The sequence below is a fragment of the Bufo bufo genome, chromosome 1 (genome assembly GCF_905171765.1).
Source record: "Bufo bufo chromosome 1, aBufBuf1.1, whole genome shotgun sequence".
NCBI lineage: Eukaryota > Metazoa > Chordata > Amphibia > Anura > Bufonidae > Bufo > Bufo bufo.
The window spans coordinates 251155798-251440081 of record NC_053389.1 but is presented as its reverse complement, the minus strand read 5'-3'; the positions used below and the strand labels follow the sequence as shown (position 1 = coordinate 251440081).

At 46.5% G+C, this 284284-nt stretch overlaps 2 protein-coding genes, 3 long non-coding RNA genes and 1 pseudogene across 6 annotated transcripts; 4 read left to right on the top strand and 2 right to left on the bottom strand.

Annotated features, from left to right (window-relative positions):
• The first annotated feature begins 52599 nt into the window (after nt 1-52599).
• LOC121005702 lies at nt 52600-79550 on the top strand. The gene is made up of 4 exons (XR_005779957.1): nt 52600-53035; nt 57674-57677; nt 72439-72445; nt 79539-79550. It is a non-coding gene; the product is annotated as an uncharacterized LOC121005702 (long non-coding RNA).
• LOC121005665 (E3 ubiquitin-protein ligase TRIM11-like) lies at nt 70607-159140 on the top strand. 2 transcript variants are annotated; one of them, XM_040438443.1, is made up of 3 exons: nt 70607-73003; nt 98572-98576; nt 159049-159140. In XM_040438443.1, the coding sequence occupies exon 1, from the start codon at nt 70735-70737 to the stop codon at nt 72301-72303; it is 1569 nt and encodes a 522-aa protein (XP_040294377.1). In that variant the 5' UTR covers nt 70607-70734; the 3' UTR covers nt 72304-73003; nt 98572-98576; nt 159049-159140. The 2 variants fall into 2 exon arrangements, with proteins under 2 accessions (XP_040294377.1, XP_040294385.1); XM_040438451.1 differs by lacking the exons at nt 98572-98576; nt 159049-159140 and adding an exon at nt 77596-77606.
• On the bottom strand, nt 76445-77607 carry LOC121005716. Its single transcript, XR_005779959.1, has 3 exons — nt 77577-77607; nt 77370-77454; nt 76445-76668 (listed from the first exon to the last, which is right to left on the bottom strand). It is a non-coding gene; the product is annotated as an uncharacterized LOC121005716 (long non-coding RNA).
• LOC121005709 lies at nt 78359-83826 on the bottom strand. Its single transcript, XR_005779958.1, has 3 exons — nt 83733-83826; nt 78528-78572; nt 78359-78418 (listed from the first exon to the last, which is right to left on the bottom strand). It is a non-coding gene; the product is annotated as an uncharacterized LOC121005709 (long non-coding RNA).
• Nucleotides 102043-103777, top strand: LOC121002595 (annotated as a pseudogene).
• On the top strand, nt 156692-196113 carry LOC121002524. The gene is made up of 4 exons (XM_040433987.1): nt 156692-158472; nt 159510-159687; nt 194296-195346; nt 195470-196113. The coding sequence occupies exons 1-4, from the start codon at nt 156905-156907 to the stop codon at nt 196111-196113; spliced, it is 3441 nt and encodes a 1146-aa protein (XP_040289921.1). The 5' UTR covers nt 156692-156904.
• Nucleotides 196114-284284: the final 88171 nt, after the last annotated feature.

Sequence of the window (284284 nt, the reverse complement as noted above, 5' to 3'; positions counted from 1 at the left end):
TGGATAGCCCCCGGCCCTATCTTATATGAAGGATGGCCTTATGCCTATCCCATGCATGCTTAAACTCCTCCACTGTATTTGCAGCTACCACTTCTGCAGGAAGGCTATTCCATGCATCCACTACTCTCTCAGTAAATTAATACTTCCTGATATTACTTTTAAACCTTTGCCCCTCTATGTTAAAGATAATACAACCGGATCCGTTCATAACGGATGCAGATGGTTGTATTATCAGTAACGGAAGCGTTTTTGCTGAACCCTGCCAGATCCAGCAAAAACACTAGTGTGAAAGTAGCCTAAGGTGGCATTCCAGAAGGGGTCATAGTGAAAAAAAAACACTTTAAGCTAAGTTGTTATTGATCTCTCAACGACCCATGATCTATTTTGGCTTTGGTCTTGATACATAAGATGGAGTGGTCATCTTGCACATGGCACTAAGAGGGGGTGAGAAGACATTTCTGTTCCTTGCTTTATTTTATGCTTTTTTTTTGGTATAATAATTTTTTATAAAAATTTTAAAAACTCAATAAAAAAAAGTAGCAGCATATAAAATAATGTCTTATCGCATTATGTAATTGGTGAGGGGAAATGTGCCCTATGTGCAAATACAAATTGATGAAATCTTAAAGGGCTTTTCCAGGCTCCTAATACTGATGAATGAGTATCCGATTCGTGAAGGCCTGACTGCACACACTTCCACTGATCAGCTGTTTCCTGCAGCCTCTGGCACTAGAAGTAGCACTTTGAATGGAACGGGAAGCACAGGTCTGTTCAGAGTGTAGTTACCCTACTGGGTTACTTTAGCTCAGCTCCCATACAGCTGTATTTTTCCGTCAGAAAGCTGACTTTCATGCCAGAAACCCAATGCATTCCATTATAGTGAATGGGGGTCCAGCTATGTTGGATTTGTTAATTCTGATAGTTTGCATAAAAAGAGTGCCGGATTTACTGAACACAGATGTGAACCTAGCCTAAGTTGACTAAAAATAAAGTGCACCCTACCATTAAGGCTTTTGAATTCTATATATGGCGATTCTGTATAAGAGAGACTCCAACCTACGCCAGCCAATGGCACCCAGTCTTTTGCGAACCTCTGAACTAAAGGGAGTCTGTCAACAGTTTTAAGCATGCTAAACTGCTGACAGCACTAAGTAGTGACTGGAGAGACCAACCGAGGCATACTATTTGTGGAGGTTTTATTATCAGGACTTGTGTGAATATGAAGTTTTATTCTGCAAGATTCTGCTTCTACAAGTGCACTAAAAGCAGTCTTTCACTGTGCTCTCTGCATTGTGCTTCTTTAGAGCCCCTACTGCTGTCACCCATGCAAAGAGCACCGCGCAGTGCATTTAAGGAGCAGAATCCGACAGAATTAAAAATCATATTCAGATTGTGATACAAGCTCTGCAAAATGTATGTTTTGACCTGCTCGCCTCAGCTCCTACCTAGTGCAGTTAGCAGTTTAGTGTGGTCAAAACTGCTGACAGATTCTGGTTAAAGGAACAAAGAAGAAGAAAGCGCTCAGTGTTTTCCAGCAGGCCTTTACACGTTTTCCAGGGACAACCCTTTTCTCTGAGTTACTGCACTTTAGGTTGTTCCTCACATGCAGCTTCCAAAGCCAGGTCCAAAAAACTTCAAGATCTTAAACCATAAGAATGCAGTGTAATCTGCAGACAGCATGGTATACAACAGGAGAAGCCAAGCAGAATATTGTATAGACTATACTTGTATTTTATTTAAAGAGGACCTTTCACCTGGAAAAAACATTGTGAACTAAGTATCCTGACATATATACAGCGGCGCCCAGGGATCTCACTGCACTTACTATTATCCCTGGGCGCCGCTCCGTTCTCCCGTTATGTCCTCCGGTATCTTCGCTCAGTAAGTTATAGTAGGCGGAGACTGCCCTTGTTCTGCTGGGCGTCTCCTCCTCCTAGGCTGTAGCGCTGGCCAATCGCAGTGCAGAGCTCACAGCCTGGGAGAAAAAAACGTCCCAGGCTGGGAGCTCTGCGCTGCGATTGGCCAGCGTTACAGCCTAGGAGGAGGAGGAGACGCCCAGCAGAACAATGGCAGACTCCGCCTACTATAACTTACTGAGTGAAGATACCGGAGGACATAACGGGAGAACGGAGCAGCGCCCAGGGATAATAGTAAGTGCAGTGAGATCCCTGGGCGCCGCTGTATATATGTCAGGATACTTAGTTCACAATGTTTTTCCAGGTGAAAGATCCTCTTTAAAAGGGGTATTATCATCTTAATGATCACTGTTAAATCTGTTAATGATTTAACAGTGATCATTTTTCTAAATATATTTAATTAACAAATTCCCACCCCATAGAAGAAAATAAACCTATACTTACCTGACTGTTGTCTTCAGTCTCCCCTGGTTACGGCCACCACTCTTCTCAGGAATCGCGGTGGCCGCGTGTGCGCAGACCACTTCTTATCTTCTCCCGGCCGGCCGCGCGCTGTACTGAACGCGCACGCCGAGACCGTGCATGCGCTATGGTGATTTCTTCCTGGCCAATATAGTATACTTGCCAGGAGGAAGTCACCAGGGCGCATACACGGTCTTGGCGTGCACGTTCAGTACAGCGCGCGGCCCGGCCAGGAGAAGACATCAATCAAGATGGAGCCCGCCGAGTGACGAAACCAGGAAATGGACAGCGCGCCGGGAGCAGGTAAGTATTAAACGGCGTGTTGAGAATACCCCTTTAAGTGTCTGCTCTTTCTGTGTTTTGGAGTAATGTCAGTGGTGCTACTTACTAATAGACAGCTATCTCTGTATGCACACCAAAACATAGAAGGCTGTTAATCATTTAAGAGGACCACCCACATGACTCATAAGCACAGAAAGAGCAGAGATTTAAGTGAAAAAAATATGGAATTCAAAAGCTGGAAACCAATCTCCTGATCCCAACCTGGGCAATCGTTGAGCACCAGGGGACTCTGAAAATGAATTGACAGAAACATTTTGTCAAGGAGTTTTCTTGTCACAGTCCTGATCTTTTCTTCCACATTTCCAGTCCCCAATCGCAACTACGGTAGAATAAGATGGACGTTGCTGATGTAGTGTGCGAAGATCCCATACTTGCCCTCCGGTCCCCTACTCCTGGAAGAAAGGCTGAGACGCTCCCATACAGCAAAATACCCATAGAGAAGCCCTCTCTTTTCAGAGGTTGATCTTAATTTTTTTTTTTTTTAATCACTAAGAATAAATACCACAGGGTTGACCATATCCAACCTACTCCTAGTCTTCCCCTAGTATGGTAAATAACCTCTCTCTTTATTAGGTTCAGTCTATTCCTCTATAACAGTTGGAAGATCAGACTGTAGACCCAAGTCCAGAGATGTTCAGGTTAACTTCATACTTACCAACTTTTAGGTTGATAAAATCGGGGCATCCAAAACCCTGCCACTGGGAATGCCCCGACTCAGCTGAAAATCCAGGACATTCCCTGCAAATTCGGGGCAGTTGGCAACTATGTAACTGAGCACCTCATATCTCACTCATATAGTACTGTAGATGGCTACAACCCCCAGTACCTCACACAGTGACCCCCCCCTCCCAAAATAATTGTGCCCCCACAGTAATAGTGCTCCCAAAAGTCCCACCAGTAGTAATCATTCTCTGCCAGGGTGTATTTAGTGTTAACAGGAGCCCCACTAATAATAATGCCCCCATTGTGCCTCAGAAGCAATCATGGTCTCCATAGTGCCCATAGTAGTAAGTCCCCCAGTACTAGGTCCTCCAGTAGTAATAAAGCCCACCATAATGCCCCCCAGTATTAATAATTCTCATGTGCCAGTGCAAAAAAATAGCCGCTTTTTTATGTGCTTTTGACTACGTGCATTCAAAAATGAGCCATGTAAACATACCCTGACTGATCTGCACACTGGTAATGCTCCTATATCTGCATTTCTTTATTTACTAAAACAATCCTGTTGCTTATAAGAATCTTTACTACAAGTAACAACCCGTGACCACTATGTAGACCTTAAGGGTACTTACACACTTGCGGCAGGACGGATCTGACAGGCTATTCACCATGTCGGATCCGTCCTTCCGCTATTTCGCCGTGCCGCCGCTTCGTCCCCATTGACTATAATGGGGGCGGAGCTCCGGCGGTGCACGGCGAAAGGCCGCCGGACTAAAAGTCCTGTATGTCTGACTTTTTAGTCCGGTGGCTCTCGCCGTGCACGGCGAAATAGCGGAAGGACGGATCCGACATGGTGAACAGCCTGTCAGATCCGTCCTGCCGCAAGTGTGAAAGTAGCCTAAATGTATGGCACATAAAATATATCATTATGACATGTGTCCATTAACAGGTTAATAGTGACTGATCTTGTGCTGCTCAGCCCTATCCCGTGCACACAAGTATAAACCCGCCCTGTGGATTTTGAACCTCAGCAGACGTCATGGCTGTTCTCTGAGTTCTCACTATTGGTAAAGAGATCCTGCAGCAGCTCTCTGGGTCCAGCATTGCCGGACACTACCTGAATGTCCTCAGGTCCTAGCAACTATAATGGGGACAGGCCGAGATCTGGCTGAAACCCAGCAATTATGCCGAGAATCGGCTGGACAAATACCGCTGCACGGAACATCCTGCTGGATCTCTTTCCCGCTAGTGTGAAACTATCCTTGGAAAAAAAAAATCTTAAAAGTGGTATTTCAACTGCTGTGGCCCACATCTCACTTCTTAAGCCCCCTGCTCCACATCTTAACCACAGAGATCTGGAGGTGGCCATCTATTGATGGCCACCACAGAGGGGCAGCTTTTGGGGCAATATATTGTGCTACACTGTGGTATATGGTTCTGATGGGACTGTATTTTACGTTATGGTATTGCTGACCTATTTGAGTTGCCCCACCTCCTGTCAATTTGGACACCCCTACAACATGGGGCCACGTTTAGGATTTTTTTCCAGGCCTGCATTGAGTTCCCAGTCTGCCTAAGGATAGTTTCACCTGTATATGTACGGTGGAAATCGTCACTTTATATATGGTGCCTGTTAGCAAGTGCAGTGTGCGTCATAGCTTCCGGGTTTCTGCTGTTTCAAACAGCAGAGGCCTGGGGCTAATGACTGCAATCGGCATTAACACAGATTGCAGACATTTAACCCCTCAGATGCCATGGTTAAATGTGATGACAGAAGCTAAGTGTTGAAAAAGCAGAAGCCATGCGCTCCCAAGCCGTTCTTACTCAAGCTATTTTACAGAGTATTTCTGTAAAAATATATGTATCTTTATTGATTGTTTTATTTGCACATTTTTGGTGTTTATATGTATTTGGCCGGTTCCTCTGTGATGGAATCAATGTGCTCCGCACAGATGAAGCAGCGCATAAAGGTGACGTAATCACGTCAGAACGTTAGTGGCCTGAGGAAGCGCTAAGGTGCGAAACAGCCGTCGCCACAAGCTACTTGGCTGCACTGTTTGTTTGTCCGCCCCATGCCTGTATCGGTGAATGTTTATGGCATCTGGAATAAAGAACATCCACTTTTTGGTGAGTGCCGCCTAGTTGTTTCTTCTTTGTTGCACATTTGAAAGACTTAGAGGCAGAAGCACCGCCACGAGTGGTAGAGAGGACCCAGTCTTGGAGATCCAGTTTTTTTTTGAAGAAAGGAGTGCCATCCCTTCTGTGTTCTGGAACTTTTTCATGATTTGGTGGACTATGCTAATGTCTTGGATATTGGGGTAGAGCACACTGTAAATGATCCCGAAATGGATTCAAATATGGATATGGCATCAGAAGAGACCAGACCGGGTCTGATAGAGGGCAGAGAATGGGCAGGAAGGATACTTTACGCAGTGCAATCAGAAAGATATATTACAGACTGAGTACGAAAGCCCTGGAAATGAGGATATCAAAGCTGGCGGAGAAAGAGTTCTGTCTGTTTTGGCCAGTCAGCTCCCTGAGATCCTATATGGAAAGTAATCGGGTCCCTAGAGGACTACGGATATACTACAATACCAGGAGGATGCCAAGTGGCAACATTTGCACTCAGAGTTCTCGACCTGAATCCTGGAGTTAGTATTAAAGAGGAATGAAAAGGAGTATGGGGAAATAAAAGGAATTATTGAAAGCGAGAACAGAGTTACAAACACGATTTACGGAAAATCCAATTGCAAACCTTTAATAAAAGAATGGATAAGAAGTTAACAGTGATTCAAGCAGAAATAAAAGAGAGGAAAAAAGATGAGTTGGGTAGAATATTTGATTGGAACAAAGGAGGAGGAGACGCCATCCCAGACGTACCAAGAGTGATTACTGGACTACCGACTCTGACTCTAGCATATCAGATGACTCCTCCACTTATCACCCTACGGATGTCCCTGAAATAGGGAATGAAAAAGCCCCTTTAGGAGAAGCATTAGGAGGGGCCAAGGAAAAAGGAAAAATAAACACAAAGCAGGGTTACAAGAGTAAACAGGTTTCCTGGAGACAATAGTAGAAGAAGATGAGTGATGTAGAACAGAATATAGTGATGAACCTGACTGGATGCGAACTGTCACCGGACTGTGTAAAAGTCCTCAATCAGGGTCTGAACTACAGTCTGGTGGAACAGTTTGATCCTGTTACTTTTGAGATAGACCTATAAAAATAAAAGTGACGCACAAGAGTAACTACAGCCACAAGAGGTGCACTGAGTTGGGTGGACTCACCCTGTCCACTCCCAGAAGTAATAAATATAGAATAAAATTAACTGGGCACTCAGGATATTTGCACCAATTGAAATGTATTAGCATATATTACAATAGCACTAAACAACAGTATGTATTGGCGGTAATAAACAGTATATAACAATATATAAATAAACACACAACATGCAGTAATATGTAAAACAACTGGAAAATAAAGATCTAAAATGTGATAAAATCGATGAATAAAATTGGAATACTCGATAGTAAAATGATCGTATAAATACTCAGTCGAATATTTATATGGAAAAGTCACCTCGGATACTGGTCGCAATAAACAGTGTCCTCTAATATTGTCCTATTCGATTGAATGACAGGGGTATCCAAAACTACAGTCCCAATACGTGGTCCACTGAACCAACTTTAAGCGGCGTCCCGCTTATCACATCCACCAGCAGCGTCTCACTGGACTAAGAGTCATAAGAAAAAGTGCTGGATAAAATCGCTGGATAAAATCAAACTGTCTTACCGTCTCCCTTGATAGTTCAACAAAGGTAATAGTATGGTCCTCTGAGTCTGTAGACCAATAGTTCGTCAATAGATTTGCACACTGGCAATTGTTTGGCACATGTGTTCAGGCCTCCCACATGGACTTAGGCCTTACAGGTTGTATTCCAAGTGAGCCATTCGTGTGACAGACTATTCCTTCTTAGGCCTCTTTCACACTTGCGTTGTTGGGATCCGGCATGCACTTGCGTTTTTCCGGATCCGGCAGGCACCTCCGGCAACGGAAGTGTACTGAAAGCATTTGAAGACGGAACCGTCTTCCAAATGCTTTCAGTGTTACTATGGCACCCAGGACGCTATTAAAGTCCTGGTTGCCATAGTAGCAGCGGGGAGCGGGGGAGCGGTATACTTACAGTCCGTGCGGCTCCCGGGGCGCTCCAGAATGACGTCAGAGCGCCCCATGCGCATGGATGACGTGATCCATGCGCTTGGGGCGCCCTGACGTCACTCTGGAGCGCCCGGGGAGCCGCACGGTCGGTAAGTACACTGCTCCCCCGCTCCCCGCTACACTTACCATGGCTGTCAGGACTTTAGCGTCCCGGCAGCCATGGTAACCACTCTGAAAAAGCTAAATGTCGGCTCCGGCAATGCGCCGAAACGACGTTTAGCTTAAGGCCGGATCCGGATCAATGCCTTCCAATGGGCATTAATTCCGGATCCGGCCTTGCGGCAAGTGTTCCGGATTTTTGGCCGGAGCAAAAAGCGCAGCATGCTGCGGTATTTTCTCCGGCCAACAAACGTTCCGTACCGGAACTGAAGACATCCTGATGCATCCTGAACGGATTACTTTCCATTCAGAATGCATTAGGATAATCCTGATCAGGATTCTTCCGGCATAGAGCCCCGACGACGGAACTCTATGCCGGAAGACAATAACGCAGGTGTGAAAGAGCCCTTAGCAGATATCCAGTAGATTCCAGATTCCCAAGTGGTCCAAGTTTCTGGGGTACTGTCTAGGCTAGATGCATTTCGGGGTATCACATTACCCCTTCCTTGATAGCTACTGAGGAAGGGGTAATGTGATACCCCGAAAAAAATGCTAAGAAGGAGTCGTCTGTCACACGAATGGCTCACTTGGAATACAACCTGTAAGGCCTGAGTCCATGTGGAAGGCCTGAACACATGTGCCAAACAATTGCCAGTGTGCAAATCTATTGACAAACTATTGGTCTACAGACTCAGAGGACCATACTATTACCTTCGTTGAACTATCAAGGGAGACGGTAAGACCGTTTGATTTTATCCAGCACTTTTTCTTATGACTCTTAGTCCAGTGAGACGCTGCTGGTGGATATGATAAGCGGGACGCCGCTTAAAGTTGGTTCAGTGGACCACGTATTGGGACTGTAGTTTTGGATACCCCTGTCATTCAATCGAATAGGACAATATTAGAGGACACTGTTTATTGCGACCAGTATCCGAGGTGACTTTTCCATATAAATATTAGACTGAGTATTTATACGATCATTTTACTATCGAGTAATCCAATTTTATTCCTCGATTTTATCACATTTTAGATCTCTATTTTCCAGTTGTTTTACATATTACTGCATGTTGTGTGTTTATTTATATATTATTATATAGTGTTTATTACCGCCAATACATACTGTTGTTTAGTGCTATTGTAATATATGCTAATAAATTTCAATTGGTGCAGATATCCTGAGAGTGCCCAGTTAATTTTATTCTATATAGACCTATTTTAGGCTGTAAGGAAACTCAATTTGAATAGGTTGTTTAAGAAAATTCCTGAAGCAAAAAATGAGATAAGAGAAGAAGTACCAGCGAGTATAGGACCCTTTGATTACAGTACGGTGGCAAATTTTAACCAAACAGAGGTATCATGTTTAGAATGGATGACAGGTTTAAATCTGAATGAGTCGTCGAAAGACCCTCTCACAAAGGATTTTGTGGGGGGAGTCAGCTCTACGTTTTGCCCCCTTCCTCGTGCCTGCCGGGAGTAGTATTGATATATTCAATCACAAGGTATTAGAGGGTGTAAAAGCATTGATTTACCCCAGGGTACATAGGAATATCGATTATAGGGGAAGAAAAAGCCCTCAAATGGTTACAATCACAAAATGATAGTTATAAAACCGGAGGACAGGGGGGGAGGGGGGGAACGTGGTGCTGATGATGAGAGAATATTATGTGGCAGAGGCAGGGAGGCAATTAGGGGACAGTAATGTTTATGAGACATTGAAGGTAGATCCCACTGTGAGGATACAGAACCAATTGAGGGGTCTTTTACATAAATATGTGGAATGTAATGTATTGTCCAAAAGAAAAGCAGAAAAACTGTTACCGTTGTCTCCGTCTAAACCATCTTGGTACTTCTTACCGAAGATACACAAGTCACTGACCCACCCCCCTGGGAGACCTATAGTCTTGGGGGTTGGATCAGTGACTGAACCTCTGTCTAAATACCTGGACTGGCTGCTCAGACCTCTGCTTCGGCAGGTACCATCTTACCTTAGAGACACGGGGGACCTCTTACTGGCACTGAAGTCTTTTCAGTGGCAGGGGGGGGGTTCTAACTGGACTCTTTAGATGTAGAAAGTTTGTATACCCGTATCCCACAAGATGAAGGCATTGAAGCAGTGTCTGAAGTATTGAGTGGCGCTGACAAAAGTGAGATTTTTGTAGATTTTATAAGAGAAGCTTTAAGCTTGATTTTGAAGAACAATGCCTTCAGGTTTGGGGAGAAGTGGTACAAACAGAAATTTGGAACGGCCATGGGCACGCCAGTTGCATGTACGTTTGCAAATATTTATCTTGCAAGGATCGAAGATAAATATGTGTATTGGGCGGAGAACCCCTTTGTGTCCTATATACAGGCCCCTTGAAGAAGCGGAGCGAAACGTGCGTCGGGGTGCGCTCCCAGCTGACTAGAGGTCCGATCCCCGTACTGGACTATTAGCCAGGTATCTCTACAATTTTTTTTCCCCTCTCTAGTTGCCTGTTATTTGTACATCCACAGTTGGATTTCCCTACAGGGCCCCATGTGGATGTGTACACATCAGGCATCTGGGTGTATGGTATAGTTTCCTAGGAGGTAATTGGTATTTTTGTTATTGCTCTTTTGAGACACTTTGTGGGGATCTTATACCTAGTTGGTTAAAAGGTTGAATCGGACACTTCGAGAGTATGAGGAAACGTATACATTTATTGTGTTATAAAAACATCATATACCTAGATACAATACATCTAAATAAATGAAATAAAAAAAACGGAATTAGTCTTACCGGTAATTCTGTTTCCATGAGATCATCACGACGGCATACAAGGAGATTGACCCCTGACCTCTGTAGGGGCAGGAACAGAGAAAGGTTAAATACCCTCCTCCCACCACCAACACCAGTGTTTCCAAAATCACACAGAGCAACCCGGTGGTGGAAAATAGTAAAAAAAAAGCTATTACTTCATACCTTCTAGAGACCTACTAGGTCAAAAACGATTTAAATAATAGGGAGGGAATAACTTGCCGTCGTGATGATCTCATGGAAACAGAATTACCGGTAAGACTAATTCCGGTTTTTCCATAGCATCATCACGACGGCATACAAGGAGATATAAAAAATATATCAGTTAAGGGGGGGCTACAGCCTGGAGGACTTCCGCCCGAAGGACAGATCAGAAGATCTGGAAAGATCCAGGCGATAGTGTTTTATAAATGTATGAATGCTGGACCAAGTGGCAGCACGACAGATTTCCTCCAGAGAAGCCCCAGCTCTCTCCGCCTGAGAGGAAGACATGGCCCGAGTGGAATGGGCCCTAATGTTGACTGGACATGTAAGGTTTTGTATTTGGTAACAAAGACTAATGGCTTCTTTGAGCCATCTAGCTATAGAGGACCGGGAGGCTTTTTGGCCCTTAAATCTTCCTCCAAAAAGGACTAGTAGATTGTCAGATTTCCTAAACTTCCTCGTCACCGTGATATAGTTTAGGACTGCCCGTCTAACGTCCAGAGAGTGAAACGCCGATTCTTTGTCATTAGAGGGGTGCTGGCAAAAAGAAGGTAGGGTAACTTCCTGGCTCCGATGAAAATTGGATACGACTTTGGGGAGAAATCCAGGATCCAGACGGAGAATAATTCTATCATCTAGAATACGGAGGTAGGGTTCCCTGATTGATAGGGCTTGTAATTCCCCTACTCTGCGGGCCGAAGTTATCGCAATTAAGAAGGCCGTTTTCAAGGACCATAATTTTATTGGACAGTCAGACATGGGTTCAAAGGGTGGTAAAGTAAGGCCTGTAAGAACGACGTTCAGATCCCAGGAAGGGACACGGGCGGTGATCGTTGGGCGGAGCCTCGTCGCTGCCTTAATGAATCTTTTGATCCAACGATGGCCGGCTATATCTTGGTCAAAGAAACAACCTAGGGCTGAGATTTGGACCTTCAAGGTAGAGGGTCTAAGTCCCAGGTCCAGACCTTGCTGTAGGAAATCCAGTATTCTTTGGATGTTGGGTTTACGCAAATGTGGCGATTCGTCCCCACTCCAGGAACAAAAACGTTTCCAGATCTTAAGGTAAATTGCTGACGTTACCTTCTTTCTGGAGGCTTTCAAGGTAGCAATAACTTCGTCTGACAGGCCCTGAAGCTTCAGGGTTTGGGACTCAGGATCCAAGCCGCCAATTTCAGAAACTGCGGGTTTGGGTGTAGAACTGGACCCTGCTGGAGTAGATCCCCCCCGCACAGGAAGGAGCCATGGATCTTGTAGGGAAAATTTTTGGAGGGATGAGAACCAGCTTCTCTTTGGCCATAGGGGAGCGATCACAATCACCGTGGCCTTGTCTTGGAGAATTTTTTGTACCACCTTCGGAATTAGAGGAAGTGGAGGGAAGGCATAGCACAGATTCCAATGCCAACGAATGGCGAAGGCGTCTAAGGCATGAGGTCTGTCCCTGGGGTTTAGGGAACAGAATGTTTCCACCTTTGAATTTGCCCTGGTGGCAAACAGATCCACGTCGGGCATCCCCCATTTCCTTACTACTAGCCCGAATATTTCTGGACTTAGAGACCATTCTGTATGGTCGATTCTGTGACGACTGAGAAAATCCGCTTCCTGATTTAGTATTCCCTTCAGATGAACTGCCGATATAGAGGCCACATTCTGTTCTGCCCAAGCAAAGATTTTTGTTGACAGTGCTTGTAGGGTTACGGACCGTGTTCCCCCTTGATGGGAGAGGTAGGCAATGGCCGTAGTGTTGTCCGACAGCACTTTTATGTGATGATGACACAACATTTCCTCTGCTACCTTTAACACCTCCCAGACTGCTCTCAGTTCCCTGAAGTTCGATGACTGGGATCTGATCGAATCTGGCCAAGTGCCCTGGAACATACGATCCCCCACCTTTGCACCCCAGCCGGACAGACTTGCGTCTGTTATTACCTGGACCTGGGGAGTCTTCTGCCACAGATTTCCCCGTGATAAGTTTCCGTGGTCTTTCCACCAATTTAGGGACTGCAGAATCCGAGTTGGTGGACTTACTTGATGATCTAGAGAGGATTGGCACTTGTTCCAGACACTCAGGATCCAGGACTGTAGGGGTCTGAAGTGTATTTGACACCAGGGAACTGCCGGAATACAAGATGTTAGCAGGCCCAGCAAACTCATCGCCTCTCTGATAGAGCAAGATCTTCTTTTCTGAAAGGACCTGATCTTTTGTCTCGAGGTAGGAATACCGCTTGCTTTCGGGAGTCTAGGATTATCCCTAAGAAACGAACTTCCCTTGAGGGGGTGAGGACGGACTTTCCTTTGTTTACGATCCACCCCAGATCGTCTAGGATGGAGAGAAAAAGCCTCAGGTTCGAACTGATTTGGCTGAGACTTTCGCTGACTAGAAGGAAATCGTCCAAATAAGGGATAATCATAAGTCCCTGTCTTCGGGCAAAGGCGACCATTTCTACCACTACTTTGGTAAATATTCTTGGCGCAGATGAAATCCCGAAGGGAAGGGCCCTGAACTGGTAGTGATGGACGTTCCCTGATATATCCTGGATTGCAAACCGGAGAAACTTCTGTGAGTCGGTGTGAATGGGAATGTGGTAATAAGCGTCTTGTAGGTCTATTGTGCACATGAAGACGTCTTTGCTTAGCAGAGGGATTGTAGATGCTAGGGTCTCCATCCTGAATTTCTGATAACGGATGAACCTGTTTAGTGGTTTTAGGTTTATGATAGTCCGAAAAGTGCCTTCTTTCTTCCTGATTAGAAATAGGGTTGAATAGAAACACCTGCCTCTTTCTGGAGGCGGGACCGGTGAGATTACATTCATTAAGTGAAGTTTCTGGACTCCTTGCCAAAGGTTCATTTGGAACCCTGTCAGTGAAAATTTGTTTGGGGGTCTTGAAGACCACTCTATTTGGTAGCCTGCCCCGACTACCTTGGAAATCCAGGGGTTCTGGGAGATGGATTCCCATGACCCCAGGAATCTTGAGAGTCTTCCCCCCCACCCCGACGTCATTGCTTATCGGAGGATTTTGGGTGGGAGAAGGATTGGCCTCTTCCTCTTCCTCCTTTTGGATAGCTCCAACGTCCTGATTTCCCTTTCCCCCTGTAGCTTTTTTCTTGACCCGAGGAGGGGCGAAAAGGATACCGGCGTCTGGAGGGGCGATCTTCCGGAAACCCCTTCTTTCTGTCCGCGGCCTTCTCTAGAATCTTATCTAGCACCGGGCCAAACACATATTCTCCAGAAAAGGGTATGGAACAAAGCTTAAATTTAGACGTCTTGTCCCCCGACCAGCACTTCATCCAGAGGGCTCTTCTGGCTGCATTGGAAAGTGCCGCGTCTCTGGCAGAGAATCGGACTGATTCAGCAGAGGCATCCGCCAGGAAGGCCGTGGCGGATTTTAAAAGAGGGCGAGAACTAAGAATTTGTTCCCTTGATGTTCTATCTTTAATATGAGTTTCCAATTCTCCCAACCAAAGATACATGGATCGGGCGACTGAGGTAGCCGCAATATTGGTTTTAATATTGAACATGGACGCCTCCCAGGATTTCCTGAGAAGACTGTCCGCTTTACGATCCATTGAATCTTTAAGTTGGGAGGTATCTTCAAATGGGAGAGATGTTTTCTTGTTCACTTTGGCCACCTGTACATCGATCTTGGGAATTTCATTGAAAATTTTAGATTCCTCTGGATCAAAAAGCAACCTATTTTTGAACGCAGCCGGGACTCCCAGACGTCTTTCTGGATCTGCCCACTCATCAAGGACCATATCCCTAATACTGTCGTTAATGGGGAACACACGAGTTTTCTTGACTCTTAGGCCCCCAAACATTTCTTCTTGTACTGAATGGGTACGTTGCACTTCCTCCACGCCCATGGTCGACCTTACTGCCTTTAATAGGTCGGACATTTCTTCTGTAGAAAAGTAATATCTACGACCGTCATCCACTGAGTCTGTATCAGAGACTCTCTCCCCCTCTTCCCATGACCTAACGGAGTGGGCACTTTCATCCGCCATAACTTCTAGGTCCGAAAGGGATGGAGACCTAGCCCGCTTCCTCCTAGGTTGTGGCAAGTCGGGGGGATTAGTGGACAGGTGGGCCAGGGATGAACGGATTTCTTCCTGAATCATGGTTTTCAATTCCTCTTTTAAGGAGGGTGCTTCATCCCGTACAATATTAGAAATACAAGACTTGCACAACTTTTTAGGGTAGTAGTCAGGAAGTCTGCAATTGCAGGAGATACATTTGAGTGTTTTTTTGATTTTTTCGGGGCTTCTTTAGCCTAAAAGAGAGGAGAAGGCAGGGCATCAGGGTATGACCACTAGAGGGAGAGAGAGAGAGCAAGAGGGGGTCAGCAGAAGCGAGCTAGCTGCCCCTGGAAATAACTTTCTCTCTCTCTTTTTTCCCCTTCCCCCTATTACAGCAGGAGAGGGGGATCAACAGACTCCCTGACCTGCACATACAATACCCCCGAAGGGGACTCACAGTTGGTAGCAGCGCCGGTGGCTCAGCTCTAGGGGATCGCTCAGATGCAGACATCGTCCTCTCTGCAGGCAAGGGTTCCGCACCAGTGGGGACCGATCCTGGGAGCGTTTTGACACGGGCGGTAACCAGCGTTCATGCCTCGGTTTTAAACTGGGCTCCACGCTGCCGCCGCGATGTCACTTCCGGGTCGCCGGCCGTGACGTCATAAACATGCGCTCCATGCGCCGGCGCGCACCCAGCTATCGCCCGAGTAGGCTAGGAGGGAGTCTGCGCCAGGGAACAGGCCCCGGAATAACCAGGACGAGATAGGCCCTGAACCCCCTGCCCAGCGTTAGTACTTGGACCGCGGGAGGGCAGGGGGACGCCATGCTGGATGCCGGCGTTTTTCCAAAGGTAACGGAAAAATAAAAAATAAACAGGTTCCATTTCCTTAGCTTCATCTCCCTGCATACAGGGAGACCTTTCTCTGCCCTGTCCTCTGTAGGGACAGGAAACACTGGTGTTGGTGGTGGGAGGAGGGTATTTAACCTTTCTCTGTTCCTGCCCCTACAGAGGTCAGGGGTCAATCTCCTTGTATGCCGTCGTGATGATGCTATGGAAATAGTAAAAGTAATAAAATATAAACAAATTCATCAATTAATCTCACTATTCTTCCAACCCGCTTAAACTGAGAGAAAGGCAAGGATTTCTTGACAGAAGGTGAGTGATTGCTGGAATAATGTAACAGGCTATTCTTATCTGTTTTTTTGATGTACAGGTCAGTCTGTATACATGTATAAACAATTTTTGTTAGTTTACGTTTGATGTCAAAAACTGGATCCCTATTGAAAGGGTAATACGTGTCACTATCGGAAAGTTGTGTCAAAATTTCTGAAACATAATATTCTCTGTCTAACATGACCAATGAGCCCCCCTTATCTGCTGGCTTGAAAATAACAGATTTATCATCTAATATAGTGCGTAACGCTTGTCTTGTCTCCTTGGATAAATTGTGTGTTAAAGCTAAACCCTCATGCTGTATATCTGACAGGATAACATTGAAATCTCTCTGTACCAAGGATATGTACGTTTCTGCCGGATGGTGTATTTTCGGAAGCTGAAAATTACTTTTTAGACTTAAACCAAATTGGCCTAATGTCAAACCATTATGTTCAGATAAATTAGATACAGAAGCTGACATATCCTTGGTTGCAAAATGAAACTTCAAGCGCACACTTCTGAAAAAACGCCGACAATCCATATCAAACTGAAAACTGTCAAAGGATTCAGTTGGGCTAAAGGATAAACCTTTCTGCAACAATTGTATCTGAATAGGAGTTACATTTTTGGACGATATATTATACAACAGAGTCTCATTTATACCTGGGACCTTGTTGCCATTGGTACTTGTACCTCCCCTGTAATGACGTCCTGCTCTCCTTGTATTTTTGCTTTGCGGCGTCTTTGTCCTAAAAAAGGCGCAGGAGGGCGTGTGTTGATGATGTAATCGCTCCCAGATCCTGACGACTGAGAGCCTGTTCGGCGTGTAAAGCGCCTTGTTAAGGGAGTAGCCGTGCCCAATGAATCTTGCCATTTATATATCTTATTGTTCTGATAGTCCTCCAAATCCCTTGAATATTTCTTTCGTTTGGTGGCTTCAATGTCCTTTTTCAAATCACTGCAATTTTTTTCAATTTTATGTTTCAGAGTCTCAAGATCCTCAGATGTTAAAGCGTCCTTCAGCTGTTGCTCAATTGATAAAATCTGAGCTTTGGTGTCAGCGATCGATGTATTTAAGTGTTCAATGGTAAGTATCATCAAGAAATAAGAACATTTGTTCAGTATATTTGCGAACTGAGTACAATACTGTAGATCGTCACAGAAAAAAGTTACCCTTAAACCACGCGGGATTCTGTGATGTCTGCAATATTCCGCTAGCGTGGCTGCATGTAGCTCCCACGCTACCAGCTTCCTCGATTCCCTCTCCCAGTCGTGGCTGCGTGATTCAGCAGGCGGGGTCTTCAGGAATTCTGTGCTGGTGGTGACTTCAGACACGATCTCTCGCGCTCTATCCTCGCTGTATGCGAATGACATGGTATGTAAAAATCTTCATATGAGGGTGCTCGCACCGTAAAACAACTGGATACAACGAAGATTCAAACAGTCGGCACTCCTCTCTAAGATCGTTGTGCTCGCGTCCAGGGTAAGAAGACCCACTTTATAAGCCAAAGGAAGGACCGGCACGGGAAAGTTTTTGAATTCACACTTTGCAAACCCTGGAACCCAGAGGTCTTAATCGGGAGTATGAACTGAGTGCATTTCTGTAGATAATAGACAATAAATGTCAATATATTTTTATATATGTTTTTGTATTCATCTAGTCGCAGAAAAAAAATGACAAGATTGGAGGTCCTTAACCCATGTGTAGCCTGTATGATATTTAATTCTCAGGGTAATTATTTGATATCAGTGAATGTTGTTCTATGCATCTCATGCTGCAGGCTTACCTCTATTTCTTTTCCTTACAGCCCATTTATTTTTGATATTGAGCAGCTTCAAGACAAATTAAGATGTCTACTAGTACTATGATCATGTTGCCACAATGTCGGTAATTGTTGCGTTTGATGTTTTGTGTACATATGTTTCCTTGGTGATGTGACGTCAGCACGTTTGACGTCAGTGATGGCGCACTATTTAAATGTGTTTGTCTATGTATGTCATGCTTGAAAAGGCTCGAGTTCGAGCCGAAACACGTGTCGCTGGACGCTTTGTCTCCTTTATGCACGAAAAAACTACTTTGAACAAGAGTGAAGTGCCGGTCCTTCCTTTGGCTTATGAAGTGGGTCTTCTTACCCTGGACGCGAGCACCACGACCTCAGAGAGGAGTGCCGACTGTTTGAATCTTCGTCTCATCAGTATTACAGTCATTGGTTGAATTGGCAAATGGATACACATGTGAGCAGTAACGCCACGTCAAGGCTCCAACCCTTGTTACTGACCAGTCACACACACCATGCTTTTCATTCATACGCATTTGGTATTCCAGATGTTTTGGACTACACCTCCCATAATGCTTTGCCAGAATGATGGGAGATGTAATTCACAGCATGTGGACGGCCTATGGTTGCCGACCTCTGAACTCGCGGTGATCACAGTACACAATGCTGAAGTACCTGTGCAAACAGGAGCAGCTTGTCACGTGTCAGATGCCCCTTCACTGCTCCAGCCGGGGGCGCGGGCCTCAAACATGGGCTTCTTCATTCCACTTCAGGTACTTCGTGTTCCATAGGAGAACATGCTGGTCAGAGTTGGGACACAAAAAACAAAAAATTAAAATGGTTAGAGTAAATGGCAGAACAGACGCAGTGCAGCAGACGGACGGTCCACATATATACAGCAGACAGACACACAGATTGTGGAGACACAGAGACGGAGATGACAGAATCCAGTGAGCGACGGATTTGGTGGCAGATGTGGGGCAGTCCCTCTGGCTGGGGGGCAGCTTCTCATCCTTCTCCGACTGACTAGACGGCTGCAGTTTCGTAGCAAAAAGCATGCCATGGCATAGGAGAAAATATTTTTTTGTGAAACTAGGGTTGTACACATCTTACACACAGGCCACACGTACTGCACAGCTCCCCAAATATAATACACTGCCCCCCCCCACATGTAACGCACAGTCCCGCCATCTAATACACTGCCCCCAAACATCTAACGCAGACACCCCCCCCATTCTACTGCGCAGACACCCCCCCCAATCTACTGCACAGACACCCCCCCCCCCAATCTACTGCACAGACACCCCCCCCCCAATCTATTGCGGACAGCCCCCCATATAATGAACAGACCCCCCAATATACTGTGCGCAGGCAGCCCCCCATATACTGCGCAGACCCCACATGTCTGAGAGTGTTGGGAGCAGGGAGAGATTGATCTGATAGAAGTCAGGATACTCCAGATGATCAGACCCCGCGCATGCGCTGTGAGAGGTAGGGAGATTTTAAAGAACATTTTCGGTATGCGAGATCTCCCTGTCCGCCGCGCTTGCGCACTGCCCCATAATTTTTGCCCTCCCTGTAACGCTGCTGAGGCTCCCGGCGCATGCGCGGTGGGCCATAAATCTAACCTACCTCGGCGTGTTCACATGCACTGGCAGTGAAATTTTGCTACCCTAGTTGGTTCTGCGCAGGCGCCAACACACCTTTTCAGCCACTGAGGTGGTGAGGTCAGCGACACACCTCCTTCTGAGCCTTCCTATGCTGCTACGTCACTATCGGAAGTGACGAGGGCAGCAGATTTTCACAGATTTTAACATCTGGGAGCGTGCACCTTATAGTGTGGTGATTTCAGGTATGTTTATGGATACATGTGGGAGCGTTCCCCTTACAGTGTGACTGTGTCCTGTATGTTTATGTCTGCATGTGGGAGGATGCCACTTACAGTGTGATGCTGAGAGGTATGTTTATGGATACATGTGGGAGCGTGCCCCTTATAGTGTGACGGTGTCCGACATGTTTATGGATACATCTGGGAGCGTGCACCTAATAGTGTGGCGATTTCAGGTATGTTTATGGATACATGTGGGAGTGTTCCCCTTACAGTGTGACGTTGTCCGGGATGTTTATGTATGCATGTGGGAGCGTGCCCCTTACAGTGTGATGCCGTCAGGTATGTTTATGGATACATGTAGGAGCGTGCCCCATAGTGTGGTGATTTCAGGAATGTTATTGATACATGTGGGAGCTTGTACCTTACAGTGTGACAGTGTACGATATATTCATGGATACATGTGGGAGTGTGCCCCTTACAGTGTGATGATGTCAGGTATGTTTATGGAAACATGTGGGAGCGGGCCCCTTACAGTGTGATGCCGTCAGGTATGTTTATGGATACATGTAGGAGCGTGCCACTTAGTGTGGTGATTTCAGTTATGTTTATGGATACATGTGGGAGTGTGCCCCTTATAGTGTGATGATTTCAACTATAATAAATATAAGGTAATTTCGCACTAGAATGGGGTGGAGATCCAGCAGAGGTGCTCCCACTAACAGACAACACCCAGTCTGATAGAAATAAATAGAATAAAAATATATGGAAGTGGGGCACTCTATAAGTAAAGGGATCTTTTATTAAGCATAATACACAATTAAATTGACAATAAGTATCACAGTAAAAATCAACAATATTATAAAATTGTAAAAGTCGGCAGAGGATGAATGGTAATGAAAAATTCAGCAATAGACTAAAATCTGAAACAATAAAATCAACATAGATATAGATCCCTAATATACGAATATTAAAAGCAATATATTCGAAAAAAAGATGATCATAAGAATATTCTACACTGATGAGTCAATGCGTTTTTCCAATGCGAATTAATAATGTAGATAATCGATTGTTTCCGAATATAGTAGTTGAATTATGGCCAGTTCTTTACCATACAAATGATTTTGCAATGCGAAATATTGATGATATAGTCGCTTGTTGCTGAATATAATAGTCGACTTATAGCCAGTCCTTTAACACATATGGATAGTAATAGCCAAAGTTCCAGGTATATGCAGCCTTGGATAGTTTATATAAACAGGGTTAACAATGTTTCAGCTGCTTGTGCGCACAGCGGCGTCCTGCTGTATTTGTATATAAGGCGATCGCTAAAGTGGGATATGCGCAATCTTACCAGAAGGTCTTTGTACTGGACGATAAGCCCTCGACTCGGCGTGCTTTCTTTTCAAATTCCGGTCTCAAGGGCTGTTTGTTCAAACTCGAATTTGGCACCAATGGAATTGTTAGCTGCACGTGGTCTTCATACATAGTGGTTTCTTCCTTTGGCAATTCGTTGTTCTTATAATAATGTCCAGACCTCCTGAGTTTGGCAGTATCCTTTTTCTTGGTGGGGGGGGGGATTAATACCAGACGCGTTTCGGGGATTTAAGACAATGACCCCTTCCTCAGTGGTTGACATCCCCTTGCTTATGCTCCACTTTTATAGTGGGTAAGGAGTGTGTAAAGAACTGGTCTGGAATACAAACTTTTTGGAGATTGGGATCTTTAGGTGTTATTTCTAACTTAAAACATATATTAATGTTATTATTCTTGCATGCATTAGTCATCTTATACCTCTAGAATAGAATGCTACATAAATAGATAAAAGATGTATAAACAATTATATAAAAATGTTAAAGTGATGATAGCAATTAGTTACGTGAAAAATCTTTCATACAGCTATTAAGTACCTTCTTTGGGATCACATGGTATAGAAAACGCACCAGTATCGCATGCGATTTCAATGCGGTTCCGGTGCGTTTTTTTCTGGAAATGTGATATTACTCAAAGATTCTTCAAGGGAATTCATTTTTAGGTCCCATCTGCCCAACAATAGTTTACAAAAATAGGAACATTACATTTTTCCAAAAAGGGGGCAACTTCTCATTATGTGGGTATTTCTTTATGGTATACTATACACTAATTAGTGTATAGTATACCATAAAGAAATACCCACATAATGAGAAGTTGCCCCCTTTTTGGAAAAATGTAATGTTCCTATTTTTGTAAACTATTGGTCTCACAGTGGTTCTCAACATGCGTTCCACGCTGGAACGCACGCCGACCCCGCCGACTCGGACTGCAGTAGTGAAAGCAAGTTTTTGTTTTTTTTTTAAAGGAGACCAGTCTGAGTGAATATGAACCAGGATTAAAGAAGACCAAAAAAAATAAAAAATTCTCCCTGAGGTGAACAGAAAAATAGGCCTATGGAATGTAACAGACCACCGAGGAAAGGAATGCAAGCCTGAAAAGAACGCAGTTATGTTTGTCGGGAGAGAGGTACCAGAGCGGTGGGTGCAGACTGCCCCGGTGAGATTGAGTTAAACCATGACGTAGCAATGAACAGGAGAATGTAGCTTTGAGTGGAAGCAGAGTACAACACATGATGTAACAACAAATGGGGCTTTGGATGCGAGTGGTACCTAAAAAACATGGTATGGGCGCAGCTCTGAGTATGGGAATGGAGTATAGGACAAGATGTAAAAGCAGACATGCGGACGCAGCTTTGGATGTGAACGGAATATTAACTTGATGTGACAGCAGACATGGAAAGAACCTGTAGTAGCATAGGATGTGTGAGCGCAGCTCTGGGTGCAAGTAGAGTAAACCTGATATATCGATAGATGGATGAATGCAACTCTGGTCGAGGGTGGAGTGCAAAAATGATTTGACAGCGTAGTGTGAATGCACCTCTGGGTGTGGCAGAGAATGAAATTGGTAGAACAGAAGCTCTAAATGTGAGTGGAGCATAAACATGATGTAACAGTGAAAGTGAATACAGCTCTGAAACAAGCCTAGTATGAACATGTTGTGACAGCGGACATGTAAACACAGCTCTCACAGTGAGCAGAGCAAACATGGTATATCAGTTGACACATGAACGCAGCTCTGGTTGTGAGTGGAGCAAGGTGTGAACACCAGGGTGGTGCATCCCGAGAAAAAATGGAGTAACAGTAGCAGCTGTAAGCCGAGTACACAACATGTAATACGGATCCAGCTGTCGGCTGGGTATGGAATGAGATGTAACAGCCAACAGGTGACCGCAGCTTGAATGTGAGACCAATCTGAGTGAATACGAACCAAGAGTAGGAAAGTGCTGGACAGTAAGGACGTGCGGATGCAGCATAAGACATGAAATAAAAGCCAGGAGTGTAAACGCCGCTCAGGATAACAGTGCGGCAGGGTTTTTAAGTACATGGAGCAGTGAAATACGTGAAGTCTAAGGATGGTGGTAGCGGGGGGAGGGGGAGACACGTGGCAAGGAACAGCTACAGCAAGAGGCCTAAACAATAAACGCTGCGTCCGATCTCCAAACATGACGTCACGTGCGGCCCGGGTAACTCTTTCTATACAGCAAACCGGCTGAAGTAACTTTTCATACGAGATGAACAAAGCGAAGTAAAACTTGTAAGATTTACAGGAACTAACTCCTATTACCAACAAACAAAGTTGAAAAGAAATAGAAGTATTTAGCCCCAACGAGCAAACCTGAGGTAGCAGATTCTGAGGCGAAGCCTCCCATTTGCTAGCAAAGTCGGTTCCGACCGGCCAGGAGAGACGGCCCAACCTACTTACATAGTATGGCGCGTGCATGCTACGGTAGCAGAGAGCAAAATAACAAGCTCCATGCTGCAAAGACAGACTCCTACCACCAGAGAAGCTAGTTTGCTAATGACACCCAGCGGCAGCTGTGCACCTGAGAACCCACGCCTGAGAGTGAGGCTGTGGCTCGTATATGAAGAGCCTCCGCCCCTCCCACAAATGCAGGCTGACTAATCAGCCTTACCAACTTGTATGGTAAAGAACTGGCCATAATTCGACTACTATATTCGGAAACAAGCGATTATCTACATTATTAATAATTCGCATTGGAAAAACGCATTGACTTAGTGTAGAATATTCTTATGATCATCTTTTTTTCGAATATATTGCTTTTAACCGCCTCCGGACCGCCTAACGCAGGATTGCGTTCCGGAGGCGGCAGCCCTGCGCACAGTCACGCATATACGCGTCATCTCGCGAGACTTCCTGTGAAGGCGCGCGCGTTCACAGGATCGGAAGGTAAGCGAGTGGATCTCCAGCCTGCCAGTGGCGATCGTTCGCTGGCAGGCTGGAGATCTGATTTTTTTTAACCCCTAACAGGTATATTAGACGCCGTTTTGATAACAGCGTCTAATATACCTGCTACCTGGTCCTCTGGTGGTCCCTTTTGTTTGGATCGACCACCAGAGGACACAGGTAGCTCAGTAAAGTAGCACCAAACACCACTACACTACACTACACCCCCCCGTCCCTGTCACTTATTAACCCCTTATGAACCACTGATCACCCCATATAGACTCCCTGATCACCCCCCTGTCATTGATCACCCCCCTGTCATTGATCACCCCCCTGTAAGGCTGCATTCAGATGTCCGTATGTTTTTTACGGATCCACGGATACATGGATCGGATCCGCAAAACACATACGGACATCTGAATGGAGCCTTATAGGGGGGTGATCAATGACAGGGGGGTGATCACCCCATATAGACTCCCTGATCACCCCCCTGTCATTTTTCACCCCCCTGTCATTGATCACCCCCTTGTAAGGCTGCATTCAGATGTCCGTATGTTTTTTACGGATCCACGGATACATGGATTGGATCCGCAAAACACATACGGACATCTGAATGGAGCCTTACAGGGGGGTGATCAATGACAGGGGGGTGATCACCCCATATAGACTCCCTGATCACCCCCCTGTCATTGATCACCCCCCTGTAAGGCTGCATTAAGATGTATCCGTGGATCCGTAAAAAACATACGGACATCTGAATGCAGCCTGACAGGGGGTGATCAGGGAGTCTATATGGGGTGATCACCACCCTGTCATTGATCACCCCCCTGTAAGGCTGCATTCAGATGTCCGTATGTTTTTTACGGATCCACGGATCGGATCCGCAAAACAAATACGGATATCTGAATGGAGCCTTATAGGGGGGTGATCAATGACAGGGGGGTGATCACCCCATATAGACTCCCTGATCACCCCCCTGTCAGGCTCCATTCAGACATTTTTTTGGCCCAAGTTAGCGGAAATTATATATTTTTTTCTTACAAAGTCTCATATTCCACTAACTTGTGTCAAAAAATAAAATCTCACATGAACTCACCATACCCCTCACGGAATCCAAATGCGTAAAATTTTTTAGACATTTATATTCCAGACTTCTTCTCACGCTTTAGGGCCCCTAGAATGCCAGGGCAGTATAAATACCCCACATGTGACCCCATTTTGGAAAGAAGACACCCCAAGGTATTCCGTGAGGGGCATATTGAGTCCATGAAAAATTGAAATTTTTTTCCCAAGTTAGCGGAAAGGGAGACTTTGTGAGAAAAAAAAAAAAAAAAAAAATCAATTTCCGCTAACTTGTGCCAAAAAAAAAAAAAATATGAACTCGCCATGCCCCTCATTGAATACCTTGGGGTGTCTTCTTTCCAAAATAGGGTCACATGTGGGGTATTTATACTGCCCTGGCATTTTAGGGGTCCTAAAGCGTGGGAAGAAGTCTGGGATCCAAATGTCTAAAAATGCCCTCATAAAAGGAATGTGGGCCCCTTTGCGCATCTAGGCTGCAAAAAAGTGTCACACATCTGGTATCGCCGTACTCAGGAGAAGTTGGGAAATGTGTTTTGGGGTGTCATTTTACATATACCCATGCTGGGTGAGATAAATATCTTGGTCAAATGCCAACTTTGTATAAAAAATTGGAAAAGTTGTCTTTTGCCGAGATATTTCTCTCACCCAGCATGAGTATATGTAAAAAGACACCCTAACACATTGCCCAACTTCTCCTGAGTACGGCGATACCACATGTGTGGCACTTTTTTGCAGCCTAGGTGGGCAAAGGGGCCCACATTCTAAAGAGCACCTTTAGGATTTCACAGGTCATTTACCTACTTACCACACATTAGGGCCCCTAAAATGCCAGGGCAGTATAACTACCCCACAAGTGACCCCATTTTGGAAAGAAGACACCCCAAGGTATTTTGTGATGGGCATAGTGAGTTCATGGAAGTTTTTATTTTTTGTCACAAGTTAGTGGAATATGAGACTTTGTAAGAAAAAAAATCATCATCATTTTCCGCTAACTTGTGACAAAAAATAAGAAGTTCTATGAACTCACTATGCCCATCAGCGAATACCTTAGGGTGTCTACTTTCCGAAATGGGGTCATTTGTGGGGTGTTTGTACTGTCTGGCCATTGTAAAACCTCAGGAAACATGACAGGTGCTCAGAAAGTCAGAGCTGCTTCAAAAAGTGGAAATTCACATTTTTGTACCATAGTTTGTAAACGCTATAACTTTTACCCAAACCATTTTTTTTTTTTGCCCAAACATTTTTTTTTTATTTAAGACATGTAGAACAATAAATTTAGAGAAAAATTTATATATGGATGTCGTTTTTTTTGCAAAATTTTACAACTGAAAGCGAGTCATTTTTTTGCAAAAAAATCTTTAAATTTTGATTAATAACAAAAAAAGTAAAAATGTCAGCAGCAATGAAATACCACCAAATTAAAGCTCTATTAGTGAGAAGAAAAGGAGGTAAAATTCATTTGGGTGGTAAGTTGTATGACCGAGCAATAAACGGTCAAAGTAGTGTAGTGCAGAATTGTAAAAAAGGGCCTGGTCATTAAGGGTGATTAAGCTAGGGGGGCTGAGGTGGTTAATATTCGTATATTAGGGATCTATATCCATGTTGATTTTATTGTTTTATTGTTTCAGATTTTAGTCTATTGCTGAATTTTTCATTACCATTCATCCTCTGCCGACTTTTACAATTTTATAATATTGTTGATTTTTACTGTGATACTTAGTCAATTTAATTGTGTATTATGTTTAATAAAAGATCCCTTTACTTATAGAGTGCCCCACTTCCATATATTTTTAGGATTTCAACTATGTTTATGGATACATCTGGGAGCGTGCACCTAATAGTGGGGTGATTTCAGGTATGTTTATGGATACATGTAGGAGTGTTCCCCTTACAGTGTGACGTTGTTCGGGATGTTTATGTATGCATATGGGAGCGTGCCCTTTACAGTGTGATGCAGTCAGGTATGTTTATGGATACATGTGGGAGCGTGCCCCTTAGGCCTCATGCACACGACCGTTGTGTGCATCCGTAGTTCCGTTTTCCGTGATTTTCTGCGGACCCATTGACTTTCAATAGGTCCGTTGAAAACTCGGAAAATGCACCGTTGTTCAACCGCGTCCGTGATCCGCGTTTCCTGTCCGTTAAAAAAATATGACCTGTCCTATTTTTTGGACGTACAACGGTTCACGGACCCATTCAAGTCAATGGGTCCGTGAAAAAACACGGAGGCAAACAAGATTGCCATCCGCGTCCGTGGGCTACTTTCGCACAGACGGATCCGCAGATCCGTCTGCAGAGAGCTTTTTCAGATATGAGTTTTCACATCGTGAAAACTCAGATCCGACAGTATATTCTAACACAGAGGTGTTCCCATGGTGATGGGGACGCTTCAAGTTAGAATATACTAAGAACTGGTACATGACTGCCCCCTGCTGCCTGGCAGCACCCGTTCTCTTACAGGGGGCTGTGATACGCACAATTAACCCCTCAGGTGCCGCACCTGAGGGGTTAATTGTGCGTATCATAGCCCCCTGTAAGAGATCGGGTGCTGCCAGGCAGCATGGGGCAGACCCCCTCCCTCCCCTGCATTTAATTAATTGGTGGCCAGTGCAGCCTCCCCTCCCCCCCCCTAATTAAAACCCCCCCACCCCCACTCCTCCATAATTGGTGGCAGCGGAGAATTCCGATCGGAGTCCCAGTTTAATCGCTGGGGCTCCGATTGGTTAGCATGGAAACCAGGACGCTACTGCAGTATTGGCTGCCATGGTTACTTAGCATTTTTAGAAACATTATACTTACCTGCACTGTCTGACCGGCCAGGCGCTCCTCCTACTGGTAAGTGACAGGTCTGTGCTATAGGCAATGCGCCGCACAGACCTGTCACTTACCAGTAGGAGGAGCGCCCGGCCGGTCACAGACAGCGCAGGTAAGTATATTGCTTCTAAAATTGCTAAGTAACCATGGCAGCAAGGACTGCAGTAGTGTCCTGGTTTCCATGGTAACCAATCTGAGCCCCAGCTATTAAACTGGGACTCCGATCGCAACTCTCCGCTGCCACCAATGATGGGGGGGTATTTTAATTAGGGGGGGGAGGGGAGGCCGCACTGGCCACCAATGAGTTTAAAACTGGGGAGGGAGGGGGGTCTGCCCCCTCCTGCCTGGCAGCACCCGATCTCTTACAGGGGGCTACGATACACACAATTAACCCCTCAGGTGCGGCACCTGAGGGGTTAATTGTGCGGATCACAGCCCACTGTAAGAGATCGGGTGCTGCCAGGCAGCAGGGGGCAGTCATGTACACAGTTCTTAGTATATTCTAATTTGAAGCGTCCCCATCACCATGGGAACGCCTCTGTGTTAGAATATACTGTGGAATCTGAGTTTCACAATATAACTCAAATCCGATGGTATATTTTAACATCGAGGCGTTCCAGTGGTGAGGGGGACGCTTCAAGTTAAAATATACCATCGGATTGGAAAAAAACTCTGATCCGATGGTATAATAGGGACTCCTGACTTTACATTGAAAGTCAATGGGGGACGGATCCGTTTGCAATTGCACCATATTGTGTCAACGTCAAACGGATCTGTCCCCATTGACTTGCATTGTAAGTCAGGACAGATCCGTTTGGCTCTGCACGGCCAGGCAGACACCAAAACGACTTTTTCCTTCATGTCCGTGGATCCTTCAAAAATCAAGGAAGACCCACGGAATAAAAAACTGACACGGATCACGGAACGCGTTTTTGCGGACCGCAAAAAAAAACGGTCGTGTGCATGAGGCCTTACAGTGTGATGGTGTCAGGTATGTTTATGGATACATGTGGGAGTGTGCCCCTTATAGTGTAGCGATTTCAGGTATGTTTATGGATACATGTGGGAACGTGCCCTTTATATTGTGACGCTGTCCGGTATTTTTATGGATACATGGGGGAATCGTGCCCCTTATAGTGGGACAGTGTCCTGTATGTTTATGGATACATGTGGGAGTGTGCCCCTTATAGTGTGATTATGTCAGGTATGTTTATGGATACATGTGGGAGCGTGCCCCTTATAGTGTGATGATTTCAGGTATGTTTACGGATTGATGTGGTAGCGTGTCCCTTATAGTGTGATGTCAGGTATGTTTATGGATAACATGTGGTAGCGTGCCCCTTACAGTGTGACGGAGTCTGGAATGTTTATGGATACATGTAAGAGCGTGCCCCTTATAGTGTGACGGTGTCCGGTATGTTTATGGACACGTGGGAGCGTCCCCTTGTAGTGTGACGCTGTCCTTTATGTTTATGGATACATGTGGGAGGGTGCCCTTTATAGTGTGACAGTGTCCGGTACGTTTATGGATACATGTGGGAGCGTGCCCCTTAGTGTGACGGTGTCAGGTATGTTTATGGATAGAAAACCACAGAAATAGGATAATAATGCACTTAGTAAAGTAGATGCAAGCATTATATATGGACAAAGTCCTCACTCTGATATAATAATATCTGAGACACTTAGTCAATATATTTTGATCAAAACACCTCTAAGCCCGCCTACCAAGCGCCAAGGTGGTCTCAGGTCAGGCGGGTCCTACGCTAAACCTACCTAAGCCATTGGGCTTCTATGTTCAGGAGCGCGGACGCCGCACATATGGTGTGCTGCTCCTAGTCACCTCCATGTGCATCAAGCAACCAATGGGAGGAGGAGCCAGCACACCCATATGTACCACCTATTGGATAGGAAAGGCAAAAGTGCAGAGGAATGCTACTCCCAAGTGTGAATGCGCACCTATTTTATCTTGGGAGTAGCATTCCTCTGCACTTTTGCCCTTCCTATCCAATAGAGTGCCTTGATTAGGTGGTACATATGGGTGTGCTGGCTCCTCCTCCCATTGGTTGCTTGATGCACATGGAGGTGACTAGGAGCAGCACACCATATGTGCGGCGTCCGCGCTCCTGAACATAGAAGCCCAATGGCTTAGGTAGGTTTAGCGTAGGACCCGCCTGACCTGAGACCACCTTGGCGCTTGGTAGGCGGGCTTAGATGTGTTTTGATCAAAATATATTGACTAAGTGTCTCAGATATTATCATATCAGAGTGAGGACGTTGTCCATGTATAATGTTTGCATCTACTTTACTAAGTGCATTATTATCTTATTTCTGTGGTTTTCTTCAATAATATGGCCAGGGACATCCGCACATTTGTATATCATATCGTGCAGGATGTTTTTATCTTAGTTTTTTCTGTGGATTTTTTTTGTCTATGTTTATAGATACATGAGGTAGCGTGACGTTGTCTGGTATGTTTATTGATACAAGTGGGAGCGTGCCCCTTACAGTGTGGTGATTTCAGTTATGTTTATGGATACATGTGGGAGTCTGCCCATTATAGTGTGATGATTTCAACTATGTTTATGGATACAACTGGGAGCGTGCACCTAATAGTGTGGTAATTTCAGGTATGTTTATGGATACATGTGGGGGCGCTTCCCTTACAGTGTGATGGTGTTCGGGATGTTTATGTATGCATGTGGGAGCATGCCCTTTACAGTGTGATGCCGTCAGGTATGTTTATGGATACATGTGGGAGCGTGCCCCTTAGGCCTCATGCACACGACCGTTGTGTGCATCCGTGTCCGTTGTTCCGTTTTCCGTGATTTTCTGCAGACCCATTGACTTTCAATGGGTCCGTTGAAAACTCGGAAAATGCACCGTTGTTCATCCGCGTCCGTGATCCGTGTTTCCTGTCAGTCAAAAAAATATGACCTGTCCTATTTTTTTGACGGACAACGGTTCACGGACCTATTCAAGTCAATGGGTCAGTGAAAAAACAAGGAGGCAAACAAGATTGCCATCCGCGTCCGTGATCCGTGTCCATAGGCTACTTTCGCACAGATGGATCCGCAGATCCATCTGCAGAGAGCTTTTTCAGATAAGAGTTTTCACATCGTGAAAACTCAGATCCGACAGTATATTCTAACACAGAGGCGTACCCATGGTGATGGGGACGCTTCAAGTTAGAATATACCAAGAACTGTGTACATGACTGCCCCCTGCTGCCTGGCAGCACCCGATCTCTTACAGGGGGCTGTGATCCGCACAATTAACCCCTCAGGTGCCGCACCTGAGGGGTTAATTGTGCGTATCATAGCCCCCTGTAAGAGATCGGGTGCTGCCAGGCAGCAGGGGGGAGACCCCCTCCCTCCCTCTCCTGTATTTAAATTCATTGGTGGCCAGTGCGGCCCACCCTCCCCCCCCCCCTAATTAAAACTCCCCCCCCCACCCCCCCATAATTGTTGGCAGCGGAGGGGTTAATTGTGCAGATCAAAGCCCACTGTAAGAGATCGGGTGCTACCAGGCAGTAGGGGCAGTCATGTACACAGTTCTTAGTATATTCTAATTTGAAGCGTCCCCATCACCATGGGAACGCCTCTGTTAGAATATACTGTCGGATCTGAGTTTTTACAATATAACTCAAATCCGATGGTATATTTTAACATAGAGGCGTTCCCATGGTGAGAGGGACGCTTCAAGTTAAAATATACCATCGGATTGAAGAAAACTCCGATCCGATAGTATAATAGGGACTCCTGACTTTACATTGAAAGTCAATGGGGGACGAATCCGTTTGCAATTGCACCATATTGTGTCAACGTCAAACGGATCCGTCCCCATTGACTTGCATTGTAAGTCGGGACAGATCCGTTTGGCTCCACACGGCCAGGCGGACACCAAAACGACTTTTTCCTTCATGTCCGTGGATCCTCCAAAAATCAAGGAAGACCCACGGAAGAAAAAACGGACACGGATCACGGAACTACGGAACCCGTTTTTGTGCATGAGGCCTTACAGTGTGGTGATTTCAGGTATGTTTATGGATACATGTGGGAGCGTGCCCCTTAGGCCTCATGCACACGACGTTTTTTTTGCGGTCCGCAAAAACGGGTTTCGTTTTTCTGTGATCCGTTTTTTTGTCCGTGGGTCTTCCTTGATTTTTGGAGGATCCACGGACATGAAAAAAGTAGTTTTGGTGTCCGCCTGGCTGTGCGGAGCTAAACGGATCCGTCCTGACTTACAATGCAAGTCAAAGTGGACGGATCCGTTTGACATTGCCACAAAATGGTGCAATTGCAAACAGATCCGTCCCCCATTGACTTGCAATGTAAAGTCAGGAGTTAATATACCATAGGATCTGAGTTTTCTCCAATCCGATGGTATATTTTAACTTGAAGCGTCCCCATCACCATGGGAACGCCTCTATGTTAGAATATACCATCGGATTTGAGTTACATCGTGAAACTCAGATACGACAGTATATTCTAACACAGAGGGGTTCCCTCTACACTTACACTTCTAGTTAGAATATACTACGAACTGTGTACATGACTGCCCCCTGCTGTCTGGCAGCACCCGTTCTCTTACAGGGGGCTGTGATCCGCACAATTAACCCTTCAGGTGCCACACCTGAAGGGGTTAATTGTGAGTATCATAGCCCCCTGTAAGAGATCAGGGGCTGCCAGGCAGCAGGGGGCAGACCCCCCTCCCTCCCCAGTTTGAATATCATTGGTGGCCAGTGTGCGGCCCCCCCCTCCCTCCATTGTAATATCATTGGTGGCCAGTGTGCGGCCTCCCCCGGCCCCCCCTCCCTCCCTTGTTATATCATTGGTGGCCAGTGTGCGGCCTCCCCTCTCCCCCTCCCCTGCCCGATCATTGGTGGCAGCGGAGAGTTCCGACCGGAGTCCCAGTTTAATCGCTGGGGCTCCGATCGGTAACCATGGCAACCAGGACGCTACTGCAGTCCTGGTTGCCATGGTTACTTAGCAATATTACAATATTAGAAGCATCATACTTACCTGCTGCGCTGTCTGTGACCGGCCAGGAGCTCCTCCTACTGGTAAGTGACAGGTCTGTGCGGCGCATTGCTTATTGATCTGTCACTTACCAGTAGGAGGAGCTCCCTGCCGGTCACAGACAGCGCAGCAGCTAAGTATGATGCTTCTAATATTGTAATATTGCTAAGTAACCATGGCAACCAGGCCTGCAGTAGCGTCCTGGTTGCCATGGTTACCGATCGGAGCCCCAGCGATTAAACTGGGACTCCGGTCGGAACTCTCCGCTGCCACCAATGATCGGGGGGGGGGGAGAGGGGAGGCCGCACACTGGCCACCAATGATAATACAATACAGGGAGGGGGGGCTGCCCCCTGCTGCCTGGCAGCCCCTGATCTCTTACAGGGGCTATGATATGCACAATTAACCCCTCAGGTGCAGCACCTGAGGGGTTAATTGTGCGGATCACAGCCCCCTGTAAGAGATCGGGTGCTGCCAGGCAGCAGGGGGCAGTCATGTACACAGTTCGTAGTATATTCTAACTAGAAGTGTCCCCATCATTATGGGAACGCCTCTGTGTTAGAATATACTGTCGGATATGAGTTTTCATGAAGTGAAAACTCATCTCTGAAAAAGCTTTTATGCAGACGGATCTTCGGGTCCGCGAAAAAAAAATGGAAAACAGCACAACGGCCACGGATGCACACAACGGTCGTGTGCATGAGGCCTTACAGTGTGACGCTGTCCGGTATGTTTATGGATACATGTGGGAGTGTGCCCCTTACAGTTTGATGCCGTCAGGTATGTTTATGGATTAATGTGGGAGCGTGCCCCTTACAGTGTGATGCCATCAGGTATGTTTTTGGATACATGTTGGAGCGTGCCCCTTATAGTGTGATGTCAGGTATGTTTATGGATATATGTGGGAGCGTGCCCCTTACAGTGTGACACTGTCTGGATACTTGTGGTCGGATCGGCTATCAACAAGGTGAACCTAACCTATCTAACCCTATCTACAACAAGCAGTAGAGTTATGCCATAACTGCTGTGGAAGGGCAGCCTAAAGGGGCCAAAAAGAGCAGACCTTTCTTTAGAGTAAATATATACATACCGTTACGACACCCAATTTTGAACAGAAAAGACCTTTCACGATGAAGGTGCGGAATATACCGTATATATCACAGTGACTACCATCTACCTTACCTCTTTGTCTTGTGCACCGCCACATCGTTCTTGGAGATGGTTAATGCTGATGCGATTGAAAGAGTGGCCGGTAACCAGAAATGATTTACTCCTATGTACACTAACATGACCATACAACGAGAAGGTCTGAATCCTGAGAGCTGCAGACTGAAACAAACAATGGTGAATCTGTTGGAAGGGCCTAAATGAACTCCAACCATCCAAGGGCCCTGATCAGGCACCGACTGTTACTGGTGGCAAAATACTTCACCTCTACTTATTCCCCAGGCTACATTTATTTTTTTTATTAAGGACCCAAAAGTTAGCACATGGCGTATGCCGTTTTACTGTAATAGTAGATTAAGTGAAATGTGTAAACTCACCAGGCCTGGGGAACCATCCACAGGAATACATGGCTATTTCGATTAACGAGCTAATGTTGCCTGTAATAAGGACAGAACGTACACATAATACCTGCAGTTGTGACAGAAAATGCTTAAGGTTGTGATAAACTATGTATGCTGCGCCTGTAGTCGTGATAGGACTTGTCGTGTCAGAAGACATGACAGACTTCGTAAACTGTGCCTTATTACTGTACCTACTGGAAGATGGACCGATATCCAGGACTTAGGCCGGACACAGACACCCTCAGCCCGAGTTTGTAGATGAAGTAAGCATGCCTGGGAGAAGATGATGTCTGCCAAGGCAGGCTTGGGATGACTGCTTATAAAGAAAACAATGAAGACCCAACAACCTAGAAAATAAGTCAGAAAACAATAACGTGAGTGAGACTCTAATGGCACAAGCCACGCGTGCGATCCACCACGAGAAAATTGTATTGCGAGCCACAGATGACTGAGCCATGCGAGCGGGTCTGAAGGCAGAAAAGACATGGAACCTACTTATTGTGGGACCACGCAGCCGGCCTCAAATGGCGGAGTTGTGTGTAAAATTTAAACAGAGAAGCCATGCGTGAGAGACTCTAATGGCGGAGCCATGCGTGAGACTAATGGCGGAGTCATATGTATAAAACTAAAAAGGAGGAGCCATGCGTGAGAGACTAATGGCAGTTTTTTTTTTTTCTACAACGATGGTCACCACAGCACCACCTCATATTGGCCTAAGAAAGACATAACATGGTTGAACATAAACCCTGATGCAACGTCAACTGATAGACATATAGTGCACCTATAAACATAGCACGGAACCGCTGACACATGCGTGCCCATAAAATAATGTTCATAGATTAAACACACTTACATACAAGAACATCGGAACTCAATTACAGATGCCTTGACCAAATCTGCTTGTGCCCCCATACACAGACCACTGATACACATTTACCGACACCTTGCATGTCCGGCGCTAACTGCGGACGTGCGCCCCACATGTAAAACAGGTGACAGTTAAACATGCAACTTTTTTATATTTTTTTTCCCCGCTCATTCCTGCCTAATTTTAGGCATCTATCATACCAATACCTATATATACCGTATATACCCCCCCCCCCCCAAGCCCCGAAACGGCCGGGCAACTATCCTAGCCACCAACATCCGACTATTTGCGCCCCACCCCCCTTCATCCCAGAACACTGCAAATCGCAGTGGCACCATTTGCCTGGCACCTTTTGCTGTTTACCCAGGCGTGAAAAATAATATAAATAATATTAATAATATTAATAATATTAATTTTATTTATCGCGTCTGTAGTCATGACAGACTAATGCCTGCAGTCGTGGCAGGGCTTTATAACGAGTCTGTAGACGTGACAGACCTGGCAGTACCTGCCTACAAAACCCCCCCAGTGGCCACGACAGTAGGCGCCACCACGCGGAACTAGCAAAATTGGGGCTGCATGCCCGTATGCCCAGGACGGTGGCCTCAACCACCCCTGCCAACCCCAAGAAGCACAAAAAGGTAGCCCATACGTGAGAATCGCGCCTAACTCATCTGGCGGCCATGTCAGCAACCTACCCCGGCAGTGTCACAGCAGAGTAGCTGGCCGAACTGAAACCTAAACAAGTAATAACAAATAGGTGACCAAACGTATCCCTGCTGCGGCACCCCTACCCTAACCTAATAGCGCTCCTCACAACCCCTGCCGACGCTGCATGACGAAAGTAACCCACTGAACCACGCGTGTGTAAGCACCGACTGACGCCAACGCTAAGTGGCTCGTCTCAACACCCCCGATACTACAGTACACGGAGGCTGCACTCACCAACCAAAGCCTGCTACCCAAGTATAAGTATGGCTAAACGCTGTGGTTTTTTTATTTGTTTTTTTAAACATATGTCAATGCATTTTTTTTTTCCTGCTGGACAACTACCTCCCCCAAACACCCTACCACCCCAGCAACCCTAAACTGGATTTTCCTTTCTTTTACAACGTGAGCCAGTCCTAAAGGAAAATGCATAGACATTAGTGATCCGAACCACGTGCATAAACGAAACATTAAACCAACCGCGAAATTGAAACAGATGGGAGAAAAACAAGAGCCAGAGGCATTGCAGTTCGCCAAGAGAAGACCCCCGTCGTGACAAACAAACGAACTATTGCGAAAACATAGTAGGAACTTACTCCTATTGGCCCACTGACCGCTAGGGAGCTATCTGGCTAACTGGGGCAGGGGACCAATCCGAGTGAACGCGAACCAGAAGCAAAGGAGACCAGTCTAAGTGAATGCATAGCAGGAATAAAGAACACCACAAATTTTTTTATATTTTTTTCCTTTCTCTCCTTTTCGAAGTGAACAGTAAAGTAGACCTATGGAATGCAACAAACCACCGAGGAAAGAAACGCAAGCCCGAAAAGAAAGCAGCCATGCCTATAGGAAGAGCAGCACCAGAGCGGTGTGCTGGTTGCCCTAGTAAGAATACTGAGTAATCATAATGTAGCAATGAAAAGAAATGCAGCTTTAAGTGGAAGCAGAGTACAACACATAATGCAAGAACAAGTGGGTGCATGCAGCTCTGGATGCGAGTGGCGCCCAAAAACATGGCATGGGCACAGCTCTGAGTATGAGAATGAAGAGCATGGTATAAAGCAGATCACCTGCATGGACTAACTAACACCCTGTGCCTAAATAACCCCCTTGGAAACCTTATGTATGGCCGGCAGAAGGAAGCCAGCCACCGCCTATGATCTGCTCCCCCTGACCGAGCCTAGTACTCCTTCCCCTGATCCCTGCCTAACTAACGGCACGGCGGCCCGTGCCAGACTTTATTGAAGATGAGGAGCGGAGACACGGTGTCCCCTGCACCTTCACACACAGCCGCGTGGGGAGCTCACGCTGCTCCCTGGCAGAGTGCACCAGTGCGGGGGTGCCCCCCCCCTCACCTCGGGGGCCACCCCCCGCCGGCCGGACTCTAATACTGCATGCTGCGGAGAAGCAGTTTCTTACCCTTGCCGACCCCAGGATCTCAAACTCTGCTTCATCCCAGAGCGCTACATGTCGCTGACCACAGCGTGGGTCCCGTGCAAACAACTCCAATCCTACAATGAATACCAGCGCTCTCCTGAGACATTCTGCCGTCGCCCAGCCATAAGGAGCCTCCACACCATGCTGCTTTATCCTAGGGCTGACCCAGAGGTAGTGAAATCAGCTGAATCGGCATCAGCCTGGGCCCACAGGTGCCTATAAATAGCCTAGTAATCAGCCAGCCTGGGCCCACAGGTACGTATGAATAGCCTTGTGATCATCCTCCCCTCCCACAAATGCAGCAATTTCTTGCTTATACATGTGGGAGTGTGCCCCTTACAGTTTGATGCCGTCAGGTATGTTTATGGATTAATGTGCCAGCGTGCCCCTTATAGTGTAGTGATTTCAGGTATGTTTATGGATACATGTGGGAGCGTGCCCCTTACAGTGTGACGGTGTACGGTATGTTTATGGATACATGTGGGAGCGTGTCCCTTACAGTGTGACGCTGTCCGGCATGTTTATAGATACATGTGGGAGCGTGCCCCTAATAGTGTGGTGATTTCAGGTATGTTTATGGATTGATTTGGTAGCGTGCCCTTTAAAGTGTGACGGTGTCCGGTATGTTTATGGATACATGTGGGAGCATGCCCCTTATAGTGTGACGGTGTCCGGTATGTTTATGGATACATGTGGGAGCATGCCCCTTGCAGTGTGATGCCGACAGGTATGTTTAAGGATACATGTGGGAGCGTGCCCCTTATAGTGTGACGCTGTCCAGTATGTTTATGGATATATGTGGGACCGTGCCCCTTATAGTGTATTGATTTCAGGTATGTTTATGGATACATGTGGAAGCGTGCCCCTTATAGTGTGATGATGTCAACTATGTTTATGGAAACCTGTGGGAGCGTGCCCCTTACAGTGTGACGGTGTCTGGGATGTTTATGTATGCATGTGGGAGCGTGCCCCTTACAGTGTGATGCCGTCAGGTATATTTATGGTTATGTGGGAGCGTGCCCCTTACAGTGTGATGATGTCAGGTATGTTTTTTGATACATGTGGGAGCGTGCCCCTTATAGTGTGATGATGTCAGGTATGTTTATTGATACATGTTGAAGCGTGCCCCTTACAGTGTGACGCTGTCCGGAATGTTTATGGATACATGTGGGAGCGTGCCCATTATAGTGTGACGGTGTCCGGTATGTTTACGGATACATGTGGGAGCGTGCCCCTTATAGTGTGATGCTGTCAGGTATGTTTATGGATTCATGTGGGAGCGTGTCCCTTACAGTGTGACGGTGTTCAGTATGTTTATGGATACATGTGGGAGCGTGTCCCTTACAGTGTGATGCCATCAGGTATGTTTTTGGATACATGTTGGAGCGTGCCCCTTATAGTGTGATGATTTCATGTATGTTTACGGATACATGTGGGAGCGTGCCCCTTACAGTGTAATGATGACCAGTATGTTTATGGATATATGTGGGAGCGTGCCCCTTACAGTGTGACGGTGTCCGGCATGTTTATGGATACATGTGGGAGCGTGCCCCTTATAGTGTGGTGATGTCAGGTGTGTTTATCAATACATGTGGGAGCGTGCCCCTTACAGTGTGACGCTGTCCGGTATGTTTATGGATACATGTGGGAGTGTGCCCCTTACAGTTTGATGCCGTCAGGTATGTTTATGGATTATTGTGGTTGCGTGCCCCTTATAGTGTAGTGATTTCAGGTATGTTTATGGATACATGTGGGAGCGTGCCCCTTATAGTGTGGTGATGTCAGGTGTGTTTATCAATACATGTGGGAGCGTGCCCCTTACAGTGTGACGCTGTCCGGTATGTTTATGGATACATGTGGGAGCGTGCCCCTTATAGTGTGACGGTGTCCGGTATGTTTATGGATACATGTGGGAGCGTGCCCCTTATAGTGTGATGCTGTCAGGTATGTTTATGGATACATGTGGGAGTGTGCCCCTTACAGTGTGATGCCATCAGGTATGTTTTTGGATACATGTTGGAGCGTGCCCCTTATAGTGTGATGATTTCAGGTATGTTTATGGATACATGTGGGAGCGTGCCCCTTACAGTGTGATGCCATCAGGTATGTTTTTGGATACATGTTGGAGCGTGCCCCTTATAGAGTGATGATTTCAGGTATGTTTATGGATACATGTGGGAGTGTGCCCCTTACAGTTTGATGCCGTCAGGTATGTTTATGGATTAATGTGGTTGCGTGCCCCTTATAGTGTAGTGATTTCAGGTATGTTTATGGATACATGTGGGAGCGTGCCCCTCATAGTGTGACGGTGTCCGGTATGTTTATGGATACATGTGGGAGCGTGCCCCTTACAGTGTGACGCTGTCCGGTATGTTTATGGATACATGTGGGAGCGTGCCCCTTATAGTGTGACGGTGTCCGGTATGTTTATTGATACATGAGGGAGCGTGCCCCTTATAGTGTGAAGATGTCAGGTATGTTTATTGATACATGTGGGAGCGTGCCCATTACAGTGTGACGCTGTCCTGTATGTTTATGGACACATGTAGGAGCGTGCCCCTTATAATGTGACTGTGTCCGGTATGTTTATGGATACATGTGGAAGCGTGCCCCTTATAGTGTGATGCCGCCAGGTATGTTTATGGATACATGTGGGAGCGTGTCCCTTACAGTGTGACGGTGTTCAGTTTGTTTATGGATACATGTGGGAGCGTGCCCCTTACAGTGTGATGCCATCAGGTATGTTTTTGGATACATGTGGGAGCAAGCCCCTTATAGTGTGACGGTGTCCTGTATGTTTATGGATACATGTGGGAGCGTGCCCCTTACAGTGTGATGCCATCAGGTATGTTTATGGATACATGTGGGAGCGTGCCCCTTATAGTGTGATGATGTCAGGTATGTTTATGGATACATGTGGGAGCGTGCCCCTTATAGTGTGACGCTGTCCAGTATGTTTATGGATACATGTGGGAGCGTGCCCCTTATAGTGTGGTGATGTTAGGTGTGTTTATTGATACATGTGGGAGCGTGCCCCTTACAGTGTGACGCTGTCCGGTATGTTTATGGATACATGTGGGAGTGTGCCCCTTATTGTAAGGCAATATAGACTCTTTGCCTAATGTGTCCCTGACACATGATTTCGGTGATCAGCTTGAATTAAATCTTATCCGGTACCAGGAGAATGAATAAGATAACACTGAACACGTGTCTAGTTCTAATCCATTCTGGTTTGTGGCGAAACCAACCTCGCCACTGGGTTTTGGAGAGGCCTGTTTACCAGCCTCTTGCCTCAGGATTATGGCCCATACTAACTTTAAAGGAGAAGACAGACCGGCCGCACAGCTTAAATCTGTCTTTGGAATTGTATTTTGTTATGTGAGGGTACCCAGATAGCTACTTTTATTGTATTCGTGTAGTCTGAGTGCCATTCACCGAATGATATGCACTCAGACTTGAGCTATCTGGGGATATGTTAAATGTCTGTGTTTTCTGTGGGGGTGTGACATTGAGTGTTTGGGTGGTGATTTCTGTCCTGTTGTCTCCACATGTGTATTGACGATTTCCCTTTGTCCGGAGAGATAATTGAATTGCTCCTCAGGTGTCTCCAGGGCAGAGAGGAGGAAACCATGATCCATTGTGGGGATGTGTTGTGTCTGTGTATCCTGAGTTGCTACGTATCTGTCCTGTGTCACAGTCTTCCTTCTGGTCCCCTAGGGGCGTGTCCACCAGATGGGGACCTGCATAAATACGGGCGGATAGCCCTCAATAAAGTGTTCCTGTTTTATCCTTCATCATGTTGAGGCTGGTGTTTGGGTAACTGATCAACACTGGGGGATTGCTATACGCTGAAGATTTGCTATACTCCCCTGGCTTTACTACTAGCTCTTGTAAGAGCTGTTCCTGCTCTCTGGTTTTAGGAGAGGTTCACCCACTGGAGCCTGGAGCCTTGTCATAGGTCCAGGGTGGGTAGGAGACGGTGAGACCTCAACCAAGCTTTGGCGGTTCGTGGGGTCTGCAGTGCGTACGGTGTCAAGGGGAGTGCTTGGAGTCCTCGAAAAGCACTAGGAGCATCTATCGACGGAGGTACCCGGTCGGTGTGCTAGGAGATCCGTTACATTTGGTGGCAAGCAGTGGGATGGCGTCCTAGTGTGAGGAGAAGCAGCTCGGAGACACCGTTCGTGGAGTATATTGAGGGCAACGCTAGTATCCGTACTGCGCCCCTGGCTACAGCAGGATGGAATCGGCTAGTCTTCGGACAGCGTTCTATGATGAAGAGGAGGAGGCAGCCGCAGACTACAGGGATGCAGACAGAAAGGAAGTCTAGTATGATGCCCTGGAAAATGCCTAGCGGCGGCGAGGTGAGAGTCTCCCCAGTTATGAGCAGCAGCTAAAGAAGCGTGTGGCGATGCGGATGGGTCTCTTGGGAGAGCAGCCCCTGGATGACTGGGTAACAGAGCTCCAGAGCCTGGTATGTAAGGAGCTTTGGCTAGAGGACGCTTACCAGGCCCTAAGGTGGCATGTCATTCAACATTCCCCCTGGGCAGCTGAGCATGACAAGCCAGAGGGAGTCCTTTGCAGAGCCTGACTTCGGGAGCCCTGCACAGTCCAGAATTCAGAATATTTTCTACGGGAGGGTGGCTAGGCTGGATTGGGATGACCCCCATGAGGTAGAGAAAGACCTGGCTCACCTAGCAACCCTGGAGTGGGAACTGGAGCAGGACTACCGAGATCTCTTCCACTCCATTGAGAGGGCTCAGCGAGAGAGCAGAGTGTCAGACCCATGTCCAGAGCCTTTCAGCTGGAAGGATATTGTGGAGGTGTACTGGGAAGACCCGACTGAAGTATCCCCTGCTTCAGTATCAGCTACAGAGGTAGGAGACCTCATAGACTGGTCCTGGGGGGAAACCCATATGGCAGGTGGAGATGGGACCGAGATCTCTCCACCAGCCCTACAGGGATGCTGGGCAGTCGGCCCAGATCCCCAACGGCAGCCGGAGTTTCAGGGAGTAGGGCCATTTGGTCCTGCTCCCCAGCGGCAGTATGTTTTGCAGGGAGAGGAGAGCATCGTCTCCATGCCCCAGCGACAGTGTACTTTGAAGGGAGAGGAGACAACCGGTCTCTCTCCCCAACCACAGGGGGACAGCACCACTAACTCCAATGGTGCAGATGGGACCGCAGTCTCTGCACCAGGCCTACCGGGATACTGGACGGCCGGTACAGATCCCCCACCAACCCCGCAGGAATGCCAGGAGGAGGAGGTAAGCGATTCCTCCTCTCCACAGCCGATCTGCAACAAGGTCCTGGGGATAGGATTCCATGACCACATCCCAGCGGAAGAGCTGGCATCTGGGCAGAGCGCAGTCGGCCTCTGCCCTCCTCTATCCTCCTCTCCAGAGGCTGAGTCCACACCGGCTTCCCCAGCGGAAGAGCTGGCATCTGGGCAGAGCGCAGTCGGCCTCTGCCCTCCCCTATCCTCTTCTCCAGAGGCTGAATTTCCACAGGCTACCCCAGCGGAAGAGCTGGCATCTGGGCAGAGCGCAGTCGGCCTCTGCCCTCCCCTATCCTCTTCTCCAGAGGCTGACTTTCCACAGGCTACCCCAGCGGCAGAGCTGGCATCTGGGCAGAGCGCAGTCGGCCTCTGCCCTCCCCTATCCTCTTCTCCAGAGGCTGACTTTCCACAGGCTACCCCAGTGGAAGAGCTGGCATCGGGGCAGAGCGCAGTCGGCCTCTGCCCACCAAGTACCTACAGCTCCAAGCTAGAGAGCAACAAGGAAGCAAGGAGTAGCAGATGCCCACTCAACAGCTGGGGACATACAGAACAGAGCCAGGCCCCAAGATTCAACAGGTCCAGTATTGGGTTGTGGTTGGACTGCCAGACTAACTCAGGTATCTGGTTAGTCTTCCCTGGGAGGGGGAGTTGTGTGGCGAAACCAACCTCGCCACTGGGTTTTTGGAAAGGCCTGTTTACCAGCCTCTTGCCTCAGGATTATTGCCCATACTAACTTTAAAGGAGCAGACAGACCGGCCGTACAGCTTAAATCTGTCTTTGGAATTATATTTTGTTATGTGAGGGTACCCAGATAGCTAATTTTATTGTATTCGTGTATTCTGAGTGCCATTCACCTAATGATATGCACTCAGACTTGAGGTATCTGGGGATATGTTAAATGTCTGTGTTTGCTGTGGGGGTGTGACATTGTGTGTTTGGGTGGTGATTTCTGTCCTGTTGTCTCCACATGTGTATTGGCGATTTCCCTTTGTCCGGAGAGATAATTGAATTGCTCCTCGGGTGTCTCCAGGGCAGAGAGGAGGAAACCATGATGCATTGTGGGGATGTGTTGTGTCTGTGTATCCTGAGTTGCTACGTATCTGTCCTGTGTCACAGTCTTCCTTCTGGTCCCCTAGGGGCGTGTCCACCAGATGGGGACCTTTAAATATGGGCGGGTAGCCCTCAATAAAGTGTTCCTGTTTTATCCTTCATCATGTTGAGGCTGGTGTTTGGGTAACTGATCAACACTGGGGGATTGCTATACGCTAAAGATTTGCTATACTCCCCTGGCTTTACTACTAGCTCTTGTAAGAGCTGTTCCTGCTCTCTGTTTTTAGGAGAGGTTCCCCCACTGGAGCCTTGTCGTAGGTCCAGGGTGTGTAGGAGATGGTGAAACCTCAACCAAGCTTTGGCGGTTCGTGGGGTCTGCAGTGCGTACGGTGTCAAGTGGAGTGCTTGGAGTCCTCGGAAAGCACTAGGAGCAGCTATCGACAGAGGTACCCGGTCGGGGTGCTAGGAAATCCGTTACATGGTTTATTCACAGTTGGCAAACAGTTATAATAGAGGGGGTTGAGCTTTCTTGACATCCAATCATATGTTAGCATTTGTTTGACCTATATCATTAATACACATGAGCTCTGCATTAACATACTAGATGACTCATAGTAACAGCATTTGACCAATCAGGTATACACACATAGGCCAGTGTGCATTTGAGCCAAGATGACCCTATAAGGTAAGAACTAAGGAATGTATGGGTATCTTGAAACCGCACAGGAAGTTTCTCACATTCCAAAGGGGGAAGGGGGATTTTGGAAGTGCACTGGCCAAAATATAATCGTAATACACGTTGCTGAAAGGACAAAATGGAGTTACTTATACCCCATCAATCCCCTCTTTAGAACCTTATATATATACCTTATACTATATGGTTCTTTCACTGTTCTTCCTTGGTTTGCTTGTAAGCCTTTAGGTATTCCATATACCCTTCAGGAGTATAATCCTCAGGCTTTGTTGGGGTTGTGTTTACCTCTTCTACCTCTACCGGAGTATAGAGGAATGTTGAGTGTACCCCTCTTTCGGCCACATTTTTACATATGGCAAGAAGGGAGGGCACACACTGTAGACAACATCAGAGGGCACACTATTGCAGCGATCGTGACGAGTACCACTCCTAAAACATATCTTATTTGACCAAAGTCAGGTATTCAGCCAAAAAGCCAGTCCCACCAACCTTGGTCAACATCTTGTTTTATATGTTTTATCATTTCTTCTAGTTGGCCTATTTTATCTTTTATTCCACGGGAGTGATCTGATAAATTGAAACAACACATCCCTGCGAATGCTGAGCATCCTATACCATGTTGGAGCAATAAATAGTCAATAGTTGCCCTATTCTGCAAGATAGCCTTTGTATATGATTGTATATCCAGCAGCATATCTTGCAGAACTCACTAGTGACATTTATCTGTTTTACCATAAAACAGGCAAGTTTTGATATTGTCCTGTAGTTATATATGGCCAACCCTGGTACTCCTATCAAAGACATCCCTAAACTTATGTATTCTGATCTAGAGAGGAGATTCACAATATAATCACAATTTTCTGGTAACTGTAGAGAAGTGTCTCTCGTGTGTCGTGTCTGCATTGCTGGGAATAGCGGTATCATTGCTAATGTCAACCTAGCTATTGTACAGGGCCCCTCTGTAATATTGGCCGGTATGTATGTGTAACTAGTATTCCCACAGGCCAATACCTATCCTGTTGGTAGAGGTACATGTTTGTCTAGGGATGGTACTGTTTTTGTAATATTACATTGCATATTTTTTCCTGATACTATCTTTTTACAACTACCTAAATCTCTATCACAAATATTTGGTTCAGTCTTATTCTGCATTTTTGCTTGTATGCAGAGAGGCAATAGTTTCTCATCGCAGGAGAACTTGTAACATATTTCTATGGCTGTAACAAGACCTGTAATTATTTCTATTATATTACTTTGCAGAGTCTCATATGTAGGACAGTTATAACAAGCATGATAAGGATTTACATATCCATATTTAACATCATGATCCTCCAAATCTGTGTCATTCCATTGGGAACGTAGGAGCCCCGTCCATACATCTACTGGGGTGGGGACTGCTACCAGACATGTCTCCAAAATGTTAGATGCAGATATAGTGGTTCGGAGACAAAAGTCAGTTAAGTTCAGAGTTTTGGCCAGGTACAGCCATAAGTTCTCCTTTGTCTTCCACAGATTGTCTTCCCCTCTGCATTCTGTTTTCAGGTATGTCTGTCTGTTCCACAGCCATGGGACAATGAATAGGAGACACAAAACTGCAATTATCAAGGCACTATATTTCAGCCATCTCGAGGAATTTCCCGACTGCGTCATCTCGTTGGGGGTCAAGGCTGTCTGCCTCCGTTAGTACCCCTTCTGTATCTTCTTTGAGGTCAAGGCTGTCTGCCTCCGTTAGTACCTCTGGGCCTCGTTGGAGGTCAGGGCTGTCTGCCCCCGTTAGTACCTCTTTTCTTCACCAACTTAATCCTTGTGGCATGGATCCACGTGGGCGACTGTTCAGTGAGGACTACTGTTCTGGTGATCGCGACTACCTCGGTGGGTGGTCCGTAGGTGAAGCTTCCTGGTTCCTTTCCCTTCTTTAAGATCTTGATCATCACCTGGTCGCCTACCCGGAATGGATGGGTTGGTTCCTGTGAAAGAGAAGGAGACTTACAAGCAACTTTTTCTTCAGTTTTACTGAGGACCTTGATCAGATTATTACTCCTCTCTGATCAGGTCCAATTCCCCTTCCTGCACTACCAGGGGCGTCTTGCTCATGGTGTGGGGAAAGGCCTACCCATGAGTATCTCAATGCTGTTTATGTCCTACTCCATGGAAATGTGCTATTAAGATGGAAGCACTGTGTTGGGGAATGCATAGCTTCCCCTCTTCGCAGAATAATCCTGTCTTAGGATTTTTCTGCAATACTGGATAACACCAGTCTTACTGTTCCTGTTCAGTGTCATTCCACTGAAGATCAGTAAGCATTTGCAACATCTCAGGGGTTGGAGGTGCCAGACATGGCATCTCCCAATGGTTACACAAACCTGTGAGGTTGCATTTGGCCACTCATTTCGCTACCTTATCTGCCAGCTCATTGCCCTGTAAGACATGATCCTTACCATCTGCTGCCGTGAATCCTCTCCTCTGCCAAATCATACCATGGTCCCACACTACCCCATGTGTGTACCTACTATCAGTATAGATGATGACAGGTCTATCAGTATGTAGAATACATGCCCTAGTGAGTGCAATGAGCTCAGCTGCCTGCTGTGTTGAGTGTGGATGTCCTTGAGTAGGCCTACAACATCATGAGTGGTGTGCAAAATGGTGTAATGTCACATTGTGAAAGAATTTGTCAACTCTACCATCATAGCACAGGCTGCAAGAGAACACAGACATGCCGGCCTCCCTTGAACAAGGGTGGGCATTACCTTTGAGAAAAACACACAAGGACGCAACTTGCCTCCGTTTTCTTGTGTCAGTACACCCGCCATGGTTTTACAATTTTGGCGTGCAAACATGTGGAAGGGCATATTATAGTAAGGGAGGCCCAGCCCTGGACTCGACATGAGTGAACATTTAAGATAATCAAATGCATTGTAGATTTTCAGAAGACCATTTAATCAAATCTGGATTTTCTTCCAGAGTGGCTTGCCTCAAAACATTGTCATGAAGCAGGCATTGGCTATTCGTTCAGTCCTATAAGCCTACCCATCCCATAACCTCCACCCCTCACCTAACCCATATAAATAAACACACCACACCACTGCTTGGATTTAATCGGCCACAGCAGCCGTTTATTAAATAAATACAACATAAATATAACATGAGTTAACCCCTGACGAGGGAGGTCCTAGAAGCCCCAATAACTTTATAAACACTGGAACACCTGCGTCTCCATCTTGCCCCCAGCCGTTGAACCCAGCTTGGAGGCAGCAACTGATGGACGCGTAATTAGTTCCTACCAGCTCCTCAATGAGAGTCCAGCCCCTCCCGCGGGGCCCTCCCATCCTCAGGTACCACCATATTTCACCACTTCAAGGACCTCCCCCGCCTCCACGACTGCCGCGACATATAACAACACCAACCCTCACAACTTCCACTTTCAATAGGGTCGGGCGGGTGGGCGATTCAGTCTCCTGGCCAGCACTGCTTTCACTTCCGCCTTCTTCCTCCTTCTCACCTCTGGCCATGCCCCCCGTCGCCCTAGCAACTCCCGCCTCACCTCCGCTCCCGCCCCCACTCACCACTGACCCTTTCCTCACCAGTCCTGCCCTGCCAAGCCTCTTCATGAACGTCCTCCCCCACCGCTGCGCTCCTTGTCCGGACTGACTTGAAGCAGGCATTGGCTATTCGTTCAGTCCTATAAGCCTACCCATCCCATAACCTCCACCCCTCACCTAACCCATATAAATAAACACACCACACCACTGCTTGGATTTAATCGGCCACAGCAGCCGTTTATTAAATAAATACAACATAAATATAACATGAGTTAACCCCTGACGAGGGAGGTCCTAGAAGCCCCAATAACTTTATAAACACTGGAACACCTGCGTCTCCATCTTGCCCCCAGCCGTTGAACCCAGCTCGGAGGCAGCAACTGATGGACGCGTAATTAGTTCCTACCAGCTCCTCAATGAGAGTCCAGCCCCTCCCGCGGGGCCCTCCCATCCTCAGGTACCACCATATTTCACCACTTCAAGGACCTCCCCCGCCTCCAAGAACGCGCAGCTTGACTACCTCAACCCTGCGTGTCCCTCCACATCCACAAAGCTATCTCCACTCCACTCTGGAGCCCCAGAGCCCACAAATCCGTACCTACCGCATTCAGGTGCACTCCATCTGCTCTCCAAAACGCACCCTCACCCTTCTCCAATACCTCATGCCGCACCACCACACCACCATTCCTTGCCATAAAACGGCCCACCGCTCTGTTTACCTTTATCCTAGCCTTATAAGGCTCTCCACTGACCTCGCACCTCTCCACGCCTTCCGCGGCACAATGTCAGACCAGACAATGATCACCCCCGGAAACAACGCCCAAATCCTGAGTAAGTCAAACTTGACATCCCGAACCAATTCCCTAAACGGACGCTTTCCTAAATCATTCCCCCCCACATGCAAAACCAACACATCAGGAGGACGATCTAAACGAACGAAATGATGCACCTCCCGCAACACTCCGCCCCACAACATACCTCTGACGCCTAACCACCTGACCGTAGCCAACTCCGGACTCACACCCAACTGCCGCCCACTCGGCCTCACATCTGCTCTGATCGCACCCCAGAACACATAGGAGTGCCCCAAAATCCACACCAACGCCGCCATCATTCGACCTGTGAACACAAAAGAACAAAATCAACATCACCTACCTACATCCTTACTCTACAACAATGCAGGCCGCACATACGATTTAAAACGAACCGATTCCTAATGCCCAATCCTCCTAATCACCTCCTCACTGGCGCCCAACCTGGCTGCCTCTGTTGCCGCACCAATTCTGAATGAATGCCCAGAATAATCTTTGACCGGCACCCCCAAAACCTTTAAACATTTTTTAAAGACCGCCAGAAACTGAAACCTAGACAAAAAGGAACCGTCCTCATGCCTCAAAAACGGGACCTCGTTCCTCTGCAGACTCGCGCCATACGATCCCGCACACCTCACCGGGCACATACTACACCCCGGCACTGCAAACAACGTAAAACGCTGCCCCCTACCCTCCTGATCCGTCTTTGACCTGCGAATCCGGACATGCAACCTATCCCCCACCCACTCAATATCCTCACTCCTAAGGCCCCCCGCTCTCCTAACACTATCACACACCAACTCCCCCAAGCGGAAAGCCCCAAAAAACGCCAAAGCAAACGCAGCCTTAAACAGCCCCAGCTCCCACCCAGAACTACAAACACCACTCAACTTATCACCCATTTGCACCAACAACTCAAAAGACACCGGCCTCCGACAGTCCGGCACCCTGCCTGCACCCCTACGCCAACCCTTCAAAACCTGTCGCACCAAAAAACTCTTAGTCAAATCAGGTAACCCCCGCCACTTAAAACCAAACGCTATACCTGAAATAAGATGATTCACCTTTGACACCGACCACCCCTCGCTCTTCAACTGCCCCAACAACATCAACAACCGCACATCACCATCCACTCCACCAGCACCCCAAGTCCCATTCCACGCCTCCCAGGTCGTCCACGCCTTACCATACTCCCTCCAAGTACCCGGACTCAACGAATCCCTCAACAACCCCATCACTTCTCCTCCAGGATCGCCCACGGCCACGACGGACACTCCAGACCCTCCACCTCCGCTTCTGGCGCAAGAAGCCGGAACCGCTCCCACTGTAAACGAGAAAGAGAATCCGCCACTGAATTAGCCACTCCAGCCACATGTTCCGCAACCAACCACACGTTAATCGACAAACATCGCAATACCAAAAACTGTAACAGCCTAACCACCGGCGGGGAAGATGCGGACAAACTGTTGATAGCCTGAACCACCCCCAAATTGTCACAATGAAAGCGCACCTTCCTGTTTTCCAATTTCTCGCCCCACAACACCACCGCCATTACAATGGGAAAAAGTTCTAACAAGGCCATGTTTTTTACCCACCCACGACTTACCCACGACTCTGGCCACACGCCTGCACACCATTGTCCCTGGCAATAGGCCCCAAAACCCACCCCCCCTGACGCGTCTGTATATAACTCAAAATCCACGCTATCACACAACTCCGCCATCACCAAAGACCTACCATTGTACTGACCCAAAAACTCCGCCCACACCCTCAGATCCCCTTTTAACTCTTTACGTAACCTGATAAAATGATACGGCACCGATACCCCAGCCGTAGCCGCGGCCAATCTTCTACAAAAAATTCTACCCATAGGCATAATTTGACACGCAAAATTCAATTTACCTAACAATGACTGCAACTCCCGCAACCTAATCTTCTCCCTCCCAATGGCCCCATCAATCTCCTGACGCAAATCCACCAACTTATCCTGGGGAAGCCTACACTCCATCAGTTCCGTATCTATAACAATCCCCAAAAAACACAATTCCGTCACCGGACCCAACGTCTTCTCCTGCGCCAACGGTACCCCAAAGCGCGCAAAAAACGACTGCACTGTATGCAGCAACAAAGAACAAACCCGTGAATTCGCCGGCCCTAAACATAAAAAATCGTCTAAATAATGGATAACGGATGAACAACCTGAAACTTCCACCACTACCCATTCCAAAAATGAGCTAAAGGTCTCAAAATACGCACACGAAAGAGAGCAGCCCATCGGCAAGCACCTATCCACAAAATATTCCCCATCCCAAAAACAACCCAACAATCCCATGCTCTCTACGTGTACCGGAAACAAGCGAAAAGCCGCCTCCACATCAACCTTAGCCATCAATGCCCCCCGCCCCAACCGCCTCACCCATTTTACAGCCGCATCAAATGAAGTGTAGACCACCGAACAAAGTTCAGGATCTATACCATCATTGACCGACGCACCTTTCGGGTAAGACAAGTGATGAATGAGCCGAAACTTGTTCGGCTCGCTCTTCGGCACTACCCCCAGCGGAGACTCCCTCAACCCCCCAATCGGCGACTCCTTGAATGGACCCGCCATCCGCCCCAACTCCACTTCCTTCCTCAACTTCTCCGTCACTACTTCCGCGTGAACAAGCGCAGACCTAAGATTCTTATGAACCATAGGCCCCGCCGTAACAACCGATGGAATCCGAAAACCAAACCTAAAACCATCCCCCAACAAACCAGCCGCAACCCGATCCGGGTATCTATCTAGGAACACCTGCATCTCTTCCACCCGCATCGGCGTCCGTCCCTTTTCCAGAACCATCACCCCCCTTATTCCTTCCCCCTTTGAAACAACGGTTAGCTCCATGAGCTCCCCCACACCCCGTGCACTCGTGCTTAAATTTGCACTTGGCCCCAAATCTGCAATTTCCTTCGTTGAAAAGGAAACACAACCCTTTTGCCGATGCCGCTGCCAACGCCCCCGGGGATGATCCCCCGGACTCCCCCCGAAAGGACTGCCCAGCCCTAGGAGGCGCCGTCACCCTCAACCACAACCCAATATCCTTATGATCCCACCGGATATCAGGCCTCACCGCCTTACGCTGCCGGAACTGCTCATCGTACCTGAGCCAGCCCACCCCCCCATAAACCCTATAAGCCTCCCCAATAGCGTCCTGGTAGCAAAAAAGCGCCGAACAACATTCCGGAGCCCTTTCCCCAATGACACTTGCTAATATGGCAAACGCCTGAAGCCAATTAGCAAAAGTACGTGGGATCAAACGGTGCCGCCGCTTCTCCTCCTCCTCCTTTTTTCCCTCGTCCTTCTTACCCCTATCCAAATTAAACCTTTCTAATGGGAGCAGCGAGAATATCTCCACGTACTCACCTTTCCAAATCTTTTCCCTCACCTCTTGCTTCAAATGAGCCCCCAGCGGCCCATCAAAGCACACATACACCTCCCCACGAGCCCCATCATCTAACCTCTGCCCCTCCCCTTCTCCACCAGCCTGCGTCTCCACTGACACTGACCCCAACCCCGCCGCAACCCCTTGCGCACCAGCCCCTGACCCCGGCACCACTCCCCACCCAGGCAACGGAGACCCCCCGCCAGCTCCCATACCTGACAACCATCCCGCCAATCCCCCCAAAAACTGCCCCAAACCCTTACTAAAATCCCCCATGGTCCCCCCCCCCCCACCAACCGGGAGACCCTGCGCTAACATGGAGCCCCAAGCAATCTCACCAGGCACCACGGGCGCTGTGACTCCCGCTGCCGTAGATCCTGACTCCTGCCGCACGGACACTGCCCCATCATAGCTCCTGGACGTCGACGGTTGCTCCTCCTGGACCACTTGCACGACCCTCTGCACCACACTGGCCGGACACCGGGACGAGACCGCTGCCTCCACCACTGCAAGGGGACCTTCTTCCACGCTGCTCAAATCTTCTCTGGACCTGCGCTGGTATTCGTGCTCCACCAGCGCAGTCCGAGGAACCCGGACATCATCAAACAGCCGAGTGGACCGCCCGCTAAAGGAGGGACTGGGCCGGTCCACCGTACCTGGTCCCGAATCCAGCTGCACAGCCGCAGGGAGCGGGGGAAGGGGCGTCCCACTCCTCACAGGGCCCCGCCGCGTATCGGGATTCCTCCCACGGCGAGAGCGGCTCGCAGAAGGCTGAGCGGCCGCTCTCCGCCGCCGAGGGTCCACAGGGGGGCTCCCTACTCGGCGCCGGGTCCGGGGTGTGACTTCAGGGCTTAGGCGCGCCGGTGGAATACTCCGCCGCGGCCGGGCAGCCCGAACATTAGGGGTAGCCACAGGAGCAGGTGAAACTATGCATGCACCAACCTGCTCCTGCAGCCAGCCAGGCCCCCGCACCTCCGCTTCTCTCCTCAACCTCTCCAACATCTCCTCCACTGTCATCACAGGCGCCGACATGCTGCAGTCAGTCCGATTCAGTCTCCTGGCCAGCACTGCTTTCACTTCCGCCTTCTTCCTCCTTCTCACCTCTGGCCACGCCCCCCATCGCCCTAGCAACTCTCGCCTCACCTCCGCTCCCGCCCCTACTCACCACTGACCCTTTCCTCACCAGTCCTGCCCTGCCAAGCCTCTTCATGAACGTCCTCCCCCACCGCTGCGCTCCTTGTCCGGACTGACTTAATAGGTGCAATCAGGAATCCATTGTCTACAGTAGTTTATCATACCAAGGAAAGAAATAATTTCTTTCTTGGTGTGCGGAGTGACCAAACCCGCAATAGACTGGACTCTTTCTGCGCTGATTCTCCTTCCACCTTTTGTGAGGACAAAGCCCAAGTATTCAACCTGCATTTTACACCATTGCGTTTTCTTAAGTGTAACTTTGTGACCATATCCTGACAATCATTATAACAGTGATAAACCATCCTGAATGCTGGCCTCCGCTGACATGCTACACAGTAACAAATCATCGACATATTGCAGCAGCACAGAACCTTGGGTGGGGTACCATGGTTTTAACATTGCTTGGAGGACTATGCTGCACACTACAGGTGAATCAGCATATCCCTGGGGAATTCTGCACCAGGTCAGTTGACGTCTGTCAAAGGAAAAAGCAAAAAGTAGTCTGGTTATCTTATCAACTGGGATAGAAAAGAATGCATTTTTCAGATCTATCACACTGAACCAAACAGCGTCTACTGGAATGGCAGATAATAATTGAGTGACATCAGGTACAACAGAGGCTATAGGCACAATGATGTTGTTAATGGCCCCTAAATCCTGTACAAAGCGGGCAGTACCATCTGCCTTTGTCACTGTATTCACGGGCGTGCTATAGGGTGAAATCACCTCTGCCAGGATTCCCTTTTGTAGGAATTCCTCTATCATTTGTCTAAGTCCATCAAGTTTCTCTTTTAACAACGGGTATTGTTTCTGGAACACTGAGATGCCACCTGGTTTCACAGTAGCTGTGTAAAGTGTGCAATCTATGAATCCTGTGTCATATTCATTTGAAGACCATAATGCAGGGTTAATGTTATTAAGTTCTGGGTGGTCCTGTATGTTTGCAAGAATCAGTGGCACTGGTGTAGAGATTGGAATGAGATCTGAGTGTACTCTTATGTCCTGATTCTTTGCTGATACCTGCAAGTCAAGCTTAATGAACAAATCTCTCCCTAACAGGCTGACTGGGCAATCTACAGTCGTGGCCAAAAGTTTTGAGAATTAGATAAATATTGGAAATTGGAAAAGTTGCTGCTTAAGTTTTTATAATAGCATTTTGCATATACTCCAGAATGTTATGAAAAGTGATCAGATGAATTGCATAGTCCTTCTTTGCCATGAAAATTAACTTAATCCCAAAAAAACCTTTCCACTGCATTTCATTGCTGTCATTAACCACCTCAGCCCCCAGTGCTTAAACACCCTGAAAGACCAGGCCACTTTTTACACTTCTGACCTACACTACTTTCACCGTTTATTGCTCGGTCATGCAACTTACCACCCAAATGAATTTTACCTCCTTTTCTTCTCACTAATAGAGCTTTCATTTGGTGGTATTTCATTGCTGCTGACATTTTTACTTTTTTTGTTATTAATCGAAATTTAACGATTTTTTTGCAAAAAAATGACATTTTTCACTTTCAGTTGTAAAATTTAGCAAAAAAAACGAGATCCATATATAAATTTTGCTCTAAATTTATTGTTCTACATGTCTTTGATAAAAAAAAAATGTTTGGGTAAAAAAAAAATGGTTTGGGTAAAAGTTATAGCGTTTACAAACTATGGTACAAAAATGTGAATTTCCGCTTTTTGAAGCAGCTCTGACTTTCTGAGCACCTGTCATGTTTCCTGAGGTTCTACAATGGCCAGACAGTACAAACACCCCACAAATGACCCCATTTCGGAAAGTACACACCCTAAGGTATTCGCTGATGGGCATAGTGAGTTCATAGAACTTTTTATTTTTTGTCACAAGTTAGCGGAAAATTATGATTTTTTTTTTTTTTCTTACAAAGTCTCATATTCCACTAACTTGTGACAAAAAATAAAAAGTTCTATGAACTCACTATGCCCATCAGCGAATACCTTGGGGTCTCTTCTTTCCAAAATGGGGTCACTTGTGGGGTAGTTATACTGCCCTGGCATTTTAGGGGCCCAAATGTGTGGTAAGGAGTTTAAAATCAAATTCAGTAAAAAATGACCTGTGAAATCCGAAAGGTGCTCTTTGGAATATGGGCCCCTTTGCCCACCTAGGCTGCAAAAAAGTGTCACACATCTGGTATCTCTGTATTCAGGAGAAGTTGAGGAATGTGTTTTGGGGTGTCTTTTTACATATACCCATGCTGGGTGAGATAAATATCTTGGTCAAATGCCAACTTTGTATAAAAAAATGTGAAAAGTTGTCTTTTGCCAAGATATTTCTCTCACCCAGCATGGGTATATATAAAATGACACCCCAAAACACATTCCCCACCTTCTCCTGAGTACGGAGATACCAGATGTGTGACACTTTTTTGCAGCCTAGGTGGGCAAAGGGGCCCATATTCCAAAGAGCACCTTTCGGATTTCACAGGTCATTTTTTACAGAATTTGATTTCAAACTCCTTACCACACATTTGGGCCCCTAGAATGCCAGGGCAGTATAACTACCCCAAAAGTGACCCCATTTTGGAAAGAAGACACCCCAAGGTAGTCCGTGAGGGGCATGGCGAGTTCCTAGAATTTTTTATTTTGTCACAAGTTAGTGGAATATGAGACTTTGTATGAAAAAAAAAAAAAAAAAATCATCATTTTCCACTAACTTGTGACAAAAAATAAAAAATTCTAGGAACTTGCCATGCCCCTCACAGAATACCTTGGGGTGTCTTCTTTCCAAAATGGGGTCACTTGTGGGGTAGTTATACTGCCCTGGCATTTTCCAGGGGCCCTAATGTGTGGTAAGTAGGTAAATGACCTGTGAAATCCGAAAGGTGCTCTTTGGAATGTGGGCCCCTTTGCCCACCTAGGCTGCAAAAAAGTGTCACACATCTGGTATCTCCGTACTCAGGAGAAGGTGGGGAATGTGTTTTGTGGTGTCATTTTACATATACCCATGCTGGGTGAGAGAAATATCTTGGCAAAAGACAACTTTTCCCATTTTTTTATACAAAGTTGGCATTTGACCAAGATATTTATCTCACCCAGCATGGGTATATGTAAAAAGACACCCCAAAACACATTCCTCAACTTCTCCTGAATACAGAGATACCAGATGTGTGACACTTTTTTGCAGCCTAGGTGGGCAAAGGGGCCCAAATTCCTTTTAGGAGGGCATTTTTAGACATTTGGATACCAGACTTCTTCTCACGCTTTGGGGCCCCTAAAATGCCAGGGCAGTATAAATACCCCACATGTGACCCCATTTTGGAAAGAAGACACCCCAAGGTATTCAATGAGGGGCATGGCGAGTTCATTGAAAAAAAAAAATTTTGGCACAAGTTAGCGGAAATTGATTTTTTTGATTTTGTTCTCACAAAGTCTCCCTTTCCGCTAACTTGGGACAAAAATTTCAATCTTTCATGGACTCAATATGCCCCTCAGCGAATACCTTGGGGTGTCTTCTTTCCAAAATGGTGTTATTTGTGGGGTGTTTGTACTGCCCTGGCATTTGAGGGTCTCCGCAATCATTACATGTATGCCCAGCATTAGGAGTTTCTGATATTCTCCTTATATTGAGCATACGGGTAATGAGATTTTTTTTTTTTCCGTTCAGCCTCTGGGCTGAAAGAAAAAAATGAACGGCACAGATTTCTTCATTCGCATCAATCAATGTGGATGAAAAAATCTCTGCCAAAAAAAGAAAAAGGAGGGGAAAGGCGTCTGCCAGGACATAGGAGCTCCGCCCAACATCCATACCCACTTCAGCTCGTATGCCCTGGCAAACCAGATTTCTCCATTCACATCAATCGATGTGGATGAATAAATCATTGCCGGGATTTTTTTTTTTATATATACAAAGTGTTTGCCAAAGTATATGAACACCGCCACCTCCTCAGCTCATATGCCTCGGCAAACATATCTTTTACTGCAGAGGAGAAATCTCGTCTTGCAGCGCCGCATACACCGACTTGCGTGTAATCTGACAGCAGCGCAATGCTTCTGTCCGAATGCACATCAGTGCTGCAGCTGGTCGATCGGTTGGTCCACCTGGAAGGTAAAAAAAACAAAACAAAAAAGAAAAAACCAGGCCGCAAAGCAATAACTTTATTAACTTTAGAACAGAACATATTAACTTTTTTTAACTTTTTTTTAACTTTTTTACTTACCGGTAATTTTTTTTTTGTTTAGTTTTTTTTACCTTTATAGAACAAACCTCTCCTTCCCCATGGGACAATGTGCAAAGCGCAAATCGCCCAAAGATGTGGCGAAGTACGTTATGCACTTTATCCCAGGTGAAAGGAGAGGTTTGCAGCAGCTGAGAGTAAAAGGGCCCTAATAGCCCTGTGTGCCTGTCCTGTGAGATGCAATCCCTATGCTAGGTGTACCTGTGTGTGGTACTTCCGGAAACACTCACCAAAGCATAGGGCAGGGTGGTCAGGACAGTCAGGACAGAAATAGCGGGTGTCACGCCTTATTCCACTCCTGCTACAGACACGACATCTTTTTCGGGGTGACGGTTGGGTTGAGGTACCAGGAACGACACTGGGGAAATGTCGCTCGTGTAGACGGCTAACTACACTGGTGGATGGGGCCACGGAACCTCCTGGGTAAAGGAGGTTCTCGATGATCTCTTCCTGGAATTTGAGGAAAGATCGTGTTCTCCCAGCCTTACTGTAGAGAACAAAACTATTGTACAGCGCCAATTGAATTAAATATACAGACACCTTCTTATACCAGCGTCTGGTTCTGCGGGAAACTAAATACGGAGACAACATCTGGTCATTGAAGTCCACCCCTCCCATGAGCGCATTATAGTCGTGGACACAGAGGGGCTTTTCAATGACACGGGTTGCTCGCTCAATTTGGATTGTCGTGTCTGCGTGAATGGAGGAGAGCATGTAAACGTCACGCTTGTCTCTCCATTTCACCGCGAGCAGTTCTTCGTTACACAAGGCAGCCCTCTCCCCCCTTGCAAGACGGGTGGTTACAAGCCGTTGGGGGAAGCCCACGCGACTAGTTCGCGCGGTGCCACAGGCGCAAATCCGTTCTAGAAACAAATGCCTAAAGAGGGCCACACTTGTGTAAAAATTGTCCACATAAAGATGGTACCCCTTGCCGAATAAGGGTGACACCAAGTCCCAGACTGTCTTCCCACTGCTCCCCAGGTAGTCAGGGCAACCGACCGGCTCCAGGGTCTGATCTTTTCCCTCATAGATCCGAAATTTGTGGGTATAGCCTGTGGCCCTTTCACAGAGCTTATACAATTTGACCCCATACCGGGCACGCTTGCTTGGGATGTACTGTTTGAAGCCAAGGCGCCCGGTAAAATGTATTAGGGACTCGTCTACGCAGATGTTTTGCTCGGGGGTATACAAATCTGCAAATTTCTGGTTGAAATGGTCTATGAGGGGCCGAATTTTGTGGAGCCGGTCAAAAGCTGGGTGGCCTCTGGGACGGGAGGTGGTGTTGTCGCTAAAATGCAGGAAACGGAGGATGGCCTCAAATCGTGCCCTGGACATAGCAGCAGAGAACATGGGCATGTGATGAATCGGGTGCGTTGACCAATATGACCGCAATTCATGCTTTTTTGTCAGGCCCATGTTGAGGAGAAGGCCCAAAAAAATTTTAAGTTCGGAAACTTGGACTGGTTTCCACCGGAAAGGCTGGGCATAAAAGCTTCCCGGGTTGGCGGATATAAATTGTGTGGCATACTGGTTGGTCTCTGCCACGACTAAGTCCAAGAGCTCCGCAGTCAAGAACAGCTCAAAAAATCCCAGGGCCGAACCGATTTGAGCCGTCTCAACCCGAACTCCAGACTGGGCGGTGAAAGGGGGAACTACAGGTGCGGCTGAAGTTGGTGACTGCCAATCAGGGTTTGCCAGCACCTCAGGGATTCTAGGGGCTCTACGGGCCTGTCTGTGCGGTGGCTGCGACGGGGTAACTAGTGCTGGCAGGCTGGTGACGAACTTCTTCTTTGAATTTTGCCGGCCCGCGATGCGCATGCGCGGGCCGGCTTGGAGCGAAATCTCGCGTCTCGCGAGATGACGCGTATATGCGTGATTGTGCGCAGCGCTGCCACCTCCGGAACGCGAATCTGCGTACAGCGGTCCGGAGGTGGTTAAAGGACCTGCTGAGATAATTTCAGTAATCGTCTTGTTAACTCAGGTGAGAATGTTGACGAGCACAAGGCTGGAGATCATTATGTCAGGCTGATTGGGTTAAAATGGCAGACTTGACATGTTAAAAGGAGGGTGATGCTTGAAATCATTGTTCTTCCATTGTTAACCATGGTGACCTGCAAAGAAACGCGTGCAGCCATCATTGCGTTGCATAAAAATGGCTTCATAGGCAAGGATATTGTGGCTACTAAGATTGCACCTCAATCAACAATTTATAGGATCATCAAGAACTTCAAGGAAAGAGGTTCAATTCTTGTTAAGAAGGCTTCAGGGCATCCAAGAAAGTCCAGCAAGCGCCAGGATCGTCTCCTAAAGAGGATTCAGCTGCGGGATCGGAGTGCCACCAGTGCAGAGCTTGCTCAGGAATGGCAGCAGGCAGGTGTGAGCGCATCTGCACACACAGTGAGGCGAAGACTTTTGGAAGATGGCCTGGTGTCAAGAAGGCCAGCAAAGAAGCCACTTCTCTCCAAAAAAAACATCAGGGACAGATTGATCTTCTGCAGAAAGTATGGTGAATGGACTGCTGAGGACTGGGGCAAAGTCATATTCTCCTATGAAGCCTCTTTCCGATTGTTTGGGGCATCTGGAAAAAGGCTTGTCTGGAGAAGAAAAGGTGAGCGCTACCATCAGTCCTGTGTCATGCCAACAGTAAAGCATCCTGAAACCATTCATGTGTGGGGTTGCTTCTCATCCAAGGGAGTGGGCTCACTCACAATTTTGCCCAAAAACACAGCCATGAATAAAGAATGGTACCAAAACACCCTTCAACAGCAACTTCTTCCAACAATCCAACAACAGTTTGGTGAAGAACAATGCATTTTCCAGCACGATGGAGCACCGTGCCATAAGGCAAAAGTAATAACTAAGTGGCTCGGGGACCAAAACGTTGACATTTTGGGTCCATGGCCTGGAAATTCCCCAGATCTTAATCCCATTGAGAACTTGTGGTCAATCCTCAAGAGGCGGGTGGACAAACAAAATCCCACTAATTCTGACAAACTCCAAGAAGTGATTATGAAAGAATGGGTTGCTATCAGTCAGGAATTGGCCCAGAAGTTGATTGAGAGCATGCCCAGTCGAATTGCAGAGGTCCTAAAAAAGAAGGGCCAACACTGCAAATACTGACTCTTTGCATAAATGTCATGTAATTGTCGATAAAAGCCTTTGAAACGTATGAAGTGCATGTAATTATATTTCACTACATCACAGAAACAACTGAAACAAAGATCTAAAAGCAGTTTAGCAGCAAACTTTGTGAAAACTAATATTTGTGTCATTCTCAAAACTTTTGGCCACGACTGTAGTATAATGCTAAATACATGATCTGTGATGTATTCCCTGTCCATGATCTCGAGTGGTAGTGAGTCAGTTTTGAAAGGTTTTGTCAAAACCCCATTAATTCACATAGAAGGCTCACACTTCCTTCCTCCCACTCTGTCATCTAAGTCCACCCCTTTTAGTCGGACGCTGTGGTCCTCCTTCTGTCTGTCATTAGTGTCCCAGCTGCCCATAAGAACAGAGCTCAGATGTTAAGCACAACACTTAACATGTAACACGTAACTGCAAACATTGAAACAAACAGATCTGACAATACAGACATGAACACACAAACGGCCCATAAAAACTTTTCATTGACTTCAATAAATAAAAAATGTACAGCTTGATCAATGCTGTTGGCACCTTGCTGGCGTCTGAGTCGGACTGGAGCTCTCTGCCCTTTACCAATCCAGCCACGGGCCCATCCATCTGGCCCATCAAGACTCACTCTCATTTCATCAGTCCATAAAACCTTAGAAAAATCAGTCTTGAGATATTTCTTGGCCCAGTCTTGACGTTTCAGCTTGTGTGTCTTGTTCAGTGGTGGTCGTCTTTCAGCCTTTCTTACCTTGGCCATGTCTCTGAGTATTGCACACCTTGTGCTTTTGGGCACTCCAGTGATGTTGCAGCTCTGAAATATGGCCAAACTGGTGGCAAGTGGCATCTTGGCAGCTGCACGCTTGACTTTTCTCAGTTCATGGGCAGTTATTTTGCGCCTTGGTTTTTCCACACGCTTCTTGCGACCCTGTTGACTATTTTGAATGAAACGCTTGATTGTTCGATGATCACGCTTCAGAAGCTTTGCAATTTTAAGAGTGCTGCATCCCTCTGCAAGATATCTCACTATTTTTGACTTTTCTGAGCCTGTCAAGTCCTTCTTTTGACTCATTTTGCCAAAGGAAAGGAAGTTGCCTAATAATTATGCACACCTGATATAGGGTGTTGATGTCATTAGACCACACCCCTTCTCATTACAGAGATGCACATCACCTAATATGCTTAATTGGTAGTAGGCTTTCGAGCCTATACAGCTTGGAGTAAGACAACATGCATAAAGAGGATGATGTGGTCAAAATACTCATTTGCCTAATAATTCTGCACTCCCTGTATAAGGTAAGAACTAAGGAATGTATGGGTATCTTGAAACCGCACAGGAAGTTTCTCACATTCCAAAGGGGAAAGGGGGATTTTGGAAGTGCACTGGCCAAAATATAATCGTAATACACGTTGCTGAAAGGACAAAATGGAGTTACTTATACCCCATCACTTATAGTGTAGTGATTTCAGGTATGTTTATGGATACATGTGGTAGCGTTCCCCATATAGTGTGACGCTGTCCGGCATGTTTATGGATAAATGTGGGAGCGTGCCCCTAATAGTGTGGTGATTTCAGGTATGTTTATGGATTGATTTGGTAGCGTGCCCTTTAAAGTGTGACGGTGTCCGGTATGTTTATGGATACATGTGGGAGCGTGCCCCTTATAGTGTGATGCCGTCAGGTATGTTTATGGATACATGTGGGAGCGTGTCCCTTACAGTGTGATGGTGTTCAGTATGTTTATTGATACATGTGGGAGCGTGCCCCTTAGTGTGATGCCGTCAGGTATGTTTATGGATATATGTGGGAGCGTGTCCCTTACAGTGTGATGGTGTTCAGTATGTTTATTGATACATGTGGGAGCGTGCCCCTTATAGTGTGATGTCAGGTATGTTTATTGATACATGTGGGAGCGTGCCCCTTATAGTGTGACGGTGTCCGGTATGTTTATGGATACATGTGGGAGCGTGCCCCTTAGTGTGGTGATTTCAGGTATGTTTATGGATACATGTGGGAGTGTGTCCCTTATAGTGTGATGATGTCAACTATGTTTATGGATACATGTGGGAGCGTGCCCCTAAGGCTACTTTCACACTTGTGTTTGGAGAGGATCAGTCTGGTGTCTGCACAGACGGATCCGCTCCTATAATGCAAACGCTTGCATCCGTTCAGAACGGATCCGTCTGCATAACTGGTTTTTACAGATCTGATTTTTCACTTCGTGAAAACTCAGATCCGACAGTATATTCTAACACAGAGGCGTTCCCATGGTGATAGGGACGCTTCAAGTTAGAATATACTAAAAGAACTGTGTACATGACTGCCCCCTGCTGCCTGTCAGCACCCGTTCTCTTACAGGGGGCTGTGATTTGCACAATTATTGTGCGAATCATAGCCCCCTGTAAGAGATCAGGTGCTGCCAGGCAGGAGGGGGCAGACCCCCTCCCTCCCCTGTATTAAATGTGACCACTGTGGCCCCCCTCCCTCTATATTCATTGGTGGCCAGTGCGGCCCCCCCTCCCTCCCCAGTATTAAATGTGACCAGTGCGGCCCCCCTCCCTCTATATTTATTGGTGGCCAGTGGGGCCCCCCTCCCTCCCTCCCCAGTATTAAATGTGACCAGTGCGGCCCCCCTCCCTCTATATTCATTGGTGGCCAGTGCGGATTCCCAGTATTAAATGTGACCAGTGCGGCCTCCCCTCTTCCCCCCCCCCTAATTAAAATCACCCCCCCCCCATCATTGGTGGCAGCGGAGAGTTCCGATTGGAGTCCCAGTTTAATCGCTGGGGCTCCGATCGGTTACCATGGCAGCCAAGACGCTATTGCAGTCTTGGCTGCCATGGTTACTTAGCAATAAATAGAAGCATTATACTTACCTGCGAGCTGCGATGTCTTTGACCGGCCGGGCGCTCCTCCTACTGGTAAGTGACAGGTCTGTGCTATAGGCAATGCGCCGCACAGATCTTTCACTTACCAGTAGGAGGAGCTCCCGCCCGATCACACACATCGCAGCTCGCAGGTAAGTATAATGCTTCTATTTATTGCTAAGTAACCATGGCAGCCAAGACTGCAGTAGCGTCTTGGCTGCCATGGTAACCGATCGGAGCCCCAGCGATTAAACTGGGACTCCGATCGGAACTCTCCGCTGCCACCAATGATGGGGGGGGGGGGGTGATTTAATTGGGGGGGGGGAAGGGGAGGCCGCACTGGTCACATTTAATACTGGGAATCCGCACTGGCCACCAATGAATATAGAGGGAGGGGGGCCGCACTGGTCACATTTAATACTGGGGAGGGAGGGAGGGGGGGGCCGCACTGACCACCAATGAATATAGAGGGAGGGGGGCCGCACTGGTCACATTTAATACTGGGGAGGGACGGAGGGGGGGCCGCACTGGCCACCAATAAATATAAAGGGAGGGGGGCCGCACTGGTCACATTTAATACTGGGGAGGGAGGGAGGGAGGGGGGGCCGCACTGGCCACCAATGAGTTAAATACAGGGGGGGGGAGGGGGTCTGCCCCCTGCTGCCTGGCAGCACCTGCCAGGCAGCAGGGGGCAGTCATGTACACAGTTCTCAGTATATTCTAACTTGAAGCGTCCCCATCACCATGGGAACGCCTCTGTGTTAGAATATACTGTCGGATCTGAGTTTTACGATCTAACTCAAATCCGATGGTATATTCTAACATAGAGGCGTTCCCATGGTGATGGGGACGCTTCAAGTTAACTCTGATCCTATGGTATATTAACTCCTGACTTTACATTGAAAGTCAATGGGGGACGGATCCGTTTGAAATTGCACCATATTTTGTCAACGTCAAACGGATCCGTCCCCATTGACTTGCATTGTAAGTCTGGACGGATCCGTTTGGCTCCGCACGGCCAGGCGGACACAAAAGCGCTGCAAGCGAAACGGTGCCAAACTGATGCATTCTGAGCGGATCCGCATCCACTCAGAATGCATTGGGGCAGTACGGATCCGTTCGGGGCCGCTTGTGAGAGCCTTCAAACGGAGCTCACAAGCGGAACCCCGAACGCAAGTGTGAAAGTAGCCTAATAGTGTGGTGATTTCAGGTATGTTTATGGATACATGTGGGAGCGTCCCCCTTACAGTGTTATGGTGTCCGGTATGTTTATGGATACATGTGGGAGCGTGCCCCTTATAGTGTGATGCCGTCAGGTATGTTTATGGATACATGTGGGAGCGTGCCCCTTACAGTGTGACGGTGTCTTGTATGTTTATGGATACATGTGGGAGCGTGCCCCTTACAGTGTGACGGTGTCCGGAATGTTTATGGATACATGTGGGAGCGTCCCCTTTACAGTGTTATGGTGTCCGGTATGTTTATGGATACATGTGGGAGCGTGCCCCTTATAGTGTGGTGATGTCAGGTGTGTTCATCGATAAATGTGGGAGCGTGCCCCTTACAGTGTGACGCTGTCCGGTATATTTATGGATACATGTGGGATTGTGCCCCTTACAGTTTGATGCCGTTAGGTATGTTTATGGATTATTGTGGGAGCGTGCACCTTATAGTGTGACGGTGTCCGGTATGTTTATGGATACATGTGGGAGCGTGCCCCTTATAGTGTGACGGTGTCCGGTATGTTTATGGATGCATGTGGGAGCGTGCCCCTTATAGTGTGACGGTGTCCGGTATGTTTATGGATGCATGTGGGAGCGTGCCCCTTATAGTGTGACGGTGTCTGGTATGTTTATGGATACATGTGGGAGCGAGCCCCTTATAGTGTGACGGTGTCCGGTATGTTTATGGATACATGTGGGAGCGTGCCCCTTATAGTGTGATGCCGTCAGGTATGTTTATGGATCAGTGGCGGATTACAATAGGGACGTTCGGGTCGGCAGCCCCGGGCCCAGCACCGCTGGGGGGCCCAACGCTGACCCGAACGCCCACATACTGCGGCGGGGCACGGGAGCGCATAGCTCCCTGTCCCGTCGCCGATCACCGCCATAGGCTTCAGGCCTTGTAGGCCTGAGGCCTATGCGGTAGTGAAATCCCGGCGCAGGCGTGCGTGATGACGTCATCGCGCGCCTGTGCCGGGACACAGGACTGTGACGCGCCTGACTCATCCCGCCTTCCTCTGCGAGCAAGCGCCTGCTCGTGGACATAGGTGAGTATTCATCTTTTCATTTTTTGTTCATTTTTTATTTTTTTATTTCATGTACCTACTTTGGGGGGGACACACAGGAAGACATATTAGGGAAGATAAATCGAGTACAGGGGGGGGGGAATGTGGGAGCTGTATGGGGACAAATAATTATGAGAGGGACTACTATGTGGGGGCAAATTGCTATGTGGGGGCAGTGTGGGGGCAAATTGCTATGTGGGGGCAAATTATTATGGGAGGGAATACTATGTGGGGACAAATTACTATGTGGGGACAAATTACTATGTGGGGACTAGGGCTGCACGATAAATCGAAAAAATTATCGAATCGCGATAATCGGCAAATGCGATATGGCGATTTGGCCGACCCGAAAATGCTGCGATTATATATGAAGGGGCCCCTCGCACATAACTGGCTTTGCGTGTAAAGTATTTTACTAGTGTGTGAAACAATCTCTCTCCTTTTGATAACAGGTCCAGCCTCTGTACTCACTTTCACGATGAATGCAATGCACTGCAGCTAACGGCAGCGGGTGGGCCGGCCGGCGCGTGACTGACGTCACTTAGTAACGCTCCTGCTTCCTAACGCTCCTGCTTCCTCGCTACCGCTCGCTGTAGTGCATTCATAGTGACAGTGAATAACAGAGGCTGGACCTGTTATCAATAGGAGAGAGATTGTTTCACACACTAGTAAAATACTTTACACACAAAGCCAGTTATGTGCGCAGTTTAGGACACATGAGGGGACACATAGGGCCATGAGGGGGACCAGCATAAGATGCTATATGTCTTATGCTGCCCCCCCCCTCATGGCTCTATGTGTCATAGCACACATCCCCCTATAACAGCGTCCTCCACAGATCCACCCCATAACAGTGCCATCCACAGGTCCCCATAAGTGTCCTCCACAGATCCCCCATAACACTGTCCTCCACAGATCCCCCACATAACAGCGTCCTCCACAGATACCCCATAACAGCGTCCTCCACAGATCCCCCATAACATCGCCCTCCACAGATCCCCCATAACAGCGTCCTCCACAGATCCCCCATAACAGCGTCCTCCACAGATCCCCCATAACAGCGTCCTCCACAAATCCCCCATAACAGCGTCCTCCACAGATCCACCACATAACAGCGTCATACACAGATCCCCCACATAACAGCGTCATCCACAGATCCCCCACATAACAGCGTCATCCACAGATCCCCCACATAACAGCGTCATCCACAGATCCCCCACATAACAGCGTCATCCACAGATCCCCCACATAACCGCGTCCTCCACAGATCCCCCACAACACAGCATCATCCACAGATCTCCCACAACACAGCGTCATCCACAGATCCCCCATAACTATGTCATAACCAGCCGCGTCAGCGGCTCATATGGGAAAATCCAAGCAAATAGATCTCTAGCACAATTCCCTTAAAATATCGCATCGCACATCGTTATCGCAATTTTTAGGGCCCTAATCGCAATCGCACAAAATTCCCATATCGTGCAGCCCTAGTGGGGACAAATTATTATGAGAGGGACTACTATGTGGGGGCAAATTACTACAAACCGGATTCCAAAAAAGTTGGGACACTATACAAATCGTGAATAAAAACTGAATGCAATGATGTGGAGGTGCCAACTTCTAATATTTTATTCAGAATAGAACATAAATCATGAAACAAAAGTTTAAACTGAGAAAATGTACCATTTTAAGGGAAAAATATGTTGAATCAGAATTTCATGGTGTCAACAAATCCCCAAAAAGTTGGGACAAGGCCATTTTCACCACTGTGTGGCATGTCCCCTTCTTACAACACTCAACAGACGTCTGGAGACCGAGGAGACCAGTTTCTCAAGTTTAGAAATAGGAATGCTCTCCCATTGTTGTCTAATACAGGCCTCTAACTGTTCAATCGTCTTGGGCCTTCTTTGTTGCACCTTCCTCTTTATGATGCGCCAAATGTTCTCTATAGGTGAAAGATCTGGACTGCAGACTGGCCATTTCAGTACCCGGATCCTTCTCCTACGCAGCCATGATGTTGTGATTGATGCAGAATGTGGTCGGCATTATCTTGTTGAAAAATGCAGGGTCTTCCCTGAAAGAGATGACGTCTGGATGGGAGCATATGTTGTTCTAGAACCTGAATATATTTTTCTGCATTGATGGTGCCTTTCCAGACATGCAAGCTGCCCATGCCACACGCACTCATGCAACCCCATACCATCAGAGATGCAGGCTTCTGAACTGAGCGTTGATAACAACTTGGGTTGTCCTTGTCCTCTTTGGTCCGGATGACATGGCGTCCCAGATTTCCAAAAAGAACTTCGAATCGTGACTCGTCTGACCACAGAACAGTCTTCCATTTTGCCACACGCCATTTTAAATGATCCCTGGCCCAGTGAAAACGCCTGAGCTTGTGGATCTTGCTTAGAAATGGCTTCTTCTTTGCACTGTAGAGTATCAGCTGGCAACGGCGGATGGCACGGTGGATTGTGTTCACTGACAATGGTTTCTGGAAGTATTCCTGAGTCCATTCTGTGATTTCCTTTACAGTAGCATTCCTGTTTGTGCTGCAGTGTCGTTTAAGGGCCCGGAGATCACGGGCATCCAGTATGGTTTTACAGCCTTGACCCTTACGCACAGAGATTGTTCCAGATTCTCTGAATCTTCGGATGATGTTATGCACAGTTGATGATGATAGATGCAAAGTCTTTGCAATTTTTCGCTGGGTAACACCTTTCTGATATTGCTCCACTATCTTTCTGCGCAACATTGTGGGAATTGGTGATCCTCTACCCATCTTGGCTTCTGAGAGACACTGCCACTCTGAGAAGCTCTTTATACCCAATCATGTTGCCAATTGACCTAATTAGTGTTAATTGGTCTTCCAGCTCTTCGTTATGCTCAAATTAACTTTTTCCAGCCTCTTATTGCTACTTGTCCCAACTTTTTGGGGATTTGTTGACACCGTGAATTTTTGAATCAACTTATTTTTCCTTTAAAATGATACATTTACTCGGATTAAACGTTTGATCTGTCATCTACGTTCTATTACAAATAAAATATTGACATTTGCCATCTCCATATCATTGCATTCAGTTTTTATTCACAATTTGTTTAGTGTCCCAACTTTTTTGGAATCCGGTTTGTAGATGCGGCTGTGTGGGGGCAAATTGCTATGTGGGGGCAGTGTGGGGGCAAATTGATATGTGGGGCAGTGTGGGGGCAAATTGATATGTGGGGCAGTGTGGGGGCAAATTGCTTTGTGGGGGCAGTGTGGGGGCAAATTGCTTTGTGGGGGCAGTGTGGGGGCAAATTGATATGGGAGGGACTACTATGTGGGGGCAAATTACTATGTGGGGACAAATAATTATGAGAGGGACTACTATGTGGGGGCAAATTACTAGATGGGGCTGTGTGGGGGCAAATTGCTATGTGGGGGCAAATTCCTATGAGAGGGACTACTATGTGGGGGCAAATTACTAGATGGGGCAGTGTGGGGGCAAATTGCTGTGTGGGGGCAAATTATTATGGGAGGGACTACTATGTGGGGGCAAATTTCTATATGGGGCAGTGTGGGGGAAACTATTGTGTGGGGGCAGTGTGGGGGAAATTGCCATGTGGGGACAGTGTGGGGTAATTTCTATGTGGGGACAGTGTGGGGAAATTACTATGTGGGGACAGTGTGGGGAAATTACTATGTGGGGACAGTGTGGGGAAATTACTATGTGGGGACAGTGTGGGGAAATTACTATGTGGGGACAGTGTGGGGAAATTACTATGTGGGGACAGTGTGGGGAAATTACTATGTGGGGACAGTGTGGGGAAATTGCTATGTGGGGGCAGTGTGGGGGCAAATTACTATGTGGGGGCAGTGTGGTGGAAATTACTATGTGGGGGCAGTGTGGGGCAAATTACTGTGTGGGGGCAAACTACTATATGGGGGCAGTTTGGGGGAAATTACTGTGTGGGGGCAAAATACTATGGGGGGATTACTATGTGGGGGCAGTGTGGTGGAAATCACTATATGGGGGTGTTGCTATTGGGGAGTCACTGTAGGGGCAATTCTATTATTTCTGGGGACACTATACATGGATTTTTACCTGGAGCACAATATAGGGTGTTATTATTACTCGGGGCACTCTAGGGGACATTATAGCTGCTGTGGACACTATAGGAACATTTGGGGTAATTTATCAAACTGGTGTAACGCAGAACTGGCTTAGTTGCCCATAGCAGCCAATCAGATTCCACCTTTCATATTTGTCAGCTCTTTTGGAAATCCAGTTCTACTTTACACCAGTTTGATAAATTACCCCAATTATGTCTATTAGGGTCACTATTTTTTCAGCAGTATAGTTCCTGGGGCATTGGGAAGCACAACGGGCACAGTATTAGGGGTGGCAGGATGACACTGTGGGGACACCAGGATGAGGAGGTTGATGGAAAAATTTAGAAATCTAACGTGTCTGTGTTACAAACTGTAGAGACGAGATGCGGCTAAAAGAATTTGCCATGGTGGTTTGGGTCAAATGGAGGAGAAGAGGAAAGAGAAGGTCTACATGACAGGAGATGTCACTGGATGTAAGAGGTATGTGGTGCTGTATTCTCCTCCATGTCTTTTTTATTACAATTATATGTATTTTAAATTTGGCGACCAAATTTTTCAGTTTAGGACCCAATTTGAGGTATTTTTTTTTAGTCTGAAGATGTAATATGGCCTAAGAAGAGACTGTGGCGCTCATGAAGCACCGCAGCCTCTTCATACAAAAAAAATAAATAAACTAAAATGGAGGAGGGGGGGGGGGCCCAAGTTGGGTAGACAGCCCCGGGCCTATCATGCACTTAATCCGCCCCTGCTATGGATACATGTGGGAGCATGCCCCTCATAGTGTGACGGTGTCCGGTATGTTTATGGATACATGACAACCCCTTTATTAGTGACTGATCTTGTGCTATTCAGCTGCACCCTGTGCACACAAGTTTAAACTCGCGCTCTGGATTTTGAACCTCAGAGAACTGAAGTTTCGTTTCTCTCTTCCTCTATTAGCCATGGCGTCTGCTGATCTGAGAGCTGAGCTGGACTGCTCCATCTGTCTGCAGACCTATACAGATCCTGTAATGCTGAGATGTGGACACAACTTCTGCCGGGTCTGTATTGATTGTGCACTGGATACACAGGACGAGTCTGGGGTTTATACCTGTCCTGAATGCAGAGAAGAGTTTCAGGAGCGGCCTGCACTGATGAGGAACTTCGCTCTGCGTAACATTATGGCGAATTTATTGGTTACTCAACATAAAGAGACGGAAACCGGGATTTTGTGCACTTACTGTGTGGACTCTCCTGTACCTGCTGTTAAATCCTGTCTACACTGTGAGGCTTCTCTGTGTAAGAAACACCTGAGAGTTCACAGCAAGTCATCAGAACACGTCTTATCTGACCCCAGCACTTCCCTGGAGAAGAGGAAATGTTCCGTCCATAAGGAGATCCTGGAGTATTACTGCACCGAGGACTATGTTTGTATCTGTGTGTACTGCAGTTTGGTTGGAGAACATCAGGGACACCAGGTGGTGGTGCTGGATGAGGCCTCTGAGAAGAAGAAAGGGAAACTGAGAAATATTTTCCAGAAACTGACCACAAAGCGACAGAAGACTGAGAAAAGAGTCCAGAATCTGGAGGAACGCTGGAGAAAAGCACAAGAAAAGGCATCTGGAGAAACAGAGAGAGTCACTGCCCTGTTTACAGACATCAGGAGACGACTGGACGACCTGGAGAAGAGGGTCCTGAACGAGATCTCCAGGCAGGAAATGGAAGAATCACTCTCATTCTCTTCTCTGATCCAGAAGCTGGAAATAAAGAAGGACGAGCTGTCCCGGAAGATGGGACACATTAAGGAGCTGTCTAACATGACTGATCCACTGACTGTCTTACAGGAACCAGATACAGGAGACTTGTGTGATCCTGAGGAGGAAGGAGGTGATGACATGAATAGATGTCTCCATGATGTAGATGATCTGGATGTGGCTGTGATCTCAGACAAATTACACACGTTATGTGACATAATAAGAGATATAAGGAGAGGGATCTATATGGAGGGTCCTGGAGACATATTACTGGATGTAAACACAGCTGGTAATAATGTCCTTATATCAGACGACCTGAAAACTGCAACCTGGACACAAAATAATCAGAATCGTCCAGAAAGAGCAGAGAGATTCCAGAATAATCAGGTGATGAGCAGCAGGAGATTTACCTCAGGGCGACATTACTGGGATGTGGAGAGCAGTAGATCAGTGGGTTGGAGTGTGGGGATGTGTTATCCCAGTATAGACAGGAGGGGGCGTCAGTCATTCATTGGGGATAATAACAAGTCCTGGAGTTTGAGGAGGTGTTATAATCAGTATTCAGTGAGACATGACGGTAAAGAGATCCGGTTACCTGACGAGATCTCCAGTGATAGAGTCAGGATATGTCTGGACTATGAGGCCGGGCAGCTGTCCTTTTATGAGCTGTGTGACCCCATCAGACACTTACACACCTTCACTGCCACCTTTACCGAGCCCCTTCATGCTGCATTATTTGCATGGAGCGGTTCTATAAAGATCTATGGTGGGAGGTGAAACCTGCCAAAAATAAAATGATAACGAAAAACATGAAATTCTAATTCAAATCCCAATTTGACATTTCATTTTCAACCCATGTCTGCCAAAATGAAAAGTATAATGCATTTCTTCCCTTTGAATTTTCATTCCCAGCTCCAGTGTGGGTAATATGTGGCAAAAATAAATGTAAAATTAAATAGCCTTTTGGCTTTTTAAATTTCAACTTTGTCAATGAATTATCATGTCCCCATAGTGCTATTTTCCAATCAAAATTATAAATCAAATGAAAAACCTAAAATACAACTTAAAAAAGGTAATTTGAGATTTCAGTTTCATCTCTTGTAGACATTTTCACTGCCAAAATTCAAATCAAAATGAAAAATGCCACTTGCCATATAACATTTTCATTTTAATATTGTCCAAAATTCAGATTCATACAACTGAGCAGTAGTGGGCCTGGGTTAATATGCGAAATGAGACTGAACAGACAGTGACTGTCCAAAAGAGGGCGCTCTGCTTCTACACAATTCTAATAGGTCGCACACCGCTACAGATCAGAACGCGTTTAGAATTCCAATAGATGGCGCTGAGAGGAAAATGATGCTAGTGTGCAGAGTGAATGGCATAAGACTATGAATCCAATAGATGGCGCTGAGAGGAAAATGATGCTAGTGTGCAGAATGAATGGCATAAGACTATGAATCCAATAGATGGCGCTGTGACACAAAGGGATACAATACATTGAATAACACTATGCTATGGCCAGCTTCTTGACAGTTAGCCTATTTGGCATCCAAGTGAAAAGCAAGGGTTCAAGGCCTTAGGTTGCTTTTTCTTTTTGTCCCACTTCAAAAAATTTTTTTTCTTTTTAACCTCTTCCCGCATTTGGGTGTAACTGTACATCCAGATTACCTGTAATTTAACGTAATCAGGCGTACAGTTACATTCAAAATGTTAACTGGGGCTTTGACACTATAAAGAGCAAAGACACCGGAGAAGCTGGCAAGGAACCAATCTGAGTGGTCCCTTGCTCCGCAGACTAACCAATCGGAGCACGGCAGTGTAAAAATGCCTGTTTCAACCTCTGATCTCCAATTTGGAGCTCAGAACCTAAAATCAGGCATGGTCCCCTTTGTGTCCCCGATGCCAGATGTGCCCCTGATGCCCCCCCCCTCGATTCGTCCCTGCAGCCCTTCGTAGCGATCCCCCTGGTATTGTATGTGATGGTGGTGGCTCCGGGACAGTGCTGCCGCCATCAGCAGCGAGTGTCAGCTGTAACATACAGCTCGACACTGCTGCAATGGTAACATTAGTGCTGGCTGCGATCCCATCCATTTAACCCCTTAAATGCAGCGGTCAGTAGCCACCCATGGCATCCATGGAGTTAACAGTAGTGATGACCCAAGACAGTTCGCGAATGTGCGTTCGCGAACCATGTTTTCGCAGCGTGCCCCTTTGACTTTAATGGCAGGCGAACCTGAAAAACCTTCAGGTCATATTTGCAGCCACCAAATACTTAGTAGAAGCGCACAAATAGTCCCACAACATGGACAGTGACATACCAGAGGGGGATCATTGGCAAATATTCCCACAAAAAATCTGTATTTTAATCAGGGACCATTTTATGCGTCCTAAAAGGAAACTCTCAAAAATGTGCCCTGCTGGAGCCTAGGGAATTTTTATTTTAGGCCATGGGAGTACAGGCCCCAAAAATTATGCATTCACCTGACAGAAAAGAACTTGTGATTATGTGGCTGGAGGTACATTAGGTGGTCACTGGATAAAACTTTTACTGTAGGCTAGGGTTGTTTCGGGAATTGAATTTTCGATACCCAATCGATACTTTTTCCTGGTAACGACCTCGATACCAGGATTTGCTTTTTTTCGATTCTAGGCTTCACTATTGCGCAGTCTAGTATCAGAGAACAATGAGCGTGCTGCTCTCAGTGCGCTCCGTGTTTTCCTAAGCAGCACAGGGGAGAAAGAAGCAGTTTCTCCCCCCCCCCCCCCTGTGCCGCTGCCACCAATAAGGAGAGAGGCGGGCGCACTGCACCACCAATGAAAGTAAATGTTTAAAGAGGACCTTTCATCTGGCAAAAAATTCTGAACTAAGTATTATGATATATACAGCGGCGCCCAAGGATCTCACTGCACTTACTATTATCCCTGGGCGCCGCTCCATTCTCCCGCTATGTCCCAGGTTTTTTTCTCCCAGGCTATGAGCTCTACGCTGCGATTGGCCAGCGCCTGGGAGAAAGAGACACAGAGGAGAACAAGGGCAATCTCCGCCCAGTATAACCAAGTCCCCAAAGATACCGGAAGACATAGCAGGAGAATAGAGCGGCGCCCAGGGATAATAATAAGTGCAGTGAGATCCCTGGGCGCCGCTGTACGTATCATGATACTTAGTTCAGATGAAAGGTCCTCTTTAATACAAATCCCGGAGGCGGGTGCTGGCGGGGAGCTGCACCGCCTCCTGTATTAAATGTTAATTAAATTATCATTGGTAGTGCAGTGCGCCCCCCCCCAAACCCCCCGAGTATTAAAATCATTTGTGGCAGTGGCCACAGGGTCCCCTCACCTCCTCCTCATTGGTGGCAGTTCTGATCAGAGCCCCAGCAGTGAAATCCTGGGGCTCCGATCGGTTACCATGGCAGCCAGGACACTACTGAAGCCCTGGCTGCCATAGTCAGCTCCCTGCTGCTGTGTGTACTATGCACAGGGCAGCAGGGAGAGTGTGAAGTCCTATTCACCCTGATAGATCCCAGGATCTAACCCCTAAGGGGGAAATGGTTATTAAATAAAAAGTAAAAAAAACAAACATCAAAATATTAAGTATAAATCACCCCCTTTCCCAATTTTACATATAAAATATATAAAAATAAATAAAAATAAACATATTACATATTGCCATGTCTGAAAAGTCCAAACTATTAAAATAAAAAATAAAAATAGCAAATATTCAGGCTGTCTAGAGGAATACTTGTTAAAACCTACCCCCTCTCCTCCCTCCACATCCCTTTCCTACCTTCCTTCATCCCGCCCCATGTTTACCCTCCCTTTCCCTCGTACCCCTTCCTTCCTTCATAACCCTCCAAATCAACCCCCTCACCCTCTGAATACTAGCCGTCTTTGATTGTGGTCTTGATAACCTGAGTATACCCTCAATTTCGCTTAAATTGCATGACTATACTGATTCACTATGCGGTTTACGCTTTAAAGAACATGTAGGTTATGAATTATGTAGGATAATCGGGATACTCATGATATACTATTCAGCTGTTAACCTATTTAATGGTACGACAATTGATGTGTTACATTTAATTGTATTCTTTTCACACAAGACCTCTTCTGACTTAAATAAATCAATAAAAAGAATTTTGAAAAGAAAAAAAATGTCCTATGCGGTGAGAGCCGTAACAGAAAAAAAATAAAAACTGCGTGATTAACAATTTTTTTTGTCACCTTGTCTCCCCAAAAAATAGGATCGGACTGTTCTATTATGGGCCGGATGTTCCATAAAATGCGGAATGCAGGCAGCTTTTTTTGGTGTTTTATTTTTTTTCCGCATGGTATCGAGTATCGCAATACTTTTTTATGGTATCGAAACCGAATCAAAATTTTGGTATCAAAACAACCCTACTGTAGGCCAGTGCAGGCCCCAAAAATTAGGCATTAACCTGACAGAAAAGAACCTGTGATTATGTGGCTGGAGGTACATTAGGCGGTCACTGGATAAAATTTTTACTGTAGGCCACTGGAGTAAAGGCCCCAAAAATTAGGCATTCACCTGACAGAAAAGAACTTGTGATTATGTGGCTGGAGGCAGGGGTGTAACTAGAAGTGACTGGGCCCCACAGCAAATTTTTGTAAGGGCCCCCCCAGCGCGCTTCGCACCTACCTCCTCCTGTGTAAACCCCACTCCTTTGGCAAGTCACGATCTAGACCAGACCAGGCTGCCACGCCATCCTTTTCCTATATAATTTGTATATATATATATTATATACACACACACACAGTCTGTCATGTAGTGTCATTGTATAATACTGTTGTGGGGCCCCTGTCAAAATCTTAACCCTCCTCCCATGTAGCCCCCACACTCCTGTGATTAGTCAAGATCACCCCCATCCCCCCCCCCCCCTCCTCACACATCCCTTATAGCCCCCATACATGTGGGAGGTAAAAAAAGATTCAAAGGCTGAAATACTTAGAACTAATACTAAAAACTCTTTATTGACAGGAACAAAACATTTGAACTTTCCAAGACTATGTTACACTTTTTTACAGTTACAGATTCCTGCAAAAAGATACTAAAATCTTGATACGCTTTGGACTTCCGAAGAACCTTCCCAGCCACAGCATTTCAAGTTGTGGAAATTCTCTCTGTTTAGATAAATATACACAATACATGAATATATTATGTATGTATTTATGTTTCATTATGTACAGCAGGGATCATCAACTTTTGACACTCCCACTGCAGAGAAATTACAACTCCCAGCATGCACACTAGCTAAGCTGTTAGTGTAACCCCCATAGAGGTGAACTAAGCATCCTGGGTATAATAGTTTAGGAACTGCTGGAGTGCCAGAGGTTGATGGTCCCTGATATAGAGAATTGTATCACTGCCTTTGCCGAACTTTACATTTCCCTCCCTTCTTTTCCTGTAACCCTTTGTGAAATAGGACCCATCACCACAACTGACATGTCTGTTTTATTAATTACACTGCATGTTGCAAACAATTCTGGATCATGTTTGCTCACAACTTTGCAGTGTATAATTCCTCTGTTATTCTAAGTTCATTGGCAACTGTATTTACGAGATGGGGATGTGTTTCTATACCGCCTGATGCAGTCTCAGATTGTAGGGACATACCCAATTGACAATGAACTCAGAAAGAGTTAGAATAAACAGGGAAATTGCACAAAGCAGAGTTAAGAGAAATAATGATCATTGTTGGGAATAAATTTATTTACTAAAGTGATATAGTGTCAGAAGAGGTGACATGCTCTTCAAATTGTTAGAAGTACAATAAAATTACTGCATAATAAATAAAAGGCATAATAGTTTATTAAAAACTTACCTGAAACACGACAAATGAGATCAGAAGTTTCTTGTCTCCATCTCTTCTGGCTTGATTGTTCCAACTTGAAAAATATAACTACAACCTAAATAACAAAAAATAAATAGTTATTCTCACTTAAAATGTACTATTTAAATTTGAAAGTATAACAGACATTTTGAAATATACTAAATTCTACACACATATATAAAGCAACCAAAAACTTACCAGAAACCAAAAGTACCAGGAGAGGACCATCTATGCGCTCTTTCACACTTGCGTTGTTCTGTTCCGGCATAGAGTTCCGTCGTCGGGGCTCTATGCCGGAAGAATCCTGATCAGTTTTATCCTAATGCATTCTGAATGGAGAGAAATCCATTCAGGATGCATCAGGATGTCTTCAGTTCCGGACCGAACGATTTTTGGCCGGAGAAAATACCGCAGCATGCTGCGCTTTTTGCTCCAGTCAAAAATCCTGAACACTTGCCGCAAGGCCTGATCCGGAATTAATGCCCATTGAAAGGCATTAATCCGGATCCGGCCTTAAGCTAAACGTAGTTTCGGCGCATTACCGGATCCGACGTTTAGCTTTTTCTGAATGGTTACCATGGCTGCCAGGACGCTAAAGTCCTGTTTGCCATGGTAAAGTGTAGTGGGGAGCGGGGGAGTAGTATACTTACCGTCCGTGCGGCTCCCGGGCGCTTCAGAGTGACGTCAGGGCGCCCCACGCGCATGGATGACGTGATCACGTCATCCATGCGCATGGGGCGCTCTGACGTCATTCTGGAGCAACCCGGGAGCCGCACGGACGGTAAGTATACTGCTCCCCACTACTACTATGGCAACCAGGACTTTAATAGCGTCCTGGCTGCCATAGTAACACTGAACGCATTTTGAAGACGGATCAGTCTTCAAATGCTTTGAGTTCACTTGCGTTGTTACGGATCCGGCGGACACTTCCGGCAAATGGAGTACACAACGGATCCGGACAACGCAAGTGTGAAAGAGGCCTATGTCATACACACATGTATTTCTATGGTAAACACGTAGAAGTGCAACAACAAATCAATCTAGTGACACAAAAACAGGAAATATAACTCATCCATATGCATATACAATTCTGTTTCTTCTACATTTAGAAATGATAGGATTGGTTCAAACAATGTATGTAAAACTTACATTAACATAAACAGGACTTGAAACCAAAGTCAATGGCGTTGCAACCTAGAGAAAAGAAACCAACATTTAGTTTGTGCCCTCAAAAACACAGTCCAGACCCTCAAACTGGTCAAACATTTGGGCAGCTAATAAAATCCAAAGGTGACCATACATATTTTGTTACACTTGATCAAAATTGTCAATATCTACAAAAATGAATGATTGTCAGGTGAAATTTAACAATGACCAACAGTTTTAGGGGAACAACTGTAGAAAATTAGTGTTCAATACCGATGTCGTCAGCAAAAAGATCTTTTGTTTAAAGAAAGACTGTTTGTGAACGAAAGCTCTCTCTTTGAAAGAACATTCCATGAAAGATATTCATGGACCTGTTTCATTGAACATGTATGGAAGTTTGAACAACAGCCAATATAGACGAAAATGGTTATTGATGTGTCTGTGAAACCAGCGTTCACCAGATCTAATGTGTATGGTCAGCTTTACACAGGTAAGAATTGAATATATAGTGAAACCTCTCCAAAAGACCAACTCAATTAGAAGACCACCCCTTTATCCAAACCACATTTCTTGTTACATTATGCATACTGACCTTTTTATTATTATTATTTGAAGAGAACACAACTCCCCTAGATAATCATTTGAGAGGTATCACAGTATCTATTCAATCCTCACAGTATAAAAAGTGACACTCTTTCAGGAGTGTTACTTTAAACTGAAAATATATGCAATTCCACTAAAGAAACTATTTTCAATGCTCAGCACTGCAAGTCCAGAAAGCCTCTGTTCGGACATCGTACTCCTCAAGTAGTTTTTTATTAATTTCAGCTTTGAAAAGGATCTTTCAGCACTTGCTACTGTCACAGGTAGCGTTAGGAATAGTAGCAAGGCTACACAAACATCTGGAAGTGTGGATGACAGTGCTCTGTTGGCGACTAACATGAGATGAGCAAGGTCACTGACAGAGAATGTCTTAAGGATCTCTTCTTTTAATGCAGATCGAAAACTTAGTAGCTGGCCAGGAAAAGTGCTTGTTAAATCTTCCTCGTAGATTTTTTGCAGATTTGATGCAGCATTAAAGAGCTCATCATCTGATGCAGATGAAAGCATCGTGGGCTGAATAATGTTGAAACGGCCAAGAACCCGATCTATTCCCTTAAACCTGTTTAGAAGCTGAAATGTTATTACATCTAAACAGGGGTAAAAAACTGTCACTTTAAAATGTTTTTCTGCATCATTTAATCTCTCATCTACTGACAATTCATCAAAATGGCGCTTGACTTTGGGGATCCGTTTCTTTTGAAATTCCGGTGAAATGCCCCACTGTTGTGCAAGTGATGCCACAGTTTGTTTTGCTTCCTCAAACTGATTCCGGAATTGGACCAGATTGTCTGCAACATTTTTTATTAAAGTGGATGTTTTAGACAAGTCCATGTTTTTAGCTTGCAGAACTTTTTTCAAGAATTTTTGTCTGGACAACGACTAGAAATATGAACTCATATGACTCCATTTTCTTTTTTATATCAGTGCTGCCTCTTCTCTTTCTTTATCTTTGGTTGAAATAAGAATGATTTTTGACAGTGCTTGCATCACATCCCGAAAACGGAAACGTAACGCAAGCAGGGATTCATAGCGTGATGACCAGCGAGTAGGGCACAGCTTCTTCAATGTCACGCTGGATTCAGTTGTGAATGAGCAAAGTACATCCCACCGTTAAATACTGTCTGCAAAAAATGTATATATGATCTGCACAATATCATAGAAATTTGCAATCTCTTTGATGTTTGCCATTGCATCTTGCAATACAAGATTGAGGTTGTGTGCTGCACAGTGCACATAAAGAGCATTAGGTTCTTTTTCTAAAATTCGTGCCTGTACTCCTGAGTATATGCCACTTATTGTTGCTGCTCCATCGTACCCCTGGCCACGACACTTCTGTAATGTTAGACCTTTGCTCTCTATGCAGGCTATGATATCATTTTCAATGCCTGCAGCACTCTGATCTTTCACAGCATGAAATCCCCAAAAAACTTCATGAATTTTCACACTGGTTGCCCTGGTGTTCTCATCTCTAGCAACAGAAACATACCGGAAAACCTGGCTTAGTTGATCAACTTTTGAAATGTCTTGTGTAGTGTCAATGATGACAGAATAGAATTGTGCCTGTTGAATTTCTGACACTATTTCCTTTTCTACTTGTTGAGAAAGAATTTGGATTATCTCATTTTGGATTTTGGGGCTGAGATATTTTATTGTTCTTTGTGGCATTTGAATTAGCTCTTTTAGAATGGGATCGTACTCTGCTAAAAGTTGAACTATGCACAGAAAATTACCATTGTTAAGCTCACCTAACTGCTCTCGATGCCCACGGAATGGTAGATTGGCCATTGACATGGTTAATGTCACGTTTACAATTCTTTGTAGAACTTGCCTCCAAAAGTTTTTGCCTTTCGTATTCCTCATCAACAGTGTCCTTTTTTCTCCACTGGTCGTATACCATACAAGCTTCAATGTGGGAATTGGAGCTCTCATGAGTTTGAATTTTTCTACTTAAGTTTTTCCACTTATTAATACCCTTGGCCCACACTGGTTCAAAACCCTGCTTTTTCAGATCGCCAAACAACCAGCATGGCTCACAATACACAGCATTTAGCTTCGGGGAATAACATAACCATGTGACAGGTAGTTTAAGTCCTGTTTGGGTAATCCGGTTATAATATTTGACAGAAAAACATCTTCTGTCACTGTCGTTATCTCTTGGAAAAGGACCGGGAGGTCTGCAAGGGCCATGTGAGATAATGAATCTCTTGACTTTAGGGTCAGAAATAGTCACAGGATAATTAGCCCTATCAGTGACATACTTCTCAGAAACAGCTGCATCTAAAATGTGGCTGGCAGAAGAGCTTGCAGCATCACTGGTAATAACAGTATGAACGGTATGAACTGGCTGATCTTCGGTAGGGTCTAGTACTAAGGTGATATCACTAGCACATTCAATGTCTCCACCTTCTTCTAGTAAATCACATTCTTCAACAGAAGACAGGCTGGACTGAACACCCTCCTTTATTTAGGCACCATCGACATTCTCATCTGTGGGTTCTAATGTCTTCCCTGCAGCTGGTGCTATGTCAGTATGGGCAGAAGATGTGCTGGACTGGGCAGCCTCCTCTACCTGGGCTCCTGCGACATTCACATCAGCGGGTTCTAAAGTTGTCTTATCTCCAGTTGATGCTATGTCAGTAGGGGCACTAGAGCTTTCACCCATACACTTAGGAGCAGAAAAGTAGGTACTAATTTTAGCCATTTTTTTACTCTTCAGTTCCTCTTCCCTCTTCTTTTTACGCTTCTGAGCACCGCTCATATGCTGATAGGTTGACATATTGAGGGTTTTATGTGGCTTTTGCAACCTCTCTGTAAAAATATTATTTGAGATTTTTATGCAAAATGCCACCAACTCCACATTTTCTTACATGTACATTTAAACTCTATGTAAGTTATCAGATAACTTTCAAGAACAGGGATCAGCAACCATCCGCACTCCAGCTGCTGTGAAACTACAACTCCCAGCATGCAAGCTTACTTGGCTGTTCTTTTAACTCCCACAGAAGTGAAAGGAGGATTTTGGGAGTTGTGGTTTCAGAACAGCTGGAGTGCCAGAGGTTGCAGATCCCTGGCCTAGAATATGCTATTATTTGCATAAATATAAGAATAACACTATATCAGACCATTGTCTTGTACATGGCATTTATCACCAGTTATCTCTCTGCACTACACTAGATCTTCCACTCTTCTCCCGGATCAAATAAGTGTATGACTCACTCACCCCCATCCCCTCTATAGACCTGCTATCTGTAATCTGACCTCAATGTCTATTGTGTTTACAACAGAGAGAAAAGCAGATTTCTGTCATAAATTCTTTTTAGAGGAGAAGGTAACAGTAAAGGCTCTGATAACGGGAAAGCCATTGTTCTCAGATAACATATATGACAAACATTCTAAGATTTGTTTGCAAAAGCCAAGTACAAGTTATAGTAAAAGTTACTGACCATAAACTGTTATATTTACACAGCCTGATACAGTACTTGATTATTGAGAAATAACAATTCCTTCACAACAACCCTTGCTCGTTAATGGAGATGAAGCGCAGCACTCACAAACAGCGATTCCATCCACGGAATGGGGAAAAGCGATTTCCATTTTATTTGCTCATCCTATTATAGCAACATTATTTCTGCGGAGCAGGGTGCTGATAACACAGCACAATCAGCTGACAAGAAAACAGGACTCTGGTGTCCACATGTACAAATTTCTTTGCTGGATGACAGGGTGATCTGCAGCAGGGCTTTTTCACATAAGCGGATCCTCTAAGTGGAATCCGCTGCGTGAAAGAGAGCCAAGCCCCGCTCCAGACAGCAGAGACACGGAGCATTAACATGACTGATAATGCTCTGTGCCTCTCTGTGACGTTTTTACTACTAAATCACAGTGAGATAAAGTTGTCACTGTGATTTTGTAGTAAAAAGCTCATTGTAGTGAATGGTTATATGTACAGGCCTGAAAAAAAAAAAAATTATGGACATGGGAGAAAATTTCTATTGTGTGCATGAGCTGTTGATGTCCTATCCGGATCGTTTACCAGTTTCACAAAAGCAGATAATTTCCTTCAAGGGGTTTTCCAGCTTTTTTTTCTATTAATGACTCATTCTCAAGATAGGTCATCAGTATCAGATCAGCGCGTGTCCAACACCGCATCCCCCCCTCGCTGATCAACAGCTGATCAGCACTGCCTTCTCCTCATTGTTTGCCTGCTTGCCCTCGTAACTGCATTCACTTCAATGGGACAGCTCCTTCCTGTCCAAGTGAGTAGTAGGGTAATGTCCCATAGAAGTGAATGTGGATGCCATAGTAGCAATTACACTGCTCTTCACTGCAGTTGGTAAGCAGGTGAACAATGAGGAGAAGGCAACGCTTGTATGGATAGGTCATGAATAGAAAAAAAAACAGACAAAGCCTTTAAGGAGATTCTCTTAGTAGTCTGCTGCTGCCCTCTTCCAACACCCTGCACATTCCAAGTACAAATCCCATATATCTTGGCGGCCAGTGCCGGATGCCAAGGAAGTCCATCCTTCTCCTCCTCTAATTTTACTAAGATGTAGAGGCTGAGAAGGAGACACTCGGGTCCACAGCTCTGAAGCCAGCCTTACTCACCCTTGTTGGGATCTTTCTCACTGGACTGCAGTCTTCACTGACGTGCTCTTCTCCTCTTCAAGTTCTGGCGACGCACTGCTCCAAGAAATGAAATCTAGAAGGTAGAAAAAAATATTTTGTAATATACTATTAGGAGAAATATACTATTAGAAGAAAACAAAGAAAAACTATACATATGTGGTATCCGCCAGATTCATACTGACCTGGAGAATCAAGATCACAAGTGAAAAAACAAAAACTATAGAACTGTGGTAAAATTTTATTTTTTCCACTTCCCACTACATTTTATGCAATATTAAATGGTTTAGTTGGAAAGTACAACTTGTCCTGCCAAAAACAAGCCCTCATACAACTATGTTAATGGAGAAAAAAAAGTTAAGGCTCTGGGAAGGCAGAGAGCACAAAAACAAAAATGCAAAAGGAAAAAAAGCCTCTGGGGTAGAAGGGGTTAAAATAAAACCTTTCAGAAAAATACTTTTTTCTTTGCATCACCATTTTCTGATATCCATAAGTTTTCATATTTCTGTCTACAGAGCTTTATGAGGGCATTTATGTGGGTGAACTGTAGTTTTTATTGGTACCATTTTTGGGGTGTGTGCAATTTTTTGATCATTGTTAGGGCCCATGCACACAACAGTATGCCCTCTGAGACATACAGTCCATGAGCGAGCTGCGAGCCATATGTCCCAGAGCAGCAATGATTGTGTGCACAGGAGCGCACAGCATCATAGGTTAATTGCGCGTTGGGCTGCGCGCGAGACTACTGTCCCATAATCATAGGTTTTAGTAATCTACGAAGCTGTAGTAGATGGCAGTAGTAGATGGCAGAACAGCAAGCAGGGGGGCACAGGTCAGGGCTGCCACAGACAAGGGCCGGTGGGAGGGGGGCACAGACAAGGGCCGGGGGCACAGCCCACAGGCCAGGGAGGCGCAGATAAGGGCCAGGGAGGTGCACACAGGGGCCAGGGGCGCAGACAAAGGCAGGGGGGCACAGATAAGGGCCAAGGCCCAGGGGTTCAGACAGTGGCCAGGGAGGCGCAGACAGTGGCTAGAAATGTATGGGCCCCAGCCAGAGCAAATTTATGAATGCCCAGAGCAACTTCCCCACAACCCCTCCCTCAGCAGCGGGTTGTAAGACGCCTACACTCACCACACAACGTTGGACGTCCCACTCACTCAGTAGTTATTCCCCCCTTAGTACCCCTAAACAGTAGTTATTATGCTCTATTATTTCCCCTTCACAGTAGTTGTGCTCCCAGCCTCCCTTATTGCCCCCACACAGTAAAATGTTGTTATTATTATTCCCCAAGGCCCATTCCATTAGTGTCCACAACTCCACACACTAGTTATGCCAAGCAATGCCCCTTTATTGCCCCAGGCCCAGCCCCCACAGTAGCCATATTCCATTAGTACCTCAGTCTCAGTCACAAATTAGTTACAACTTACTAAGTAGTAGTAGTAGTAGTAGTAGTACCACTACCACACTCACACTCTGGCTCTGGGCTGGGCGCTGGACCGCTGGTGCTGGTCTGCTGGACCTGACGTGGTGCTGCTCTCAGACTCTCAGTGCTCGTCTGCCTCTGCCGTCTTCTTCTCTACTGCTGCCTGCAGCTCCTGTCCTCCTGCTCCTGGCTGTTTTCTCCCGCCTTCTGTGACCTGACCTGTCAGGCTGTGACTGTCACTTCCTGCTGCCGCTTGCCGCTCCCTGCGTCTGAATCATTCATCATTATGTGGGCGGGGTTAATACAGCCTGCGCGCTGCGCAGACTTCAGGACAGGAGACAGAGACAGTAAGATAAGATTAGAAAGAATAAAGAGAGCATGATCCGATCAACATATTTACGGGGGGGGGGGGGGGGGAGGGGGCCGCCGCTGCGCCTGCTGTGAATCCAGGGGCCCTGATGAGAATCAATCATTTTAATTAACTATTTAAGTTGAAAGTAAACTGTCACACAAGCTGGGCGCCGGGCCCCTTGGCAGCCCGGGCCCCTTGGCAGCCGCTTCCCCGGTAGTTACGCCACTGGCTGGAGGTACATTAGGCGGTCACTGGATAAATTTTTTACTGTAGGCCACTGGAGTAAAGGCCCCAAAAATTAGGCATTCACCATTCTGGGTGGTGGCGGATATGTGTGGGCTCGCATGAGGAAATTCAATTACACCTGGTCGTCACAGGTGTTGAATTCCTCAGAGATCCATGCCTCATTCATTTTTAGAAATGTGAGGTAGTCCACACTGTCGTGAGCTAGGCGAGTGCGCTTATCGGTTACGATCCCCCCTGCTGCGCTGAACATCCTTTCAGACAGGACACTCGACAAGGGGCAAGCCAAGAGTTCCATGGCAAATTGTGCCAGCTCTGGCCACAGGTCAAGCCTGCACACCCAGTAGTCCAGGGGTTCCTCGCTTCTCAGAGCGTCCACATCGGCCGTTAAGCCGATGTAGTTGGACACCTGTCGGTGTCAGAGTCAGAGGAGAATGGTGGCTGGGGGAGGGGGAGGAGGAGCAAGAAGAGCAGGCTTTAAGGGGGACTTTAAACTTTTCGGGGATCCCTGGTAAAGTCCCTGAGGCTGGATTCGGCTGTTGATGGGTTGGCTGCAAGAATGATCTCATATCCGAAGTGACAAACACATCTTCAAACCACCCCCTTCTTGCATGCGCGGTAGGATTGGTACCCGCACCTGTTTCGCTGTGGGTGGAAATTCCTCTGCCAGCGCCCTGCAACAGCAGAATGCAGCATCTCTGTGATGCTGGTAACATGTCTGCCATTTTGTGTTTGTATCGGGGGTCTAAGTACGTTGCCACCCAGTACTGGTCCTTGCCCTTTATGCTTTTTATACGGGGGTCCCTCTTCAAACACTAGCATGAAGGCCCCCATTTGCACTAAATTGGAAGCGCTGGAGCGCCCTGGCTCCTGCCCATGGCCCAGGAGAATGTCGTCCTCGGTCTCCTCCCGCCAGCCACGGACAACACCACCCCGAAAAGTTTAAAGTCCCCCTCAAAGCCTGCTCTTCTTGCTCCCCCTCCCCCCAGCCACCATCCTCCTCTGACTTCTCTTCAGACCCCTTCTGACTTGTCTCAGATGGAGTAGCCCCCCCCCTAGGAATTCATTCAGCATTGTGACTTCCTCATCTTCCAGCTCCTGCTCCTCGACGGCTAGATCAATGACACGACGCAATGCACGCTCCAGAAAGAAGGCGTAAGGTACGATTTCACTGATGGTGCCCTGGCTGCGACTGACCAGTTTGGTGATCTAATCAAATGGCCGCAGAAGTCTGCATGCGTCGCGCATGAGCAGCCACTGGCACGGTGAAAAGAAATCAAGCTCCCAGAACCTGTCCTGCTGCAGAGTTCGTACAGGTAGTCGTTAAGGGCACGTTGCTGCTAGAGCAGCCTATCAAGCATATGCAGCATGTCGCAGGCCTCAATCAGTATTTTTTGGAAGCAGGTATATAAATCCCCTTAATCAGTATTTTGTGGAAGCAGGTATATCGCAGACCTCAATCAGTATTTTGTGGAAGCAGGTATATTAAACCCCTTATTCAGTATTTTATGGAAGCAGGTATATCACAGCCCTCAATTTTTTTTTTTGCCACAACATTTATATCATACCACCCTGTTTATTTGGGGCAACAGGTATATCGCAGCCGTCAACCAGTATTTTGTGGAAGCAGGGATATCACACCCCTCAATCAGTTTTTTTTGGGCAACAGGTATATCACACCCGTTGCAAATAATTGTTCCAATAGCGCTTGTCCCTCTATATAGCTGCGGTATCGCAGCAGAACCGCACACAACTGCTGCACAATAAAAATGCACCATAATATACTTTCTATGTAAGTATATCACACCCCTCAGTATATCACACCTATCGATAGCACACCTATTCCGGTCCTTAAAAGGACTTTTGTGACCCTATTATCTAGCGTTTAGTGTCCCTAACAGCCTGTCCCTGCTCCACAAAGCAACCTCTCCCTTACACTGGCAAAACACAGACTGTAAAATGGCTGCCAGATCGGTTTCTGTTATAGGGTGGGGGTGTGTCCATGTGCTGAAATGTCTCAATTGGCTGTCCTGTCCCACCTGATGGATGTGTCATGGGTCAAAGTTCGGCGCAATGCAACAGAATATGGCGCCGGCGGACATCACCAAATATTTCCATGTTCGGCGAATCGCGAATGCGTAAAGTTCGCCGCGAAACGACCGCCGGGCGAACTGCAAGGCCATCTCTAGTTAACAGATACCGTAGAAAGCACTCATCTGGCTGAATATAAAAAAGGATGGCGCTGCACTGGGAACTCTGTTTAAAAACTTTTATTAAAACAATAAAAGGCATATAAAAAACAAAAGCTGCGCATTTCTGTGGCGGACCGCCACCTTTATCAGGCTACAGATATACATATTATATACAATCTGAACACCAGACATTAATTAAATGAATTAGGTTGGGGGTGGATTGTAAAATCACATGGAAAACACCAACTGGCTATATTACAATACCCCTGTAACTTATTTTGTCACAAAAGAGATACAAACATACAATGATTTATACAGATGCAATGTAAAATCCACAGAAACATAATCAATAATTGAAATAAGATAAATGTGATGGTAAAAAATACATCTATATGCTTTATATACAGTGCAATGTGCTAGAATTGCAACATGAAAAAAGACTAACATAAATAAAGTAACAGTAATAACGATGTAGCAGTGTCGAGTGAGCGCAATGATTGATACTGGGTAAAACATACATGGACTGGATAGACAGAGGCCGCTCCTCTTAATAACTTCGGTGCATCCATCGCCAGCTAGAAGTTTTATTTTATTGAAAATAGCTTTTTTTTAGCAATCAGTCGTCAATACAAAACATATATTATAGGGCGATGCAGCGCAGGCTGAAACACAGTACAATAAATACTACACGGAAAACATTTTGTACATGGGCGTAGAGCACAGCGCAGGCACAGATCCTGTACTGTACACCACACACAGCACCACACTAACATTTTAACATCACACATCAATCAATAAGCATCAGACGAGTGATAGGGAAAGGGGGGTCGGAGGCAGGGCCGGACTGGCCTGCCTGGATACCGGGAAATTTCCCACTAGGCCGGCAGGCCTGAGTGCCGCAAGGCCGAGGCCCTGGTGACAAGTGGGGTGGCCGGGCACAACAGCAGGAGATGAGCGCTTCCATTGTGGAAGCGCTCATCCCCATAGTCATCTGTATCGCCGTCCTCGGGACGGCGATACAGATGTCTATGCTGCGGCAGGGGAGGGAGAGGTGTGTCCCCTCCTGTTCCTCTGATAGGCTGCCAGCACTTGGCCGGCAGCCTATCAGAGGCCGGTGCAGGCAGCGCGATGACGTCATCGCGCTGCCTGAGCCGTATAGCGAGGAACACAGGCCGGAAGAGGCCTGTATCGCATCGCTGGAGGTAAGTATAAGTGTTTTTTTTAATTTTTTATATAGGTACAATACTGGCACATGACAAGGGGGGACTACTGGGCTGGCACATGATAAGGGGGGACTACTGGGCTGGCACATGATAAGGGGGGCTACTGGCACATAAGGGGGACTACTGGGCTGGCACATGATAAGGGGGCTACTAGCACATGATGGGGGAGCTACTGGCAAATGATGGGGGGCTATTGGCACATAAGGGGGGTGACTAGCACATAAGGGGGGCTACTGGCACATGATAAGGGGGGCTACTAGCACATGATAAGGGGGGCTACTGGCACATGATAAGGGGGACTACTGGCACATAAGGGGGGCCACTGGCACATAAGGGGGGCCACTGGCACATAAGGGGGGCTACTGGCACATAAGGGGCGGCTACTGGCACACAAGGGGGGGCTACTGGCACATAAGGGGGGCTACTGGCACATAAGGGGGGCTACTGGCACATGATAGGGGGGACACTGGCTACTGGCACATGATAAGGGGCGGCTACTGGCACATAAGGGGCGGCTACTGGCACATAAGGGGGAGCTACTGGCACATGATATAAGGGGGCTCTGCATGATATGGGGGGGCTCTGGCTACTGGCACATGATGGTGGGGGGGCTCTTATTACTGGCACATGATTGGGGGCATCTATTGGGGCACTTATTACTGGCAGATTATTGGGTGGCACTATAGGGGCATCTACTGAGGCTAAAAAGAAGGGGTATTTTATATGGGGGGCTCTGTATAGGGGCATTTTATACTGGGACACATCATGGTGGGTACTATGGGGAAGGGGGGGCTATGGGAAAGGGATATTTTATATTGGCACATTATGGGAACATTAGCTCAACTGGGGGCATTACAAAGGGGTATGTTTTGCACATTATAAGGAGAATTATTACTACTGGGGGGGCATTATGGTGGGCTTTATTACTCCCCCATGGTATGACCCCCTAGTAGCAGCACCAGCCTCTCCCTGCTCTGCTATCCCTCTGCCCCTTCTCCAAATCCTTATTATGAAGTATCAGTCTGTCAGAGCAATTTCTATATCTAATTGCATTGCTCCCTGGGAGAGGGTTCCAAATTTGGGAACAATTCGCTATCTCCTCAGATTTATATTGGTTACTCTGCAGGCTGATACTTAACACAGGGGCGTGCATCAGTCTCCTACTATTAGCTGTTGTTTTTTCCCTCGGTAATGCTTGGTATATAATCAGTATAGCATATGCCGGTCACTTCGACCCTCACTACGTACTCCTTGTAGCTGCCTATGCCACTTGTAATGCTCCTTATGCTGCTCACTGACCCTGTCTAAAATTAGCGCTACACTAATACACCCCTCCCGACATGTTTCGCCACGTGCGTAGCTTCGTCAGGGGAAGTGGCCTAGTGACGTCACGACTATTATCAATGGCCTGGACAGGGCTAAGTGGTAGGCAATTAAGAGTGCCGTATTTGTGTGAGGGGAGGCGGGGCGTTCACTATTTAAACCTGGCCCTCCTCCCCCCCACTTGTCGGTTCGAACGATTTCGAATCGGCTTGTGGGTTGGTGCCAGAGAAGGGCATGCGTCACTGGAGGATCGGGGGATCGGCTGCGTCGAGCTCGTCGCTACGGTGATTAGGTAGGCAGGGTGGCTTGCACACCCGTCTCGCTATGTATAACATGTGGGGCTGCCGAGCGTGCCGCCGGTCCCCAGCTGCGCTGGAGACTGCCCGCACTCCCGATCGCTTCCGGCACCCCGAGACAGGCACCCCGATCCGCTCCAGGCCCTGCGCTAAGCACCCCCGCTCCCACATGCAGCGTCCCCCAGGCAGGCACCCCTCACCTGTGGCTCAGCAGCGACGGGTCACGACGTCCGCTCGCATACCCTGAGCATCGGTTACGCCGGCCGTCGGCTCCACGACGCAGCGTTATATATCACTCACTCCGGTATCAGAACGTTCCGCCGTAGAGGAAAACGCCGTCCGCTCACACAGGGGTCTATTCATTAGCTGCAATCAGTAAGCGGAGGTCCAGCTGCAGGATCAGGGGACGGAAGCCGAAACCTATAGGCGATTAATACGCCGCGGCTTTCCCTGTACAAATAGTCGATAGCGGTGGGCACGGGATGCAATGTTCCACATGGCGGAGCGCAAATCCCTCGCAGCCGATCCTGATGCACGTTCTCCTGGTAATTACAATTAGCGAGGCTGTGAAGGTGGACATGCTTATTCATGTCTAGGAATCCGCTGCAGAATAAACTCGTCTTCTTTACTGCGCCAAACTCAGGCAAGACGAGATAAGCAGATACTCAGACATGTGCACTGTATAACAAGTTATGATTTCAATGGTTAATTCTAACCTAGAAGGGAATCACTGGCTTGCTGCGCTCCAGCAGGTCCTGGCTTAAGAGAGGGCGGGGGATGGTCGACACCTACAGGCCCATACTGGTACTGCAGTCTTGGTGCAGGGCTCCTCTGCTCAGGCACAGTGGCTAGGTACTAAGGCAGGAGTAAAAAAAAAAAAAAAAAATTTAAATAAAATTTGGAATATGTTCAAGGATCAAATATAAAGAGGGCTTCAAGGAGGGGGGCTGGCCACGTCACTTTGCGCACGCAGCCGGGCCGCCCGTAAGCCCATACGGTCAGTCAGGGGGTTGGTTCGGGCGCAGTCACAATAATCCGGTGGTTAGCTAGGGAGCGGTGGCATGAGTGAAGTGTCGCCCAGCTGGCGTGCGCTCACTCACACGTCTGTCCTTGGTATTCAGGTTCACAGGTGGTGGGCTAACTTACGATACTGTGGGGTTCGTGGCTGTCATGGCCGCCAGGTGAGTCAGGGGTGGTGCATGCGGGGGCCAACCCCCTCTTTTCTCCTGCATAGGCTTGGGGGACGGGGGATGGTGGACTATTATGTCCAGGCCTCTGGCGCATCTCTTACAGGGTGGCGCCTACAGTCGTGGCCTTTGGTGGGGGGGGAAAAGAAAAAAATAAAAATAAAAATTATTATAATAATGGTATAGATAGGAATGTTGCTTTGCCAGGTCTGTCACGACTACAGACTCCTTATAAAGCCCTGCCACGACTGCAGGCATCAGTCTGTCACGACTACAGACTCCTTATAAAGCCCTGCCACGACTGCAGGCAACAGTCTGTTACGACTACAGACCCGTTATAAAGCCCTGCCACGACTGCAGGCATCAGTCTGTCACGACTACAGACTCGTTATAAAGTCCTGCCACGACTGCAGGCATCAGTCTGTCACGACTACAGACCCGTTATAAAGCCCTGCCACGACTGCAGGCATCAGTCTGTCACGACTACAGACTCGTTATAAAGTCCTGCCACGACTGCAGGCATCAGTCTGTCACGACTACAGACCCGCTCTAAAGCCCTGCCATGACTGCAGGCACAAATCCGTTACGACTGCAGACTCATTATTAAGACCGGCCACGACTGCAGGCATTAGTCTCATGTCAACAGACTCATGAGGTAATACTACCACGTCTACAGGCGATGGTCCGTTACTGCTACTCTCGATGTAGGGTCCCCTCACGACTACAGGGGCTAGTCGGTCACATCCACAGACTCTGTCGCACTCCCGTTAACTACAGGCACTGGGTGGGCATCTACGGGTAGTTGCGTCACGACTACGCACGTGGGTCAGCCACGGCCTGGGAGGTCAGCCTTCACGGTCACAGGTAGGTCCAGTTAGGCTTCAGTCTCCCAGCGGGTTCCAGTCACAATAACCAGCCCCTAGGTGAGACATGCCAGGGAGCTGTGCGGCTCCTCACGCGGCACACGGTTCAAACCAGCGGGGACCGGGGCCCACGGTAAAGGAAGGGCTCCCTCTGATCCGGTGCACATTGCCAGGGAGTGGCACTGCTCCCCACGCGGTACGAGTGTCCAGCCGGCGGTGGGTCGGCCCTCCCGCACTGGTGCATTCTGCCAGGGAGCAGCGTGAGCTCCCCACGCGGCTGGGGGGTAAGGCTCCTCATCTTCAATAAAGTCTGGCACGGGCCGCCGTGCCGTTAGGTAGGCAGGGATCAGGGGAAGGAGTACTAGGCTCGGTCAGGGGGAGCAGATCATAGGCGGTGGCTGGCTTCCTGCTGCCGGCCGTACATTAGGTTCCAAGGGGGTTATTTAGGCACAAGATGTTAGTTAGTCCGTGCAGGTGATCTGCGTTATACCATGCTCTTCATGCTCGTACTCAGAGCTGTGCCCATACGGGAGCTGCTTAAGTGGTTGATAGTGAAAAAAAAATAAAATAAAAAATATGTATGTATATATATATATATATATATATATATATATATATATAAAAAAAAAAATAATAATATATACATTTTTGAGTCTCTCACGCATGGCTTCTCCGTGTTAGTTTTACACATACAGATCTGCCATTAGAGTCTCTCACGCATGGCTTCTCCGTGTGAGTTTTACACATATGACTCCGCCATTAGTCTCTCACGCATGGCTTCTCCGTTTTAGGTTTACACATATGACTCCGCCATTAGTCTCTCACGCATGGCTGCTCCGTTTTAGGTTTACACATATGACTCCGCCATTAGTCTCTCACGCATGGCTGCTCCGTTTTAGGTTTACACATATGACTCCGCCATTAGAGTCTCTCACGCATGGCTTCTCCGTTTTAGGTTACACATTTGACTCCGCCATCTGAGTCTCTCATGCATGACTTCTCCGTTTAGGTTCACACATATGTCTCCGCCATTAGAGTCTCACGCATGGCTGCTCCGTTTTAGGTTACACATATGACTCCGCCATTAGAGTCTCTCACGCATGGCTTCTCCGTTTTAGGTTTACACATAGGACTCCGCCATTAGAGTCTCTCACGCATGGCTGCTCCGTTTTAGGTTTACACATATGACTCCGCCATTAGAGTCTCTCACGCATGGCTTCTCCGTTTTAGGTTACACATTTGACTCCGCCATCTGAGTCTCTCATGCATGACTTCTCCGTTTAGGTTCACACATATGTCTCCGCCATTAGAGTCTCACGCATGGCTGCTCCGTTTTAGGTTACACATATGACTCCGCCATTAGAGTCTCTCACGCATGGTTTCTCCGTTTTAGGTTACACATATGACTCCGCCATCTGAGTCTCTCACGCATGGCTTCTCCGTTTTAGTTTTACACATATGACTCCGCCATTAGAGTCCCTCACGCAGAGCTTCTCCGTTTTAGTTTTACACATATGACTCCGCCATTAGAGTCCCTCACGCAGAGCTTCTCCGTTTTAGTTTTACACATATGACTCCGCCATTAGAGTCTCTCACGCATGGAGATTAAGAAGATTAAGAAAAAAAAATAAAAAAAATAAAAAATTTCATCACCAGGCCCAGCTGCGCTGGGACTAGTCTCCCATCTCACCATAGCTAAGAGACTGATGGCCAATTCCTTGGCCAGTAATACTCTGAGGGCTTACAAGACAGCTTGGCGCCTGTTTCAGAGATATCAGAACACCTACCCGGCCGCTGGCCGGGGACCTATCACTCACCTATTGGGCTTCGTCTGGGTTTTGCCACTCTCAATTAAACCTGTCCTATAGCATTGTTAACTATACATGGCAGGTATTCAGCACCATTGGTGCAGGCTACATCCGGACCTACCGTCACTCTTCTCCGCCCACCCGATCAAAGCGGCGTTGAAGGGTTTGCGCAAGATGTCTGTTGTGAAACGACATGGGCGTCAGCCATTTACCGGTAGCTTGTTCAGGCCATGACAGGCAAACTGCAGGGGCAAACCGTTCGGGCCGCAGGTTAGCGCTCTGGTAGAAACAGCCTTGTACCTGGCTTTCCATGGATTCCTCAGGTCAGGCGAGCTCATGGGCACCAATACGCTGGCTGGGTGCCTGCGGAAAGGTCAGCTCATCCGGCGCGGGTCCATCTATGTCCTCACCTTGGCCTCGTCCAAGACGTCACGGCCGGGGCAACCAGTGGCGGTCAGATACTTTCCCACGGACAGCAGATGGTGTCCGGTGCAGGCCTTGGAGGCTTGGCTGCGTAGTATTTAGTCCAAGCGGCATGTTCTCCCGTACTCGAACTAGGCAATGCCCGGCTAACCACCGCGGCCTTTCTTACGTACTTTCAGGTTAGTTGACAGGTCCAGGGGTCGGTCCTCGCTGGATCACAGGACATTCCTTCCGCATGGGCGCGGCAGCGGCGGCGTCCATGCATAAGGTGCCAGTACATGTCATCAAACGGTTGGGTCGTCGCAGTTCCGTGTGTTCCATACGTAATATCCCGGATCCTTATACGAAATATCATTGGCTTTCGAGTTTTGGTCTGTAGTTTCTGTTATCAAGTTTCTAACTCCTATGCATGGTTCTTTTGGCCCCTTTAGGCTACCCTTCAATAAGCAGTTCCGGCATAACTCTGCTGCTTCTAGGTTGGGGGGGTGGAGTATAGGCGTAGGTAGGGGACCCTCTAAGCATGAGCCGATCCGAGCACAAGTGGTAGGCAATTAAGAGTGCCGTATTTGTGTGAGGGGAGGCGGGGCGTTCACTATTTAAACCTGGCCCTCCTCCCCCCCACTTGTCGGTTCGAACGATTTCAACCCACCCAGGAGCCCTCCCTTCTTTCAGGTCTCATTATTGGGGTAGCCCCCTTTAGGCTACCCTTCGATAAGCAGTTCCGGCATAACTCTGCTGCTTCTAGGTTGGGGGGGTGGAGTATAGGCGTAGGTAGGGGACCCTCTCAGCATGAGCCGATCCGAGCACAAGCTCTATTTAGGTCAACAAAGCTTAGCCCCGCCAAGGCCATTGATACAAGTCATGACGTCACTGGGCCTGCAGTAAACAGCGAAAAGGCCGTGGCGCTACTGCCAGCGCCGCTGCCTTCTCAAACAGCTGATCGGCAGGGGTCCCGGGTGTCGGACCCCCGCCGATCAGATGCTGATGATCTATTCATTTAAAAAAACTGCAGAACCCTTTTAACCACTCCCCGCCCATCCTCCCAGGGCTTCTGAGCAGAGTATAAATATAGCTGGCTCCTACACCGCCCGGAATAGGGGATCAGTGGGGGTGCAGGGAGTCGGTCCCCTGACAATCAGTCAGTGACCTTAAAAGCAATTGGACAACCCCTTTAAGTAGATGTATATCTATGTAACCGATTGCAGTATTTACAGTACCTGAGAGTAATAAGGATAGCATATTTACATCCAGGGGCATGCACAGAAATCATTGCCCCATTGTAGACTAGAAGGAGTGTTGATGAATGTACAAAGAAGAGTGACCTTTATTACACAGTATGATGATAAAACTGTTATCGCAGGGTTGATAACTCGTACATTACATGTTGAGTAATGTATTGTTAGAAGAGGAGGATGAGAAGAGGTATATTTCCTGGTCAATAAACTTAGAAGCTCTGGAAACTGTATTTTATTACACAAAGTTGTCAAACGTGTTTGTCTGTTTTAGAAAACCTCATTTCAAATACACTATTAGGCAAATATGAGGGGAGGAGGGGGGTCTCCTGTTCATGATCAGTGTGCCCTAGTCAGAGCCAAAGGAGTAGCTATGCAGTGCGTATCTGGTATTACATGTGCCCCCTCTTCATTTAAACGTGAACTGTAGGTTCCATGTAATGGAATTGTGGCGATTGTGTGTCATATGGCCAAAACCCGTATTTATCACAAATTGCTGTGGTTTCTCAGCCACTACAGGTGAAACCACATATATTCACTGTAAACGCCTTGGTTTTGCCATACAGTTGTCATCCATGTGACACATGAATGCTTCATATTATGCCTCCACACCTGTGTATTAGACATCTGGCACATTGTGAAGAGGCACCTAAACTTTACAGTCGTCAGAACCTCCATACAGTTTTGCACCAAAAACCTTTGTGAAAAACGTTATAATGAGTATGATCTTTAAAGTGTAACTGTCACACTTTTTTTGCAATGTGTTGGGGCAGTGATACTGACCATTTTTGTAATATACTTTAATTACTGAAATTGTACATTTCTATCAGAAAAATGGATGTTGCCCATTCTGAGCCTTAGCAACGACGCCTGTCTTCTGATTACATGACACAGTCAGTGTGGAGCGTGTCTCCACAGGTAACCACTTCCAGACCAGGACATTTACCCCCTTTCCTGACCATGCCTAATTTTGCAAATCTGATATGTGACACTTTATGTGGTAATAAATTTGGAATGCTTTTACTTATCCAAGCCATTCTGATATAGTTTTTTTGTGACACATGGTACTTCATGTTATTGGTAAATTTGAGTCAATATGTTTTTTGTAAATCCAAAATTTTATGAAAATTTGGAAAAATTCACTATTTTCTAATTAAAGGGTTGTGTCACTTCAGCAAATAGCATTGATCATGTAGAGTAAGTTAATACAAAGCACTTACTAATATATTGTTATTATCCATATTGCTTCCTTTCTTGGCTGGATTAATTTTTCCATCACTTTATACACTGCTCATTTCCATGGTTACGACCACCCTGTAATCCATCAGAAGTGGTCGTGCTTGCACACTATAAAAAAAAGCACCAGCCTATGGTCCCACAGTCCCACCAGAGAGGCAGACACTTTTTTGCAGTAGGCAAAAATTGAAATTCTGTAAGTGTTTCTTATTTTTATTTTTTAAGAGGTTCATCATGTGGCATATGATACCTTTTATTCTGCAGGTTTATATACTTATGGCAATACTAAAATTATATCGTTTTTTCCTGTTTTAGTACTTTTGCATAATAAAATCACTTTTTACTAAAAATCTGTATATTTTGCATCGCTATGTACTAACATTCAAAATATTTTAACTTTTTCTGCCAATGTAGATGTCTGAGGGCTTCCCATTTGCAGGACAGACTATACATTTTATCAGTACCATTTTGGGGAACATAAGACTTATTCATGACTTGACATGCTTTTTGGGAGGCGAGTAACAAAATAGCTGTTTTGGCGTAATTTTTATTTATTTTTTATGGTGTTCATCTGATGTGTGTTTTCATTGGTACCATTTTTAGTTACATATATCTCTGTACTTTACTAGCTGATTCTGACATAAGCATCCAGATGTGGAGTATATATTTTAGATAATACAATGCAACCAAAAGGGTGGTTCTCCCTCACAGCAGGCAAACTCTTCTGCTCCATTGTATGTACAAGTTGTGGTACTCACAGTCATGGCCTGTGCAATTTATTTTGATGCCCTAGGCAGAGAAGGCAAATTGCGCAAATTGCCAGGTATATACACTGCTCAAAAAAATAAAGGGAACACTTAAACAACACAATGTAACTCCAAGTCAATCACACTTCTGTGAAATCAAACTGTCCACTTAGGAAGCAACACTGAGTGACAATCAATTTCACATGCTGTTGTGCAAATGGGATAGACAACAGGTGGAAATTATAGGCAATTAGCAAGACACCCCCAATAAAGGAGTGGTTCTGCAGGTGGTAACCACAGACCACTTCTCAGTTCCTATGCTTCCTGGCTGATGTTTTGGTCACTTTTGAATACTGGCGGTGTTTTCACTCTAGTGGTAGCATGAGACGGAGTCTACAACTCACACAAGTGGCTCAGGTAGTGCAGCTTATCCAGGATGGCACATCAATGCGAGCTGTGGCAAGAAGGTTTGCTGTGTCTGTCAGCGTAGTGTCCAGAGCATGGAGGCGCTACCAGGAGACAGGCCAGTACATCAGGAGACGTGGAGGAGGCCATAGGAGGGCAACAACCCAGCAGCAGGACCGCTACCTCCGCCTTCGTGCAAGGAGGAACAGGAGGAGCACTGCCAGAGCCCTGCAAAATGACCTCCAGCAGGCCACAAATGTGCATGTGTCTGCTCAAACGGTCAGAAACAGACTCCATGAGGGTGATATGAGGGCCCGACGTCCACAGGTGGGGGTTGTGCTTACAGCCCAACACCGTGCAGGACGTTTGGCATTTGCCAGAGAACACCAAGATTGGCAAATTCGCCACTGGCGCCCTGTGCTCTTCACAGATGAAAGCAGGTTCACACTGAGCACATGTGACAGACGTGACAGAGTCTGGAGACGCCGTGGAGAACGTTCTGCTGCCTGCAACATCCTCCAGCATGACCGGTTTGGCATTGGGTCAGTAATGGTGTGGGGTGGCATTTCTTTGGAGGGCCGCACAGCCCTCCATGTGCTTGCCAGAGGTAGCCTGACTGCCATTAGGTACCGAGATGAGATCCTCAGACCCCTTGTGAGACCATATGCTAGTGCGGTTGGCCCTGGGTTCCTCCTAATGCAAGACAATGCTAGACCTCATGCGGCTGGAGTGTGTCAGCAGTTCCTGCAAGACGAAGGCATTGATGCTATGGACTGGCCCGCCTGTTCCCCAGACCTGAATCCAATTGAGCACATCTGGGACATCATGTCTCGCTCTATCCACCAACATCACGTTGCACCACAGACTGTCCAGGAGTTGGCAGATGCTTTAGTCCAGGTCTGGGAGGAGATCCCTCAGGAGACCGTCTGCCACCTCATCAGGAGCATGCACAGGCATTGTAGGGAGGTCCTACAGGCACGTGCCTACTGAGCCTCATTTTGACTTGTTTTAAGGACATTACATCAAAGTTGGATCAGCCTGTAGTGTGTTTTTCCACTTTAATTTTGAGTGTGACTCCAAATCCAGACCTCCATGGGTTGAAAAATTTGATTTCCATTTTTTTATTTTTGTGTGATTTTGTTGTCAGCACATTCAACTATGTAAAGAACAAAGTATTTCAGAAGAATATTTAATTTAATTCAGATCTAGGATCTGTTATTTTAGTGTTCCCTATATTTTTTTGAGCAGTGTATATATAATTGATATGTAGAGAGAATCTAAATCGCACATCCTCATTCCTATGCTTCTGATATGACAACTGTTTTCAATTTTCAGCATTTCTTTTGATAAAACATGGCTATACAGCACTATTATCAATCATTTGCTGTGCACTATAAAGAGGCATTAGTATACAGTTTGATCAAAGAGCATAGGCCCACTTACCGCGACAAGGTTGCCTCTTGTTTAAGTGGGAACCTACTCTAACCATGGCGCGGCGCCGTGCGGCGACCACCGCGCCTCCACACCGCTCCAGCAGGCAATGGGATCCAGCAGCCGCACAGCGGCCCCACTGTACAGTGAGGCCACCTGGGCCCCGGGTCCCATCACTCCACCGCAACCTTGTCGCGGTAAGTGGGCCTATGCTCTTTGATCAAACTTCATACTAATGCCTCTTTATAGTGCACAGCAAATGATTGATAATAGTGCTGTATAGCCATGTTTTATCAAAAGAAATGCTGAAAATTGAAAAAAGTTGTTATATCAGAAGCATAGGAATGAGGATGTGCGATTTAGATTCTCTCTACATATCAATACATCTATATATATATATATATATATAATGCTTCTTCTCTCTTGGTGCCCCAGGAGTACCAACATTTAGTGTTTAAGAAAAGGAAAAAAACACCTCCCTCTCTCCTCACTCTTGTTCCCTGCCACCATCTGCAATGAAGGAAATCTATGGCCTGAGTTGCCGAATCCTAGCATAGGTGGTCTCGCATGATCATGTGCGATGGCGTGATTATGCGAGACCCGCCACAGGAGGTCATGGTGATGTCATTATGACCTCTTGGGCTGTTCAACTGCCTCATAGGCTTCCGGCCTAGCAGCAGATGCGGTCATAATTGCGCACCCCCTTATGGGTAGCAAGATGGCGCCCTTGGAGGGCACCTACCCATCATCCCGGCCCTGCTTAGAGTACACCTCCTAATACTCATTAATATTTGCTTTATAAGACGTACTGTCCCCCCCCCCCCCCCCCCCCCCCACACACACACACACTTTTGGGTGGAAAAGTGCATCTTATAAAATGAAAAATACTGTAAAATAGAAAATAAATAGCGCTAAAAAAAGAATTGTGGAATTACTATATTTTTTCTTTTCTGTCCAGAAAGGGTTAAATATAACTTTAATCAATAGGATAAAAATTACTACTCGGCATGCAAAAAGCATGCCTTCATACAGCTGCATTGATGGATAAATAAAGAATGTACAGCCCTTGGAATGCGATGAAATAAAAATGAAAAAGGAAAGCTTGGAGGTTGTCATAGATTATTAAAAACCTGTGGTTATGATTAAGAGCTTTGCAGTTCGAAACATGTCAACCTAACCGGAGGTGGTGGGAGGTGATGTCCACTATATGTAACCTATAATGTGAAACTGAAAATAAAGACGATGCAACGACAGAACTGCCTGGTGCCGGAATCCCTTTTCTTCTGATTTCTACATATGGAGTGTTAGCCTTGGCACGTTCCGTGCACAGAGGATATTGGGCGAGCTGGATTTTTTCATTATATTAAAAACCTTGACAAGCTCTACAATTGCTTAAAATAACAAATGGTGTTATACTCAGTTCTTTCTCCAGCATCGTTCCTCCCGGTCCTACTGCCGCTGCATTGGCGTGCACAGTGACGTGCTGGTATAAAGCACATGACTACTACAGCCAATCACTGTCCTCAGTGGTCTTGTGCTGAGGACAGTGATTGGCTGCAGCCTTCAGATGCCACATACCTGCATCTCACTGTGCACAGCACCTCAGAGGCAGCAGGACCCGAACAGCACTGAGAAAGGAGTATAACATCATTTGGTATTTTAAGCAATTGTACGTCTTGTTTGAGATTTTTGCTAATCTTGGACAACCCTTTGAGAGCCCAAACAGGTATGGTCTTTAAGAGGTTAAAGGATTGATAGCTTTATAATGCATTTTTACCACATGTGGTTTATTTGTAGTGAATTATTATATAGCTCTTATTTAAGCTTTGCCATGTAGGTGCAAGTACAAGTGTGAATCCGCCCCTCCGTTTTCGAATTGTCAAAGAATTTCATTTCACTCTTCCAGCCATGGCGTCTGCTGATTTCAGTAAGGAACTGGACTGCTCCATCTGTCTGCACACTTACACAGATCCTGTAATGCTGAGATGTGGACACAACTTCTGCCAGGTCTGTATCGATCGTGCGCTGAGTACACAGAACGAGTCTGGAGTTTATACCTGTCCTCAGTGCAGAGCACACTTTTATAAACGTCCTTCACTGCAAAGAAACATAACTCTGTGTAACATAATTGAGCAATTTCTCTCCATTCCGACACCACAGAAGGGCATTGGGATTTTTTGCACTAACTGTATTCATTCTCCTGTACCTGCTGTTAAATCCTGTCTGCATTGTGAAGTTTCTCTTTGTGATAACCACCTAAGAGTTCACAGCAAGTCAGCAGAACACGTCTTAACTGAACCCTGCACTTCCCCGGAGAACAGGAAATGTTCTGTCCATAAGAAGATCCTGGAATATTACTGCACTGACGATACTACTTGTATCTGTATGTCCTGCAGTTTGGTTGGAGAACATCAAGGACACCGGGTGGAGATGCTGGATGAGGCCTCTGAGAAGTAGAAGAAGAAAGTAACACATATTCTTCAGAAACTGACCAGAAAGAGAGAGGAGACTGAGAAAAGAGTCCAGAACTTGGAGGAATGCTGGAGAAAAGCTCAAGAAAAAGCAACTGGTGATGCACAAAAAGTCACTGCTCTGTTTACGGACACCATGAGACGACTGGACAACCTAGAAAAGAGGGTCCTGAGTGAGATCTCCAGGCAGGAAGAACAGGTGTCACTCATGCTTTCTACTCTGATACAGAAGCTGGAAATAAAGAAGGATGTGCTATCCAGGAAAATGAGACACATTGAGGAGCTCTGTAACATGACTGATCCACTGACTGTCTTACAGGAACCACACATAGATGACCTGTGTGATCCAGAGATGGAGGGAGGTGATGATACTGGAAGAGATGATAAACAGCTTTATGGTGTAGATCTCTCTCAAATTCAAGAGACTGTACATGCAGAACTATCAAATTTTCTCTTATACATACATACTAATTTAGCTGGACAACGAGGACAAGTTAACTATCTCCACAGTACCCAAAATCCTCCCACTGACACAGAAGACTTGCCTGTGTCAACAAAGAAAAATGTAAAAGTCAGGACCGCTGGAGGGAATGTAACAGATCCTGGAAATTGTGGGAACTATATGGAGGGTCCTGGAGACATATTACTGGATGTAAACACAGCTGCTAATAATATCCTTATATCAGACGACCTGAAAACTGCAACCTGGTCACAAACAGAACAGGACCGTCCTGAAACGGTAGAGAGATTCCAGGATTATAATCAGGTGTTAAGCAGCAGGAGCTTATTTTCAGGGCTACATTACTGAGACGTGGAAAGTAGTGGGAAAGCGGAGTGGCTGGTGGGAATGTGTTATCCTAGTATAGACAGGAAAGGAGATCAGTCATACATTGGAGATAATGACAAGTCCTGGTGTCTGCAAAGGGAAAATAATTATTCAGTGATGCATGACAGTCAAGCGATCCAGTTACCTGTCAAAATTTCTAGTGATAAAAGTTAGGATATGTCTGGACTTTGGGGACGGGCAGCTGTCATTTTATGAGCTGTGTGACCCCATCAGACACCTACATACCTTCAATGCCACCTTCACCGAGCCCCTTCATGCTGCATTATGCTTGGGTAACGGTTCCATAAAGATATCAGGCTGGGGCAGCTACTGTGAGGAACCATAATAACCTAAGAAATCTGGCCAGATACTGCTGCCGAAAACCAAAATATGATTAGGAGAGCTACAGGTCAGTGATCTTACACTGTAGTTGTCCCTATGACTGTAACACTTAGGCAGATCATCTGAAGCAGGAGATGTGGTGATCATACTCTGGATTTCTAGTGAGCATTTTCCATTTTAAAAAGTGCATGTAATATTTTATTGTTAAAACTAGGATTATGCTGTGGACAAATTTCCTTATAGTTGACATTGATGGTACAACTTTTTGTGATTTTTATTTTTATTTTTACTTTTAGCATAAAAAATGGTAATATACAGTACAGACCAAAAGTTGGGACACACCTTCTCATTCAAAGAGTTTTCTTTATTTTCATGAATATGAAGGCATCAAAACTATGAATTAACACATGTGGAATTATACACATAACAAACAAGTGTGAAACAACTGAAAATATGTCATATATATTCTAGGTTCTTCAAAGTAGCTACCTTTTGCTTTGATTACTGCTTTGCACACTCTTGGGATTCTCTTGATGAGCTTCAAGAGGTAGTCCCCTGAAATGGTCTTCCAACAGTCTTGAAGGCGTTCCCAGAGATGCTTAGCACTTGTTGGCCCTTTTGCCTTCACTCTGCGGTCCAGCTCACCCCAAACCATCTCGATTGGGTTCAGGTCCGGTGACTGTGGAGGCCAGGTCATCTGGCGCAGCACCCCATCACTCTCCTTCATGGTCAAATAGCCCTTACTTTCAAAGTTTTCCCAATTTTTCGGCTGACTGACTGACCTTCATTTCTAATGATGGCCACTCGTTTTTCTTTACTTAGCTGCTTTTTTCTTGCCATAATACAAATTCTAACAGTCTATTCAGTAGGACTATCAGCTGTGTATCCACCTGACTTCTCCTCAACGCAACTGATGGTCCCAACCCCATTTATAAGGCAAGAAATCCCACTTTTTAAACCTGACAGGGCACACCTGTGAAGTGAAAACCATTTCAGGGGACTACCTCTTGAAGCTCATCAAGAGAATGCCAAGAGTGTGCAAAGCAGTAATCAAAGCAAAAGGTGGCTACTTTGAAGAACCTAGAATATGACATATTTTCAGTTGTTTCACACTTGTTTGTTATGTATATAATTCCACATGTGTTAATTCATAGTTTTGATGGCTTCATAGTCTTGAAAATAAAAAAACTCTTTGAATGAGAAGGTGTGTCCAAAATTTTGGTCTGTACTGTATATATATTTAATACAAAACTTAATAAAAAAGAGTATCAAATACATTTTAGAATCAGCCAGTGGAATTTAAATAAGGGTTTTCCCAGGGATATTATAGGTTTTAAGATGCACACCTTTCCCATACATTTTATTTTTAAACCTTTAAGCCTTTTTTTTTTTAAACCTAAAGTTTCAAATCCTATCTATGTAAGAAATTTGTCTACCAAATATTATTTTTATATTTTTAAGGTGAAAACAAAGAAGATAAACCAGTGCAGTTATATTAATTTTCTGTCATAATTGCCTGGGACATAGCTTGAAGTCACACTGTGGACCTCTAATTGAATTCATTTTTCTGACACTTGTCGATTAAAGGGGTTTCCTGACCACAATTAAAAATTAAATGTAGGTAGGTGTGTAAAAAAAAATATATAAGCACCACTCATCTTTTGAAAGTCCTACCAACTGTTCTCAGGTTTTCACTGGACCAGAAGTGACGATTTTACATTCCCAGTCACTTGACTAATGCATTTTGGTTGGACAACCCAAGTTTTGTTGAGTACAAGTAACAGACTAGTAGTAGACTAACATGTCAACTAGACAACTGTTTAAAGGGTGCTGTCACTTAAGGCTGCATTAGACACCCGGATCACACAGATGTTTGTCGGGAGGGAAGCATTCCTTCTCGGCAGTTGCCGGCTCACTAGCTGAGGAGATCTCCTCAGCAACATGGGGAGAAGCGATAGCTATGCCATCGCTCGTCCCCATGCTCTATAATGGTTTGCCAGCAGCAGATGGTAACTAGACAGCACGATCTTGTGCCGCCAAATCCTGATCTTTCACCATGCTGAAAGATGTGGATTACCCGATGAACGAACGTTTGCTTGTTCATAGTGCAATCGTTGGCAGTATTAGCCTGCTAGATGATCGCTAACGAGCGTTACTACAAATGCTCGTTAGCGATCGGGCAGAAAATCTGCCCGTCTAATATACTCTATAGTATGGTTGAAAAAAGACATACAGTGCCTTGAAAAAGTATTCATACCCTTTGAACTTTGCCACCTTTTTTACATTACACCCACAAACTTAACTGTATTTTATGGGGATTTTATTTGATAGACCAACACAAAATAGCAATTATGTATGAAGTGAAAAGTAAATGATACATGGTTTTTAAAATTATTAATAATTAAAAATCTGAAAAGTGTGGTGTGCATTTGTATTGCTCGAGTTTGGGGGGGGGGGGGGGGGGGGCAAACAAAGCAATTGCCCAGGGCCCCCAAGCCTAAATGGGGCCCCCTTCTGAGCTGCCCAGACACATTGTCAGAGAGCTGGTGGCTGCACCTGGGAAGGGCACAGACAGCAGAGCAATGAGCGCTGGTCCCTGGTCTCCCGCCCACTGTAGCCCGCAGGGTCCTTATACTGTAGTGAGGAGCTGGGTGCTGCATCTATAGCAGACATAACCTGATAGGTAAAGCTGGACAGTCCAGACCCCGGACTAACATGAGGGGAGGCAGCCTGCAGAGAATATACAGGACCTCTACTCTGACCGTTGCTTGTCTGCAATATATGGGCACCGACCGTGTGCTCACCATATCACGGATGTGGACCCATTCACTTGAAGGGGTCCACAATCCAAAAGAAGCAGTGTGGAACGGAGGCACTGAACCCCATGGAAGCACTATTGAGCACTTGCGTGGGTTTCTCTTCGTGCCTCTGCACCACAAAAAAAAATAGAACATGTTCTATATTTTTGCAGTGCAGACGGATCATGGACCCATTCAAGTTGACTGGGTCTGGATCCGTCTGTGGCAACGCATGGATGGTGCCCGTGCATTGGGAACCGCAAATTGCAGCCCCCAATGCACAGAACGGTCGGCACACGTTTGTGTGCATGAGCCCTAAGTGTGCCAGGAGACCTGCCTTACTCTCTTAAATTATCAGAAAACACCTGAAAGTAGTCACTGTTACCAGTGCTCTGTATATAGAGACAGCAGGGACATGGAGATAATGTGTTCTCTGCAATCAAAGTAAAAAAAGTGAATAACGAATAGAGAGAAATCTGAAGAAAAAAAAACAGCTACAGTGTAGCTGTTTATTTTTTAACTATTTGCTGCCTGGAGCACAGTTGTCTAAATATGTAATATTTATAATGTATCTAATGCTTGTATATCTCACAAATATCTTTATTTCTGCATCCTCTATCAGCCCATATATCTTTATTATCTGTATTTCTCCTATCATCTATCTATCTATAGTGATGTCCCGAACTATTCGCCGGCGAACATGGCTTGTTCGCGTTCGCCGCGGCGGGCGAACATATGCGATGTTCGGTCCGCCCCCTATTCGTCATCATTGTGTAAACTTTGACCTTGTACCTCACAGTCAGCAGACACATTCCAGCCAATCAGCAGCAGACCCTCCCTCCCAGACCCTCCCATCTCCTGGACAGCATCCGTTTTAGATTCATTCGGAAGCTGCATTCTCAGTGAGAGGAGGGACAGTGCTGCTGCTGCTGCTGATTCAATAGGGAAAGCGTTAGCTAGGGCAGTGTTCTGTGTCCACAGACTCATCTGCTGTAAGGACAGCATCCTGACAGCATCCCAAAAAGCCCTTTTTAGGGCTGGTACATCAGTATGCTTTTTATATATATATATATATATATATATATATATATATATACAGGGTGGGCCATTTATATGGATACACCTTAATAAAATGGGAATGGTTGGTGATATTAACTTCCTGTTTGTGGCACATTAGTATATGTGAGGGGGGAAAATTTTCAAGATGGGTGGGGACCATGGCGGCCATTTTGAAGTCGGCCATTTTGAATCCAACTTTAGTTTTTTCAATAGGAAGAGGGTCATGTGACACATCAAACTTATTGGGAATTTCACAAGAAAAACAATGGTGTGCTTGGTTTTAACGTAACTTTAATCTTTTATGAGTTATTTACAAGTTTCTGACCACTTATAAAATGTGTTCAATGTGCTGCCCATTGTGTTGGTTTGTCAATGCAACCCTCTTCTCTCACTCTTCACACACTGATAGCAACACCGCAGGAGAAATGCTAGCACAGGCTTCCAGTATCCGTAGTTTCAGGTGCTGCACATCTCGTATCTTCACAGCATAGACAATTGCCTTCAGATGATACGAGATGTGCATCACCTGAAACTACGGATACGGGAAGCCTGTGCTAGCATTTCTCCTGCGGTGTTGCTATCAGTGTGTGAAGAGTGGGAGAAAAGGGTTGCATTGACAATCCAACACAATGGGCAGCACATTGAACACATTTTGTAAGTGGTCAGAAACTTGTAAATAACTCATGAAAGAATAAAGTTACTTTAAAACCAAGCACACCATTGTTTTTCTTGTGAAATCCCCAATAAGTTTGATGTGTCAAATGACCCTCTTCCTATTGAAAAAACAAAAGTTGGATTCAAAATGGCCGACTTCAAAATAGCCGCCATGGTCACCACCCATCTTGAAAAGTTTCCCCCCTCACATATACTAATGTGCCACAAACAGGAAGTTAATATCACCAACCATTCCTATTTTATTAAGGTGTATCCATATAAATGGCCCACCCTGTATATATATATATATATATATATATATATATATATATATATATATATAAAGGAAAAGTGTGGCAGCACCAATTCACTAAAAACGTAGCGGGTGCTATGTCCGGGGTTGTCACTGCTTACCCAAAATATGTAGATGGAAACGGACAGCACATCCAGTAGAAAGATTCAAGATTTATTCAACCACAGTGGCACAGTGAGGCGACGTTTCTGCTCAAAACACAGAGCCTTTCTCAAGCATCAAACATAAGTGTAACATGGCATATAAATAGGTGTACATAATTGAGGGGTGGAACAATCAATTAATACAATCAATGTGATAAAAATATATATAAAAACATAATTTCAGATGAATAATACAAAAATATGAGTGATATAAATAGTGATACAAAACTAGGTATAAAGTATAATCAAAAATTACACAGTGATATAACATAATATCCATGTGAATGTAATTGGCGCCAATTTCTATCAGCTGTTGTGTGTAAACATAATTACATTAATTTAAAAATGGGAGGAACAAACAATGGGAAAGATGACATACCACATGTAGACAGCGTATTACCCCATGTCCGCCATGGCCAACATTGGCGTCTATCACTAGGAAGTGCGCAGGCGTCAGGATGCGTCTCAGCAGAATAACGTCACGCTACGTGCAAAACAGGCGCGTCGCCCGGAGATCTAGGAATTTACGGGATCAATTAGTACGAGCGGATATTGGTCCAGGCCCTGGGCTGATACAGAGTACATTGACACAGCAGAGCAAGGGATGTTTCCCATGTCTCAACGGTGTCAATTGTAAACACATTTGCAAGAGTAAGATGTTTATACATCCAACCACTAATGTAGGGTACCCAATTTCTTTTTATCTCACCTGCAACTCCAATTTTGTCATTTATGTTTTGAGTTGCCCTTGCCGACTACTATATGTAGGTGAGACATCCACCGACCTCAAAACTCGCTTAAATAATCACCGCTCTACAATAAGAAAAAAAACGTAAGTATTTACCTATTCCAAAGCATTTTGTGGAGAACAATCATTCTGAAAACCAACTACAGTGTTGGATTATTGACCATATTCCATGTCCGTTTCCATATATATATATATATATATATTGCAGTTGCCTGCCTGTGTGTGAGAGGCTGCAGGCTCACAGACTGTACTGTGTGCACACCATTCATACAGGGTGTCACAGACAGTACCTTGCAGATAAAAAAAAGTCAATAATTTTTTTTTTATATATATATATCCGCAGTTGCCAGACAGTGAGAGGCTGCAGGCTCACAGACTGTACTGTGTGCATACCATTCATACAGGGTGTCGCAATACCTTGCAGATAAAAAAAAGTAAATTTATTTTTTCTATGTGATATAATCGCACTTGCCAGACAGTAAGAGGCTGCAGGCTCACAAACTGTACTGTGTCAACTGGCCAGGCCACCACTCATACCGTTACAGGGTGTCACAAAACCTTGCAGACAAAAAAAGTAAATTAATTTTTTCTCTGTGATATAATCGCAGTTGCCAGACAAAGAGAGACTGAAGGCTCACAGACTGTACTGTGTGCACACCATTCATACAGGGTGTCACAATACCTTGCAGATAAAAAAAAGTCAATTTATTTTTTCTCTGTGATATAATCGCAGTTGCCAGACAGTAAGAGGCTGCAGGCTCACAGACTGTACTGTGGCCACTGGCCAGGCCACCACTCATACCGTTACAGGGTGTCACACTCAGAGGCGTATCTAGTGAAAATGACGCCTATGGCAAGCACTGAAACTGCGCCCCTGTCAAAATATTTTAAACCCATCTTTCAGATAACCTTAACAAAAAAAAAAACACGATAGCTCTTTTGTAGAACCCCCATAAAAACTTACAGTTACTTGACTTGGCCCTTGGGGATCTCGGACGCCACTTCAACACTTTGGCTGGGGGGCTCGGCGGAGCTGATGTTGTGCTTTAACCTAATGAGAAAGATTTCATAATAAGGATTTGGAGAAAGGGCAGAGGGATAGCAGAGCAGGGAGAGGCTGGTGCTGCTACTAGGGGGTCATACCATGGGGGAGTAATAAAGCCCACCATAATGCCCCCCCAGTAGTAATAATTCTCCTTATAATATGCAAAACATTTGTAATGCCCCCAGTTGAGCTAATGTTCCCATAATGTGCCAATATAAAATACCCCTTCTCAGTGCCCCCGTAGATGACCCCCATAGTGCCCCCCCCTTCCCCATAGTACCCACCTGTAACGGACCGTTTCCGCAGACAAGGGGTTAAAATCCGTTTAGGCGATAAGCCCCTTTCTGAGAGACAGGCACAGCTACTGCAGAACACCAACTCCCGAACTGGATACAAAGTAGCACTCCAAACTGGAACCTCACGAATAGCTGCTAGCAGACGAACAGGAAAAGCATACAATCCTGGCAATCGGTCTTCTAACAGCATACAGCGAATCCCCCCAATAACGAGACAAGGCTCCGTTTGGGGGTCAAGCAGTGGTCTGACTGTACTTGAAGTACAGCCTCTTTTATTCACAAAAAACAAACATAGTACTGCCCACAGGGGTTTGAAATACAACCAATCAGTATATTACAAGACATACAATGTAACTACAGCAACCAATCGTTCACGCCCCCAGAGGACCAGAATGAAGACTGACATAGGACAACATATCCCCACAATGCATCATGGTTTCCTCCTCTCTGTCCAGACAATCTGAAGAGCAATCCAATTATCTCTGAGGACAAAGGGAGATCGCCAATACACATGTGCAGACAACAGGACAGACATCACCATTTTAAACACACAATGGGACAATAGAAACACACCCAGCATATTCCCTCCCCTTATCCTGAGAGGAGACTCAATTATACATACAGTTAAACATACTTTCTACCCAACTTTCATAACTCTAAAACCATACATCACATTCACATAAAAATTACATATTTGCAATCAATCCATTCAGGGGAACAACGTATTAAAAAATGGCATGAATCAGACCAGGGGTTCAAAAGTTAGTAAAATATCTTTTGGGCCCTGGCTGGCACATGGCTATCTGGCTCAAACCAGTTTTACAGAGCCCTCTTTCCTGGAGACAATGGGAAATAATCAAATTATATCCAGGGATAGAGGCAGACTCCATTGAGCACATGGTTGCAAAAAGACATAAAATACAATAAAATACACAAGGTTACATTTACTACATAAAATAAAGACATGCAACATATCCCCAGATAGCTTAGGTCTAAGCCCATATTATTGAATGGCGCTCAGACCACACACATACAGTTCAATTGTCATGGAGCTAAAGTCTTTCCCATAGTCTTTCATTATATGAATGGGCTCCATGGCATAGCTATCTGGGGTATCAGCGCTCACACAGGGCAAGTACCGAATGACCCCTCTGTATTTAAAGGGCCAGAATGAGTGACATGCACTCTGTTAGGGCCGAATATGGTTTTTAAGGGACCCAATCTTCCAGGGCCATAGTCCAAAGGCAAGAGGCTGATAAACAGGCCTCTCCAAAACCCAGTGGCGAGGTTGGTTTCGCCACACATCTCCCCCCCCCAGGGAAGACTAACCAGATACCTGACCTCACGCCGGTCGGTACCTGAGTTAGTCTGGCAGCCCACCCACAACCCAATACTGGACCTGTTGCATTTGGTAGCCTGTCTCTGTCCAGTGAGTCCACCAAGGTTATGTTGGAAGCTGGTACTCCTGGTCTCTGTGTTGCTCCCTGGCTTGGAGTGGGGGTTGCTTTGTGGGCAGGTATCAGCGGTACTCTGCCCTGGTGCCAGCGCTACCACGGAAGAAGCCTGGTTGGAGCCTGGTTGTTGGAGGGGGAGACCGACTGTCTCTACCCCCTGTACTGTAAGTGCAGAGACAACGGTCCCATCTGTACTGTTGTGGGGCTTACTGTCTCCCCCTGGTGCGTTAAGCTGCCGTTGGGGAGAGGGGGTAACGGGCTCCTCTCCCATACATACTTCTAGCCGCTGGGGAGGGCGACCGACCGTCTCCGCTCCCAATACAGTGTCCTGCTGCTGGGGAAAGGAGACTGGGCTCTCTATTCCCTGCTGGACCCTCTGCCGCTGGGGGACAGGACCGACTGTCTCTGCCCCCTGTAACTCCGCCTGCTGCTGGGGAAAGGAGACTGGGCTCCCAATTCCCAAAAAATCATGCTGCTGCTGGGGGGCAGGAACAACTACCTCTGCCCCCTGTAACTCCGCCTGCCGCTGGGGAGAGAGGACGCTGCTCTCCTCTCCCTGCACTTCACACTGCCGCTGGGGAATGGAGACTGGGCTCCCAATTCCCTGCAGGACCGGCGGAGAGACCTCGGTCCCATCTCTACCGGCCACCTGGGGTCCTTCCCAGTAACATTCTACAATATCTGCCCAGCTGAATGGGTCTGGATCTGGGTCTGTCACCTTACCGTCCTGCTGAGCCTTCTCAATGGAGTGGAAGAGATCTCGGTAGTCCTGCTCCAGTTCCCACTCCAGGGTTGCTAGGTGAGCCAGGTCTTGCTCTACCTCATGGGGGTCATCCCACTCATGCCTAGCCTCCCTCTCATAGAAAATGTCCTGAAGTCTGGACTGTGCAGGGCTCCCGAAGTCAGGCTCTGCAAAGGACTCCCATAACAAGCCAGGACCATAAAACTCCTCTCCCTCTGCCTTGTCATGTTCGGCTGTCCAGGGTATATACTGTGCCATATACCACCAAAGCGCCTGGTAGGCATCCTCCAGCCATAGCTCCTGCCATACCCGGTGCTCTAGTTCCTTCACCCATTCCTCCAGGGGCTGCTCTCCCAGGAAGGGCATCCGCAGGGCCACTTGCTTCTGCAACCGCTGCTCTTCACTGGGGAGACTCTCACCCCGCTGGTATTGTAGATTATCCAGGGCCTGGTACCAGATGCCTTTCCTTAATGCATCCCGGCCATCCAGGTCCTCCTCCTCGTATAACACTGCTGGTTCCATCCTGGTGCTTTTAGGGTAGCTGTACTGAGACATGCGTTGTCCTTAAATTGTAGAATCCACAGAAATAGTGTCTCCTGTAGCTGTCCTTCTGGATGTAGGAACGATCCCGCTGCTTGCCACCAATGTAACGGACCGTTTCCGCAGACAAGGGGTTAAAATCCGTTTAGGCGATAAGCCCCTTTCTGAGAGACAGGCACAGCTACTGCAGAACACCAAACTCCCGAACTGGATACAAAGTAGCACTCCAAACTGGAACCTCACGAATAGCTGCTAGCAGACGAACAGGAAAAGCATACAATCCTGGCAATCGGTCTTCTAACAGCATACAGCGAATCCCCCCAATAACGAGACAAGGCTCCGTTTTGAGGGTCAAGCAGTGGTCTGACTGTACTTGAAGTACAGCCTCTTTTATTCACAAAAAACAAACATAGTACTGCCCACAGGGGTTTGAAATACAACCAATCAGTATATTACAAGACATACAATGTAACTACAGCAACCAATCGTTCACGCCCCCAGAGGACCAGAATGAAGACTGACATAGGACAACATATCCCCACAATGCATCATGGTTTCCTCCTCTCTGTCCAGACAATCTGAAGAGCAATCCAATTATCTCTGAGGACAAAGGGAGATCGCCAATACACATGTGCAGACAACAGGACAGACATCACCATTTTAAACACACAATGGGACAATAGAAACACACCCAGCATATTCCCTCCCCTTATCCTGAGAGGAGACTCAATTATACATACAGTTAAACATACTTTCTACCCAACTTTCATAACTCTAAAACCATACATCACATTCACATAAAAATTACATATTTGCAATCAATCCATTCAGGGGAACAACGTATTAAAAAATGGCATGAATCAGACCAGGGGTTCAAAAGTTAGTAAAATATCTTTTGGGCCCTGGCTGGCACATGGCTATCTGGCTCAAACCAGTTTTACAGAGCCCTCTTTCCTGGAGACAATGGGAAATAATCAAATTATATCCAGGGATAGAGGCAGACTCCATTGAGCACATGGTTGCAAAAAGACATAAAATACAATAAAATACACAAGGTTACATTTACTACATAAAATAAAGACATGCAACATATCCCCAGATAGCTTAGGTCTAAGCCCATATTATTGAATGGCGCTCAGACCACACACATACAGTTCAATTGTCATGGAGCTAAAGTCTTTCCCATAGTCTTTCATTATATGAATGGGCTCCATGGCATAGCTATCTGGGGTATCAGCGCTCACACAGGGCAAGTACCGAATGACCCCTCTGTATTTAAAGGGCCAGAATGAGTGACATGCACTCTGTTAGGGCCGAATATGGTTTTTAAGGGACCCAATCTTCCAGGGCCATAGTCCAAAGGCAAGAGGCTGATAAACAGGCCTCTCCAAAACCCAGTGGCGAGGTTGGTTTCGCCACACCACCATAATGTGTCCCAGTATAAAATGCCCCTATACAGAGCCCCCATATAAAATATCTTCTTTTTTAGCCTCAGTAGATGCCCCTATAGTGCCCCCCAATAATCTGCAGTAAGATGTGCCCCCATAGATGCCCCCAATCATGTGCCAGTAATAAGAGCCCCCCCACCATCATGTGCCAGTAGCCAGAGCCCCCCCATATCATGTCAGTAGCCAGAGCCCCCCCATATCATGTGTCAGTAGCCAGAGCCCCCCATATCATGTGCCAGTAGCCAGAGTGCCCCCAATCATGTGCCAGAAATAAGAGCCCCCCCACCATCATGTGCCAGTAGCCAGAGCCCCCCATATCATATGCCAGTAGCCAGAGCCCCCCCATATCATGTGCCAGTAGCCCCCCTTATGTGCCAGTAGCCCCCCTATGTGCCAGTAGCCCTCCTTATCATGTGCCAGTAGCCCCCCTTATCATGTGCCAGTAGCCCCCTTATCATGTGCCAGTAGCCCCCCTTATCATGTGCCAGTAGCCCCCCATATCATGTGCCAGTAGCCAGAGCCCCCCCCATATCATGTGCCAGTAGCCAGAGCCCCCCCCCCACCATCATGTGCCAGTAGCCAGAGCCCCCCCATATCATGTGTCAGTAGCCAGAGCCCCCCCATATCATGTGTCAGTAGCCAGAGTGCCCCCATATCATGTGCCAGTAGCCAGAGTGCCCCCATATCATGTGCCAGTAGCCCCCCATATCATGTGCCAGTAGCCCCCCTTATCATGTGCCAGCCCAGTAGTCCCCCCTTATCATGTGCCAGCCCAGTAGTCCCCCCTTATCATGTGCCAGCCCAGTAGTCCCCCCTTATCATGTGCCAGCCCAGTAGCCCCCCTTATCATGTGCCAGCCCAGCCCAGTAGTCCCCCCTTATGTGCCAGCCCAGTAGCCCCCCTTATGTGCCAGCCCAGTAGCCCCCCTTATCATGTGCCAGCCCAGTATTGTACCTATATAAAAAAATAAAAAAAAATAATACACTTATACTTACCTCCAGCAATGCGATGCGATGCAGGCCACCTCTTCCGTCTGTGTGTCCCTCGCTATACGGCTCAGGCGACGCGATGACGTCATCGCGCCATCACCGGCCTCTGATAGGCTGCCAGCACTAAGCCGGCAGCCTATCAGAGGAACAGGAGGGGACACACCTCTCCCTCCTCTGCCGCAGCACAGACAGGCATCTGTATTGCCGTCCTGAGGACGGCAATACAGATGACTATGGAGATGAGCGCTTCCGCAATGGAGGCGCTCATCTCCTGCTCTGCCCTGCCGCCGGCCGCAGCCGCCCCCACTTGTCACCAGGGCCGCAGCGCTGGGGTGCGGGGCACCCACTGCACCCCGTGTAGGATCGGCCCTGGTCGCCCCCCCCGCTTGGCGCCTATGGCACTAGCCATGGCTGCCATAGCTTGGATACGCCACTGGTCACACTTACAATACCTTGCAGATAAAAAAAAGCCAATTTATTTTTTCTCTGTGATATAATTGCACTTGCCAGACAGTGAGAGGCTGCAGGCTCACAGACTGTACTGTGGCCACTGGCCAGGCCACCACTCATACCGTTACAGGGTGTCACAATACCTTGCAGATAAAAAAAAGTCAAATTTATTTTTTCTATGTTATATAATCGCACTTGCCAGACAGTAAGAGGCTACAGGCTCACAAACTGTACTGTTTCAACTGGCCAGGCCACCACTCATACCGTTACAGGGTGTCACAATACCTTGCAGTTTTTAAAAAGTCAATTTATTTTTTCTCTGTGATATAATCGCTGTTGCAAGCCAGTGATTGTCTGGCCCACAGACTGTACTGTGGCCACTGGCCAGGCCACCACTCATACCGTTACAGGGTGTCACAAAACCTTGCAGATAAAAAAAGTCCATTTATTTTTTCTCTGTGATAGAATCGCAGTTGCCAGACAAAGAGAGACTGAAGGCTCACAGACTGTACTGTGTGCATACCATTCATACAGGGTGTCACAATACCTTGCAGATAAAAAAAAGTCCATTTATTTTTTCTCTGTGATAGAATCACAGTTGCCAGACAGTGAGAGGCTGCAGGCTCACAGACTGTACTGTGTCCACTGGCCAGGCCACCACTCATACCGTTACAGGGTGTCACAAAACCTTGCAGATAAAAAAAAGTCCATTTATTTTTTCTCTGTGATAGAATCACAGTTGCCAGACAGTGAGAGGCTGCAGGCTCACAGACTGTACTGTGTCCACTGGCCAGGCCACCACTCATACCGTTACAGGGTGTCACAAGACCTTGCAGATAAAAAAAGTCAATTTATTTTTTCTCTGTTATATAATCGCAGTTGCCAGACAGTGAGAGGCTGCAGGCTCACAGACTGTACTGTGTGCACACCATTCATTCAGGGTGTCACAATACCTTACAGATAAAAAAAAAGTCTATTTATTTTTTCTCTGTGATGTAATCAGGTAGCAGTCCACGGAGTGGTTCCCCGAACAATGTCACTTGTTGGTTTTCTTATAGTTGGGACACCTTACAGGTAGGTGTCCAGCTCTTCATCACTACTAGAGCTGCTGAAGTGCATTAGAGGTTGCTCTAGCCTCTGCTGGTAGCTGAGGGTAGTGTTGGTAGTGGTGCGCCACTGCCCTCTACAGGTTGTGGTAGGGATAGGCTGTACCGACAGCCTGGAGAATGCTGCAGTAGCTTGCCGCAGACCGGAATCCACAGCCTGTGCGGGAAGAGGTAGAACTTCTGGTTGCAGAGGCTCAGGAAAGCCTGGAGCAGATTGTGAAGGCTGCTTCCAGGGCAGCATGTAAGGCGGCATAAAGCATGGCTGTACTTTAGGGTTGAAGGTCAATACGCTATTGTTTATTTGTCCCACCGTCAGGGTTGGTGGTGGTGACAGGTCCGGTATTAGTGGTGCCGATGCAGGCTGTGCCTTTTCTCTGAAGAGTAAGCGACCATCCAGGGTTTCTTGAAGGCATCTGGTCCTGCCCGCAGAGCCTGGATCCTCCTGCCAGGTCTCTGGGGTAATGGCAGGGGAAAGTGGCTTCTGTAGTAAGGTGACTCCAGCGGCAAAGAGTCCCTGCATGGAACGCATGGGGGTGTACTCCACTTGGTCCCCTACATAAAGGTTATGCCTTTCTTGGGGTAGATAGTGCCATTTTACTGAGCGGCTGCCTACAAATACTTCAGTCCCTGAGTGGTTGTCCTGCAGAAAACCTACACCCTGTTCCACAGAGAACCACAGTACAGTTCCTGTACGCCGGGTCAGTTTGGGGTCTCCTGACTGGGGGCTGTCGAGGACCTGCTTCACCCACTCTTCAATGGCCGACTTATACTCCCAGGCCGTCTGGGCAAACGCGGTAATCTCATGTGGTACCTCAGGGTTCAGGCTGCTTAACTGGCTGTAGCTGGGCGGCGGAGTGGAATCACCAGCCACCTCCGCCGCACCAGTCGGTGGTAGTGGCTTTGCGGGCCTGAGGCTGATGGCAGGCGTTGGAGTCCCGGGACGTGGCGGGGGAACGGGCACGGATCGGGCCAGGGCCTCAGGGAGCGTGGTAGCCCCTACCTGAAGTTGCAGCCGGGGAGGCCGATTCCGGTACTTTCTGCTGGGCTTCTCGGGATTCAGGCGCCATCTGGGTCACTGGCTTCTTCACAGCTGATGCAGCGACGTCAGCGGCGTCCTCCGCGGGAACAGTCTCGACATCGACCTCCATCTGGCATGGCACGTCACCTTCCGCGGGGGCGCTTGACAAGGCAGAGGAATCCACGGCCTCCGAGAACTCCATCAGGTCAGGGCCTTGTGCAGCAGGAACCGGGACCTCAGAGATGCTCGGTAAGGTAGGCGTTCTTGCTCTCATTTGCAGGGAGGAATCCACAGCCTCCAGGACAGCAGCGAATACGGAGGGCCCAGTCTTCTGGACGATCTGGGAAACTTGTATCTCAGGTGGACGCTCCTCATAGACGGCTTCTCCACAAATCGCCATCTGGTTCCACCGAGGTTGGGGAAACGCCATCTTGGTGTCTTCTTCCCTCCGGCAGATAGCAGGTTCTAAGGGCGCAGCCCAGGGGGTGGGGCCTTTATCACCTCGGTCCACAATAGACAGTTCACTGGGGGCAGTCTTTACTTTTCCCGCTCCTGAAGGGGCGTATTCGACATCTTCGCGCCTTTCTTGAGGGGGTATTGCTATATTTTCCCGTAAACAGCATTTTAGCGCTCCTGAGAGGGCGTTCCTTTGTCTCTGGGCATGAAGATGAGGCGCCATTTTGATGAATATGGCGAATTTCCACAATGCCGAATTAACTCTTTGTATGCAGTAGCGCACGTCTAGCGCTTTCTTGGCACAACAATACAAGTAAGAAAGTCAATTTTCTGCGATTTTTGCACAATCTTCAGCCCTGCTAATACTGTGAAACATGCGGTTTAAGTCCGTTTTTAGCGCACAATTGGATCCGGTTCTGTAGTTAGGGATGGACACACAATTCAATCCGATCCTGTTTCCGTGACGCCACTTTATGCAATGAGCAGGACACTGAGTCAGTGGGAATGCTATGCAGTGGGTCAGTTTATATATGTATAAGTTCGTGACGCCAGTTGCAGCTTGCGCAGGTACTGTAGCAGGGCCCTTTAAGATGGTATAGCTCACGTACTAGGTAAGGAATGCCAGAGGGGGATAATGTCTCTGTATAGCAGATTTGGTAGTGTCAACGGTGTCTCCTACCTTGGTACGGCTGGACTTCTGTATCCTGGCTCACATGCAACAAAATGAGTGTTGTTAATAGGAGTAATTGAGGAATGATGGAATTCTACACAGATAATAGGGTCCAACTTGTCTTTACTTGGTGGTATGATTTGCAGCTTTGATCCATACAAGTTACAGCTTTAGTCTAGGGTCCCAGCAGGTTTTGGCTATATGTGGTAGGAATTTATATGTATTCTGCATCTGATCATGCGCCTATTAGAGTCTGGCAGGTATATATCTACTGCTCTGTCTTTAGTCTGCTTAGTTTGGGTCTGACTAGCTGGTGAGGTAATTATCTTCTCTTTGTCTTAGGATCTTTACTTACAGGACTGCTCGCAGGGTATGATGGTGGCTTCCTGGAGGTCTATACGTCTGTGAAGGGCTGCTTTCTTTGTCCACCAGCTGAGGTAAGGGACTCAGGCTGGGAAGGTTGATCTTGGGCCTCAGCCGAGGCTTGGATCCTGGGTTGGGGTCCCTGTTTCTGGGAGCTCCTACTAACACAGCCTACCCCAGCAGGGGGGTGGCTCACACTGCCTAGAACTTTCCTTCCTCCCCTGAAGTAGGATGTGGGAACATTCCACTCCTCCTCAGAAAGGGGGGAGCTGGCCTGGAATGGTCTATTCCAGTCTAGGTCTATTAACTAACTATGGTCTGCTTACATATTGCTGCCACCTGCTGGTGTACATGGAAACTACAGCAAATATACAATACAAGCCTGGAAAATGCACATTATGGAGAGAGTGATGCAAACTTATACCAGATGACAATATGCATATACTTAACATGTTGAAGCAGGGGGGGAAAGAGTTTAGTGACATACTCTGGGATGTTACACATGCTGTTGCCACCACCAGAATGCCGTCATTGCAAAGCTCAGCAGTGTGGCTTTTTTTGTGTGTGTCTGCCTCTGATAACAGCAATGCCATTTGCAACCTGTGCCAAAAGAAACTGAGTCGTAAGAAGACCAACACCCACCTCGGTACAACTGCTTTGCGAAGGCACATGATCTCACTTCACAAACGCCAATGGGATCAAGACATGAGTACAAGCAGCACACAAACTCAAAGCCACCATCCTCCTCCTGGTCCAGCATCTTCAGCCACGTCAACCACTGCTGTCCTCCTTGCCTCCTCTCAACCACCCGCCACTCCGCCTCTCACCTTCAGCAGTTCCATCTCATCTGCCCACAGTCAGGTGTCTGTCAAGGAGATGTTTGAGCGTAAGAAGCCAATGTCACAGAGTCACCCCCTTACCCGACGTCTGACAGCTGGCTTGACGGAACTCTTAGCCCGCCAGCTTTTACTATACCAGCTGGTGGAGTCTGAGGCCTTCAAAAAATTTGTCGCTATTGGGACACCACAGTGGAAGGTACCCGGACAAATTAAAAAAATAAAAAAAGGCAATCCCAAACCTCTACTCAGTTATTGAAAAGGAAGTCATGGCATCTCTGGCATACAGTGTTGGGGCAAGGGTCCATCTGACCACTGATACCTGGTCTGCAAAGCACGGTCAGGCAGGTATATCACCTACACTGCTCATTGGGTCAACCTGCTGACGGCTGACAAGCATGGAATGCGTGGCTCTGCAGCAGAGTTGGTGACACCGCCAAGACTTGCAGGCAGGCCTACTGCCACCTCCTCTACTCCTCCTACTCCATCCTCTACGATACCTCCTCGGTTGAGTCCTCTTCTGCTGCGGCGTCTGGCTGCACATCAACTGAATCCCCCCAGCTCCCAGGGGCTATTCCACATCCCGGATACGACAGTGTCACGCTGTCTTGGGGTTGACTTGCCTGAAAGCAGAGAGCCACACCGGACCAGCACTCCTGTCCGCCCTGAACGCACAGGTGGATCAGTGGCCGACCCCGCACCAACTGTAGATCGGCAAAGTGGTGTGTGACAATGGAAGCAATTTGTTGGCGGCATTGAATTTGGGCAAGTTGTCACATGTGCCGTGCATGGCACATGTGTTGAATCTCATCGTACAACGCTTTGTGTCTAAGTACCCAGGCTTACAGGACGTCCTCAAGCAGGCCAGGAAGGTGTGTGGCCATTTCAGGCGTTCCTACACAGCCATGGCGCACTTTTCCGATATTCAGCGGCGAAACAACATGCCAGTGAGGCACTTGATTTGCGACAGCCCGACACGTTGGAATTCAACACTCCTAATGTTCGACCGCCTGCTCCAACAAGAAAAAGCCGTCAACGAGTATTTGTATGACTGGGGTGCTAGGACAGCCTCTGCGGAGATGGGAATTTTTTTGCCACGTTACTGGACGCTCATGCGCAATGCCTGTAGGCTCATGCGTCCTTTTGAGGAGGTGACAAACCTAGTCAGTCGCACCGAAAGCACCATCAGCGACCTCATCCCATTTGTTTTCTTCCTGGAGCGTGCCCTGCGAAGAGTGCTGGATCAGGCTGTAGATGAGCGTGAAGAGGAAGAGTTGTGGTCACTGTAAGGAATTATTCTTATCTTTCCCCCAGATGTGTACCCCATGTGCAAGACCTCGGTATTCAGCTTGATTTGATCCTTGATCTGGCCAGAGAGAGTCATACACAGTGCTGTGCAATTATCAAAATGACTCTGAATTTTATTATCCTCATGACACATATTTATAGTATTCAATGACGTGACGAGTCCAAGGCTATCTATATATACGAGAAAAAACCCCTTAGTAATAGCTTTATCATATAGACTTTGACCCATTACGTGTCCATGCTTATGTATGGAACATGATGTAATATAAACTTATATAAAAATAGGTTTTGAACTGAAATAGAACCTATCAATCCTCTCTATAAAACCTATTTAAATATATATATATATAATGTGGGTTTTTCATTTTGTTCCTTTCTAGTTTTTTCCTTAGTTTGCTTGTAAGCCTTTAGGTATTCCATATACCTTTCAGGAGTATAATCCTGAGGCTTTGTTGAGGTTGTGTTTGCCTCTTCTCCCTCCCGTAATATAGAGGAATGTTGAGTGTACCCCTCTTTCGGCCACATTGTTACATACGGCCAGAAGGGAGGGCACACACTGCAGACAACAGACACACTATTGCAGCGACCACGGCAAGTGCCACTCCTAAGACATACCTTATTTGACCAAAGTCAGGTATCCAGACAAAAGCCAGTCCCACCAACCTTGGTCAACATCTTGTTTTATATGTTTTATCATTTCTTCTAGTTGGCCTATTTTATCTTTTATTCCACGGGAGTGATCTGATAAATTGAAACAACACATCCCTGCGAACGCTGAGCGTCCTACACCATGTTGGAGCAATAAATAGTCAATAGTTGCCCTATTCTGCAAGATAGCCTTTTCATACGATTGTATATCCAGCAGCATATCTTGCAGAACTGCACTAGTGATATTTATCTGTTTTACCATACAACAGGCAAGTTTTGATATTGTCCTGTGGTTATATATGGCCAACCCTGGTACTCCTATCAAAGACATCCCTAAACTCATGTATTCTGCTCTAGAGAGGAGATTCACATTATAATCACAATTTTCTGGTAACTGTAGGGAAGTGTCTCTCGTGTGTCGTGTCTGCATTGCTGGGAATAGTGGTATCATTGCTAATGTCAACCTAGCTATTGTACAGGGCCCCTCTGTAATATTGGCCGGTATATATGTGTAACTAGTATTCCCACAGGCCAATACCCATCCTGTTGGTAGAGGTACATGTTTGTCTAGGGATGGTACTGTTTTTTTCAATATTACATTGCATTTATATATATTTTTTTTTTTTTGTTTCTGATACTATCTTTTTACAACTTTCTAGATTTCTATCATGTTACTTTGCAGAGTCTCCTATGTAGGACAGTTATAACAAGCATGATAAGGATTTACATATCCATATTTAACATCATGATCCTGCAAATCTGTGTCATTTGATTGGGAACATAGGAGCCCCGTCCATACATCTACTGGGGTGGGGACTGCAATTATCAAGGCACTACATTTTTCTGCAATACTGGATAATACCAGTCTTGCTGTTCCTGTTCAGTGGCGTACCACTGAAGATCAGTAAGCATTTGCAACATCTCAGGGGTTGGAGGTGCCGAACATGGCATCTCCCAATGGTTACACAAACCTGTGAGGTTGCATTTGGCCACTCGTTTCGCCACCTTATCTGCCAGCGCATTGCCCTGTGAGACATGATCCTTACCATCTGCTGCCGTGAATCCTCTCCTCTGTCAAATCATACCATGGTCCCACACTACCCCACGTGCGTACCTACTCTCAGTATAAATGGTGACAGGTCTATCAGTATGTAGAATACATGCTCTAGTGAGTGCAATGAGCTCAGCTGCCTGCTGTGTTGAGTGCGGATGTCCTTGAATAGGCCTACAACATCATGAGTGGTGTGCAAAAATGGTGTAATGTCACATTGTGAAAGAATTTGTCAACTCTACCATCCTAGCACAGGCTGCAAGAGAACACAGACATGCCGGCATCCCCTGGACAGAGGTGGGCATTACCTTTGAGAAAAATACACAAGGACGCAACTTGCCTCCGTTTTCTTGTGTCAGTACACCCGCCATGGTTTTACAATTTTGGCGTGCAAACATGTGGAAGGGCATATTATAGTCAGGGAGGCCCAGCCCTGGACTCGACATGAGCGAACATTTCAGACAATCAAATGCATTGTACATTTCAGAAGACCATTTAATCAAATCTGGATTTTCTTCCAGAGTGGCTTGCCTCAAAACATTGTCAATAGTGGGAGCAATCAGGAATCCATTGTCTACAGTAATTTATCATACCAAGGAAAGATAACATTTCCTTCTTGGTGTGCGGGGCGACCAAACCCGCAATAGACTGGACTCTATCTGCGCTGATTCTCCGTTCACCTTTTGTGAGGACAAAGCCCAAGTATTCAACCTGCATTTTACACCATTGCATTTGCTTAAGTGTCACTTTGTGACCACATCCTGACAACCATTATAACAGTGATAAACCATCCTGAATGCTGGCCTCCACTGACATGCTACACAGTAACAAATCACCGACATATTGCAGCAGCACAGAACCTTAGGGGGATGTACCATGATTCTAACATCGCTTGGAGGACTATGCTGTACACTACAGGTGAATCAGCATATCCCTGGGGCATCTCTGCACCAGGTCAGTTGGCGTCTGTCAAAGGAAAAAGCAAAAAGTAGTCTGGTTATCTTATCAACTGGGATAGAAAAGAATGCATTTTTCAGATCTATCACACTGAACCAAACAGCGTCTGCAGGAATGGCAGATAATGATTAAGTGACATCAGGTACAACAGGGGCTATAGGCACAATGACGTTGTTGATGGCCCTTAAATCCTGTACAAAGCGGGTAGTACCATCTGCCTTTGTCACTGGATTCACGGGCGTGCTGTAGGGTGAAATCACCTCTTCCAGGATTCCCTTTTGTAGGAATTCCTCTATCATTGGCCTAAGTCCATCAAGTTTCTCTTTTTACAGCGGGTATTGTTTCTGGAACACTGAGATGACACCTGGTTTCGCAGTAGCTGTGTAAGGTGTGCAATCTATGAATCCTGTGTCATATTCATTTGAAGACCATAATGCAAGGTTAATGTTATTGAGTTCTGGGTGGTCCTGTATGTTTGCAAGAATCAGTGGCACTGGTGTAGAGACTGGAATGAGATCTGAGTGTACTCTTATGCCCTGAGTCTTTGCTGATACCTGCAAGTCAAGCTTAATGAACAAATCTCTCCCTAACAGGCTGACTGGGCAATCTGGTATAATGCAGAATACATGATCTGTGACTTATTCCCTGTCCATGGTCTCGAGTGGTAGTGAGTCAGTTTTTGCTCACACTTCCTTCCTCCCACTCTGTCATCTAAGTCCACCCCTTTCAGTCGGACGCTGTGGTCCTCCTTCTTGTCTGTCATTAGTATCCTAGCTGTCCATAAGAACAGAGCTCTGATGTTAAGCACAACACTTAACATGTAACTGAAAACATTGAAACAAACAGATCTGACAATACAGACATGAACACACAAAGGGCCCATAAAAAAATTTCATTGACTTCAATAAAAAAAAAAATTACAGCTTGATCAATGCTGTTGGCACCAATAAAAACCAAAAACTTCCAAAAAATAAATAAAAATAAAATTCTCAATGCGCATATTATATAAAAACAAATACTGTATTCCATACACATTCACATACATTTTCATGTACTTAAAATAGCTCATAATCAGTCTTCACACATATTCGCCTCAGTTACAACTCAAAGCCATACCCATTCACATTCCACTGAATCATTCATTGTTTCATCCCGAAACTTGCAGCACAGACAAACACAGCTTTTCCAATCTCTTCTGGTTTTCCCTCTGTGATTAATCAACTCTTATAAGAAGACAATATACATGTTATAAATATAGTCATTTTGTTAAAAGCTGGATTCCCTGGAAAGAAAATGACCGAACAATTCTTTATCTTGTATAATATATTACACATTACTTACTCTGCATGGTCTCCTGGTCGCTTACCTTATCTCAGAAATGTGTTTGTGTGAAGGCGGGGGAAGTTGATTTCTATAGCTCACACTAGAACTAGATACATACTATAGTTATCGATTAACTGATGCTGTCTGAAGTCCACGTGGAGACGTTCTTTTTTATGGTAAGCATTAGTCCATCAGATTGTTACCCTGCCTCCTATTTCCAGCAATCCACAAATCTCCAGAAATCAATAACGCTTTCTGAGGGTTTTTGCTTACATGTTACGGCTACTGGGAGTAAGACTTTTGTTTAAATACCTCTATCATGTGTTTTTTTTAATCTCCTTTCTGCATATAATCGATATCTCATGAAGGGTTTAGGTTCAAAATACGGTCAGGCGGCAGTGTCGCCTAAGCATAGACCCTTGACCATGTCCATGTGATATATGCTATTGTCTCCTTCCCTGGGAAAGGGGTCTACCGCTTACATTGCCTCTGTCCTCTGTGCCAATTTATCTACCCATGGGTTAGACAAGGTAATACTGTGTTCAAAACAGTAATAGTAAAAAACAAAACAGAATGTTAGTCTTGGGACAACAGCTGTACACTTACGACCCAGCCTGTCACTTCCCCTCATATAACTATTAGACAAAACAACTTATCATGCAAAACTTCTACAATTATCAAACAAGTTATCATGCAAAATTTATACAATTATCTTATTAAGAATCAAATCAAGCTGTTAGACCTTCTGTTTCCTAAACAGATCTTTTACGGGACTTCCCTGAGCCCACTGAAGTGCACTTTCCTGGTTCTGGATTCCCGGAATCCTTTCTGTTCCCGGAACAGATTTTTTACGGGGCTCCCGGAGCTCCCCTGAAGTGCACTTGTCTTATTACCGGATTCCCTGAATCCTAATGCAAAAACTCCCTGAGTTTATGCTTACTGTATCCCTGATACAGTACTTCGAAGTCTATCTAAGGGTCCCTTATGTACTTACTTGAATCGAGACGTGGTCAGTGCCCCTGGAATGGCCTAAAGGACAAAAATCAGTGTCTCTTCTTACCAAACATCAGGGATGACCTTCCCAATTCCGGACGAAAGCCCCCAAATTGTAAGGAATTATTCTTATCTTTCCCCCAGATGTGTACCCCATGTGCAAGATCTCGGTATTCAGCTTGATTTGATCCTTGATCTGGCCAGAGAGAGTCATACACAGTGCTGTGCAATTATCAAAATGACTCTGAATTTTATTATCCTCATGACACATATATATAGTATTCAATGACGTGATCTTTACATTAAACAGTAACACATGTTTTTAGCCAGCTACACCTTTATCTTATCTCTTTGCCAGAGTCCAAGGCTATCTATATATACGAGAAAAAACCCCTTAGTAATAGCTTTATCATATAGACTTTGACCCATTACGTGTCCATGCTTATGTATGGGACATGATGTAATATAAACTTATATAAAAATAGAATTGAACAACTCAAAGATGGTGGCTCACCTCAGGCGGGGTTCTGGATAAGGTGCTACTAGCCCAGTATAGAGGAACACCCCTCCTCTAATGGCGTAAATAGAGAAAAGTCAAGATTAGGGCGAGCACTCAACACTTGGACCAATAGAATGGAGGTAAAACATTTATTAAATCACAATTTTGGACACGTGTGCATTTCAATAAAATATAGAAATAAAATACATAATAACAAATACCACTTGTAGGGATAAAAGAATCGTGTCGGTCACTTTTCGAATGCTGTATAGAATCTAACACTTGTAATAAGGCAACTGTTAGTGATCAGCCCAGATGGATTATTCAATTACTAGTGCTGGCTTAAGTCCGCGGTTCCAGTATTAGTAACGTAGTGGAGCGGCTGAATCCAACAGTTGCTCCTAATGAATGAACAAAGGTAACAATGTCCTTTAATAGCGGTAGTAGGTAGTGCTGGCTTGTGTATGTAGCTCCAACAATAGCTTCTAATGTGTGAGCACAAGTAACAATGTCCTTCAATAACGGTGGTAGGTAATGCTAGCTTTTGTATGAGGCTCCAGTAGTAGTAACGCAGTGGAGCAGCTCAATCCAGCAATCGCTACTGATGTGTGGACACAAATATCAATGTCCTTCAATAGCGATAATTCAGTATGGTAGCCGTACGCATTCAATAGTATGCTAGGTCGCATACAAACTGCAGCGATAATGTTCCTACCTTCCTCTTTAGTCAAATAGCGAGGACGTCTCTATGGACGTGTGCGGTGGATGCGCTGCAGGTGGATCGTCCCGGCGTCTGGATAGTGACTGCTAAGGTTCGTTGTCTCCAGATCTCGTGGGATTACGGAAGCAGTGAGTGTCCTGGATAGCCCAAAGCGCTGTTTGGCAGATTCTGTACTTAGCGTCCTAGACATCCATATTCTCCGATTTAGATAATATTTGCATGGCCATGCATAGAGTGCGGAGGTGCTTCTGTGACAGGTGTGCGGCCCAGACGCGTTTCGGGAACTCCTTCCCTTCGTCAGTGGTACTGCAACACCTGTCTTACTCCGCCTTTTATATCCACAGCTTTCCTGAAATCCTGGATCATTAGATTGACTATCAGCTGAAGTAAATTACCTGCGTTTTTTCTGTGTTTTTAGTGCGGTTTTTTTTACATATATGCGTTTTTTCTTGCTGTACATTGTTCATAATATTCTACATGTCCTACAGAGGTCCAATTTGTAGTTACATATTGCTTGAAAAAAAATATACTCATTATACTGTATAAATGGCACAAAATGGTATCATTTGCCTGCAACTACAACTTAAATAGACACCATAGATAAAACCTAGCTAGTACACTGTCCTATATGATACAAAATACAAATGTATAAAACTACGGTTGTATAAAAATGTATATGTATATACTTTAGAAATCTAATATGATTACCAAAAGTAGGAAAATATGTAATCTATATTTTAGATAACATAAATGGTGCGATATCTCAATAAAAAACAATTATTAAACATTGCATAAAACATCTTAAAAAATATATAAAAATATAAATATATTAAAAAAAAAGGCTGAGAGAGAGGTCCGAAGGTTATTGTTGAAAAACGCTCATTCAGGTAGATATCAGATGTACAGATATTGGTGGTTGGGCTGTATCTTATTGGCTAGATGTATGTGAGACTGGGGGCCCACAGCTGAGTCCACGACCCAGTGTCGATAAACGGCCTGACTGGGTCGCAAGAGTCAGAGTGGGGGCACCCAGTCTACAAGAATCCAAAGATCTCCAAGTCAGCATTCAAACCCACTGGCAGCAAAGATCCAAACTGGTATATATGTTTGGATTCTATCCTAGACATTTGTTTGATGTAATCTCCCCCACGCCAGTGTTTGTCTACCTTCTCCAGTGCCGTGAAAACCAAGCCGGAGGGATCTTTATTATGTATATCTTTGTAGTGTTTTGATAAACAATGCTTGTCATAGCCTTTCCTAATGTTGGCTATGTGCTCAGCCAGCCTGGTTTTCAAGGGACGTTTCGTTCTCCCTATATACTGTCTCCTGCAAGGGCACTGGATAAGGTAGATAACTCCTGGCGTGTTGCAGGTTAGGCAATCCTTAATCTCCCACATAAATTTATTTTGTGATGAGGAGATATTCATGGTTTTTCTAGGTGTGGGGTTGACCTTGCACGCCATACACTTCCCACACTTGAAAAAACCTTTTAAATTCATCCAGGAGCCCAAAATTGTATTATCCTTTTTCATTATTTTAGATGTTTTAATTGATGGGGCTATTTTTAGGCCTAGATTAGGTGCCTTGGTAAATATTAATGCCGGGGTAGTTGATAATAGATGTCCTATCTTCTTATCACTTAACAAATGATGCCAGTGGGTTTTGATAATTTTCTGTAGTCTTTTGTGGCTATTATTAAATGGGAGAATGATTTTGTTATTAATAGCCTCGTTATCTTGTGGTTCCTCAGTCCTGTCCATCTTATTTATGAAAAAGGTGATTAATTCAGCCCTAGAAAAAACTAGAAAATTGGATAGAAGTACCGGTATGTTTATGGATATATGTGGGAGCGTGCCCCTTATAGTGTAGTGATTTCAGGTATGTTTATGGATCCATGTGGAAGCGTGCCCCTTATAGTGTGATGATGTCAAGTATGTTTATGGAAACCTGTGGGAGCGTGCCCCTTACAGTGTGACCGTGTCCGGGATGTTTATTTATGCATGTGGGAGCGTGCCCCTTACAGTGTGATGCCGTCAGGTATGTCTATGGATATATGTGGGAGCGTGCCCCTTACAGTGTGACGGTGTCCGGTATGTTTATGGATACATGTGGGAGCGTGCCCCTTACAGTGTGATGCCATCAGGTATGTTTTTGGATACATGTGGTAGCGTGCCCCTTATAATGTGATAATGTCAGGTATGTTTGATACATGTGGGAGCGTGCCACTTACAGTGTGACGCTGTCCGGTATATTTATAGATACAGGTGGGAGCGTGCCCTTTATAGTGTGATGCCGTCAGGTATATTTATGGATACATGTGGGAGCGTGTCCCTTACAGTGTGACGGTGTTCAGTATGTTTATGGATACATGTGAGAGCGTGCCCCTTACAGTGTGATGCCATCAGGTATGTTTTTGGATACATGTGGGAGCGTGCCCCTAATAGTGTGGTGATTTCAGGTATGTTTATGGATACATGTGGGAGCGTCCCCCTTACAGTGTTATGGTGTCCGGGATGTTTATGTATGCATGTGGGAGTGTGCCCTTTACAGTGTGATGCCGTCAGGTATGTTTATGGATACATATGGAAGCGTGCCCCTTATATTGTGGTGATGTCAGGTATGTTTATCGATACATGTGGGAGCGTGCCCCTTACAGTGTGACGCTGTCCGGTATGTTTATGGATACGTGTGGGAGCGTGCCCCTTACAGTTTGATGCCGTCAGGTATGATTATGGATTAATGTGGAGCGTGCCCCTTATAGTGTAGTGATTTCAGGTATGTTTATGGATACATGTGGGAGCGTGCCCCTTACAGTGTGACGCTGTCCGGTATGTTTATGGATACGTGTGGGAGCGTGCCCCTTACAGTTTGATGCCGTCAGGTATGATTATGGATTAATGTGGGAGCGTGCCCCTTATAGTGTAGTGATTTCAGGTATGTTTATGGATACATGTGGGAGCGTGCCCCTTACAGTGTGACGGTGTCCGGTATGTTTATGGATAAATGTGGGCGCGTGCCCCTTTTTTTGTGGTGATTTCAGGTATGTTCATGGATATATGTGGGAGCGTGCCCCTTACAGTGTGACGCTGTCTGGTATGTTTATGGATACATGTGGGAGCGTGCCCCTTATAGTGTGATGATGTCAGGTATGTTTATGGATACATGTGGGAGCGTGTCCCTTATAGTGTGACGCTGTCCGGTATGTTTATGGATAGATGTGGGAGTGTGCCCCTTACAGTGAGAAGCTGTCCGGTATGTTTATGGATACATGTGGGAGCGTTCCCTTTACAGTGTGACGGTGTCCGGTATGTTTATGGATACATGTGGGAGCGTGCCCCTTACAGTGTGATGCCATCAGGTATGTTTTTGGATACATGTGGGAGCGTGCCCCTTATAGTGTGGTGATTTCAGGTATGTTTATGGATACATGTGGGAGCGTGCCCCTAATAGTGTGGTGATTTCAGGTATGTTTATGGATACATGTGGGAGCGTCCCCCTTACAGTGTTATGGTGTCCGGGATGTTTATGTATGCATGTGGGAGTGTGCCCTTTACAGTGTGATGCCGTCAGGTATGTTTATGGATACATATGGCAGCGTGCCCCTTATAGTGTTGTGATGTCAGGTATGTTTATCGATGCATGTGGGAGCGTGCCCCTTACAGTGTGACGCTGTCCGGTACGTTTATGGATACGTGTGGGAGCGTGCTCCTTACAGTTTGATGCCGTCAGGTATGATTATGGATACATGTGGGAGCGTGCCAGTTATAGTGTAGTGATTTCAGGTATGTTTATGGATACATGTGGCAGCGTGCCCCTTATAGTGTGACGGTGTCCGGTATGTTTATGGATATATGTGGGAGCGTGCCCCTTACAGTGTGACGCTGTCCGGCATGTTTATGGATACATGTGGGAGCGTGCCTCTTATAGTGTGACGCTGTCCGGCATGTTTATGGATACATGTGGGAGCGTGCCCCTAATAGTGTGGTGAATTCAGGTATGTTTATGGATTGATTTGGTAGCGTGCCCTTTAAAGTGTGACGGTGTCCGGTATGTTTATGGATACATGTGGGAGCGTGCCCCTTACAGTGTGATGCCGACAGGTATGTTTATGGATACATGTGGGAGCGTGCCCCTTATAGTGTGACGGTGTCCGGTATGTTTATGGATATATGTGGGAGCGTGCCCCTTATAGTGTAGTGATTTCAGGTATGTTTATGGATCCATGTGGAAGCGTGCCCCTTATAGTGTGATGATGTCAAGTATGTTTATGGAAACCTGTGGGAGCGTGCCCCTTACAGTGTGACCGTGTCCGGGATGTTTATTTATGCATGTGGGAGCGTGCCCCTTACAGTGTGATGCCGTCAGGTATGTCTATGGATATATGTGGGAGCGTGCCCCTTACAGTGTGACGGTGTCCGGTATGTTTATGGATACATGTGGGAGCGTGCCCCTTACAGTGTGATGCCATCAGGTATGTTTTTGGATACATGTGGGAGCGTGCCCCTTATAGTGTGATGATTTCAGGTATGTTCATGGATACATGTGAGAGCGTGCCCCTTACAGTGTGATGCCATCAGGTATGTTTTTGGATACATGTGGGAGCGTGCCCCTTATAGTGTGACGGTGTCCATTATGTTTATGGATACATGTGGGAGCGTGCCCCTTACAGTGTGACGGTGTCCGGTATGTTTATGGATACATGTGGGAGCGTGCCCCTTACAGTGTGATGCCATCAGGTATGTTTTTGGATACATGTGGGAGCGTGCCCCTTTAAAGTGTGACGGTGTCCGGTATGTTTATGGATACATGTGGGAGCGTGCCCCTTACAGTGTGATGCCGACAGGTATGTTTATGGATACATGTGGGAGCGTGCCCCTTATAGTGTGACGGTGTCCGGTATGTTTATGGATATATGTGGGAGCGTGCCCCTTATAGTGTAGTGATTTCAGGTATGTTTATGGATCCATGTGGAAGCGTGCCCCTTATAGTGTGATGATGTCAAGTATGTTTATGGAAACCTGTGGGAGCGTGCCCCTTACAGTGTGACCGTGTCCGGGATGTTTATTTATGCATGTGGGAGCGTGCCCCTTACAGTGTGATGCCGTCAGGTATGTCTATGGATATATGTGGGAGCGTGCCCCTTACAGTGTGACGGTGTCCGGTATGTTTATGGATACATGTGGGAGCGTGCCCCTTACAGTGTGATGCCATCAGGTATGTTTTTGGATACATGTGGGAGCGTGCCCCTTATAGTGTGATGATTTCAGGTATGTTCATGGATACATGTGAGAGCGTGCCCCTTACAGTGTGATGCCATCAGGTATGTTTTTGGATACATGTGGGAGCGTGCCCCTTATAGTGTGACGGTGTCCATTATGTTTATGGATACATGTGGGAGTGTGCCCCTTACAGTGTGACGCTGTCCGACATGTTTATGGATACATGTGGGAGCGTGCCCCTTATAGTGTGATGATTTCCGGTATGTTTATGGATACATGTGGGAGCGTGACCTTTACAGTGTGATGCCATCAGGTATATTTTTGGATACATGTGGGAGCGTGCCCCTTATAGTGTGATGATTTTAGGTATGTTTATGGATACATGTGGGAGCGTGCCCCTTACAGTGTGATGATGTCAGGTATGTTTATTGATACATGTGGGAGCGTGCCCCTTATAGTGTGATAATGTCAGGTATGTTTGATACATGTGGGAGCGTCCCCCTTATAGTGTGACGGTGTCTGGTATGTTTATGGATACATGTGGGAGCGTGCCCCTTACAGTGTGATGCCATCAGGTATGTTTTTGGATACATGTGGGAGCGTGCCCCTTATAGTGTGATGATTTCAGGTATGTTTATGGATACATGTGGTAGCGTGCCCCTTATAATGTGATAATGTCAGGTATGTTTGATACATGTGGGAGCGTGCCACTTACAGTGTGACGCTGTCCGGTATATTTATAGATACAGGTGGGAGCGTGCCCTTTATAGTGTGATGCCGTCAGGTATATTTATGGATACATGTGGGAGCGTGTCCCTTACAGTGTGACGGTGTTCAGTATGTTTATGGATACATGTGAGAGCGTGCCCCTTACAGTGTGATGCCATCAGGTATGTTTTTGGATACATGTGGGAGCGTGCCCCTAATAGTGTGGTGATTTCAGGTATGTTTATGGATACATGTGGGAGCGTCCCCCTTACAGTGTTATGGTGTCCGGGATGTTTATGTATGCATGTGGGAGTGTGCCCTTTACAGTGTGATGCCGTCAGGTATGTTTATGGATACATATGGAAGCGTGCCCCTTATATTGTGGTGATGTCAGGTATGTTTATCGATACATGTGGGAGCGTGCCCCTTACAGTGTGACGCTGTCCGGTATGTTTATGGATACGTGTGGGAGCGTGCCCCTTACAGTTTGATGCCGTCAGGTATGATTATGGATTAATGTGGAGCGTGCCCCTTATAGTGTAGTGATTTCAGGTATGTTTATGGATACATGTGGGAGCGTGCCCCTTACAGTGTGACGCTGTCCGGTATGTTTATGGATACGTGTGGGAGCGTGCCCCTTACAGTTTGATGCCGTCAGGTATGATTATGGATTAATGTGGGAGCGTGCCCCTTATAGTGTAGTGATTTCAGGTATGTTTATGGATACATGTGGGAGCGTGCCCCTTACAGTGTGACGGTGTCCGGTATGTTTATGGATAAATGTGGGCGCGTGCCCCTTTTTTTGTGGTGATTTCAGGTATGTTCATGGATATATGTGGGAGCGTGCCCCTTACAGTGTGACGCTGTCTGGTATGTTTATGGATACATGTGGGAGCGTGCCCCTTATAGTGTGATGATGTCAGGTATGTTTATGGATACATGTGGGAGCGTGTCCCTTATAGTGTGACGCTGTCCGGTATGTTTATGGATAGATGTGGGAGTGTGCCCCTTACAGTGAGAAGCTGTCCGGTATGTTTATGGATACATGTGGGAGCGTTCCCTTTACAGTGTGACGGTGTCCGGTATGTTTATGGATACATGTGGGAGCGTGCCCCTTACAGTGTGATGCCATCAGGTATGTTTTTGGATACATGTGGGAGCGTGCCCCTTATAGTGTGGTGATTTCAGGTATGTTTATGGATACATGTGGGAGCGTGCCCCTAATAGTGTGGTGATTTCAGGTATGTTTATGGATACATGTGGGAGCGTCCCCCTTACAGTGTTATGGTGTCCGGGATGTTTATGTATGCATGTGGGAGTGTGCCCTTTACAGTGTGATGCCGTCAGGTATGTTTATGGATACATATGGCAGCGTGCCCCTTATAGTGTTGTGATGTCAGGTATGTTTATCGATGCATGTGGGAGCGTGCCCCTTACAGTGTGACGCTGTCCGGTACGTTTATGGATACGTGTGGGAGCGTGCTCCTTACAGTTTGATGCCGTCAGGTATGATTATGGATACATGTGGGAGCGTGCCAGTTATAGTGTAGTGATTTCAGGTATGTTTATGGATACATGTGGGAGCGTGCCCCTTATAGTGTGACGGTGTCCGGTATGTTTATGGATATATGTGGGAGCGTGCCCCTTACAGTGTGACGCTGTCCGGCATGTTTATGGATACATGTGGGAGCGTGCCTCTTATAGTGTGACGCTGTCCGGCATGTTTATGGATACATGTGGGAGCGTGCCCCTAATAGTGCGGTGAATTCAGGTATGTTTATGGATTGATTTGGTAGCGTGCCCTTTAAAGTGTGACGGTGTCCGGTATGTTTATGGATACATGTGGGAGCGTGCCCCTTATAGTGTAACGGTGTCCGGTATGTTTATGGATATATGTGGGAGCGTGCCCCTTATAGTGTAGTGATTTCAGGTATGTTTATGGATCCATGTGGAAGCGTGCCCCTTATAGTGTGATGATGTCAAGTATGTTTATGGAAACCTGTGGGAGCGTGCCCCTTACAGTGTGACCGTGTCCGGGATGTTTATTTATGCATGTGGGAGCGTGCCCCTTACAGTGTGATGCCGTCAGGTATGTCTATGGATATATGTGGGAGCGTGCCCCTTACAGTGTGACGGTGTCCGGTATGTTTATGGATACATGTGGGAGCATGCCCCTTACAGTGTGATGCCATCAGGTATGTTTTTGGATACATGTGGGAGCGTGCCCCTTATAGTGTGATGATTTCAGGTATGTTCATGGATACATGTGAGAGCGTGCCCCTTACAGTGTGATGCCATCAGGTATGTTTTTGGATACATGTGGGAGCGTGCCCCTTATAGTGTGACGGTGTCCATTATGTTTATGGATACATGTGGGAGTGTGCCCCTTACAGTGTGACGCTGTCCGACATGTTTATGGATACATGTGGGAGCGTGCCCCTTATAGTGTGATGATTTCCGGTATGTTTATGGATACATGTGGGAGCGTGCCCTTTACAGTGTGATGCCATCAGGTATATTTTTGGATACATGTGGGAGCGTGCCCCTTATAGTGTGATAATGTCAGGTATGTTTGATACATGTGGGAGCGTCCCCCTTATAGTGTGACGGTGTCTGGTATGTTTATGGATACATGTGGGAGCGTGCCCCTTACAGTGTGATGCCATCAGGTATGTTTTTGGATACATGTGGGAGCGTGCCCCTTATAGTGTGATGATTTCAGGTATGTTTATGGATACATGTGGTAGCGTGCCCCTTATAATGTGATAATGTCAGGTATGTTTGATACATGTGGGAGCGTGCCACTTATGATGTGATAATGTCAGGTATGTTTGATACATGTGGGAGCGTGCCCCTAATAGTGTGGTGATTTCAGGTATGTTTATGGATACATGTGGGAGCGTCCCCCTTACAGTGTTATGGTGTCCGGGATGTTTATGTATGCATGTGGGAGTGTGCCCTTTACAGTGTGATGCCGTCAGGTATGTTTATGGATACATATGGAAGCGTGCCCCTTATATTGTGGTGATGTCAGGTATGTTTATCGATAATTGAGGGAGCGTGCCCCTTACAGTGTGACGCTGTCCGGTATGTTTATGGATACGTGTGGGAGCGTGCCCCTTACAGTTTGATGCCGTCAGGTATGATTATGGATTAATGTGGGAGCGTGCCCCTTATAGTGTAGTGATTTCAGGTATGTTTATGGATACATGTGGGAGCGTGCCCCTTACAGTGTGACGGTGTCCGGTATGTTTATGGATAAATGTGGGCGCGTGCCCCTTTTTTTGTGGTGATTTCAGGTATGTTTATGGATATATGTGGGAGCGTGCCCCTTACAGTGTGACGCTGTCTGGTATGTTTATGGATACATGTGGGAGCGTGCCCCTTATAGTGTGATGATGTCAGGTATGTTTATGGATACATGTGGGAGCGTGTCCCTTATAGTGTGACGCTGTCCGGTATGTTTATGGATAGATGTGGGAGTGTGCCCCTTACAGTGAGAAGCTGTCCGGTATGTTTATGGATACATGTGGGAGCGTTCCCTTTACAGTGTGACGGTGTCCGGTATGTTTATGGATACATGTGGGAGCGTGCCCCTTACAGTGTGATGCCATCAGGTATGTTTTTGGATACATGTGGGAGCGTGCCCCTTATAGTGTGGTGATTTCAGGTATGTTTATGGATACATGTGGGAGCGTGCCCCTAATAGTGTGGTGATTTCAGGTATGTTTATGGATACATGTGGGAGCGTCCCCCTTACAGTGTTATGGTGTCCGGGATGTTTATGTATGCATGTGGGAGTGTGCCCTTTACAGTGTGATGCCGTCAGGTATGTTTATGGATACATATGGCAGCGTGCCCCTTATAGTGTTGTGATGTCAGGTATGTTTATCGATGCATGTGGGAGCGTGCCCCTTACAGTGTGACGCTGTCCGGTACGTTTATGGATACGTGTGGGAGCGTGCTCCTTACAGTTTGATGCCGTCAGGTATGATTATGGATACATGTGGGAGCGTGCCAGTTATAGTGTAGTGATTTCAGGTATGTTTATGGATACATGTGGGAGCGTGCCCCTTATAGTGTGACGGTGTCCGGTATGTTTATGGATATATGTGGGAGCGTGCCCCTTACAGTGTGACGCTGTCTGGCATGTTTATGGATACATGTGGGAGCGTGCCTCTTATAGTGTGACGCTGTCCGGCATGTTTATGGATACATGTGGGAGCGTGCCCCTAATAGTGTGGTGAATTCAGGTATGTTTATGGATTGATTTGGTAGCGTGCCCTTTAAAGTGTGACAGTGTCCGGTATGTTTATGGATACATGTGGGAGCGTGCCCCTTACAGTGTGATGCCGACAGGTATGTTTATGGATACATGTGGGAGCGTGCCCCTTATAGTGTGACGGTGTCCGGTATGTTTATGGATATATGTGGGAGCGTGCCCCTTATAGTGTAGTGATTTCAGGTATGTTTATGGATCCATGTGGAAGCGTGCCCCTTATAGTGTGATGATGTCAAGTATGTTTATGGAAACCTGTGGGAGCGTGCCCCTTACAGTGTGACCAGGTCCGGGGATGTTTATTTATGCATGTGGGAGCGTGCCCCTTACAGTGTGATGCCGTCAGGTATGTCTATGGATATATGTGGGAGCGTGCCCCTTACAGTGTGACGGTGTCCGGTATGTTTATGGATACATGTGGGAGCGTGCCCGTACAGTGTGATGCCATCAGGTATGTTTTTGGATACATGTGGGAGCGTGCCCCTTATAGTGTGATGATTTCAGGTATGTTCATGGATACATGTGAGAGCGTGCCCCTTACAGTGTGATGCCATCAGGTATGTTTTTGGATACATGTGGGAGCGTGCCCCTTATAGTGTGACGGTGTCCATTATGTTTATGGATACATGTGGGAGTGTGCCCCTTACAGTGTGACGCTGTCCGACATGTTTATGGATACATGTGGGAGCGTGCCCCTTATAGTGTGATGATTTCCGGTATGTTTATGGATACATGTGGGAGCGTGCCCTTTACAGTGTGATGCCATCAGGTATATTTTTGGATACATGTGGGAGCGTGCCCCTTATAGTGTGATGATTTCAGGTATGTTTATGGATACATGTGGGAGCGTGCCCCTTACAGTGTGATGATGTCAGGTATGTTTATTGATACATGTGGGAGCGTGCCCCTTATAGTGTGATAATGTCAGGTATGTTTGATACATGTGGGAGCGTCCCCCTTATAGTGTGACGGTGTCTGGTATGTTTATGGATACATGTGGGAGCGTGCCCCTTACAGTGTGATGCCATCAGGTATGTTTTTGGATACATGTGGGAGCGTGCCCCTTATAGTGTGATGATTTCAGGTATGTTTATGGATACATGTGGTAGCGTGCCCCTTATAATGTGATAATGTCAGGTATGTTTGATACATGTGGGAGCGTGCCACTTACAGTGTGACGCTGTCCGGTATATTTATAGATACATGTGGGAGCGTGCCCCTTATAGTGTGATGCCGTCAGGTATATTTATGGATACATGTGGGAGCGTGTCCCTTACAGTGTGACGGTGTTCAGTATGTTTATGGATACATGTGAGAGCGTGCCCCTTACAGTGTGATGCCATCAGGTATGTTTTTGGATACATGTGGGAGCGTGCCCCTTATAGTGTGACGGTGTCCGGTATGTTTATGGATACATGTGGGAGCGTGCCCCTTACAGTGTGACGCTGTCCGACATGTTTATGGATACATGTGGGAGCGTGCCCCTAATAGTGTGGTGATTTCAGGTATGTTTATGGATTGATTTGGTAGCGTGCCCTTGAAAGTGTGACGGTGTCCGGTATGTTTATGGATACATGTGGGAGCGTGCCCCTTACAGTGTGATGATTTCAGGTATGTTTATGGATACATGTGGGAGCGTGCCCCTTACAGTGTAATGATGTCAGGTGTGTTTATGGATACATGTGGTAGCGTGCCCCTTATAGTGTGATAATGTCAGGTATGTTTGATACATGTGGGAGTGTGCCCCTTATAGTGTGACGGTGTCCGGTATGTTTATGGATACATGTGGGAGGGTGCCCCTTATAGTGCGACGGTGTCCGGTATGTTTATGGATACATGTGGGAGCGTGCCCCTTTTAGTGCGACGGTGTCCGGTATGTTTATGGATACATGTGGGAGCGTGCCCCTTATAGTGAGACGGTGTCCGGTATGTTTATGGATACATGTGGGAGCGTGCCCCTTATAGTGCGACGGTGTCCGGTATGTTTATGGATACATGTGGGAGCGTGCCCCTTATAGTGCGACGGTGTCCGGTATGTTTATGGATACATGTGGGAGCGTGCCCCTTATAGTGCGACGGTGTCCGGTATGTTTATGGATACATGTGGGAGCGTGCCCCTTATAGTGTGACGGTGTCCGGTATGTTTATGGATACATGTGGGAGCGTGCCCCTTATAGTGCGACGGTGTCCGGTATGTTTATGGATACATGTGGGAGCGTGTCCCTTATAGTGTGACGGTGTCCGGTATGTTTATGGATATATGTGGGAGCGTGCCCCTTACAGTGTAGTGATTTCAGGTATGTTTATGGATAAATGTGGAAGCGTGCCCCTTATAGAATGATGATGTCAAGTATGTTTATGGAAACCTGTGGGAGCGTGCCCCTTACAGTGTGACCGTGTCCGGGATGTTTATTTATGCATGTGGGAGCGTGCCCCTTACAGTGTGACGCCGTCAGGTATGTCTATGGATATATGTGGGAGCGTGTCCCTTACAGTGTGATGATGTCAGGTATGTTTATTGATACATGTGGGAGCGTGCCCCTTATAGTGTGATGATGTCAGGTATTTTTATGGATACATGTGGGAGCGTGCCCCTTATATTGTGACGGTGTCCGGTATGTTTATGGATACATGTGGGAGCGTGCCCCTTAGAGTGTGACGGTGTCCGGTATGTTTATGGATACATGTGGGAGCGTGCCCCTTACAGTGTGATGCCATCAGGTATGTTTTTGGTTACATGTGGGAGCGTGCCCCTTATAGTGTGATGATTTCAGGTATGTTCATGGATACATGTGGGAGCGTGCCCCTTACAGTGTGACGCTGTCCGGTATTTTTATGGATACATGTGGGAGCGTGCCCCTTATAGTGTGACGGTGTCCGGTATGTTTATGGATACATGTGGGAGCGTGCCCCTTATAGTGTGACGGTGTCCGGTATGTTTTTGGATACATGTGGGAGCGTGCCCCTTATAGTGTGATGATTTCAGGTATGTTCATAGATACATGTGGGAGCGTGCCCCTTACAGTGTGATGATGTCAGGTATGTTTATTGATACATGTGGGAGCGTGCCCTTTAAAGTGTGACGGTTTTCGGTATGTTTATGGATACATGTGGGAGCGTGCCCCTTGCAGTGTGATGCCGACAGGTATGTTTATGGATACATGTGGGAGCATGCCCCTTATAGTGTGACGGTGTTCGGTATGTTTATGGATATATGTGGGAGCGTGCCCCTTACAGTGTAGTGATTTCAGGTATGTTTATGGATAAATGTGGAAGCGTGCCCTTATAGTGTGATGATGTCAAGTATGTTTATGGAAACCTGTGGGAGCGTGCCCCTTACAGTGTGACCGTGTCCGGGATGTTTATTTATGCATGTGGGAGCGTGCCCCTTACAGTGTGATGCCGTCAGGTATGTCTATGGATATATGTGGGAGCGTGCCCCTTACAGTGTGATGATGTCAGGTATGTTTATTGATACATGTGGGAGCGTGCCCCTTATAGTGTGATGATGTCAGGTATGTTTATTGATACATGTGGGAGCGTGCCCCTTACAGTGTGACGCTGTCCGGTATTTTTATGGATACATGTGGGAGCGTGCCCATTATAGTGTGACGGTGTCCGGTATGTTTATGGATACATGTGGGAGCGTGCCCCTTATAGTGTAATGCCGTCAGGTATGTTTATGGATACATGTGGGAGCGTGCCCCTTAGAGTGTGACGGTGTCCGGTATGTTTATGGATACATGTGGGAGCGTGCCCCTTACAGTGTGATGCCATCAGGTATGTTTTTGGATACATGTGGGAGCGTGCCCCTTATAGTGTGATGATTTCAGGTATGTTTATTGATACATGTGGGAGCGTGCCCCTTATAGTGTGATAATGTCAGGTATGTTTGATACATGTGGGAGCGTCCCCCTTATAGTGTGACGGTGTCCGGTATGTTTATGGATACATGTGGGAGCGTGCCCCTTACAGTGTGATGCGATCAGGTATGTTTTTGGATACATGTGGGAGCGTGCCCCTTATAGTGTGATGATTTCAGGTATGTTTATGGATACATGTGGGAGCGTGCCCCTTATAGTGTGACGGTGTCCGGTATGTTTATGGATACATGTGGGAGCGTGCCCCTTATAGTGTGACGGTGTCCGGTATGTTTATGGATACATGTGGGAGCGTGCCCCTTATAGTGCGACGGTGTCCGGTATGTTTATGGATACATGTGGGAGCGTGCCCCTTATAGTGCGACGGTGTCCGGTATGTTTATGGATACATGTGTGAGCGTTCCCCTTATAATGTCATGATGTCAGGTATGTTTATGGATACATGTGGGAGCGTGCCCCTTACAGTGTGATGCCATCAGGTATGTTTTTGGATACATGTGGGAGCGTGCCCCTTATAGTGTGACGGTGTCCGGTATGTTTATGGATACATGTGGGAGAGTGCCCCTTACAGTGTGACGCTGTCCGACATGTTTATGAATACATGTGTGAGCGTGCCCCTAATAGTGTGGTGATTTCAGGTATGTTTATGGATTGATTTGGTAGCGTGTGGGAGCGTGCCCCTTATAGTGTGATAATGTCAGGTATGTTTGATACATGTGTGAGCGTGCCCCTTACAGTGTGATGATGTCAGGTATGTTTATTGATACATGTGGGAGCGTGCCCCTTATAGTGTGATAATGTCAGGTATGTTTGATACATGTGGGAGCGTCCCCCTTATAGTGTGACGGTGTCCGGTATGTTTATGGATACATGTGGGAGCGTGCCCCTTATAGTGTGATGCTGTCAGTTATGTTTATGGATACATGTGGGAGCGTGCCCCTTACAGTGTGACGGTGTCCGGTATGTTTATGGATACATGTGGGAGCGTGCCCCTTATAGTGTGACGGTTTTCGGTATGTTTATGGATACATGTGGGAGCGTGCCCCTTACAGTGTGATGATGTCAGGTATGTTTATTGATACATGTGGGAGCGTGCCCCTTATAGTGTGATAATGTCAGGTATGTTTGATACATGTGGGAGCGTCCCCCTTATAGTGTGATGCCGTCAGGTATGTTTATGGATACATGTGGGAGCGTGTCCCTTACAGTGTGAAGGTGTTCAGTATGTTTATGGATACATGTGAGATCGTGCCCCTTACAGTGTGATGCTATCAGGTATGTTTTTGGATACATGTGGGAGCGTGCCCCTTATAGTGTGACTGTGTCCGGTATGTTTATGGATACATGTGGGAGTGTGCCCCTTACAGTGTGACGCTGTCCGACATGTTTATGGATACATGTGGGAGCGTGCCCCTAATAGTGTGGTGATTTCAGGTATGTTTATGGATTGATTTGGTAGCGTGCCCTTTAAAGTGTGACGGTGTCCGGTATGTTTATGGATACATGTGGGAGCGTGCCCCTTACAGTGTGATGCCATCAGGTATATTTTTGGATACATGTGGGAGCGTGCCCCTTATAGTGTGATGATGTCAGGTATGTTTATTGATACATGTGGGAGCGTGCCCCTTATAGTGTGATAATGTCAGGTATGTTTGATACATGTGGGAGCGTGCCCCTTACAGTGTGATGATGTCAGGTATGTTTATGGATACATGTGGGAGCGTGCCCCTTATAGTGTGATAATGTCAGGTATGTTTGATACATGTGGGAGCGTGCCCCTTATAGTGTGACGGTGTCCGGTATGTTTATGGATACATGTGGGAGCGTGCCCCTTATAGTGCGACGGTGTCCGGTATGTTTATGGATACACGTGGGAGCGTGCCCCTTATAGTGCGACGGTGTCCGGTATGTTTATGGATACATGTGGGAGCGTGCCCCTTACCGTGTGATGCCATCAGGTATGTTTTTGGATACATGTGGGAGCGTGCCCCTTACAGTGTGATGCCATTAGGTATGTTTTTGGATACATGTGGGAGCGTGCCCCTTATAGTGTGAGGATTTCAGGTATGTTCATGGATACATGTGGGAGCGTGCCCCTTACAGTGTGACGCTGTCCGGTATTTTTATGGATACATGTGGGAGCGTGCCCCTTATAGTGTGACGGTGTCCGGTATGTTTATGGATACATGTGGGAGCGTGCCCCTTACCGTGTGATGCCATCAGGTATGTTTTTGGATACATGTGGGAGCGTGCCCCTTATAGTGTGATGATTTCAGGTATGTTCATAGATACATGTGGGAGCGTGCCCCTTACAGTGTGATGATGTCAGGTATGTTTATGGATACATGTGGGAGCGTGCCCTTTAAAGTGTGACGGTTTTCGGTATGTTTATGGATACATGTGTGAGCGTTCCCCTTATAATGTCATGATGTCAGGTATGTTTATGGATACATGTGGGAGCGTGCCCCTTACAGTGTGATGCCATCAGGTATGTTTTTGGATACATGTGGGAGCGTGCCCCTTATAGTGTGACGGTGTCCGGTATGTTTATGGATACATGTGGGAGAGTGCCCCTTACAGTGTGACGCTGTCCGACATGTTTATGAATACATGTGTGAGCGTGCCCCTAATAGTGTGGTGATTTCAGGTATGTTTATGGATTGATTTGGTAGCGTGTGGGAGCGTGCCCCTTATAGTGTGATAATGTCAGGTATGTTTGATACATGTGTGAGCGTGCCCCTTACAGTGTGATGATGTCAGGTATGTTTATTGATACATGTGGGAGCGTGCCCCTTATAGTGTGATAATGTCAGGTATGTTTGATACATGTGGGAGCGTCCCCCTTATAGTGTGACGGTGTCCGGTATGTTTATGGATACATGTGGGAGCGTGCCCCTTATAGTGTGATGCTGTCAGTTATGTTTATGGATACATGTGGGAGCGTGCCCCTTACAGTGTGACGGTGTCCGGTATGTTTATGGATACATGTGGGAGCGTGCCCCTTATAGTGTGACGGTTTTCGGTATGTTTATGGATACATGTGGGAGCGTGCCCCTTACAGTGTGATGATGTCAGGTATGTTTATTGATACATGTGGGAGCGTGCCCCTTATAGTGTGATAATGTCAGGTATGTTTGATACATGTGGGAGCGTCCCCCTTATAGTGTGATGCCGTCAGGTATGTTTATGGATACATGTGGGAGCGTGTCCCTTACAGTGTGAAGGTGTTCAGTATGTTTATGGATACATGTGAGATCGTGCCCCTTACAGTGTGATGCTATCAGGTATGTTTTTGGATACATGTGGGAGCGTGCCCCTTATAGTGTGACTGTGTCCGGTATGTTTATGGATACATGTGGGAGTGTGCCCCTTACAGTGTGACGCTGTCCGACATGTTTATGGATACATGTGGGAGCGTGCCCCTAATAGTGTGGTGATTTCAGGTATGTTTATGGATTGATTTGGTAGCGTGCCCTTTAAAGTGTGACGGTGTCCGGTATGTTTATGGATACATGTGGGAGCGTGCCCCTTACAGTGTGATGCCATCAGGTATATTTTTGGATACATGTGGGAGCGTGCCCCTTATAGTGTGATGATGTCAGGTATGTTTATTGATACATGTGGGAGCGTGCCCCTTATAGTGTGATAATGTCAGGTATGTTTGATACATGTGGGAGCGTGCCCCTTACAGTGTGATGATGTCAGGTATGTTTATGGATACATGTGGGAGCGTGCCCCTTATAGTGTGATAATGTCAGGTATGTTTGATACATGTGGGAGCGTGCCCCTTATAGTGTGACGGTGTCCGGTATGTATATGGATACATGTGGGAGCGTGCCCCTTATAGTGCGACGGTGTCCGGTATGTTTATGGATACACGTGGGAGCGTGCCCCTTATAGTGCGACGGTGTCCGGTATGTTTATGGATACATGTGGGAGCGTGCCCCTTACCGTGTGATGCCATCAGGTATGTTTTTGGATACATGTGGGAGCGTGCCCCTTACAGTGTGATGCCATTAGGTATGTTTTTGGATACATGTGGGAGCGTGCCCCTTATAGTGTGAGGATTTCAGGTATGTTCATGGATACATGTGGGAGCGTGCCCCTTACAGTGTGACGCTGTCCGGTATTTTTATGGATACATGTGGGAGCGTGCCCCTTATAGTGTGACGGTGTCCGGTATGTTTATGGATACATGTGGGAGCGTGCCCCTTACCGTGTGATGCCATCAGGTATGTTTTTGGATACATGTGGGAGCGTGCCCCTTATAGTGTGATGATTTCAGGTATGTTCATAGATACATGTGGGAGCGTGCCCCTTACAGTGTGATGATGTCAGGTATGTTTATGGATACATGTGGGAGCGTGCCCTTTAAAGTGTGACGGTTTTCGGTATGTTTATGGATACATGTGGGAGCGTGCCCCTTGCAGTGTGATGCCGACAGGTATGTTTATGGATACATGTGGGAGCCTGCCCCTTATAGTGTGATGATGTCAAGTATGTTTATGGAAACCTGTGGGACCGTGCCCCTTACAGTGTGACCGTGTCCGGGATGTTTATTTATGCATGTGGGAGCGTGCCCCTTACAGTGTGATGCCGTCAGGTATGTCTATGGATATATGTGGGAGCGTGCCCCTTACTGTGTGATGATGTCAGGTATGTTTATTGATACATGTGGGAGCGTGCCCCTTATAGTGTGATGATGTCAGGTATGTTTATTGATACATGTGGGAGCGTGCCCCTTACAGTGTGACGCTGTCCGGTATTTTTATGGATACATGTGGGAGCGTGCCCCTTATAGTGTGACGGTGTCCGGTATGTTTATGGATACATGTGGGAGCGTGCCCCTTATAGTATGACGGTGTCCGGTATGTTTATGGATACATGTGGGAGCGTGCCCCTTATAGTGTGACGGTGTCCGGTATGTTTATGGATACATGTGGGAGCGTGCCCCTTATAGTGTAATGCCGTCAGGTATGTTTATGGATACATGTGGGAGCGTGCCCCTTAGAGTGTGACGGTGTCTGGTATGTTTATGGATACATGTGGCAGCGTGCCCCTTACAGTGTGATGCCATCAGGTATGTTTTTGGATACATGTGGGAGCGTGCCCCTTATAGTGTGATGATTTCAGGTATGTTTATTGATACATGTGGGAGCGTGCCCCTTATAGTGTGATAATGTCAGGTATGTTTGATACATGTGGGAGCGTCCCCCTTATAGTGTGACGGTGTCCGGTATGTTTATGGATACATGTGGGAGCGTGCCCCTTATAGTGTGATGATTTCAGGTATGTTTATGGATACATGTGGGAGCGTGCCCCTTATAGTGTGACGGTGTCCGGTATGTTTATGGATACATGTGGGAGCGTGCCCCTTATAGTGTGACGGTGTCCGGTATGTTTATGGATACATGTGCGAGCGTGCCCCTTATAGTGCGACGGTGTCCGGTATGTTTATGGATACATGTGGGAGCGTGCCCCTTATAGTGCGACGGTGTCCGGTATGTTTATGGATACATGTGTGAGCGTTCCCCTTATAATGTCATGATGTCAGGTATGTTTATGGATACATGTGGGAGTGTGCCCCTTACAGTGTGATGCCATCAGGTATGTTTTTGGATACATGTGGGAGCGTGCCCCTTATAGTGTGACGGTGTCCGGTATGTTTATGGATACATGTGGGAGTGTGCCCCTTACAGTGTGACGCTGTCCGACATGTTTATGGATACATGTGGGAGCGTGCCCCTAATAGTGTGGTGATTTCAGGTATGTTTATGGATTGATTTGGTAGCGTGTGGGAGCGTGCCCCTTATAGTGTGATAATGTCAGGTATGTTTGATACATGTGGGAGCGTGCCCCTTATAGTGTGATGATGTCAGGTATGTTTGATACATGGTGGGAGCGTCCCCCTTATAGTGTGACGGTGTCCGGTATGTTTATGGATACATGTGGGAGCGTGCCCCTTACAGTGTGATGATGTCAGGTATGTTTATTGATACATGTGGGAGCGTGCCCCTTATAGTGTGATAATGTCAGGTATGTTTGATACATGTGGGAGCGTCCCCCTTATAGTGTGATGCCGTCAGGTATGTTTATGGATACATGTGGGAGCGTGTCCCTTACAGTGTGAAGGTGTTCAGTATGTTTATGGATACATGTGAGAGCGTGCCCCTTACAGTGTGATGCTATCAGGTATGTTTTTGGATACATGTGGGAGCGTGCCCCTTATAGTGTGACGGTGTCCGGTATGTTTATGGATACATGTGGGAGTGTGCCCCTTACAGTGTGACGCTGTCCGACATGTTTATGGATACATGTGGGAGCGTGCCCCTAATAGTGTGGTGATTTCAGGTATGTTTATGGATTGATTTGGTAGCGTGCCCTTTAAAGTGTGACGGTGTCCGGTATGTTTATGGATACATGTGGGAGCGTGCCCCTTACAGTGTGATGCCATCAGGTATATTTTTGGATACATGTGGGAGCGTGCCCCTTATAGTGTGATGATTTCAGGTATGTTTATGGATACATGTGGGAGCGTGCCCCTTACCGTGTGATGCCATCAGGTATGTTTTTGGATACATGTGGGAGCGTGCCCCTTACAGTGTGATGCCATTAGGTATGTTTTTGGATACATGTGGGAGCGTGCCCCTTATAGTGTGAGGATTTCAGGTATGTTCATGGATACATGTGGGAGCGTGCCCCTTACAGTGTGACGCTGTCCGGTATTTTTATGGATACATGTGGGAGCGTGCCCCTTATAGTGTGACGGTGTCCGGTATGTTTATGGATACATGTGGGAGCGTGCCCCTTACCGTGTAATGCCATCATGTATGTTTTTGGATACATGTGGGAGCGTGCCCCTTATAGTGTGATGATTTCAGGTATGTTCATAGATACATGTGGGAGCGTGCCCCTTACAGTGTGATGATGTCAGGTATGTTTATGGATACATGTGGGAGCGTGCCCTTTAAAGTGTGACGGTTTTCGGTATGTTTATGGATACATGTGGGAGCCTGCCCCTTGCAGTGTGATGCCGACAGGTATGTTTATGGATACATGTGGGAGCCTGCCCCTTATAGTGTGATGATGTCAAGTATGTTTATGGAAACCTGTGGGACCGTGCCCCTTACAGTGTGACCGTGTCCGGGATGTTTATTTATGCATGTGGGAGCGTGCCCCTTACAGTGTGATGCCGTCAGGTATGTCTATGGATATATGTGGGAGCGTGCCCCTTACTGTGTGATGATGTCAGGTATGTTTATTGATACATGTGGGAGCGTGCCCCTTATAGTGTGATGATGTCAGGTATGTTTATTGATACATGTGGGAGCGTGCCCCTTACAGTGTGACGCTGTCCGGTATTTTTATGGATACATGTGGGAGCGTGCCCCTTATAGTGTGACGGTGTCCGGTATGTTTATGGATACATGTGGGAGCGTGCCCCTTATAGTATGACGGTGTCCGGTATGTTTATGGATACATGTGGGAGCGTGCCCCTTATAGTGTGACGGTGTCCGGTATGTTTATGGATACATGTGGGAGCGTGCCCCTTATAGTGTAATGCCGTCAGGTATGTTTATGGATACATGTGGGAGCGTGCCCCTTAGAGTGTGACGGTGTCTGGTATGTTTATGGATACATGTGGCAGCGTGCCCCTTACAGTGTGATGCCATCAGGTATGTTTTTGGATACATGTGGGAGCGTGCCCCTTATAGTGTGATGATTTCAGGTATGTTTATTGATACATGTGGGAGCGTGCCCCTTATAGTGTGATAATGTCAGGTATGTTTGATACATGTGGGAGCGTCCCCCTTATAGTGTGACGGTGTCCGGTATGTTTATGGATACATGTGGGAGCGTGCCCCTTATAGTGTGATGATTTCAGGTATGTTTATGGATACATGTGGGAGCGTGCCCCTTATAGTGTGACGGTGTCCGGTATGTTTATGGATACATGTGGGAGCGTGCCCCTTATAGTGTGACGGTGTCCGGTATGTTTATGGATACATGTGCGAGCGTGCCCCTTATAGTGCGACGGTGTCCGGTATGTTTATGGATACATGTGGGAGCGTGCCCCTTATAGTGCGACGGTGTCCGGTATGTTTATGGATACATGTGTGAGCGTTCCCCTTATAATGTCATGATGTCAGGTATGTTTATGGATACATGTGGGAGCGTGCCCCTTACAGTGTGATGCCATCAGGTATGTTTTTGGATACATGTGGGAGCGTGCCCCTTATAGTGTGACGGTGTCCGGTATGTTTATGGATACATGTGGGAGTGTGCCCCTTACAGTGTGACGCTGTCCGAAATGTTTATGGATACATGTGGGAGCGTGCCCCTAATAGTGTGGTGATTTCAGGTATGTTTATGGATTGATTTGGTAGCGTGTGGGAGCGTGCCCCTTATAGTGTGATAATGTCAGGTATGTTTGATACATGTGGGAGCGTGCCCCTTATAGTGTGATGATGTCAGGTATGTTTGATACATGTGGGAGCGTCCCCCTTATAGTGTGACGGTGTCCGGTATGTTTATGGATACATGTGGGAGCGTGCCCCTTACAGTGTGATGATGTCAGGTATGTTTATTGATACATGTGGGAGCGTGCCCCTTATAGTGTGATAATGTCAGGTATGTTTGATACATGTGGGAGCGTCCCCCTTATAGTGTGATGCCGTCAGGTATGTTTATGGATACATGTGGGAGCGTGTCCCTTACAGTGTGAAGGTGTTCAGTATGTTTATGGATACATGTGAGAGCGTGCCCCTTACAGTGTGATGCTATCAGGTATGTTTTTGGATACATGTGGGAGCGTGCCCCTTATAGTGTGACGGTGTCCGGTATGTTTATGGATACATGTGGGAGTGTGCCCCTTACAGTGTGACGCTGTCCGACATGTTTATGGATACATGTGGGAGCGTGCCCCTAATAGTGTGGTGATTTCAGGTATGTTTATGGATTGATTTGGTAGCGTGCCCTTTAAAGTGTGACGGTGTCCGGTATGTTTATGGATACATGTGGGAGCGTGCCCCTTACAGTGTGATGCCATCAGGTATATTTTTGGATACATGTGGGAGCGTGCCCCTTATAGTGTGATGATTTCAGGTATGTTTATGGAGACATGTGGGAGCGTGCCCCTTACAGTGTGATGATGTCAGGTATGTTTATGGATACATGTGGGAGCGTGCCCCTTATAGTGTGATAATGTCAGGTATGTTTGATACATGTGGGAGCGTGCCCCTTATAGTGTGACGGTGTCCGGTATGTATATGGATACATGTGGGAGCGTGCCCCTTATAGTGTGACGGTGTCCGGTATGTTTATGGATACATGTGGGAGCGTGCCCCTTATAGTGCGACGGTGTCCGGTATGTTTATGGATACACGTGGGAGCGTGCCCCTTATAGTGCGACGGTGTCCGGTATGTTTATGGATACATGTGGGAGCGTGCCCCTTATAGTGTGACGGTGTCCGGTATGTTTATGGATTCATGAGGGAGCGTGCCCCTTATAGTGTGACGGTGTCCGGTATGTTTATGGATACATGTGGGAGCGTGCCCCTTACAGTGTGACGGTGTCTGGTATGTTTATGGATACATGTGTGAGCGTGCCCCTTATAATGTCATGATGTCAGGTATGTTTATGGATACATGTGGGAGCGTGCCCCTTATAGTGTGACGGTGTCCGGTATGTTTATGGATACATGTGGGAGTGTGCCCCTTACAGTGTGACGCTGTCCGGCATGTTTATGGATACATGTGGGAGCGTGCCCCTTATAGTGTGACCGTGTCCGGTATGTTTATGGATACATGTGGGAGCGTGCCCTTTACAGTGTGATGCCATCAGGTATATTTTTGGATACATGTGGGAGCGTGCCCCTTATAGTGTGATGATGTCAGGTATGTTTATTGATACATGTGGGAGCGTGCCCCTTATAGTGTGATAATGTCAGGTATGTTTGATACATGTGGGAGCGTCCCCCTTATAGTGTGACGGTGTCTGGTATGTTTATGGATACATGTGGGAGCGTGCCCCTTACAGTGTGATGCCATCAGGTATGTTTTTGGATACATGTGGGAGCGTGCCCCTTATAGTGTGATGATTTCAGGTATGTTTATGGATACATGTGGGAGCGTGCCCCTTATAATGTGATAATGTCAGGTATGTTTGATACATGTGGGAGCGTGCCCCTTACAGTGTGACGCTGTCCGGTATGTTTATAGATACAGGTGGGAGCGTGCCCCTTATAGTGTGATGCCGTCAGGTATGTTTATGGATACATGTGGGAGCGTGTCCCTTACAGTGTGACGGTGTTCAGTATGTTTATGGATACATGTGAGAGCGTGCCCCTTACAGTGTGATGCCATCAGGTATGTTTTTGGATACATGTGAGAGCGTGCCCCTTATAGTGTGACGGTGTCCGGTATGTTTATGGATACATGTGGTAGCGTGCCCCTTATAGTGTGACGCTGTCCGACATGTTTATGGATACATGTGGGAGCGTGCCCCTAATAGTGTGGTGATTTCAGGTATGTTTATGGATTGATTTGGTAGCGTGCCCTTTAAAGTGTGACGGTGTCCGGTATGTTTATGGATACATGTGGGAGCGTGCCCCTTACAGTGTGATGATTTCAGGTATGTTTATGGATACATGTGGGAGCGTGCCCGTTACAGTGTGATGATTTCAGGTATGTTTATGGATACATGTGGGAGCGTGCCCCTTACAGTGTGACGCTGTCCGGCATGTTTATGGATACATGTGGGAGAGTGCCCCTTACAGTGTGATGATTTCAGGTATGTTTATGGATACATGTGGGAGCGTGCCCGTTACAGTGTGATGATTTCAGGTATGTTTATGGATACATGTGGGAGCGTGCCCCTTACAGTGTGATGATGTCAGGTGTGTTTGATACATGTGGGAGCGTGCCCCTTACAGTGTGATGATTTCAGGTATGTTTATGGATACATGTGGGAGCGTGCCCCTTATAGTGTGATAATGTCAGGTATGTTTGATACATGTGGGAGTGTGCCCCTTATAGTGTGACGGTGTCCGGTATGTTTATGGATACATGTGGGAGCGTGCCCCTTATAGTGCGACGGTGTCCGGTATGTTTATGGATACATGTGGGAGCGTGCCCCTTATAGTGTGACGGTGTCCGGTATGTTTATGGATACATGTGGGAGTGTGCCCCTTATAGTGTGCCGGTGTCCGGTATGTTTATGGATACATGTGGGAGCGTGCCCCTTATAGTGCGACGGTGTCCGGTATGTTTATGGATACATGTGGGAGCGTGCCCCTTATAGTGTGCCGGTGTCCGGTATGTTTATGGATACATGTGGGAGCGTGCCCCTTATAGTGCGACGGTGTCCGGTATGTTTATGGATACATGTGGGAGCGTGCCCCTTATAGTGCGACGGTGTCCGGTATGTTTATGGATACATGTGGGAGCGTGCCCCTTACAGTGTGACGGTGTCCGGTATGTTTATGGATACATGTGGGAGCGTGCCCCTAATAGTGTGGTGATTTCAGGTTTGTTTATGGATACATGTGGGAGCGTGCCCCTTACAGTGTGACGGTGTCCGGTATGTTTATGGATACATGTGGGAGCGTGCCCCTTATAGTGTGACGGTGTCCGGTATGTTTATGGATACATGTGGGAGCGTGCCCCTTATAGTGCGACGGTGTCCGGTATGTTTATGGATACATGTGGGAGCGTGCCCCTTATAGTGTGACGGTGTCCGGTATGTTTATGGATACATGTGGGAGTGTGCCCCTTATAGTGCAACGGTGTCCGGTATGTTTATGGATACATGTGGGAGCGTGCCCCTTATAGTGTGACGGTGTCCGGTATGTTTATGGATACATGTGGGAGCGTGCCCCTTATAGTGCGACGGTGTCCGGTATGTTTATGGATACATGTGGGAGCGTGCCCCTTACAGTGTGACGGTGTCCGGTATGTTTATGGATACATGTGGGAGCGTGCCCCTTATAGTGTGCCGGTGTCCGGTATGTTTATGGATACATGTGGGAGCGTGCCCCTTATAGTGCAACGGTGTCCGGTATGTTTATGGATACATGTGGGAGCGTGCCCCTTATAGTGTGACGGTGTCCGGTATGTTTATGGATACATGTGGGAGCGTGCCCCTTATAGTGCGACGGTGTCCGGTATGTTTATGGATACATGTGGGAGCGTGCCCCTTACAGTGTGACGGTGTCCGGTATGTTTATGGATACATGTGGGAGCGTGCCCCTTATAGTGTGCCGGTGTCCGGTATGTTTATGGATACATGTGGGAGCGTGCCCCTTATAGTGCGACGGTGTCCGGTATGTTTATGGATACATGTGGGAGCGGGCCCCTTATAGCGCGACGGTGTCCGGTATGTTTATGGATACATGTGGGAGCGTGCCCCTTACAGTGTGACGGTGTCCGGTATGTTTATGGATACATGTGGGAGCGTGCCCCTAATAGTGTGGTGATTTCAGGTTTGTTTATGGATACATGTGGGAGCGTGCCCCTTACAGTGTGACGGTGTCCGGTATGTTTATGGATACATGTGGGAGCGTGCCCCTTATAGTGTGACGGTGTCCGGTATGTTTATGGATACATGTGGGAGCGTGCCCCTTATAGTGTGACGGTGTCTGGTATGTTTATGGATACATGTGGGAGCGTGCCCCTTATAGTGTGACGGTGTCCGGTATGTTTATGGATACATGTGGGAGCGTGCCCCTTATAGTGTGACGGTGTCTTGTATGTTTATGGATACATGTGGGAGCGTGCCCCTTACAGTGTGACGGTGTCCGGTATGTTTATGGATACATGTGGGAGCGTGCCCCTTATAGTGTGACGGTGTCCGGTATGTTTATGGATACATGTGGGAGCGTGCCCCTTATAGTGTGACGGTGTCCGGTATGTTTATGGATACATGTGGGAGCGTGCCCCTTATAGTGTGACGGTGTCCGGTATGTTTATGGATACATGTGGGAGCGTGCCCCTTATAGTGTGACGGTGTCCGGTATGTTTATGGATACATGTGGGAGCGTGCCCCTTATAGTGCGACGGTGTCCGGTATGTTTATGGATACATGTGGGAGAGTGCCCCTTATAGTGTGACGGTGTCCGGTATGTTTATGGATACATGTGGGAGCGTGCCCCTTATAGTGCGACGGTGTCCGGTATGTTTATGGATACATGTGGGAGCGTGCCCCTTATAGTGTGCCGGTGTCCAGTATGTTTATGGATACATGTGGGAGCGTGCCCCTTATAGTGCGACGGTGTCCGGTATGTTTATGGATACATGTGGGAGCGTGCCCCTTATAGTGCGACGGTGTCCGGTATGTTTATGGATACATGTGGGAGCGTGCCCCTTACAGTGTGACGGTGTCCGGTATGTTTATGGATACATGTGGGAGCGTGCCCCTTATAGTGTGACGGTGTCCGGTATGTTTATGGATACATGTGGGAGCGTGCCCCTTATAGTGTGACGGTGTTCGGTATGTTTATGGAGACATGTGGGAGCGTGCCCCTTATAGTGTGACGGTGTCCGGTATGTTTATGGATACATGTGGGAGCGTGCCCCTTATAGTGCGACGGTGTCCGGTATGTTTATGGATACATGTGGGAGCGTGCCCCTTATAGTGTGACGTTGTCCGGTATGTTTATGGATACATGTGGGAGCGTGCCCCTTATAGTGCGACGGTGTCCGGTATGTTTATGGATACATGTGGGAGCGTGCCCCTTATAGTGTGACGGTGTCCGGTATGTTTATGGATGCATGTGGGAGCGTGCCCCTTATAGTGCGGCGGTGTCCGGTATGTTTATGGATACATGTGGGAGCGTGCCCCTTATAGTGTGCCGGTGTCCGGTATGTTTATGGATGCATGTGGGAGCGTACCCCTTACAGTGCGACGGTGTCCGGTATGTTTATGGATACATGTGGGAGCGTGCCCCTTATAGTGCGACGGTGTCCGGTATGTTTATGGATACATGTGGGAGCGTGCCCCTTACAGCGTGACGGTGTCCGGTATGTTTATGGATGCATGTGGGAGCGTGCCCCTTATAGTGCGACGGTGTCCGGTATGTTTATGGATACATGTGGGAGCGTGCCCCTTATAGTGTGACGGTGTCCGGTATGTTTATGGATACATGTGGGAGCGTGCCCCTTATAGTGTGACGGTGTCCGGTATGTTTATGGATACATGTGGGAGCGTGCCCCTTACAGTGTGACGGTGTCCGGTATGTTTATGGATGCATGTGGGAGCGTGCCCCTTACAGTGTGACGGTGTCCGGTATGTTTATGGATACATGACAACCCCTTTATTAGTGACTGATCTTGTGCTGTTCAGCCCTATCCTGTGTACACAAGTATAAACCCGCCCTGTGGAGAACTGCAGTTTCGTTTCTCTCTTCCTCTGTCAGCCATGGCGTCTGCTGATCTGAGAGCTGAGCTGGACTGCTCCATCTGTCTGCACACCTATACAGATCCTGTAATGCTGAGATGTGGACACAACTTCTGCCGGGTCTGTATTGATCGTGTACTGGATACACAGGACGAGTCTGGAGTCTATACCTGTCCTGAATGCAGAGAAGAGTTTCAGGAGCGGCCTGCACTGATGAGGAACTTCGCTCTGCGTAACATTATGGAGAATTTATTGGTTACTCAACATAAAGAAACGGAAACCGGGATCTGCTGCACTTACTGTGTGGACTCTCCTGTACCTGCTGTTAAATCCTGTCTGATGTGTGAGGCTTCTCTGTGTGAGAAACACCTGAGAGTTCACAGCAAGTCATCAGAACACGTCTTATCTGACCCCAGCACTTCCCTGGAGAACAGGAAATGTTCTGTCCATAAGAAGATCCTGGAGTATTACTGCACTGAGGACTCTGCTTGTATCTGTGTGTCCTGCAGTTTGGTTGGAGAACATCAGGGACATCGGGTGGAGATGCTGGATGAGGCCTCTGAGAAGAGGAAAGGGAAACTGAGAAATAGTCTCCAGATACTGTCCACAAAGCGAGAGGAGACTGAGGAAAGAGTCCAGAACCTGGAGGAACACTGGAGAAAAGCTCAAGAAAAAGCATCTGGAAAAGCAGAGAGAGTCAGTGCCCTGTTTACAGATATCAGGAGACGACTGGACGACCTGGAGAAGAGGGTCCTGAACGAGATCTCCAGGCAGGAAAAGGAAGAATCACTCTCATTCTCTTCTCTGATCCAGAAGCTGGAAATAAAGAAGGACGAGCTGTCCGGGGGGATGAGACACATTGAGGAGATATGTAACATGACTGATCCACTGACTGTCTTACAGGAACCAGATACAGGAGACTTGTGTGATCCTGAGGAGGAAGGAGGTGATGAAGACATAAATAGATGTCTCCATGATGTAGGTGATCTGGATGTGGCTGTGATCTCAGACAAATTACATACATTATGTGACATAATAACAGATATAAGGAGAGGGATCTATGTGGAGGGTCCTGGAGACATATTACTGGATGTAAACACAGCTGCTAATAACCTCCTTATATCAGACGACCTGAAAACTGCAACCCGTACACAATATAATCAGAAACGTCCAGAAAGAGCAGAGAGATTCCAGAATAATCAGGTGATGAGCAGCAGGGGATTTACCTCAGGGCGACATTACTGGGATGTGGAGAGCAGTAGATCAGGGGATTGGATGGTAGGGATGTGTTATCCCAGTATAGACAGGAGAGGAGGTCAGTCATACATTGGATATAATAACAAGTCCTGGAGTTTGATGAGGTGTAGTAATCAGTATTCAGTGAGACATGACGGTAAAGATATCCAGTTACCTGGCAAGATCTCCAGTGATAGAGTCAGGATATGTCTGGACTATGAGGCCGGGCAGCTGTCCTTTTATGAGCTGTGTGACCCCATCAGACACTTACACACCTTCACTGCCGCCTTCACCGAGCCCCTTCATGCTGCATTATCTGTATGGAGCGGTTCTATAAAGATCTATGGGGGGAGGTGAAACCTGCCAAAATTAAAATGATAACGAAAAACATGAAATTCTAATTCAAATCCCAATTTGACATTTCATTTTTAACCCATGTCTGCAAAATGTCTGCCAAAATGAAAAGTATAATGCATTTCTTCCCTTTGAATTTTCATTCCCAGCTCCAGTGTGGGTAATATGTGGCAAAAATAAATGTAAAATTAAATAGACTTTGGCTTTTTAAATTTCAACTTTGTCAATGAATTATCATGTCCCCATAGTGCTATTTCCCAATCAAAATTATAAGTCAAATGAAAAACCTAAAATAAAACTTAAAAAAGGTAATCTGAGATTTCAGTTTCATCTCTTGTAGACATTTTCACTGCCAAAATTCAAATTAAAATGAAAAATGCCACTTGCCATAACATTTTCATTTTAATATTGTCCAAAATTCAGATTCATACAATTGAGCAGTAGTGGGCCTGGGTTAATATGCGAAATGAGACTGAACAGACAGTGACTGTCCAAAAGAGGGCGCTCTGCTTCTACACAATTCTAATAGGTCACACACCGCTACAGATCAGAACGCGTTTAGAATTCCAATAGAGGAAAATGATGCTAGTGTGCAGAGTGACTGGCATAAGACTATGAATCCAATAGATGGCGCTGTGACACAAAGGGATACAATACATTGAATAACACTATGTGGCATCCAAGTGAAAAGCAAGGGTTCAAGGCCTTAGGTTGCTTTTTCTTTTTGTCCCACTTCAAAAATTTTTTTTTCTTTTTAACCCCTTCCTGCATTTGGGTGTAACTGTACATCCAGATTACCTGTAATTTAACGTAATCAGGCGTACAGTTACATCCAAACTGTTAACTGGGGCTTTGACACTATAAAGAGCAAAGACACCGGAGAAGCTGGCAAGGATCCAATCTGAGTGGTCCCTTGCTCCGCAGACTAACCAATCGGAGCACGGCAGTGTAAAAATGCCTGTTTCAACCTCTGATCTCCAATTTGGAGCTCAGAACCTGAAATCAGGCATGGTCCCCTTTGTGTCCCCGATGCCAGATGTGCCCCTGATGCCCTCCGTTCACCAGTTCGCCCCCCCCTTCCCCCTCGATTCGTCCCTGCAGCCCTTCTTAGCGATCCCCCTGGTATTGTATGTGATGGTGGTGGCTCCGGGACAGTGCTGCCGCCATCAGCAACGAGTGTCAGCTGTAACATACAGCTCGACACTGCTGCAATGGTAACATTAGTGCTGGCTCCGATCCCAGCCATTTAACCCCTTAAATGCAGCGGTCAGTAGCCACCCATGGCACCCATGGAGTTAACAGTAGTGATGACCCAAGACAGTTCGCAAATGTGCGTTCGCGAACCATGTTTTCGCAGCGTGCCCCTTTGACTTTAATACCAGGCTGTGAGCTCTACACTGCGATTGGCCAGCGCTACAGCCTGGGAGAAGGAGACGCCCAGGAGAACAAGGGCAGTCTCCGCCCAGTATAACCAAGTCCCCAAAGATACCGGAGGACATAGCAGGAGAACGGAGCGGCGCCCAGGGATAATAGTAAGTGCAGTGAGATCCCCAGGCGCCGCTGTACATATCATGATACTTAGTTCAGAATTTTCTGCCAGATGAAAGGTCCTCTTTAATACAAATCCCGGAGGCGGGTGCTGGCGGGGAGCTGCACCCGCCTTCTGTATTAAATGTTAATTAAATTATCATTGGTGGTGCAGTGCGCCCCCCCCCCCAACCCCCCCCCAGTATTAAAATCATTGGTGGCAGTGGCCACAGGGTCCCCTCCCCTCCTCTTCATTGGTGGCAGTTCTGATCAGAGGCCCAGCAGTGAAATCCTGGGGCTCCGATCGGTTACCATGGCAGCCAGGACACTACTGAAGCCCTGGCTGCCATAGTCAGCTCCCTGCTGCTGTGTGTACTATGCACAGGGCGGCAGGGAGAGTGTGAAGTCCTATTCACCCTGATAGATCCCAGGATCTAACCCCTAAGGGGGAAATAGTTATTAAATAAAAAGTAAAAAAAACAAAACATCAAAATATTAAGTATAAATCACCCCCTTTCCCAATTTTACATATAAAATATATATATATAAAAAAATAAATAAACATATTACATATTGCCATGTCTGAAAAGTCCAAACTATTAAAATATAAAAAAAATAGCAAATATTCAGGCTGTCTAAAGGAATACTTGTTAAAACCTACCCCCTCTCCTCCCTCCACATCCCTTTCCTACCTTCCTTCATCCCGCCCCATGTTTACCCTCCCTTTCCCTCCTACCCCTTCCTTCCTTCATAACCCTCCAAATCAACCCCCTCACCCTCTGAATACCAGCTGTCTTTGATTGTGGTCTTGATAACCTGAGTATACCCTCAATTTCGCTGAAATTGCATAACTATACTGATTCACTATGCAGTTTACGCTTTAAAGAACAATTGTTGTAATATGTAGAGTTGAGCGAACACCTGGATGTTCGGGTTCGAGAAGTTCGGCCGAACTTCCCGGAAATGTTCGGGTTCGGGATCCGAACCCGACCCGAACTTCGTCCCGAACCCAAACCCCATTGAAGTCAATGGGGACCCGAACTTATCGGCACTAAAAAGGCTGTAAGACAGCCCAGGAAAGAGCTAGAGGGCTGCAAAAGGCAGCAACATGTAGTTAAATCCCCTGCAAACAAATGTGGATAGGGAAATGAATAAAAATAAAAATAAAATAAGTGGAAGGCTGAAAAGTCAGCCTGAATTTGTGGGAGGGGCATATTACCTTTTTAAGCTCCAGCCCCCAGCTCCTCAGGGCGCTTCTGTTCACAGTCTGGATAAGGAGTCGCTTGCTCTGGTACTGCATCCGTGCACGACGTGAGTACTTTCATCTGGTTCGTCCGTTCGTTTTCATACACAGCCATCACGTCTTCAGGATAGGTAATTCTGTGCAAAACAAACGTGCCACAAGGGCCCAATCAGCGACGGCTCATACCTCCGGCCCCCTGAGTCGGCGTGCGTTCCAGCGTGGAACGCACGCCGATACACATTTGTCTGCCCAAAAATGTTTTTGTTTCCGCCTTCCCCCCCTCTCCCTATCTGTCCCCTGTCTTTTGCATTCATCCCCTCCCGAGACAACAGGGGGGGCAGGGTCTCAACCTCGGGTCCCCCCCTCCACACGGCCTCCCCCGTCCTTACTTGGGCTTCGCTGCGGGCCGACGTGCGTTCCAGCATGGAGCGCACGCCGGAAGTCCCTCAGCCAGGCAGGGGCCTGGTCACGTAATCGGCGTGCGTTCCAGCGTGGAGCGCACGCCGGAGTGCCTCCGTCGGCCTGGCCTGGATCACATGTTCGGCGTGCGTTCCAGGGTGGAGCGCACGCCGGAAGTCCGCCGCCGGCCATGAGTCGGATCACGTGGTCGGCGTGCGTTCCAGCTTGGAGCGCACGCCGGAGTCCTTCAGCCGGGCCTGGCCCCGGGTCGCGGGGTCGGCGTGCGTTCCGGGCTGGGGCGCACGCCGGGATCGCCGTTCAGGCCCGGCTGATGTATGCCATGACGGCTCCGGCCTAGGTTTTCCCTGTCCCCTCTGGATCCCTCCCCTCCTTTCAGGACAATCTGGTTCTGGCCTCACTATTAGGCCTACGGCCCCCAGACCGGCACCCCCGTCCTAACTGGCCACACGCGGCAAGCAGGGGTATCTAGCCCCTGGCCAACGACGGCCATGCCCACAGTCATTAAAAAAAAAAAAAAAAAAAATGGGGGAGGATTTCTTTTCTCTCTCTGGATTGTATATATATGCGGGTGTTATATGCACGTATGTGTACATGCATACGTGGGTTATGTGGATATATATGTAGATATGTGTATATACATATGTGTATGCGTCTATATATGTGTATATGTGGGGGTACATATATGTATACATGTATGTGTATACAGCTGAATCGGTGTTCTTGTCATACTCTCTCCCGCCGGGCCGCAGCGGGGGAAGGCAAGTCATCTTCGGTTCTCCTCATTCAGGGGGAGGGCTCCCGGGGTCTCGACTGGGTGGAAGGGACCTAGTTTCTGCACGGTGATCAGGGAGACCGGGGTCTCACCACGAGTAGGCCAGGTCATCAGTTACGCCATACCCACTCAGCGGTCACTAAAGCGCTCGCCACAAGTCACCTATTCTAGGAGGGCGACAGTGCCTTATGTTATGTATGAACGTCACGTTATATGCTACTGTCTCATCTACTGGTTCACCAGGCTCACACCTACTTCTGTCTCCTGGTTCACCCAGGCTCACACCTATCTCTGCCTCCTGGATCGCCCAGGCACGCACCTATCTCTGCCTCCTGGTTCGCCCAGGCTCATACCTGCCCCTGTCTCCTGGTTCGCCCAGGCTCATACCTGCCCCTGTCTCCTGGTTCGCCCAGGCTCATACTTGCCCCTGTCTCCTGGTTCGCCCAGGCTCATACCTGCCCCTGTCTCCTGGTTCGCCCAGGCTCATACCTGCCCTTGTCTCCTGGTTCGCCCAGGCTCATACTTGCCCCTGTCTCCTGGTTTGCCCAGGCTCATACCTGCCCCTGTCTCCTGGTTCGCCCAGGCTCATACCTGCCCCTGTCTCCTGGTTCGCCCAGGCTCATACCTGCCCCTGTCTCCTGGTTCGCCCAGGCTCATACCTGCCCCTGTCTCCTGGTTCGCCCAGGCTCATACCTGCCCCTGTCTCCTGGTTCGCCCAGACTCATACCTGCCCCTGTCTCCTGGTTCGCCCAGGCTCATACCTGCCCCGTTCTCCTGGTTCGCCCAGGCTCATACCTGCCTCTGTCTCCTGGTTCGCCCAGGCTCATACCTGCCCCTGTCTCCTGGTTCGCCCAGGCTCATACCTGCCCCTGTCTCCTGGTTCGCCCAGGCTCATACCTACCTCTAATAAAAATAAAAAAATAAAAATAAAAAACAATTTTTTTTTAATATATATACAGTGAAATCGGTAGGTTCCAATCACCAGCCATTTCATACGCACTCCTGCCGTGCCGTAGCAGGAGGAAGGCAAGTCATCCTCGGTTCCTCATTTAGGGGGAGGGCCCCGGGGCCCCTGCTGGGTGGAAGGAACCTAGTTTCAGCACGGTGTTCAAAGAAACCGGGGGCTCACCACGAGTAGGCCAGGTCGTCATTGCCCGCCATACCCATTCAGCGGTCACTAAATGCTCATTGCAATCATCTATTCTATGGTGGCTACAGTGCCATGTGTTATAGGTAGGTACTTCACGTTATATCCTGCTGCTGTCTCGTCTACTGGTTCGTCCAGGCTCATACCTACCTCTGCCTCCTGGATCGCCCAGGCACGCACCTTCTTCTGCCTCCTGGATCGCCCAGGCACGCACCTTCTTCTGCCTCCTGGATCGCCCAGGCACGCACCTTCTTCTGCCTCCTGGATCGCCCAGGCACGCACCTTCTTCTGCCTCCTGGATCGCCCAGGCACGCACCTTCTTCTGCCTCCTGGATCGCCCAGGCACGCACCTTCTTCTGCCTCCTGGATCGCCCAGGCACGCACCTTCTTCTGCCTCCTGGATCGCCCAGGCACGCACCTTCTTCTGCCTCCTGGATCGCCCAGGCACGCACCTTCTTCTGCCTCCTGGATCGCCCAGGCACGCACCTTCTTCTGCCTCCTGGATCGCCCAGGCACGCACCTTCTTCTGCCTCCTGGATCGCCCAGGCACGCACCTTCTTCTGCCTCCTGGATCGCCCAGGCACGCACCTTCTTCTGCCTCCTGGATCGCCCAGGCACGCACCTTCTTCTGCCTCTTGGACCGCCAGACTCATTCCTACCTCTGCCTCCTGGATCGCACAGGCACGCACCTTCTTCTGTCTCCTGGATCGCACAGGCACGCACCTTCTTCTGTCTCCTGGATCACCAGGCTCATACCTACCTCTGTCTCCTGGTTCACCCAGTCCCGTCACCCTCCTCAGTTATGTTCTCTTTTTCCTTCCGAACCTTAGGATTTGCCCTCTCAGGAACGTGTCCTGATCATTCACTCATGCGACATTTGGATCAAGGTCAGGTGACCCAACACATCGATACAGGTAGTAACCTCTAAGCCAGGTACGTTGCCAGACCGACTCAAACCTTCTCGTAGGCACCAGTCGTACTACGTTCGGATCTCATATCCCTCATTGCTCACGCCAGGAACCTGGTTCAGCTCTCCCTCTCCCCCTACACCATCAGGAACTACCAAGCCGGGTCAGGGTTACGAAGGTTTCGTCAGGTCCCACCCGTGGTGGCTTGGACGATATCTCCTACTCCCTGGCGTTTATAGGCCACTGTCACCGCAATCTCAGGCTGTCATTCAACACCATCAAGCTGTACCTAGCGGGGGGACAGCTCTGCGCAATGCTTCATAACCCGAATGGAGGTTTCCATTTCTTCAGTGCAGCCGGTAAAAGCTGCCCTTAGGGGGATCCAGAAGTGCGGGGACGTCCCTCCCGCCCGTGGGCAGCCTGTCTCCGGCGAGATGTTCAGGCGACTCTCGTCCGCGCTGGATGGATTTCCTTTTTGGCCACTCTCCTAGTTGATCATTAAGGCAGCCATGTATCTCGGGTTTTACGGGTTCCTCAGGCCAGGTGAGTTCACCAGCACCTCCCCTAAACGTCAGGGGTCGCAGGCGCGACAGTTGTCCTGGGCCCGTGTCCATTTCATCCTCTGGCTCCCTTACACGAAGGCCAATCAGCATGGACCTCCCTCCGAGGCCAGGTTTTAAAACCTCCAACGATTGGTGGCCAGTCATGGTCCCTGTCAATTGCTGGCCCTGTTGCAAGATGCCTTCCCAGAGGCCTCGCTGCTTCCCTGGCATGGGGGGGGCCCCCCTGTCGTCAATCTAGTTTGGGTCCCACATCAGATCGCTGGCCTCAGGTCTCGGTTATAACCCGCTGGCCTTCACAGGACACTCGCTCCGAACCGGAGCCGCGTCCTCAGCATCAAAACGTGGTCCCGTCGCACGTGATTAAATGCATGGGTTGGTGGCGCTCTTCTTGCTTCACGAGATACATCCCGAACCCGCATGTTGAGATTTCCCTGGCATTTTGTAATCTTGCTCTTTGGGTGGTATTAAAGGCTTTTGGTCACTTCGCTACTCTCCTCGTTTATTTTTGCCCACTACTAGGCTTACCCTCGCTCCTGGCTTCAGGCAAAACACAGCCAGCTAGGTCAGGGGAAGCGCTTCACCCTCTCATCACAGTTAAGCCTCTCCCATAAGTGGAAGGCTGAAAAGTCAGCCTGAATTTGTGGGAGGGGCATATTACCTTTTTAAGCTCCAGCCCCCAGCTCCTCAGGGCGCTTCTGTTCACACCCACCCACCCCCCCCTGTTCTCAAACACTCCCTTTAGGGTACGCCCACTACTAGGCTTACCCTCGCTCCTGGCTTCCGGCACAACACAGCCAGCTAGGTCAGGGGAAGCGCTTCACCCTCTCATCACAGTTAAGCCTCTCCCATAAATAAAAATTAACCAATATCAATTGGAGAGAGGTCCCATAGCAGAGAATCTGGCTTCATGTCAGCAGAGAATCGGTCTTCATGTCATAGCAGAGAATCAGGCTTCACGTCACCCACCACTGGAACAGTCCATTGTCAGATATTTAGGCCCCGGCACCCAGACAGAGGAGAGAGGTCCCGTAACAGAGAATCTGGCTTCATGTCAGCACAGAATCAGTCTTCATGTCATAGCAGAGAATCAGGCTTCACGTCACCCACCACTGGAACAGTCCATTGTCAGATATTTAGGCCCCGGCACCCAGACAGAGGAGAGAGGTCCCGTAACAGAGAATCTGGCTTCATGTCAGCACAGAATCAGTCTTCATGTCATAGCAGAGAATCAGGCTTCACGTCACCCAACATTGGAACAGTCCATTGTCATATAATTTAGGACCAGACAGAGGAGAGAGGTCCCATAACATAGAATCTGGCTTCATGTCAGCGACTCAGCAGAGAATCTGGCTTCATATCAGCAGAGAATCAGTCTTCATGTCATAGCAGAGAATCATGCTTCACGTCACCCAACACTGGAACAGGCCACTGTCAGATATTTAGGCCCCGGCACCCAGGCAGAGGAGAGAGGTCCCATAACAGAGAATCTGGCTTCATGTCAGCACAGAATCAGTCTTCATGTCATAGCAGAGAATCATGCTTCACGTCACCCAACACTGGAACAGGCCACTGTCAGATATTTAGGCCCCGGCACCCAGGCAGAGGAGAGAGGTCCCATAACAGAGAATCTGGCTTCATGTCAGCACAGAATCAGTCTTCATGTCATAGCAGAGAATCAGGCTTCACGTCACCCACCACTGGAACAGTCCATTGTCAGATATTTAGGCCCCGGCACCCAGGCAGAGGAGAGAGGTCCCATAACAGAGAATCTGGCTTCATGTCAGCACAGAATCAGTCTTCATGTCATAGCAGAGAATCATGCTTCACGTCACCCAACACTGGAACAGGCCACTGTCAGATATTTAGGCCCCGGCACCCAGGCAGAGGAGAGAGGTCCCATAACAGAGAATCTGGCTTCATGTCAGCACAGAATCAGTCTTCATGTCATAGCAGAGAATCATGCTTCACGTCACCCAACACTGGAACAGGCCACTGTCAGATATTTTTAGGCCCCGGCACCCAGACAGAGGAGAGGTTCATTCAACTTTGGGTTGCCCCGCAATATAATGGTAAAATGAAAATAAAAATAGGATTGAATGAGGAAGTGCCCTGGAGTACAATAATATATGGTTAAGGGGAGGTAGTTAATGTTTAATCTGCACAAGGGATGGACAGGTCCTGTGGGATCCATGCCTGGTTCATTTTTATGAACGTCAGCTTGTCCACATTGGCTGTAGACAGGCGGCTGCGTTTGTGTGTAATGACGCCCCCTGCCATGCTGAATACACGTTCAGACAAAACGCTGGCCGCCGGGCAGGCCAGCACCTCCAAGGCATAAAAGGCTAGCTCTGGCCACGTGGACAATTTGGAGACCCAGAAGTTGAATGGGGCCGAACCATCAGTCAGTACATGGAGGGGTGTGCACAGGTACTGTTCCACCATGTTAGTGAAATGTGGCCTCCTGCTAACACGTTCCGTATCAGGTGGTGGTGCGGTTAGCTGTGGCGTGGTGACAAAACTTTTCCACATCTCTGCCATGCTAACCCTGCCCTCAGAGGAGCTGGTCGTGACACAGCTGCATTGGCGACCTCTTGCTCCTCCTCTGCCTTCGCCTTGGGCTTCCACTGGTTCCCCTGTGACATTTCGGAATGCTCTCAGTACCCCGTCTACCAACGTGCGCTTGTACTCGCGCATCTTCCTATCACGCTCCAGTGTAGGAAGTAAGGTGGGCACATTGTCTTTGTACCGGGGATCTAGCAGGGTGGCAACCCAGTAGTCCGCACACGTTAAAATGTGGGCAACTCTGCTGTCGTTGCGCAGGCACTGCAGCATGTAGTCGCTCATGTGTGCCAGGCTGCCCAGAGGTAAGGACAAGCCGTCCTCTGTGGGAGGCGTATCGTCATCGTCCTGTGTTTCCCCCCAGCCACGCACCAGTGATGGGCCCGAGCTGCGTTGGGTGCCAGCCCGCTGTGAACATGCTTCATCCTCATCCTCCTCCACCTCCTCCTCATCCTCGTCCTCCTCGTCATCCAGTAGTGGGCCCTGTCTGGCCACATTTGTACCTGGCCTCTGCTGTTGAAAAAAACCTCCCTCTGATTCACTTCGAAGAGACTGGCCTGAAAGTGCTAAAAATGACCCCTCTTCCTCCTCTTCCTCCTGGGCCACCTCCTCTTCCATCATCGCCCTAAGTGTTTTCTCAAGGAGACATAGAAGTGGTATTGTAACGCTGATAACGGCGTCATCGCCACTGGCCATGTTGGTGGAGTACTCAAAACAGCGCAACAGGGCACACAGGTCTCGCATGGAGGCCCAGTCATTGGTGGTGAAGTGGTGCTGTTCCGCAGTGCGACTGACCCGTGCGTGCTGCAGCTGAAACTCCACTATGGCCTGCTGCTGCTCGCACAGTCTGTCCAGCATGTGCAAGGTGGAGTTCCACCTGGTGGGCACGTTGCATATGAGGCGGTGAGCGGGAAGGCCGAAGTTACGCTGTAGCGCAGACAGACGAGCAGCGGCAGGATGTGAACGCCGGAAGCGCGAACAGACAGCCCGCACTTTATGCAGCAGCTCTGACATGTCAGGGTAGTTGTTAATGAACTTCTGCACCACCAAATTCAGCAAATGCGCCAGGCAAGGGATGTGCGTCAAACCGGCTAGTCCCAGAGCTGCAACGAGATTTCGCCCATTATCGCACACCACCAGGCCGGGCTTGAGGCTCACCGGCAGCAACCACTCGTCGGTCTGTTGTTCTATACCCCCCCACAACTCCTGTGCGGTGTGGGGCCTGTCCCTCAAACATATGAGTTTCAGAATGGCCTGCTGACGTTTACCCCGGGCTGTGCTGAAGTTGGTGGTGAAGGTGTGTGGCTGACTGGATGAGCAGGTGGAAGAAGAGGAGGAGGAGGAAGCTGAGTAGGAGGAGGAGGAGACAGGAGGCAAAGAATGTTGCCCTGCGATCCTTGGCGGCGGAAGGACGTGCGCCAAACAGCTCTCCGCCTGGGGCCCAGCCGCCACTACATTTACCCAGTGTGCAGTTAGGGAGATATAGCGTCCCTGGCCGTGCTTACTGGTCCACGTATCTGTGGTTAGGTGGACCTTGCCACAGATGGCGTGGCGCAGTGCACACTTGATTTTATCGGATACTTGGTTGTGCAGGGAAGGCACGGCTCTCTTGGAGAAGTAGTGCCGGCTGGGAACAACATACTGTGGGACAGCAAGCGACATCAGCTGTTTGAAGCTGTCTGTGTCCACCAGCCTAAATGACAGCATTTCATAGGCCAGTAGTTTAGAAATGCTGGCATTCAGGGCCAGGGATCGAGGGTGGCTAGGTGGGAATTTACGCTTTCTCTCAAATGTTTGTGAGATGGAGAGCTGAACGCTGCCGTGTGACATGGTTCAGATGCTTGGTGACGCAGGTGGTGGTGTTAGTGGTACATCCCATGTTTGCTGGGCGGCAGGTGCCAACGTTCCTCCAGAGGCGGAGGAAGAGGCCGAGGCGGCAGCAGCAGAAGAGGCCGAGGCGGCAGCAGCAGAAGAGGTAGCAGGGGGAGCCTGAGTGACTTCCTTGTTTTTAAGGTGTTTACTCCACTGCAGTTCATGCTTTGCATGCAGGTTCCTGGTCATGCAGGTTGTGCTAAGGTTCAGAACGTTAATGCCTCGCTTCAGGCTCTGATGGCACAGCGTGCAAACCACTCGGGTCTTGTCGTCAGCACATTGTTTGAAGAAGTGCCATGCAGGGAACTCCTTGAAGCTGCCTTTGCAGTGCTCGGTCCCAGATGGCGGCGGTCAGTAGCAGGCGGAGTCTCTTGGCGGCGGGTGCTCTGCTTTTGCCCACTGCTCCTTCTTTTGCTACGCTGTTGGCTCGGTCTCACCACTGCCTCTTCCTCCGAACTGTGAAAGTCAGTGGCACGACCTTCATTCCATGTGGGGTCTAGGACCTCATCGTCCCCTGCATCGTCTTCCACCCAGTCTTGATCCCTGACCTCCTGTTCAGTCTGCACACTGCAGAAAGACGCAGCAGTTGGCACCTGTGTTTCGTCATCATCAGAGACGTGCTGAGGTGGTATTCCCATGTCCTCATCAGCAGGAAACATAAGTGGTTGTGCGTTAGTGCATTCTATCTCTTCCACCCCTGGGGAAGGCCTAGGTGGATGCCCTTGGGAAACCCTGCCAGCAGAGTCTTCAAACAGCATAAGAGACTGCTGCATAACTTGAGGCTCAGACAGTTTCCCTGATATGCATGGGGGTGATGTGACAGACTGATGGGCTTGGTTTTCATGCGCTTTCTGCAGAAGACTGGGTGGGAGATAATGTGAACGTGCTGGATCCACTGTCGGCCACCCAATTGACTAATGCCTGTACCTGCTCAGGCCTTACTATCCTTAGAACGGCATTGGGCCCCACCAAATATGGCTGTAAATTCTGGCGGCTACTGGGACCTGAGGTAGTTGGTTCACTAGGACGTGTGGCTGTGGCAGAACGGCCACGTCCTCTCCCAGCACCAGAGGGTCCACTAACACTACCACGACCATGTCCGCGTCCCTTACTAGATGTTTTCCTCATTGTTACCGTTCACCACAATAAGAAAAATATTATTTGGCCCAATGTATTGAATTCAAATTCAGGCCTTTTTTTACAGACACCTAACACTATCTGGCTATCTATTTAGGTGCTGTATTACACTAATACAGGCACAGCAGTAATGACAGATTTAGCTGAATATAAATTTGAGGCCTATTATTTAGGCGCTGGGTGACAGGTATACGCTTACAGACAGAATTAGACTTGGATATGCACAGTAGCGTGTGTGTGAAGTTATTGAGAATGACCCTATCAGCACCTTGAATCTAATATACCCTTTTAGGGATAGATTTAAAGTAGGCCTGATACAGCAGAAACCACAAATTTAGGAAATTGCTAGGTTGGGAATTGTATTTCAAACCAGAACAAAAACTTTGCTTTGACGGACACAATATAATTTAACCAGCTACAGCAATAGCCAGAGATTTAGCTGAATATAAATTTGAGGCCTATTATTTAGGTGCTGGGTGACAGGTATACGTTTACGGACAGAATTTAGACTTGGATATGCACAGTAGCGTGTGTGTGAAGTTATTGAGAATGACCCTATCAGCACCTTGAATCTAATATACCCTTTTAGGGATAGATTTAAATAACCACACTATTGATGGTTAAATGGACTTGGTGGCAGCTTGCCCCTGATGTAGGATATAGCCAAAAAATAACCACACTATTGATGGTTCAATGGACTTGGTGGCAGCTTGCCCCTGATGTAGGATATAGCAAAAAATAACCACACTATTGATGGTTAAATGGACTTGGTGGCAGCTTGTGCTGGCGCACCACAAGCCACAAAATGGCCGCCAATCACCCCAGAAAAAATTGACTGAAAAACGCTCTGGGCAGCCTAAAAACAGTGAGCAATTGAATAGCAGCAGTTCAATGATCCACAGCTGGAGATCGATCACTGAATGAAGTCTTTTGGAGGAGTTAATCACTGCCTAATCTCGCCCTAACGTCGCAGCTGCAACCTCTCCCTACACTTGTAACAGCAGAGTGACGTGCAGCGCTATGTGACCCAAGCTTATATAGAGGCTGGGTCACATGCTGCACTGGCCAATCACAGCCATGCCAATAGTAGGCATGGCTGTGATGGCCTCTTGGGGCAAGTAGTATGACGCTTGTTGATTGGCTGCTTTGCAGCCTTTCAAAAAGCGCCAAGAAAGCGCCGAACACCGAACCCAAACCCGGACTTTTATGAAAATGTACTATACAGTTCGGGTTCGCTCATCCCTAGTAATATGCACTATTATGTAGGATAATCTGGATACTCATGATATACTATTCAGCTGTTAACCTATTTAATGGTATGACAATTGATGTGTTACATTTAATTGTATTCTTTTCACACAAGACCTCTTCTGACTTAAATAAATCAATAATAAGAACTTTGAAAAGAAAAAAAAGTCCTATGCGGTGAGAGCCGTAACAGAAAAAATAAAAACTAAAAACTGCGCGATTAACAATTTTTTTTGTCACCTTGTCTCCCCAAAAAATAGGATCGGACTGAATGCACGCAGCTTTTTTTGGTGTTTTATTTTTTTTCGCGTGGTATCGAATGGTATCGAGTATCACAATACTTTTTTATGGTATCGAAACCGAATCAAAATGTTGGTATCAAAACAACCCTACTGTAGGCCAGTGCAGGCCCCAAAAATTAGGCATTGACCTGACGGAAAAGAACCTGTGATTATGTGGCTGGAGGTACATTAGGTGGTCACTGGATAAAACTTTACTGTAGGCCACTGGAGTAAAGGCCCCAAAAATTAGGCATTCACCATTCTGGGTGGTGGCGGATATGTGTGGGCTGGCATGAGGAAATTCAATTACACCTGGTCGTCACAGGTGTTGAATTCCTCAGAGATCCATGCCTCATTCATTTTTAGAAATGTGAGGTAGTCCACACTGTCGTGAGGTAGGCGAGTGCGCTTATCGGTTACGATCCCCGCCTGCTGCGCTGAACATCCTTTCAGACAGGACACTCGACAAGGGGCAAGCCAAGAGTTCCATGGCAAATTGTGCCAGCTCTGGCTACAGGTCAAGCCTGCACACCCAGTAGTCCAGGGGTTCCTCGCTTCTCAGAGCGTCCACATCGGCCGTTAAGCTGATGTAGTTGGACCCCTGTCGGAGTCAGAGGAGGATGGTGGCTGGGGGGAGGGGGAGGAGGAGCAAGAAGAGCAGGCTTTGAGGGGGACTTTAAACTTTTTCGGGGATCCCTGGTAAAGTCCCTGAGGCTGGATTTGGTTGTTGATGGGTTGCTTGCAAGAATGATCTCATATCCGAAGTGACCAACACATCTTCAAACCACCCCCTTCTTGCATGCGCGGTAGGATTGGTACCCGCACCTGCTTGGCTGTGGGTGGAAATTCCTCTGCCAGCGCCTGCAACAGCAGAATGCAGCATCTCTGGTAGCAAGGCCTGGAAATGCTGCATTCTGACAGCCCTCTGTGATGCTGGTAACATGTCCGCCATTTTGTGTTTGTACCGGTGGTCTAAGTTCGTTGCCACCCAGTACTGGTCCTTGCCTTTTATGCTTTTTATACGGGGGTCCCTCTTCAAACACTAGAGCATGAAGGCCCCCATTTGCACTAAATTGGAAGCGCTGGAGCGCCCTGGCTCCTGCTCATGGCCCAGGAGAATGTCGTCCTCGGTCTCCTCCCGCCAGCCACGGACAACACCAGGGATCCCCGAAAAGTTTAAAGTCCCCCTCAAAGCCTGCTCTTCTTGCTCCTCCTCCCCTAGCCACCATCCTCCTCTGACTCCTCTTCAGACTCCTGCTGACTTGTCTCAGATGGAGTAGCCCCCCCCCTAGGAATTCATTCAGCTTTGCGACTTCCTCATCTTCCAGCTCCTGCTCCTCGACGGCTAGATCAATGACACAACGCAATGCACTCTCCAGAAAGAAGGCATAAGGTGCGATGTCACTGATGGTGCCCTGGCTGCGACTGACCAGTATGGTGATCTAATCAAATGGCCGCAGAAGTCTGCATACGTCGCGCATGAGCAGCCACTGGCACAGTGAAAATAAATCAAGCTCCCCAGGTATATCACAGACCTCAATCAGTATTTTTGGAAGCAGGTATATCAATCCCCTTAATCAGTATTTTATGGAAGCAGGTATATCGCAGCCCTCAATCAGTATTTTGTGGAAACAGGTATATCAAACCCCTTAATCAGTATTTTGTGGAAGCAGGTATATCACAGCCCTCAATCAGTATTTTGTGGAAACGGGTATATTAAACCCCTTATTCAGTATTTTATGAAAGCAGGTATATCACAGACCTCAATCAGTATTTTGTGGAAACAGGTATATCAAACCCCTTAATCAGTATTTTGTGGAAGCAGGTATATCACAGCCCTCAATTATTTTTTTTGCCACAACAGTTATATCACACCACCCTGTTTATTTGGGGCAACAGGTACTTTGTATATTGCAGCCGTCAACCAGTATTTTGTGGAAGCAGGGATATCACACCCCTCAATCAGATTTTTTTTGGGCAACAAGTATATCACACCCGTTGCAAATAATTTTTCCAATAGCGCTTGTCCCTCTATATAGCTGCGGTATCGCAGCAGAACCGCACACAACTGCTGCACAATAAAAATGCACCATAATATACTTTCTATGTAAGTATATCACACCCCTCAGTATATCACACCTATCGATAGCACAGCTATTCCTCTCCTTAAAAAGACTTTTGTGACCTTATTATCTAGCGTTTAGTGTCCCTAACAGCCTGTCCCTGCTCCACAAAGCAACCTCTCCCTTACACTGGCAAAACACAGAATGTAAAATGGCTGCCAGATCGGTTTCTGTTATAGGGTGGGGGTGTGTCCATGTGCTGAAATGTCTCAATTGGCTGTCCTGTCCCACCTGATGGATGTGTCATGGGTCAAAGTTCGGCGCAATGCAACAGAATATGGCGCCGGCGGACATCGCCAAATATTTCCATGTTCGGCGAATCACAAAGTTCGCCGCAAAACGACCGCCGGGCAAACTGCAAGGCCATCTCTAGTTAACAGATACCGTAGAAAGCACTCAGCTGGCTGAGTATAAAAAAGGATGGCGCTGCACTGGGAACTCTGTTTAAAAACGTTTATTAAAACAATAAAAGGCATATAAAAAACAAAAGCTGCGCATTTCTGTGGCGGACCGCCACCTTCATCAGGCTACAGATATACATATTATATACAATCTGAACACCAGAAATTAATTAAATGAATTAGGTTGGGGGTGGATTGTAAAATCACATGGAAAACACCAACTGGCTATATTACAATACCCCTGTAACTTATTTTGTCACAAAAGAGATACAAACATACAATGATTTATACAGATACAATGTAAAATCCACAGAAACATAATCAATAATTGAAATAAGATAAATGTGATGGTAAAAAATACATCTATATGCTTTATATACAGTGCAATGTGCTAGAATTGCAACATGAAAAAAGACTAACATAAATAAAGTAACAGTAATAACGATGTAGCAGTGTCGAGTGAGCGCAATGATTGATACTGGGTAAAACATACATGGACTGGATAGACAGAGGCCGCTCCTCTTAATAACTTCGGTGCATCCATCGCCAGCTAAAAGTTTTATTTTATTGAAAATAGTTTTTTTTAGCAATCAGTCGTCAATACAAAACATATATTATAGGGCGACGCAGCGCAGGCTGAAACACAGTACAATAAATACTACACGGAAAACATTTTGTACATGGGCGTAGAGCACAGCGCAGGCACAGATCCTGTACTGTACACCACACACAGCACCACACTAACATTTTAACATCACACATCAATCAATAAGCATCAGACGAGTGATAGGGAAAGGGGGGTGGGAGGCAGGGCCGGACTGGCCTGCCGGGATACCGGGAAATTTCCCGCTAGGCCGGCAGGCCTGAGTGCCGCAAGGCCGCGGCCCTGGTGACAAGTGGGGGCGGCCGGGCACAGCAGCAGGAGATGAGCGCTTCCATTGTGGAAGCGCTCATCCCCATAGTCATCTGTATCGCCATCCTCAGGACGGCGATACAGATGTCTATGCTGCAGCAGGGGAGGGAGAGGTGTGTCCCCTCCTGTTCCTCTGATAGGCTGCCGGCTAAGTGCTGGCAGCCTATCAGAGGCCGGTGCAGGCGACGCGATGACATCATCGCGCCGCCTGAGCCGTATAGCGAGGAACAGAGGCCGGAAGAGGCTTGCATCGCATCGCTGGAGGTAAGTATAAGTGTTTTTTTTTTTATATAGGTACAATACTGGCACATGACAAGGGGGGACTACTGGGCTGGCACATGATAAGGGGGCTACTAGCACATAAGGGGGGCTACTGACACATAAGGGGGACTACTGGGCTGGCACATAAGGGGCTACTAGCACATAAGGGGGGCTACTGGCACATAAGGGGGGTGACTAGCACATAAGGGGGGCTACTGGCACATGATAAGGGGGACTACTGGCACATAAGGGGGGCTACTGGCACATGATAAAGGGGGCTACTGGCACATGATAAGGGGGGCTACTGGCACATAAGGGGGGCTACTGGCACATAAGGGGGGCTACTGGCACATGATAAGGGGCGGCTACTGGCACATAAGGGGTGGCTACTGGCACATAAGGGGGGCTACTGGCACATGATAGTGGGGACACTCTGGCTACTGGCACATGATAAGGGGCGGCTACTGGCACATGATAAGGGGCAGCTACTGGCACATAAGGGGTAGCTACTGGCACATGATAGGGGGGCACTCTGGCTACTGGCACATGATATGGGGGGGCTCTCTGGCTACTGGCACATGATGGTGGGGGGCTCTTATTACTGGCACATGATTGGGGGCATCTATGGGGGCACATCTTACTGGCACATGATTGGGGCATCTATTGGGGCACTTATTACTGGCAGATTATTGGGTGGCACTATAGGGGCATCTACTGAGGCTAAAAAGAAGGGGTATTTTATATGGGGGGCTCTGTATAGGGGCATTTTATACTGGGACACATCATGGTGGGTACTATGGGGAAGGGGGGGAGGAGCACTATGGGGGTCATCTACGGGGGCACTGAGAAGGAGTATTTTATATTGGCACATTATGGGAACATTAGCTCAACTGGGGGCATTACAAAGGGGTATGTTTTGCACATTATAAGGAGAATTATTACTACTGGGGGGGCATTATGGTGGGCTTTATTACTCCCCCATGGTATGACCCCCTAGTAGCAGCACCAGCCTCTCCCTGTTCTGCTATCCCTCTGCCCCTTCTCCAAATCCTTATTATGAAATCTTTCTCATTAGGATAAAGCACAACATCAGCTCCGCCGAGCCCCCCAGCCAAAGTGGTGTCCGAGATCCCCAAGGGCCAAGCCAAGTAACTAAGTTTTTATGTGAAATATGTTTATGTTTGTAGTTGATCTTTATTATCGATTTGGGTGAGATTTTATAAATATTTTTATTATTTGGTCGAAAGGCTCATTGGGGGGGATTGTGACAGGACTGCCGTAGAATATCTAAAATAGCTGGTCAAGTAAAATGTTGCATGCAACAATCATTAAATAGGTGGCCAACAAAAAAGGGGAGGGTCAAAGGGCGTGGTAAAACACTGTCTGAGCATGCTGAGAGTTGTAGTTTTGCAACAGTTTTAGGCATCCTGGTTGGGATAATATGAACAATGGGGGTTCTACAAAAGGGCTATCGTGGGGCAAAGTTCATATTCGTGTTTACACACGTGTTTTAAAATGAATGCTTTCTCCTATTATAAACAAGTAAATACTGACGCAATGCTGTGGGGCTGGTGTGCAACTTTTTCCAGGGCTGGATTTTATCCCCAGTCCGGCCCTGGTGGGAGGGCATAGGGAAGTGGGGAATGGAGGGAGTCACAGGCCCGAAGCTTCATTGGAAGACACACCAGGGGAGAAGGAGGGAAGGAGAGGGGTTTTAATCCTCTTCTTCGTCGACGTCCGGACCATCCATGATGGAGTAGTCTCTGAGCAGGCTGAGAACCAGCCTGCGGCGGTCCTGGACAGACATCCTCTCCCAGTTCATCCCTAGGTGTTTCCTAGCAAACCACACAGCGTCCTTAAAATAGTTCATAAGGCACCTGGCCTCCTGGATAGCCTCAACCGTATGGGTCCCATGGAATAGTCCGTAAAGCACGGCGGTGTGCTTCAGGCTGCTCATGGGAATAATGTCTGAGTTTATTTTCCAGGGCATCCGACAGGGCCTGCGCAAACGGGCACTGCCAAAAGAGGTGCAAAGGTGTTTCTTCCTGGAAAGGGCACCTGGGGCAGTAAGCTAAAGGGGTTATTAACCCCTTAAGGACGCAGGGCGTATCGGTACGCCCTATTTCCCGAGTCCTTAAGGACTCAGGGCGTACCGGTACGTCCTAACTTTAAATCAGTATTCCGGCGCCCCAGGGGTTAATCAGAACGGGATTTCGGCTGAAATCCTTCAGCCGGCATCCTGTGACAACGCCAGGGGGGGTCATGTGACCCCCCCATGTCGGCGATCGCAGCAAACCGCAGGTCAATTCAGGCCTGCGGTTTGCTGCGCTTTTTGCAGTTTCTGATGCCTGCGGTCCCTGACCGCGGGGATCAGAAACTTTTGAGTGCCTATAATCTATACAGGGAGTGCAGAATTATTACGCAAGTTATTTTATTATTGAACAAGAACCATGCTCTAAATGAACCCAAAAAACTCATTAATATCAAAGCTGAATATTTTTGGAAGTAGTTTTTAGTTTGTTTTTAGTTTTAGCTATTTTAGGGGGATATCTGTGTGTGCAGGTGACTATTACTGTGCATAATTATTACGCAACTTAACAAAAAACAAATATATACCCATTTCAATTATTTATTTTTACCAGTGAAACCAATATAACATCTTAACATTCACAAATATACATTTCTGACATTCAAAAACAAAACAAAAACAAATCAGTGACCAATATAGCCACCTTTCTCTGCAAGGACACTCAAAAGCCTGCCATCCATGGATTCTGTCAGTGTTTTGATCTGTTCACCATCAACATTGCGTGCAGCAGCAACCACAGCCTCCCAGACACTGTTCAGAGAGGTGTACTGTTTTCCCTCCTTGTAAATCTCACATTTGATGATGGACCACAGGTTCTCAATGGGGTTCAGATCAGGTGAACAAGGAGGCCATGTCATTAGATTTTCTTCTTTTATACCCTTTCTTGCCAGCCACGCTGTGGAGTACTTGGACGCATGTGATGGAGCATTGTCCTGCATGAAAATCATGTTTTTCTTGAAGGATGCAGACTTCTTCCTGTACCACTGCTTGAAGAAGGTGTCTTCCAGAAACTGGCAGTAGGACTGGGAGTTGAGCTTGACTCCATCCTCAACCCGAAAAGGCCCCACAAGCTCATCTTTGATGATACCAGCCCAAACCAGTACTCCACCTCCACCTTGCTGGCATCTGAGTCGGACTGGAGCTCTCTGCCCTTTACCAATCCAGCCATGGGCCCATCAAGACTCACTCTCATTTCATCAGTCCATAAAACCTTAGAAAAATCAGTCTTGAGATATTTCTTGGCCCAGTCTTGACGTTTCAGCTTGTGTGTCTTGTTCAGTGGTGGTCGTCTTTCAGCCTTTCTTACCTTGGCCATGTCTCTGAGCATTGCACACCTTGTGCTTTTGGGCACTCCAGTGATGTTGCAGCTCTGAAATATGGCCAAACTGGTGGAAAGTGGCATCTTGGCAGCTGCACGCTTGACTTTTCTCAGTTCATGGGCAGTTATTTTGCGCCTTGGTTTTTCCACACGCTTCTTGCGACCCTGTTGACTATTTTGAATGAAACGCTTGATTGTTCGATGATCACGCTTCAGAAGCTTTGCAATTTTAAGAGTGTTGCATCCCTCTGCAAGATATCTCACTATTTTTGACTTTTCTGAGCCTGTCAAGTCCTTCTTTTGACCCATTTTGCCAAAGGAAAGGAAGTTGCCTAATAATTATGTACACCTGATATAGGGTGTTGATGTCATTAGACCACACCCCTTCTCATTACAGAGATGCACATCACCTAATATGCTTAATTGGTAGTAGGCTTTCGAGCCTATACAGCTTGGAGTAAGACAACATGCATAAAGAGGATGATGTGGTCAAAATACTCATTTGCCTAATAATTCTGTACAGGGTGTATTTTTCACCCCCCCCCTGCACCCCTGCATGATTTGATGCCGGCGGGTGGTGCGGGGGGGGGGTGTCGCATGCGGTGGGGGCGTTGCGGGAGGCGGGCGGTGCGGCAGGCGGGATCGCGATCCCCCGCCCGCCTCCCATGAATGATCGTTGGCTTCTAGTGGGTTATACCAGGGTGCCAGCACATTGCTGGCACCCTGGTATAAACGGCTGACATCTGTCCGTACGGACCGCTGTATGGAAAAAGTTAACAGTCATCGGTCAGGGAGCTCCCTCCCTCTCCATCGGGGGGCTGCTGTGCCTTTGCAGCCCCCCGATGGAGAGGGAGAGAGCCCCCAGAGAGCCCCCCTCAGCCCTGTGCTTACCCTTCCCCGTCTGCGAAGTTGTGGCAGACGGGGAAGGTTCCCATGGCAACAGGACGCCTGCTCAGGCGTCCTGCTGTCCATGGTGCTGAACAGATCTGTGCTAAAAGCATAGATCTGTTCAGTGTAAGTAAAATACAGTACAGAACAATATATATTGTACTGTACTGTATTATACAGACATCAGACCCACTGGATCTTCCAGAACCAAGTGGGTCTGGGTCAAAAAAAAAGTAAAAAAAAGTAAAAAAAGTTAAGATAAAAAAAAAAACATTCATCACTGAATAAAAATTAAAAAAATAAAATACACTACACATATTAGGTATCGCCGCGTCCGTAACGACCTGATCTATAAAACGGTCATGTTACTTTCCCCGCACGGTGAACACCATAAAAATAAAAAAATAAAAACGATGAGAAAATTGAAATTTTGCCCACCTTACTTCCCAAAAAAGGTAATAAAAGTGATCAAAAAAGTCACATGTACGCCAAAATAGTACCAATCAAACCGTCATCTCATCCCGCAAAAATCATACCCTACCCAAGATAATCACCCAAAAACTGAAAAAACTATGGCTCTTTTGTTTCAAAAATGAAATCATTGTGTAAAACTTACATAAATAAAAATAAAGTATACATATTAGGTATCGCCGCGTCCGTATCGACCGGCTCTATAAAAATATCACATGATCTAACCCCTCAGGTGACCACCGTAAAAAATAAAAAATTAAAACGGTGTAAAAAAGTGTAATAGCAAGCGATCAAAAAGTCATATGCACCTCAAAATAGTGCCAATCAATCCGTCATCTCATCCCGCAAAAAATGAGACCCGACTCAAGATAATCGCCTAAAAAATGAAAAAACTATGGCTCTTAGACTATGGAGACACTAAAACTTTTTTTGGTTTTAAAAATGAAGTTATTGTAAAAAACTTACATAAATAAAAAAAATTGTATACATATTAGGTATCGCCGCGTCCGCGACAACCTGCTCTATAAAATTACCACATGATCTAACCTGTCAGATAAATGTTGTAAATAACAAAAAAAAAAACGTGCCAAAAAAGCTATTTCTTGTTACCTTGCCGCACAAAAAGTGTAATATAGAGCAACCAAAAATCATATTTACCCTAAACTAGTACCAACAAAGCTGCCACCCTATTCCGTTCTAAAATGGGGTCACTTTTTTGGAGTTTCTACTCTAGGGGTGCATCAGGGGGGCTTCAAATGGGACATGGTGTCAAAAAAACCAGTCCAGCAAAATCTGCCTTCCAAAAACCGTATGGCATTCCTTTCCTTCTGCGCCCTGCTGTGTGCCCGTACAGCGGTTTACAAACACATATGGGGTGTTTCGGTAAACTACAGAATCGGGGCCATAAATAATGAGTTTTGTTTGGCTGTTAACCCTTGCTTTGTAACTGGAAAAAAAATATTAAAATGCAAAATCTGCCAAAAAAGTTAAATTTTGAAATTGTATTTCTATTTTCCATTAAATCTTGTGCAACACCTAAAGGGTTAACAAAGTTTGTAAAATCAGTTTTGAATACCTTGAGGGGTGTAGTTTCTTAGATGGGGTCACTTTTATGGAGTTTCTACTCTAGGGGTACATCAGAGGGGCTTCAAATGGGACATGGTGTCAAAAAAACAGTCCAGCAAAATCTGGCTTCCAAAAACCATACGGCGCACCTTTCCCTCTACGCCCTGCTGTGTGGCCGTACAGTAGTTTACGGCCACATATGGGGTGTTTCTGTAAACGGCAGAGTCAGGGCAATAAAGATACAGTCTTGTTTGGCTGTTAACCCTTGCTTTGTTAGTGGAAAAAATGGGTTAAAATGGAAAATTAGGCAAAAAAATGAAATTCTCAAATTTCATCCCCATTTGCCAATAACTCTTGTGCAACACCTAAAGGGTTAACAAAGTTTGTAAAATCAGTTTTGAATACCTTGAGGGGTGTAGTTTCTTAGATGGGGTCACTTTTATGGAGTTTCTACTCTAGGGGTGCATCAGGGGGCTTCAAATGGGACATGGTGTCAAAAAAACAGTCCAGCAGAATCAGCCCTCGAAAAAACCAAACGGCGCACCTTTCACTCTACGCCCTACTGTGTGCCCGTACAGTAGTTTACGGCCACATATGTGGTGTTTCTGTAAACGGCAGAGTCAGGGCAATAAAGATACAGTCTTGTTTAGCTGTTAACCCTTGCTTTGTTAGTGGAAAAAATGGGTTAAAATGGAAAATTAGGCAAAAAAATGAAATTCTCAAATTTCATCCCCATTTGCCAATAACTCTTGTGCAATACCTAAAGGGTTAACGAAGCTTGTAAAATCAGTTTTGAATACCTTGAGGGGTGTAGTTTATAGAATGGGGTCATTTTTGGGCGGTTTCTATTATGTAAGCCTCGCAAAGTGACTTCAGACCTGTAGTGGTCCCTAAAAATGGGGAATGTAAAGTCATCAAAATTTTTGGGGGTATTACTATGTATTACAGAAGTAGAGAAACTGAAACTTTGAAATTTGCTAATTTTTCAAAATTTTTTGGTAAATATGGGATTTTTTTATGGAAAAAAATTAACTTTTTTGACCCAATTTTAGCAGTGTCATGAAGTACAATATGTGACGAAAAAACAATCTCAGAACGGCCTGGGTAAGTCAAAGCGTTTTAACCACCTCCGGACCGCCTAACGCAGGATCGCGTTCCGGAGGTGGCAGCCCTGCGCACAGTCACGCATATATGCGTCATCTCGCGATGGCCGAGATTTCCTGTGAACGCGCGCACACAGGCGCGCGCGCTCACAGGAACGGAAGGTAAGAGAGTTGATCTCCAGCCTGCCAGCGGCGATCGTTCGCTGGCAGGCTGGAGATGTGTTTTTTTTAACGCCTAACAGGTATATTAGACGCTGTTTTGATAACAGCGTCTAATATACCTGCTACCTGGTCCTCTGGTGGTCCCATTTGTTTGGATCGACCACCAGAGGACACAGGTAGCTCAGTAAAGTCCCACCAAGCACCACTACACTACACTACACCCCCCCCGTCACTTATTAACCCCTTATTAGCCCCTGATCACCCCTGATCACCCCATATAGACTCCCTGATCACCCCCCTGTCATTGATCACCCCCCTGTCATTGATTACCCCCCTGTAAAGCTCCATTCAGATGTCCGCATGATTTTTACGGATCCACTGATAGATGGATCGGATCCGCAAAACGCATCCGGACGTCTGAATGAAGCCTTACAGGGGCGTGATCAATGACTGTGGTTATCACCCCATATAGACTCCCTGATCACCCCCCCTGTCATTGATTACACCCCTGTCATTGATCAACCCCCTGTAAAGCTCCATTCAGACGTCCGCATGATTTTTACGGATCCACTGATAGATGGATCGGATCCGCAAAACGCATCCGGACGTCTGAATGAAGCCTTACAGGGGCGTGATCAATGACTGTGGTGATCACCCCATATAGACTCCCTGATCACCCCCCTGTAAAGCTCCATTCAGATGTCCGCATGATTTTTACGGATGCACTGATAGATGGATCCGATCCGCAAAACGCATCCGGACGTCTGAATGAAGCCTTACAGGGGCATGATCAATGACTGTGGTGATCACCCCATATAGACTCCCTGATCACCCCCCTGTAAAGCTCCATTCAGATGTCCGCATGATTTTTACGGATGCACTGATAGATGGATCCGATCCGCAAAACGCATCCGGACGTCTGAATGAAGCCTTACAGGGGCATGATCAATGACTGTGGTGATCACCCCATATAGACTCCCTGATCACCCCCCTGTAAAGCTCCATTCAGATGTCCGCATGATTTTTACGGATGCACTGATAGATGGATCCGATCCGCAAAACGCATCCGGACGTCTGAATGAAGCCTTACAGGGGCATGATCAATGACTGTGGTGATCACCCCATATAGACTCCCTGATCACCCCCCTGTAAAGCTCCATTCAGATGTCCGCATGATTTTTACGGATGCACTGATAGATGGATCCGATCCGCAAAACGCATCCGGACGTCTGAATGAAGCCTTACAGGGGCATGATCAATGACTGTGGTGATCACCCCATATAGACTCCCTGATCACCCCCCTGTCATTGATTACCCCCCTGTAAAACTCCATTCAGATGTCCGCATGATTTTTACGGATGCACTGATAGATGGATCGGATCCGCAAAACGCATCCGGACGTCTAAATGAAGCCTTACAGGGGCGTGATCAATGACTGTGGTGATCACCCCATATAGACTCCCTGATCACCCCCCTGTCATTGATTACCCCCCTGTCATTGATTACCCCCCTGTAAAGCTCCATTCAGACATCCGCATGATTTTTACGGATCCACTGATAGATGGATCGGATCCGCAAAACGCATCCGGACGTCTGAATGAAGCCTTACAGGGGCATGATCAATGACTGTGGTGATCACCCCATATAGACTCCCTGATCACCCCCCTGTCATTGATCAACCCCCCTGTCATTGATCAACCCCCCTGTCATTGATCACCCCCCTGTCATTGATCACCCCTCTGTAAGGCTCCATTCAGATATTTTTTTGGCCCAAGTTAGCGGAATTTATTTTTTTTTTTCTTACAAAGTCTCATATTCCACTAACTTGTGTCAAAAAATAAAATCTCACATGAACTCACCATACCCCTCACGGAATCCAAATGCGTAAAATTTTTTAGACATTTATATTCCAGACTTCTTCTCACGCTTTAGGGCCCCTAGAATGCCAGGGCAGTATAAATACCCCACATGTGACCCCATTTTGGAAAGAAGACACCCCCAGGTATTCCGTGAGGGGCATATTGAGTCCATGAAAGATTGAAATTTTTGTCCCAAGTTAGCGGAACGGGAGACTTTGTGAGAAAAAAATTAAAAATATCAATTTCCGCTAACTTGTGCCAAAAAAAAAAAATTTCTATGAACTCGCCATGCCCCTCATTGAATACCTTGGGGTGTCTTCTTTCCAAAATGGGGTCACATGTGGGGTATTTATACTGCCCTGGCATTCTAGGGGCCCCAAAGCGTGAGAAGAAGTCTGGTATCCAAATGTCTAAAAATGCCCTCCTAAAAGGAATTTGGGCACCTTTGCGCATCTAGGCTGCAAAAAAGTGTCACACATCTGGTATCGCCGTACTCAGGAGAAGTTGGGGAATGTGTTTTGGGGTGTCATTTTACATATACCCATGCTGGGTGAGAGAAATATCTTGGTCAAATGCCAACTTTGTATAAAAAAATGGGAAAAGTTGTCTTTTGCCAAGATATTTCTCTCACCCAGCATGGGTATATGTAAAATGACACCCCAAAACACATTCCCCAACTTCTCCTGAATACGGCGATACCACATGTGTGACACTTTTTTGCAGCCTAGGTGGGCAAAGGGGCCCATATTCCAAAGAGCACCTTTAGGATTTCACAGGTCATTTACCTACTTACCACACATTAGGGCCCCTGGAAAATGCCAGGGCAGTATAACTACCCCACAAGTGACCCCATTTTGGAAAGAAGACACCCCAAGGTATTCCGTGAGGGGCATGGCGAGTTCCTAGAATTTTTTATTTTTTGTCACAAGTTAGTGGAAAATGCTTATTTTTTTTTTTTTTTTTTTTTCATACAAAGTCTCATATTCCACTAACTTGTGACAAAAAATAAAAAGTTCCATGAACACACTATGCCCATCAGCGAATACCTTGGGGTCTCTTCTTTCCAAAATGGGGTCACTTGTGGGGTAGTTATACTGCCCTGGCATTCTAGGGGCCCAAATGTGTGGTAAGGAGTTTGAAATCAAATTCTGTAAAAAATGACCTGTGAAATCCGAAAGGTGCTCTTTTGAATATGGGCCCCTTTGCCCACCTAGGCCGCAAAAAAGTGTCACACATCTGGTATCTCCGTAATCGGGAGAAGTTGGGCAATGTGTTTTGGGGTGTCATTTTACATATACCCATGCTGGGTGAGAGAAATATCTTGGCAAAAGACAACTTTTCCCATTTTTTTATACAAAGTTGGCATTTGACCAAGATATTTATCTCACCCAGCATGGGTATATGTAAAAAGACACCCCAAAACACATTCCTCAACTTCTCCTGAATACAGAGATACCAGATGTGTGACACTTTTTTGCAGCCTAGGTGGGCAAAGGGGCCCACATTCCAAAGAGCACCTTTCGGATTTCACAGGTCATTTACCTACTTACCACACATTTGGGCCCCTAGAATGCCAGGGCAGTATAACTACCCCACAAGTGACCCCATTTTGGAAAGAAGAGACCCCAAGGTATTCGCTGATGGGCATAGTGAGTTCATGGAAGTTTTTATTTTTTGTCACAAGTTTGTGGAATATGAGACTTTGTATGAAAAAAAAAAAAAAAAATCATTTTCCACTAACTTGTGACAAAAAATAAAAAATTCTAGGAACTCGCCATGCCCCTCACGGAATACCTTGGGGTGTCTTCTTTCCAAAATGGGGTCACTTGTGGGGTAGTTATACTGCCCTGGTATTCTAGGGGCCCAAATGTGTGGTAAGGAGTTTGAAATCAAATTCAGGAAAAAATGAGGAGTGAAATCCGAAAGGTGCTCTTTGGAATATGGGCCCCTTTGCCCACCTAGGCTGCAAAAAAGTGTCACACATCTGGTATCCCCGTACTCAGGAGAAGTTGAGGAATGTGTTTTGGGGTGTCTTTTTACATATACCCATGCTGGGTGAGATAAATATCTTGGTCAAATGACAACTTTGTATAAAAAAATGTGAAAAGTTGTCTTTTGCCAAGATATTTCTCTCACCCAGCATGGGTATATATAAAATGACACCCCAAAACACATTCCCCACCTTCTCCTGAGTACGGAGATACCAGATGTGTGACACTTTTTTGCAGCCTAGGTGGGCAAAGGGGCCCATATTCCAAAGAGCACCTTTCGGATTTCACAGGTAATTTTTTACAGAATTTGATTTCAAACTCCTTACCACACATTTGGGCCCCTAGAATGCCAGGGCAGTATAACTACCCCACAAGTGACCCCATTTTGGAAAGAAGAGACCCCAAGGTATTCGCTGATGGGCATAGTGAGTTCATAGAACTTTTTATTTTTTGTCACAAGTTAGTGGAATATGAGACTTTGTAAGAAAAAAAAATAAAAATAAATAAATCATAATTTTCCGCTAACTTGTGACAAAAAATAAAAAGTTCTATGAACTCACTATGCCCATCAGCGAATACCTTAGGGTGTGTACTTTCAGAAATGGGGTCATTTGTGGGGTGTTTGTACTGTCTGGGCATTGTAGAACCTCAGGAAACATGACAGGTGCTCAGAAAGTCAGAGCTGCTTCAAAAAGCGGAAATTCACATTTTTGTACCATAGTTTGTAAACGCTATAACTTTTACCCAAACCATTTTTTTTTTACCCAAACATTTTTTTTTTATCAAAGACATGTAGAACTATAAATTTAGAGCAAAATTTCTATATGGATGTCGTTTTTTTTTGCAAAATTTTACAACTGAAAGTGAAAAATGTCATTTTTTTGCAAAAAAATCGTTAAATTTCGATTAATAACAAAAAAAGTAAAAATGTCAGCAGCAATGAAATACCACCAAATGAAAGCTCTATTAGTGAGAAGAAAAGGAGGTAAAATTCATTTGGGTGGTAAGTTGCATGACCGAGCAATAAACGGTGAAAGTAGTGTAGGTCAGAAGTGTAAAAAGTGGCCTGGTCTTTCAGGGTGTTTAAGCACTGGGGGCTGAGGTGGTTAAAGTTATCAGCACTTAAAGTGACACTGGTCAGATTTGCAAAAAATGGCCAAGTCCTTAAGGTGAAATAGGGCTGAGTCCTTAAGGGGTTAAGATTGGTGTCAACACGCCGCTCTTAATAAATGACCCAATGTGCTATTTTCCTCACAGGGACAGCACCATCTATTGGATTCAGGGAGTGGATTTTGGCTTCAAGAGAAGAAATTGAAATCTCAAACTACTTTTTTAAGTTTAATTTTAGTTTTTTCATTCGATTTATAATTTTGATAGGAAAATAGCACTATGGGGAGATGATAATTAATTGACAAAGTTGAAATTTAAAAAGCAAAGTGGCGGTTTGAACTATGTAACTGCCCCCTTGTGAATGCCTTTGAGGTTAATTTATAATCGTCTCTGGGTCAATTATTAATTATTATAATTATATTATTTGGGTCAACAATATTTCAATCACATGAAATTTACCTTATTTATTTGACAGTTTGAATCATTTTATTTACTGAAAATGGGGGGGGGAATTAATAAAAATCACTGTTGATAATTAAAGGCGCCTGAATCTTTATTTTGGCATTTTATTGTTTCAGTGTTACAATTTGTAGTTCTTTATCACACATTTCATTATATACCACGCCCCAACTGAGTCTATCCTAAGTGCACAGATGGATTGTTCATGGATGGTGTGAACTGTATAAAATACTGGATGCTACATATTTTGTTTTGGGAAAAAGGAACACATAGGAATGAACTTATTAAAGGTGTTAGAGCTCTGTTCTGGAGTAAAAAGCTGCGTCTATGGTGTAAACAAAGTCACATAATTCACGACTTTTCAAATCTTTAGCCACTTTCAGAAGGGAGAATAAAAATAGGTGAGGCCTCAGACAGATCAACAGGTTTAGGCCTCTTGCACACGAGCATATTCGTTCCGTGGCCATATTGCGGGCCACATATGGCGGTTCCGCAATACACGGGTCACCAGCTGTGTGCATTCCACATCACGGATGTGGACCCGTTTACTTGAATGGGTCCGCAAATCCGGAGATGCGTTGCGGAACGGAAATGAAGCATGGAATGGCACTCCACGGAAGCACTATGGAGTGTTTCCGTGGTGTTCCGTTGCGCAAAAATATTGAACTTGTTCTATCTTTTGCGGAACGGACGGATCATGGACCCATTCAAGTTGAATGGATCTGGATCCGTCCTGGCCGCCGCACGGACGTTGCCCGTTCATTGGAAACCGCAAATTGCGGTCCCCAATGCATGGAATGGAACCAATACATTCATGTGCAAGAGGCCTTATTAATCCTTACGTCAGAATTGCCTGATATCTGATTTCTTCTATATGGACAAAGATGCCACAAATTTATTAAGCTGCGAGTATCTCTTTTTGTGCATTGTACTTGTATCTTGGTAAAGTGTAGTTAAGATATGGTAAAATTCTGTATACACTATACATGAAAAATAGAAGTTCTTTGCGCACATTTTTGATGAAACTTGTGTCGGGCCCATCTACCAGCGTCAAGGTGGCTTCTGCAGATGGGTACCTAACACTAACAGAACTGCTTAGAAGATTAAAGGAGTTCTGCAGTTTTTTTAAACTGATGATCTATCCTCTGGATAGATCATCAGCATCTGATCGGCGGGGGTCCAACACCCGGGACCCCTGCCAATCAGCTGTTTGAGAAGGCAGCGGCGCTGGCAGTAGTGCCGTGGCCTTCTCGCTGTTAAAAAATTTATTCTAAGTCCCTTTTAGAGACCCTCGGGATATAATTTGTAGATACGGTCTATAGGACCAACAATCCCTTTAGGGGTCCCTAACTGATATTGATAAAATCTTATCTTTATTTAATTCATTTAAAAGTACACACAACAAGAAAACCCATTATTAAAATTATCAGGGTCCAGTGAGGTGTGAAATAGGCTGTTTTTTGTTACTGGTTGCTAATGGCAACCCTATGTTTATTCATTAATGCCTATCAGGTGCATTACTTGGGGCATGCTCCAGTCAGAAATGTCGTGAGTGTGTGGTTTATATCACTCTGCGGGGCAGCCTTGACCGGTTAATATAATCAACCTTTATTCTTAGGTTGTTATTTGCAACTTTGTTTGCTCTATTGCTATCTGTCTACCGTGGAGCCCTTATCATTGAGGCACGTCCACCATGTGTATCATAAGTATCAGTCTGTCAGAGCAATTTCTATATCTAATTGCATTGCTCCCTGGGAGAGGGTTCCAAATTTGGCAACAATTCGCTATCTCCTCAGATTTATGTTGGTTACTCTGCAGGCTGATACTTAACACAGGGGCGTGCATCAGTCTCCTACTATTAGCTGTTGTTTTTTCCCTCGGTAATGCTTGGTATATAATCAGTATAGCATATGCCGGTCACTTCGACCCTCACTACGTACTCCTTGTAGCTGCCTATGCCACTTGTAATGCTCCTTATGCTGCTCACTGACCCTGTCTAAAATTAGCGCTACACTAATACACCCCTCCCGACATGTTTCGCCACATGCGTGGCTTCGTCAGGGGAAGTGGCCTAGTGACGTCACGACTATTATCAATGGCCTGGACGGGGCTAAGCTCTATTCAAGTCAACAAATCTTAGCCCCGCCAAGGCCATTGATACAAGTCATGACGTCACTGGGCCTGCGGTAAAAAGCGAGAAGGCCGTGGCGCTACTGCCAGCGCCGCTGCCTTCTCAAACAGCTGATCGGCAGGGGTCCGGGGTGTCGGACCCCCGCCGATCAGATGCTGATGATCTATCCATTTAAAAAAAACTGCAGAACCCCTTTAACCACTCCCCGCCCATCCTCCCAGGGCTTCTGAGCAGAGTATAAATATAGCTGGTTCCTACACCGCCCGGAATAGGGGATCAGTAGGGGTGCAGGGAGTCGGTCCCCTGACAATCAGTCAGTGACCTAAAAAGCGATTGGACAACCCCTTTAAGTAGATGTATATCTATGTAACCGATTGCAGTATTTACAGTACCTGAGAGTAATAAAGTATGATGATAAAACTGTTATCGCAGGGTTGATAACTCGTACATTACATGTTGAGTAATGTATTGTTAGAAGAGGAGGATGAGAAGAGGTATATTTCCTGGTCAGTAAACGTAGAAGCTCTGGAAACTGTATTTCATTACACAAAGTTGTGAAACGTGTTTGTCTGTTTTAGAAAACCTCATTTCAAATACACTATTAGGCAAATATGAGGGGAGGAGGGGGGTCTCCTGTTCATGATCAGTGTGCCCTAGTCAGAGCCAAAGGAGTAGCCATGCAGTGCGTATCTGGTATTACATGTGCCCCCTCTTCATTTAAACGTGAACTGTAGGTTCCATGTAATGGAATTGTGGCGATTGTGTGTCATATGGCCAAAACCCGTATTTATCACAAATTGCTGTGGTTTCTCAGCCACTACAGGTGAAACCACATATATTTACTGTAAACGCCTTGGTTTTGCCATACAGTTGTCATCCATGTGGCACATGAATGCTTCATATTATGCCTCCACACCTGTGTATTAGACATCTGGCACATTGTGAAGAGGCACCTAAACTTTACAGTCGTCAGAACCTCCATACAGTTTTGCACCAAAAAGCTTTGTGAAAAACTTTATAATGAGTATGATCTTTAAATTATAACTGTTATTCTTTTTTTGCAATGTGTTGGGGCAGTGATACTGACCATTTTTGTAATATACTTTAATTACTGAAATTGTACATTTCTATCAGAAAAATGGATGTTGCCCATTCTGAGCCTTAGCAACGACGCCTGTCTTCTGATTACATGACACAGTCAGTGTGGAGCGTGTCTCCACAGGTAACCACTTCCAGACCAGGACATTTACCCCCTTTCCTGACCATGCCTAATTTTGCAAATCTGATATGTGACACTTTATGTGGTAATAAATTTGAAATGCTTTTACTTATCCAAGCCATTCTGATATAGTTTTTTTGTGACACATGGTACTTCATGTTATTGGTAAATTTGAGTCAATGTTTTTTGTAAATCCAAAATTTAATGAAAATTTGGAAAAATTCACTATTTTCTAATTAAAGGGTTGTGTCACTTCAGCAAATAGCATTGATCATGTAGAGTAAGTTAATACAAAGCACTTACTAATATATTGTTATTATCCATATTGCTTCCTTTCTTGGCTGGATTCATTTTTCCATCACTTTATACACTGCTCATTTCCATGGTTACGACCACCCTGTAATCCATCAGAAGTGTTCGTGCTTGCACACTATAAAAAAAAGCACCAGCCTATGGTCCCACAGTCCCGGCCACCAGAGAGGCAGACACTTTTTTGCAGTAGGCAAAAATTGAAATTCTGTAAGTGTTTCTTATTTTTATTTTTTAAGAGGTTCATCATGTGGCATATGATACCTTTTTTTTCTGCAGGTTTATATACTTATGGCAATACTAAAATTATATTGTTTTTTCATGTTTTAGTACTTTTGCATAATAAAATCACTTTTTACTAAAAATCTGTTTTTTTTGCATCGCTATATACTAACATTCAAAATATTTTAACTTTTTCTGTCAATGTAGATGTCTGAGGGCTTCCCATTTGTAGGACAGACTATACATTTTATCAGTACCATTTTGGGGAACATAAGACTTATTGATGACTTGATATGCTTTTTGGGAGGCGAGTAACAAAATAGCTGTTTTGGCGTAATTTTTATTAATTTTTTATGGTGTTCATCTGATGGTTTAGATCATGTGCATGTGTGTTTTCATTGGTACCATTTTTAGTTACATATATCTCTGTACTTTACTAGCTGCTTCTGACATAAGCATCCAGATGTGGAGTATATATTTTAGATAATACAATGCAACCAAAAGGGTGGTTCTCCCTCACAGCAGGCAAACTCTTCTGCTCCATTGTATGTACAAGTTGCGGTACTCACAGTCATGGCCTGTGCGATTTATTTTGATGCGCTAGGCAGAAAAGGCAAATTGCGCAAATTGCCAGGTATATATATATAATGCTTCTTCTCCCTTGGTGCCCCAGGAGTACCAACATTTAGTGTTTAAGAAAAGAAGAAAAACACCTCCCTCTCTCCTCGCTCTTGTTCCCTGCCACCATCTGCAATGAAGGAAATCTATGGCCTGAGTTGCCGAATCCTAGCATAGGTGGTCTCGCATGATCATGTGCGATGGCGTGATTATGCGAGACCCGCCACAGGAGGTCATGGTGATGTCATTATGACCTCTTGGGCTGTTCAACTGCCTCATAGGCTTCCGGCCTAGCAGCAGATGCGGTCATAATTGCGCACCCCCTTATGGGTAGCAAGATGGCGCCCTTGGAGGGCACCTACCCATCATCCCGGCCCTGCTTAGAGTACACCTCCTAATACTTATTACTATTTGCTTTATAAGACGTACTGTCATTCCCCCCCCCCCTCCACACACACTTTTGGGTGGAAAAGTGTGTCTTATAAAATGAAAAATACTGTAAAATAGAAAATAAATAGCGCTAAAAAAAGAATTGTGGAATTACTATATTTTTTCTTTTCTGTCCAGAAAGGGTTAAATATAACTTTAATCGATAGGATGAAAATTACTACTCGGCATGCAAAAAGCATGCCTTCATACAGCTGCATTGATGGATAAATAAAGAATGTACAGCCCTTGGAATGCGATGAAATAAAAATGAAAAAGGAAAGCTTGGAGGTTGTCATAGATTATTAAAAACCTGTGGTTATGATTAAGAGCTTTGCAGTTCGAAACATGTCAACCTAACCGGAGGTGGTGGGAGGTGATGTCCACTATATGTAACCTATAATGTGAAACTGAAAATAAAGACGATGCAACGACAGAACTGCCTGGTGCCGGAATCCCTTTTCTTCTGATTTCTACATATGGAGTGTTAGCCTTGGCACGTTCCGTGCACAGAGGATATTGGGCGAGCTGGATTTTTTCATTATATTAAAAACCTTGACAAGCTCTACAATTGCTTAAAATAACAAATGGTGTTATACTCAGTTCTTTCTCCAGCATCGTTCCTCCCGGTCCTACTGCCGCTGCATTGGCGTGCACAGTGACGTGCTGGTATAAAGCACATGACTACTACAGCCAATCACTGTCCTCAGTGGTCTTGTGCTGAGGACAGTGATTGGCTGCAGCCTTCAGATGCCACATACCTGCATCTCACTGTGCACAGCACCTCAGAGGCAGCAGGACCCGAACAGCACTGAGAAAGGAGTATAACATCATTTGGTATTTTAAGCAATTGTACGTCTTGTTTGAGATTTTTGCTAATCTTGGACAACCCTTTGAGAGCCCAAACAGGTATGGTCTTTAAGAGGTTAAAGGATTGATAGCTTTATAATGCATTTTTACCACAGGTGGTTTATTTGTAGTGAATTATTATATAGCTCTTATTGAAGCTTTGCCATGTAGGTGCAAGTGCAAGTGTGAATCCGCCCCTCCGTTTTCGAATTGTCAAAGAATTTCATTTCACTCTTCCAGCCATGGCGTCTGCTGATTTCAGTAAGGAACTGGACTGCTCCATCTGTCTGCACACTTACACAGATCCTGTAATGCTGAGATGTGGACACAACTTCTGCCGGGTCTGTATCGATCGTGCGCTGAGTACACAGAACGAGTCTGGAGTTTATACCTGTCCTCAGTGCAGAGCACACTTTTATAAACGTCCTTCACTGCAAAGAAACATAACTCTGTGTAACATAATTGAGCAATTTCTCTCCATTCCGACACCACAGAAGGGCACTGGGATTTTTTGCACTAACTGTATTCATTCTCCTGTACCTGCTGTTAAATCCTGTCTGCATTGTGAAGTTTCTCTTTGTGATAACTACCTAAGAGTTCACAGCAAGTCAGCAGAACACGTCTTATCTGACCCCAGCACTTCCCTGGAGAACAGGAAATGTTCTGTCCATAAGAAGATCCTGGAATATTACTGCACTGAGGACTCTGCTTGTATCTGTGTGTCCTGCAGTTTGGTTGGAGAACATCAAGGACACCGGGTGGAGATGCTGGACGAGGCCTCTGAGAAGAAGAAGAAGAAAGTAACACAAATTCTTCAGAAACTGACCAGAAAGAGAGAGGAGACTGAGAAAGGAGTCCAGAACCTGGAGAAACACTGGAGAAAAGCTCAAGAAAAAGCAACTGGTGATGCACAAAAGGTCACTGCTCTGTTTACGGACACCAGGAGACGACTGGACAACCTAGAAAAGAGGGTCCTGAGTGAGATCTCCAGGCAGGAAGAACAGGTGTCACTCATGCTTTCTACTCTGATCCAGGAGCTGGAAATAAAGAAGGATGTGCTATCCAGGAAAATGAGACACATTGAGGAGCTCTGTAACATGACTGATCCACTCACTGTCTTACAGGAACCACACATAGATGACCTGTGTGATCCAGAGATGGAGGGAGGTGATGATACTGGAAGAGATAATAAACAGCTTTATAATGTAGATCTCTCTCAAATTCAACAGACTGTACATGCAGAACTATCTAATTTTCTCTTATACATACATACTAATTTAGCTGGACAACTAGGACAAGTTAACTATCTCCACAGTACCCAAAATCCGCCCACTGACACAGAAGACTTGCCTGTGTCAACAAAGAAAAATTTAAAAGTCAGGACCGCTGGAGGGAATGTAACAGATACTGGAAATTGTGGGAACTATATGGAGGGTCCTGCAGACATATTACTGGATGTAAACACAGCTGCTAATAATATCCTTATATCAGACGACCTGAAAACTGCAACCTGGTCACAAACAGAACAGGACCGTCCAGAAACGGTAGAGAGATTCCAGGATTATAATCAGGTGTTAAGCAGCAGGAGCTTTTTTTCAGGGCGACATTACTGGGATGTGGAAAGTAGTGGGAAAGCGGAGTGGCTGGTGGGAATGTGTTATCCAAGTATAGACAGGAAAGGAGATCAGTCATACATTGGAGATAATGACAAGTCATGGTGTCTGCAAAGGGAAAATAATTATTCAATGATGCATGACAGTCAAGCGATCCAGTTACCTGTCAAAATTTCTAGTGATAAAGTTAGGATATGTCTGGACTATGAGGCTGGGCAGCTGTCCTTTTACAAGCTGTGTGACCCCATCAGACACCTACATACCTTCAATGCCACCTTCACCGAGCCCCTTCATGCTGCATTATGCTTGGGTAACGGTTCCATAAAGATATCAGGCTGGGGCAGCAACTGTGAGGAACCATAACCTAAGAAATCTGGCCAGATACTGCTGCCGAAAACCAAAATATGATTAGGAGAGCTACAGGTCAGTGATCTTACACTGTAGTTGTCCCTATGACTGTAACACTTAGGCAGATCATCTGAAGCAGGAGATGTGGTGATCATACTCTGTATTTCTAGCGAGCATTTTCCATTTTACAAAGTACATGTAATATTTTCTTGTTAAAACTAGGAGTATGCTGTGGACAAATTTCCTTAAAGTTGACATTGATGGTACAACTTTTTGTGATTTTTTTTTTTTTTACTTTTAGCATTAAAAATTGTAATGTTCTTTGATGGTATATATATATGTGTATGTGTGTGTGTGTGTGTATATACAGTCATGTGAAAAAATTAGGACACCCTTTGAAAGCATGTGGTTTTTTGTAACATTTTTAATAAATGGTTATTTCATCTCCGTTTCAACAATACAGAGAGATTAAAGTAATCCGACTAAACAAAGAAAACTGAAGAAAAGTCTTTTCAAGATCTTCTGTAAATGTCATTCTACAAAAATGCCTATTCTAACTGAGGAAAAAGATAGGACACCCTTGCCCCTAATAGCGAGTGTTACCTCCTTTGGCTGAAATAACTGCAGTGAGACGGTTCTTGTAGCCATCTACCAGTCTTCGACATCGGTCTGAGGAAATTTTACCCCACTCCTCAATGCAGAACTTTTTCAGCTGTGAGATGTTTGAGGGGTTTCTTGCACGTACAGCCCTTTTCAAGTCACCCCACAGCATCTCAATGGGATTCAAATCTGGACTTTGACTTGGCCATTCCAGGACTCTCCATTTCTTCTTTTTCAGCCAATCTTTGGTTGATTTACTAGTATGTTTTGGGTCATTGTCATGTTGCATGGTCCAGTTCCGCTTCAGCTTTAATTTTCTAACTGATGGTCTCACATGTTCTTCAAGCACCTTCTGATACACAGTAGAATTCATCGTGGATTCTATGATGGTGAGCTGACCAGGTCCTGCTGCAGCAAAGCAGCCCCAAACCATGACACTTCCACCTCCATGCTTCACAGTTGGTATGAGGTTCTTTTCTTGGAATGCTGTGTTTGGTTTACGCCAAACATGTCCTCTGCTGTTGTGTCCAAATAATTCAATTTTGGACTCATCTGTCCAAAGAACATTATTCCAGAAGTCCTGGTCTTTGTCAACTTTATCTCTGGCAAATGTCAGTCTGGCCTCGATGTTTCTCTTGGAAAGCAAAGGTTTCCTCCTTGCACACCTCCCATGCAAGTTAAACTTGTACAGTCTCTTTCTGATTGTAGAGGCATGTACTTCTACATCAACAGTAGCCAGAGCCTGCTGTAGTTCTCGAGATGACACTTTAGGGTTTTTGGAGACCTCTTTTAGCATCTTGCGGTCTGCTCTTGGGGTGAACTTGCTGGGGCGACCAGTCCTGGGCATGTTGGCAGTTGTTTTGAAAGCCCTCCACTTGTAGACTATCTTCCGGACAGTGGAATGGCTGATTTCAAAATCTTTTGAGATCTTTTTAAATCCCTTCCCAGACTCATAGGCTGCTACAATCTTTTTTCTGAAGTCCTCTGACAGCTCTTTTGCTCTCACCATGGTGCTCACTCTCACTTCAACAGTCAGGAGCACACCAAACTAAATGTCTGAGGTTTAAATAGGGCAAGCCTCATTCAACATGCAGAGTAACGATCTACTAATTATGTGCACCTGGTGTGATATACCTGTGTGAGATCTGAGCCAATTTAAGAGGGAATACATGTGAGGGTGTCCTATCTTTTTCCTCAGTTAGAATAGGCATTTTTGTAGAATGACATTTACAGAAGATCTTGAAAAGATTTTTCTTCAGTTTTCTTTGTTTAGTTGGATTACTTTAATCTCTCTGTATTGTTGAAACGGAGATGAAATAACCATTTATTAAAAATGTTACAAAAAACCACATGCTTTCAAAGGGTGTCCTAATTTTTTCACATGACTGTATATATATATATATATATATATATATACAATTTTTTAGCATACAAAAATTGTAATGTTCTTTGATGGGGTGTATATATATATATATATATATATATATATATATATATATATTTTATACAAAACTTAATAAAAAAGAGTAGCAAAGAAATTTCTGAATCAACCAGTGGAATTTAAATAAGGTTTTTTTCCAGGGTTATTATAGGTTTTAAGATGCACACCTTTCCCATACATTTTATTTTTAAACCGCTAAGCCTTTTATTTTTAAACTTAAAGTTTCAAATCCTATCTATGTAAGAAATTTGTCTACCAAAAATTATTTTTATATTTTTAATGTGAAAACAAAGAAGATAAACCAGTGCAGTTATATGAATTTTTTGTGTCATAATTGCCTGGGACATAGCTTTAAGTCACACTGTGGACCTCTAATTTAATTCATTTTTCAGATTTTTCACTTGTCGATTAAAGGGGTTTCCTGACCACAATTAAAAATTAAATGTAGGTAGGTGTGCAAAAAAAATATATAAACACCACTCATCTTTTGAAAGTCCTACCAACTGTTCTCAGGTTTTCACTGGACCAGAAGTGACGATTTTACATTCCCAATCACTTGACTAATGCATTTTGGTTGGACAACCCAAGTTTTGTTGAGTACAAGTAACAGACTAGTAGTAGACTAGTGTCAACTAGACAACAGTTTAAAGGGTGCTGTCACTTAAGGGTGCATTAGACACCCGGATCACACAGATGTTTGTCGGGAGGGAAGCATTCCTTGGCGGCAGTTGCCGGCTCACTAGCTGAGGAGATCTCCTCAGCAACATGAGGAAAAGCAATAGCTATGCCATCGCTCGTCCCCATGCTCTATAGTGGTTTGCCAGCTGCAGATGGTAACTAGACAGCACGATCTTCTGCCGCCAACATGCTGAAAGATGTGGATTACCCGATGAACGAACGTTTGCTTGTTCATAGTGCAATCGTTGGCAGTATTAGCCTGCTAGATGATCGCTAACGAGCGTTACTACAAATGCTCGTTAGCGATCATCGGACAGAAAATCTGCCCATCTAATATACCCTATAGTATGGTTGAAAAAAGACATACAGTACAGACCAAACGTTTGGACACACCTTCTCATTCAAAGAGTTTTCTTTATTTTCATGACTATGAAAATTGTAGATTCACACTGAAGGCATCAAAACTATGAATTAATACATGTGGAATTATATACATAACAAACAAGTGTGAAACAACTGAAAATATGTCATATTCTAGTTTCTTCAAAGTAGCCACCTTTTGCTTTGATTACTGCTTTGCACACTCTTGGCATTCTCTTGATGAGCTTCAAGAGGTAGTCCCCTGAAATGGTTTGCCCTGTCAGGTTTAATAAGTGGGATTTATTGCCTTATAAATAGGGTTGGGACCATCAGTTGTGTTGAGGAGAAGTCAGGTGGATACACAGCCGATAGTCCTACTGAATAGACTGTTAGAATTTGTATTATGGCAAGAAAAATGCAGCTAAGTAAAGAAAAACGAGTGGCCATCATTACTTTAAGAAATGAAGGTCAGTCAGTCAGCCGAAAAATTGGGAAAACTTTGAAAGTAAGGGCTATTTGACCATGAAGGAGAGTGATGGGGTGCTGCGCCAGATGACCTGGCCTCCACAGTCACCGGACCTGAACCCAATCGAGATGGTTTGGGGTGAGCTGGACCGCAGAGTGAAGGCAAAAGGGCCAACAAGTGCTAAGCATCTCTGGGAACTCCTTCAAGACTGTTGGAAGACCATTTCAGGTGACTACCTCTTGAAGCTCATCAAGAGAATGCCAAGAGTGTGCAAAGCAGTAATCAAAGCAAAAGGTGGCTACTATGAAGAACCTAGAATATGACATATTTTCAATTGTTTCACACTTGTTTGTTATGTATATAATTCCACATGTGTTAATTCATAGTTTTGCTGCCTTCATAGTCATGAAAATAAAGAAAACTCTTTGAATGAGAAGGTGTGTCCAAACTTTTGGTCTGTACTGTATTTATACAGTGCCTTGAAAAAGTATTCATACCCTTTGAACTTTTCCACATTTTTCACATTACACCCACAAACTTAAATGTATTTTATGGGGATTTTATTTGATAGACCAACACAAAATAGCAAGTATGTATGAAGTGAAAAGTAAATGATACATGGTTTTTAAAATTATTAATAATTAAAAATCTGAAAAGTGTGGTGTGCATTTGTATTGCTCGGCGTTGGGGGGGGGGGGCAAACAGGGCAATTGCCCAAGGCCCCCAAGCCTAAATGGGGCCCCCTGCTGAGCTGCCCAGACACATGTGGAAAAGAGCTGGTGGCTGCACCTGAGAAGGGCACAGACAACAGAGCAATGAGCGCTGGTCCCTGGTCTCCCGCCCACTGTAGCCCGCAGGGTCCTTATACTGTAGTGAGGAGCTGGGTGCTGCATCAATAGCAGACATAACCTGATAGGTAAAGCTGAACAGTCCAGACCCCGGACTAACATGAGGGGAGGCAGCCTGCAGAGAATATACAGGACCTCTAACTCAACCCCCTTCCCCCTTCCCTCCGACTGTAGCAGTTTTTTTAAACTATTTTCTGCCTAGAACACAGTTGTGTAATATGTAATATTTATAATGTATCTAATGCTTGTCTATCTCACAAATATCTTTATTTCTGCATCCTCTATGAGCTCATATATATTTATCATCTGTATTTCTCCTATCATCTATCTATCTATCTATCTATCTATCTATCCGTCTATGTCTAAAATTATGGAAGAAAGGCAGCATTCTGACTTCAGTGAAACAAGTCGGTTACTTTATTCACCCAACACTCAATGCCATTATGTGTTTGGGTGAATAAAGAAATCCACTTTTTTACTTGCATGTTTAATATTTTTTTTTTCATATTTCTTTCTATTTGTTATTTACTTTTTTACTTTGATTGCAGAGAACACATTATTTCCATGTCCCTGCTGTCTCTACACTCATCTAAAGAATTATTAGGAACACCATACTAATATGGTGTTGGTCCCCCTTTTGCCTTCAGAACTGCCTTAATTCTACGTGGCATTGATTCAACAAGGTGCTGATAGCATTCTTTAGAAATTTTGGCCCATATTGATAGGATAGCATCTTGCAGTTGATGGAGATTTGAGGGATGCACATCCAGGGCACGAAGCTCCCGTTCCACCACATCCCAAAGATGCTCTATTGGGTTGAGATCTGGTGACTGTGGGGGCCATTTTAGTACAGTGAACTCATTGTCATGTTCAAGAAACCATTTTTCCAGTCTTCAACAGTCCAATTTTGGTGAGCTCGTGCAAATTGTAACCTCTTTTTCGTATTTGTAGTGGAGATGAGTGGTACCCGGTGGGGTCTTCTGCTGTTGTAGCCCATCCGCCTCAAGGTTGTGCGTGTTGTGGCTTCACAAATGCTTTGCTCCTTACCTCGGTTGTAACGCGTGGTTATTTCAGTCAACGTTGCTCTTCTATCAGCTTGAATCAGTCGGACCATTCTCCTCTGACCTCTAGCATCAACAAGGCATTTTTGCCCACAGGACTGCCGCATACTGGATGTTTTTCCCTTTTCACACCATTCTTTGTAAACCCTAGAAATGGTTGTGCGTGAAAATCCCAGTAACTGAGCAGATTGTGAAATACTCAGACCGGCCCGTCTGGCACCAACAACCATGCCACGCTAAAAACTGCTTAAATCACCTTTCTTTCCCATTCTGACATTCAGTTTGGAGTTCAGGAGATTGTCTTGACCAGGACCACAACCCTACATGCATTGAAGCAACTGCCATGTGATTGGTTGACTAGATAATCGCATTAATGAGAAATAGAACAGGTGTTCCTAATAATTCTTTAGGTGAGTGTATATACAGAGCACTGGCAACAGTGACTATTTCCAGGTGTTTTCTGATAATTTAAGAGAGTTAAGCAGGTCTCCTGGCACACTTAGGGCTCATCCACACAAACATGTGCCGACCGTTCCGTGCATTGGGGGCTGCAATTTGCGGTACCCAATGCACGGGCACCATCCATGCGGTTGGCACAGATGGATCCAGACCCATTCATCTTGAATGGGTCCATGATCTGTCCGCACTGCAAAAAAATAGAACATCTTCAATTTTTTTTGTGGTGCACGAAGAGAAACCCACGGAAGTGCTCAATAGTGCTTCCATGGGGTTCAGTGCCTCCGTTCCACACTGCTCCTTTTGGATTGCGGACCCATACAAGTGAATGGGTCCGCATCCGTGATATGGTGAGCACATTCAGATGTCTATAGTGCATTGCAGATCCGCAAATTGCGAAAATGCCTATTCTTGTCCGCAATTGCTCTATTTTCTTGCGGAGCCGCGGACCGGAAGATCGTGTGCTCTCCGCATCTCTTCTGGCCCCATAGAGAATGAATGGGTACGCACCCGTTCCGGATAATTGCGGAACGGATGCGGACCTATTTTATGGACGTCTGAATGGAGCCTTAGGCCCCTTTCACACGGGCAAGAATTCCGTGCGGATGCAATGCGTGAGGTGAATGCATTACACCGGCACTAAATACGGACCTACTCACTTTAATGGGGCAGTTCAGATGAGCCTTGATTTTCACGCATCACTTGTGCATTGCGTGAAAATCGCAGCATGTTCTATATTCTGCATTTTTCACGCAGGCCCTATAAAAAATGAATGGGTCTGCGTGAAAATCACAAGCATCCGCAAGCAAGTGCGGATGCGGTGTGATTTTTACGCATGGTTGCTAGGAGATTATGTAAGTAAATTGATAAAAGTCAATTTACTGTATTATTTGCCCTTATAACATGGTTATAAGGGAAAATAATAGCATTCTTAATACAGAATGCTTACTAAAATGTGGTTTTAGGGGTTAAAAAATAAAAAAAAATAACTCACCTCATCCTGTTGCTCGCGCAGCTGGCATCATCTTCTTTCTTCTATCTTCATTCAGCAGGACCTGCGCTGACGTGTACTGTGGTGTATTATATAGGCATCAGACCCACTGGAATATGTTTTTTTTTTACTCAAATTCTTTTATTGTGTTAAAGTAAAATAAATTAAAAAAAATAGACATATTAGGTATTGCCACGTCTGTAAGTACCTGCTCTATAAAAATATCACACGACCTAACCCCTCAGATGAAGACCGTAAAAAAATAAAAATAAAAACGGTGTAAAAAAAGCCATTTTTGTCACCTTACATCACAAATAGTGTAATACCAAGCGATCAAAAAGGCGTATGCCCCCCAAAATAGTACCAATCAAACCGCCATCTCATCCCGCAAAAAGTGAGAACCTACCTAAGACCATCGGTCAACAAATAAAAGAGCTATCACTCTCAGACAATGGAGACACTAAAATATGATTTTATTTTTCTTCAAAACTACTACTATTGTGCTAAAGTGAAATAAATAAATAAAAAGTAGATATATTTATTGCCGCATCCGTAAGAACCTGCTCTATAAAAATTTCACATGACTTAACCCCCTCAGATGAACACCATAAAAAAAAAAAACGGTGCCAAAAAAAGCAATTTTTTTGTCACATTACATCACAAAAAGTGTATTACCAAGCGATCAAAAAGTCATATGCACCCCTAAAATAGTACCAATCAAATCGTCATCTCATACTGAAAAAAATGTATTAGGTTAGTACAATAAAAAGTTATCCCTGCATACCGCAATACTCTCGTATTTTGTAATCTTATTTATTATATATACTTATTTAGTTTTTTTCTGTAGTATGATTAAGTGGTGAAAATTATTAATACCCCCCCATTTTTGACTGTGGTATCTTATGTGCCCCCCCCCCCTATATATTGTTCCTAGAGTCGCCACTGTACAGGGGGCACTGGATGGCAAAAGGGGGCAATGGTTGGCACAATAGGGGAACTGGATGGCACAAGGAGGTAGAGAATGGCACAATGGGGGCAATGGATAGCACATGGGGCAATGGATGGCACAATAGGGGAACTGGATGGCACAAGAGGGTCAATTGATGGCACAAGTGGGGCACTGGATGGCACAAGTGGAGCACTGGATGGCACAAGGGGGCAATGGTTGGCACAATAGGGGAACTGGATGGCACAAGGAGGTAATGAATGGCACAATGGGGGCAATGGATAGCACATGGGGCAATGGATGGCACAATAGGGGAACTGGATGGCACAAGAGGGTCAATTGATGGCACAAGTGGGGCACTGGATGGCACAAGTGGAGCACTGGATGGCACAAGGGGGCAATGGTTGGCTCAATAGGGTAACAGGATAGCACAAGGGGGCACTGGATGGCACACGGGGGCAATGGTTGGCTCAATAGGGGAACTAGATGGCACAGGGTGGTCAATTGATGGCACATGGGGGCAATGAATGGCACAAGGGGGCATTGGATGGCACTAGGGGCACTGGATGTCACTGTTATGGGGCACTGTGGATGTCACTGTTATGGGGGCACTGTGGATGTCACTGTTATGGGGGCACTGTGGATGTCACTGTTATGGGGGCACTGTGGATGTCATTGTTATGGGGGCACTGTGGATGTCACTGTTATTGGGACACTGTGGATGTCACTGTTATGGGGGCACTGTGGATGTCACTGTTATGGGCGCTGAGTTTAAGTGATAGGGCTCGTGCACAGAACCGTATCTGTTTTGCGGTCTGCAAGTCGCGGATCCACTAAATAAGGTTACTGTCCGTGTACGATTCACATTTTTTTGCAGTCCCATTGTGTTCTATGGGTTTTAGATCTGCATTATGAGGACCAGAATAGGACATGTTCTATCTGTCACAGAACTGACACATGGATGTGGAAAGCACATGGACGTCATCAGCGTGTTTTTTACATCCATATATCAGTTCCAGTAAAGACGGAACATGTCCTATTCTGGTCTTCAAAATGAGGACCTCAAATTCATAGAACTCAATCGGACTGCCAAAATTGTGGATCGCAAAATGGATACGGTCGTGTGCATAAGCGTTTAGATAAACAGCTCAGCAGGCAGGATCATACAAGGTAGGCTTAGATACACCACTCAGCAGGCTGTGTCATACAAAATGGGATTAGATACACAGCTCAGCAGGCAGTATCAGATAAAATGGGATTAGATACACATTTTAGTATGCTGTATCATAGAAAATGGGATTCGATAAACACTTCAGCAGGCAGTATCATAGTAGATTGGATTAGATATACACTTCAGCAGGCAGTATCATAGAAGATGGGATTAGATACACACTTCAGCAGGCAGTATCATAGAAGATGGGATTAGATACACATTTCAGCAGGCAGTATCATAGTAGATGTGATTAGATAAGCACTTCAGCAGGCAGTATCATAGTAGATGTGATTAGATACACACTTCAGCAGGCAGTATCGCACACAACAGGATGTGTATCAGGCACACATACAGGTGTGATTGGATACGCTTGCTGATTCCAGATGTTTATCACACTCTGGAGTTAGTGAGGGAAGAGCCTATGGACTGTCAGTGATGGGATTAGATACACAGCTCAGCAGGCTATATCACACAAGATAGGATTATATACACATGAGGGAAGAGCCTGTGGACAGTCAGTAATGGGATTTAGACACTGAGTGAGAAGTAGATTCATGTCTGGGTGTAGGAAGATAGACACAGGAGTTGTAATGAGTGTAGCTGCTGCAGGCAGAGCAGGGTGGGGGGCGTGGCCAGCCTGTGACTCATCACTGTGCAGTACAGCCAGGCTTGTGTATCAATAAAGTTATGTATTCAACAAAACAAGAAGGGGAGAAAGTAAACAGATGTGTAGTGTCCCACTAGGTAAAGGTGGGCACTACACAAGGGTTAACATGTCTTTTGCATTACTGTGATGTTTAATTATGCATTTCCCTGTGTTATCTGGGTGTAAGGCCTGTTAGGGTGTAGTTTAGCCTCCTAGACATTAGAGGGAGCTAGAGAGCCCTAAGTATATATATGTAGGCCCAGATAGGGGAGAGTTAGTTCATTCCAGGTGGCTAGAAGAGTAACCTAGTCAGCCTGAAGCTCCTGAGGCTAAGCTTAGCTCAGTAGAGTCACCCCAAGAGAAGAGATGTACCTCCTGGGAGAAACCTGCAGCTTCCCTCACAACAGGAACAATACAACAAGCTAAGATAAGTAAGCTGATGGGCAGAAGTACTATAACATAAAAGCAAGGGTCAATACGGGAGGAAGACTTATTTACCAAGGATTAAAGCCAGCATTTAGGCATCCGGGCCTTGGGATACAGCCAGCCAGAATAGCTGTGGAGATAGTGCAGCCGGGGCTGTGAAGCATTAATTGTATACCCTCCAAGTATCTTGCAAGATTAATACCTGCCACATTAAGAAGTAAGCCTGCTTGTGGAATATTGTTATAAGGAACTGCATCATCATTATCAACTGTCTGTATAAAGTTGGGACTGTTTTCCAAGTAAAGCAACGTTTGGTTTACCATACCAGCTGTGTACCTCTATTACTACTCCTACAAATCGGTGTGCCACCGTTACAGGCACTGGCGTCACCATCCTTAAAGGGACCTTGCCCCAGGCACTCAAAACACCCACAACATCCAGGGCACCTCATCCACCATCAGGCCTGGTCCCTACATACAGAGTGTGCCCCAGAGGAACTTGTGTCTACCTCTCCTTCACTGCCACATGCCTGCCCAGGGTCCTCCAAAAAGTGAGTAACCCTCGATTGCCCATAACCGTGACCTCACAATAGCAATACCCTGCAGGTCTGGCGTGCTGCATAAATTGGCGTCACGAACAGGATACCATCATAACTGTGTGCCATTATCCACCTAAAAAGTGACTAAGCCCCACTGTTTATTGAAAATTGCTGGGCCAAAGAACTGTACTAATTTGCGGTGTGAAACTGTGCTTTTTATGGACTGTTTTGCTGTTGTAAAGCCACCGCTTGCTGTCAGTGAATAGACAGCGATTTGCTCAAAGATGGCCGCTTAACTTGACTGGATTACAAGTGCGCCTCGTTGTACCCGTTTGGCGCAAAAAAGGACAAGGTGAAGTTACCGCCCAGCCTGTAAGGAGGAAGAAACGCCGCCCTGTCGGGAAAAAGAGGCCGCGCCTACCTTCTGACGCTGAACGTGGGACTCCCGTCTGACGTAGCCACGCATCTCGCGAGACTTGGAGCGAGCACCGCCGGAGTAAGTACTAACTTTATCCTTCACCGGCCCCCTTCTGATTACTATACCAGAGCAGCTCCGACCCCTGCTAGGGTACCTGGAAAGGTCCTCCCTTAGCACCAAGAGACTTTACTTTAAAAAAAAAAAAAGAACTCTGACATTTTTGCTCCGGTCCGCTCTGCTGTCATTTAAAGGGCCATACCCATCTAGTAACACTATGTCCGCACCTGAAGGAGCAGGGCAGGCGGCCCCAGAAATGCCTTTTGAAGTGCCCGCAACCCCTGAGGCAGAGGACCGCCCCCTCGGGAGGTAGAACAGTAGGTCCAAAGGATCCAAGCTGGATGCCTAAATATGTTGGATCCCGTCCAAAAATTAAAATATGTTTTAACGGGATACCCTTTGAAGCCCTTCTGGATACGGTGTCACAGGTCACCACCATCCAAAGACCTGCCTTTGACAAGTTCTGGGATCCAAGTCTCCTCACCCTGCCACCAGAGTCCTGGCTAGATATCATTGCCAGCAACGGGAAGCCAGTGAAAGTCCATGGATGCTGGGAACCTACTCTTCAGGTGGGAGAGGCCACCTTACCACAGCAAGGTGTAATTGTGGTACAAGCAGGAGATAAAGGAGGACACCCTGTGATCCTAGGGACTAATGTCCTTAAAAACTGTTACTCTGAAGTGCTTGAGGCATTGAACCAAACTATATCCTCAGCTTCGCCTGCTTCCAGAAGTGTCATTCAAAAGACTATCAGCGTGCTGTGCGCTCAACAAAAGTTCGCCAACAAAAAGGGGGAAATTTGTACTGTTCGGATGCGGGACAACCGGCCAGTAATCCTGCCTCCAAATTCCCAGATCATCCTTTGCTGCCGTGCGGTGTCAGGGATCCAGGGTCAGGACTATCAAGCCCTAGTGGAACCCATCCAGATTGAGAATCATCCCTTCGTACGGACAGCCAAGAGTCTGGTAACCGTGTCCCAAGGTAAAGTGCCTGTCCGTTTAATTAACTTTGGTGATCACCCCGTTACTCTTTTTAAGCACTGCCCCGTTGCTCAGCTTTTCCAGGTGTCTTTCCAGGATGTGATCCGTCTGCCTGCCACGGAGGCGTTCCAGACCACACAGAGCAGCAGCACCACCGCCAACACCTCGACAACATCCTGGTGGGAAGAGCTTCATGTGGGGAACAAATCCACCCCGAAAGAGCAAATAGAGGGAGTTCTGAAGCTAGTGAGAGAACATCACAAGGCTTTCAGCAAGCATTCCACGGACTACGGAGAGGTCAGTGTAATCAAACACACCATACCTACTGGCTCTTATCCTCCTATCAAGGAGAGGCACAGACCCATACCACCTACTACCTATCAGTCTATGAAAGAGATGATACAAGAGATGAAAGACTCTAACATAATTCGGGACAGTCACAGTCCCTGGGCTGCGCCCCTAGTCCTCGTGCGAAAGAAAGATGGCAGTATAAGGTTCTGTGTGGATTACAGAAAGATCAATCAGATCACCCACAAAGATGCCTATCCACTACCACGCATTGAGGAGTCCTTGACTGCCCTGGGGTCATCAGCCTATTTCTCCACCTTGGACTTAACTAGTGGGTACTGGCAAGTACCTATGGCCCCAGAAGATCGAGAAAAGACTGCTTTCACTACACCTATGGGCCTGTTTGAATTTAACTACATGCCGTTTGGACTGTGTAACGCTCCAGGGACATTCCAACGGCTGATGGAACGTTGTTTAGGCCATAGGAACTTTGAAACCGTATTGTTATATCTAGATGACGTAATTATATACTCCAAGACGTATGAGGACCACCTAGAACACCTGGCGGAAGTGTTCCAAGTCCTTACCAAATATGGCCTCAAAATCAAGCCATCTAAGTGCCACCTGCTGAAACCAGCGGTAAAATACCTAGGGCACGTTGTTAGTGCCGAAAGAGTACAGCCTGATCCTGATAAACTTGCTGCTGTCCGTAATTGGCCTACTCCTACCACCGTAAAAGAGGTGAGAAGCTTTCTCAGCTTTGCAGGGTATTACAGGCGTTTCATCCCCCATTTCGCACAAATTGCGGATCCAATCCAGGAACTCCTGAGGGGGCACCCTAAGAAGAGTCCAAAGACTCCCATTCCTGTTGAGTGGAGCGAAGAACGGGAGATTGCCTTCCAGCTCCTCAAGAAGAAGCTGACCGAACCCCCTGTTCTGGGTTACCCAGATTATCAGAAGCTGTTCCACCTCTACACAGATGCCAGTAAAAGAGGCCTGGGGGCTGTGTTGGCTCAAGTGCAAGATAACAAAGAGAGGGTAATTGCCTACGCCAGCAGATCCCTGAAGGGAGCTGAGAAGAACGACCAGAACTACAGTTCCTTCAAGCTGGAGTTTCTTGCCTTAGTGTGGGCTGTGACCGAGAAGTTCAAAGACTATCTCGCTGCCACTCCATTTGTGGCCTTCACAGACAATAACCCCCTGGCGCATCTGAATACAGCCAAGTTGGGGGCTCTGGAGCAAAGATGGGCTTCCCGCCTTGCCAACTATGACTTCACTGTGAAATACCGGGCAGGCCGCTCCAATGACAATGCTGATGCCCTGTCTCGGCTACCCACTACAAAAGCCCCAGATGAACCAAAAGATGCCTGGGAAGAAGTGGAAATGCCAGCGTTCTACAATAAATTTGCCCAGCAGGATAATATCCGCACTGAAAACCATCCCGCTGCTGATCCTTCCTCACCAGATATTACTGAGTCCAGAGGCGACCAAGAAAGGTGGATTAAACTCCAGTCCGAAAGTAGAGTCCTCGGTGAACTGCTCGACTTCCTTACCAGTGGGAGAACTCCTGAGAGAGTCCGCAGGAAGAGTGCAGACCCAGAACTGATGAGACTGTGGAGACATCGCCACCTACTTTTCCTTCAAAGAGGCCTGTTGCTTAGAAGGAGCCTGGACCCAGTGTCCTGTGATAGGATATATCAAATCCTACTACCACGTCGAGATGCCAGTCTGGTGCTAGAGATGTATCACAACCAGTCCGGACACTTCGGCGTGCAGAAGACTGAGGCCACCATTCGCAGAAGATTCTATTGGATGGGGATGAGAGACGATATTGAGAAATGGTGCTGAGAATGAACTGCCTGTGCTGTGGGGCGAACTGAGCGTAATGACCAGAGTAAAACTCCTTTAGAACTTGTTGCTATTGATCATGTGAAGTTGGAGCCGAGTCGCTCAGGGTATACTTATGCCATGACCATTATTGATCTCTTCACTAAGTTTGTCGTAGCAGTGCCTGTGAAAGACCTGACAGCTAAGACTACAGCAGAGGCGTTCTGGAAGCATTTCCTTCTGCCCTACGGCTGCCCAGGGAGAATCCTCACCGACCAGGGGTCTGCGTTTGAGTCACTGCTGTTCCAAGAGATGTGCCTGCTGCATAACTACCAGAAAGTCCGGACCACCGCCTATCATCCACAAGGTAACGGACTCTGTAAAAAGATGAATCAAACTCTCATTGAAATACTGAGCGCAGTACCCCCAGAGACAAGGGGTAATTGGCCTACTCTGCTGCCACAACTCATGTATACCTATAACAACACAATTCACTGCTCCACCGGTTACACACCTTTCTATCTGATGTTCGGCCCTCAAGGGAGGTTGCCTGCTGATCACTCCCTAGATATACAAGTGCCCGATGTCATTAACCCACTGCCAAAAACTGATTGGGTAGTGGAGCACCAAAGACGTCTCCTCAATGCCAAAGAGATCGTTCAGGAACGCATGGAAAATGTCCGGGAACGACAACAAAGAGACTAGGACCTGGCTGCTCATGCGGAACCCTTAGCTCTGGGAGACCTGGTGTGGTTGAAGAACAACCATAGAACCAGTAAATTGGACAGTAAGTGGGAAAGGATTCCCTATGTTATTTCTGCCATTCCTAACGCTGAGGCTCACATCTACCAAATCTCCAGAGAAGGTAAATGCTCTCAAGTTGTACATAGAAATCGGTTGAAACCCTGTATAGAAGGAGAACCTGCAACATTGAACCAGAATCTCCTGAACCTGAGTTGCCAGCCCAACCTGCTGATCCTATGCAGGCTGTTGAGAACCTGATACATGATAAAGATCCACTTCATTGGTTTCTCACTCCCTGGTTAAACCTGGTAGTACCTGCTCCTGTTCCAGTTGTTTCTCCATCCCAGGATGAACCCACTTCAGTTCCTGTTATTTCTTCGCCTCAGAGTGTACCTGAAGGAGTTCCAGAGCCTGTGTACTCCTCCAATCCTCCTGAACCAAGTCAGGAGGAATCTCTGCCAGTAAGAAGGTCCACGCGGTCTACCAAGGGGCACCCACCTGTGAGATTTGGAGACTACATTATGGGCCCAGGTAGCCCCTCACGGGAAACCCCTGTTTAACTCTCTACAAGCCTTGGGTACGGACTCATTGTGTTCCTTGAGCCTCTAAGAATTGTTATTTTGTTCTACATTTTCTATGGACTATTATTATGGACTATCTTGATATTATTGATACGCTGCACCAGGTCAGCGCCCCTGTTCCCTTACAATTATCCTGAGAGAAGAGAACAACGCCCCTTGTCACCGCACTTTCAGTGAAACTGTTTATTATATTTCAATTGCTAAAGTGGTGATTACTGTGTATGCCTGTTTTCCATTTTTGTCTTTCAGGCTGCAGTATCCAGCTGGGCAGGGCCCCTCCATGTTGCGCCGAGGACGGGCAACGTTGTAGCATGGGGGTATGTAGTGTCCCACTAGGTAAAGGTGGGCACTACACAAGGGTTAACATGTCTTTTGCATTACTGTGATGTTTAATTATGCATTTCCCTGTGTTATCTGGGTGTCAGGCCTGTTAGGGTGTAGTTTAGCCTCCTAGACATTAGAGGGAGCTAGAGAGCCCTAAGTATATATATGTAGGCCCAGATAGGGGAGAGTTAGTTCATTCCAGGTGGCTAGAAGAGTAACCTAGTCAGCCTGAAGCTCCTGAGGCTAAGCTTAGCTCAGTAGAGTCACCCCAAGAGAAGAGATGTACCTCCTGGGAGAAACCTGCAGCTTCCCTCACAACAGGAACAATACAACCAGCTAAGATAAGTAAGCTGATGGGCAGAAGTACTATAACATAAAAGCAAGGGTCAATACGGGAGGAAGACTTATTTACCAAGGATTAAAGCCAGCATTTAGGCATCCGGGCCTTGGGATACAGCCAGCCAGAATAGCTGTGGAGATAGTGCAGCCGGGGCTGTGTAGCATTAATTGTATACCCTCCAAGTATCTTGCAAGATTAATACCTGCCACATTAAGTAAGTAAGTAAGCCTGCTTGTGGAATATTGTTATAAGGAACTGCATCATCATTATCAACTGTCTGTATAAAGTTGGGACTGTTTTCCAAGTAAAGCAACGTTTGGTTTACCATACCAGCTGTGTACCTCTATTACAACTCCTACAAATCGGTGTGCCACCGTTACAGGCACTGGCGTCACCATCCTTAAAGGGACCTTGCCCCAGGCACTCAAAACACCCACAACATCCAGGGCACCTCATCCACCATCAGGCCTGGTCCCTACATACAGAGTGTGCCCCAGAGGAACTTATGTCTACCTCTCCTTCACTGCCACATGCCTGCCCAGGGTCCTCCAAAAAGTGAGTAACCGTCGATGCCCCATAACCGTGACCTCACAATCGCAATACCCTGCAGGTCTAGCGTGCTGCAGATGTGCCAGGATAGTCTGATGTTTTCCTGGGGGGAAGGAAAGCTCAGACATGAAAAAAGGTATTGGGGGCATATGTATGCATGGTGAGGGGTGTTAGGAGCACATAGAAAAATTTTGATTTTGGGACCGGACAACCTCTTTAAGCCAATTTGCAAAGAAGAATGGGCAAAAATGTCAGCCTCTAGATGTGCAAAATATTTACAGCTGTAAATGCAGCAAAAGGTAGTCTTATAAAGTATTGACTCATCTTTATTTATCTTTATTAAAAAACTAAAAAATCTATGAAAATTTTTAACAATTGCCATATTTTCCTATTTTCAACTGCAATATTTCACATACATAAATACTATTCAATATTTTTATCAGAAAAATATTTCCACATTTTTACTTTATTTTGGCTGCACATACAAAAAACTTACTTTTTTTTTATTTAGGAGATTTACCATTTTAACATTCATTTTAAAATGTATGAAGTACATATTTTTTCCTGCAACAAGCCAAGTTTGCAGAGGCTTATAAGTGTCAGAATAATATAACTCCCCCAAAAGTGACCCCTTAACATATTCATCTATGGGAGTAATGAGTTTTTTGACCCCCTAGTTTTTAATAGAAATTAATGCTAAGAAGGTAAAATTTTTTATTTATTTTTTACACAAAATTGTCATTTTCTACAAAGCACATGAAAATGAAGTACACCCCAAAATGTAACACCCCATTTCTCCTGTTTTCATAAATACCCCCATTGTGGCCCTAATCTTATGTCTTGACACGCGACAGGGCCCAAACATAAAGTGGCTTTCAGAACACAAAATTTGCTTAAAAATGTTTTAGGCCGCATTGCACACTTGTAATGGCGTTGAGCTGCCAAAACAATAGAAAATCCTCAGAAATGACCCCATTTTGAAAACTATACCCCCTAAAGTATTCATCTAGGGGTGTAGTGAGCTTTTAGACCCCGTAGTTTTTTGTAGAAATTAGTGCTAAGCAGGCGAAAAAAAAAATCTTTTAAATTTTTTTACACAAAAGTGTCAATTTAAAGACAGATTTGTTTTTACAGAGCACATGAAAATGAAGAAGTACATCCCAAAATGTATCACGCCATTTCTCCTGTCTTCAGAAATATCCCCATTGTGGCCCTAATCTTATGTCTTGACACACGGCAGGGCCCAAACATAAAGGAGCATGCATCTAGTGGTGTAGTAAGCATGCTGAGTGCAAAATTATTATAGGTTGAAATATTGAGTATATATGATTTTATTCAAATTGTTCAAAGGAAATTGAAGAAAAATATTTTTAGATAGGTAACCCTGTTACTGTCTTAGAAATCTGCCACATTCTTATCTTTGTGGCGCGTACAGATGAGAGGTGGAGCTGTGCACTTATAAGGGAGGCAGATTTCTAAATAGGCATTTGCCTGTACATATGACTATATCTCAAACTGAAAAAAAAACAGGAAAAACTGAACTTTAGTGAAAAGCAACAAGTCCAAGAAAACAGGGCAAAATGTCTCCAACTATGTTGCAAATTCCAGTTTGTTCACAAGATACAAGAACACCGATAGGGCTGTAATGACAAGCTGGCATTCAAGGACAGTGACTGGTCGTACAACGTCTCTTTAGCCCTATCAATCCCAATATGATAGACGAACGAGCTAAGTGACGCGGTACATCATAACAGGCCCCTGCCCGGCAAGGTAGAAACCGCTATGCACACAATCAACCAGTCACCTACAGAATATATAAAAGGACAATGTCCAGAACCGTTTGTAAGAAAAGTAATGGATCACTAATTCCCCAAATTATGTCAGTATTTCTAGACGTGTTGTGGGGTGTCCACAAAAAAAATAAAAAAAATCTTAATAAAGCCCTTCCTGTACAGGTCAGGAACAACTCAATCATTAGAGATCCTCTAAATAAAAAAATATCATGCCAATATCATGATACAGTAATGTGAATGGAATTAACAGCTTTGTGTGGCAGGACATAGTCATAAAAAATGAAATTAGGAAAATAAAAAATAAAATAAAAAAGGTAAAATTTGTTCCAATGTCAGAAAAATTTTTTTGCTCCCAAACCCATCCCAAAAGGAACCCTCCTTCCCTGGAAAGCCCACAATCTAAAGAGTAAATGAGAATAAATTGACTTCCTGAAAAGGTCCCCCACCCACCCTTTTTGGTATTAAATAAAATTAATATTTAGCAACCGTATGGTACGTCTCAAAACAGGGGTAATTGCAGAGTCCTGGTTGTGATTGGCAACTGGGGCAGTAAAATCGGGTGTCCCCTCCTTTTTCCATGTTTGCTACATACCTGGCATCGTTTCTTTTTTGAGGATATGTCTTGCTGGCAGTGGCAGGGACGGGGTGAGGGAAGTGGCGTTCTGAAAGCCTTCGAACATCCTCAGATTCAAAGGCTTGCCCAGGGGTGGGGGACTCAAACAGGAGACTCTCAACCACCTTCTCCTGGAACTCAAGGAAGTCCGAGAGGTCTACACTTCCCATAAATTTATTATAGTCTGTCACACAGACCGGTTTGTGTTTGTCCGCAGTAGCCCCCCTCTCCCTAACTGCTACTGTCGTGTCTGCGTGCACGGTGGTCAGCATATAGACATCCTTCCTGTCCTTCACTGCAAGCAGCTGGTCACTTGCAACGCCTCTCCAAACGCTTGGATACCAGCGGTTGTGGGTATCCCACTAAATTTTTACGGACTGTCCCACAAGCCCCTGTGTTTGCAGCATGGAGGGATTTAAAAAGGGGTATACTGGTATAAAAATTATCAGTGTACACGTGGTACCCTTTGTGTAAGAATGGCGCCTATAGATCTCACACTATTTTTCCCGATGTTCCAATAATTTCAAGGCAGCCTGGGGGGTTAAGTTGGGAGTCTCTGCCCTAATATGCAGACAGACCGCTGGTGTAGCCGGTTGTGCTCTCGCACACCTTATGTAATTTTACCCCATATCTGGCACGCTTGGATGGAATAAACTGACAAAAAAGGGATTCACCGACAGATTTTTATCAGGGGTATATTATTTTAAGAATAAATCCCTAAGGAGGGAAATAAGGGATCAATAAGTCGTAGGCTGGGTCAGTTCTGGGGGACACTTGGGAATTGTCCGAAAAAAGCACCTTTGTCACTGGGAGTTGGAGAGGCCTGCTTGCCAGCCTCTTGCCCTGTGACTATGGCCCCTGGGACACTATTTGGGCATATTGGATTTCAAAGGCTCTGTTTCTGCCCCGTGGACTTTTTACTGGAACTATTTGGGGCATGTGTCCATGTGCACGGTGGGGCAAAAATAAGACTTCCAGGAAATTCCTGAACCCCTGAACCAATCTGGGTGATTTTTGGATAGGTTGTTCACCCAGATCGAGGCTATCAGGGGATGTAACTTTTATGGGGATATTGGTGTTTTGGGGTGTTTTCTGGGGTGCCTCCCTGCTGCTGAGGCTGTGCATGACAAAATCGTTCAAGGAGTTCCACTGCTTGTACAGATGCTAAAGCATGTGCAATGTTGGATTCCAACGATTGGGGACGTCGCGGATTAAGCAGTGTAGCAGCAGGCTGTTCTGTCGTTGCAGGTCCAGGCAGGGCCAGCGTTAGGGGGGGGCAAACTGGGCAATTGCCCAGGGCCCCCATTGTCTAAGGGGTCCCTGCTTCAGTCCTGCTGAACGTCCGAGGAAGCAAATGGGCGGACAGCTGAACAGCTTCACTTTACAGTGTAAGGTTCTCTCCCTCACATAAATCATTACCCTAGTGGTGACAGGACCTGCCATAATGTCAATGCAGGAGGCAGAGCTCAGCAGAGAAGAGGAGATCAAGGACCTGTGATGACCTTATCATCATGTGACCAGAACAGGAGGCGGAGCTCAGCAGTGCAGAAAAGTAATGAAGAAGAAAAAGACCAGCCATGCATGTGAAGAAGTATGGATTCAATGTAAGTGCCAGATAAATGCTGGGAGTTGTAGTCCTCTCCTCTTATACCTCCTGTTATGTAATATCAGAGTGCATTACAAGAAGATGTGTGAGGAGAGGACTACAACTCTCAGCATGTCAAGGCCATTATTACATAATATCAGGGTACATTACAACACCCTGGATATGCTGGGAGTCTTATACCGTCACGGATAGTGTTGCAGAAAACAAGAAGTAACAAATAAAGATCCGACTGACTTGATCTCAAACTAAGGAACAAAAGGGTGAGCCCTATTAAAGCCCTAGAGCTCTCCCTGACTGCTCAGTCCATGCAAAGATCTCAATGATAGAAAGTTGCATGTCCACGTACCTAGACTGAGTGACACCTGAAAACCCTATAATAGTGAGGGGACACTTAATACGGAGGGAGTCAGGGTCACCTAGAATCAAGCCAACAGGAAAACACAAATAAACGGATAGACTTATCTGAGGAACCAGCAGTAGCAACTTCTAGCAGTGAGCACAATCCAGGAAGTAGTATAAACCGCAAAGTGAGGCAGTATGGGAGGGGATATAAAGGGAGGCAATCACTGCTAATAGATGACAGCTGGGAGAGGGAGAAGAGATGTCAAAGCGAAACCAAAACAAAAGAACATCATGCAGGAGGTACTGAAGAGCGTCTGTCAGAACTTCTCAGAGATCTGGCGGTGACAGTACCCCTCCCTCTACGAGTGGACTCTGGACACTCAGAGCCCACCTTCTCAGGATGGGACCTATAGAACGCCCTGATAAGACGAGTGGCCTTAATGTCCGCCACTGGAACCCACATCCTCTCCTCAGGACCATAACCCTCCCAATGAACGAGGTACTGAAGAGAACCGCGGATAATGCGAGAGTCCACAATCCTAGAGACCTGAAATTCAAGATTACCATCAACCACAATCGGAGGAGGAGGCAAAGAGGAGGGTACAGTGGGTTGGACATAAGGTTTTAATAGGGACTTGTCAAAAACATTATGGATCTTCCAAGTCTGATGAAGATCAAGACGGTAGGCAACGGGATTGATGACGGACAAGATTTTGTAAGGCCCAATAAACTTAGGACCCAACTTCCAGGAGGGAACCTTCAATTTGATGTTCTTAGTAGACAACCACACCAGATCACCAACATTCAGGTCTGGACCAGGCACACGTCTCTTATCCGCCACACGCTTATATTTCTCACTCATGCTCTTTAGATTATCCTGAATCTTTTGCCAAATAGATGACAAAGACGAGGAGAATCTCTCCTCATCAGGTAAACCAGAAGCCCCCTCTCCAGAGAATGTCCCAAACTGCGGATAAAACCCATATGCACCAAAAAATGGTGACTTATCAGAGGACTCCTGACGACGGTTATTTAAAGCAAACTCAGCAAGGGACAAAAAAGAACACCAATCCTCCTGATTCTCCGCCACAAAACAGCGCAGATATGTCTCCAGATTCTGATTGACGCGCTCTGACTGGCCATTCGACTGCGGGTGGAAAGCAGAAGAGAATGACAACCGAACCCCTAAGCAAGAACAGAAAGCCTTCCAGAATCTGGAAACAAACTGCATGCCCCTATCAGAGACTATGTCTGAAGGAATCCCATGCAATTTGACAATGTGATCAATAAATGCCTGCGCCAGCGTTTTAGCATTGGGCAACCCAGGAAAAGGAATGAAATGCGCCATTTTGCTAAACGGTCCATCACCACCAGAATCACAGTCTTCCCCGAGGAACGAGGCAGGTCCGTAATGAAGTCCATGGACAGATGTGTCCAAGGACGGGAAGGAATGGGTAACGGGAGGAGAGGACCTGATGGCCGTGAATGAGGGACTTCGGCACGAGCGCAGGTCTCGCAGGCTGCCACAAAACCCTCAACCGACTTACGAAGAGCCGGTCACCAGAATCTCCGAGCAATGAGATCCACTGTGGCTCTAACCCCCGGGTGCCCAGCAAGGACAGTATCGTGGTGCTCCTTAAAAACCTTGTGTCGTAAAGCGAGAGGCACAAACAACCTCCCAGGAGGACAAAGATCAGGAGCCTCTGCCTGGGCTGCCTGAACCTCTGCCTCCAATTCAGGATAAAGAGCAGAGACAACCACCCCTTCAGCCAAAATGGGACCCGGGTCTTCAAAGTTCCCCCTTCCCGGAAAAAAACGTGACAGGGCATCCGCCTTCACATTCTTAACCCCAGGGCGGAACGTGACAACAAAATTAAACCTTGAAAAGAACAAAGACCATCTGGCCTGCCTCGGGTTCAGACGCTTGGCTGACTCCAAGTAGGCCAGAATTATATGGTCGGTAAACACGGTAATAGGGTGTCTGGCTCCCTCTAGCCAATGGCGCCTTTCCTCAAAAGCTAACTTGATGGCCAACAACTCCCTATGTCCCACATCGTAATTTCTCTCTGCGGAGGAGAGTTTTTTCGAGAAAAAGGCACACGGTCGCCATTTGGCAGGAGAGGGACCCTGAGACAAGACCGCACCCACACCCAGGGGCAGAGAGACATCAGGTTGTACCAAGATGGGAGCGGAAGCAAAACTCTCTTTGATACTAGAAAAGGCCTTACGCGCCTCTACTGACCAGGAGGAAAAATCTACCCCCTTTCTAGTCATATCAGTGAGTGGCTTAACAACAGAGGAATAATTCAAAATGAACTTCCTGTAATAATTGGCAAAATCCAAAAAGCACATCAGCGCCTTCTGATTCTGAGGAAGCTCCCAATCAAGCACAGCACGGACCTTCTCAGGGTCCATGCGAAAACCAGAAGTGGAGAGAAGAAAACCCAGAAATTGAATTTCTGGAACCGCAAACACACATTTTTCCAGTTTAGCGTACAATTTATTCTCCCGCAGAATGAGCAAGACCTGACGTAGGTGGTCCCTATGAGTTTTGAAATCAGGAGAAAAAATCAAAATGTCATCTAGATACACTAGTACAAATTTCCCCATTAAATGATAAAAAATGCTGTTCACAAAATGTTGGAAGATGGCTGGAGCATTCATCAAACCAAAAGGCTTAACCAAATTCTCAAAATGGCCCTCAGGGGTATTGAAGGCCGTCTTCCATTCGTCCCCTTCTCTGACCCTGACCAGGTTGTATGCCCCTCTTAAATCCAACTTGAAAAAAACTTTAGCCCCAACAATCTGGTTAAACAGGTCCGGGATCAGAGGAAGCGGATAAGGGTCACGAATTGTGATACTGTTCAGCTCCCTGAAATCCAGACATGGTCTTAAAGAACCATCTTTTTTCTTAACAAAAAGAAACCCAGCGGCAACAGGTGACTTCGAGGGTCGTATGTGTCCCTTTCTCAGGCTCTCAGAGATATAAGTACGCATAGCGACCCTTTCAGGTTGGGAGAGATTGTATAAACGAGATTTAGGCAGCTTGGCACCTGGGATGAGATTAATAGGGCAATCGTACTCCCGGTGAGGGGGCAGCTCCTGAACACCACTCTCAGAAAACACATCCGAAAATTCAGAGAGAAAAGATGGTACAGTCTTAGTAGAAACCTCTGAAAGAGACAGCAGGGGCAATTCTCTCTGCAAAAGTCACTCCAACCATTTATTTGCCTCGCTTGCCAATCAATGGTGGGGTTATGTTTAGTGAGCCAGGGTAGCCCCAACACTAGAGGAGTAGGCAACCCGCCCAGGACAAATCATGACACATCCTCAACATGAGCATCACCCACAGTCAAACGGATATTGTGAACTATGCCCTTTAACGATTTTTGAGAAAGTGGAGCGGAATCAATAGCAAAAACAGGTATGTCCTTTCCCAAAGTGCATACCTGGAAACCATGTGTTATAAAATGTGTTCAATGTGCTGCCCATTGTGTTGGATTGTCAATGCAACCCTCTTCTCCCACTCTTCACACACTGATAGCAACACCGCAGGAGAAATGCTAGCACAGGCTTCCAGTATCCATAGTTTCAGGTGCTGCACATCTCGTATCATCTGAAGGCAATTGTCTATGCTGTGAAGATACGAGATGTGCAGCACCTGAAACTACGGATACTGGAAGCCTGTGCTAGCATTTCTCCTGCGGTGTTGCTATCAGTGTGTGAAGAGTGGGAGAAGAGGGTTGCATTGACAATCCAACACAATGGGCAGCACATTGAACACATTTTATAAGTGGTCAGAAACTTGTAAATAACTCATGAAAGAATAAAGTTACGTTAAAACCAAGCACACCATTGTTTTTCTTGTGAAATTCCCAATAAGTTTGATGTGTCACATGACCCTCTTCCTATTGAAAAAACAAAAGTTGGATTCAAAATGGCCGACTTCAAAATGGCCACCATGGTCACCACCCATCTTGAAAAGTTTCCCCCCTCACATATACTAATGTGCCACAAACAGGAAGTTAATATCACCAACCATTCCCATTTTATTAAGGTGTATCCATATAAATGGCCCACCCTGTATATCACCAAATCTACATCACAATTTATAATTTTCCCATCCCCATCCCACCCAAAAAAAAAAAAAAAAGGACTCTCTTAAAAAACTTATTAAGATGGAAATTGGATTAGGGTATGGGGGGAGGAGCTGGGGACGGAGATAGATGAGAGAGTCCTATATTTTTTATTTATTATTATCGGTGATTTCTTAATACACATGCATATTGTATGCTGCAAGATCCTATCTGGAGTTATCCCAGTCCTCTGTATAGAAAGTGGGATGTTTGCTGCTTGATGTATTTGAGCAACTGCGTGCCGGTGTGGCTACTTTCTCCTAGGCTAATCAGCTCCTACTCTGTGCAGCAAGGCTTGACCTGGCACAGGATAGGAAGGAGGTTTAGTGTGAGTCACCCTGTGCCTGTCACCAACCAGCGGGTGTGAACCCACTGTGCCACGTGTCCTACCTCCTCTATGGGCGTTGTCTAAGTGAACCCCTGGATCTTCACAGTACCCCTTATGTTGGGGATAGACTTTCCCGAGGGGAACACCAGGCAGGTCGCTACCTCCTGAGGAGGATAAGCACACGAGGCAGCTGGTCCAGGAGGTACTTGAGAAAGGTACCAGAGGTGCAGGACTGAAGGATGAGGCAAAGCCGTAGTCAGACAGGCAAAAGGTCAGGGCAGGAGCCACAGGTACAGGTCAGGCAATCCGTGACGGCAACAGGAGAGTCAAGGCAAGCAGGTAGGGATATAACAGGTAGCAGAGTCCAGGAATACAGATATGAGTCAGGAACACAAGCTGAACCCAGGAACCTTAGCAGGACACAAGGACCTTGACACTGAGGCATCTGGGAAGGGGGCTGAGCCACTTATATATGCTCAGGAGGGCTAGGATAGGTCAGCGAGGTCACATGACCAAACCCATAAAGACCAGGAAGTGACGCGCGCCAGCCCTTAAGAAAGTGCTGCAGGAAACAAGAAGCGAGCATGCTGTGGCCATGGCTGAGAGTAAACTGTGGAGCGGATCCCAGAACAACAGCACCTACACAGACAGAGCCCAGGACTGCATTGGTGAATGGGAAGCACCGGCCGCAGATCACCGCTGAACATGGCACCCGAGAACGCGGCAGTAAGCAGGGGAACAGCGGCACACAGCAGCCGCCGTTACAGTGCCATGCTACTGTTGGGGATGGGAACGTGTCCATGGAGGAGGTGGATAAGTGCCTGGTGTGGGAGTCAGGCCGACACAATCATGGGGGGTCAAAAGGACCTGGCCTCATTGCTGGGGTGCTGCCTCGCCAGAAAAAAACATTGACCCAGTGAGCTTTGAAAGACATGTACTGTCCCTGCCCCTAAGTGCCATTCCAGGTGTCCACCGTGGTGTGAAACTTGCCGCACAGCAAGACTCAGTGAGCGGCCTACATTGTCTGCCATGTGAGAGTACAAGACAGGGATGGCTTTTTGGGAGAAATAATGCTGGCTAGGAGTCTTCCAATGAGGCTGAGCGCACGCCATTAACTCCCTAAAGGCTGCAGACTCGACTAAATGGTATGGCAAAAACTTTGACCAGGTGGGAATTAAGCTTGAGCACCATTGGATTGCTGGGCGTGTAGATTTGTTTCCTAGCCACGCATTCCATTATCGATGGCTGATGATGGAGTGGAGATGGAGTCTGAGCGGGACAAGCGGAATGGGATGATGACAATGTGAAAGACACCATACTTCCCCTGCAAGAAGGACCGGGAGAAGGAAGGAACTCCTGCTGCGGTGTTTGGCTCCCCACCCTCTTTGCCCACGGGATGGGGTGATGCCGCTTCATGAGGTTCAATAGAGCTGTGGTGCCTACATTTGTGTTCGTTTGTCCACGTCTTATTTTGCTCTTGCAGAGCTTACGCAAGGCAATGCTTTTGTTTATACCATGGAGATAGAGGCAACGTTTTGGGCCTAATCCAACCACAGCGGCAGCAGCATCGGCATCACCCGATCCCGAAGCAGACATGGTCCTGGCTATTCTTTGGGAGGTACATGGCCTCTGCTCTTTATTGCTGCCGCCATAACCCTCCTCTTCTGATGTTGCCTCCTCCTCAGCACCCTGATCTGTCTCCCTGGTCCGGTCCAGCACACAATCGTCATTGGATTCCTCACTCTTCCTTTTGCTTCTATCAGACTGTGGGATATCATGGTGCTTTCCTTCCCCTGGTCTTCCCCGATTGCCACTGTCGATGCCCCCAACGCCAATACCGCAGCTACTGGGGGCCACTACTACCACCACCAAAATGGTGGCTTGCGGTCTGCAGCCTCCTGCTCCACCTCCTCCTCAGGGCAGTACAAACGTTAACTACTCTGAAAGCCTTCTTTGGGCTGCAAGGAGGAGCAGGAGGAACGCTGTGACCCCTGTCTCCACGTCATACTGCTGTGACTGAGAGGAAGAGAGAGCCATCCAATTCACAATCTCATCCTCTTTATCCTCAACCATAATGTTGCGCCTTTCCAAAACCAGCAGGGACAACTGTGGTCTACTACTACTACTACTACTACTTCTGGCTAGTTGGTGAAGCTACTAGCCCCAGTCTGGCTCTGGGTCTTTTGTTTGTAACCCTTCCGTATCCCTGACATTCTTGGGCCTCTCAGATAATGTTGTGCACTACCCTGTGTATTGCTGCAGTAATCACGTATATATGCTGCGTAATTAAATTGAACCCCCCCAAAAAAAAATCACATTTCAACCGTGTGAAAACCGAATAAACGGAAACTGAGTTTCACGTTAACACTCAAACGTAGATTGTTGCTAAACCTTTTGTATTGCTGCAGTAATCATATATATATATGCTGCTTATTGAAATTGAACCCCTCAGAAAATAACTTTTGACCGTGTAGGAAACTGAATAAACGGAAACAGATGATTGAGACTTGACCCTCAATTTCACTTTTACTCTCACAGATAGATTGCTGCTATACCTTGTGCATTGCTGCAGTAATCATATATATATGCTGCTTAATTAAATTGAACTCCCCCCCCCCCCAAAAAAGGATTTCTGTGAAAATGGGAGAAATAAAATGAAAGCATTTTCTTGCAGATAGCTGCTTTTGAGGGCCGCACTGCAGCAGCTGCAGTTCTGCTAGGAGGCACAGCCAGCAGTCACAGCTCCTGTCTTCTCACTCTCTGGCTGTCAGCTTCTCTGCTTGTCCCTATTCTACACACACAATTCTTCTTTGTAATCCTACCCTTTTCCTTCATTCTTCCTGGCAGCGTGGTACAAGTTTGAATGATTTATGACTGTTCCTTATTGATTTCGGACTGTCCCTTACTCCCTAAGATCGTTTTCTGGCAGACACTGTAAGACCCAACCACCCTCATTCACAGCCCAGCACAGCATGGCGTTCTGCCCGTTCTGCTAGGGCACTTCCCTGCCTGCTGCAGCATTGATTGACTCATCCAGGCTGTCTGTCAGCCTGGGAGCCAATCAGGGCAAGCTCTCCCACCCACTTCCTCTCATGTGAGACCCCTACTTCATCCTCCCTAGTGCTTTTTTCCCGCCAACATGTCCATTAAAATGGCACTAAACGCTGTTTTAACAGGTTTGTCCGAAACAAACGCGAAAATATTTGAGCTCGTCTGCTGAGCAAAAAAATAAAAAAGTTTGGTCCGAACTAAGGTTATTTCGGGTATTGAACTTTCGATACCCAGTCGATACTTTTGTCCCAGTATCGATAAGATACCAGGATTTTCCTTTTATCGATACTAGGCTGTGCTACTGCACAGCCCAGTATCAGAAAACATGAGCGCGCTGGTCTCAGCGTGGCCATGTTCCCTCAGCAGCACGGGGAGAAGGAAGCAGTCTCTCCTTCCCCCTGTGCTGCTGCTGCCACCAATGTGTGCGCAGAGGGGAGGAGGAGGAGAGGGGCTGTGGCCACTGCGCCACCAATGATAATTAACATTAAATACATTACAAATACAAGGGGCAGAAACACATTGCCGGCACCCTGCCTCTGACAGGGTGCTGCGATCCACGGCAATTAATGCAGCGCCCTGTCAGAGGTTGGGTGCCAGCAATGTGCTTCTGCCGCCGGCTGTGCGTCCCCCCCCCCCCCACAGTATTAAAATCGTTGGTGGCTGTGTCCACAGAGTCCCCTCACCTCCTCTCATTGGTGGCAATGGCTGTTGTGATCGGAGCCCCTGCAGTGCAATCCTGGGGCTTCGATCGGTTACCATGGCAGCAAGGACGCTACTGAAGCCCTGGCTGCCATGGTCAGCTCCCTGCTGCTGTGTGCTGTAGAGATCTATTAAGGTGAATAGGACAAGGGATTAAAAGATCCCAGGTTCTACCCCTAAAGGGGGAAATATTATTAAATAAAAAAAATACGCCAAAATTGTATAAATCACTCCCTTTCCTAATTTTACATATAAAATATATAAACAATATATAAATAAAATATTACATATCGCCACGTCCGAAAAGTCTAAAATATAAAAAAAATCTCCCTTATGCGGTGAACACTGTAAAAGAAAAAAAAGAAAAGAAAAACTGCGCAATTCGCCATTTTTTTTTTTTTAGGAAAGGAAACAGGTTCTTGGCAATAACCAAATACAATTACCTCTCCCAACTGGTTCAGGACCCGACTAGAGGGACGGCCATACTGGACTTAGTATTAACCAATAGGCCTGACAGAACAACAGACTTGCAGGTTGGGGGACACCTGGGAAATAGTGACCATAAAGTAATAACCTTCCAATTATCATTCAAAAGAGCGTTTCTACAGGGAGGAACAAAAATACCAAACTTCAAAAAAGCAAAATTTAGCCAACTAAGAGAGGCCATATGCCTAACTAACTGGGACAAAGTCCTCAAAAATAAAAATACAGCCACAAAATGGGATATCTTTAAAAGCATCCTAAAATCTCATTGTGAGAGGTACATACCGTATGGGAATAAAAGGTTAAGGAACAAAAATAAACCAATGTGGATAAACAGAACTGTAAAGAAAGCAATAAATGACAAAAAGAAAGCATATAAATCACTAAAACAGGAGGGCAGCACGGAAGCACGGAAAAACTATAAGGATAAAAATAGAACATGTAAAAAACAAATAAAAGCGGCCAAACTAGAGACCGAGAGATTAATTGCCAAAGAGAGTAAAACTAACCCTAAAATGTTCTTCAATTATATAAATGTTAAAAAGTATAAATCTGAAGGTGTTAGCCCTTTAAAGAGTAATGAGGGGGGAGTCGCAGAGAGCGACGAGGAGAAAGCAAAGCTGTTAAATATTTTTTTCTCCAATGTATTCACTGAGGAAAATAATCTGTCAGATAAAATGCTGAATGTAAAAATAAATTCCCCATTAAAAGTGTCCTGTCTGACCCAGGAAGAAGTACAGCGGCGTCTTAAAAAGATTAAAATAGACAAATCGCCAGGACCGGATGGCATACACCCCCGTATCCTAAGGGAATTAAGTAATGTCATAGCCAGACCCTTATTTCTGATATTTGCGGACTCTGTACTGACAGGGAATGTCCCACAGGATTGGCGCATGGCAAATGTGGTGCCAATATTCAAAAAGGGTCCAAAAACAGAGCCTGGAAACTATAGGCTGGTAAGTTTAACATCTGTTGTGGGTAAACGGTTTGAAGGTTTTCTGAGAAATGCTATATTAGAGCATCTCAACGGAAATAAGCAAATAACGCCATATCAGCATGGCTTCGTGCGTGAGGGATCGGTCATGCCAAACTAATTTAATCAGTTTTTATGAGGAGGTAAGTTCTAGACTTGACAGCGGCGAATCAATGGATGTCGTATATCTGGACTTCTCCAAAGCATTTGACACTGTACCTTGTACCACCTTGCATAGTAAAATATCAATTTTCGCAGATGACACTAAACTGTGTAAAGTAATTAACAATGAAGAGGACAGTATACTACTACAGAGGGATCTGGATAGATTGGAGGCTTGGGCAGAGAAGTGGCAGATGAGGTTTAACACTGACAAATGTAAAGTTATGCACATGGGAAGGAATAATGCAAGTCACCCGTAAATACTAAATGGTAAAACACTCGATAACACTGACATGGAAAAGGATCTAGGAATTTTAATAAACAGCAAACCTAGCTGCAAAATCCAGTGTCAGGCAGCTGCTGCCAAGGCCAATAAGATAATGGGTTGCATCAAAAGGGGCATAGGTGCCCGTGATGAGAACATAGTCCTACCACTTTACAAATCATTAGTGAGACCACACATGGAGTACTGTGTACAGTTCTGGGCTCTTGTGAACAAGGCAGACATAGCAGAGCTGGAGAGGGTCCAGAGGAGGGCAACTAAAGTAATAACTGGAATAGGGCAACTACAGTACCCTGAAAGATTATCAAAATTAAGGTTATTCACTTTAGAAAATGTATAATCACTTTACTAAGTATAAATATATCAGGGGACAGTACAGAGATCTCTCCCATCATCTATTTATCCCCAGGACTGTGACGAGGGGACTTCCTCTGCGTCTAGAGGAAAGAAGGTTTGGACACAAACATAGAAAAGGATTCTTTACGGTAAGAGCAGTGAGCCTATGGAACTCTCTGCCTGAGGAGGTGGTGATGGTGAGTACAATAAAGGAATTCAAGAGGGGCCTGGATGTATTTCTGGAGTGTAATAATATTACAGGCTATAGCTACTAGAGAGGGGTCGTTGATCCAGGGAGTTATTCTGATTGCCTGATTGGAGTCGGAAGGAATTTTTTGTTCCCCTAAAGTGGGGAAAATTGGCTTCTACCTCACAGTTTTTTTTGCCTTCCTCTGGATCAACTTGCAGGATGACAGGCCGAACTGGATGGACAAATGTCTTTTTTCGGCCTTATGTACTATGTTACTATGTTACTAGTCACCTTGTCCCCCAAAAAAATAGGATAGGACATTTCTATTATGGGCCGGACGTTCCATAAAATGCGGAATGCACGCGGCTTTTCTTGGCGTTTTATTTTTTTCGCGTGGTATCGAGTATCGCAATACTTTTTTATGGTATTGATATTGAAACAACCCTAGTCCGAACTGGTTCGCTCATCCTTACTTTGTACCTTTTCCAACTCCAGGGTATCGTTCACTACAAATTAATTATGCGTATAGATTACTAGTACCCAGATGCATAACTTTACTTTTATCCACATTGAATCTCATTTGCCAAGTGAATGCCAAAACACTCAAGTGGTTTATGGACATCTTCCATAGACTGCACAGTCTATAAAGATGGCGATATATCTGGCAACTGGGAAGGCCAAGGAAGTTTTGCAAACTGGTGGAGACATTCTTGGCAACTCCTTGCTGTGTGTGATACTACATATGGTAACTTGAACACAACCAGATAAAGAAATACCACAACTAGGCCGCACCTCTAAAGATAAAAATCAATTTATTGAAACACACTGATTAAAAACATAAATTCATGGGAAAAAAAACAGTAGTGGGTAAAATCATGTACATAATGCATCCAGTGCCACCACCTGGCAGTAAATATGAATAAGTATGAAAAAGGTAACATGCATATACACAAATCCATCTAATGATATACTTATCAGAAAGACAGTGGTGGTACACGGGGAATGAAAACCCACATGGGGGGAAAAAAAACTCACGCGTATCGCCAGAGCATATACTAGCTTCCTCAGAGGTCCATGTGAATGTTCATTTGCGTTTCGGTAATATATATCTTATTGGATTAGTCATCTATCAATCACAGCTGTGGTCAATTACATTAAACAGTCAAGAAGGGGAGGGGATAGGGAAGGCATACGTGGGTAATACCTGGGTTCTCCCCGGTGCATGGTCCAGGCACGGATCATGGCGCCGGTGAATACCGGCGTGTTGGAAAAGCAAACGTGCATGCGCAAGATGGCGCCCGGGCGGAAGTTGGCGCCGTGATGCGTTCCAAAGGGCGGAAACACATCACGGCCTCACCAACACCGCAGAGCGTCAGTCCGCACACATACATCCCTGGTTGGATCGCCGGAACCCAACAAGACAGTGTAGGTTCCGGTATAGAGGCATGGTATAGAGACAATGAAAATCATAAGCCTGTGATTCCGCTATGTTAACATGATATGTGGGGGGTGTGGCCTAGCCTGCATGGCGTGAGGAAGCAAAGTTTCAGTGCTCCTCCAAAATCCTGAAAAAACCCTACAAACACCTGGCAAATTTGGGGTTATTTAAGCTCCTACAAGTATCATCTGGACCCTTAAACTTTGGGGACACACCATACTAACCGGCAAGCTGCTGCTTTAATGCCATCCTGAGATCGCTGACGGCGCAGGGGTGAGAGTGTGAAGGTGCCGGGTGAGTGGAGCGGCGCTGTGTCAAGACCTGAAGAAGCGGAGGAATCATTCTGCAGGGTCGGCACCGTGACCGGAGTTGTCAGCCTGCGGTAAGCTGCTGCCAGAGCCGCGAGGAAGCACGCGACTTCCGCCGGGGTTGGTGAAGGAGCCGAATGTTGAGCGCCATCTTGAAAGTAGAGGCGGTGTGCCGGAGTTCTCCTATCAGGTCTGACAGACGGAGCGGAGCAGTAGGTCAGAGTGGGTGTCTCTCCCCTGATAGCACGGCCAGTGCAAGATCTACTGTGATCCTATCACTAGAGGATCGTTTGCATAGTCTCTATAGTGGCTGCTGGAGGATCCCCTGGACATATATAGTGCCTCCATAAGGTGGGACTGACATACTTACCCCCCTACATAGTGAGGAGAAAATGATAGCAGTCTGACTGACTGATTCTCAAGTCTCACTGGACTCAGTAAAATAATTTCCTGATATTCTACAGGAGTGCCTTACCTAAGTTGGTCATTTAAATATCTGGGGACTGTTTCTATGGGCCGCAAAACCTCTTCTGTGGCTCCGCCAACTGTTAAACAATACATGGATGCCATGAGTCAGACAGTGCAGGAAAGTGAGGGGTCTCATGTCCCTGTGCCCTCTGCTGAAGCATCTCAAATTATGAAAGCTATTGCGGCTTGTCAAGTAGATATAGCCGGACTGGGGGCGTAGCCTGGGGGGAGGCTACCATGACGGGGGGTTTGGTTTAGCGAGCCCCGGGGGGATAGGGATTGGCCAGTTTAAGTTTGGGGGGTGGAACTGGAGGGGTTAAGTAGCCAGGGCTGGAGGAGAGTGGAGGCCATTTTGGGGTGCAGGTGAAACTGACCTGACACGCGCACCGCGATGGAGGTGGACGCCATGATCGCAGAGTTGAGGACGGCGGCGGCGAGTAGAGGACCGGGCTGGCTTCAGCCTTCATTGTCATGGCCGCGGCGGGTCCGGCAGCCGGAGCGCCTTAGTCCACAATTGTCCTCCCCTCTTTCTCAGCGCCAGAGACGGAGCCCTGCAAAGGACCCTTCACGCTTGCAGGCCGCAGGTACAGCTTCTGCTTGTGGGCCCAGGCGTGGGATGAATCCGGCCAGCAGGCGAAGCCCTTGAGCAGGCCTTGGAAGGTCTGTCCAGCAATGTACCAGCGCCCTCCAGTGTTCAGGACCAGGTACGGCGGGCCTTACCCAGGAGATGATTGTGGATGAGGCCCCTCGGCGTGAGCATGTGTCGGGAGACCACGGGGTGTCTGCGGCCCAGAGCAGCAGGCCCTCGGCGAGGTTGCAGCAAGACCCTCCAGGCTCCGCCTTCTCTGGGGCGTCGAGTGAAGACCATGGATGTCAAGTCTCTGGTCCCGGCCGGGCCAAGGGACCATCGGGGGATCGCTTTTCAACGGCATTGTCGCAGAGGGAGGAACGTCTGGAGTCAGGATCTTCGGCTGATGGGGTCACAGCTCCCAAGCAGCCAGGTGAGGCGATCTGGGGACCTTTAGTGCAGTTACTTGCTAGTTCTTCTGGGGGGGGGGGGGGGGCAGGGGGGCCCCAAGGGGAGTTGGGTAGGGGGTTAGGGAAGTTGCTGGGGGGTTTGGCGGGGTTGCTGGCTGGTTGGGGTGCGGGAGGGTCGTCCCCGTTACCGGCCTGGGGGGTGGGGGGAAGTTCTGGTGGGATGGGGGGGATAGGACAGCCCGTGTTCGGTCCGCAAAGTGCCACGGCATCAGTGCAGACGAAGGCGGGTAGTTCGGAACAGGAGGATAGGGTGCGGCTGGACGATAAGGCGAGGGGGGAGGTATACGTTTGCTTTGAGGGGCCGTTGGGGGCCCATTTGAAGCAGGAAGTTAGGGGAAAAATTTGGCGAGGGGAGTATGTGGAGATTTTTTCCCTGCTCCCCTTGGAGAAGTTTAACCTGGATAAGGCTAGGAAGGATGAGGGTAAAAAGGAGGAAGAGGAGAAGCGTCGGTACCGGTTAATACCGCGCACGTTCCCTAATTGGTTACAGGCGTTTGCGATATTTGCCAGCGTGGTAGGGGAGAAGGCGCCAGAGTGCTGCTCTGTGCTGTTTTGCTATCTGGACTCCATTGGGGAAGCGTATCGTGTGTATGGGGGGCAGACCTGGCTGCGTTACGATGAACAATTTAGGCAGCGTAAGCCAGTGCGCTCGAGTATTAGATGGGATCACAAAGATATAGCTTTGTGGTTGAAGGTGACTGCGCCGGTTAGGTCGGCCCAGTCCTTTCGGGGGGAATCGGGAGCTTAGTCGTTTCGGGGTGAGTCGGGAGCCGAAAGGGCAGTCGGCTTTTTCAGCAGCGTCAGCTAAGGGACTGTGTTTCCTATTTAATGAAGGGGGGTGCAAGTTCGGTGCTAAGTGCAAGTTCAAGCACGAGTGCTCTAGCTGTGGGGGGTCCCATGGAGCCACACAGTGCTTCAGGGGGGTTAGGCAGAGGGGAGGCGAGGGTGCTAGTAAAGGGGGTGACGCCGGTTCGTCTGGAAAGGATGGAACCGTTTCTCGCTAGATACCCAGACGCAAAGGCCGCGGAACTGTTGTGGGAGGGTTTCCTGTGGGGGTTTCGTATCCCTTTTGTTCCGTCGGGGCCGGTGTTGATTAGGAAAAAATTGCGGTCTGCTAGGGAACACCCAGGCATAGTCGGTGAGAAGCTGGAGAAGGAGGTGAGATTGGGTAGGATGGATGGGCCTTTTTCGGAGCCCCCGATAGAGAATTTGCGCCTGTCGCCTCGGGGGTGGTTCCAAAGGGATCGTCGGTCAACGACGGTATTGATCCAGCATTATGTTCGGTGGTCTATACCTCGTTTGACGCGGCAGTGCAGTGGGTTAAACAGTTCGGGAGGTGGGCATTGATGGCGAAGACAGACATCGAGGCCGCGTTCAGGTTGCTGCCGGTTCATCCGGATAGCCTGCATTTGTTGGGGTGTTTTTGGGATGGGGGTTCTTCGTTGATCGTTGTTTACCGATGGGCTGTTTGCTATCGTGTGCGTACTTTGAAAAGTTTAGCTCGTTTTTAGAGTGGGCGGTTAAGGACTCGGCTGGATGTGAATCTATCATTCACTATTTAGACGATTTTCTGTGTATTGGCCCCGCGGGTTCAAAGGTGTGTTCTTTATTGCTGCATTCACTGGAGGTGCTGTTCGCTGCGTTTAGTGTTCCCCTGTCGGTGGAAAAAATGGTGGGTCCCGCGATGGAATTGAGCTTCCTGGGCATAGTGATCGATTCGGAGCGCATGGAATGTAGACTGCCCCGTGACAAGCTGGAGGATTTGGAAAGGGAGGTGGAAAGGGCTGCAGTCGCTCCTGGGTAAGCTCAATTTTGCTTGCCGTATAATGCCCATGGGGAGGATTTTTAGCAGGCGATTGGCGGCTGCGACGGCGGGGGTAACGGCACCGCATCATTACATAAGGTTAGGGAGGGAGTTGAGGGAGGATTTACCGGTGTGGGCATCGTTTCTGAGTCAGTACAATGGCCGGGATATGTTTATGGGGGATGTTGTGGAGGCATTTGACTTTGACCTTTTTTCTGATGCGGCCGGGGTGTGTGGCTATGGGGCTTATTGTTCGGGGCAATGGTGTGCGGGGGTGTGGCCTGATGCTTGGGGGAGTAGAGGCTGGGTGAGGGATTTGGCGCTGCTGGAACTTTTCCCCATAGTGGCAGCAGTCCTACTGTGGAGGGAAAAGTTTAGGAATAAGAAGGTCCGTTTCCACTGTGATAACTTGGGAGTGGTGCAGGCAATTAACGGGTTGTCAGCCTCGTCACCTCTGGTGGTGCGGTTGTTACAGAGGTTAGTTTTGGAGTGTTTGACCATCAATGCGTGGGTGGTAGCTGTGCACGTACCAGGGGTTGACAACTGTATTGCTGATGCTCTTTCTCGTTCTCAGTGGGAGCGTTTTCGCCAGCTGGCCCCAGAAGCGGAGGAGGACGGGCTGGACTGCCCGAGCTGCCTATGGGAACTCCTGGAGACACCGTAATGGGGCTCATCCAGTCCTCATTAGCGCCCGGTACGTGGGAGACCTATCACAGGGCATGGCAGTGTTGGGAGGATTGGAAGGCTAGATTGGGGGTGGGGGATGAGGAGTCGGAGATATCGTTGCTGTTATTTATAGGTCAGTGTAGGGAGGACGGGTGGTCTGTTTCGAAGTTGAATGGTTGTATGGCTGGTCTAGCTTTTGGTTTCAAGCTGCGGAAGTTGCCGGACATCACTAAGTCCTTCCTGGTGGTGAGGGCACTGAAGGGTTGGCGGCGTTTGCGGTCGGTTGAGGACAGTCGCAGGCCGGTGTCGTTTTCCCTGCTCCTGCAGTTGGGTGAGCAGCTAGAAAAAGTTTGTGTTTCTTTGTGGGAGTTGCGGTTGTTCAGGTTGGCTTTTTCACTGGCGTTCTTTGGGGGAACTGGTGAGTCCATCGGTTAGTAGGGGAGGGGGGTTGCTTTGGGATGACGTAGACCTTTTTGCAGATAGGGTGGAGTTCGTCATTAGGAGATCGAAAACGGATGTGGAAGGCAGGGGTCGCAGGGTTGTTTTATTCGAGGTCTTGGGTTGTTTGATGTGCCCGGTCCAGTGTATGCGGGAGTATGGGGCGGAGGGGCGGGGAGCAGTGTCTTCTCTTCTGGTGCACGCGGATGGGTCTTTCCTTTTACGCTTTCAGTTTACAGCGTTTTTTAGAAAGTGCCTGGGTCAGTTGGGCAGAGAAGTGGAGGGGTACTCGAGTCATTCGTTCAGAATTGGGGCGACGACGGAGGCAGCTCGGTGGGGTTTGGGGCAGTAGGTGATTAAGCGAATAGGGAGGTGGGAATCAATCCGGTTTCGTTCATATATCCGTCCAGAAAGATTGTAGCACTGAGTGTGTTAATTTTGCATGTGGAATGCGTTTTGCTATTTTTTTTTTTCGTTTCTGTCATTACAGGTTCTGAGCCGGCTTTAGTTCGGATCTTGGGCCATTCGTATGTTTTTTGGGGTGCCATCCGGGCAGCGGTTCGGCCGGATGGTCAACAGTTAGGGTTTGAACAGTCTACAGCTGTGGTAAGATGGCTGGGTCGTAGGGGAATGATGTGGGGGGGCGTAATGGCGGAGGTGCACAGGTTTGTTAGATTAGATAGGGCCCCGGATGTATTGGTCCTGCACGTGGGGGGCAATGATTTGGGGACGCGGCCGCTAAGGGAGTTGGTGAAAGATATCAAGTTTGATCTCCTTAGGTTGTGGTCTCTGTTCCCGAGCCTTGTGACGGTGTGGTCGGACATAGTCCCCCGTAAGGTGTGGAGGGGTGCGCGTTCGGTGGAGGGAGTAAACAAGGCAAGGGTGAAGGTTAACCAGGCCATAGGCCGGTTCATGGCAAGGAATGGGGCAGTGGCAGTGAGGCATGTGGACCTGGAGCAGGGTGTTGGGGGGTTTTGGCGAGTGGATGGGGTACATTTGAACGCTGTGGGTTTGGATATGTGGTGCTTGGCCTTGCAGGATGGGATTGAGACGGAGCTGCGTATGTGGAGGGACGCCCGGGGCTTAAGGGGTCAAGCCCGTGCGTTTGTGGTGGTGGGAGGTCCTTGAAGTTGGTGAGATTCTAAAGGATGAGGATGGGAGGGCTCCACGGTTGGGGCTGGACTCCCATAGTTGGTGGTCGGTTGTGGATAATTTTGGGGGGTGGGCCATCAGGGGTGCCTCCGAGCTGGCGTTTAACGGCTGGTGGCAAGGCGGCTCAACCTGGTAATAAACTTCTGCTGTTTGGGGCTTCCAGGACCTCCCCCATTGGGATTCAGGAATATGTTACAGTTTGGGATTAAAAGGTTATTTATTATATGTATTTATGTAATAAAATGGCTGCTGTGGCCAATTTAATCCAAGCCAGGTGTCAGTGTTTTATTGGGAGTTGGCTGAGCCCGGGGTAAGGGCTGGGCCGGGGTGGGGTGGGGAGTGGCTTGGGATGGTGTAGTGGGTAAAAGGGGGAGCGAGCGGGGTATAACCAATACCCCCGTCAAGAAATAGCCGGACTGGGGGCGTAGCCTGGGGGGAGGCTACCATGACGGGGGGTTTGGTTTAGCGTGCCCCGGGGGGGATAGGGATTGGCCAGTTTAAGTTTGGGGGGTGGAACTGGAGGGGTTTAGTAGCCAGGGCTGGAGGAGAGTGGAGGCCATTTTGGGGTGCAGGTGAAACTCCCGCCCGCCCTCCCTTCTTTTCTTCCTTTTAGGAGTGTTCGATGCCGGATATGGAATTGGAAGAGTCGGAAGAGAGTGGTGGGTGAAAGTGGGGGGGGCTACAATTGTCACGTCGGCTGTGGCGGTGGGAGGTCCTTGAAGTTGGTGAGATTCTAAAGGATGAGGATGGGAGGGCTCCACGGTTGGGGCTGGACTCCCATAGTTGGTGGTCGGTTGTGGATAATTTTGGGGGGTGGGCCATCAGGGGTGCCTCCGAGCTGGCGTTTAACGGCTGGTGGCAAGGCGGCTCAACCTGGTAATAAACTTCTGCTGTTTGGGGCTTCCAGGACCTCCCCCGTTGGGATTCAGGAATATGTTACAGTTTGGGATTAAAAGGTTATTTATTATATGTATTTATGTAATAAAATGGCTGCTGTGGCCAATTTAATCCAAGCCAGGTGTCAGTGTTTTATTGGGAGTTGGCCGAGCCCGGGGTAAGGGCTGGGCCGGGGTGGGGTGGGGAGTGGCTTGGGATGGTGTAGTGGGTAAAAGGGTGAGCGAGCAGGGTATAACCAATACCCCCGTCATGCTCTTACATCAAAAATAGATTGTGACAAACTGCCATTTGCCACTGGGCATTGTAGAGGACTTATGGCTAGCCTCCTGCCCTACGACTATGGCCCCGGGACATATTACCCTTCAAGAACAGAACTATGCCGCATGTCTGGACTGTTCTTAGGACCGAACGCGGTCAGCGGTGTATACTAAAGAATCTATGGAACTGTTTTGGGCAGGAAATTGTGCTTGCGGTCGGTCATAAAGGACTTCCACTTAACTTTTGATCCGCTGGAGGCATTTGTGTGATTTTTGGAAGTGTTTATGTTTGATGTATGCTGAGTTTAAATATGTAATTTTTATGGAGATGGAATGTATGGTTTTAAAGTTACAGTGTATGTTTAAAAACTGTAATTTTACTGTCTGTGATAGTTATGTTAATCCATAATTATATCCCAGACAGAAGGGAGGATTTTGTGTATTCGGGTGGGGATTCCTCTCCTATTGTTCCCACATGTGTATTGGTGGTTTCCCTTTGTCCTGGGAGATAATTGAATTGCTCTTCGGGTGTCTCCAGGGCAGAGAGGAGGAAACCATGAGGCATTGTGGGGACCTGCATAAATACGGGCAGGTAGCCCTCAATAAAGAGTTCAGTTCAGTTCATGTTTTTCTAACCCTTCAAAACGGAGCCTCTTCTCGTTATTGGAGGGAATTGCTGTGTCACGCTGGGGATTGCTATGCTCTGCATATTCCCTGGAGGAGAGATCTTTCTCACACGGTCCTGAATGCTGGAGGTTCATTCAGGGTGGAAGGAAGACGGCACGGCTCCAGTTAAGCTACGGCGGTTGTGGAGCCTGTGGTGGTTGTGGTGTCCAGTGCGGTGCTTGTGGTCCTCGGCGCAAGCTAGGAAGCGTCCATTAACGGAAGCGGATCCGTTACATTGGTGGCAAGCGGTGGGATAGCTTCCCTAGTGCGAGGAGCAGCATCCTGGGAACACCCAACAAAACTGGAATATTGGTATAGTCACGTACGGTTTGACGCTATGCTGAAGAGGCGCTTGGCTATCTACGGGCCCCTCCTAACAGAGGAACTTGTACCGGAAGTGAGGAGAGAACTGGCGGAGTATCTGCAGCAGGAAGCAGAATATCGGGCAGAGATAGCGAAGTGTTCTGTCCCTGCGCCCCAGCGAAAACATGAGTTACAGGGGGCCGAAGGTGTCGTCCTTCCCCCCCAGGGGCAGTGTGTACCCCAGGGGGCCGAAGGTGTCGTCCTTCCCCCCCAGCGGCAGTGTGAACCCCAGGGAGCTGAAGGTGTCGTCCTTCCCCCCCCAGCGGCAGTGTGTACCCCAGGGGGCCGAAGGTGTCGTCCTTCCCCCCCAGCGGCAGTGTGTAGCCCAGGGGGCCGAAGGTGACGTCCTTCCCCCCCAGCGGCAGTGTGAACCCCAGGGAGCTGAAGGTGTCGTACTTCCCCCCCCCCAGCGGCAGTGTGTACCCCAGGGGGCCGAAGGTGTCGTCCTTCCCCCCCAGCGGTAGTGTGAACCCCAGGGAGCTGAAGGTGGCGTCCTTCTTCCCCAGTGGCAGTGGGTGTTACAGAGAGCTGAAGGTGCCCTCCTTCCTCCCCAGCGGCAGTGTGTACCCCAGGGGGCCAAAGGTGTCGTCCTTCCCCCCAGCGGCAGTGTGAACCCCAGGGAGCTGAAGGTGTCATCCTTCCCCCCCAGCGGCAGTGTGTACCCCAGGGGGCCGAAGGTGTCGTCCTTCCCCCCCAGCGGCAGTGTGAAACCCAGGGAGCTCAAGGTGTCGTCCTTCCCCCCAGCGGCAGTGTGTACCCCAGGGAGCTGAAGGTGTCGTCCTTCTCCCCAGCGGCAGAATGTACCCCAGGGGGCCGAAGGTGTCGTCCTTCCCCCCCAGCGGCAGTGTGTACCCCAGGGGGCTGAAGATGTCATCCTTTCCCCCCAGCGGCAGTGTGTACCCCAGGGGGCCGAAGATGTTGTCCTTCCCCCCCAGCAGCAGTGTGAACCCCAGGGAACTGAAGGTGCCCTCCTTCCTCCCCAGCGGCAGTGTGGACCCCCAGGGGGCCGAAGGTGTCGTCCTTCCCCCCCAGCGGCAGTGTGTACCCCAGGGAGCTGAAGGTGTCATCCTTCCTCCCCAGCGGCAGCCTGTGTTTCAGGGAGAGGAGCGCAGCACCCTCTCTGCCCAGCGGCAGCTTACCCTAACAAGGGGAGACACCAATCGCCCAGACGGCGCAGATGGGACCGTGGTCTCTGCGCCTGACCTACCGGGATGCTGGACAGCCTGTCCAGATCCCCCACTACCCTCACCAGGACAACAGGAGGAGGGGGTAAGTACAAATTCCCCTCCCCAGTTAACTCCTAACGTGGCCTCAGGGTTAACAGAGGCGATGTTAACCCCTGCTGACTCCCATGTCCCTCTGGCTACTGAGCCGGACTATGGTCTCAGCACCCCAGCAGAAGAGCTGGCAGCTGGGCAGAGTGCAGTCGGACTCTGCCCTCCCTCAAGTCCCCACAGCATGTTGCCCCATCACAACAGCAAAATACCCAGGTGCAGTAACTGTTTCTTGTGGGTGGGTCACCCTTGTACCTGTTTGTTGTGGGTGGGCTACTCGGGCATCTGGTTACTGTGGGTTGGTGGATCGACTAACGGAGGCACTGACCGACAGAAAGTCAGGTGCCTGGTTAGTCTTCCCCCCAAAGGGGAGATGTGTGACAAACTGCCATTTGCCACTGGGCATTGTTGAGGACTTATGGCTAGCCTCCTGCCCTACGACTATGGCCCCGGGACATATTACCCTTCAAGAACAGAACTATGCCGCATGTCTGGACTGTTCTTAGGACCGAACGCGGTCAGGGGTGTATACTAAAGAATCTATGGAACTGTTTTGGGCAGGAAATTGTGCTTGCAGTCGGTCATAAAGGACTTCCACTTAACTTTTGATCCGCTGGAGGCATTTGTGTGATTTTTGGAAGTGTTTATGTTTGATGTATGCTGAGTTTAAATATGTAATTTTTATGGAGATGGAATGTATGGTTTTAAAGTTACAGTGTATGTTTAAAAACTGTATTTTTACTGTCTGTGATAGTTATGTTAATCCATAATTATATCCCAGACAGAAGGGAGGATTTTGTGTAATCGGGTGGGGCTTCCTCTCCTATTGTTCCCACATGTGTATTGGTGGTTTCCCTTTGTCCTGGGAGATAATTGAATTGCTCTTCGGGTGTCTCCAGGGCAGAGAGGAGGAAACCATGATGCATTGTGGGGACCTGCATAAATACGGGCAGGTAGCCCTCAATAAAGAGTTCAGTTCAGTTCATGTTTTTCTAACCCTTCAAAACGGAGCCTCGTCTCGTTATTGGAGGGAATTGCTGTGTCACGCTGGGGATTGCTATGCTCTACATATTCCCTGGAGGAGAGATCTTTCCCACACGGTCCTGAATGCTGGAGGTTCATTCAGGGTGGAAGGAAGACGGCGCGGCTCCAGTTAAGCTACGGCGGTTGTGGAGTCTGTGGTGGTTGTGGTGTCCAGTGCGGTGCTTGTGGTCCTCGGCGCAAGCTAGGAAGCGTCCATTAACGGAAGCGGATCCGTTACATAGATAATCTTCAGTCTGATCTGAGCTGTTTATGGCATGACTTTGACAAAATACAGGAGAGAACGTCTGCAGTGGAACAAAGAGAAAGCGACGTGGAAGATGCGTCCAGATTGGTTGGAAATAACACCAGACAGTTATTACAACAGGTTCAGATGCTACAAGCCAGAGCGGAAGATGCTGAAAATCGTAGCAGACGCAATAACATCCGCATTCTGGGCCTACCGGAGCGTGTGGAGGGGTCTACCCCAGAAACATCTGCGGAACAACTCATCAAAGATACATTGCATCCTACCACTCTCTCCAGTTGTTTTGTTGTAGAGAGGGCGCATCAGGTCCCGACTAGGCCTTTACCGCCAGGATCTCCTGCAAGGCCTTTCATTATGAGAATCCTGAACTACAGAGACGCCATGTCTATTTTGCTTGGGGCCCCCAAATTACTTCAAACGGCCCTGGGTGGGAGTGTTAGATTTCACCGCACTACTGTTGTTCCTGTTATAATTCCTAATCTTAGGTGTTGTCTATTGATAGGATTTTTAACCCTATATACGTGTGCTGGGTGGCAATATCCTGAACAGGCACGCACTGGAATATGAGGAAGTGTTTACTTGCTTTTCATCACTAAAATACCTATAGGGTACACATGTTTATCTAAAGAGTTAGGGTAGGGCGATCATACCCGAAAGTTTGCTAGTTAAGGAATTCAGGCTCAACCATGTTAGGGAGGTTTGGGCAGGGTGGGTTGGGAAGTTTTGGGCAAGGTGGGTTGGTGTGTGGGTCTGTATTGAAATTATTTTTGAGAGGGTGTGTATATGTGTGTGATTGTTCCTTAATTGGTCTGAGACATTGTTTTTTTTTATGGTGGGGAAAATGGCGTTAATTAAACTACTTTCCTGGAACATTAGGGGTCTTAACAATAAGATCAAGAGATCTTTGGTGTTTAACTATCTAAAGAAGTACAATCCAGATATTATGCTACTACAGAAAACGCACCTTCAAGGGAGGAAAGTACTCGCTTTGTGACGTCCTTGGGTAGGCCCCACGTATCATGCAGTGTACTCAAACCACGCTAGAGGGGTTTCAGTTTTAATTGCTAAGAGTCTCCCGTTTTAAATAGTCTCTGTACAATTAGATCCTCAGGGCAGATATGTGATTTTTCATGCCAGTATTAGAGGGTTGCAATATTTAATTGTGGGACTTTATATCCCGCCGCCATTCCGCAGAGAAGTATTAGACCTGATTATAGCTAAGATAACAATGTTTCCAGTGATGCCCTGCATTATTATGGGTGACTTCAATGCCACTTTAGATCCAATACGAGACAGATTGAATCCCCAGGCCTCTCACAATAATGCGCTTTCATGTTGGGCTGATGCTTATAGTCTGATAGAGACATGGCGTTATTTACATCCCACAGATGCACAATTCTCGTGCTACTGGGCTTCCACTGGCTCATTATCCCGTATAGACTTGGCCTTTGTCAGTAAGGATCTGTCTCCCTATATCAGGTCTAGTGATTATCTGCCAAGAGGCGTTTCAGATCATGCCCCCCTCTTTCTGATTTTGTCCCAACCGTTGGCTTCAGCCGATAAACAATGGCGGTTGAATCCCATGTGGCTGGACGTCTTACCGGTGGTGAGTGAGTGTCTAGATGTTATGGGAAACTACTGGTTAGAAAATGAAGGATCTATAAATCCCCTAGTGGAATGGGATGCTTTTAAATCAGTGATGAGGGGAGCATTGATTTCTGCAATAGCAACTAGATGCACAGCGTAGGTTTAATCTGCATTTAACTGAGTATACTCAGAAGAAACTCTTAAATCAGAGACAAACGATCTCTGGGAGAGATTGCCAAATTTCTGGCAGATATTAACATCCCCAGTGTGTCACAGCCAGACAGCTGAGAAGCGCTCACAGGAGCGTCTCAGATCCTCCTCCTTGAATTTCTTTGTTTTGGTTTAGTTTCTCATCTCGTTAGTCTATCTCAGCTGTCATGCAGTTGGACTGATTGCTACCCTTTAAGTTCCTCCCCATAATGCAGTAGTGTGCGGCTGATACAACTTCCTGGAGTGTGTGTGCATGCTGTTCCCAGTTCCCAGTCCTCAGTTCCCAGTCCTCAGTCGTCTGCAAGATAAGTGCTGTTTATGTATTTATGATTTTGTCTTTTCTGGATCCAGGTGACCCCGACTCCCTCCGTGTCAGTGTAGGGAGCCGGTGGTCGTGTCCCCTCACTATTGTAGGGTCTTCAGGTAATAGATAGCCGAGGAACGTGGATATGCGGCCATCCACCTTTGGGGTGTTCGCATAGGCTGAGCAGTGAGGGAGAGCGGCAGGTCTATTGCAGGGGTCTCCCTTTGTTCCTTAGTTGTGGATCCAGAGAGACATTGTTTATATGGTATTGTCTTGTTTCCTGTACACCATCCGTGACATTATCAGCCGCCAAAACCATCTCAAGCATGGATCCGGTTTCACTTTTGGCTGAACGCTTTCAGAGTCTTTCTTTGGAGGTAGCTGATCTCCGTAAGACTTTTTCTCAGTTTCAAGTGACCGGTTCAGCTTGCGTTCATGGAGTTTGTGCTGAGCCTAAGATCTCGCTCCCGGATACGTTCTCCGGGGGTAGTGAGAATTTTGTGCGTTTTAGAGAGGCTTGCAAACTCCATTTTCGCCTTCTTCCCCATTCTTCTGGTGATGAAGAACGGAGGGTGGGGATCATTATATCGCTGCTCAGGGGTAACGCTCAGTTCTGGGCCTTTTCGCTGCCGGAGGGGGCACGGCCCCTTCGTTCAGTGGATGAATTCTTTTTAGCCCTGGGTCAGATATATGATGATCCGGATCGTATTGCTCTGGCTACGTATTGCTCTGAGTCTAGACTACGTCTGTTATGCCAGGGTAAACAATCCGCAGAGATATACTGCTCAGAATTTCGGAGATGGGCAGCAGATACGGGTTGGAATGATGCTGCACTCCGAAGTCAATTTTGCTATGGTCTTTCAGAGGGATTGAAAGATGCATTTGCCTTTCATGAAAGACCTACCTCCTTGGATTCTGCTATGTCTCAGGCTGTTCGTATTGACAGGCGTCTTAGAGAGAGAGGAGAGATCTCTCCTTCCTATTATGCTCAGTCCCGGGACAGTGCAGCGGTCTCATTCTGTGCGCAGGGGTCTCAGTCGCTGTCAGCCCCTTCTGAGCAGGAACCCATGCAGCTGGGGTTGATTGCCTCAGACAATAGAAGATTTAGCCCGCATGGGATGGTTTGTTTTTGTTGTGGAGGTATAAATCATCTGGCAAATGTTTGTCCCTCTAGGATATTCAGGCAGTTTTCTGGGAGTAATAAAGAGACAAAAAGGAAAAAATCTTTTAAAAATGTTCCGTCTGTTACTATTGGCAGGGTTGAGGCGGAAATTGAAGGTTTTCCGTTTGCTTGTAGTTCCCGTTTTGTCCTGCCTGCTAGGGTGGCGCTAGAGAGCAAGAGCATTTTTTGTGAGATTTTTGTGGATAGTGGAGCAGCTGTCAACCTCATTGATAATCAATTTGCAATAACTCATGGTTTCCAGGTATGCACTTTGGGAAAGGATATTCCTGTTTTTGCTATTGATTCAGCTCCACTTTCTCAGAAATCATTAAAGGGCATAGTTCACAATATCCGTTTAATTGTGAGTGATGCTCATGTTGAGGATGTGTCATGTTTCGTCCTTAGCGGTTTGCCTACTCCTCTAGTGTTGGGGCTACCCTGGCTCACTAAACATAACACCACCATTGATTGGCAAGCGAGGCAAATAAATGGTTGGAGTAACTTTTGCAGAGAGAATTGCCTCATAACATCTGATTCTGAGGTTTCTACTAAGACTGTACCACCTTTCCTCTCTGAATTTTTGGATGTCTTCTCTGAGAGTGGAGTTCAGGGTTTACCTCCGCACAGGGAGTATGATTGCCCTATTAATCTCATTCCAGGCGCCAAGCTGCCTAAATCTCGTTTATACAATCTCTCCCAACCTGAGAGGGTCGCTATGCGGGCTTATATCTCTGAGAGTCTGAGAAAAGGACACATACGACCCTCGAAGTCACCTGTTGCCGCTGGTTTTTTCTTTGTTAAGAAAAAAGATGGTTCTTTAAGACCTTGTCTGGATTTCAGGGAGCTGAACAGTATCACTATTCGTGATCCTTATCCGCTTCCTCTGATCCCGGACCTGTTTAACCAGGTTGTTGGGGCTAAAGTCTTTTCCAAATTAGACCTAAGAGGGGCATACAACCTGGTTAGGGTCAGAGAAGGAGACGAATGGAAGACGGCTTTCAATACCCCTGAGGGCCATTTTGAGAATTTGGTTATGCCTTTTGGTTTGATGAATGCCCCAGACGTTTTTCAGCATTTCGTCAACAGCATTTTTTATCATTTAATGGGAAAATTTGTATTAGTGTATTTGGATGACATTTTGATTTTTTCTCCTGATTTCAAGACTCATAAGGAACACTTATGTCAGGTCTTGCTCATCCTGCGGTTGAATAAATTATATGCGAAACTGGAAAAATGTGTGTTTGCGGTTCCAGAAATCCAATTTCTGGGGTTTCTTGTCTCCGCTTCTGGTTTTCGCATGGACCCCGAGAAGGTCCGCGCTGTGCTTGAGTGGGAGCTTCCTGAGAATCAGAAGGCGCTGATGCGTTTTTTGGGCTTTGCCAATTATTACAGGAAATTTATTTTGAATTATTCCTCTGTTGTTAAACCACTCACTGATATGACCAGAAAGGGGGTAGATTTTTCTTCCTGGTCGGTAGAGGCGCGTAAGGCCTTTTCTAATATCAAGGAGAGTTTTGCTTCCGCTCCCTAGTACAACCTGATATTTCGTTACCCTTCATAGTTGAGGTTGATGCTTCTGAGGTAGGGGTGGGTGCGGTCTTGTCTCAGGGTTCCTCTCCTGCCAAATGGCAACCGTGTGCCTTTTTCTCAAAGAAACTCTCCTCCGCAGAGAGAAATTATGATGTGGGAGATAGGGAATTGTTGGCCAATTAGGGTCCAAGGTGCCCAGAGGGGCGTTTTTCTCACTCTCCAGTGCCCAGTGATGCCCCCCTGCAGTGCCCAAGACAGCCTCCTGATAGTCAAAACACCTCCCACAGCCCGGCAAACGGTTCCGCCCCCTCCCCACGTCATAATCTACCTTATAGATATGCCCCGTCCTCCTTCCTGTCTGCGGCCAGAAAACTCGCGCAGGCGCTGTACCGCCTGCGGCCTGCGCCTGCGCGATCATCAACCTCCTGAGGGCAACAGCCTCAAAAGTCTCACTGGGCATGCGCCGAGCCCAGTGATGTGACCTGAGCGCTGTTGCCCTCAGGACGTTGATGATCGCGCAGGCCGCAGGCGGTACTGCGCCTGCACGAGTTTTCTGGCTGCAGACAGGAAGGAGGACGGGGCATATCTATAAAGTAGATTATGACGTGCGGAGGGGGAGGAACCATTTGCCGGGCTGTGGGAGGTGTTTTGACTATCAGGAGGCTGTCTTGGGCACTGCAGGGGGGCGTCACTGGGCACCGGAGAGTGAGAAAAACGCCCCTCTGGGCACCTTGGACCCTAATTAGCATAACATAAAAATCGCTTTTACATCAAAACTACTAAACGAAATAAAGTAAAAAGAAGAGTCCTGGAAATAAGCTACTTTAGTCAACATAGCGATGGTGCCAGCTTAAAATGGTAAAAGGAGGTGACAGAATCCCTTTAAGTCCCCGTGGAACCTGTGAACCCAGATTAAATATCCACCTTGATTCAGATCGGAGCAGTCTGAGAGACTTGTGTGCCCCTAATGTTGCCGTGAATTAAATCCAGTCCTGCAAACCTCAGATCATCATACCTACCTTCATGGCAGTCCAGAAAATGAGCCGCCACCGATGTTAGAGGTTTGTCTCCTTTGCTGCCAATCTTGTGCTGCCAACCGAATGTTGGATGTATGCTGTTGTACTCTCTTCCTCAACTCCTGCATGGTCTGACCCACATATATCCTGTTACACGGGCACAATAAAACATAAACTGTATTCCTGGAGCGACAGTTGACATAATGTTTCAGTTCAATTCTGCAATTGTCCCAATGGGTAAAGTTGTCCAAGTTCAACAAAAATTGGCAAATGTTACAATGGCCACAGGGATATGTGCCTTTCAAGGTACCACCACTCCCCGTACTCCCTCCTGGGCGTTGGAAATGGCTGCGCACTAATGTGTCTTTTACAAACCGGATTCCAAAAAAGTTGGGACACTAAACAAATTGTGAATAAAAACTGAATGCAATGATGTGGAGATGGCAAATGTCAATATTTTATTTGTAATAGAACGTAGATGACAGATCAAACGTTTAATCCGAGTAAATGTATAATTTTAAAAGAAAAATAATAGAGGTGGGACGAATCCAATTTTTTTCTAATCCGAATCCGAAAAGGTTCTCGAATATATCGAATCTTTCGAATCTCGAATCCTACGAATCCTGTACATAATTGTGTGAACGCACGGTGTAAGAAACAAAGTCAGACCGCGTCAGTTTGTCTGAACCTCCACCTCCCAGTCACGGTCGCACCCTATATGACCGCGATGACCCCTGCTCCTATCACTACAGAACATACAGGGTAATACAGCGCCACATACCTCTTACATCCAGTGACGTCTCCTTTGATGTAGATGTTCTCTGTCCTCATCTTCTCTTTTCAGACCTTCAGACCAGACCACCATTTTTCGTCACTGCAGTTTGACAAAAAAAAAAATCTTAGTTTACTACTTTTCCATCATCCTCCCATCTTCTGGACAAATCATCCTAACACCCCCAATACTGTTCCGCTGTGCTCCCCAATACTATACTGCAGAAACAGATAATACCCCTGATAATACTAGTACCACACAGAGCCCCCCATATAAAATACTCCTTCTTTGTGGCCTCAGTAGATGCCCCCATAGTGCCCCCCAATAATGTGCCAATAAGAAGTGGCCTCACAGTGCCACCCAATAATGTGCCAGTAAGTCTCCCCATAGATGCCCCCCTAATCATGTGCCAGTATCAAGTGCGGAGTGCCTCTCTCCTCCCCCCATGTGCCGGTATCATAGTGCCATCTCCCCCCCAATGTGCCAGTATCATAGTGCCATCTCCCCTCATAATGTGCCAGTATCATAGTGCCATCTCCCCCATAATGTGCCAGTATTATAGTGCCACCACCCCCCAATGTGCCAGTATCATAGTGCCATCTCCCCCCATAATGTGCCAGTATTATAGTGCCACCTCCCCCATAATGTGCCAGTATCATAGTGCCATCTCCCCCCATAATGTGCCAGAATCATAGTGCCATCTCCCCTCATAATGTGCCAGTATCATAGTGCCTCCCCCCCCCCAATGTGCCAGTATCATAGTGCCTCTCACCTCTCCCCCTGGCATCCACAAATCCCCCATCCTATAACAGTGCCATCCACAGACCCCCCATCCTATAACAGTGCCATCCACAGACCCGCCCCCACCCCATAACAGTGCCATCCACAGACCCCCACCCCATAACAGTGCCATCCACAGACCCCCCCCCACCCCATAACAGTGCCATCCACAGACCCCCCCCCACCCCATAACAGTGCCGTCCACAGACCCCCCCCACCCCATAACAGTGCCGTCCACAGACCCCCCCCACCCCATAACAGTGCCATCCACAGACCCCCCCCAACCCATAACAGTGCCATCCACAGACCCCCCCACCCCATAACAATGCCATCCACAGACCCCCCCACCCCATAACAGTGCCGTCCACAGACCCCCCCCCCCCACCCCATTACAGTGCCATCCACAGACCCCCCCACCCCATAACAGTGCCATCCACAGACCCCCCCCACCCCATAACAGTGCCATCCACAGACCCCCCCACCCCATAACAGTGCCATCCACAGACCCCCCCACCCCATAACAGTGCCATAACAGTGCCATCCACAGACCTCCCCACCCTATAACAGTGCCATCCACAGACCCCCCCCCATAACAGTGCCATCCACAGACCCCCCCCACCCCATAACAGTGCCATCCACAGACCCCCACCCCATAACAGTGCCATCCACAGACCCCCCCACCCCATAACAGTGCCATCCACAGACCCCCCCACCCCATAACAGTGCCATCCACAGACCCCCCCCACCCCATAACAGTGCCATCCACAGACCCCCCCACCCCATAACAGTACCATCCACAGACCTCCCCCCCTTAACAGTGTAATCCACAGACCCCCCATTGCCGCTCCAGTACAGTTATAAAATGTGTAATTTAATTAATAATAATTGATTCATGCTGCCCCCTCTGTCTGTAGTACATTCAATACATCCTACTTACAGGGCTACTGATATCGTAATGCAGGCCGGCCGGGCAGACCAGCAGCAGAGTGACTGACGTCACGTCCCTGCGCCGCCTGCTTTATGAATGAAGCAGGTGGCGCAGGCACGTGACGTCAGTCAGTCACTCTGCCGCTCGTCTGCCCGGCCGGCCACAGACCCCCCCCACCCCATAACAGTGCCATCCGCAGACCCCCCCACCCCATAACAGTGGGATCCACAGACCCCCCCCACCCCATAACAGTGCCATCCACAGACCCCCCAACCCCATAACAGTGCCATCCACAGACCCCCCCACCCCATAACAGTGCCGTCCACAGACCCCCCACCCCATAACAGTGCCATCCACAGACCCCCCCCACCCCATAACAGTGCCATCCACAGACCCCCCCACCCCATAACAGTGCCATCCACAGACCCTCCCCCACCCCATAACAGTGCCGTCCACAGACCCCCCCACCCCATAACAGTGCCATCCACAGACCCCCCCCAACCCCATAACAGTGCCATCCACAGACCCCCCCACCCCATAACAGTGCCATCCACTGACCCCCCCACCCCATAACAGTGCCATCCACAGACCCCCCCCATAACAGTGCCATCCACAGACCCCCCCATAACAGTGCCATCCACAGACCCCCCCACCCCATAACAGTACCATCCACAGACCTCCCCCCCTTAACAGTGTAATCCACAGACCCCCCATTGCCGCTCCAGTACAGTTATAAAATGTGTAATTTAATTAATAATAATTGATTCATGCTGCCCCCTCTGTCTGTAGTACATTCAATACATCCTACTTACAGGGCTACTGATATCGTAATGCAGGCCGGCCGGGCAGACCAGCAGCAGAGTGACTGACGTCACGTCCCTGCGCCGCCTGCTTTATGAATGAAGCAGGCGGCGCAGGCACGTGACGTCAGTCAGTCACTCTGCCGCTCGTCTGCCCGGCCGGCCACAGACCCCCCCACCCCATAACAGTGCCATCCACAGACCCCCCCACCCCATAACAGTGCCATCCACAGACCCCCCAACCCCATACCAGTGCCGTCCACAGACCCCCCCACCCCATAACAGTGCCATCCACAGACCCCCCCACCCCATAACAGTACCATCCACAGACCTCCCCCCCCCTTAACAGTGTAATCCACAGACCCCCCATTGCCGCTCCAGTACAGTTATAAAATCTGTAATTTAATTAATAATAATTGATTCATGCTGCCCCCTCTGTCTGTAGTACATAACAGTGCCATCCACAGACCCCCCCCACCCCATAACAATGCCATCCACAGACCCCCCCACCCCATAACAGTGCCGTCCACAGACCCCCCCTACCCCATTACAGTGCCATCCACAGACCCCCCCACCCCATAACAGTGCCATCCACAGACCCCCCCACCCCATAACAGTGCCATCCACAGACCCCCCCACCCCATAACAGTGCCATCCACAGACCCCCCAACCCCATACCAGTGCCGTCCACAGACCCCCCCACCCCATAACAGTGCCATCCACAGACCCCCCCACCCCATAACAGTACCATCCACAGACCTCCCCCCCCCTTAACAGTGTAATCCACAGACCCCCCATTGCCGCTCCAGTAGTTATAAAATCTGTAATTTAATTAATAATAATTGATTCATGCTGCCCCCTCTGTCTGTAGTACATAACAGTGCCATCCACAGACCCCCCCACCCCATAACAATGCCATCCACAGACCCCCCCACCCCATAACAGTGCCGTCCACAGACCCCCCCCTACCCCATTACAGTGCCATCCACAGACCCCCCCACCCCATAACAGTGCCATCCACAGACCCCCCCCACCCCATAACAGTGCCATCCACAGACCCCCCCACCCCATAACAGTGCCATCCACAGACCCCCCCACCCTATAACAATGCCATAACAGTGCCATCCACAGACCTCCCCACCCATAACAGTGCCATCCACAGACCCCCCCACCCCATAACAGTGCCATCCACAGACCCCCCCCACCCCATAACAGTGCCATCCACAGACCCCCCCCGTTCCATAACAGTGGCATCCACAGACCCCCCCACCCCATAACAGTGCCATCCACAGACCCCCCCACCCCATAACAGTGCCATCCACAGACCCCCCCACCCCATAACAGTGCCATCTACAGACCCCCCCATAACAGTGCCATCCACAGACCCCCCCACCCCATAACAGTGCCATCCACAGACCCCCCCATAACAGTGCCATCCACAGACCCCCCCACCCCATAACAGTGCCATCCACAGACCCCCCCACCCCATAACAGTGCCATCCACAGACCCCCCCTACCCCATAACAGTGCCATCCACAGACCCCCCCACCCCATAACAGTGCCATCCACAGACCCCCCACCCCATAACAGTGCCATCCACAGACCCCCCCACCCCATAACAGTGCCATCCACAGACCCCCCCCACCCCATAACAGTGCCATCCACAGACCCCCCCACCCCATAACAGTGCCATCCACAGACCCCCCCACGACATAACAGTGCCATCCAGACCCCCCAACCCCATAACAGTGCCGTCCACAGACCCCCCCACCCCATAACAGTGCCGTCCACAGACCCCCCCACCCCATAACAGTGCCATCCACAGACCCCCCCACCCCATAACAGTGCCATCCACAGACCCCCCCACCCCATAACAGTGCCATCCACAGACCCTCCCCCACCCCATAACAGTGCCGTCCACAGCCCCCCCCCACCCCATAACAGTGCCATCCACAGACCCCCCCAACCCCATAACAGTGCCATCCACAGACCCCCCCACCCCATAACAGTGCCATCCAATGACCCCCCCACCCCATAACAGTGCCATCCACAGCCCCCCCCATAACAGTGCCATCCACAGACCCCCTCCATAACAGTGCCATCCACAGACCCCCCCACCCCATAACAGTACCATCCACAGACCTCCCCCCCCCCTTAACAGTGTAATCCACAAACCCCCCATTGCCGCTCCAGTACAGTTATAAAATGTGTAATTTAATTAATAATAATTGATTCATGCTGCCCCCTCTGTCTGTAGTACATTCAATACATCCTACTTACAGGGCTACTGATATCGTAATGCAGGCCGGCCGGGCAGACCAGCAGCAGAGTGACTGACGTCACGTCCCTGCGCCGCCTGCTTTATGAATGAAGCAGGCGGCGCAGGCACGTGACGTCAGTCAGTCACTCTGCCGCTCGTCTGCCCGGCCGGCCACAGACCCCCCCACCCCATAACAGTGCCATCCACAGACCCCCCCACCCCATAACAGTGCCATCCACAGACCCCCCCACCCCATAACAGTGCCATCCACAGACCCCCCAACCCCATACCAGTGCCGTCCACAGACCCCCCCACCCCATAACAGTGCCATCCACAGACCCCCCCACTCCATAACAGTACCATCCACAGACCTCCCCCCCCTTAACAGTGTAATCCACAGACCCCCCATTGCCGCTCCAGTACAGTTATAAAATGTGTAATTTAATTAATAATAATTGATTCATGCTGCCCCCTCTGTCTGTAGTACATAACAGTGCCATCCACAGACCCCCCCACCCCATAACAATGCCATCCACAGACCCCCCCACCCCATAACAGTGCCGTCCACAGACCCCCCCCACCCCATTACAGTGCCATCCACAGACCCCCCCACCCCATAACAGTGCCATCCACAGACCCCCCCCACCCCATAACAGTGCCATCCACAGACCCCCCCCCCACCCCATAACAGTGCCATCCACAGACCCCCCCACCTCATAACAGTGCCATAACAGTGCCATCCACAGACCTCCCCACCCATAACAGTGCCATCCACAGACCCCCCCACCCCATAACAGTGCCATCTATAGACCCCCCCACCCCATAACAGTCCCATCCACAGACCCCCCCACCCCATAACAGTGCCATCCACAGACCCCCCCACCCCATAACAGTGCCATCCACAGACCCCCCCACGCCATAACAGTGCCATCCAGACCCCCCAACCCCATAACAGTGCCGTCCACAGACCCCCCCACCCCATAACAGTGCCGTCCACAGACCCCCCCACCCCATAACAGTGCCATCCACAGACCCCCCCACCCCATAACAGTGCCATCCACAGACCCCCCACCCCATAACAGTGCCATCCACAGACCCTCCCCCACCCCATAACAGTGCCGTCCACAGCCCCCCCCCACCCCATAACAGTGCCATCCACAGACCCCCCCAACCCCATAACAGTGCCATCCACAGACCCCCCCACCCCATAACAGTGCCATCCAATGACCCCCCCACCCCATAACAGTGCCATCCACAGCCCCCCCCATAACAGTGCCATCCACAGACCCCCTCCATAACAGTGCCATCCACAGACCCCCCCACCCCATAACAGTACCATCCACAGACCTCCCCCCCCCCTTAACAGTGTAATCCACAAACCCCCCATTGCCGCTCCAGTACAGTTATAAAATGTGTAATTTAATTAATAATAATTGATTCATGCTGCCCCCTCTGTCTGTAGTACATTCAATACATCCTACTTACAGGGCTACTGATATCGTAATGCAGGCCGGCCGGGCAGACCAGCAGCAGAGTGACTGACGTCACGTCCCTGCGCCGCCTGCTTTATGAATGAAGCAGGCGGCGCAGGCACGTGACGTCAGTCAGTCACTCTGCCGCTCGTCTGCCCGGCCGGCCACAGACCCCCCCACCCCATAACAGTGCCATCCACAGACCCCCCCACCCCATAACAGTGCCATCCACAGACCCCCCCCACCCCATAACAGTGCCATCCACAGACCCCCCAACCCCATACCAGTGCCGTCCACAGACCCCCCCACCCCATAACAGTGCCATCCACAGACCCCCCCACTCCATAACAGTACCATCCACAGACCTCCCCCCCCTTAACAGTGTAATCCACAGACCCCCCATTGCCGCTCCAGTACAGTTATAAAATGTGTAATTTAATTAATAATAATTGATTCATGCTGCCCCCTCTGTCTGTAGTACATAACAGTGCCATCCACAGACCCCCCCACCCCATAACAATGCCATCCACAGATCCCCCCACCCCATAACAGTGCCGTCCACAGACCCCCCCCACCCCATTACAGTGCCATCCACAGACCCCCCCACCCCATAACAGTGCCATCCACAGACCCCCCCCACCCCATAACAGTGCCATCCACAGACCCCCCCCCCCACCCCATAACAGTGCCATCCACAGACCCCCCCACCTCATAACAGTGCCATAACAGTGCCATCCACAGACCTCCCCACCCATAACAGTGCCATCCACAGACCCCCCCACCCCATAACAGTGCCATCCACAGACCCCCCCACCCCATAACAGTCCCATCCACAGACCCCCCCACCCCATAACAGTGCCATCCACAGACCCCCCCACCCCATAACAGTGCCATCCACAGACCCCCCCCCACCCCATAACAGTGCCATCCACAGACCCACCCCATAACAGTGCCATCCACAGACCCCCCCCATAACAGTGCCATCCACAGACCCCCCCACCCCATAACAGTGCCATCCACAGACCCCCCCCACCCCATAACAGTGCCATCCACAGACCCCCCTACCCCATAACAGTGCCATCCACAGACCCCCCCACCCCATAACAGTGCCATCCACAGACCCCCCCACCCCATACCAGTGCCATCCACAGACCCCCCCCACCCCATAACAGTGCCACCCACAGACCCCCCCCATAACAGTGCCATCCACAGACCCCCCCACCCCATAACAGTACCATCCACAGACCTCCCCCCCCTTAACAGTGTAATCCACAGACCCCCCATTGCCGCTCCAGTACAGTTATAAAATGTGTAATTTAATTAATAATAATTGATTCATGCTGCCCCCTCTGTCTGTAGTACATTCAATACATCCTACTTACAGGGCTACTGATATCGTAATGCAGGCCGGCCGGGCAGACCAGCAGCAGAGTGACTGACGCCACGTCCCTGCGCCGCCTGCTTTATGAATGAAGCAGGCGGCGCAGGCACGTGACGTCAGTCAGTCACTCTGCCGCTCGTCTGCCCGGCCGGCCTGCATTACGATATCAGTAACCCTGTAAGTAGGATGTATTGAATGTACTACGGACAGAGGGGGCAGCATGAATCAATATTAATAGAATTACACATTTTATAACTGTACTGGAGCGGAGGGGCCGGAGCACAGTGAACACACCGGCCCCCAGCTCCTCCTCCCAGTCCCTCCCACCGGGATTCGTCGGATTCGTTTCAGGTAAATTACGTCGGGATTCGAGTCCACGAATACCCCGAATCCAGCAAGATTCAAGGGATTCGTGGATTCGACGAATCCCCCGTCCAATCTCTAAAAAATAAGTTGATTCCAATTTTCACGGTGTCAACAAATCCCCAAAAAGTTGGGACATGTAGCAATAAGAGGCTGGAAAAAGTAAATTTGAGCATAACGAAGAGCTGGAAGACCAATTAACACTAATTAGGTCAATTGGCAACATGATTGGGTATAAAAAGAGCTTCTCAGAGTGGCAGTGTCTCTCAGAAGCCAAGATGGGTAGAGGATCACCAATTCCCACAATGTTGCGCAGAAAGATAGTGGAGCAATATCAGAAAGGTGTTACCCAGCGAAAAATTACAAAGACTTTGCATCTATCATCATCAACTGTGCATAACATCATCCAAAGATTCAGAGAATCTGGAACAATCTCTGTGCGTAAGGGTCAAGGCCCTAAAACCATACTGGATGCCCGTGATCTCCGGTCCCTTAAATTACACTGCACCACAAACAGGAATGCTACTGTAAAGGAAATCACAGAATGGGCTCAGGAATACTTCCAGAAACCATTGTCAGTGAACACAATCCACCGTGCCATTCGCCGTTGCCAGATGAAACTCTACAGTGCAAAGAAGAAGCCATTTCTAAGCAAGATCCACAAGCTCAGGCGTTTTCACTGGGCCAGGGATTATTTAAAATGGAGTGTGGCAAAATGGAAGACTGTTTTGTGGTCAGACGAGTCACGATTCGAAGTTCTTTTTGGAAATCTGGGACGCCATGTCATCCGGACCAAAGAGGACAAGGACAACCCAAGTTGTTATCAACGCTCAGTTCAGAAGCCTGCATCTCTGATGGTATGGGGTTGCATGAGTGCGTGTGGCATGGGCAGCTTCCATGTCTGGGAAGGCACCATCAATGCAGAAAAATATATTCAGGTTCTAGAACAACATATGCTCCCATCCAGATGTCATCTCTTTCAGGGAAGACCCTGCATTTTTCAACAAGATAATGCCAGACCACATTCTGCATCAATCACAACATCATGGCTGCGTAGGACAAGGATCCGGGTACTGAAATGGCCAGTCTGCAGTCCAGATCTTTCACCTATAGAGAAAATTTGGCGCATCATAAAGAGGAAGGTGCAACAAAGAAGGCCCAAGACGATTGAACAGTTAGAGGCCTGTATTAGACAAGAATGAGAGAGCATTCCTATTTCTAAACTTGAGAAACTGGTCTCCTCGGTCCCCAGACGTCTGTTGAGTGTTGTAAGAAGAAGGGGAGATGCCACACAGTGGTGAAAATGGCCTTGTCCCAACTTTTTGGGGATTTGTTGACACCATGAAATTCTGATTCAACATATTTTCCCCTTAAAATGGTACATTTTCTCAGTTTAAACTTTTGTTCCGTGATTTATGTTCTATTCTGAATAAAATATTAGAAGTTGGCACCTCCACATCATTGCATTCAGTTTTTATTCACGATTTGTATAGTGTCCCAACTTTTTTGGAATCCGGTTTGTAAATTGGGGGCCCTCCGCGATATAATCCTTGGTTCATTGTCGACATATGGCGCAAGTTGGCCATCTGATGCGAGTAAAAACCAGTGGGTATTTAAGATTCTATAGAGGTCCGTCCACTCGTTATTATATTTAGTAATCACTCGTATTTTATTATCCCGTGACTTGATCCTTGGTTTAAACAAGTCCTCACGGTTAGATTCCCTGGCTCTTTCAAAAGCATCGGATATAACCTTTTTTGGGATACCCCCTCTCCTGTAATCGTGATGACAAATTTTGTGAGGCCTCCCTGAAATCAGCTAAATTAGTGCAATTACGTCGTAAGCGCATGAACTGGCCCCTAGGTATACCTTTCTTTAAATGAGTCGGGAGGAAGCTTGCATAATGAAGTATGCTATTGGTTGCAGTACTTTTTCGGAAAAGAGATGTCACAATTTGAGAGTCCTTCAACCGAACTCGGAGATCCAAAAAATCAACCTCCAATTCAGAGATTTTGTGTGTCAGGAATATGTTAAGCGGGTTCTCGTTGAGATAGCCAATAAATTGCTCACAGTCCTCCCTTGATCCCTGCCAAAAAAAAAGAATGTTGTCAATATAACGATACCAGACGACCACATGATATTTAAACTGGTCCAAAAGGTATACATGTGTGGCCTCCCACCAACCTAAAAAATAGGTTGGCATAGGAGGGCGCACACCGTGCCCCCATAGCTGTACCAGAGACTTGTCTGTACCGTAGAAGGTACGGTCAAACACAAAGTAATTGTGAGTCAACACAAATTCCAGTAGACTCACCAGAAAGGTGTGGTGGGCTGGATCACCAGTGGCAGAGTTGGACAAAAAGAACTTAGCAGCAGCTATCCCATTGCAATTGGAGATATTGGAGAAAAATGACTCAACATCACATGTAGCCATCAAGGTGCCAGGTGGCAGAACGATGTCTTTTAATTCCTGTATGGGATGCATAGAGTGACGGATGTATGATTTAAGGCCCAAAACAAAAGACTGTAGAAAAAAATCAAGATATATACAAGCCTGTTCACATAGGCCCCCAATAACCGCCACAATTGAGCGGCCAGGTGGGTTAACAAGGTTTTTATGGACCTTAGGTAGCATGTAAAATGTAGGTGTAATATGGCAACCCACCTCCAAAAATTGAAGTTCCCGCTTAGTGATGATCCTCATGCCAAAGGCCCTTTTTAGAAGCTGATCCAGTTTTTTCTTAAACGTGATGGTGGGATCTGATGGAATAGGGGTGTAGAAAGTTCTGTTACCCAATTGACGTTTGGCTTCATTCATATACATCCCCATATACCACAATACAACGTTCCCACCTTTATCCGCTTCTTTTATTACAAAGGATTTATTTTGTTGTAGTTGTCGAATAATATTGAACTCTGTCGCAGCCATGTTCCTACCCCTAATGGTGTTATTCGTCAATTTCCGGACCTCTTGTAGGACTGCTTGAAAAAATAAGTTGATATTAGGAAACATGCTCAGGGATGGCGTAATAGTAGAGGGTTTGGATAGATTAAAGGGTCTCCTACCTATGCCAGTCTCATTTTCTCTAAGCAGGTCCACCAGGTCCAGGAAGAGTCCACGTTCATCCTCCGCAAGTTCCTGTAATAGTGTCGGTTGGTCATAAAGTAGTTTGAAGCACAATTGCCTACAAAATAAATATACATCTTTAACAAACTCAAATTTGTCCAAAGTACTCATTGGAGAAAAGGACAATCCTTTCTGCAAAACCAGTTTTTCTTTCTCTGATAACACATAGGGGAAAAGATTTATAACCTGAAGCGATCCATTTCCCTGTGATTGTTCCACTCCTACATCCTCTTCCTGTGGGGTGGTGGATGGCTGTTGCCCTTGCGGAGTTGGGGTCCCATTTTTCGGGGATTTACGTAATCCCCTCCGAGTTCGCTGTCTTCTCTGTTTTCAGATAAAAAATCTATTTCACCATTTGTATTAGCAGAGATATTAGCAGTATACTTTGTTGTTGTATCATTTGGGTGGTTGCCCTTTGTAGGTGCCCATGTATTACCACTGTGTTTCCACCTGAAAGCCTGTTTTCTCTCAAAATCACTTCTATCCCGATGAAATTTAGATTTTTTGCCCACCATGATCTCCTTATCAAAATTCTCCAGTGTCTCCTTAAGGCCTCTTTCACACGATCGTTTTTTTTTTTCGTTTTGCGGGCCGTTTTTTGCGTTCCGTATACGGTCCGTATACGGAACCATTCATTTCAATGGTTCCGCAAAAAAAACGGAATGTACTCCGTATGCATTCCGTTTCCGTATTTCCGTTTTTCCGTTCCGTTGAAAGATAGAACATGTCCTTGTCACTACCAGAGCTTTGAGACGTTCTCACGGCTCTGTTTCTCCACCCCTGTGATGATGTCACTACTAGAGCTTGGAGAAGTTCTCTCTGCTCTGTTTCTCCGCCCCTGTGATGAGGTCTTTACTTTCTGTTTCCTTCCTCCCAGCTGTTCCTCCTGTGTTTGATTTCTCTGCCTTTAAATCACCCCTCCTCCTTTGTAGGGTGCGGATTATATTTCTCATTTGAGTTGTAGCTCTCGCCTGAGTATCTTCACTTGTGTGCTATCATTTCACTGGACCTGTGTTCTGCTGCAGCAAGTACTCCGGATATTGCCAGCTGTCTTTGGATCTGTCTTCACTGCTGCTGCAGCTCCTTCAGTTAAGTGTGCAGACATTGTAGTGTTTCTGTTTGTTTTCTGACTGGACCCGAGGCGACCACGGTTCCGTCCATATACTGAGCAGGGCACCGGTGGCCGTGCCCCTTCCACTATTGTAGGGGTTACAGTGGTCATCAGTCTTAGGTACGCAGGCATGCCTCGTTCCACCATTTGGATCCAGGCATGTGCTTAGCAGCATAGGGAGAGCTTTGAGGGTCTGACAGGGGTCACCCTTTATCCTCCCTAGTTTGGGTCCGATCAGTAGCTCTATTTACTGTGCATGCTCTTGTTACTCACATACAGCCGTGACAGTCCTATATTTGGCCGCAAATCACGTTCCGTGGCTCCATTAAAGTCTATGGGTCCGCAAAAAAAACGGAATGCATACGGAAATGCATCCGTATGTCTTCCGTATCCGTTCCGTTTTTTGCGGAACCATCTATTGAAAATTTTATGCCCAGCCCAATTTTTTCTATGAAATTACTGTATACTGTATATGCCATACGGAAAAACGGAATGGAAAAACGGAACGGAAACAGAAACACGACGGAAACAAAAAACGGAACAACGGATCCGTTTAAAACGGACCGCAAAACACTGAAAAAGCCATACGGTCGTGTGAAAGAGGCCTAAGTCTAACATAAAATATTTCAACTTTCTCCTTATCATATTGCACCATTTTGGATTCTAGTTCCGCAAGCCTTAATTTAGTCTGATGTAAAAGTTCTTGATCATGTGTAATTAGCATATCAATGAGAATTCTAGAACATTGTAAAAGTCCCTGTTCCAATGTCTCCTTGAACTCCGCAGTAACTTCCGAGGCCGGGAATTTTTGCACCCTCAAACCCCTTGGTATAATGGAACATTTGAAGTACTCCTCCAGACTTTTGATATTCCACCAAACACGTGTATAAAGTTTGTGGGTGTCAATAATCTCTAAAGTCAGTTATCTGAAGTCACCACCTGTATCGATATCACCGCCCTCATGGAACACCGCAGAAGCCTGCGAGGTCCATGACGCCTCCCTAGCCTCCCCCCTTCTTGACTGTTTAATGTAATGGACCACAGCTGTGATTGATAGATGACTAATCCAATAAGATATATAGTACCGAAACGCAAATGAACATTTACATGGACCTCTGAGGAAGCTAGTATATGCTCTGGCGATACGCGTGAGGGTTTTTTCCCCCATGTGGGTTTTCATTCCCCGTGTACCACCACTGTCCTTCTGATAAGTATATCATTAGATGGATTTGTGTATATGCATGTTACATTTTTCATACTTATTCATATTTACTGCTAGGTGGTGGCACTGGATGCATTATGTACATAATTTTACCCACTAGTGTTTTTTTTTCCATGAATTGATTTTTTTAACCCCTTAGGGACACATGACGTACCGGTACGGCATGTTTCCCGAGTCCTTAAGGACCCATGACGTACCGGTACGTCATGGGTTTAAACCCCGATTGCGGCGCGGAGGGGGTTAATCGGAACAGGATGCCCGCTGAAATCATTCAGCGGGCATCCTGTCACAACGCCAGGGGGGGTCATGTGACCCCCCCGTATCGGTGATCTCCTCAAACCGCAGGTCAATTCAGGCCTGCGGTTTGCGGCTTTACCTGCGGTTGCGGCGGCTGTGCGGCGGTGCCATCGGGTCCCCATGCGGCTGTAGGGGGGACCCGATGGCATGGAAGGCAGCGTGATGTCTAAGGAAGGCATCGTGCTGCCTTCCGGTGAAGAGCCTGTGAGATCCAGCCCCCTGGATCTCACAGGCCCCGGAAGCTGTATGAGTAATACACACAGTATTACTCATATAGCCAATGCATTCCAACACAGAAGTATTGGAATGCATTGTAAAGGAATATACCGCCCAAAGTTCAAGTCCCAAAGTGGGACAAAAAATTAAGTGAAAGAAAAAGTTTTCCCCCAAAAAAATTTAAAATTTCAAGTAAAAATAAACAAAAACGTAATTTTCCCCAAATACAGTTAAAAAAAAAGGGTAAAAAATAGGGGGAAAAAAAAGTATACATATTAGGTAACGCCGCGTCCGTATCGACCGGCTCTATAAACATATGACATGACCTAACCCCTCAGATGAACACCGTAAAAAATAAAAAATAAAAACTGTGCTAAATAATCCATTTTTTTGTCACCTTACATCACAAAAAGTATAACAGCAAGCGATCAAAAAGGCGTTTGCCAACCAAAATAGTACCAATCTAACCGTCACCTCATCCCACAAACAATGAGCCCCTACCTGAGACAATCGCCCAAAAAATAAAAAAACTATGGCTCAGAATATGGAGACACTAAAACATCTTTTTTTTTGTTTGAAAAATATCACATGTCCTAGTCCCTCAGATGAACACCGTAAAAAATGTAAAATAAAAACTGTGCTAAAAAAACAATTTTTTGTCACCTTACATATTAGGTATCGCTGCATCCGTGACAACCTGGTCTATAAAAATATCACATTATCTAACCTGTCAGATGAATGTTGTAAATAACAAGAAATAAGAACGGTGCCAAAACAGCTATTTCTTGTTATCTTGCCTCACAAAAAGTGTAATATAGAGCAACCAAAAATCATATGTACCCTAAACTAGTACCAACAATACTGCAACCCTATCCCGTAGTTTCTAAAATGGGGCCACTTTTTTGGAGTTTCTACTCTAGGGGTGCATCAGGGGGGCTTCAAATGGGACATGGTGTCAAAAAAAACAGTCCAGCAAAATCTGCCTTCCAAAAACCGTATGGCATTCCTTTCCTTCTGCGCCCTGCCGGTTTACGACCACATAAGGGGTGTTTCTGTAAACTACAGAATCAGGGCCATAAATTTTGAGTTTTGTTTGGCTCTTAACCCGTGCTTTGTAACTGTAAAAAATTTATTAAAATGGAAAATCTGCCCAAAAAGTCAAATTTTGAAATTGTATCTCTATTTTCCATTAATTCTTGTGGAACACCTAAAGGGTTAATGACGTTTGTAAAATCAGTTTTGAATACCTTGGGGGGTGTAGTTTCTTAGATGGGGTCACTTTTATGGAGTTTCTACTCTAGGGGTGCATCAGGGGGCTTCAAATGGGACATGGTGTAAAAAAAAACAGTCCAGCAAAATCTGGCTTCCAAAAACCGTATGGCATTCCTTTCCTTCTGCGCCCTGCCGTGTGCTCGTACAGCGGTTTACGACCACATATGGGGTGTTTCTGTAAGCTACAGATACAGGGCCATAAATATTGAGTTTGGTTTGGCTGTTAACCCTTGCTTTGTAACTGGCAAAAAATTTATTAAAATGGAAAATCTGCCACAAAAGTGAAATTTTGAAATTGTATCTCTATTTCCCATTAATTCTTGTGGAACACCTAAAGGGTTAACAAAGTTTGTAAAATCATTTTTTAATACCTTGAGGGGTGTAATTTATAGAATGGGGTCATTTTTGGGTGGTTTCTATTATGTAAGCCTCGCAAAGTGACTTCAGACCTGAACTTGTCCCTAAAAATTGGGTTTTTGAAAATTTTGTAAAAATTTCAAGATTTGCTTCTAAACTTCTAAGCCTTTTAACATCCCCAAAAAATAAAATATCATTCCCAAAATGATCCAAACATGAAGTAGACATATGGGGAATGTAAAGTAATAACTATTTTTAGAGGTATTACTATGTATTATAGAAGTAGAGAAATTGGAAATTTGCAATTTTTAAAAAAATTTTGGTAAATTTGGTATTTTTTTATAAATAAAAATGATTTTTTTTAAACTTCATTTTACCAGTGTCATGAAGTACAATATGTGACGAAAAAACAGTCTCAGAATGGCCTGGATAAGTCAAAGTGTTTTAAAGTTATCAGCACTTAAAGTGACACTGGTCAGATTTGCAAAAAAATGGCCTGGTCCTTAAGGTGAAATAGGGCTGAGTCCTTAAGGGGTTAATCAGTGTGTTTCAATAAATAGATTTTTATCTTTAGAGGTGCGGCCTAGTTGTGGTATTTCTTTATGTGGTTGTGTTCATGGTTGTCTTTTGATACCAAGGCCTGCACTCTTTCATTAAATTTATAGGTGTGCCCCCTGCTGTTTGTTTAAATTGTGTTACTACTTGCTGGGGACGTTGTTCCCCCTTGCTTTTCTTGGGTTGAGGCACCCATAACTCTGTGGTCAGTACTATAGCATTCAGTTTGGAGGCTAGGGAGGCGTCATGGACCTCGCAGGCTTCTGCAGTGTTCCATGAGGGCGGTGATATCGATACAGGTGGTGACTTCAGATCACTGACCTTAGAGATTATTGACACCCACAAACTTTATACACGTGTTTGGTGGAATATCAAAAGTCTGGAGGAGTACCTCAAATATTCCATTATACCAAGGGGTTTGAGGGTGCAAAAATTCCCGGCCTCGGAAGTTACTGCGGAGTTCAAGGAGACATGGGAACAGTGACTTTTACAATGTTCTAGAATTCTCATTGATATGCTAATTACACATGATCAAGAACTTTTACATCGGACTAAATTGAGGCTTGTGGAACTAGAATCCAAAATGGTGCAATATGATAAGGAGAAAGTTGAAATATTTTATGTTAGACTTAAGGAGACACTGGAGAATTTTGATAAGGAGATCATGGTGGGCAAAAAATCTAAATTTCATCGGGATAGAAGTGATTTTGAGAGAAAACAGGCTTTCAGGTGGAAACACAGTGGTAATACACGGGCACCTACAAAGGGCAACCACCCAAATGATACAACAACGAAGTATACTGCTAATATCTCTGCTAATACAAATGGTGAAATTGATTTTTTTATCCGAAAACAGCGAAGACAGTGAACTCGGAGGGGATTACGTAAATCCCAGAAAAAGGGGACCCAAACTCTGCAAGGGCAACAGCCATCCACCACCCCACAGGAAGCGGATGTAGGAGTGGAACAATCACAGGGATCGCTTCAGGTTATAAATCTTTCCCCCTATGTGTTATCAGAGAAAGAAAAACTGGTTTTGCAGAGAGGATTGTCCTTTTCTCCAATGAGTACTTTGGACAAATTTGAGTTTGTTAAAGATGTATATTTATTTTGTAGGCAATTGTGCTTTAAACTACTTTATGACCAACCGACACTATTACAGGAACTTGCGGAGGATGAACGTGGACTCTTCCTGGACCTGGTGGACCTGCTTAGAGAAAATGAGACTGGCATAGGTAGGAGACCCTTTAATCTATCCAAACCCTCTACTATTATGCCATCCCTGAGCATGTTTCCTAATATCAACTTATTTTTTCAAGCAGTCCTACAAGAGGTCCGGAAATTGACGAATAACACCATTAGGGGTAGGAACATGGCTGCGACAGAGTTCAATATTATTCGACAACTACAACAAAATAAATCCTTTATAAAAGAAGCGGATAAAGGTGGGAACGTGGTATTGTGGGATATGGGGATGTATATGAATGAAGCCAAACGTCAATTGGGTAACAGAACTTTCTACGCCCCTATTCCATCAGATCCCACCATCACATTTAAGAAAAAACTGGGTCAGCTTCTAAAAAGGGCCTTTGGCATGAGGATCATCACTAAGCGGGAACTTCAATTTTTGAAGGTGGGTTTCCCTATTACACCTACATTTTACATGCTACCTAAGGTCCATAAAAACCTAGTTAACCCACCTGGCCGCCCCAATTGTGGCGGGTATTGGGGGCCTATGTGAACAGGCTTATATATAGTGTAGTTGTGCACACCTCATCCGGAAGAATACAAATTGCACATATGGAATATATTAATAAAATTTATTCAATAGCTATAACCTTGAAAACACTCAGAGGCAGACCAGATTCAGGTAGGCCTATGGGTGTCTCAAATGTAATTGTGTACCTCTAACTGTGCAGAGAGGAACAATATAAGGGGAATTGTATATTCAATGAGACATTCAGAGGCAGACCAGATCGGGTAAGCCAATGGGCGTCTCAGATGATTATAAGCCTCTGACCACTCAGAGAATATAGTAATGTGTATAGTGAACCAATATATACAACATATGTTAACCATTGTAATTGTCGCAATTGTCACAGTTATCACAATTCTCTTCTTACAGGTGCAGTCGTTATTCACTATTTAACAGTGTAATAATCAAAAAAATCCAGAATATGATAATTCAGAATATACACAAAAACCATCCACAGTGTATAAATACCACCTGCAATGGAACCAACAATTTGTGAAACAAATAATGTGATCAATTCATATGGTGAAGCCACAAAAAAAGAAAATAAGTTAAAAAGCAAATTCATATAGTGAGTCCACAATTTAAAAAGTTGTGTATATATAAAACGTGAATACACCTGTAAGGATTGTATATACCGTGGGTGTACCTTTAAGTGTTGAACTGTGGGTCCACCCTTAAGGGTTAAATAACTATAGTAAATCCTCCTATAAAGGATTGTATATACCGTGGGTGTACCCTTAAGGGTTGAACTGTGGGTCCACCCTCAAGGGTTAAATAAATATAATAAATCCTCCTATAAGGGTCATATGTATATGATGATTGTTGAAATATAGGTTATTGCCACCTATGCATACAGAGTTCCACCTATGGGGTGGAGGGAAATGGAGAGAGACCATTCCACCTCTATATCCTAGATAGGTTGTGTGTATTGATCCTTCATCCACAGCAGAGTCACACTGATAAAAATATTGATAAAAATATATACTAAAAAATGATCCTAAAAAGTTCATCCACTAAAAAAGGCAATAGCTATTGCAAAGTGCGGCTTCAGGTAATTACCATCCTGTAACAGAGTATCGCCACAGTGTTAAAGTGAATGTCATAACCTGGGATACATCGGATACATTGATAGTTGTTGCAGCTTTCAGTAATTGCAAGTACTCGAATTAGGAGACAATGTCCCTACTTACAATTTGATGATTCGACTGGAGCACAGCCTGGCAGTATCGCAATGCAGCCAAGGTTAGCCGCTATATTACGTATCTGCCGCAGATGATATTCATAATCCCGGTATTTAGAGCAGTAAATTGAGTCTTGTTTGTGCCTGTGGCCGCGGCGTCCCACGTGCCTACAGCGCTGACTGTGTTGTAACTTCCCAATCTCCTTCTGGTTGGAAGTGATTACCGGAGTTGCAGGGTCCTAGTGCTCATAGTGTTAGATGCTGCTTAGTGGAGTTGAGAGCGCTCTAGCACCATACACGTTTCAGAGATCTCTGTCTCCTTCCTCAGTGGATAGGAGACCCCAAAATGTAACAAACCTTATATAGTCATCATCCAATTTCATGTTTTCAGTTTGATGGAAAAACTGGCATGGAATCGATATTCCATCGGTCTTCATTGTTGTTAATATAATGCAGTCACTTTGCGTTCTTCATGCGTCTTTTCCAGGTAATATATGATGCTATGGATCTTTTTTTATTATTTTTAACCGCTTGCCGCCACGCTAACGCCGAAAGGCGTCATTGCGGCGGCTCCCCCAGGCTACGCTAACGCCAATAGGCGTCATCTCGCGTGAGCCGAGATTTCCTGTGAACGCGCGCACACAGGCGCGCACGCTCACAGGAACGGAAGGTAAGAGAGTTGATCTCCAGCCTGCCAGCGGCGATCGTTCGCTGGCAGGCTGGAGATGTGTTTTTTTTAACCCCTAACAGGTATATTAGACGCTGTTTTGATAACAGCGTCTAATATACCTGCTACCTGGTCCTCTGGTGGTCCCCTTTGTTTGGATCGACCACCAGAGGACACAGGTAGCTCAGTAAAGTGGCACCAAGCACCACTACACTACACTACACCCCCCCCCCCGTCACTTATTAACCCCTTATTAGCCCCTGATCACCCCAAAAAGACTCCCTGATCACCCCCCTGTCATTGATTACCCCCCTGTCATTGATTACCCCGCTGTAAAGCTCCATTCAGACGTCCGCATGATTTTTACGGATCCACTGATAGATGGATCGGATCCGCAAAACGCATCCGGACGTCTGAATAAAGCCTTACAGGGGCGTGATCAATGACTGTGGTGATCACCCCATATAGACTCCCTGATCACCCCCCTGTCATTGATCACCCCCCTGTCATTGATTACCCCCCTGTAAAGCTCCATTCAGACGTCCGCATGATTTTTACGGATCCACTGATAGATGGATCGGATCCGCAAAACGCATCCGGACGTCTGAATGAAGCCTTACAGGGGCATGATCAATGACTGTGGTTATCACCCCATATAGACTCCCTGATCACCCCCCTGTCATTGATCACCCCCCTGTCATTGATCAACCCCCTGTCATTGATCACCCCCCCTGTCATTGATCACCCTCTGTAAGGCTCCATTCAGACATTTTTTTGGCCCAAGTTAGCGGAATTATTATTTTTTTTTTCTTACAAAGTCTCATATTCCACTAACTTGTGTCAAAAAATAAAATCTCACATGAACTCACCATACCCCTCACGGAAACCAAATGCGTAAAATTTTTTAGACATTTATATTCCAGACTTCTTCTCACGCTTTAGGGCCCCTAAAATGCCAGGGCAGTATAAATACCCCACATGTGACCCCATTTCGGAAAGAAGACACCCCCAGGTATTCCGTGAGGGGCATATTGAGTCCATGAAAGATTGAAATTTTTGTCCCAAGTTAGCGGAACGGGAGACTTTGTGAGAAAAAAATTAAAAATATCAATTTCCGCTAACTTGTGCCAAAATTTTTTTTTTTATATGAACTCGCCATGCCCCTCATTGAATACCTTGGGGTGTCTTCTTTCCAAAATGGGGTCACATGTGGGGTATTTATACTGCCCTGGCATTCTAGGGGCCCCAAAGCGTGAGAAGAAGTCTGGTATCCAAATGTCTAAAAATGCCCTCCTAAAAGGAATTTGGGCACCTTTGCGCATCTAGGCTGCAAAAAAGTGTCACACATCTGGTATCGCCGTACTCAGGAGAAGTTGGGGAATGTGTTTTGGGGTGTCATTTTACATATACCCATGCTGGGTGAGAGAAATATCTTGGTCAAATGCCAACTTTGTACAAAAAAATGGGAAAAGTTGTCTTTTGCCAAGATATTTCTCTCACCCAGCAAGGGTATATGTAAAATGACACCCCAAAACACATTCCCCAACTTCTCCTGAATACGGCGATACCACATGTGTGACACTTTTTTGCAGCCTAGGTGGGCAAAGGGGCCCATATTCCAAAGAGCACCTTTAGGATTTCACAGGTCATTTACCTACTTACCACATATTAGGGCCCCTGGAAAATGCCAGGGCAGTATAACTACCCCACAAGTGACCCAATTTTGGAAAGAAGACACCCCAAGGTATTCCGTGAGGGGCATGGCGAGTTCCTAGAATTTTTTATTTTTTGTCACAAGTTAGTGGAAAATGCTGATTTTTTTTTTTTTTTTTCATACAAAGTCTCATATTCCACTAACTTGTGACAAAAAATAAAAACTTCCATGAACTCACTATGCCCATCAGCAAATACCTTGGGGTCTCTTCTTTCCAAAATGGGGTCACTTGTGGGGTAGTTATACTGCCCTGGCATTCTAGGGGCCCAAATGTGTGGTAAGGAGTTTGAAATCAAATTCTGTAAAAAATGACCTGTGAAATCCGAAAGGTGCTCTTTGGAATATGGGCCCCTTTGCCCACCTAGGCTGCAAAAAAGTGTCACACATCTGGTATCCCCGTACTCAGGAGAAGGTGGGGAATGTGTTTTGGGGTGTCATTTTACATATACCCCTGCTGGGTGAGAGAAATATCTTGGCAAAAGACAACTTTTCCCATTTTTTTATACAAAGTTGGCATTTGACCAAGATATTTATCTCACCCAGCATGGGTATATGTAAAAAGACACCCCAAAACACATTCCTCAACTTCTCCTGAATACAGAGATACCAGATGTGTGACACTTTTTTGCAGCCTAGGTGGGCAAAGGGGCCCATATTCCAAAGAGCACCTTTCGGATTTCACTCGTCATTTTTTACAGAATTTGATTTCAAACTCCTTACCACACATTCGGGCCCCTAGAATGCCAGGGCAGTATAACTACCCCACAAGTGACCCCATTTTGGAAAGAAGAGACCCCAAGGTATTCGCTGATGGGCATAGTGAGTTCATGGAAGTTTTTATTTTTTGTCACAAGTTAGTGGAATATGAGACTTTGTATGAAAAAAAAAAAAAAAAAAATCATCATTTTCCACTAACTTGTGACAAAAAATAAAAAATTCTAGGAACTTGACATGCCCCTCACGGAATACCTTGGGGTGTCTTCTTTCCAAAATGGGGTCACTTGTGGGGTAGTTATACTGCCCTGGCATTCTAGGGGCCCGAATGTGTGGTAAGGAGTTTGAAATCAAATTCTGTAAAAAATGACCTGTGAAATCCGAAAGGTGCTCTTTGGAATATGGGCCCCTTTGCCCACCTAGGCTGCAAAAAAGTGTCACACATCTGGTATTGCCGTACTCAGGAGAAGGTGGGGAATGTGTTTTGGGGTGTCATTTTACATATACCCATGCTGGGTGAGAGAAATATCTTGGCAAAAGACAACTTTTCACATTTTTTTATACAAAGTTGGCATTTGACCAAGATATTTATCTCACCCAGCATGGGTATATGTAAAAAGACACCCCAAAACACATTCCTCAACTTCTCCTGAATACAGAGATACCAGATGTGTGACACTTTTTTGCAGCCTAGGTGGGCAAAGGGGCCCATATTCCAAAGAGCACCTTTCGGATTTCACAGGTCATTTTTTACAGAATTTGATTTCAAACTCCTTACCACACATTTGGGCCCCTAGAATGCCAGGGCAGTATAACTACCCCACAAGTGACCCCATTTTGGAAAGAAGAGACCCCAAGGTATTTCGTGATGGGCATAGTGAGTTCATAGAAGTTTTTATTTTTTGTCACAAGTTAGTGGAATATGAGACTTTGTAAGAAAAAAAAATAAAAAATAAAAAATCATCATTTTCCACTAACTTGTGACAAAAAATAAAAAGTTCTATGAACTCACTATGCCCATCAGCGAATACCTTAGGGTGTGTACTTTCCGAAATGGGGTCATTTGTGGGGTGTTTGTACTGTCTGGCCATTGTAGAACCTCAGGAAACATGACAGGTGCTCAGAAAGTCAGAGCTGCTTCAAAAAGCGGAAATTCACATTTTTGTACCATAGTTTGTAAACGCTATAACTTTTACCCAAACCATTTTTTTTTTACCCAAACATTTTTTTTTATCAAAGACATGTAGAACTATAAATTTAGAGCAAAATTTCTATATGGATCTCGTTTTTTTTGCAAAATTTTACAACTGAAAGTGAAAAATGTCATTTTTTTGCAAAAAAATCGTTAAATTTCGATTAATAACAAAAAAAGTAAAAATGTCAGCAGCAATGAAATACCACCAAATGAAAGCTCTATTAGTGAGAAGAAAAGGAGGTAAAATTCATTTGGGTGGTAAGTTGCATGACCGAGCAATAAACGGTGAAAGTAGTGTAGTGCCGATTTGTAAAAAAGGGCCTGGTCTTTAGGGGGGTATAAACCTGTGGTCCTTAAGTGGTTAAAAATGATTATAATTGTTTGAGGTGATTTTTTATGGTGGTTAACTGTCTTCCCAATCATTCAAGTGGTATTTTTCAATTGCTAAAATACTATATGCACGATCACAGTATACATTGATATTGTTAGCATAGATCTATAGAGTCAACATGGAAATACACTCTGTCTGTATGTATGTTATAATCATACCCAATTGATAGGTGTAGGATATAGTCCAACCATTGCGTTTTTATGCGATTTATTCTACTTAAGACAGAGAAATCTTTTGCAGATGCTCTGTACATGGTAGTGTATATACTATTCCGCATATAGAGAATATGTAGTGGAATACATGTATTCCTGCTGTAAAGATGTCTTCTAATCTGGAATATGTATTTAATCAGAGTTTTGGGTGTGGACGCTAGATGTCAAGGAGAGATAGCAGTGCTGATATAGAACAGCCTGACTGCTATCCCGCATCGACAGAGAGCGTACCACACCATAGTCTGTCTATATGGATCCATCTATATGAAGCCAAAAATTTCAAGATCAGCGTTCAATCCCTTAGGGAGGAGGGCAGTGGCGTCTCTAGCTTTCAAATTTTGGGGGGGCACACTGGGGGCCAGGACAAAAGTAGGGGGGGCAGCTATAACAACGATACATTTACACAAGTACGCTTAGAAATACTGCAATACTTTACCCAATACCTAAAACCGCAACAGGAAAGAAAAGTCCAGCTGTCTGTGGATGACACTTTTATAGAGAGGGGGATCTGTGGATGACACTGCTATGGGGGGATCTGTGGATGCCACATACCGTATATAGCATCTTATGCTATATGTGTCACCCACAGATCCACCCCATGACAGTGTCATCCCCATTTCCCCCTCCATAACAGTGTCATCCACAGATCTCCCTCCCTATAACAGTGTCATCCACAGATCTCCCTCCCTATAACAGTGTCATCCACAGATCTCCCTCCCCGCCTCTCACAGGAGTGTACATATATAAAATAAACATATTTCACATAAACACTTACAGTTACTTGGCCCTTGGGGATCTCGGACGCCACTTCAACACTTGGCCGGGGGCTCGGCGGAGCTGATGTTGTGATTTATCCTAATGAGAAAGATTTCATAATAAGGATTTGGAGAAGGGGCAGAGGGGTCACAGAGCAGGGAGAGGCTGGTGCTGCTACTAGGGGGTCATACCATGGGGGAGTAATAATTCTCCTTATAATGTGCAAAACATACCCCCTTATGCCCCCAGTTGAGCTAATGTCCCCCATAATGTGCCAGTATAAAATACCCCTATATAGTGCACCAGTAAATGCCTCCATAGTGCTCCTCTCCCCCCTTCCTGCTAGTGCCCCCCATAATGTACCAGTATAAAATGTCCCATATATCGTGCCCCAGTAGATGCCCTCAGTGTCCCCCATAATTTGCAAGTATAAAATACCCCTTCTTAGTGCCCCTGTAGATGACTCCATAGTACTCCTCTCTCCCCTTCTCCATAGTACCCACCATAATGTGTCCCAGTATAAAATGCTACTGTACAGAGCCTCCCATATAAAACACCCCTTCTTTGTGGCCTCAGTAGATGCCCCTATAGTGCCCACCAATAATGTGCCAGTAATAAGTGCCCTCAATAACGTGCCAGTAACAAGAGCCCCCATCACGTGCCAGTAATAAGCCCCCCATCACGTGCCAGTAATAAGCCCCCATCACATGCCAGTAATAAGCCCCCCATCACGTGCCAGTAATAGGCCCCCATCACGTGCCAGTAATAAGCCCCCATCACGTGCCAGTAACAAGAGCCCCCATCACGTGCCAGTAATAAGCCCCCCATCACGTGCCAGTAATAAGCCCCCATCACGTGCCAGTAATAAGCCCCCATCACGTGCCAGTAATAAGCCCCCCATCACGTGCCAGTAATAAGCCCCCCATCACGTGCCAGTATTAAGCCCCCCCATGTTCCAGTATTAAGTCCCCCCATCATCATGTGCCAGTATTAAGTCCCCCCATCATCATGTGTCAGTATTAAGTCCCCCCATAATCATGTGCCAGTATTAAGTCCCCCCCATCATCATGTGCCAGTATTAAGTCCCCCCTCATCATCATGTACCAGTATTAAGTCCCCCCCATCATCATGTGCCAGTTTTAAGTCCCCCCCATCATCATGTGCCAGTATTAAGTCCCCCCCATCATCATGTGCCAGTATTAAGTCCCCCCATCATCAGTCCACCCTCATCATCATGTACCAGTATTAAGTCCCCCCCATCATCATGTGCCAGTATTGTAATAAGCCCCCCCAATGTGGCAGTAACACTATTGTAAAAAAAAACAAAAAAAAAACACTTATACTTACCTAAGTGTCAGTGATGCGATGCAGCCTCTTCCTGTGTCCCACGCTGTAATGTAAGGCTCAGGCGGCACGATGACGTCATTGCGCCGGCCTCTGATAGGCTGCCGGCCTAGTGCCTGCAGCCAGGGGCGTACATAAAAATCACTGGGCCCCATAGCAGGAATCTAAATTGGGCCCCCATTCCCCTTTTATAGCCCCTCCCTTTGTTCCATGAACTATTCTTGCTGCTGCGTTTTATAATTTATGCCATCAGGGCCAGATTGGGATTACAAAAACAGCCCTGGCACACAAAAGAGGTATAATAGATGCAGTGTGTACAGGTATATAGTATATTCCCTAGTGTTCTGATATGTGAGGTACAGGGTATAATAGATGCAGTGTGTACAGGTATATAGTATATACAGCAGTGTACTGATATGTGAGGTACGGGGTATAATATATGCAGTGTATACAGGTATACAGTATATACAGTAGTGTAATATGTGAGGTACGAGGTATAATAGATGCAGTGTGTACAGGTATATAGTAAATACAGCAGTGTACTGACACCTCGTACCTCAGATATCAGTACACTGCTGTATATACTATATATCTGTACACACTGCATCTATTATACCTCGTACCTCACATATATAGTATATACAGAAGTGTACTGATATCTGTACACACAGCATCTATTATACCTCGTACCTCACATATATAGTATATACAGAAGTGTACTGATATCTGTACACACAGCATCTATTATACCTCATACCTCACATATCAGTGCACTGCGGTATATACTATATATCTGTACATATTGCATCTATAATACTGTTTAATATATGCAGTGTGTGTGTGTATGTATATATATATATATAGATAGATGTGAGGCATACAAGGTATAATACTGTAGATGCAGTGTTTATAGAAATATGTGGTCAGTTATACACTATGGTCACTGTGTGTCAGGTATATGAGGTAGTGGTCACTGTAACTGTCTGAAGTATTATACATGAGTGAGCAATGAGTAAAAACAGGGCATGGAGGGGGAAGGGGGTAAATGATGAGAAGTGGAGGACCTCCTCTTACCTCTCCATTCCAGTCTGTATGGATCAATGCAGAGCTGCTTGTGAACTTCTAATACTTGCTGTTAGGGGTTGAAGGACCTGTGATGATGTCATCACAGGTCCTGGCAGATATACCTTTGAAACCTAGGCACTACACCATTTTTGGTGCAGTTCCTTTGCTAGATTCTGCAGGACCTGTGATGTTGAAGATGATGTCATCACAGGTCCTGGCAGATGCACTATTCTAACCTGGGAACTACACTTTACACTGTGCAGTTCCCTTACAGGACCTGTGATGACATCATCAAAGGTCCTTTAGCTTTAGAAAGATAAACAGGAGCAATTAGGGGACGGGGCCTCTCCTCCACTTCGGGCCTGCCTGCAGCCTATCAGAGGAAGGGGAAGGGACACGCCTCTCCCTCCCCTGCACCTCCGCTCCGCTGGCACAGGCAGTTTACAATGGAGATGAGCGCAATGGAAGCGCTCATCTCCCTGTGCCCGGCGGCGGCGGCTCACTTGGGGGGGTCATTTTAGTTGGGGGGGCACAGCATGATGTAGGGGGGGCCGTGGCCCCCTCTGGCCCCCCCCTGGCGACGCCACTGGAGGAGGGTGCCGAGTTCATATATTCTTTTGGACTCCAATCTGGACATCTTAAGGATGTGGTTACCTCCTATCCAATGTGTAGGGACTTTTTCCAATGCAGCAAATGTAGACCCTGTGGGATCTTGGTTATGGACTACTTTTACTAATGTTTTGATAAAGTATGATTGTCATACCCCTTTTTGATATTATTCATATGTTCGGCTATGCATTTCTTAAGGGGCGTCTTGGTCCTTCCCACGTACTGCATTTTACACGGACATTGGAACATGTAGATCACACTGCTTGTGTCACATGTTATAAAGTCTTTAATTTTATGTGTGTGACCGTTGGTAGAGGATGTGATGGAATGGGTGGGAACGTGGTATTGTGGGATATGGGGATGTATATGAATCAAGCCAAACGTCAATTGGGTAACAGATCTTTCTACACCCCTATTCCATCAGATCCCACTATCACGTTTAAGAAAAAACTGGATCAGCTTCTAAAAAGGGCCTTTGGCATGAGGATCATCACTAAGCGGGAACTTCAATTTTTGAAGGTGGGTTGCCCTATTACACCTACATTTTACATGCTACCTAAGGTACATAAAAACCTAGTTAACCCACCTGGCCGCCCCAATTGTGGCGGGTATTGGGGCCCTATGTGAACAGGCTTGTATATATCTTAATTTTTTTCTACAGTCTTTTGTCTTGGGCCTTAAATCATACATCCGTGACTCTATGCATCTCATACAGGAATTAAAAGACATCGTTCTGCCGCCTGGCATCTTGATTGTTACATGTGATGTCGAGTCACTTTACTCCAATATCTCCCATAGCGATGGGATAGCTGCTGCTAAGTCCTTTTTGTCCAACTCTGCCACTGGCGATCCAGCCCACCACACCTTTCTGGTGAGTCTACTGGAATTTGTGTTGACTCACAATTACTTTGTTTTTGACCGTACATTCTACAGACAAGTCTCTGGTACAGCCATGGGGGCACGGTGTGCGCCCTCCTATGCCAACCTATTTCTAGGTTGGTGGGAGGCCACACATGTATACCCTTTGGACCACTTTAAATATCATGTGGTGGGCTGGTATCGTTATATTGACGACAATCTTTTCTTTTGGCAGGGATCAAGGGAGGACTGTGAGCAATTTATTGGCTATCTCAACGAGAACCCGCTTAACATATTCCTGACACACAAAATCTCTGAATTGGAGGTTGATTTTTTGGATCTCCGAATTGGGTTGAAGGACTCTCAAATTGTGACATCTCTTTTCCGAAAAAGTACTGCAACCAATAGCATACTTCATTATGCAAGCTTCCACCCGACTCATTTGAAAAAAGGTATACCTAGGGGCCAGTTCATGCGCTTACGACGTAATTGCACTAATTTAGCTGATTTCAGGGAGGCCTCACAAAATTTGTCATCACGATTACAGGAGAGGGGGTATCCCAAAAAAGGTTATATCCCATGCTTTTGAAAGAGCCAAGGAATCTAACCGTGAGGACTTGTTTAAACCAAGGATCAAGTCACGGGATAATAAAATACGAGTGATTACTAAATATAATAACGAGTGGACGGACCTCTATAGAATCTTAAATACCCACTGGTTTTTACTCGCATCAGATGGCCAACTTGCGCCATATGTCGACAATGAACCAAGGATTATAGCGCGGAGGGCCCCCAATTTAAAAGACACATTAGTGCGCAGCCATTTCCAACGCCCAGGAGGGAGTACGGGGAGTGGTGGTACCTTGAAAGGCACATATCCCTGTGGCCATTGTAACATTTGCCAATTTATGTTGAACTCGGACAACTTTACCCATTGGGATAATCGCAGAATTGAACTGAAACATTATGTCAACTGTCGCTCCAGGAATACAGTTTATGTTTTATTGTGCCCCTGTAACTGGATATATGTGGGTCAGACTATGCAGGAGTTGAGGAAGAGAGTACAACAGCATACATCCAACATTCGGTTGGCAGCACAAGATAGAAGCAAAGGGGACAAACCTCTAACATCGGTGGCGGCTCATTTTCTGGACTGCCATGAAGGTAGGTATGATGATCTGAGGGCTGCAGGACTGGATTTAATTCACGGCAACATTAGGGGCACACAAGTCTCTCAGAGACTGCTCCGTTCTGAATCAAGGTGGATATTTAATCTGCGTTCACAGGTTCCACGGGGCTTTAATGAGGAACTCACCTTCACTGGTTTCTATACTTAGATTCCTACTCTGAGACTAACCCAAGGGAAAGTAACAGATTTAGTCTAGGAATCACCAATCACTAATTTTATTTGTGTTTGGTTTTTGTTTTTGTTTTAGATTTAAAAACTTGGAGACACATGGCTGGAGGATCTACACATCTGATTGGACCTTATCACTTTTTGCACTTATTTGCATTTTTTGCACAGGATGGCACCTAGCACTTTACACATTTTTAAGGCTTGTCATACCTTCTTTTGTATAGTTGATGTTTTACTAATATGTATTGATATATATGATTATTTTGATGGATTCTTTGTCCCCCTTTTATATATTGTATATTATCTATATTTTCCTTGTATACGGATTTGCTTTCCTTCCACCCTGCGCTTGCTCTCTGGCCTTCCTTGTCCTTTCTCCCCGATGCATGGCCCGTCATCCCTATGGTTCATTGAGAAAACATATTTCATAAATAATGACAAACAGACTAATAATTAGGCAATAAATCAAGTATAGGAACGGTTTATTAAGAAAGGAATGAGAAATAGACACAAAATAATAAGCTTCAATATTTATAATAGAAAGGAACAATAATAATAATAAAAATGGAGGAAATAAATTCATGTTCTAATGTTCTAATCATGATAGTGATTTTTTGTTATTTTGTTTATATATTCATTTATTTATGTACTCAATTATGTATTGTATTTATGGATTGTACATTTCACTTATGTATTTCTTTATTCCATAAAGGATTATGGATTGGTTTCAACTGTTTAGATTATTAATTTTATTTCAGTTGTTATTATTTGAGTATTTAATCATGTTTTGGCACTATATTTATAGCATTATTGTGAATTCATGAACTCACATATCATGTTAACATAGCGGAATCACGGGCTTATGATTTTCATTGTCTCTATACCATGCCTCTATACCGGAACCTACACTGTCTTGTTGGGTTTCGGCGATCCAACCAGGGATGTATGTGTGCGGACTGACGCTCTGAGGCGTTGGTGAGGCCGTGATGTGTTTCCGCCCTTTGGAACGCATCACGGCGTCAACTTCTGCCCGGGCGCTATCTTGCGCATGCGCGTTTGCTTTTCCAACACGCCGGTCTTCACCGGCGCCATCATCCGCGCCTAGACCATGCACCCGGGAGAACCCAGGTATTACCCACGTATGCCTTCCCTATCCCCTCCCCTTCTTGACTGTTTAATGTAATTGACCACAGCTGTGATTGATAGATGACTAATCCAATAAGATATATAATACCGAAACGCAAATGAACATTCACATGGACCTGTGAGGAAGCTAGTATATGCTCTGGCGATACGCGTGAGGGTTTTTTCCCCCATGTGGGTTTTCACTCCCCGTGTACCACCACTGTCTTTCTGATAAAGTATATCATTAGATGGATTTGTGTATATGCATGTTACATTTTTCATATTTACTGCCAGGTGGTGGCACTGGATGCATTATGTACATGATTTTACCTACTAGTGTTTTTTTTTCCATGAATTGATGTTTTTAATCAGTGTGTTTCAATAAATTGATTTTTATCTTTAGAGGTGCGGCCTAGTTGTGGTATTTCTTTATCTGATTGTGTTCATGGTTGTCTTTTGATACCAAGGCCTGCACTCTTTCATTAAATTTATAGGTGTGCCCCCTGCTGTTTGTTTAACATATGGTAACTTGGATGTCATCTGCAAAAATACACAAAAAAAATAACACACCAAGAAGAAGTTGTTGGAATGGACTGAAACTTTCTATGTGAATGCAATGATATATGTAAGTAATATTACAATATTTGAGCAAAATTGTAAGTTTATTGGTAAAAGCGTACAAAGGAGGCTCTAGTGCTCTGTTAGCAGGAGCAGATTGGCCATAGACCTTACAGAGAAACTTCCTGGTGGGCTGATGCCCAGGGGGCCACCTGAGCTCTTCTTACGGCCGGCCAGTGGAAGTTTTTGGGGATGTATTTTGTGCTGCTGGCAGAAGTATTTTGTGATGGACTGTGGTATTGGGCTCTGTTGGGGTGGCATAATGTGCCACAATATGGTATTGCTGGCCCCACCTACTTGAGTTAGCCCTGCCTTCCATCAATTTGGACCCAACTACAAAGCGGGGCCACTTTTAGTACTTTTTCCAGGGCCACTTTAACTTCCAAAGTTGGGAGATATGCTGTATAAACCACATCTAATGGTTTGCTGACCCTGCCTACTTGGCTTGGCCCTGCCTCCTACTATTTTGGCCCCGCCTACAACATGGGGCCACTTTTACGCTTTTTTTACAGGGCTACTTTGAGTTTACCAATCCTTCCCTGCCTGTTAGGCCACCTCTAGCTTGCATATAAAAATGAGATATTGTTGGGCATTGAGGCATACAGTTTCCATATGGTATTCTGGGACACAGATAAGTGGCAGATGAGGTTTAACACTGACAAATGTAAAGTTATGCACATGGGAAGGAATAATGCAAGTCACCCGTACATACTAAATGGTAAAACACTCGGTAACACTGACATGGAAAAGGATCTAGGAATTTTAATAAACAGCAAACTAAGCTGCAAAAACCAGTGTCAGGCAGCTGCAGCCAAGGCCAATAAGATAATGGGTTGCATCAAAAGGGGCATAGATGCCCGTGATAAGAACATAGTCCTACCACTTTACAAATCGCTAGTCAGATCACACATGGAGTACTGTGTACAGTTCTGGGCTCCTGTAAACAAGGCAGACATAGCAGAGCTGGAGAGGGTCCAGAGGAGGGCAACTAAAGTAATAACTGGAATGGGGCAACTACAGTACCCTGAAAGATTATCAAAATTAGGGTTATTCACTTTAGAAAAAAGACGACTGAGGGGAGATCTAATTAATATGTAAAAATATATCAGGGGTCAGTACAGAGATCACTCCCATCATCTATTTATCCCCAGGACTGTGACTGTGACGAGGGGACATCCTCTGCATCTGGAGGAAAGAAGGTTTGTACACAAACATAGAAAAGGATTCTTTACGGTAAGAGCAGTGAGACTATGGAACTCTCTGCCTGAGGAGGTGGTGATGGTGAGTACAATAAAGGAATTCAAGAGGGGCCTGGATGTGTTTCTGGAGCGTAATAATATTACAGGATATAGCTACTAGAGAGGGGTCGTTGATCCAGGGAGTTATTCTGATTGCCTGATTGGAGTCGGGAAGGAATTTTTATTCCCCTAAAGTGGGGGAAATTGGCTTCTACCTCACAGGTTTTTTTTTTGATGGACAAATGTCTTTTTTCGGCCTTATGTACTATGTCACTATGTTACATTTACCAATAGATGTTGCAGCTGGGCCTGTAGATCCTGCACACTCTTATATTGCCAAAGCTGGCATCCTAGATGGTCCTTAAAATGGCCAATTGGCAATAAATATGGCAACCAGGTGGGCCAAGGAATTGTTGCTATCTGGTGGAGTCATTGCTGGGAAACCTTTGCTGTGTGGGGGTGAGAATTGTCCAGTGAATGCTGTAAAAAATAATTAAATAAAATGGTAGCTGAACAGCAATTTTTTGATCACCTTGCGAATATTGAGTGATCAAAAAGTCATATGTATCTAAAAGTCGTACCAATAAAAGTCACCTCATCCTGCAAAAAATGAGCCCTCATATAAAAACATTGCTAGAAAAACACAAAAATATTGCTTTTAGAACCTGCTCTATAAAAATATCACATAATCTTCCCCCTTGCGTGAATGCTGTAAAAAACTAAAAGTCAAAAAACAGCCATTTTTTGGTCACTATGCCTCACAAAAAGTGTAATACCACAGTGACATTATCTCAAAAAGTCATGTTTCCCAAAATGGTACTAATCAAACCATCAGCTCATCCCGCAAAAAATAAGACCATCGCTTAAAAAGTAAAAAAAAATATGGCTCTCAGAAAATGGCAACAAAAAAAGATTTTTCTTGTCAAAAATGCTTTTACTTTATAAAACTTAACGAAAATAAAAAATAATAGGCATATTATGTATTGCCGCGTCCGAAGCAACCTGCCCTATAAAAATATCACATGACCTACCCGGTCAGGTGAATGCTGTAAAAATAAATAAAAACTGTGCCAGAACAGTAATTTTTTGTCACCTCGCCTTACAAAATGCTTAATATCGAGTGATCAATACCTAATAATCCATCTGAGCTGAAAAAGCCAAATAGCAGTCTTTCCCTTTTGAACCCTGCAGAGTACCCGAACAGCAGTTTACATCCACATTTATGGCATTTCTGGTTTTTCAAACATTTTATTAATGAAGTTTTTGTAATGATGCAGGGAAAGTGTACATTTGACACATTTATTGCATAAAGATATAATAAATGACATTCGTATGTTCAAACAGTGAATTCTGCATCACTATATTACATACATTGTTGAAAACATAATTTTCTATAAGTAACAAAACTGTATGGTGAGAGAGAGGAGAGTATACATAAGTAGCGGTCTCGAAAATTAGGATGGTTGGGTTTGTGTTCTAAAAATTTTCCAAGGGCCCCAAATCTTCTCAAATTTATACGAGGTGTTTGCGTCCCAATGAGCGAGTTGTTCCATTCGGAATATCTGATCGCATTTTGTCAACTATTGCGCTTCTTTTGGAGGGCTAGAAGATTTCCATTTTGCTGCAACTAGAAGCCTTGCAGCAGCAAGTAGTTGCTGATATAATCTACCCCGACCGATGCAATCCATCCTTTAAACCTAGAAGGCACAATTGTGGTACTCATATTATATTCCATTTGTGCAATTTGGTTAGTACCTCACAAATTGAGGTCCAGAATGGTATAATAGCCGGACAATCCCACCAGATGTGCATGAAGGTACCCACTTCTCCAAACCATCTCCAACAAATTGGGAAAGAAGTAGGGTACATTTTGTGTATTTTTTTTCTGGGGTATAATAGCACCTAACGAGCATTTTGTAATAATTTTCTTGAAGGTGTACGCACCTAGAAATTTTTGGAGTATGTGACAGGAGGGTTTTCACATCTTCCCCTGTGAATGTTAATTGCATGTCTTTCTCCCACTGAGAGATGAATGAGGGATTATATGTCAGATCCTTTGCTAAAAGAGAGTTGTAAAGCTTTGATAATTTCGTTACTGGTTCTTTAGCGCTTAATGCTAATTTTTCAAAGCATGTAGGGTTCACATCTGTTCGAATCTCTAGTCTTTTAGATAATTCAAAAGATGTGAGTTGTGAAATTGTGTGAAGTCAGGGAGGAACAGACCTTGAGAAGGGGAGTTCAAAGTTTCAGTGTTTGCACTTATAATATCCCATAGCCATTTTATTCTTGTTACATGCCTCATTTAATGATGCTCTAAATTCCTTAGGAGATCCCCACATTACATCTGTGATCTGTAGTATGGGGTTAGTGGGCTAGTGGTTAGAATGTCTGCCAGGCCAGAACACCACACTTTGATAGTGTTCTGGGTCTTTGGGTTCTCAACATTTCTCATCATATCTATTCTATGCCTTTTAGCTAAGACCAACGATCGTAATGGTACTCTTGTCATAGATTGCTCCATAAGTATGTCAAGTCTATTTTGTGGGTTTCTTATCCATTCCAAAACTATAAGGCCTTGCATGGCATTGTAGTATAGGTAAAAATCTGTGACCCCTAGGCCACCAGCACTTGATTCAACAGTTTGTGCAAATAGCATCCTAGGTCTCCACTCCATAGAAAATGGGTTAATATTTTCTTCAGTTCTACAAAAAAGGATCTAGGAAATGCTATTGGCAGGACTTGTAATAGATATACACTGCTCAAAAAAATAAAGGGAACACTTAAACAACACAATGTAACTCCAAGTCAATCACACTTCTGTGAAATCAAACTGTCCACTTAGGAAGCAACACTGAGTGACAATCAATTTCACATGCTGTTGTGCAAATGGGATAGACAACAGGTGGAAATTATAGGCAATTAGCAAGACACCCCCAATAAAGGAGTGGTTCTGCAGGTGGTGACCACAGACCATTTCTCAGTTCCTATGCTTCCTGGCTGATGTTTTGGTCACTTTTGAATGCTGGCGGTGCTTTCACTCTAGTGGTAGCATGAGACGGAGTCTACAACCCACACAAGTGGCTCAGGCAGTGCAGCTTATCCAGGATGGCACATCAATGCGAGCTGTGGCAAGAAGGTTTGCTGTGTCTGTCAGCGTAGTGTCCAGAGCATGGAGGCGCTACCAGGAGACAGGCCAGTACATCAGGAGACGTGGAGGAGGCCGTAGGAGGGCAACAACCCAGCAGCAGGACCGCTACCTCCGCCTTTGTGCAAGGAGGAACAGGAGGAGCACTGCCAGAGCCCTGCAAAATGACCTCCAGCAGTCCACAAATGTGCATGTGTCTGCTCAAATGGTCATAAACAGACTCCATGAGGGTGATATGAGGGCCCGACATCCACAGGTGGGGGTTGTGCTTACAGCCCAACACCGTGCAGGACGTTTGGCATTTGCCAGAGAACACCAAGATTGGCAAATTCACCACTGGCGCCCCCTGTGCTTTTCACAGATGAAAGCAGGTTCACACTGAGCACATGTGACAGACGTGACAGAGTCTGGAGACGCCGTGGAGAACATTCTGCTGCCTGCAACATCCTCCAGCATGACCGGTTTGGCATTGGGTCAGTAATGGTGTGGGATGGCATTTCTTTGGAGGGCCGCACAGCCCTCCATGTGCTCGCCAGAGGTAGCCTGACTGCCATTAGGTACGGAGATGAGATCCTCAGACCCCTTGTGAGACCATATGCTGGTGCGGTTGGCCCTGGGTTCCTCCTAATTCAAGACAATGCTAGACCTCATGTGGCTGCAGTGTGTCAGCAGTTCCTGCAAGACGAAGGCATTGATGCTATGGACTGGCCCGCCCCTTCCCCAGACCTGAATCCAATTGAGCACATCTGGGACATCATGTCTCGCTCTATCCACCAACGTCACGTTGCACCACAGACTGTCCAGGAGTTGGCAGATGCTTTAGTCCAGGTCTGGGAGGAGATCTCTCAGGAGACCGTCCGCCACCTCATCAGGAGCATGCACAGGCGTTGTAGGGAGGTCATACAGGCACGTGGAGGCCACACACACTACTGAGCCTCATTTTGACTTGTTTTAAAGGACATTACATCAAAGTTGGATCAGCCTGTAGTGTGTTTTTCCACTTTAATTTTGAGTGTGACTCCAAATCCAGACCTCCATGGGTTGAAAAATTTGATTTCCATTTTTTAATTTTTGTGTGATTTTGTTGTCAGCACATTCAACTATGTAAAGAACAAAGTATTTCAGAAGAATATTTAATTAACTCAGATCTAGGATGTGTTATTTTTATGTTCCCTTAATTTTTTTGAGCAGTGTATAATTTTCGGACGTAGTACTGTTTTGATGAGTGTCCTACGTCCGAACCATGAGGTGAATGGTGTATCCCATGATTTAATGAGGGTGTTTATGGAATGTGGGAGAGATTTGTAGTTTTCTAGATATAACGTTGACAGGTGAGGTATGAGATTTATGCCTAGAAACGAGATACTTCGTGATGCCCATGTGAATGGTGAGACCCTCTCAAGTAATTTCTGTGTTTGTAGATCTAAAGTGATATTCAATACTTGGGACTTGGAGAAATTTACTTTAAAGTTCGAGAATACCCCAAAATTTTAAAGCATTGCATGTATTTCTGGGAAAGCATCTATAGGGTTAGTGATGATCAGGAGTAAATCGTCTGCGAAGGCTGCTTGGGTATGGACTTGTTTTTGAACCGTTATCCCCTGTATCTTCAGGTTAAGACTAAAAGCTTGTAGGAGCGGTTCCATGGAAAGGATGAATAATAGCGGCGAGAGTGGGCACCCCTGCCTAG

Excerpts from the sequence above, each read along its gene's own strand:
- LOC121005665 (XM_040438443.1), top strand. The coding sequence starts at position 70,735 with ATGGCGTCTGCTGATCTGAGAGCTGAGCTGGACTGCTCCATCTGTCTG.
- LOC121002524 (XM_040433987.1), top strand. The coding sequence starts at position 156,905 with ATGGCGTCTGCTGATCTGAGAGCTGAGCTGGACTGCTCCATCTGTCTG. Across the intron at positions 159,688-194,295 it reads AGCTCGACACTGCTGCAATG|CTTTGCCATGTAGGTGCAAG; the intron begins GTAACATTAGTG and ends CTCTTATTGAAG. Across the intron at positions 195,347-195,469 it reads TAAACAGCTTTATAATGTAG|CTGACACAGAAGACTTGCCT; the intron begins ATCTCTCTCAAA and ends AAAATCCGCCCA.